General features: G+C 40.6%; 5 protein-coding genes across 17 annotated transcripts; 3 read left to right on the forward strand and 2 right to left on the reverse strand.

Annotated features, from left to right (window-relative positions):
• The first annotated feature begins 13,158 nt into the window (after positions 1-13,158).
• ABI1 (abl interactor 1) lies at positions 13,159-97,957 on the forward strand. Of its 7 annotated transcripts, XM_026101622.2 has the most exons (11): positions 13,161-13,511; positions 38,828-38,995; positions 67,742-67,918; positions 78,015-78,029; positions 78,760-78,860; positions 82,302-82,442; positions 84,551-84,651; positions 87,626-87,802; positions 90,646-90,732; positions 95,045-95,230; positions 96,905-97,957. In XM_026101622.2, exons 1-11 carry the CDS (start codon positions 13,395-13,397, stop codon positions 97,078-97,080), a joined length of 1,446 nt encoding a protein of 481 aa, XP_025957407.1. In that variant the 5' UTR covers positions 13,161-13,394; the 3' UTR covers positions 97,081-97,957. The 7 variants fall into 7 exon arrangements, with proteins under 7 accessions (XP_025957409.1, XP_025957412.1, XP_025957407.1 ...); XM_026101624.2 differs by lacking the exon at positions 90,646-90,732 and having other exon boundaries at positions 13,159-13,511; XM_026101627.2 differs by lacking the exon at positions 87,626-87,802 and having other exon boundaries at positions 13,160-13,511.
• Positions 97,958-98,687: 730 nt separating this feature from the next.
• On the reverse strand, positions 98,688-124,184 carry PDSS1 (decaprenyl diphosphate synthase subunit 1). Its single transcript, XM_064505892.1, has 11 exons — positions 123,979-124,184; positions 121,770-121,834; positions 120,738-120,861; positions 120,248-120,378; positions 113,001-113,142; positions 112,015-112,126; positions 111,820-111,929; positions 104,918-104,998; positions 104,624-104,737; positions 99,972-100,052; positions 98,688-99,196 (listed from the first exon to the last, which is right to left on the reverse strand). Exons 1-11 carry the CDS (start codon positions 124,099-124,101, stop codon positions 99,056-99,058), a joined length of 1,224 nt encoding a protein of 407 aa, XP_064361962.1. The 5' UTR covers positions 124,102-124,184; the 3' UTR covers positions 98,688-99,055.
• Positions 124,185-124,186: 2 nt separating this feature from the next.
• LOC112984014 (protein adenylyltransferase SelO-like) lies at positions 124,187-164,168 on the forward strand. Of its 7 annotated transcripts, XR_010387570.1 has the most exons (21): positions 124,187-124,533; positions 125,805-125,923; positions 126,192-126,320; positions 126,995-127,059; positions 127,163-127,219; positions 127,318-127,455; positions 131,649-131,716; positions 132,490-132,577; positions 134,474-134,543; positions 135,185-135,257; positions 136,015-136,098; positions 137,578-137,707; positions 138,382-138,426; positions 138,515-138,596; positions 138,687-138,779; positions 142,467-142,546; positions 144,098-144,141; positions 149,741-149,820; positions 150,128-150,232; positions 152,851-152,975; positions 154,082-154,739. XR_010387570.1 is itself a non-coding variant. In XM_064505888.1 (20 exons), the coding sequence occupies exons 1-20, from the start codon at positions 124,311-124,313 to the stop codon at positions 161,696-161,698; spliced, it is 2,037 nt and encodes a 678-aa protein (XP_064361958.1). In that variant the 5' UTR covers positions 124,187-124,310; the 3' UTR covers positions 161,699-164,168. The 7 variants fall into 7 exon arrangements, 6 of the variants coding, with proteins under 6 accessions (XP_064361958.1, XP_025957300.2, XP_025957298.2 ...); XM_064505888.1 differs by lacking the exons at positions 152,851-152,975; positions 154,082-154,739 and adding an exon at positions 161,435-164,168; XM_026101515.2 differs by lacking the exons at positions 152,851-152,975; positions 154,082-154,739 and adding an exon at positions 161,435-164,168 and having other exon boundaries at positions 127,318-127,416.
• APBB1IP (amyloid beta precursor protein binding family B member 1 interacting protein) lies at positions 158,182-223,005 on the reverse strand. Its single transcript, XM_064505891.1, has 14 exons — positions 222,805-223,005; positions 208,916-208,987; positions 205,530-205,617; positions 203,406-203,698; positions 197,733-197,810; positions 195,583-195,742; positions 191,314-191,435; positions 183,779-183,853; positions 182,285-182,428; positions 178,738-178,848; positions 165,383-165,481; positions 164,407-164,524; positions 161,977-162,074; positions 158,182-159,576 (listed from the first exon to the last, which is right to left on the reverse strand). The coding sequence occupies exons 2-14, from the start codon at positions 208,985-208,987 to the stop codon at positions 159,043-159,045; spliced, it is 1,992 nt and encodes a 663-aa protein (XP_064361961.1). The 5' UTR covers positions 222,805-223,005; the 3' UTR covers positions 158,182-159,042.
• A 22,004-nt stretch (positions 223,006-245,009) lies between these two features.
• LOC112984038 (uncharacterized) lies at positions 245,010-267,499 on the forward strand. Its single transcript, XM_064505893.1, has 4 exons — positions 245,010-245,414; positions 254,254-254,792; positions 256,086-256,152; positions 261,862-267,499. The coding sequence occupies exons 2-4, from the start codon at positions 254,331-254,333 to the stop codon at positions 263,379-263,381; spliced, it is 2,049 nt and encodes a 682-aa protein (XP_064361963.1). The 5' UTR covers positions 245,010-245,414; positions 254,254-254,330; the 3' UTR covers positions 263,382-267,499.
• Positions 267,500-288,358: the final 20,859 nt, after the last annotated feature.

Consider the following 288,358-nt stretch of genomic DNA (forward strand, 5'->3'; position numbering starts at 1 on the left):
GGTAATTCTTGTAGCACTTTGATTTGCAGAACACCAAAATGTCTTTCCTGCTTTACTGCCTCTATGAAATGTCAACTCAGGAAATTTTTCCAGATTAAAAGTTAAAAACTAAAGGTTTAGATTAATAAGGTTGTCTATCTCAAGGTCAAAATTTCTATGTCATGATAAATGTCCTGTTGACACTGTGCACTAACTTCTTCTTTGAAAAAGGTTTAAAAATATTTAACGCTTTGGAGAAAATATACAGACACATTTCTGTCTTATAATAGAGGCAACAATGCAATGACCAACTACATATACATATACTTGTATGTACCTAATTTGTAAAGTAGTGATATATATGAAATTGATCAATACGTTGTTAGCAATTATATTGTAAAGAGATTAAAGAAAGATTAAAGATCCCTTTCCTCCCTGGATGAGCTGTGCTGTGGCTCAGGTGGCCCTGGGGTGCCCTCCTGGCTGCATACACCTTCCTATGCCACTCACACCATAGCTCCCCTTTTCCTCCATAAGAGCAAATCCGCAGCTGCATTGGGAGATCGGGAAGGGAGAGGAAGGAATAAGACATGCAAAATACACAGATTAAACTGTTGTAACCACAGCCCAAATACGTGTCTTTCAAAGACAAAAAAGTTATTGAGCTAAGTCTGTGATCCTGCACATGTTCAAGTTCACCACTTGAGCATCCCATTGGTTTTGAGATAGTAACATTCAGCCCTTGTAGTATGGGGTCCTTGGCTTTCATGCATTCAGGCCTCACATTTTCCTTCTGCTAGCTGTTATTACCCTTATTTCTTGACTCAGATTTGAGTCCACACTAGGACTCACGAATATTTTTTAAATCATTGTGAAAGAGTTTCATGTTTGCTGAATGCTGCCACCTGCATCACTAAAGCATCATTGTTATATATTTCATTGAAGAATCTCTGTGGCATAACAGGAACAGAGAATCAATGATAGCAAAAAATGTGCACAAAACTTATAAAATGATAGTATTTTTAACCTCAGATATTGCAAATATGAATTTTCCCAACATTTCTTGAAATGGAAAATTTGGGTGTACAAAGAACCAGGATCATTCCCAAAATCAGTGAACCTGGGTATTTTACATTATTGAAAAGAGGTATAGAAAAGGGGAGAGGGATGCCTTGAGAAAACAAAGTTATTTAAAATAGTTGTATTAAAAGTAAAGGAAGGCTAATGCCCACTGGAGAAAGCAGCTCTGTAATGCATGTTCAGTCATTCCAAATGGGCCATCTGACTTCCTCCAGTCTGTGGCTCCTTCTCATGTGCCTCAAATTATGTGCTTCCTTGTGGGGCCCATCGTATTCAGAGCAGTTTATTAACACACTGAAGCTCTTTAAAATGCATACCATGTGTGCACAAAATGTCTTCATTTATCAGATTAGCTCACAGATCAGGCACTGTTCAAAAGAGCAGAATGGTGCTAGAACAAGGGTGTCAACTCTGTAGTGAAGCTGAAGTCCCCTTTTAGTCAAAGCCTGCGAATTAAAAACAAAATAGATGCAAATGACTAATTTTCAAGTTTCTTCCCCTTTTAACTGACAGAGTTAAATAATGTGTTAAATTACAATTTAGTAAAGTAAATATATTTTTAAACCTCTTTCCATGAACCCCAGCTGCACTTGCACATTTTCTGCCAGCTACTTCTGAGATGGCCAAAGAGCTTATGAGCTCTGCATACCCGCAGCTGCTGGTTACTGCCTCTCTGATCTGCCTCTGGAGCTGCTCTTACAAATGCTCCTCTACCCGTTTCAGCCAGAATAAGCCTGGTTAGGTTGAACAGTTTAAAAGTCCTGACCAAGTGCCGTCCACAGATTTCTCTCGGTGGGGCTGTGGGAGAAGGGCTGAGCCTTGGCCGTGGAACGGTGCCAGCACAAGCCTCTCACATGGATGCAGTTGTTTCAGCAAACCTCCGGTACAATTCATATTGTCACAGGCGTTTCTTATACTGTCATGTAGCGAAGAACCAGTCTCCTGCAGCTCAGCCAACAGCACTTTAGCAATACAGTAACTGGAATTTCTGGCCTGCTGGAGCACAATTTTTTTTTTTATTGGTGCTTTTGTATTCATGATGTAGACATACTTGTTTGTTCACACTCACACGGAAGTCAAGTGTGTCCTAAAAATCTGGGTTAGGCAGCTAGATAGGATCGATTCTTCCATCCCACTGTGAGTGACCTCATTTCACTCATGTAATGTCACCCTCCCTGAATAACACAGGCGGCGGTATTTTTTATAGAAAACAAGTTCCTGTCCTGTCCTTTCAACAAGTGTTATGTTGAGAAATGGTTGAGCAAAAACAAATAACTTTAATTGGTAGGAAAACATGTGTGAAATCATTCTGGATTAATTACTGAATGAGTAATATAATTTAATATCGAAACAGAGACTTCTAAATGTCAGGGATAGTAAGGAGAAGGAAGAAATACCATTCATACCAGCTCTCCAGCTAGTGTGAGAGATCTATATATTGTCTTCGTGTCCCAAATTTAGCTTTCAGATTATTATGTGAAGTAACCTCTTGTAACTAAATCTCTTCCTACTATCCAACAGAGAAGTTTAAGAAATATGAATTCTATCGAACAGGGTCAGCAATAAATAGCATGCCTTAGCTTCTACCTGTTTTAATCACTATTACATAAAACCACAGTGTATTGCTTTAATCAATACATGCCAGCTGAGGGTAAAACACATTCTTTCATCATTCTGAACTTTTCTAGAACACTTTCACAAGGTAAATGTTACTGTATGTCTGCTTTTGGGGGGCAAACTGGCAAAAAAAGCTTGCCGAGATGAGATTTCTGAAATACATTAAGCCCTGAATTTGAAATTGATACAACTGTTTTCTGTATTACCCTGCATAGGAAAACCCTTATTTCATGATGAAGAAGCCTTTTTATTTATTTTATCTTTTGTAGTTTATGAGCTACTTTGATTTAAAATCCTACCTTTCATTTGATCAAGAACTTTCACCTAAAATGGTTTTACATTGGACAGAGTAAGTTATAGTACCTTTTTGGTGGATAAGCGCGAGCAATGGATTAAACATGAATTGCTATGATTGTTGCTCTAACCTGTATTCTTGAGCACTTATAAATAAATATATTCCCTTGTGGCTGCACTAAGCCTTTAAGAAGTACATTTGTATGCAAATCTGTGAAAAGTCATATGCGAGGGTGACCCTTAGTATGGCACAAGTTGTGCACTACCATTCTGGGCTGTAGAACAGTCTGACAGTTGATGTATTGGAAGCTCTGGGCCATTTTCAGTAAGGACATTTAAAATTAGAAAGCATAAAATGCTGGACTATGCTGGAAGTACAGGAAACAATTTGCCATACTCAAGAGACAGACTGGATGTCCTCCTAGGCCTTCTTCATCAATATTATCTTTGGTACACACAGTATTATCATAGTTATTCGCTAACTTCTGCGGATACTGCCTAAGGGGTAAAATAAGTGATACTCTGATCCAGAAAATGCTGGTCTCTGCCATGTGCCAGAAGAACAGTTCGTAGCTATCGTCACAGTGCTAGTGTGCTATGGCCTGCAGCGCCTGCGCTGGGACATAGCAGGGTTTACGACTGACTCGTCAGTACTTCAACCAACAGCTTGAACTGCAGCAACAGAGTAACTTATGCTATAGGTTAGTGTTACAGATTGATGTAATTTATATCCATCACAGAACTGTAATGGAAAATTACATTACAGGAATTCTGTTGTTATAACAGACTATTATATCATGAAGCTATTGTAAATAACACTAAAAGAGTTAACTGAAATGAGGTATTTTCAGTTATGAGGAGGTAATGTCTTTGAAAGAGGTACTATAACGTCAACTTTACTGCTCTTTTCATAACAGAAGAAGAAAGCGTTTGAATACTGAATTCTTTTATCTAAAAAGAGATAAGGAACCTTTTAGGCCACACAGTAAAAATAATTAAACATTATGTATATTAGCCACTTGGGGAAAGATATTCAGCCCAATGCTTTTTGGCAGAACAGTTTTTCTTCCATTGGAAACCAAGAGAGATTTCAAAAGAGAGTCTGTTTCAACAGATTTCTAGGATAAAAAAGACCTGCTCTCTCTATTATTTATACTTGGCAGCCAAGTATCGAGTTGTGTATAAGATGACAGGATGATGATGCTCACCAGATATTTAACTAATCAATATTTTGTGTCAACCTCCTCAGAGTTCAGTGTGTGGTCAACTTGACCAACGTCAGGATTTGGCTGTTCAGATCTACAGCAAATAAATGATCACTACATAGAAGAAATAATATAATAGCTACAAATAACATAATGACCACATCTTCTGTGTAGATCACACTTCTCCTGTGAATTTCACAGATATTGTTATCAGAATATTAGAGAAGGTACGCTCCTAAGTTCAAGTCTATGCCCTGTATGGGAAGCGTGTCCAGTTTTCTAGTGATTTCCCCAGGCCGTCTGTTCTTGTCCGCTGTGATCAGCCTGTATCTAGACAATCTACATCGCATATCCAGACAATCTGCACCTCACCATAGTTCCTCTTGCCGTATTCATCTTCTCCTCCTCTTTCACACCTGTACAGGCCAGTTCTTTCTGGCTCCTGCAAACCTCTCCTCTATGCCTTGTCCCAAGATTTATCATCCTTCTACATGTCAGTGCCAGGGGCTAGAGATACAGAGAACACAGGAGATATAATCCTCTTGGCCACTATCCCATCACGGTGGCTCTGTGTGTTCAGGAAAAATAAATGCAGAGGAAATACCTTGCAGTGCCCAGTGCAACATCATCAGTGTAGCCCAATTCCTCAGTGAATGTATCCTAACTCTAAAAATCTCTACTGAGTGTATGCAAATAGGTAGCTATCAGAAGCTTATGAATTAACCAAATGTTGTCAGGTTTTCTCAGGAAAAGCAGCAGATATGTCCCAGAAATTACAGAGATTCTTCTGCCAAATTTCAAAGTCCTCATTCAAAATACAGAGCTGCTGAAGCTTTAACTTGTTGGCTGAAATATTTCTAATGGATTCGATAGAATGCATTTTCCCTTGTTTCCTTCTCACAAATTCCCTGAAGAAAAAAGAAGTCTGAAATAGAAGTATGTGCTATTAGGGCTAAAATAAGACTGACAGAGATATAAGCAACTGAAAGCAAGGCATTACAAGGGGAAGATTCAGGCAATCTTAACTACAAATTTCACATGCAGTACAGTGAGCTGTCTATAATATATCTTCTGTAAAAAATATCAACTTGATCTCTTTTGCAGTCAGAATAGTATTAAATAAATCTAGCCAATTTTTTCTTAGTTTGTGGATAAACAGATCTAGTTTTCAGATGTCTTCTATTCCTGTAAAAACCTAGATAGGCTCCACCATACAAACCAAAAAATTTTTGAGAAGTATTACACACATATCATATATAGAGTGAAGTGGCAGACAGTTCCATTATGTGAAGAGAAGAGATGGCAAGTATAATTAGCCCACTCCTTACATAAAATTATTTTAAGGATTGTTAGAAGCATATTTAATACTGACTAATTATGTATTTATCAGGTGACAGCATTTAGAAAGCCCAGCCCTTGAGGAAACACACTGGCCATAAAAATACTGTGGGATTATTATGGTTATGACCAAATAAATTGAAACATTCACAGCTAGTGTTGACATCAAATTGTTAAGCATAGCAGGAAGCTGCCAACATTAATTTATATATTCACTTCTAATTATGTCTATGCATCATAAAGATAGCTCATATTTGCATTTGCTACCCTCTGAACCAACTCATTTTTCCAGTGCTATACATTCGCTTTTACTGCAGGTAACTTTCATTTGTGGTAATTAAGGGATAATTTTTACTGCATTATGCTACAGCAAACAATAAGTGGTTGCTGAGATTGATTAATATCTAAACCAAGTCTGAGACATGTAATCAATCTCATAGGCACAAAAGACTGTCCTTGTTACGTAATGAAAAGTATCAGGAAAGAAAAAATCTATTTACTCTGAATAGACAATGCTTACTCTTTAAATCCTGTTGGGTTGCACTAAGTGGCCTGATTTATTTTTAAATGTTCCCAACAGAGAATAGCCTCAGTCTATATGTAATGACTTTTTAACCTCATTATCTGCACAGTCTTTGTTTGGACCCCGAGTGGGACAATACCAAGGAGGATGTCAATGTTATCTTAGTGTGGAAATGATTTTCTAGTAGATAACTGCATCTGAGGGTCAGTGTGCCTCCAATCCCATTCCTTTTGGCTTCAGTGGCTATTGAAGATACTCCTTTTAGAATAAAGCCGAACCCCATAGACTCAAGCTTGCTTCCAGTGGAAGTTTTGCTGTTTCACTGGGAGCTGGAACAAACCCAATATCCGTAATGTGTTTTCACTTAATGAAAAAAAATTACTTGCTATTACACTGTGATTTATTTTGCCATCCTAGTATTGTACTGAGAAATATTAACATTACAGAATTGCTGTTGAATATTTATTTTTTATTGGGAAAATAGCACTCTATTTCTGTAGTAACATGATGTTATCATTTAATTATTTTTTCTTTTGTGTTTTATGATAGAAAGCTGAAATTCAACAAAGTATATATTTAAATGCAAAAAAGGCATACCAATTAATCAGTGCAAAATATGAATGCTTTTAATCTGCATGAAAAAACTGTGGGTTTCAGGGAAACAGCAATCTTTTAAATAGGAAGTATATAAAACTAATTCCTATCCATGCTCACGTTTCCTCAAACACAATGAAAAATTGCAGTTATCCAATTAATCTATCTTCACACTACTATATTCTTTCAAAGTTTTGAATTATTTTAAGAACCTTCTGCAGAGTCTTTGATTTCTTTGTATTTAGCATGGAAATGGTATATATACATAATTTAAATTGATAAAATGTTTTTCAAAAATCTATAGAGATAGATCGAATGTTAGCTCTGAAACACTGAGAGTTTAAACAAAGACATTTACAGTTTTCTAAGTTTTCCCCATTTTTCCCATTAATGTAGACAAACTTAGTACTGAAGATAGAAAATAAATTACACTAGAGGTTGCAGCTAGGTATAGCCATAAAAGGGCACTAATCAATTCTGAGATGCATAAAAAGACTAGATAATGTTATTCTACAGTCTGGATGTAGAGAGATATATCTGGGATAATGGGAGACTGGGAGATGATGGAGAAGAGAAAAAACAGAATAAAATGATTATTAGAGATGCTCCAGGGAACACCAGAGACACTTCAGTTCTGTACATAGTAAGTATAGTTGAGAAGAGCTTATTAAGTCTGGGTTCAGCACTGGCCAGGGGTCTCAAGCCATTGTTTGCAGCGTTGCATGAATTTGTGGAGCCATCTTAGGTTCTGCATCCCAAGGAGGCACTTATATTCATGATGATCTTGGAAATAAGGTCTGAGCCAAAAAGCCCCACGCAGCCCAGGATGGCTCTGCAGGCATTTGCATTGCACTCTGGAACATTTTCATTCATGCTATTCTCATAGCCTTTACAAGCAGTACAAACCACAAGAACAGAAATGGTGCTAATGGTGTTTTGAAACATCAGAACATTTCGCAAGAGCTTGAAAGGTGTTTTCTTCCTACTAGGGATGCTCATTCCGGAAGAGCTAAGTGAATAGGACACTGCTGACATGTGGCATCCACCTTCCAGTATCCACTTTCAGTCAGGGAAGCTGGAGACTTGATGTTGGATCTGCTACACTCCCTTTCACTCCTAATTACCCAGATATTGTCTTTCCTGGGCAAGGTCTTTCTCTTTCTGGTTTTGCCCAGAAGCTCTATGGAGGGAGAGAAACCTTTCCCCGTGAAAGTTTTTTTCATATATACAGATCAAAGAAAATGTTCTGTTTTAAAGAGCTGGCATCCTACAACAAACAACTATTTCAGCAGGAAATTCCAATGAACCCTGTAATGATGGGCCAAACCTGCATGGGTCTGTTTAGAAAGCTGACTGCCACTCAGTGCACTCCCTTGCAATAGGTTGATTCTTTTCATACTGAAACCTCACAAAGCCATTAAAAGAAGGCCAAAAATACTTGCTAATAAAAAGGATCACAGTCAGAAAATCATCCGCACCAAAAATCCACTAAAGGCATCAAAATGGCTGCTTTAAAGACGTCCCTTCCTCACAGTGTTTTTATAATAGTTTAGGCTCATTTGTTTCTGGTGTAAGAGGTGGACCGTCTTGACATTTGTCACACAATACCTGTTACCTGGTTTAGGACTAGATAGAAAGAAATGGGGTATCTTGAGGTTCTACATATCTATGGCTGCATCATCACTGTCCTCATTCTCCACTTTTCCCATGCTCTTAGGCCAGTGGATGCCTCCTCTTTCTTGGCATGCAGCATTTTAGGGTATTAAGAAGAGAAGACTGCCTTCTCGTGATGAGCAGCTAGCTGGGAGTGATGGCAGCAGAGAGGGCTTTGATGGGGAGCTGAGAAGGGAAGATATGGGAGGAGGTCTTTGGTGCAGTGGAAACAGAAAAGCAAAGTCAGGACGCAACTTGGTGGCCAGAGGCTAAGCTGGGAAAAATGAAAGAAGAAAGAAGACCAAAACAAAAGAGACTAAAGGAACAGAGGCTCTAGCAGAGCAGGAAGGGGAACAACTGAGATGATAGCTTAAGTAAAGGACAGTGGGGATGAGAGAAAAGGAAGAACTGTTGAGATCAGAGCACTGGTTAGGAGCAAAGATAAGCATGCAGGTGGAATGAGGAGGAGAGGGTTGTATGAAAAATGAGGTTGAGACAGAAGGCAAATCCTGCAAGTGAAAATATATTAGAGGAGAAAGGTCATATCAAAATACAGTAGAGCTATTTATTTTTGTGCCACTCTTATCTTATGCATTCTCAAGGCAGCAGTTTTGAATCTTATTATTTTTGTGCTCTTCAGCGGCTTACACTGCCTAGCAATGCGTGGTTGGCGTGTGCTTGCTCTGTCATGGCAGAGCTCTCCTGCTGCCTAGCAACTGAGAGCGCGAGTGGCAAGGTGTCCCACGGACGGGGCACCGGGCCCCAAGCAGGCAGCCTCTGCAGCACCGGCATGCAGCCCTACGGCACGCCAGCTCCAAACATCTCTGCCTTCACAGCGAGGAGGGAGGGAATGTCTCTGGCTGATACAACTCTGATGGAAAAGCTTAAAAATATTAATTGAGAAAAGCACATGCAGAGATGCCCAGGAGAGTGCAGAGAGCCTGGCAAATTATCTCTGAGAAGCGGGAACAACTCCATTCATCTCTCCAACACTCAGATACCCTGTGATGATAATTAAAATATCAATATGGTTAATTATTTTAGTTCTCAAGTAAATCTCTGTGCGCTAGATCTAAAGCATAGGAAAGCAAACCAATATAGCTCTGTAGCTTCTTGGGCAGTTACTTCTAATTTGGAATAAAGGACACTGAAAAAGCTTCTTTTTGTCCCGAAAAAATAAAATAAAAAAGATTAGTATTCATGCAGGATTGTCCTAGTACAGCTGCACTTCTGTAACTAGATCACAGTAATCAATAAAAATTTTCTGACAAGAACATGAGGCTTGGCATTTGGCAGTAGAGCTGACACGGCTGATCTCAAGAGGTACCATGTCCCCTACGCTTCCAGCTACCCCCTCAGATCCCTCATCTCCCTCTCCATTGCACTGGTCAAAAGCACTTGCGTGGCTAAACAGCTGCATCAGGAACTGATCCAGCCGAGAAACAATCCAACAAGAAATAAATGGTTATTTTCCAGTCAACACTACTGAAGCAAGTACTGTTCCCAAGGGAAAAACAAAGACATATCAATCTGTGGCCTAGAAAACTGAATAGACAGTTACAGAGCTACATAAATTACAGTTCAAGAGAAGTTGCTCTGATGCTACAGGTGGGTGCATTTAGAAGATAGTCACATTTTTCTGTCCTGGTCAGGAATGAATTACGTCCCAGGAGGACAGTATTGCCCCTGGAGACCACCATGTTCACAGAGAAGAGAGTGAAGTTCGAATGGACAGTTGAGACACAGAGAGGTACATAAGCACACTTTACTCTGAATGGGATCTCATTCTGGTGATCATTTGGATGGAGCTTGAAGAACATCATTACATTTTTTTCTCCACCAGTCCAGCCTCCCCAGCCAGGAAAATTATGTTTTATTCCCACTTCTCTTGCACACTTTCATAAATCTTGAGCAAGCTCGTTAACTTTCCATTCTAATCAACAGTTCATTGTCTGGAGCTATGGGAAAGTGTGATAATTAAAAAAACAGCATAAAACACTTTCTAAAGGACACCCTGGTGAATGCACTTCAGACACACCTGTCTTCAGAAAAGGTCAACTTAGGTCCAAGGGTTCACTGGCTCTGGCTCAGTGCTGGTTCTGCTAGATTTTGCAAGTTCTTGCATAGCTACCTGAATGCCTCTGTGCTTTCAGGTGCTCAAGAATTGCTTGGCGTACACACCATGCATGTTCATGGAGCCAGCTTGGGTCTAGTGCATCTGAGACAATAAATCCCTTGAGAACCTGAGACATGAGGAACACAGTGTAAAGACACTCAGGTGATGCTCCGGAAAGTCATTCTGAAACCAGGAAGACTAGCATGGAGCAGGAGCTAAGAAGGCCTGCAGATCTAATTGAGCACATCCACACCATGTTTTCCAGTGCCTCTCATCTAGCCTGGCCTAGCAGCAATATATCCGTGGTTCTATGGCACTAAGTTAAAAAGCCCTGGTGGAGCTGACCTAGCTGAGCGCGGAGCCAGCTGTGGTGTTTCTGTACCCACAATAGGTCTATCCACAATGAATCAGTTAAACACCGGCTGTGCAAGTAAGGCTACAAAAAGTGCCGCAGCATATGTCACAAGATGGCGCTCTTCGATGCGGTCTTCCAAGCCTCTCTTGGGTTGCAAGCACACTTTGAGGAAGAGTTGGCAGGTTTGGGGTTTATGCAAGGCCTTTTGGGTTGAGATCCATGGAGGGAAAGGGGCTGTATGAACATCTAGAGCCTCTGCTGTACTGCTTGAGGTGGGTGTATTCCCTGGGTGCCACTACTGCCCTGCTCAGCTTGCTGTTCTGCCATCTGCTTTTAGGGCTTGTTTGCCCACTGAAGTGAAGCACAATGCATTTAGCAAAATACACATAACTGATTTTTCTCATATTGAAAGAAGTTGATGTTCAAGACCCCAAACATCTGCCAATTCTTGATACAGGGGCAGCAATAGCATTTGAGGAACCACCACCAACTGTGCTACATTTGAGGATGTTAACAGCTTTCAGGAAGTTAGTCTGTGATCTGTAGGCAATTACAAGCTCATCCAAGCCAATGGGTGTGTTAAGTAATTTGCAGCCAGACTGAATAGAGAAATCAAATTTGTCTTTGTTTGCAGCCAGACTGAATAGAGAAATCAAATTTGTCTTTGTATTATAGCTGGAAACAAGAAGAAGTCAGTGCCTAAGATGGTTTCTGATCACATTTGCACTGGGACCCATTAAAGGCTTGTCTATATTTAAATACTGTTGCATATCAAATTTAATTATTTTATATTAAAATAGCACTTAAAATCCCCAATAAAATGTTTGATTGGAAATTATATGCTGTCCTAAAGAGAGTTGTCGAAATCACTTTGGAAACAATTTTGCTGAGCTGCCAAATGAATTAACCTGCAGAGCAATGTAGATGCATCTCTATCCCACAGCAAGTGTTGTACCAGCTCCTTTCTCAGTTGCCCCAGGCTGCACTGGAATGCCTCTCCGTGTACCTGTCTCACTGTTCTCCAGCCAGGTGGGGTTTTTGTGACTCCAGCCGCAAAGACCTTCCCAGGCCCACGTGCCCTTCCCAGGCTCGCCGCCATTCCTGCTCAGGTCCGTGGTTCTAGACTGAGATGTTGGACTTTGCTGACCTCTGAGGAGGAGGCAGATACAGTATATTTTTCCTCTCTGTCTTGACTTAGGTAAGCAGGTATGCCAAAGGATCCAGCCCAGAAGGGTTTTCAGTACTACAGACAGAGAAAGGACTCCAGTGGACAGTGAACATGCAGTATAACTCATGATTGTGTTGCAATTTAAGGCAATCTGCTCTTACTCAGATGTGTTGTTCCCAAATATGTTCACATTTCACTGCTGTGGGTTTCTCTGGGACAAACACTAAAATGCAAAGGCTGACCCCAGTTGTAAGCGCATACAGAAAGCAAAGCCGAGACATGAATAATGGGTCTAGGAAACAGCTCCTTTTTGGGCCTGTTGCTTACTGGAAGGCAGGCTTGGACTTCTCAGCACAGAAGCCACCTGCTCTTATTGGCTTCTTTCTGGTACAAACATGAACAAGATTTTACTTTCAAAAAAAAAAAAAAGCAAAAAAGATTTCACTAAAGAATTACTGGACCCTTATCTATCACATCTTTCCAACAGTCGGACAAAGGCCTAAACAATGACTAACAACTAAGGCAAGAGAGTGCCATGAATAACGCATTCATCTCGGTTAAATATTTAAGTTCTTCTTTTGATTTTAAAACTAGATAAATGCTAATTGTGAATTGTCACTTCTGGACAGGCCTTTAGAAAAAAAAACTACACAGCTCGGATTTAGTATTCTTCCCTCTCCATGGGAGAGCCACCTGTGAGCAGACTTCCCCCTGGACTAGTTACCTCCGGCTGCGGTGCTCCTGTCACTGAACCCATTTCTGCCCCAAACACCTGCCATCAGGCTGCCCGTGCCCTGCGCGGCCTCCTCCCCGGTGGGCACCGGCCGCAGCACCAGCGCGGGCCTCCGCACCGCACCGCACCGCGTCGCAGCTCCCCCCGAAGCTCGCGCAAGGCAGCACTGGTGGGACTAGGTTTTTGGGGGACGGGTGGAAGGTGCAGCAGGAAAGGAGGTGCTGGAAAAGGGCCCTGAAGGCCACTGGCGACGCCCTACGATCGGCGATACGTGTCGCGACTGACCACTCGCCCGGCGTCTCCGCCGCTGCGGCCCCTCGTTTCAGCTCGGCCGGGAGGCCGGCGCTGCCCCCGTCCCGCCCGTGCCTGACGGGGCCAGCGGCCCCCTCCCGCCTCCCCCTGCCGAGAGCGGGCGGCGGCGCTCGCGGGCCCCGCCATGTCCCCGCGGCGGCGGCGGCAGCGGCGGCGGCGGCCATGAACGGCGCCCGCCCCGCTGCGCAGGCGCCCCGCGCGGGGCAGCGGCGCCTACGATTCCCGACCTCCTTTGCAAAGCCTTTTTTTTTCTTTTTTTTTCCTCTCTTTTTTTTTCTCTCCTCTCTCCGAGGGGGAAGGATGGGTGGGGAAAGCGAGAGCTCACGAAAGCGAGGCGAGGAGGAATCCCACAATACCAGGCGGGCTGTGAGCTCGGAGCTGCCGCTGTCTCTTTAATGCAAGAGGAAGCGATGCGGAGGGGTGGAAAATGGCAGAGTTGCAGATGTTACTAGAGGAGGAAATCCCTTCTGGCAAGCGGGCTCTGCTCGAGAGCTACCAGAACCTCACTCGGGTCGCCGACTACTGCGAAAACAACTACATCCAGGTGAGGGGCGGCGGGCAGCGCCCGCGCGGCGCTCCGGGGCGCGGGCGCTGGCGGCAGGGCAGGGCGGCGAGGCGAGGCGGGGAGGCTCTCCGGTGCGGGCGGCGGCCGGGGCCGCGGCCGGAGCCGCCTCGGGGGCACCGCGGCGCCCGACTACCCCCGCCGCGGCTCCCCGTCCGCCCCCGCCCCTCAGCCGTTCCCCCGGATTTGCTTTTTCTTTTAACTTTTCTCGCTAAATGACCGTTTTTTCCTCTCCCCCGCTCCGGAGGGGAAGGGGGGGGGGGTTATTATGTCAGTCTGGCTCAGAGGGTGTGTCTTTCTTTCTTTTTTCTTTTTTTTTTTTGTATTTATTTGTTATGAGTCACATCCCGGAGACCTCCCTGGGTGGGGGGTGAGTGGGGCCGTGAGCCGCCCCGCGTGGCCGGGTCAGAGCCGGCTGGTGTCTCATGTCCGTCCCCCCCACCGCCCTCGCCCCGCGGCGGCGCGGCTCCCTCGGGGTCGCCCGGTGCCGCGGGGCGCGGGCTGAGGCGGCGGTTGGCGGCGGTTGCTGAGGCGGGCAGCGCCGCGCCTCACGTGGAGCGGCGGCGCGCGGGTTTCCCACCTGGGGCGGGGGGGGGGGGGGGGGGGGGGGCGCTGCGCGCAGCGGCGCGCGCGCGGGTGACATCACGCGGGGCAGTCGCCCGGGGGTCGCCCTGGAGTCCCGCAGCGCGCGCAGCCCCCCCGCGGCCCCGGGAGCGACTCTCCCGGCGTGATGCGCTGCGGGTTGGAGATGCTGTAAGGAGCGGTGCGTGGGAGCAGGCGGCTGCACGTATGCAGGCACTAGTGCGCGAGCGTGATGTGGTATTTCAAAATGGCAATCGGTGCCTCTTGGAGGCTTCCTAATCCAAGCATCCTATAACAATAATTTTAGACCGTGAGTCTGTTGCTGGAAGAGGCTCCATTGGTTGTAGCTTGTCTCCACCAGTCAGTGTGGATTTTTTTTATCCCCTCCCTGTAGCTTGCCAGTGCTTCTTGTCTTTGCTTTGAGTCTATTTTTATGAAGCTACTTTAAGTGCACTTTGATTTATTTTATTTTTTGAGGGCTTGGCTTTGCAAATTAAGTCGGGATGTCAATCTGCAGCCATACTGATGCAGATGCAGAGCCACCAAGAGATGCTCAAATTAAATATTCTCTTTTTTTTCTTCCAGAAAAAAATGAAAGAAAAAGCAATTAAGTTATACTTCTTTACTTACTAGACAGCTTGTAAGGTTAACTTGTTGAATGTAATACTAGACTACCTGTAATGAGTACTTACTACATGTTATTAAAATCTTTGGCATCAGTTGGTGCTGGTAAGCTTACTGTTTTTAATAATGGAGCAGCAAACTTGAAAACCAGCTGTAATAATCTGTACTGAAATCTGGTTTTTTTCTTAAATGTGAGCTAATGTTGATATTTGGATTGAAGCTGCACTAAAAAGCTGTATTTTTAAGACTTTTTTATTTTTGGTATGTGAGGCAATAAGAGTTAATGTATATTTACTCTTCTGACTTGTTTGCTCCACCCAAAGAAAGCTGCTGATATAAATGCTTCTAAGAGGCGAGGTTCATTTGGTTTTACTCATGGGAAATATGACAAATACATGAGTATGGTAATTACAGCACAAGTTTTGACCTGTCTCCTGACTTTTTCTCCTGTGTCAGGAAGTTACAGAGAATCTTCAGTCACATCATTTTCTTCAGGGCCCTAAAAACTTACCTTTTCTTTTTCAAATAAGCAAGAACCATGTAAGCTAGTTCCCATCTGGTTGTTTACGAGGAGGGTTTTGGGGTTTTTTTTTGTTTTGTTGTTGTTTTGAGTGTTTTTTTTCCCTTCTCCTAGCTCATTTTCACCTCAAGTATCAAGGTCAATTGGATATGGGATTGGTATAGTCTGGTTTATTTGTGTACAGCTGTGTTTATCCCTTTTGGAAGGAAGCTGAAGTTCTAAAATTCCTAGTGAGTTAAGCAGCAGCTTTGAAGAATGTACACCTAACTTGCATGGTGCACAGATTCATCCCAACCCAGGAAAAATGGCAAATGTATCAATAAAACTAATTTTTTTTTAATGTCTGGTGGAGGTTTTTTTTTTTTTTTTTTTTTAATCAGCACTTTGTGCAAAGCCATCTGCTCTCCAGTTGGACTACTGAAAAGATTATACTTCCAGGGCCTGTGGTGGTGCCACTGCAGGATTAGGCAATGTGACACAGGATTCTGGGTTATGAGGATTGGGAGTGCGTGTGTGGTGTGGGATGGGAAGGGAGGAAAGAGGAAGAGGCTTAACCAACACAAAACACAAATGTTTAATATAACTGAGCTGGTAATTAATAGTCAATGCATAAGGGAACATTTATTTTAAAAAAAAGCCCGAATGGAGAACCTATATGTTCAGTGAGTGTTAAAATAGTTCAGAAGCATCATATGCATTATGACTTATCTTACAGCATTTAACTGACTCAGACTGCCTCTTTGGATAGCTTTGAGTCTGGATAGTTTTCTCTCTTCATATCGGAAAGACTGTGTGCTCCTTAGTACAAAAACTGTTATTCTGTCCTGTCACCTCCTCTGCACTGTGACGTCGAGATGGAACAGGTTTTGCTATTGTGTGTCCTGGTATTAGCAATTTATAATCATTATAATAGTTCTTTTTTACTCAAAACTCTTGATATTACAATTTTCTTAAATTCTTTGTTCACTTTAACAAAAATGTAATTCCTTTTCATACGAATACTAAGCTGTTCTGTTTTTTTCCCCTGAAAAAGATATTGCTGTATTCAAACTGTATCTGTATTTTTGTATCTGAAAAGATGAATCTTGTGGATATTTTTTCTCTGTCACTTTCTCTGATTTTACTTCATCTGCTGGGAGTAATTCTGGTAAAGGTCGGAGTCTTTCCAGCTTTTCCGAGAAAATTTGTCTTCAATGTCCGTATGGATTCCTTCCCAAACAATCTCTCTCCCTCCCCCCCACCCCCCCACCTCCATGGCGCTTAGCTCCCTAATGGTGTGTGTGATCTATTGACAATAAGCATCCTTTTACTAAAGTGTTCACGAAAGATGACAGAAGAGCATTTGAGTCTTTCAAGCTGAAAATCACTGTTCTTGGGAAAATGGAAAGCAGTTTCTTGCTGGGGCAAATGGTGAATAAATTAGAATTCCAGGCAGTAATGCAATTTGCCCTCCAGACCATGGTTATCTAGAAGGTTTATCTGATAGGAAGGGAAAAGAATCCGGGAGAAGCAGAGCAAATAAGTTTTTTTTGTTGTTTGTTTTTTTTTTATTTTTTTTAAAGGAAGATCTGCCGTGCTAAAAGGAAATTACAGTATGTTGGCAGTTCTTGGGGGGGGGGGAGGGGAACAAAAGGAGACAGAAGAAAAGAGAAGGGAAACCAAGTGCAGAAACAGTAATAAAAGGAAGTTGTGATGCTGTTCATGGGGATTTAGGCTGTGACTAGAAATAACTACATTACTATACTTAATTTGCAACTAGGTTTAAAATGTTATGTTTCTGGATGCAAGCTTAAGTGACAAGTGGGTAGAAAATTATTCTTATTTTCTTTTAGATGAGAGACTTAAACTCTCTTGATGGTTTTGAAAAGCAGGTTTCAAATCTTGAATCTTTAGCTGGCAGTGTGGTTTTTCTCTGGAAATAAGTGGGGTTTTTTTTAACACAGAAGAATTACATTTTTCATTCTAAATTTTTTTTGGCACTCTTTAGAATATTGGTATGACGCTGCTGTCTTAGTGATGTAGACATTTGCTTGTAAAGAGGCTGCCTTTATAGTAATGTGGATCAGTGGGAAGAGGAGAGGTGGAACTATCTCCTAATAAAAGGAACTTTTTCATAGGTTCTGTACAAATGTAAGTTCCAATGCCTTATGCCTTTCCCCAAATCCCTTTGCCCACAAATAAAATCTGTGGCTACTCCTTTTGGGGAGTGTGGAATGGTGAAAGGATATCTGAAAAGCTAGAGCATAAAACTGAGGATACAGGCAAGGAATTTCTGAGCTACCGCACTATCCTCAGTGTCCCAAACTGTAGGAAAACTTTATCGGCAGTAGTACAGAAATAACATGCAGAGTTACAGTATTCACAGTTCTAATTATGAATTTTTGGTTGAAAATAGCAACTTTTAGAGAGATTCACCAGTCAATTTCCAGGCTGCGTTGAATTAATTGTAGTTTTTAATAAATTTGTTTACAATAAGCTTATGAAGAGTTAAAAGCGACACAGGAAAGCAGTGTCTCCAATGTTACTGTGCCGATGACTTCCTTTTGAGCAAGTTTTGTTGCCTGGTATAGCACAGAGATGCCTCTTCTGTAAAACACTACTTACAACTCTCCTGTACTATTTAAATTGACCATTTCCTATAGTATTGTTTATGCATAGACAGATGCATAGTTTGCATCAATTCTGTCCATCTAGATCACTTGGGAAGATTCATTAGTAATTTTTTTAAGCTCAGACATGATTTTAATGTGACTCTGAGAAACTGTAAATGAATAACTTGGAATACAAATCATTTGTGTAAATTATGATCTTGATGGTCTCCACTGGGCAGAGTTAGCAGTTTGGGAAAATAAATTGAGTCAAAGACGTTTTAAGGAAGTAAGCACTGCATTGCTTAAATTTGTGATTGCTGTTGTTATGTTATTTCCTCCTGTAGCTTCCAGTTGGTATATGGAAACTGAACAGTCACCTAAACAAGCTATTCTGAATAAAATGGACAAAAGCAGGGGCACATTTCAGTTTGACCACTATTACAGGAAATTGAAGGTGTTTTTTCCAATTGGTGGAAAAACGTGTGTGTGGTGCTGGGGGGAGTGCTGCACATAAAAGTTTCACAAGTCCTGATGTGATTTCCCAGTACCAGCAGAGGAATCCTTTCCCTTTGATAGTTCAGATGTTCTGTGCTTCCCATACAGTAGATAGCATATATTGAAAAGAAAACAATCTTTTGGTTCTTTTTTCTAGAATGCTGGTAACTAATATGAAACTCAACTTATTTGCCTGAAATATGGAATGTGGCTTAGCTTAGTTCCGTACAAAGAAGTTCACTCAGAATGTCTAATTCAGGAAATGACCTGCTTTAAAAGGATAAACTGCTTAGTGTCAATAGTATGTCTTTTATGTGCTGCTGTGAGAACTTGCATGCTTTTATGTCCATAGATTAATTGGTTTGTATTGTGAGAGTAAATACAGTGAATTTTCAATTTCAGTGCTTTGTTTGGAACATCTTACAGAAGAGCAAATTAAGCCAGTCCACTTTCCATAACACCAGAATATAATTTTGGTGATATAAAATTAGAGAACTAAAAGCAAAGAGATAAAATGTGGATGTACCATCTATTATCCTTTGTAGGTTGAAATCATACTCTTTGCATTTATTAAGGAAAGTCATTAGCTTTTACTTTAAACACTCTTCGTTTTTAAACATAGGTTAACCAAACATTTGCCGTCAGTGTGAAAGGCATTGGTTGTTCTGTATTAACAAAAAAACCCCCAAAAAACAAAAAATACCCCTTATTTCCGATCCAGTTGATGGCTTGGACTTGCATTTCTCCTGTGCTAGTGAGTTGTCTGTGTTTTGGAAAATATAGCCAAATATTTAGCTCTGGAGCAGCAATAAGACAATAGTACAGCTTCCCTGAATTGGCAGCTGATTACACTGTGTATACAGGAAACATATCTTGAAGTACGGCAGTTTAGTGTCCAAATTTGAAATGTTTAATTTGATTTTTGTGCAGTCAGTTTAAGAAGCTAGTGAGAAGTCAGCTGCTTTTGCAACTCCGTTTCTCATTAGTGCTTCAGCAGATGATTGTTGGCACTGTGGTACTATAATTGGAAGAGGCAGAGTGGATTGTGTTAAGCTATTGCAGGGGGATGCTGCTGCTTCCACAGAAGCGTTGCCGCTCCCTTCCTCTTGCAAGTGTATTGGAATGAAGACGTTTGCAGGTGGTTTGTTGTCAATGTATATTAAAGTGTGATCCTCGCTCTTGGCTGTGCTTCCTGGGCCCAGCGTTTGGAATTGCTGGTGGGAAGAGAGAGAAACCTGCGTAAGAGGGAATTGTGTCTCATACTTTGCTCCTTCCAAATCTAGGGGACCTTGTTGCAGTGAGCAACTTCTGCCGTAAGGAGAAAAAATAGGCCTTTAGGGTGGCTCCTAAGTGGATCACGCTGTAATGAAGATGAGAGCAGGCTGTGAACAAATAGGAAGCATTGCACCTCTGAGAGCTGAGTTGCTGTTGGTATCTGTGCTACCGGTCTAAGTTTAACAGCAAAAAACCCAAACCCTGAAATAAAAAAACCTTGTGCTGCTTCCCAATATCTTTGTTTAGTATGTTGAACTGTCTTCATTTTACAGAAGTGTAAATGGAGGCCTGGAGTTTATAACTGACTAGTGAAAGGTCATACAGGGACGCGCGGTTGGATTTGGGAACAGAACCTAATTGTCTGGGGCTTCTAACCTCCCTCCCCCCCTTTTTATTTTTTTTCAAATTGCCTCTGTTGTACTATGGCTTAGCAACAACTGCATTTTCTCAAAAATATGGAGAGACAGTGGAATGAATCCCTTGGGAAAACGTGCATCTGAAACTATCATTAAACTCATTAGTACCAATTACTTCTAAAAAGCTCTACATATCTGTTCTCATAGAACCTTTAAATGCTAGTTTTCGGCTTATTCTGTAAACTTCTGGAGTTATATAATGCTCACAATACTGTCTCTCTTAAAATGCTGATGGGTATCGCTGTCCAGGCAGAGGCACTAGAAGATGTCACTCGTTCTTCTTCTTTCTGCTTTGTGAAAGCTGCCTGTGTTTGATAGTTCTGGTGACTGAAATCTTGTTTATCTGCAGACTGGCAAGGTAGTAGCTGTGTAGGCACAGTAGCAGTTCTGATGTAGTAAGGCATCCTCTGATGTAGTAAGGCATCCTGGAGGGCTGAGAGGGTATCTTCCTTTCTCTGGGCCTATGCTCAGTCCTTAATTAGTAACTTCTAGTTCAAAAGGATCATGGTGTGGTTTTTATTTGTTGTTACCCAGCTGGAAATGACTCGTGGGTCCCCAGTTACTCAATGTTGAAGCTTGTTGAAAATTACCCAAGCAGGTTGACTATGAAACACAGCATTCCTGCTCTTTTTAGTATTTGTGTTACTGAGGATGGTATTCCTCTGACTGAATTTCCCATGTGCTCCCTGCCAGTCTGAGCACCAGGGGAGAGGTGAGTGGGCTTGGTCACAACGATTCTCCCTTTCCCTCCACCCCTAGATAAAGGGAAATAACTGCTGAATTTGTAAGAGTAAATATAGTGCCTCTTTGCAGTTCTTCCCTTTTCCTGACTGTGTTGGTAGGGCAGCTGCTGCAGACAAACTCGTGGATTGCGGAACCACCCCCTTGCAGCTCAAAGCTGGCACAGGGCCACTGGAGGCCAAGACCTCTGTGCCGTGCAGAAAAGGTCGTAATGTGCTCCCCATCAGAGCTCTCTAAGCAGGAGGGTGTCTGCAGGTAACTTTTCCTTCACCCCTAGGCTGTCAGCATGCCTTTCTGACTGTGCTTTAGGGGCTCAGTCAAATATCTCGTCTGCTTAGTGCCAGACAGTGAAATATAAAAGATACAGCACTTAAAACAGTTGGGCTCTTTGAGGGATCCATTTATCCTACAGCAAATGAAAGCAGAGCTCTAAACCTCCCCCCTTGATATTAGAGGGAGAGCCTACTTCTTTCTCCCACCTTCTTCCTCCCCCCCCCCCCCCCAGGTTAAGAAGAGTGTAAATGCCACCTATCTGATATTATTCAAATAACATTACTCATTGCTTATGCAAGTCCTTAATACTGTTAACAGAAACCATGTAAGAATACTTCCTGACCATGTAGATTTGTTACTGTGATGCAGATAGCTTAGAAAGGGGGGGGGGGGGGGGAACCCTGCAAGATAACTTCAACTTGGAACAAAATGTGACCACAGCATTTCAATATACAACTAGTACAATTCAACAGCCCATATGAACATGAGATGAAATGGGTAGCCAGTAACAACTACCTGGTGGCTAACCTGACAAAAAAACCCAACACCTAGTTTTACCATGAGAAAAGTTGACTGTTTACAAGAGGACTTTATTTTTTAATAACATTCTTGCCTGAGAATCCAGATCAGAAGATTTGGCAAACTGAAATGGGATCTGAAAATCAAAACTTATTGCAGCTTGGGCCTCTCCTGTAATAAAGTCACTTTATAACTGTTAAAGAAGATAGGTGCCATCTTGCATTTTCAGCACGGTGAAACATTCTCTAAGAACAGTAAAGGCTGTATCTCTTGCACTGAGATACAGCTTTCTTAGGGCCAGGATGAAATTGTTTCTCCAAGAATGAAGAGCTACTGCTTACTTTATACTTTCTTTTTGCATGCAGAATATGTTGATCTTGTGTTAACGTACCTCTTATGTTAAGATAGCACTTATATTTGTGAAAGTCTCTTCCCTCCCTCTTCCTTCCTCCCTCTCCAAAAACCCCCAAACAATCAAGTATGTATCTTTTTCCCCAGCAGAACAAACATGTTGCTTCATGTGCTGTTATAGGAGGCTCTGATACTATAGCGATGAACAGGTAAAGAACTCCTGGAGAAGAGAATCCGTATCTTTTTTCCTAATTTTATTTTAAACCTCAGAGATGGATCAGAGTAAAATACTGTGTCCTATTGCTTTTGTTAAGAAGGCAGGGAGGTCTCTAAGTAGTTGGACAGGAGAAGCTTACTAAACAAATGCTGATTTGACATCCTTGTGGTTGACTGTAATGTTCTTACTGGGTGGTCTTAATATTGTAAATAGTTCCAATAAAAAATGGATTGTGTACTACTTAAGTCATAACAATTTTTTGATAGCCTTGGAAGAAGATTGAGGTGTAGGCTCTTCTGGCTACTTTCAGGCCACTGTTTCACAAGAGAACATTTCTTCCAAACTATATGTTTTCAGGCGAGTGGGTTTTTTTGTTTTTGTTTGTTTGCTTGCTTTTTCCCAGCAAATGTTTCACCAGTTGCATATCTTCACTTTCATCTTCTGATCACTTTTTTTGTATCATGAGGTCAGTGAATTTGCCAACTGATATTTGTCCTGCTACAATCATTGTCAGCTGAGCATCTTACTGGACTTTATACTTGAACTGTAGCCTCCATGCAGGAACTTTGTTTTCTGGAATGCAAGATAAAATATCTGAGTAAAACAAATAGACAAGAACAGTGTCCAGGCAGTTTCATCTGACTAATGCAATAATATCTGGGTAGTTGTAGAATGCCATGCCATGAGTTGTCTTTTCACATACACACAGCAAATGACAACTCTTCTCTCTGTTTCCAGGTGCTTCTTCTAGTCTTTGATCTCAATGTGAAATTGCCCATTTTCTTCTCCTTGCTGAAGCCTCCTGTCTGCTTCCTGTAGGCCACCTCTTAGACCTGTTGTCTCATTTTCTGTTCTACTGCCACCATATGCTGTGGACTTTCTCTTTTGCCGCCATTAATGTGAGAGTGTTTTCGTCACAGCTTCTGCCTCTAAACCAGGCTTCCTCTCTCTACCTGCCTTGCTGACTTTCAGTCTCATTTCAGATCTCATCTGAAAACCTCTTTTCCCTTGCCTGTTTCTTTTAATTAATCTCTGTTATTTAACTGCATATTTTACTGTGTTGCATTTTAAATTATGCAGCTATTTTTTCATGATGTCTTTCAGACAAACAGCTTCTAGCACCATGGGTTTGAATAATAGCTCATCACATGAGTCAGCAGCTACCAAAGACACTGACACACGTTTATTTTTTGGATTGTCTTTAACAGCGCAGAGTTGAGACCTAGGCCTTGGCTATGAAGTGAGCTGTAACCATCTGGGGATGTAGTGATTAGTAAGGTACAGAGGAAACAGAAGACAGCTGGGGGGTGCTGTGTGCAGTGAGACATGCATGATTCTCTTTGCTAGTAAACCTTTTTAAGAGGCTCCTCAAATGTATGCAGTCAGGCTTTTTCTTTATGAGAAATCTGCCTTGTTTAGGAAGATGATCCTTTTGTTAGTGTGAGGCCAATGGGTGGTCAAAGCTTAATAAAGATTCTTTACTTGGAGGGCTTTGGCTCTCTTAACAGCGGGGGGAAAGGTGGTGCTGTCAGGGGAAATGGTGTTCTGTACCCATGTGTTAGTAGGTATGTAGTGACAAAACAGGGGTGGGCCTAATCCTGAAGGGTTTTTTATACAATGTAGCCTCCAGGGCCATGATGGATCAATGCACTTACGTTGGCAAGATCCTTGGAGACCTGTCTGGGGATCGTTTGGCTTTGAACTTGCTGACTGACTTGCAAGATTTCTAAATCTCTGGGAGGAGCTCTTCTTTCTGTGGTGCAAACTCCTGGATTAGAGTTGCGTTAGATAAGATGTGTCTGGTGTAGAAGTGTTTGGCTCTAAAAGGCTTTCTTCAAACACTGTGGGTGTGTTTCCTGCTGCAGCATACTGTATGTTCTGTCAGCACTGAAATGATCTGGTTGCTGTAGTAGTCCTGACACTTGTCTGGGGGCATTACGAGTACATGTTGTCTTTACGCTTGAAAGTTGGAGAAAACTGTTGTTGCTATAGATGTAGTTGAAGCTTGGGATCATCCAATGCTTCCCACAAAGTGAGAAGTCTTACGTCGCTTGAATGGTGGCTGTGTCATTTCTAGATGTATACTTCATTCCACTTTGGCAGTCTGTCCTTTAAACTGATGGAGAAGAATAACAATCAGTAGAAAGCTTTCTAGCACAAACTCCTCCTTTTGAAACCTGCTATCCAGGAACAATAGCTATAAAATCTGCTCCTGGCAATTGTCAGTTTTGTTCAATGAATACTGAGTGTTCAGAGATTGAGAGGCATTTGTTGTAATTATGAAAGAGACTGGATTACTGGGGAGGGGTGCCAAGTATGCAGGTATCTGGTACCTAAAGGCTGAGTAAAGTAGAAAAGTTGCTGCTAATTTTTATATGGCTCTGTGTGTGATAGTTGGCTGAGGAGAGAAAAGTTGGGTTTGGTCCTGAATGTGGAAGGCATGGGGGATTCAAGCTTGTTCCTCAGGCATGGGAAGGACTTAAGATTTAATAAGAAATAATCTACGTTGAATAACTTGCTGTCTTGCTGACATAAAATGACATTGGTGCGGGGTATAGTTGAAAAGCAGGTCGGGGGTCTGTAATCTTTCTGACGCTTTGCTAGACTTGCTCCAGCAGGTCCATGTCTGTCTTGTACTGGGGAGCCCAGGACTGGACCCAGCACTCCGGATGTCTCACCAGTGCTGAGCAGAGGGGATGGGTCCCCACTCTGGACTTGCTGGCAATGCTCTGCCTAATGCAGCCTAGGAGGCTGTTGGCTGCCTTTGCTGCAAAGGCACGCTGCTGGCTCATGGTCAACTTGTCTACCAGGACCCCGAGGATCATTTTCTTTTTGCCATTTCTGCAAAGCCTCTTCTCCAGTCAGTTTGCCCCTGGCAGAGTTTGTAACCTTCCTTCTCTTTGTGTCCCTGTTCAGCCACTCTGTCATGCTCTCTGTGACATGGTAGCAGAAGGACAGCAATAAGAGCAAATACTATTAATTTTTTCATGCTGTCTGCAGCTGAACGCTACAGAGGTAGCTTTACTTTTTTTCCAGCTTGCTGCTAGGGGTTACTGCAGCACCACTGGGAGTGGGGGAGTATGAACTGAAGTGGGTACTTACTGGCTGTGTAATATCCCACTAGGCCTGGGGAAATGAATGCGGGGAATACTGTGAGTCATGCCTGGCAGTGTCATAAAGCAGGAGGCCTTTTAAAATTGGCCTCAGAGGAGAAGAGGTGTTTAATGGAGCAGTTGTGAAGGAGTTATGCAAATAGAGGATATAAATAATGAGGAGAAGATACTCATTTACTTTCTTACATCTTCAGAAAGTGACTAAATGCAAACTAATGACTGCAAAAGTTGAGGCAAGGAAAATACATCATCATTACCGATAATTGATGCAGAAAGTGTGGCTGTTCGTGATGTTAAGAAAATCCTTCTTTGGCGATTAGGAAAATGAATTTCTGTAGTTTTTAGAACAGAAAAGTTTTTTCTGTTTCCTTTCAAAGATGACAAGGTGAGAAGCCAGAAAACACGCTTTCTCTTATGAGAGCTCGTTAGGAGAGGAGGTGGTAAAAAGACCAGTCTCCAGCTTTGCTTTGGATATGTCTTCAGTGTTTACACTGCATTTGATAAGGAGCTTTCTCTCTTTCATACCTCTATTTATGAAGGCTTTCATTAGCATATAAATATTTTATGTTCCTTGGTGAAACTGAGAGTGCGTTCTTAGGGTATAACTTTTTTTGCTATGGACTCGGCCACTTTTTGCTGTTTTAAATTAACCAGTTTCAAACAAAGCTTCTACAATGTAATTGTTCCAGTCCCAGCCTTGTTTGCATCTGCTTGCATCCCAGTAAGAATCTTATCTCTGGTAGCTAAACCCTGTCCGCAGATTTAATTGGCATGTAATTTGCTCGGACGCCTTCCTCTGCCCCTCTCACAGTGGGGAGAGGCCATCACAAGTCTGAAGCAGTTGGCTGTGCCAGGATGCCCTGCCCCACATGCTACCCTACGGCTCTGTCTTCCCTTGGCCTCCTTTGCACTCTAGCAAGCTGGGGGACAAGGTGCGTAGCTGTGTCTAGAGGGCATGGATGTGCAGAGAGGCAGCAGTGCAGGCAAGGGTGGATACACAGCAGAGGCTGGTGTGTTCCCCTTGTGAAATGATGGCTTCTCTGAGCAGGGCTCCTCTGTGCCCGTAATAAGGCCACTCATCCGTCAAGCTGATTACAGACTAGATGGTAGAAGGCTGTCCTGATGGCCCTGCTACCAGTGCTCACATAGAGTAATGGGGCTGTGGTGTTGTTTGTACTGGGAGTAATGTGCATATGACTAATTTGATGCATCTGGGCATGTGGAAGTGCCAGCATTGCTGGGTTTCATGTGACTACACCTCCTGCGTCTGCCTAACGCCACCCTTTTTCCCCCTTCTCCCCACTGCCTGCTTGTGAAGGGGAAGCAGTCTTAAAAATCATGTGAACAAGCAGCATCAAAACACCAATGAGGCTTCAAAATGGACTAGAAAACTTAGTTGTAAAAGTATCTGCCAGAGACATTGCAGCTGTATCTCCAGCAAGCTTTCCTCACTTGGACTACTGTTGTGCCAATTAGCAGCACAACAGCTTTCTCTCCAACTGGTGCTTTGTTTAAAAGAAAAAAAGTGTGTGTATGTATGCATATGTAGGTGTGTATATATGCATGTAAAATATAAACATACATATATAAATAAAACTCATTTAGCCCTGAACTTGACATTTTATTTCCTGTCAAAGAACCTGCTTTCTGTCCTCTTTTGGCTTCTTAAGTTTTGTGTGTTGTTAGCTTTAGGTGTTGCTTTTTTTTTTTTTTTTTTTTTTTTTTTTTTTTTTTTTTTTTTTTTTTTTTTCCTGTTACCTGCTGGCCTGTTGGCATTTTGGGGGGCAGAGGAGGAAGAAGTGATGGTATATTACTGGCTCTCTTTTCCTCTCATTCTCCTTTTCTTCTCCATTCTCTTGAGGCTTTTTTTTTTTCTTTTTTGAGGAGCTAAATTCCTACTTGCTTCAGTTGAAATTACCCAGTATTTGGATGACCTTCTGTATTTAAGCTCTTTGCAATGTTGTTACTAACCATAGGCTCAAATATTAACATTATAAAAATAATTCTTCAAATGCAGGCTGGATGTGATGTGCTCACAAGCTCTATCAGATAATAAAGTACACAGTCAGCTCCAAGAGTGCTCAAAAGCCTAAGCAATGTTAACGGCTGTTAATGTGACCAGATAGAAACAGAAGCTGGGTTGATTTTCTTCCCTTACATGCCAGCTCTTGTAAAAGCAATCAGTCCTCCTATTGCAGTCCATTACCTTATTACCACAGGATCCCTGCAGAGCAACTATGCCTCGCAGGGGAAGAAAGTTACTGCCAGGCTGGGAGATTCACTAGGTTGTGGGGCTAAGCACGCTGCCCCAGTGCTGGGGGTCTGCGCAGGCTGTGGGATGGTCTCTGCTTGGAGCGGATATATTGGTCATTGAAGCCCTAAGCAGTCTGCAGTAATTCCATCCCAGGGAGACCCTCACTTTCATAGTGTCATAACCAAGAGGTTTTTCTTTTGTAAAGAGCCTCTAGGTTTGAGAGGGTTTGTTACTGTTCAGAGTAAGATCTTCTTTTGTTTGGATTTTTTTTTATGAACCTCAAACCAGTCAAATCCCTTGGTTTTCAGACGTGCTTTCTTTAAGAAAGAAGAGGAGCAGAAATTGGTCATTTAGAGGAAAGAAAATAATAAGGCATTTGAACTAAATATATAAAAAATATTTGTAAGCCACGAAGAGGAGTGAATTTTTAATTATGGCTAGCTGTACAGTACATGGCTGCTATATTTGATGTTTGTTCAAACTAAGGAAAATCTAAATTGAGAATGTAGCATTACAAAGTATGAGAAGAGAATGTGACACTCTAATGGTCACCATTTTCTTCTTTGCTTTCAAAATACTTTGATGTTTGGGAACTGCCTTGACTGTAAAATCTGGGCAGCTTCTGTTATGGAGGCTGTGTGTCACTAGCGACTCCTTCTGGAACAAGGAACTCTTCCTGAATTAGGGATATCTTTGCAGTCTGTATTTGCTGGACTTTGGAAGGCCTGAATAATTCTTGGCTCTACATTTTAATGCCTTGAGATTGCTCCTGGAGCTTAAGGGATGTGCTGATGAGTTTCCATGCCTTCTCCCCTCCCTGCTCGGTTGTCTTGGGATATCTCTTCCATGTGGAGGAAGCCATTGCCATGCAGAACGTAGCTTTGAGCCTCCTTGCTTTTGAATTAACCCTTTTGCAGATGCTGACCTGTAGTACATAGCAGCCTCGCAGCAGTTGAGGCTACCTTGTTGTACGGGTTCAGAGCAATGTTGAAATGTAATCTGTGGTACCTGAACGCAGTCAAGTGAGGTGATGCAGCAGTTTGATCCTTTATGCCAAATTGTGTTGTTTTACTTTGCCTGCTCGATGCTGTCTGGTGCTTCCAGGCCTGCGTGGAGGGTGGGGAGGACTAGAGAGTGAGGAGCTGGAATGAAAGATAGTGTTGGAAGCTCACTTATGGAAAGGCCATAGAATTTTAGCCTGTTGCCTGTCTTCAGATACAGATTTACTGTAATAGTGTAGGCTTATTCCTTCAATCTGATTTATTAAGACCAAATTATAACTTTTGAGTGTGCAAGCCCCATTCTTTGAGAGTAAACTGAAGAGGCAAATAAAATTCCCAGAAGAATCTATTGTCATTATTATTATGAAAAGTGGGTTTTTTCCCCACGTCGTATGAGCTGGAGAACTTTGCCTCCAAATTGATGCTCTAAGTTGTCTCGATTCAAAGGCTTGCATGACTTGAGAATCCACCCAGTCCTTAATTATTCACTCCAGTTAGGTTCTGCATTGCTACCATTATATTACAAGGAAGGTGATATTGTAACTAATACAAGCTAAAGCTTCTCCGTCCTCCTGTTCCCACCCCCCCCCCCAAAAAAAAAAAAACAAAACAAAAAACCGGATGGAGTGTTTCTCTACCTCACTCTCCTTTGGCTCTTTAATGTACTAGAGAGCCTGTCCTTGCTAGACGAGCTAAAAATTATGGGTGATGTTAGAACATAGGCAAAGTAAACAAAAAACAATTTTAATTCCAAGCCCCATTACTAACAGAAAACAAAAGATCAATATTCCAGAGACCGTCTATAAGGAAACAAATGATATCGAAGCTCTTGGAGCATAAGTTCTTTAATTCCATGTTACCAGTTATCTAGCCTGCTGGAACAACTGTATGCGCCAAAGCGCTGGGAGGCTCACTTAGCGTTAAAGAAGTAAGGTTGCTAGAGAGTTGCAAAGGGCTCCTCTTTTTGGCCAATAAGCTGAAGATGGGATTGGTCAGTATTTTGGACTGTGGGTGATGTCTCCAAAGTCAGGTATTGGTCTGAAGAAACTTGTGTAATTGACTGATGTCATAAGGCAAATCAGAGGCACTGCCAGCAAGCCGGAGGAAGAGTTTTGGAGCAACTGTGAATGCTACTGTGCAGTGCTTTGCTGAATTGAAGATATGGCTTCTGCCCTGGAGCTTATGTTGTCTAAATTATGTAAATACAGAAAGTAAGACCCAGTAAACCAAATTTGTTAGCCTTGCTGCATATGCAATCTTTTGAAGTCTTATTCACTGGGGGTGCAAGGTTTGTGTGAAAACGACACATGGGCATGTCTACCTCTGTCGTTTTAGCTCAGTGTTGCATGTCGTTTTTGTTGTGTGCACAGACTATAACTGAAATATTAACAATATGTTGTGCTAACATATATGTTTACTGTGACATCTCCTCTATTGGATTTGGCAGGAGAACTGAAAATTGTGCTTTCAACAATATATATGGGGTTTTGTTTTTTAATAAGGGGAATAGTTTAGTCCAGAGCCAACATGAACACTATTTGCTGCGTTGGGCAGAAAATGCTGCTAACAGAGCAGCTGGCACATATCTTCCCAGGCTCCATCTGTCAGAGTCGGCATTGCTTTGTGAATCGCTCTCCCATTGGATAGATTAGTTTCCTGCTACAACGTTCATGGCATGGATTAAAATGGAATTCCTTAGTTGATTTTTTTTTTTGAAGTTTTTTTACTGTAAAATAATCAAAGTGTTTTTGTAGGCTACTTCTGTCCTCCTTTGCAGACCCATTAAACTTTATGTCAGAGCGTTGCTGATGCTACATCTTGTGGACTGAGTTTAAGTAAAAACATATATGAAAGTGAGGTAGTTATCAGAAGCTTGACCTCAAAGAAAATCTGTTGTGTGCACACAGGTCAGAATGGGCTGGAGTCTGATGAGCCCATATCAGAGTAAATTTTTGTTGTTGAAATGTTAGTTAATGTACATATTCATCTTGCATTTCTTGTGGTCAAAATTTAAGAGTCTTGATAACTATGGCGTATACATGTGTGTGCATATAATATATGCCTGTCACTTAAATGCTATTTTGGATTGAACTGCTCCCCTTAATGAAGAGGTTTTTCTTCCTCTGCCCTTCTCCGAAAGAGAGAGTTATTAGAAAAATCGAGACTCTTCATTTTAAAGTTAATCAACAGAATGAAAAGCAACTTTCAACTAAAAGAAAAATCTGCAAGGACACAGGCAGATTGGCTAAATTGGTCTCGGCCCATATAAATGCTAATTTGTCATCAAGGCTATTCAGGACTGGTCAGGGGAATATTATTGATAGAAACGGATTTGCTTCTAGCTGATTATCTAGCATATACAGGAGTTGGGGGAGGGCCTGTCTGAAACTGAGCTTGTAAGTCATAAGCAGTGGTTTTTAGACTGTTCTGTATGTCTGTTAAATAAGAATAATTTGGTATGTGTCTTGACCTTTGGGATGGAATAGCTGACCTGTCCATGATTTTTGTCAAGATAGTGTTTCTAGAAAGAGACATACTGGGATTTTGCGCGTGGCCTGTGATGTGGTTGTTGCTGTGGTGGCAATTGCTTTATCGTTTGGTGCCCTGCACAAATAGCAGCTTCATTGTGCAAGGTGTTTACCTGGGGAGAAAAGATTCAAGTTCCACCGGTTCCTCTGCATTTGCTGTAGCTGAGTACTGCATCTTATCTTGGAAAAACTTAACAGACTAGGTATTAATTCATACCAGTGGGCTGTGGGGTTTTTTTTTTTTTTTTAAGCTGCTGGAGGTTCAGTTGAGCTGAGTTGGAGATGCTACTCTGACTGTTTCTACTGAGGATTTCTCCCTCAGTAGATAGGGAAAATTACTGTTGAGTGAATGGACTTGAAAGTCTCCTCCTCCTGTTTGTAATTGTGGGTGTTACTGTGCTGTGACAGATTCCAGGTGTTAGAACTGTTGTAAATGGTAAGCATGACTGTGTGCCCCCTTTGTACCCCTGCAACAACCAGTTCTCCAGGTGATTAAGAACTTTGATGCATCTTTTTGACACTGCTGTGTGCAGGGAAAGGTGTTGGATAGTCTGTTCCTTTTTCTTTTTTTCACCGTCAGTGCAAGGATTGACTGCCAGTCCCCTGGAGAGAAGGCTTTGGATAGAAGACACATATGTTCAGTGACTGTAATACGTTGCTATTAATAGCTTGCAAACTCTTGATAATTAACAATCTTGAGCTTTAGAAATTCCCCCTCTCCCTGGTCCCAAGTTCAGGAATGGAAAAGTAAAACAAAATGACAAGTAATGAAAAATCAAGTAAGATGCTTGAACAATTTTCTATTGGAAATACTGTATTATCAACCTTCATGATTGTTAGAGTTTAAGTAGAAGATTTGTCTGTGCTCTGAAACGTAGTGGAGTTTTGGCCTTAATTTCCCTTCATGAAACTCCACAGCGGGCCTAGTCACCATATCAGGCTGTTCTTGTACTGAAGTCCCTTCCTTTCTTTGCCTCCACATAACTGCTTTCCTTAAAACTTCCCACGGTTGTTTTTACTGATGACAATAATGACATGAATGGCAAAGCAGGTGGTTCCAGTGACCAGAATATGGAAACTGATTGCTTTGGGATTGATTAGGTTGAGGAAAACCAGTGGATGTAATATACTGGTAGCCCTCTGAAGTCTTATCTGTGGTGTTATGGGATGTCTGCATGTGCTTGTAAGCTGGGCAAAAGTTGAGCTTAAACTTCTGAACTAAGTCTCCTGATGGCTTATGTCACCCTCCAGTGAGGGAACTGAGGTGCTGAACGGTTTGTAGCTTTTAGACAGGTAAATACCAGGCCTAGTATAGCCCTAGGGATATTGGGAAATGTTTAGTGTGTCAAAGTAAATCCTAGTCTAATCTATTGCAGAGAGAAGAATTTCTTGAATAAGGTTGCTATATGACATGAGCACAACAAATCTATTCCAGGAGATGCTTGATCTATCCGGTTCCTACTTTGTTCCCTACCAGGACAGGTATATGTTAGTGTAAGCAACCCCTGTTTGTAAAATTTGAAGCTTTAGTTTTGTGGATAGTACTTCTCCCTCATCCTCCCATTTTGGAATGAGGTACATCCCTTAGGGCTATACCTATGGCTAGAGAAACCCTGAATGGTCCCTGGTGAGCACCTGCTGGTTATAATCACAGCCTGTTTAGATCTCCTTGAATGGCTTCCAGATAGACAGTTGGCACCTGGAAGTTTTTCAGAGCATAGAAACTTGTGGCACCTGCTGCTGTGACTTTCTAATTTGACTTCCTTCTCTGATTTATGACTAATTTTCTGAAGTAATAACTGTCAGTAACAGCCCCCCCCCAAAGTCTACCACAATGCCACCTGTTTACAAAGCTTTCTAACAAGCTTCATGAACTATGGATAAGAGGGAACCTGTATCCATGGTGCATTTACTTATTTCAGTAGGTAGCTCCTCAATTATTTACTATGACCTCTGGATTTACAATCCTTAATATTCAATGTAAATTAGTCTTAGGCTCGGGATAGGTAAACAATATCTAGCATGTGTGGGATATTTAAAACTGAGACACATTGCTGCAGCTCAGATGCAGAATACTTTGGCTAAGGTGAATATATGCTGGTAACTTAGAAATGCCCAAGTTTTTTGCCAATACCAGTCAGAAGTAAAGAATAAACCCTTAATACCAGCTTTCTGAGTTATTAAAAGCCCTCTCAGGTCACTAAAGCAGCAAATTCAAGCTCGTCAGTACATCTGAGTTCCACGTAATGTTATAAGCTCTTGCTTTAGGTAGGTTTCTGAGTGATCCTATTTTCTGAGTGTGGAAGCCACTTTTCTTGAGAAATGAAATCTTTCTTCCATCTTGGAGTGTCACCAGCTAGTTCTCAGGGAGGTTCAGTCCGGATGACAAGGAGTCCCCAAGCCCCTGTCTGGATGCATGTGTTTACCATTCTATAAAAATGTTTCCAGTTCACTGATAAATGAACTGTAGGTTATATCTGACTTGAAGAGGGGGGGAAAAAAATCTTAGGTCTTGCACAGTACTTTGATGTAATGTATTTTAATCTGCTGCGTATTGAGTGCTTGGATTTTTTTTTTTTTCTTCTTGTTCCACTACTGAAAAGTTTTCTCTCTTTAGTTCTTTCATCTGCTGCTGCATGTGAAAGAATGGGTCTTTGGTCCAGAGTAACTTAGGTGAGGCATCAGTGGCAAAAGGTAGTTACTGAAGCAGGGACTAGGATGTGTTTATAGATCCTTTCAGGCCACAAATATGTCCCAAATAAATTGCTTTTTTTCTGAAATAAGTCTCTGTTGTTGCCCATATTAGTTTGGTACTACTCACTTAAGGTAGAAGTTTTGGCTGATTTTTTTTGGTAAAATTTCTAGTCTTGGTCAGGACTGGAACTCAGACCTAAAATGGCGAGGCTGTTGGTGAAGGTGGCATGATTTTGAAACCCCAACTATATTATCTGTCTTATCAGGAAGTGTGTGTTCTGTAAGCTTCAAAGAAAGGTAAGTGGCAACATGAAGGAAAGAGAATACAAATGGGCATATTGACAGTTCTGTGTTGAATAGCCTGGTTGCATCCTGTGTGTGCCGATGTGTGATAAAGACTTCTAAAGGCATGTGGCAACTGATTGTAGTAATCCCATTTTTCTTCATAATCAGTTGATGAGAGGTAGGAAAAGAAGATTATTATTATTTTTTTAAGTGGGGAACCCAACTAAAATGCAAAACTGAATTATTATCTTGTGGTTATTTTGAAGCAAAAACAAATGTAGTGCACTACTGAATTCACTAAATGTGCATGGGCAATAATAGCAAAGGCATATAACACAATGTAAATCTATTCCTGTAGCCTGATTACAGAGTGACCAGGCCCTTGAACAGAATGCCAGGCATCTGGCAAGGTGCTGGGCCCTGAATAATTAACAGCACTGTTTAGCTTAGTGATTATTGGGCAGCTTTAGGGCAGTGCTCTATTGGTAGTTTATTGTGTGGGTTTTTTTTCTGTAATTGAGGTTGCACATATTCCAACAGATGAAAAACACTGAGGAGTCAAACTCATTTGTTCCTGCTGGGGCTGCCTCTCTTGGTGTGATCTGATGAGCTGCTTGCTGACCCTTGGCACCTGGAGCCAGCTCTTCCAGTGGGGCGCATTTTTTTTATGGGGAATTTCAAGCCCAGTAAATGGGACTGAAGAGGAAAGAGAGGAAGCAGAAGTCAGAGAAAAAGTAATGAGACCAGTGTGTTTGCAAGAGAATGTCTGGTTTCCTAAAATGCTTTGCAGTGTGAGCTGATGTGATTTGGAGGAATCTCGTACATTTAGTTGTGTGCTGCATGAACTGGAAGATGATGGGAATTGGCTGAGATGAAAAAAGTTGGAAGAGCAGATAGTTTGAATGCACAGACATTGATTTTTTTGGGGATGTGCCTGTGTGGGTGGCAGTCTGGAGAGAGGAAAAAAAAATTGGCTGACTGTATGCAACTTGGAAAGATCAGCTGCTGAGTGATGAACAGATTGTTTGACCTTGAAGCATGGCTGAATTGAGGAATCGGTAAATAAGCTCTTATTCTCCTTTTACTGTGGCAATTGTTCCGGTGTGGAGTCAGTTTTCACTCCAGTATAGTAATTATGTAAAATGTTTTTAAGGAAGCTTTATGATACAGGTTGTATTTGACGAAAAAATGTGATATGCAGTGTGGAATGCCATGCTAATTTAACTGTCTTTTTGTGTATCTGCTTGGATAATAGAGATTTTCTTTTTTTAGTATTAAATCTATGTATGTGAAAGCAGTGTCAAACTGCAGTTTTGCCTTAGTCGCATGGCTTGACTTAAGGGTGGACTAGAAATACAGGTGGGCTCTTTGCTTTTTAAGAGGGAAATTTCAAAAGCTGTAATGTTATTGAGATTTAACAAATTTTCATTTTGCTGCTAAAGGACTCTTAAACTTCTACTTATATCAGACTGTGGAAACAACAGGATCTTTGTAGTTTAATGCAAGATCGTAAAGTAATTCCTAACTACTGTTAGGAAAACAAGCCAATTAACACTCCCTTTGAATTGTGCTTTTTTAAAATGTGAATAGTTAACTCTGCCCAGGTATCATACTGAAGTATCTGAAAGCATGTACACATGTGCATTATCGTCTATACTACTTCTGTTTTTCGCTTAAAAAGAGAGAGAGGGAAATAACAACTGAACTCTGGAAATTCCTGCTCCCTCCCGTTGCTGCCACATAGCTCTTGGCTTTGCTCTTCCTCCTTCTGCATTTTGCATGCTACAGAGCTTTAAGCTTCTATCTTGCAGGTGCCAGCAGTCCTAATTAAACAATGCAGAAGACTACTACATGTCAAGTTAATTTCAGTTTAAACTGTTATGGAAACTGCAAAGTGAAATTGCCTGAGTTGCTGCAAAGCTTGAAAATTATTCTAACCTAATTCAGCTAGGACAGAAAATACATTCAGCATCACAACTATGTTTATCTAATCCTGCTGCCAAACCAGTCATTTGGGCAAATAACTAAAACTTTAGGTGCTTAGTCAAATGAGGACAAAGCATTTGATCAACAAAACATAAGAGAAGAAAAAAGGCTTTTTATATGCTGAAGTTCTCTCATTTCATAGCACTCAGTCACCCCGTAATTGAGTACTGGGGCTTTGTAACCTGCTAGTGTTCAGCCTAACACTGTTTTGTTAAAACTTCTTAAGAAAACTGCTTGAGGCTACAGACCTGCACTTCAGTGAATATAAAGTTAGAATTAAGGTGACTGGCTTCTTATTAGCTGTGTCTGTTTCAGTAAGCCTTTTATCTTGGACAGCTTTGAAACTGCTACCTGCGCTTTTGCTATTGCCCACACTGGTGGAAGTTCAAGTAAAAGTCATCTATTGGTTTCTTTAGGCTCCAACTCAGTAGGACAGTGTTTTGAAAATCACTACTACTGATGGTTTGGAGTTTAAAATGCCTCTGGATAACCAGGGTGCATTGGGAAACTCGCTTCTTGAACCTTTAGCAGTTGTTTAACAGGTCCTTGAAACAAGAAAATAACTGTTACTAGTGTTTTTTGACAGATAGAAATGTCAATATTGTTAGGTAAAAGGCATCTTTGTTTACATTCGGAAATACAAAAAAAGTGCGGTTTTCAGCATAGCCTGGCATTCGTCGCTACATGCAATAGCTGTTTTACCCTTTGACAACACTTTACGTTAAACTGTGTTCTTGCTGCTTCATGCTGTATAAGGCATCTGTATGTGAACCAATTTGTGAAGGATGGCATTACCTAACTCTTCTAGTAAGTGTCAAAACACTGCTGCACTTTAAATCATGACTACGTGAACCACATTTCCTGGTTGGGTGGGGGGAATTCACCCTCGCTCAGCATTTTTTAATTGAAATGGCAGCAGAGCTTGTGTTGCAGTGCTTCCATCATGCTGCAACTTTATAATGTATATGTGCTGCTAGCCTTCCAGTCCTCTTCAAGCAGAGGCAGATATAACACTTCTGGATGTTAAGCTAAAATATGGAGATGGAGGAGTCTGGGGCAGGATTTAAGTATGAACGCTAAGTGCATGCAAGCTGGAAAATGCCGAGCTGAGTTGAGTGCAAACTGAATTTTTTATTTGCTGGCTGCTATGCTTAATAATGTAACTATATGTTGCGTAAGATTGTCTCCCCTACTTTTTAAATAAATTGAAGATAAACAGAAGTCCAGTTGGAAGACACTGTTTATTAATACGAACTCTTCCTTTTGGTTGCTGAGACTGACTATTCTACAAATAAATAAAATTCAGAGGAAGCTGTGCTACTGCTGACTCATCATCTGCTGAGAAGCCTTCCTTGTGCAGTGCACCTTTTCTGCAAGGGGAAAAAAGAAAATTCTGGATAGATGCAGTTTGTGAGTTAAGTAACAGCTGAAGTAGAGAGCCTCCACTGGAAGAACCCAAATCGTGGAGCACTTCGGAGTGGTGCGTGTATGTTCAAGCTGGAGATAGTGTTGGTGGCTCCCATTCTGCTGCTGAGAGGGCACTTGTGCTCTGCTGTTCAAGTGCTGTCACATAAGCAGCTGCTGACTGTGGAGAGTAACCTGCTTAATGTGGTGCAGGTTTTCTGGCTCTCCTGTTGCACCTGCTGCAGGAGTTGGGCTGCTGCCTGGCCTTGCATGCCTGGCTGGGGATGCAGGAGTGGGACACTGCACAATAAAGCAAGGAAGGTGTGTGGCGTGTGCTTTGCATGGGGAAGAGCAAGAGGCTAGGCCCTGCCTTGGGACAGCACAGGGGGATGCCAGGGAGGAGGCTGAGGCGAGCCTCACTGAACACATGGTGGGACAGAGTGAGGAGCTGTTGCCATGGAGTGATGGTACCTGAGCAAACAAGGTTGGAGCACCATGGGTGGAGCATGTGACAAACCTGCCTGCTTTGCTTTGTCCCAACAGACTTGAGAAGGCAGATGCTCAACAAAAGAGCATCTTACTGTGGTAGAGAGGAGATGTGTGAATCTTGCGGCTGTTACTAGAGGAGCATTGCTTCAAGAAAGATTGAGGGCTTCACCTTAGCAAGGGAAATGGGAAGGAAGCAGCAGAGCTATGGTTGCAATACAAAAATGACCCTTCCCTTTCCTTCTGTTTTCCCCCTTCAGGAGGAAGCTCTGCTCTTCTCTGTCCTCTCAAAGGGTCAGACATGTTTGTGTCTTCTCAGTCAAAGATGAACTTTCTCAGCTGTCAGAGAAGGCTTATGAAGCTTTCTTGTGAGGAGGGATGATTTCATCCAGACTCCTGCATGCAGGAGCCCTCTGTGTGTGCCCTCGTGATGCTCTGCTTGCCCTCCTCCTGGACTGGGGAGAGTAGCAACCAGCACGGCTGGCAGGTTGGCTTTGTAGACAGCGTGTACAGTGGGAGACACCCAACTGTGGGGAAAATATTTTTCCACCTTTAATTGGTTTGGGCTATGTAATCTCTTAAGAAATGGCAAAAGCTGCATTTCACTGTTCTGGGGAATTGGAGACTTCTGGAAAGGAAGGATGACTTTAGAAACTCTGCTCCAGCAAATCCGGATAGTTTTGGTTTCCCTGCTGAAAGAATTGTTTCTTAGCATGTAATATTATTATGGTTAAATATTTTTCAAATTCTTTATCTGCTCTTTATTTATGAAAATTTCTTTATTGTAAACTCAGACTGAGTACCTTGTCTGGCTGCACAGTCAGGTCTTCTGGGTTACAGATTTTTCTAAATATAGGTTGTACTTTTTTTGTTTGCTTCTGTCCTTCCCCCACCATGAACTTTTTCTGTCCCTAAGCAAACTTCTCATTCTTCTGCCTCACAGGCTCCAGATAAAAGGAAAGCATTAGAAGAGACCAAAGCCTACACGACTCAATCTCTAGCCAGTGTTGCTTATCAGATCAATGCACTGGCCAACAATGTATTACAACTGCTGGACATCCAAGCATCCCAGCTACGGAGGATGGAGTCTTCCATCAACCATATCTCCCAGGTAACCTTTTTGTTTTTAACAGAGGATTGACAGTATTGGAAGAAGCATCATTTTCCTTTTTGTATTATTGAGAGCTTTATAGATAGTTTATGTTGACTTCTTTGAATTCTCTGAATAAAATGAAAGAAAACTGTAAGGCTTTAATATTTATGAAAGCCATTTTGCTCTGGAGATCATGATTAAAATGAAACAGTTCCTTTCTCAAGAAGTGCTGGAATTATATTTGGTTTAAAGCAGGGTCCCAAGATTTGAAGCTGCAGCTGGGAGATGGGGAGAGAGAAGGGTCCTCTTTCTGAAGGAAATACAGGTAGAAGTACTATGTGATCAGTATTATCTTATGCTACTGTGGGTGTTGCAATATGGTCTCATTCATTTTCATATGGTGCAGGGTGTAATTTCATAAGCTGTGCGAACTGTGTGGGGAGGGAGAGGAGTTTCACATTCTGCCACTTACTGCTCAAGACAAACTCTGTCCAAACCAAGCCACGTGGATAAGTGAGCTGATCTGTCTTGCACGGTGACTGCACCATTGCAAGAGCTGATGCAGAGAAGGCATGGAAATAGATGGTAGGGAGGATCAGGCCTGTCCGTCTTAGTGACAGCCTGAGTTCTCGTAGCTGAAGCTTCACCCTAGCTGGCTGCTGCTGAGAGGGGGAAGTTACTGCTGCTGCCTGCCTTGTGCCTGATCTGGGATTTGTCTAATCATGTGGTAATTCAGCCAGAAAAACCCTGCTGTGGTAACAAGCTGGAAGTGGCTGACTTCGTAATCAGGTGGGCGCCAATACCGCTGTGAAGGAAGGGATAGGGTTCACTTAGCCGTTTCACCCTTACATTGCAGTTCTGAAGTAGGCTTAAGCCAGTGTCATTGGGCTTAAGCCCAGTGTTCGCTGTCATATGTTCTTACTGAAATTTTGTTGCATCTTTGTAGGCTTTATGTCCTGTGCCTATTTGAGATGTTTCATAAATGAATCTCGAAGGATTAAACCCAAAATGCTCCTCAGTGAGGCTGGTGAATTTGAAACCTTTGTTGGTCAAGCAATGCTATGTTAGTGGTACACCTTGTACCAAATATTTGAAAGAGAATGTTTCTCTATGGCTTCTGCTGTCTACCTTGCTGGAGGCCTTGCTAACCTTTTTACTGTTCTTACAGAACAATTGTGACTGTTAAAATATTTCTGTTAAATGTGAATGCAGTGGTTGGCTGAAAGCATGTCAGCAGAGAGAAGATTCTCATGCATGCGAAAGGCCTTACTAGTAGCAAACACTTCTAAAATACTTGTCAATATAGTAATTATAAAAAAAACTACACAGTGCTAAAAGTTGTCACGTATTTTAAAAAAGTACCTGCTACTGAAACAGTTAAGTAGGAAGAGAGAAAATTGCTGTAGAGACAAGTCTCTTGTTCTGTCAGGCATTCAGAGATTTTTTTATGCTAAGATTATGACCACCTCCAAAGAGGTGACTGGATAAAGGATAAAAACCTACTGAACTCCTACCTCCATTTTCAAAGTAATACGCTTAGCCAAAGGCTTTCACAAACCTTGGATGTCCTATTATAGTGAGCACATCTTTTCTTATCTGTTTCAGAACTGGAGTGTGTGAAATGATTATTGTTAATTTCTCATTGGGCCACTGATATGACTAATCATGGAAAAAGCCAAAATGTTTGATACTAGCACAAAAGATGTTAACCCGCTGTACTGTTCTGGGCTTGAATTGAAGGCACTACGCTGAAAGCTGTTGAGTCACCTGATACATGAACTGTTTGCTAAAGACTCTGAACAATCAGTGCTTTGTAGAGCTTTTGAGGAGTGTTTAGCAAGGTCACTTGTAGTTTCTGTGGCTGCCTGGTCTTTCCTGAAACTAATCCTTGTTTATAAATGAACCTCTGAGGACTGATTTTATAGAATAAACTGGATGCAAATAGTGCACACATACTATCTCATCTCTTTGCTTTAAAATGTTTTCATTTGACTGCTTCAATAACGTGTCTTAAAAGTCTTCTGTATAGTTGCTTGATGGAGTATTTTTAAATTCTGTTAGGTCTCCAGAGTGTCTTTTCCCCATGCCTGTATCAGTCATAATATTTTCATGCCAGTGAAGCATGGAGGTGAACATGTTCTCAAAATGCAAATCTTCATAAATCCTTTGGATAGATCATAATGATGGCCAGGTTGGTGTATGGTATATGGCTGGACAATTTCTGTCTTCCAGTCTGTCTGTAAGACAAGGTATATTATGTCAAGGAACTTCACTGTCTAGGAAACATAGGTTTGACTTCATTCCCAATCTGCTTACATACATGGGAAGTTAGTGTAACTGACACTCCAGTTATCCACGGAAGAAGTATTGCCCAGAAATGCGGTTCTGAGGTGTTGCCAGACAATTAATCAGTTCTGGGTTTTGCGACATAGCAGATACCTAGGAGGAAAGCTACAGTTTGATAAAGCTTTTCTGGTAATGAACAGTCGGAAGGAAATCCTATGCCTCTTCTCATCTGCAGGCAGATTCTCTTCCCCCTCAGACCTCTGCCACAGAGTGCCCATACTCTTTCAGTTCTCAATGTGTGTTTTCCAGAGGGACTTTAGTTGGCTTATCTTGATTAGTGGCCACTCAGTGCTTTTCCCAGTGAAGAAGGTACTACACTAATAGGAAAGCGCTCATGAAATGTCAGATGATGGAGTGGTATGGTCTACCTACTGGAGCTCGATTGTACAGATGAAAAACGTGCCTTTTTTTTTTAATTCAACTTTTGCTTTTTTTGTTGAGAGCAAGCAGAGAGGCTTTATGTAAGTAATCACTTAGGGGTGAGGAAGGGCTACTCAGAGCATGTTCTGGCAGTGAACATCTCCAGGAGAGGCTTCTACCCTGGCTGCTAGATAAAAGCCAGCCCAACTGCATGTATGTTTTTTTTGCAGTCATACTTCTCTTTCAGCTATAACTGGAGGGTCTGGAGTGGCCTGTCACATTGTTATTTACTGCGTCTCTGGACACAGAGCTGAGTGCATACAGCTCAGCTTGTTGGCTTAAGCCCTTGATGTTGACTTTGAGCTTTGCCAGGCTGATCTGACCTTTCCAAGCTGTTCTGGTATGGCAGAGCGGAGACGTGATTAGTGTTCTGGAGAAGTTTGCAAACCCTTCCATTACAAGATATTCTGCTCATTCTGTTAGGCAAGATTTGGGGAAAAAAAGTAGCTAGATTGTACTTCGGATGATCCTAAGCTTGAAGGCTTCACTAAAATATTAAGGCATGTGTATTTTTAGGTCTCCCTATTGTAAATTTTCTGCAGCAGTCGCAGTTACACTGTGTATTTCTGACAGTTTGTTTGGTGCTTTAGTTTGGTTTTATATTTGCCTTGAGAATAGCCGTACTTGGAAGGCAAGTTTCAGGTAAGGAGTTTGGCTAGTTTCAATGTAGGATGTGAAGGCAGAGCCAGCCTGAGTGATGCACTATTATGGTGTGCTGTCCTAACTTTTCCGCTGGCGTGAAAAGGCAGTGGTGGAAGGACTTGAGCCGCATGCGATTCCGAGCAGTCACTGGTGATGTACTCGCCTGCAAATGCTAGGTTGTAACAGAGCAGCAGTTCTGTTCTAGGATAGCTGATCGCCTCCAGTTGCAGGGACCAAAATGTTTTGCTAGAACAACAGATGGAGCAGTGATAACCAGGTGTTCTGCTTTCTTTGTAGCATCTAAAATGTGAGGTATCTGGAATAGGCACTGTTTTCTTTTGTAGTGGCTTTAGGGAAGATGAGTGAATGTAGGAACTGGGAGGTGAAAGAGTAAAGAAGTAGGTGAGGGTCAACCTGCAATGGCAGACAGCTGGAAGGACCTTGGACATTGAGGTGGGGGAAGGAATGAAGACCTTAACGTTCAGCCCGCCATGTCTCTTAGGGTGCTCTCCAGTTCAGTCACTAGATAGACTAAGGGATTTTTCATGTTCCCTGATGATAAATTAGGCAAGACACTGTCTACTTGTGATCTGAATGTGGTTTATGCTTCATTATGTTATTTCTTATGTGTATTAAATGAAGTTCTGGTTGGCTGTTTAAACTCACATAACATTTGTGTCATTTTTGCTTGGGTTCCTGAGCCAATACTTCTTGGTACTTCTTTGTGTGTGTGTGTGGTGGGTTTTTTTCTTTGTTTTTAAGAGTTAACTCTTATCTCCCTCTTGCCTCTGAAAGTTAGTGCTCTTTAGTGGAGGCGTTCAAAATTCAACTTTTTCTGGTTTAAACTTTTGACAAGGGAAAGCTGCCCCTCTAGAAAATGCTTTTTGACTTGCTCTGTTTCTTGGTTGTTCTCTCTCCTTTCTCTCCTGCTCCTGGAAACAAGAGCTAACTTAAGAAACGTGTACTTTAAGATTTTTTGCTGTTTCATCTTCATTCTCTTAAGCTTGTGGAAATGAGAGAGAGAGACAGATTCATCAGAGGAGAGAAGGGCTGACAGGGTCATCCTTGTTTATGTTGTCAAAACTGAAAAAATGTAACTGATCAGCGCTCACCCTGGTGTCAGAGCAGCTGCAGTACTGGGCATAGCAACTATTTTTCTTTTTTCTTTTTTTTTCCCCCTTGGACATAAACAGTTTTAAAATAGCTCAGTATTTAAGTCCATGTCTGTTGAAGCATGAATAAAACAATAGACTCCTTTTTAAGAGAGAACACTTTTGTGTGAGGAAAAACTGCACCCTTTAAACATTCAGTGTTAATACTTTCTTCTGCCCCTGAAATTGTCCTTTAATGTGAAATAAGGGCTATTACAGAACAATAAATTCTGAAAACACAATTTTCAGTGAGAAAATATCTACATCTTTTGTGTTGGCATTAAAAGAGATGGATGCTTTTATAACTAAAAATTGGAAAAAGCCCTGAATTAGTTTAGAAGAATTAGTTTAGAATCTTGCCTGTCACCATGTCCAATTTATTGCCTGTGTAATTAAAGTAATGCATGCTAGCAAAAAGCCAAATGCCTTCTGTTTCTACAGTATGGCTGTCTAGCTAAAGTCAGTAGTAATAATGGGATACACACATTATCTTTTCTTGTAGGACTTCTTCCCAAACTTACTGCTGTAGCCTGTGTTGATGCATGAGAGATTAACAGCCCCCATATGTCTAGGCATTTTCCATTGAGTAGGCAACCAGTCAGGACCGATGTGGGCTAGGTTTCAGAGAAGCTCTGCCAAAGATGTTCTGAGGCTTGAAGGGGTGGGCTGCTGAGCATAGCAAGTGAAGAGCAGCCTAGCTGATGTTTGATGCCAGGAAAAAGGGCCCAATAGCTGTTAGGTGCTCAGGAGGTCTTCCAGTGTTTAAGGAGGCATAATGCAGCTCTTGTGCAGTGGGGACTTTAAGTTCGAGTTGGTGGGAGAGAGCTTTCTCGCAGGGTGTGTGTGTGTCTGTCTTTTAGATTAATGTGGTACTGCATTCATGGGTCATGGTATATGATCACAACACAGTTCAAATTAACATTTGAAAGACAAGAAGTAGAAAGAGGGCAGAAAATGTGACAAATCATCTGCTGATGTACATGGGTGGCTGTGACTAAGAACAGGCAATTATGTAAAGTTCTTTAGTACCCTTGTAGATGGGACAAAAAGACCTCTCCAGATCCTCTTAGTGGTGACTGTGCTTGCAAGGGCAACTTTCAGGGACTCTTACCCTGAAGCTGTCTCTTTAAAAGGAACAAGATGTTATTTTACTTAAAGCTCTGATCTTGATCTCTGACACACAAAGAACATATGTGCTGGACAAATGGACTGTTAGGTAGGGAAAAAAATTGGACTGCTGGATTCAGAGTAGTAAGCAATGGCTTAGTTTGGTTGCTAGCTGCTAACAAGCGGGGTCAGTGCTGGAGACCGCACTGTTGAGAATATTCTTTGGAGGCCATTCAGGAAGTGTGTTCTTAAATTTTGGGGATAATTCCCAAATTATCCTGTTATAGGACAAGTAACCCACATACTAAATGGCAGAGCTTCAGTGCAAGGGGAAACTTGAGGATTGAGCCAGCAAAATCCTCAGGAAATTCAGCAAGATGCAAGGTCCTGCACAGGGAGTGGAAAAACCACATGCATTTGTACAGGCTTAGGGGATGACTGACTGAGTAGCAGTCCTGCCAAATAGGAGCTGGGCTTCTGGTGGATGCCACGTTGGGTATGAACCAACAGTGCAAGGCCATCTGGGCAAGGGAAACAGCAAAGCTGGGCAGTATTAGGAAGACTGTGGCCAGCAGATCGAGGGCAGAGATTATCATTTGCTCTGCAGTGATAAGGCTACACGTGGAATGCTGTATCGTGTGGTGTGGTGGGTGGTGTGGTGGGTGGTGTGGTGGGTGGTGTGGTGGGTGGTGTGGTGGGTGGTGTGGTGGGTGGTGTGTGTGTGTATCCTTGTTTAAGACAGATATCCTTGTTTAAGACAGATGTGGGGAAACTGGTGAGAGAGTCCAGCAGAGAGCTACTGAGATGGTCAGGGGCCTGGAGCATGTAGCCTGCAAGAAGAGGTTGAGGGAGCTGTGTTTGTTTAGTCTGACAAAAAGGAAGTGAAGCAGTGATCTAATGGCAGCCTACAAGTGCTTGAGTGTGGCTCTATCATCTTTGTAGCTACTCTTTCTCTTGGTCATGGCAGGTGATACAATGAGGGGTAGCAGCCACAAGTTGCAGCTCAGCAGGTTCAGACAGGATTTTAGTAAAGTCTTTTTCACTCTGGAGGGTGGCGCAGCACTGGAACAAGTTACCCTGTGGTGTGACTGTCTTCAGTGCTACACTGCAGTAGCTGGAGTTACCCTAAAAGCTGTTTTGTGTCCTTGCAAGATGCATCACAAGCTATAGAAACTAAATGGTGATAGGAAAAAAGGCAAAATTCTGAAAAGTCAGAGGAGAAACTGCTACTCTGTGTCTACAAATCCTTGTTAACTCTGTGTCCGTACACTCCACTTCCAAAGGTGTGTGAAGAGGCAGGAAGTGTTTGTATAGGAACCAGAACATCATATAATGTCATATGCATTAGAAAGATAATGACTTCTTGTCTGGTTCTCTTGGACTGCCCTTGTCAACACACGCAAATGTTTCCAATATGGTAAAGAGACGGGCACCTCTTGTTTAGATTGCCTTGGCTTGGGTGACGTTCATTGGCCTCTGTTTCACATCCTGTTCTTCCTGTACCCTGTGATAGAGGCCAAGGCTCCCAGACCCTGCTTGAGCTCAGAAGTTGTACCATGCTTAGTCTGGTTATCTGTCTGCTTATAAAAATTGTGTTAACTTCTTGCATATCAGCTTCTATTTCATATGTATAAATTGCTCAGAATGCAGTATAGCATGTAAGGGTTGCCTTGTCAGCTATTCTGTTGAGATATTCTCTTCTCCATAACCCCAAAGGAATACACATAGGGAGCTATCTGTAAATCCTGTGTAGTTCAGCAGATGCAGTTAAAACTCCCATGATATTTAGCACAGTTACTGTGTATACCTATGAAAAATCACCCGTAACTGACAGCTGTTATGCGATGCCCCTGTGGCTGGCTGTATGACTTCCATACAGCAGTTGCTTTGATGGAAAAGAAGAGATTGAGCCAGAAACTTTGGTTTTCTGCCATTCTTTATTCCTACTTTTTTTGTGAATGCTGGGTTTGGGGAGTATGTATATGGGATTGCTAAACTTCATAGCTGTTGGCTCTAGTGAAATCTTTCATATGCCAATTCCCATGCCACAGTCTAGTAGAAGGGTGGTCTGAATGTATAGTTTTCAGGAGCTTTTAGACTATTGAAACCTCTCTTCTGCTGGAGGGGTATTTGGCTATAAGCTTCAGATACCTCATTAAATACTAAATTAAGAGGCTTGATGCAGTCTCTTATTTTCTGAAATCAAAGCCAAAATTCCATGACTGTGAACATTACCCTGAAAGGCTTTTTCTGATGGTTTTGTGCAGCAAAGGAGTTGAAGGTGTTTGTGCAGTCTCTCATTTTTAATGAATTTCTCATCTCTGGAAAAGATATCACAAAAAAGAAATGCATCACTAACCTGCCATAAAGTCACATATTAGATTCTTCAGGAGTCTGTGTTTTTCTTCTTCAGATGCATCTGATTAGATTGTTGTCCAAAATTAATATTCCTTTTATTTCAAGTCTCCATAAGCAAGTGATCTTCAGATGTGAATAGCTCCTGTTTTATGTTGGGGTTTTCTTACAATCTTTATCAACGTTTTAGTGGCAAAAGGGCAAAGGAAGAAGGAAATGGTATGTATCAAGTGGTGGTTTTAAGAACTTTGTGTCTAATGCAGCAGCAGATAAACAGCTACCAGTGCATTATGTCCCTCACTGTTGTCTGTGCTATCCAGTTTGGGACATTGTCCTTGTTAGCTGGGCTAGAGCTGAGTATGTCTGAGGAAAGGGAGGGACGAGGGGAGTAGAAGCAGCAGTATTTTGAAGCTGGCATCTTCGTCTGACTGCATCACTGAAACTACCCCTCTTCATGACATGCTGCTCAAGCATCAGGATGTGCTACTGGATGCTTGTGGCTGGACTTCTGCTTGTGCAGTTCAGGAGGGAATTGCTTAGTGCTTTCTGCTGGCTAGGTTATTTGGGGGGACAAAAGTGCTTAGGTACTGTTGATCTGCAAATAGAAAACCAGGAAATGATTTACATGGAAGAAACATGAGTGTTTTATAAGCCAGTGGTAACCTTCTAACACTTTTTATACCGCTGCTGACTTGACTTTGTTCTCTTTACTAGCAGCCTTTTGGGACCTATTTGTATCTCAGTTATGCATGTCTTGTAAAATTCCCCCTTACAGGCTATATATGAAAGCATTTATTCACTGCAGATCTGTTCATGGGAGGCATGTGAATGACTTATTAGCTGCTCTCTTAAAGCTAGGTGGTGGTGGTTGTTTGTTTGTTTTTCTTTCCCCCCCTCAAAAAAGTGTATGTGAAGTCTGGAAATCTGTCAAACGGTGTTAATCATAATAAATACCTGTCACACGACTGCTGTGGCCAGGGGTATAGCCCTCCCCCAGCACCGTCTGGGATAGTGTGAACTCTTGCATCCCTGGGATGGTCACAGAGCACAAAGTGGAAACTTTCTCTTTCATGGAAAGAAAAAAAGTTTGTGCCAAATCCTGTTAATTGGTGCATTTTATAGCAAAACACCTGAACATATAGATTACTATGAACATTTGATTTATTTCCACTAGAGGTGACTGCTGATGCCTAACTGACTCTCCTGCTTACTGCCATGACGGGAACGACGTGGCGGGGAGAATACTAATTGTAGATTTTTGTGGTCAAAAGCTGCACTTTCCTGTCTTTTGAGAGAAATAGTACTGATAGGTTTTGAACTAACACAAAATCTGGGTGATAACTAGTCACATGATTTGCCATGATTTGCTTTTTCAGTCATTTCCACTTGGAATGCTGGCTGAGTATGTAAAGTAACTGCTATGAAACTATGCCTACCTCTTATATTTACTCAGTTTTAAGAAAACAGTTTAGAGTTGTTTTTCTTTCTAATGTTCATTTCTGGTTCCAGTAAATGATTATATTATTAAAGAATTATGATAATGATATCTTATGGACATGAAAATTTTAGTAGTACATGCCCATAAGATCATAGATTTTGTTTTGATTGCTTCCTTTTTGAGAATCTGATAAATAGCTATGACTTTTTCCTGAATAAACACTTATATGAAAGCTAATGTACAGTGGTTCTGTAGCTTCATCTATTCATGCGTGACGTATTTGCTTCTTCACTCAGTTGTTGTCTTGGAACAGTTATTTATAATGGACTCATCAGTATGGCATTGCTTGGGGACTGGAACACAGCTTGCTATTTCCCTGACTGGCTTTGCTGTTCCTTGCTTGCAAGAGAAGATAATGCCTTGTCAACTGAGCAGAGGCTTGATCACATCACGCTATGCCATATTCCTGTATGGGGCAAAAACGGGAGCAAAGAGTGTGTGATTAAAAGCTATTAGGCTTCTCTGCAAAGTGAAAGCAAGTACGGTAGGAGCCTTGGAGTTAAGAGGGGTCATGATGGGAAGTTATAAAACATACCGTCACTTCAGGTAAGGTTGTTTGGGCCATCTTTTCAAAATGCAAGAACAAGGGAATGTTGAATAATGACTGAAAGGCCTGATTTGATATGAGAGCCCCCCTCCCAACTCCATTTAACTCAGTGTCTTATGGGGGTTTGTTTGCCTGCTTTTTAAGATGTATTTCTGGAACTTGTTCAAAAATGGGCTGGATAAGTAGTGTGTGTTAAACTGGCAACACTGCCAGCCCATGTGGACAAGAAAATTGTTTATTCCTTTTAATTAAAGTCAAATACTATTTAAACCTGTTTATCTTGAAAAATAAATGTAGCTTGAAATCCTGTGATTGATCTGCATGTGTCTTGGCAGAAGAAACATGACACTTGAGAGTGGATGAATGATGTGATATTATGTTACCGTGGTGCTCTATCTCAGGGCACTGTTTGTCTGATGTGGTGATGAGTGAGATGCTGAAGTAACGGAGGAGACCCTCCGTTTGGGAGGTACAACCTATAACTCATATCCAGCAACTCACTATCTCTATATAACTATGGGCCCTTACAGTAAAGAGAAATGCAATCAAGCAGCCTGGAACAAATTAGACTTTCTCAGCTACCCAGTCTTAGTTACACCACCATCTTTAGATTCAGAGTTTCCCCATGCACCCTAAATCTGAGTCCATACTGTTTGTAATACAGCACTGACAGGGTTATCAGCCTGTAATCTGACTGAAGCTGAGCTGTCCCTTTTCATTCTCTGCACACTGGGGGTGGTCTGCTCACCATTTATGTGTCACTGTATGTTTTACTCTCCTTCTAAACTGATGTAATTAAGTACATCTGTTTTTGTGGTGTATGAATGGTGTTCGTCCAATGAATGGTGTTCATCCATGTGGCCTGTAGATATGTCCCTCTGTGTTTTTGTTGACAGCAGGCAGACAGCTGAATACAGAAGTGCTTGTCCTTCATATATTCCAGTTTTGAAGTGTCCCTGATGTAGTGATAGCCTTTAGTGCCACGCTGGCATCTGGATGCTAAAACTGGTGGAAAGAACTTCTGGGGATGTTTGCAGTATTTTTGTTAAACTGATGTGTTTTCCCTTTTCTCAGCACAGGCTCTGACACACTAACCAATAATGACACTTCAGGAGATGGAGGATGGTTCCTCTAAGCTTTCACTGAGAGAAATTCAAGTTAAAGCACTTGAGGTTTTGTTGGTTTTAAGCATTTCTTCTGCAATGCAGCATGCATCAGGGCTGGCAGAGAGAAACATCAGGCTTCAGTCTCAATTAGCTTGTTTTTCACATGTAGACCTCCAGACCTGGGAGCTCTAGGAGGACCAAAGCGCTAAGTTACTTGCATCTTAGTTTTCGAAGAGCTTAAGTTATCACTCAGCATCTTTATGAAACTATTTCTCTGGGCTGCATTAATGTGTAGTTCTTCTTCAGCCAATACAGAAACTCTTCAGAGATGCTGTCTACTAGAGCTGGGTGAATTACTCAGAATAAATGTAGCTAACACGTTTCTTCTTTCGGCAAATTTTTTGAAAAACACTGCTTGTTTTTCATGTGAGATGTTTATTTGAAATGAGATTGAGAACATGGCTGTTTATTACTGGAGAATGACGGTCACCTAGTTCAGTGTTATTTAAAAGTATCTCATCAGCAAAAACAGATTGAAGAAAATCTGGTGTGAATTTTCCCCAATGCATTTTTAGAAAGCAAAGGTTCTGCAAACAAATTGCTTAAGCAAACATCCAGGAAAAACAGATGATAAACAGTCTGCAGATTTTATTCAAGTGAAGGTTTCGATAATTTTCCTCTCTACTTCTCCCATCCTGCCCGTTTGCCTAGATTTCTTCCTCTTGGTTGTTTTCAAAACAAGTGGATGGTTGCTAATACTTCTGGGAGTAAACGCTGTCTGTATTGTTGGATAGGTGTATACAACTTAAAAATCCCAAAAGTATATTGACTTCATTTACAAATACCAGGCTTCACCAAAACAATAAGGAGGAGGCAGGCTGCAGAAGTTTGCACAGCTGTCTTTTTGTAGTCCATTGAATTGTGTCCTTATTTGCTCCTTTACCTCTCAGGAACCTATTTTATGCCCTCCCGCCACTCTAAAGTAAATAAAAAAGATTTAGGTAAATGTAGCAGTGTATTGATCCCAGGCAGTTAGATTTCTTGCAAAATTTAGTAGTTCTTGCATGTGTGCGTGTGCATTTAGCTATCTGATATTGCACAGATCAAGGTCAGACATACGTGAATCAGTGTTGCTTGTTATTATGGAGATGTAAGGGTGTCTCTTAAAATGTTGCTGTACAATTTGTAGGCTTCTAACCCAATCGCCTCCCACCCAGTATTTGGAATATCTTCAGTAAGGGCACCAATATATCTTCCTCAGTTAGCTTTAAGCAATTCACTGTTCAGTACCCTTATAGCATTCATGTAACTTTTGCCTAAAGTGACCCTAAAGAGATGGCCAAACTGCTGTTCACTGCCATTCTCTTGTACTAGACAGTGTTTCATTTCCCCACCACCCTCCCACCACTGTGGTCACAGTTATCCTGGAGACAAGATCATGAAAACTGCAGACGTTTATCTGCTTGTCTCTGCAGGCTGCTTTCTACATGTCATCTGCAACGGTTGACATTCCTCTTCTTCCTGAGCATTTGCAATCAAGGTTAATCTTTATGCTAATAAGTGCACAGTGGAAATGTCTAATTGACCACCCAGTTCTTCTGAACACATGATCAGTCTGACTAAGGAATTTGCTATAAAGGCAGTGGGATAACACATCCAGCACTGGGGATGTAGGATGAAATAAGATAGGAGAAAGATTTTTGGCTGGAGGAGGTTGTAGCTCAGTGTGAAGTAAGTGCTGCATGCTGCTAGGACAGTGAAGGCCATGTGGATGTCCACAGCACAGATATAATAGGAATCTTTCCTATCTGTTGTGGCCAAGAGTAGAAAGCTGAAGGGAAATCCGTTTACAGAAACACAACTAAAACAGGAAGTTCTACAGTGTATGTAAATTAAAATTGCAATAGGGAAGTATATCAGCCTTAGTCATACCATCTCTACCCTGTCCTCCTCCCCCCCCCCACCCCCACCCCATGCTGACCCTATTAAACTGGTATGCATCATGCATACTTGTGATTTGGTTGTCTGTCTTCTGCTTTTACTAATTATATCCCCCATTTCCAGAAGTCTGTATGACTCTGTCCAAAATAGTAACTGCTGCTTTATGATACATGTGAGGGAATTTGGCTAATCTTCCTTTTTGCCTGAATATCTAGTGCACGTACATGCACAATGCTGTGACAGCTGGGGTTTCAAAAGAGGTTTGTGTTTAGTGAGGTTGATGATGCTTCTAAGCATATGGCTTGTCCTCTGTTGAGAGATACCTGTGGAAGAGAGCTGCTTACGATAGAGGGGTTAAAAAAGGGGAGACCAGATCAGAAGGTTGAATTATCTTGTTCTGTATTTGACTTTGAAAACAAAAGCCAGGAGTTTGTCAGATACTAGTTGTTTTAGTGTGAAGTGAAATGGAAGAGCTTTTTGCTGCAGTAATATCCTGAAGGTGCTAATGTGGATCTGTGTCCACTTTTCCTTCCTTTGCAGAAGACTAGGTATGAAGGAGCTGAAGGACTTGACTATTTAGGACTCAGTTTTGAGGAAGAACTGTTTTAAACGTTGTTAAGAGGGATTTGGCAGGGTGTGGTTATAACCTTTCCACAGGAGAAATCTGACTCTTATTTTTCAATGATGGTGGGGGAGGTGGCCTGGTGTACAGTTTAGGGAGTTAAAATAAAGATTTCAACTGTATTCTGAAAGAAAAAGAAAGATTAACTGTAGAGTGAATAAGCATACTGAAAACTCTTATAAGTGGGTTTATAATGACTAGGGGTGGTTTCTGCCATCTTATTTTACTGATAATACCAACATTGGAAAAAAGAGAACAAACTGGCCATTGCTGATTATCTTCCCACTGGAGAAGGAGCACCTCACAGTGTTGCAGCAAAGTCATTTTTCACAGACTTGCTTGCTTTGTACAGAATCTTGAAAAATCTAGGGCTTTAACGGTTCCGTTCTGGAGAAAATATACATCGATCTTCAACCTTTGAATGTTATGGAAAAGAAAAGAAAAAGAAAGAAGAAAAAGAATTTCACATGTGGGTAAGCTGTGTTTGTAGCATTGGAAGACGAGATGGTAGATAACACAGCCTTTCACTTAAATTGGTAGATGTACCATCTGATGGCTATTTAGTTAATACTCACGGGTTACTGTTAGTGCACTGCTGACTCGCTGGAAAATCAACAGATTTCCCACCAACTTGTCACTGCCATCAAATGAAATATGATCAAATAGGCAGAGAAATAACACTGCCCCTTGCAATATTGGGGATAATATGTAATCAAAACCATGTTGGTAGGTAGCTAAAGGATACTGTACATCACTTCCATTTGCATTGCCCCGGGACAATCTGTCCCAGGACTGTCAATCCAGGACAGCTCATAGACACAAGATGTGTGTGCACATGTGCTTTGTAGGGTATGGTATCTTCATAAAAGTACCTGTCCAAAAATTAATTCAGAAAACTTTCAAGTAAAGTCCGTATGATAAATTAGAATATGTTCTATGTGGGGATATTTTTATTCTTTAGCGCATTTGATTATTTTGAGATTGGCAATAAATCCACAGAATCACAGAATGGTTGAGGTTGGAAGGGAGATCATCAAGTCCAACCCCCTGCTCAAGCAGGGTCAGCTAGAGCACGTTGCCCAGGATCGTGTCCAGACGGCTTTTGAGTATCTCCAAGGAAGGAGACTCCACAACCTCTCTGGGCAACCTGTTCCAGTGCTCTGTCACTCTCACAGGAAGGAAGTTTTTCCTCACATTCACACAGAACTTCCTGTGTTTCAGTTTGTGCCCATTGCCTCTCGTCCTGTTGCTGGGCACCACTGAGGAGAGTCTGGCCCCATCCTCTTTACGCTCTCCCTTCAGATGTTTATACACATTGATAAGATCCCCCCTAAGTCTTCTCTTCTCCACATTAAACCATCCCAGCTCTCTCAGCCTGCCCTCATTTGAGAGATGCTCCAGACCCTTCATCATCTTAGCCCTCCACTGGACTCGCTCCAGTAGCTACATGTCTCTCTTGTACTGGGGAGCCTAGAACTGGACCTGGTACTCCACAATAATTAAAGCTAAGGCTGGTTAACTCACTACTTTGGATGTTTTTCTGCTTAGATTTTGAAGTGCCAGCTTGCAGCTAAATGTGGGGGGAGGGATGGGGGGGTTGTGGGTTTTTTGGTTGGTTTGGTTTCTAGAAACCAAACCTTCTGCCTTGTCATTTTTGTGGCCTGTCAGCTCCTTACCTCTGACAAACTCGTAGAAAGTTCAAACTTGTTCAGTTTATTTTCTTACAGTTTTTAGATAGTTTCCTTTTCAGCCACCTGCAGTGCTCTTTGCAATTGCACATGTTCGTCTCCTCTGAAGTTGCTTTTTTTGGCACACAAAATGCTTTTCATATGACATACGACTTTATTCTGCTCCCATGGTGGTTCTTTAGTGAGTCCAAACTACTGAAGAAGCCTTTTAATTTTGCTTTTCTGTCTTTGTGCTTTTCTTCAGTCAAGAATATATTTAGATTTGTATGTTTCATCTAATTCTAGACAAGTGCATTGCTTCCAGTAAGGAAAACAGGGACTTAGTCAGCCATTTAAAAATACTGAAACTCTCACGGGGAAGCTCCCATAAGCATATTTTGCTACATTTTTTTTAAAATGAACCTACTCATATATGCATGTTTGAGGACTATCTAGAGAAAATGAAATATGAAAAAACTGAAATCCAATTTCAAGTACTGGAAAAACACTTGCACCTACAGTCAGGATTTTGACTTTGCATAATCAAAAACATTGATCTGCTTTTTGTGCTTTTTAAGACTGAATACAAAGTTAACATGTTATGACTGCATGTCCCAACTGTTGCTCCGTCAAAATCAATCAGTAGGATTGTGTGCTTGAAACACTTTTGTCTAGAAGTGTCTTCTATTTTAAACACCTTTCTTGTTCAGCAGATGTTTGCCTTTCTGGCTTCTTTTCAAATATAATTATTTAATAAGTAATTGGTTCAGTTTAAGTAGTTTCTCTCTGGAAATTTGTAATGCAACTGGCATTAGTTAATCATTGAAATGTTCATTCGGGTTTCACTGTGTTTGTCATCCCCTCTGCCTCGCAAACTGTACATGTCTCGGTGAAGGGAGGATAAGGAAAGGCAGAGAGAGGTTTGAATTGGAAAGAACTGTCCTTCAAATAGGTGTGTGTCATGCAGCATTAAACTCAAACGGATGGTTGGTGGTTGTTAATTTGCCACACAGTGTGGTTTTAGTCTGGTACAGAGCTGGGTTTGTCCTTCCTGTCATGTAACAGTTGTGAAGAAGTGGTGTGTGTTTTTCAGCCACAACCCAATCTCCAGAAAATGCTGGAAACTGTATTCTGAAGTGTTCTGGGATTTATGTTAGAACAAGGAAAAACAGCAAGGAAGTTTCTTCTCTACCCCTACCCTTAACTTTTGATGGTGAAAACCCACAGGTGTTAGGAGGCAGGTAGAAGGCAATTGCAAATAGCCTCTCTGCCTCCCCATTTCTATGTCCTCCCATAGAAATCCACATTAGTGATTTCTTTTTGTTGTTCTTGTTTATTCTACTCATTCTTGAAAAGGGAATTGAACTAGCACTTGAACATGAAAGACGAAAAAAGTTAGCTAGATGCAAAAACTCATGCATCCTTCATGAACATGTATCAGAGGATAACAGAGGGGTTAAAAAAAGTACACAGTGCGCTTTTTATTGGAGTGTATATATGTTTGGTGTGCTCATACAGTTAAAATGAACAATAGTGTCGGCCAAAGGATAGGAAGTGTGATCCATAACTCACTTCTGTATTTTCATCAACAGTTAAAAATGGCAGTGGCAGCTGTTTTACAGAGAAATCTTGGGCATGTTTGTCAATGTGTTTTACTTAACTGTCCTCAGAGTGGACATCTGTGGTAATGGTACCTGTACCTGTGCCTGCCTATGCTTTGTCTTCTCTTAGAGCTGTTGCAGGTGGGTAACTCTCAGAGAAGCTGGCCTGAGCAGCAGAGCAATTTGCTTGGTGTAGCACAGGAAGTCTGGCAGAGCCAGGAATAGAGCTTCAATCTGCCGTTTTCCAGACTCTTGTTCCTAGCCACAGAGCCATCCCACACTTCCCTTCAACTGACTGACGTCCCAGCAGACAGCTTTCCTTCTGTGTGCAGGGCCAGCTGGTTCTGCAGCGCTGTCTGACCTCCATACTCCAGATGTTTGAAGTTCCATTTCTCCAGTACTTCTGTGAACTTTAGCAAAGTGCTTCTGGCATTTCACCAATGCAAAAGGGAAGGAGGGAGGATTCTCATCTTTAACTGTTTTCTTTCCATGAGGAGGGCTTCCATAGATCTGCTTAAAATCTCTTCCTCTGCAGGCCTTGAACTCCATTTGTCTTCAGTTACCATCTGCCAGCCTTTCTTCCCACATCTCTCTCCCTGTTCCCGAAGATACTCCCGCAAACCTCCCCTCCTTATGCTCTGTCTTGACATCATCTTCCTTTCAGCTGGGGGAGGTGGTGGTTGGGGGAAGGGCTTGATGAATGCTCTTGAATCCCATCACAGATGCTTCTCATTTACAGAGCCCAATTCTGTGAGGTAGTATTTCAGTGGCAAGATTTACTGAGTTCCTCCAGCTGCCCCATTTGTGTTTTCAGCATCTTGCATGAGCAGGCTCTGAAGTAGTGTTTAGAGAATAATGTGAGAGAAGCTTCTTCTCATCGGTTTTGTATGAAGGATGAGTCTGTGCCCTCCATAGCAGTCCTACCATTTCCAGTTGGCATGTGAAAGACAGATTAAACATGGATTCAAGTCTGGCTCTTAGACAACTGGGCTACTTTCCTTGCTCTGATTTTTGTCCTAGAATGTCGCACACCTGCTTGCAGCCCCCTCCAGTCTGTCCTTGCCTTGTCCCCTTTGCACGTGTCCCCCTTCTGCTCGGTTTCTCCAGCAGAATGTTTGATGAGGTTTGCTAGTGGGGTACTCTGAAAAGGGGATATAAAAATAATTATTTTATTGAACAGAGCTTTCTTCTCTCTGCTTTTTAGTGCTGTTGTATATGTGTATGTGCAGCTTCACAGGTTGTGTTTTGAAAATTTGGGTCTTTCTGAGTTCAATTCTTGGTGAATTCTAGTCTTCCTTTCAGAAGAAGAAATGTTTCCAGTTTTCATTACTTTACCAGCAGGAGGTCCCAAGGTGAGGTTATGTGACTTTGGCCAAAAAGACTTTCAACCTGTTTCTCTACCTCTTTTTTTCAGCTTCTTGATTTTAGTGAGGCTTATCAGTGTATCACACCCCAGTTTTGTGTGTGTTTTTTAATTAAAGATTTATCAACATTTAACACCTGCAAACGCATGCTCTGGTTGGTCAGAAATCAAATTTTTAATGAAGTTTGCCTTGCACAAAACTAGCTAGAGCTTAAGAAATTTAATAGTGATACAGGAATATCTGGAATGGGACACGCTGTGGACTGTGTGCATTATTGTTTTATATTCTGTGCTTCTACACTCTAAAACCATGCAGCAAGCAGAATGTTCTAAGTAAATGGGATGCCCCAGCTGCTTCCACTCCATTGGTCTGATATCCAAGGAAAAAACTTAATGTGAAGGTAGAAAAACATCTTCAAATTTTTCTGACTTTTTAGTTCAGTTTTGCAAAAAGTCTGGCCTGCTTTATCCTGATGGCTGTTGCTAGGAGAATCTGAGAAAATCCGTTAGCATGCTAGGAGAATCCGAGAAAATCTGCTAGTGTGTGTAGAGAGAAGGATTTAAATTCCTAAATCAAGGACCAACTCCATAAGAGAAACTGATAGATAATCTGTATTCAGACATGAACTATGAAATTCAATGATAAACAGTCTAAACTGAAATAAAAAGCATACCATCAGCCTTCAGGCCTCCCCCCGTGCCCCCCCCCCCCCCCAGCTGATATCGGTAGGATGCATTGTTAGCGTTCTGAATGTTTAGTGGATCTACTGGTGGAGGTGTGGTGTTTGGGGGAGGGAGGGGGACTTGGGAAGCTAATAATATTTTTTAATATACATTATGTATATATACATACACACACACACGTATGCATGCATGTATATACATAGTAACTGTGTGCATTATGTACATGTTATCTCAGGAAATAGGACTTAGATTTTCTTTTGTTGTTGTCCCCTGTCTTGTCTACTGCCTTTCCCTCTTAGATGGCTCTGAAGGTTTTATGTACACTCCGCGAGTTGCTGTGTGTGTGTTGCTGACCTTAGTTCATGATGTTAATCTGTAAAAGCTCTTGATTGTGAACCCTATCTGTGGGAAAAGGAAGGTGGCGTATCAGATTAAAGGAGCCGTTGCTTATCCAGCTGCTCTAACCTTTTACCTTAAGAGGCCTGGGTTTACCAGGACTTCAGGGGATGAACTTATCTGGAGAACCTGTCCTACTCTTGTAACTTGTCTGCGCTGTGAAGAGAATATATGTGAAACTTCTGTCTAGAAGCTGCTATCTATAGACCTACAAGAAAACATCGCTGGGTTTGCAAGTGGGGAAGTGCAACTCTAAAATTTGTTTCGGTTGCCTCCTACGTTGCCAGCACCACATAGAGGGCAAACCTACAAGGTGAAACTCGGATGTCTAAATACTCTAGCACTTGCAGGAGAGCTTCCTTTCTCGTGCAGCAGCTAGAGGCACAGCAGGATATTCTGAGGCATCTCAGATGACGTGAGACACCCATGTTCAGGCAACTGACTCCTAGTCTTACTGAAAATGTATTTGACTGTAGGAGCGTATCTGTGAAATGATCATGAAATCCTTGAAATCCTTATATTCTTAAAAGAATTTGAGGAACTGAAAAAAGCTCCTCTACTTTTTTTAGTTATTGCTAACTCTTGGCCTTCTGCTGTGCACTGAATGGTAATTTGGCATGACATGCCTCTAACAGACTTGATTCTGGTGACTGTCCAAAGGGCTATTACAGATGTCTTGAATTCATCTCTTGGCTAGGATGAGAGAAACTTTCACCTTTTTACTGTGAAGGTGAAAGATAACCAGTATGAAGTTTCTAATGTGGTAATTTCAGATGGATTTTTTTTTTTTCAATGCCAGCTAGGGACATCAGCTTCACACAGTCATGTGAAGCAATGGCTGAGTGGGCATGATAAAAGGATACATCAGCCTTCCATCTGAGAGGTAGGCATTGACCCACCAGTCCCTGATAATGGGCCAGTATTTCTGTAAAAAAATTTTTCCAGGTTTTTGTATGTTCCTCAGATGTTAGTTAACTTAACCACACATCTGTGTTGAAGAACTTTGAGATAAAATTCAAAACCTTTTCAAGCCCAGGGTCAGAATCATGAAAGCATAAAAAAGGACAACACATGAGAATGTTTATGCTTTTCTGCTTGGAAACAGAACCCTATGGCATTTTGGCTCAATTAACCCAAGGGAAATACACAGCCAGTCCTGCTCACTTTGAAATCACGTCATCCAAGTATTAGTCTTGATCTATATCTGTTACAAGTTCTAAAAAAATGAGTCAAATAGAATTTGTTCTCGTGGCTGGTACAAAGTCATCACTTCTACTATTATGCTCTGTTTCAGTTGTTTAGCCTAAGGTTTCTCCAAGGTATAGGAAGAGGAGTGAACAGCTTCAGGTGGTAGGGGAGTTATCTTAATACATTAGGGTGCACTTATTGCAGAGTAGTAAATCATAGCAAGAATAGAAGTTAAGACTGTGATGTGTACAGATTTACCTTTTCAAAGAACAGTTGTGTGAGATGTTCTGAAAGTGATATGCTCTACTTATGAGGGCTTCTGATTTTGTCATTTAAATTTAGAGCTTTCTCCAAGAAGAAAATGATTTAAAAAAGAGTTATAAATGACATTTTTATAATATAATTTTATATCATTGTATGTTCTTGGAGTTTGGATGAGTAGTCACAGCACATGTTCTAAAGGCCATGGAGAAGAGTTAAGCTCTCTTGCCTTGTGTTACAAAAATGAGAAAGTAGTTAGGACATTAAGGATTATTGTAAACATCACTGATGAAAGAAAATTCAGAAGGAGAAATTAGGTTTTCAGACTCAAGCAGGCTTTTGATCAAATCTTTGAGCAAAGTTTAAAAGTTCTGTCGGTGTAGGGGTGCAAACAGACAGACACCCTCAAAACTGTCCAGTTTTGATCTGCCACAGAGCTGGTCATTGTGTCTCATCGGTCATAATGTGTGTGGACAGGGTGGGGGTATTAAAAGTATTTCTGGTCATTGGAGCTGACTGTTGTACCTCCCAACACTAGTTAAGCCTCATACCTTGGAAAAGAGACCTACAGGATAAACAAGTACCCACGTTCAGCAGTGCCAGTTGCACTAGTGCTTTTTCTGTGGCTCCAGTGAGCCCAGGCTTGCTTGATACTCGGATTCTTATGGACCGGCTGACTGAGGAAGTGCCTCTTTCCTTGCGACTGCAATCCGTGAGTGGTCTGGTTTGCAGACAAACAGTTCTAAATTTGCGTGAGGAAATCTGAGTCTGGGTAACCAGCATCTCCTTTATTTATTTATTTTCATAAAGAAGTTAACATCATATTCTCCAAAAATCTATAACAGATAGAGCCAAGTACAAATGTGTGTTTCTGGAACTTCTTAGTCCTCTTTAGTATGCTCTTATATATATTTGAGGGGGGAGAAAGGGGAAGAAGCAGCCCAATTACTTAAGACATCTTGTTTTCTTTTACTAAAAAGTTTTACTTCATTTTTAGTAAGTAAAAGTAAGACAGAGACTTGTTTTATTTCTGTAGGTAAATTCTTGAGGTTCTTGGACAGTGTCTTGATGGAGTCAGATATGTATATAAGTAATTGTAATTGAGTCAAATCATTAAGTTACTTGCACTTCCATCAGAGTTAATGAAAGGTAATTTGTAACATTGTGTAAATACCTGATTATATATAGTATCTTAAAAAAGCTTTGTGCCTGTTTGTCCTCGTTCATGCCTCGTGTCATGAACCCATAACTGATCTTTTGTGCAGAATGTTTCATTTCTCTTGCAGTGCAAATATGTTCACTGCAATTCCCTGTGTCGAATGTGCTAAGTTTTCTTTTCAGCTTCTTTCACGAAATGACAGAGTAAAATGGTGCTCTCCCTGAAGAAGCTAGCTATCTGCCTGAACTCCTTGAAGCTGGAGGTTTTATTGTCTTTTTTGTCGGTCAAATTAATACCCACGCAGGTAGCCAGTACAGTATGTGTTGTCCAGGATCTCTTCAGTACAATTTTTATTTTATTTCATTAACTCATTTATTTAACAAGGCTTATTAAATATGCCTCCTTTAAGTAAGTAGTGAGATAAAACTGTATTTCTGAAATGGAATAGGTTAATGTTCTTAACAGATTGTTTAATTTCAGGGAAGCTTTTTGTGTTAATGCCATCTACATAGAACAACAATGAAATCTACGGTTTAAGAGAATGACAAAAATGGCTAACATTAAAGTAGGATCTAGGAACAAAATTGCAAAGAGTAAGAATTTTGAAGGATGTTTGGATCTTTTTTTTCCTTCCCTTTTGATGAAGGAGATGGTGAAAGCACCTCATTGCTTCTCAAGTTCAAGAGTAACACTACAATTTAAGGCCTCACTGTATGAGCCTATAGAACTTGATAGAAAATGTGTCTTGTTAATCTGTAGAATTTAATTATCTATTTATTTTACTTCTATGGTCGACTGAATCAAAAAATGCAGCTCATTTTTACAGATGCTAAAACAGATATAACTTTTCATATTCAAACATAAACAAGTAAGCTTGGAATCAAGCCAATTGTCCCAGAGGTCCAGGAAGGAAATTAGATTCTTTTCTCTGGATGCTCACTTTGCCATGTACTGCATAGTTTTATTGACAGGGTTCAGCATGAAACTCGCTTCTCTGCCCAGCGTTTTCTGTAATGTCAGGCACACTTTCTGCAGATACATTATTTGATGAATGGCTGGTCTGACTTGATACGTCAAACCTCATGTTCCAATGGGCTTGTCTCTGACTAGAAATCCTATTTTTTAATATCATTTTTTTTCTTACACTTAAATACCGAGCAATAGAAAAAAATTAGGTTAAGGGAATTTCACTGCATTCAGATACAAAATGGATGAAATGCTTTGATTTCTCCATTAATTTGGCTTTCAATAATGCTAGCTTTAGCAAGGCCAGTGACTCTTAAGAGAGGTTTGAACAGATTACCGTGAGGAAGTACAGGACCAGCTATACACAGCACCAGCTATGCACAGGACAGGATACAAAGACTCCGAGTGTGACTTACTAACACTAAACACGCTAGGAACATGGCATGGGAAGGGGTAACAGGTCATGCTGTAAGTGCGGCTGTTTTATCTTATGTCTGTACTTTTGCTCATATAAAGTAATTCTGATATATTTTGCTAGTATTTAAATGTGTATAATGCTGTTTACATGGTAACCACGGCTTTTACATATTTGAAATACAGTTCTAGTAACGGACACCACCCAAAACCCTATATTCAACCACAAACCAAAAGGGTGAAAAAGGGAAACAATGTTATTTGGAAAAGACTGTTGCTAATAAGAAAGCTGTTTTGCCTTCCCTTTGTCCTTGCTTTGTCTTCAGTAGCCACCTGGGTAGTTGTGTGGAGTTTGAGCCTACGTTTGCTCTTGTATCCATGAACCTAGAGCCAAATTGAAAACTTCCTTGTATGTATGAACCTAGAGCTGAATTGAAAAGCTGCTGACATGCAGCTCTTCACAGTGCAGGATATTTGTTTGAAGGAGGTTCATGAAGTGAAAATAAGTTCTTAAAACTGCTGTGTGAAATGACCTCAAAAACTGTCAATAGAGATGATGGTGTAATTTCAGGCTTTTGCGTGCCTAATGTTCTTCATTTGTTAGGGTGTTTTTTTGGTTTTTTTTTTTTTTTTTTTTTTTTAACAAGGAAATGCTGGTGGAGAGACTTTTCCCTCATCTGCTAATTCATGGGTAAAAGTTTTTACTTTGTGCCTTCATTCTTGTGCAGTGTCTTGGACTGTGATTTTGAGGAGGGTTGGTGCTTACTGTTAATGTTGAGTAGCCACTCTTCTCGCTCCTTGGCAGTTGGTCTTCTCTCCTCTCACTGTTACATGTTCTTCCCAAAAGCCTGGCAGCGTTTTTCCAGCTTGCTGGTAAGCTAACTGTTCAGCAACACAAAGAGCTTTTCCGGTTCCCTTCCCCAGATGAGCGTGTGGTGCTGCAACACAATTCTTGAGGAACTGGAGAGAAGGAGTCAGGAAGCCTGAAGCACAGCTTTTCTGTACGACATTTCAGTTCATGTAACAGATCTAAAGAGTATTTACCTAGTATAAATCTGTGATATTCGGTGTAGTGAGTTGTCTTGTCCTTCAAGACAGTGTGAAACACTGATTACCTGAGTTGATTTGATAAAGGATTTTTTTTTTTCTGCCCTTTGCCAACTGTGCTTGCATTTAATGAGAGAGGCTGTGGCTGCTGGTGTGAATATATGGCTCCTAAATCTGAGACTCAGTGGGTCAGGATTAAGATGATTTTTAAAGTTTTTGTTGTTGTTGTTTTGTTTTTTAAACATGTGATCCCTGTATGTGTGGGTTGTATTAAATTATTTTGCTACCCTAAGATCAACTCAGTCAAGTACACTGCGCACTCTATCTGTTATGAAATATTTTTTGTCCTGGGCATCTTGCATGCTGTACAACAGAAGTAGAGCTGTACCTATAGCACAGAAAAGAGAGAGGAAAGAAAAACTGTCTGCTGTATCGTTGTTGTACTGCACTTGGCTTTGAGGCTGCTTCTGAGAAAGCAAACAGTTAAATTTTAACTCTACATCCTGTTGATCAACTGTTTCTTTCATATGTTTTTGAAACAAGCAGATAGGGGAGGCAGCTAATCATTAACAGTCTCTGGGCTTGACCACGCTTCTGGGATTAGCTGGCATGTTCCCTAGCACCCAGTCGTAATGGCAAAGGGGTTCGTCTGCTGGTTTAGCTTAAACATGTTTCCTTTGGGAAACGTGCTTTCGGAAGGGCTGTCTTCTCCCTCTTCCCAAATCAATACAGTGCTGGACTTTTTCCTACTGGATTGTGTTACCTGGGAGTTGAGAATCTCTTCCCTGTTCCGCAAATTCCAAAACTACTCCAGGTATTTGTTTTCAGCATAGGCAGAGTGTACTTGAAGTCAGCCTGTTTTTTAGTGATTGTTAACCTGCATTAACCCCAGCCTATTTGCACCGTTTTGCTCCTATCCATCCGTGAGGTTTAGAAATAGGTTTTGTGTGCAAAATTACAAATTAACTGTTGTTCAGCTGTCTCATTATTGTATTGGAGTGGACACTAATAGCCACAGGTACCATGCGAGTGGTCTAGTTTGGCTGTTACCTGGTACATGTGGCTTTTCTCTCTTGGGATTTAACTGTTGGCTGGCTGCGTAGATACACTATCCTGCTAAAAACTACTTGTCTTTTGTCTTTTTCCTCTTCTGGAGGTGAAAAAACAAAGCTATATTGCCTATGACTAAGCATTAAACTTCTATATCAACATCAAGCAAATAGATACTTAAAATGAAAAACTGTTATGTGCTTTGAATTGCCTAGTGAGCACATAACAATTAATAGCATGCATAGTCTTTATGGAGCTAGAGAAAGTAATTTCTTCCCAAAGAAGCAAGATGCCTCGTAGGAGCGTACAAAAGCACGTGCTTGGGAGCCTTTGCTTCGCATAGGGCAAAATACTGCCTTATTTTTTCCAGTGCACCAGAACTGGTAAGAAAGAGTTGCAGTCTCTCGATTGCTTTGAACAGCAAATACATCTCTTGCACAGACACGCCTGCATACCGTTCAAGATTTACATATGTGCCATAAGTTGCTGGCCCTGCACTGTGATACAGATAGTCTTTTCTCCCTTGGTTTACATTACTGAGGTCTGTGGAAAGACATTACAAATCACTGCTCTGTGTTTAATTTTGGATAAGCTGTCTGACATAATTAACATATGCTCTTTTCCTGTTCTAAGGATTTTTTTTCTATGTAAGCAAGAATTTGCTGTAAGACTACTTCAGTCATGTTCCAAGGCATGTATGGTACAGCATCTGTTCCTGGAATTTCTTATCCTCTGCTCCAGTAATTTATGGAATTTTCATTGTTTGTTGCAGGGGGGAGAAGTCAGCCTTTATGGGCCACCGGCTAGGAAAAGATGCATCTTTTTGTGCTATGAAAGGTTCCTCCCTCCCTCCCCCTTAAAAAAAAAAAAAAAAAAAAAAAAAAAAATCTTTAATAACAACATATTCTATCCATGAGAATGAAGTAGAAGCATGAATTTCAATATGCATGCATGTTGTATTTGCGTATCATATTGTAATGCTTAACATATTCTGTTTTAAAGCATTGTAGTATGTACCTTAGACTGATATTATCCTTTACCTCCTGTATTGCTATGTTATTTAGGTGATTCTAAATTAAGATTTTTTTCACTTATGCAGCCCTCATTTATTGGAAAATGCGAAGAGTTGCATCTTATTAAAACAGAGTTTCTATAAAATAGTTCAGAGTTCTGTGAGACAGTTTGTGACCTGATATGTTAGTGATCCATTGAACAAAATGGTTCAGTTTGCACAGGCAGATTATACAAGAGCATATAGAAGAAAATTCAAATAATATTTCTCGATCTTTCAGAAAGCCAACCAAAAGGCAGGAGGTGTATAATTCAAGCAGAACTAATGTGTAAATTTGAGATTCTAGAAGGAAGAGGAAAAATAATAGATGGAGAAACAGAGCTAGTCTTGTGTTTTAGGTCTTCTGCTCCATCTTCTGTGAAATTGGCTGCTAGAGTGAATGTGGTTTAGTGGCTGATTTCTGATACTGATGCGGTACATGCTTGATATAGCAGATTACCTCATTTCATAAGGTGCTTTAATTTGGATTTCCTGTTTTGAGGGATTCGTCGGAGCCATGAGCATTTAGAGCGCTGAAGTTTGCTCCAAAGCTTTATTTTAACTGTGTATGTTTGCATTGACTTACTTGGAATTGAGTTAGTTGAATGTCTTGCATTTCTTTGGAAAATCTCCACTGATGTATTTCTGTTCAGATTTCTTACTCTTCTAAAGTAAAAGTACCCTTTGCAAAGTTACAAGCTGTCTATTTAGCTTTAAGCTGTGTAAACAAGTTTGCTTCACGTTGCTGATTTTAGGTGCTTCTCCACTTGTGTTCTCACCTGCGATCTGCAATACAACATACAGAAGCTGTTAAGGAGGATTTTAGTTCTTTACATATTTACTCAGAGGAATTTAAGATTATATGAGCATGTACACAAATTCAAAGCAAAAAACCAGTTCATCCTTTAAAGGTGTTTCATAGTGAACTCTGACCGATGAATGCTGACTTTCCTAGGAACAGTCACTTACTGGCTGCTTATCTATCTTAGTTTTATTGTCCTGATTCATACAGAAGTAGTGTGAAATAAAAACTTATTTTATGCTTCATCTTTGAGTCTTTGTGCTTCACTAAACAAAATCTGCGTGTCACGATATCCATTTTAGATTAGGACAGATGGCCATTTCTAGCGACTTGCCCAAGCCAATATTGACAGACAAGGATTCTCCATTCTTTCTCAACTTTGACTTTCTTTCTGTGACAGTCTGTCCAAGAGAAGCTGATGCTTACAGACTGAAGATGATTTTCTTCAGTGTGTGGGGGGGGAAGGGTGGTGGTTCTGTAGGATTCAAAGTCACTCAGAAGAAAAGTGGTTGTTTAGGTTGGATACCATCTCCTCCAGTGAGATCCTGAGGTTCTAGCAGCCGCTTAGACCAGTAAGCGCAGGTCCTGGATCTTGAAACAGACTTTCTAGAGGGGGGGCTTCCTTTTGTATCTGATGCTTGATCTGTACTTGTTCTCCTGCAACTGGGGTTTTAGCTGTGGTTATCTTACACGTAGAGGGACATGTCTGTGCTGTGAGACTTGGTTCCTTCCCTCACAAACTGCTGGGCTGACCTTTCCTTTTCTCTTTAGCTTTTTCCTAATAAAATGATGGTGATCAGCATGGGTGTAAATTTTGTTTTCCTTTGCAGGTATCAGTAAAGCTCTGTTTTATTCTTTTATTAAAGCTGTTGTAAATGATATGACTGACACTAGCCTCAGTGCTGAAACTGGTCCTTCTCTATGCAGACTGTTACTTTGATATGCACTGATGGCTTTGCTGAAAAAAATTATCTCAGACTTCTAAAGCTTAGTCCCCTCTGGGGCTCTGGGCAAATTGCTTAGCTTGTCTGTCAGGGTTTCCCAGCTGTGGAGTTGAAGTCATTAATTACTATTGTTGGTCATAAGAATGTTGAGGGTCAATCTGCAAATATTGTATCTGCATAGTGTCTTTATAGTGTCAAAGCAGTAATGTATAATTGTGATTTTATTATTAATACTGGTTATTTCATTAAAGTGCAGTTATTTCAAACAACATTCATGTAGGTTAAACTCGTTTTGTCAATAAGCTGGCATGATTCCAGCAGCATTGACTTGATTCAGATTCTCTTTGTCTAATAGCAGAGCCTAAACATGTAGGTAGCTCTGTAAAGAAAACAGCAAATGCTTAAAGAAACTTGTATTCTCTTCTTTTCAATCTAGACTGTGGACATCCATAAAGAAAAGGTTGCTCGCAGAGAGATAGGCATTTTGACGACCAATAAGAACACATCGAGAACTCACAAAATCATAGCGCCAGCGAACATGGAACGTCCTGTAAGGTATATTCGAAAACCTATAGACTACACGGTGCTGGATGATGTTGGCCATGGTGTAAAGGTAAGAACACCTGGAAACTTGAGGATTCCAAGTAACACAGGACAGGAGATAGAGTTGGGGTGGACTGTTACTGATATTAAAGCATTTAGTGCATTTATTGATATGGTAGGAAGGGTCATGGATTGCACCCACATAAAAGTATTTCAATAACAAAATGGATTGTCTTATACAGAGATTTTTCTTTTGAACAATGTTTATCATAATCTTGTGACAGTTGGTAGTAGTCACAATGCCCGGAAACAACAGTTCATGATCTTAATGGGCATTTTGTAGACATACCATTAGCCTAATGACTTGTCAGAAAAGCCATGACTGACTTCTGAAATTCTCACTCCTTCCTCCTCTGATTAAGTTGCCTCTGCCACTCCCCTTACCTCTTTTCGTTGAGCGATATTAAGTCTGTTATGGGGAAACTGGCTGGTAGGGGTTTTTTTATTTGTTTTTCTTTGGGGGTGGGGAGTCAGCTAAGTTGGCACTGAAATCTCAGTCACATTTGTTATCTCACTGCCATTTGTGCTTTGGGGCAGCCCATTCTCCCCCTCTGTAAATAAAAGCCTTCATAAATTAATGTGTACCCCCCAACTGCACTTTATTTTGGAATGGTTGTGGCCAGTGTGAATTAATATAACACCCTTTGCTTCCTGGATGTATTTTTGTAGCAAATAATAGCTTTGTATTTCCCCTGAGCAGGCCTTAAGGTATATTCAGTTCACAACAGTCTCCCCTTGAATGGCATTAACAAGCTTTTATTCAAGACCCATGTATCCTCTAAAGCTTAATGTGCTCTGGTCAGTCAGTAGAGCAGCTCGATCAGCCCTTCATGTGGCATTTGAGTCAATCAACGCTTGAGGACCAGATCTTTCAGAATTATTCAACAAAACAGTGGCAGAGTGCCTCCTGCGTTTTAGTGACTCTGGGAATGCTCAGAGGAGTCGAATTCCAACCAACCCAGGCTAGAAGGCAGCTCTAGCCCATAGCAGCTTTAAGACTATGAATTAATGTAGTGGCTATGGACTACCTGAAACTCTTCTATTGTCAGCAAAACCTGTATCTAATCTTGTAACTTTTAGGGTTGTTTCTCTCTAATAGTTTAAGCTAGAGTGGATGGAGCACAATCCTGTGAAGAAGTCTGAAAGACGTGCCTTGAATTTTTATAAAATTAAAAACACTGGAGCCAGAAGTTGATAAATATTCAGTATAATGTGTGCATGTGAGGAAAGAGCTCTATGAAAAGAGAGCCCTAAAATCCACAAATCCAGGGTCAGGTATTGGTTTCCGCATTTAAGTGTTCGAAGGGTCAAGTACTGTAGAAGACTCTTTTAAAAGTAGACTAGTTATTATTAGTCTCTGAAGCTGATGCCTTTCAGAACAAATTGCATCATGCAGGCTGAGAAGCAATGCTTGATCCGTAAACCCTGACGCTTGCTATGAAGTTAAATTTTATTGCATTTTTTGATATGACTACTTGCTTTTAGGTGTACTGTTGCCTTTATTTTAATAACATGGTTCTATCCATTTAGTAGGGGGAAACTGATGCACTGTTTATTTCTAGATGGCTCTTAGGAAATATTTTTAATATGGGTGTTTGGAATGTTTTTTACTGTTAGTGATTTAACTCTATATTAAAAAAATTGGTCTGTTCAGAGGTAAAATAGTTTCTAGAAATAATCAAATTAGCATCTTGTTAAAAATCAGATACAAATTATATTTGGCTATTATTTCTTTACTGAGTGACTTACCTGAGTCTGTTTTATGACTTCTCTGTGGAAGATATGAAACACTAAGGAGAAAGATGAGGTTGGTGTCTGCTTCACAAATGAAATAAGCCAGGCCTCAGGTGTACAGTTCAAGATGGTTGTTGTGCATATGATACCTTCATCAGTGTTGACCTCCACTGGACAAAGCTATTAAGATTGGGCTGAGGTAGCAAGCGACCTAATGCCATGTATTTAGCCAGTATATTATTGGGATTCCCGGAGTGTGTCACAGATCCCTGCTCTAAGGGAAATTGCTTGTTTTGTCTGCAAACCCAGATGCAGATAGTGCTGTTTTAAGAAACTCAAACCAAAATAACTTCAGATCTGGGTCAGGTCCTGCTAGAAGTCAGCACAAATAACTGGTGGTGGTGTGTCTGTGTTGCCTCTTGAACCTACAAACTAGGGGGAAAGGTACAAGAAATTGCATTATGGACTCTTTGGCATATCCAGCATGTTCTTAGAGGAGATTTCAGACTGTTTTATGTTCTTGACCAAAGACTTCTTCCCAAGTTGATGGGCACTGGTGTGTCCACTAGGGCCTTTGAAATCATTTTTATTCAGAGGAGAAAAAAAACGTATAGAGTTCTGACTAGAGGAGTTGTCAGTATGACCAACTACATGTCCTTGGTTGTCTTCTGCCCTGGCAACTGTCAGTAACATAGATATGCTATAACACATAGGTTGACACTTAAGTATGAGAACATATATATATTTTTTTTCATACTTAAGTATCAACCTATGTGTTATAGGTTTTTTATATATGTGTATGTATATACATATATATATATATACACACACACACATACATTTATGAAGTCAATGCTAGCATTAGTCAAAATCAGGATGTCTTTTAAAATTGGTTTGTTAGTGACAAGACTTTCCTTCACTACACAAATATTGTGTGCGTATGGCTCCAGGAAACTAACAGGCAAGTGTTTTTACCAGTCTGCTAAATAGTTGTTCAGTTGTCACCCTCTGGGCATGGGGGAATGTAGTTGAAGTCATTCTTGATAAATCAGAGAAACTGTTGTGATGTGAGGGGCCACCTTCCTCTGTAGAAATCCTGGTTTAAAACTATTGGGTAGAGGTTACTTTAACACTTCCTTCCTTCTCTTCCCCTTCTTTTGTGGAGGGGGGGAAAAAAAACAGTAATGTGCCAGCATATAAATAGGTCAAATACAATTACTCATACAGAAAATCCTCAGTTTAAGAGGGGGGAGAAGGAGGAGGGAGCTTGGAAGCAGCCTTAAGAGCCCTGAAGTTGGCCTTAGAATTTATTATAATCTTTTTTTTGATGAAAAGGAGGCAGGTGGAATTGCAGCAATTTGTAAGATGGGAGCTAAGTAGGAAATTGAAACGAAGTCTTATGGTAAGGGGAGATAAAATGGGGAAATGTAATTGCATTGAGTTTATTATATGCAACCAGCAGTTCTTCTAGAACAAATATGCATGAACGCTGAGCATTTTTCAGCTGCATTTGAAGGAGAATTTTGAAATTTCTTACCCATAAAACATTTGCATTTCACTCCACTAAAGCTGTAAGAAACTTTCTAGACCAGGAAGTCAAACAGGAGTTAAGCATTCAGAAATATTACTCAAGGAGATAGAAGCTGGAAGGATTCTCTTAAAGCAGGGCTAGAGCCCAAACTTACCAAATACTTAGTTAAGAGAAGTGAGTCTTGTTCTGACCATTATTACACTTCTCTGCCTACCCCAGTCATCTGCGATCCTCATGCTTGCATCTCTGTTCGCAAAAGAAAAACGCAGATGCGGAACTGGTGTGAGGGTAGAAGGCTACCTAATCATTGCTTGCGTTCCCTTCAAGATAAGGGCTTTTACTTGTTAGCCACTTGAGTATTAACTTTTAAATAATTGACTGGAGAAAAAAAAAATAAGCAAGGCAGAGATCCTGAGCCTCTGCCGCCTTTGCAATAGCAGTAGTAATGTAGTAGCAATAGTATTAGCCTATATTAGACACCTTTTTTTCAAAGGAAGTTGAGTTTCCAGTTTCATCAATGTCACATCATCATTCACGAGATCATGGCTAAACAGTAAATACTGCTGTGAGTAAAGAAGGCTTTTCTGGGGGAAAAGGTAATTCTTCCTGTTCCCGTCTCTAACAACTTTGTTGTGAGTGTTGATACTAGAGGCTTTTCGCAGGGCACTTGCTCCTGGAAATTCAGCAGTGTGCATGGTGTCATCTGATAGGAGGTAAACTTCAGGTCTTTCTGGTTGCAAAGAAAACTTGACAGTGTACAGGCTCTTTATTTTCTCATTTTGGAAAAAAAAAATCTTTCTCTTCTTATAGCTAGATTCAAGCTTTTTGAATGCTTTGGGTTGGTAATGTTGAAGTGCTAAAGACAAGAGTCTGAGGTAGGTTTCTCTGAACAGCAAGACTATAAGTAAGTGCTGAGGGAACAATGTTAAGTTTGCCCATCACCCACAAACAGTTTCTATATGGTAGCAGCAGTTTAATATGTAAAAACATTTAATAAAAAGTAAAATGCAACTTGGAAATTTTGCCGGCTCAGTTTGGAAACTAAAAAAGGAAATAAAGGAGAGGCAAGCAATAGTGTCAGGTTACATCTAGTTACTATGTTAATAGAAGACAGTGTGATTACTGGGTTGCAAATAATACTGGAGGATGTTGTAGTGAAAGATAAAATTTCACTGGAGAAAAGAAAAAAATCTATGAAGACTTCCTACTCATGTTCAGTTTTGAAGGAAAAAGATGATTTGGAGCTTAAATTTTCTCAAAATAATCTTTCTTATGATAGCTTGTAAGGAAATAAAGAAGAAACAAAGGCTTCTATACCTTTCTGGTAAGGAAATTGAGACATGGGGATGATTTAAGACTGCAGAGCTAGTGGCAGAACAGTAAGTGTTATCCTCAGTATCTGACTCCTACGTACAGTCTGCCTTTTCAAAAAACATCTTTGATTACACATGCCCTTCTCCCAAAGTCCACGTCTTGATTTCTGGAAGGAAATAATGTTGGGGCGGGGGGGACCTTCCGGACTCTGCTTTACTGTATCCTTTCCTCAAGCATCCCATACTTTCGTGTACAAGCTGCTTTTCCTGCCCTGATTGTGTCATCTTGCAGTGCTCCAAAACCGCTCCATTGACAAGACAAGAGGCAGTCCTCATGCAAAATCTATGAGGATGCCTGTGGGGCAATTGGATTGCCTAGCCGTAGATACATAGTAGCACTTCCAAAGGTGCTACGGCCAGCTGCCTTTCTGTAGTGATGTCTCAGGTAATTCTCTGTTGACTAAAAAAGGATATACCTTTATAAGTAAAATGGGAGGTGAGCTAAATAGTCATCAAGAACAATTTATTCTTTCCTCTATTGCAGTTGATGACTGTTTACCGGTCAAAGGTAATGGATCTAAGGCTGGTTATGGCTTTTACAGAGCACACATTAAAGTTCTGAGTTTAGACATTTTTTATTACCGCAGATTGGACTGTGACAGTTTTTCAGCATTTGTTTTCATCGATCAGCGCTTATACTGGATGGTCTTTAATAACTACTTTCAGTAACCCTAGGTATGGCAGGATATACAGTGAAATTGGCTCTTTAAATTCAGTAGTTAGAGAAATAATAAGCAGCATACAGCATCAAAGTACAGCTAACATACCTAGAGAACTTGTTTCTGTGCTCCAAAACTGGAGAGTTTATAGCTGAAATGTTAGGGAGAAACTTCTTGGACTTCAATGCAGTGGGGATTTCGCTCCCATGTCTCTGGTATGCAAGTGGGCTTCTGTATTTCTGTGCTTATAAATACATTTGCTCACATAAATGAGTTATGTGCTGTGTTGCTAGCCCTAGTTTTCTGAACACAGTTTGTAACTTGAATAATAGCTTCCTGGTTCTCTGAATCATGACTAATGTTCCCCCATGACTTGTTACTTGGCATGGAAACTACTAGAAATAGCTGGCTGCCTCCTGAGGCCAGTAGAGTCCTTCAAAAGTCTGGACATCCGTTGCCTACTGGTATACTTGTAATTGCTTCAGACCCTGCCCTTTCACACCACTCATGAATCTGCTGCCCTTAATGGCCTTGTCCCTTTGGCCTCAATAACCTGGCAGTACTGCCTTGGTGATTATTTTTGCACTGTTTAGACTACCTGAACTGAGCAGGCTGGCTGGAGGCCAGGCATGTGGAAGGCAAAAGTGCCCAAAGCCCCATGGATGGACTCCTTAGAAGGAGCTGTCCTGATGTTCCCTTTCCACCTGCCTCTTGCCCCCAAACCACCACATGCATTAAGTGACTTTTACTTCTCCTTGTACCCTTCCTTTCCAACTTTCTAATTTCTTTGAAGCTTCTGTAACGCTCTGTTCTTGCTTTTCCTTCTCATCTTCCTCTGTCTCTGGGTAGGGTGTTTACTTGCAAACACAGATTGAACTGTCAGTTTTGTGGACAAATTATAGATCTGCCGCTGGATTCCAGAACCGTCATCTTTGGTCTACACTAATATTTCAACATGTCTTCCTGACACCTCCTTGTGGATCTTTTCTTATGTCATCTTTATATTTTTTTCTCAGTATCTACCAACAGTACTGCTGTCCTGTCTGTTTGCTGGGTCTTGTCTTCCACTTAAACCTTTTTCCACCTTAACATTTGAAACTTGATGGCCTTTTCCCATATTGAGAGAAGGAACAGAATTACTGTGGCTTCAAAAGTTGCTGTTTGTTAGCAAAGCTTGTTGTGAGTGACTGTGTATGGACCCTGAGCCCGATCCAATTAAGAACGAAAATGCATTGGCTGGAGGGAATAGTCATCTTTTGTGATACCTATGGTCATCACTTGACTGTCCCAAAACACTGTTTGTCCTGTCCAGCCACTCAGCTAAAAACTCAGTCCAGGTGCTCTGAATTTCCAGTGTCAGTTACAGAAGTAGTTACAGTTACAGTTACTTTGTTGGTGTTGTTTGTTTGTAGGGTTTTTTTCTTTTTTCTTTGAAAAATGCCTTTGCACCTGTTGCAGGCACTTGCTTTGCCCATTGCCTTAATTGCTGGCACTGAGTCCTCAGCCAGGCTGGTCTCGCTGGCTGTCAAAACCCTGCAGGCATGTCACCACCCTAGCTGTCATCTTTTGGAAATGCAGAGAGGTTGACTTCTATTTCTGTACTCTGAGACTGGTTGCTGTCCCTATACAACAGCCCTTCGCACTTTGTCCCGGGCTGCCTCATGCTTGGAGGGTTTATCTAAGAAAAGCAAAATAGTTCTGTTTACCACTCTGAAATGCCTCACTGCTATGATGCTTGCAAGCAACACCAACCCATACTGCTGCCTACTGCGCTGTCTTGTTTCTGGGAACGTCCTAATCTGTCTAGTTCACTGACTAGACATCACAAATACCCCCAGCAAGCCTGCAAACTGTGTTTTTGTTCTAAAAGTGTACATTGTCCAAGAGTCTGGTATCTGGTGACAACTCTCTCCTGTGAGTACAGTAACGCAAATAATGAGAGGAGGAGAGAATCGTGCTCCTTGCAGCTTCTACAAGAGTTCCCTGTGCATGCCAAGAACTCCATGGTGCTCTCATTTGACTAAGCTTGGTCCCTTTCCACCTTTCTGTCTCTTATTTCATAGATCCCTCTTGCTAAAGCCTCTTCCCTCTTCAAGATGTGAACCTTGAGCGTGCCCTGCTTCCTCTCTTCCTCCTGGCCTGCCTTTCCTCCCCTCTTGGTGGGGCTGGCTTTCCCAAGCACTGAGCGGTTGGCTGTTGGAGGTGTTCATGTTCTGCCTGTCAGCTTTTTGGCCTGTTGGCATTAGTAGAGAGGTACTTGAACCTACAGGTGTTCTAAATATGCCCCTGCTTTTCGTTTTGGGTTTCTGTCATCTTTACTCCTGTTTTTCTTAAACACGTAATGGGTCTAAACCCTGCTGCATAAAAGGTTCCCAGAGCTTTCTTTGAATTGCTTAGAAAGCACTAATTTTTTTGTTTTTCAGACTAAGAAATATGGTAAGATTGCCCTTATAGGCTCAGCCAATAAATAAAAGAAAATGTCTTCTCCTGATTAACTTATTAACTACGATTAAGTAGCTATATAGTTCGTATCACTTGAATTCATTTGCTTTCTTCCTTTATTTCTGTCTTCGGCGTTCCCCTCCCGTAAGAATCTCTGTTCCCTTTGTATTACTTTGTGTTTTCCTAGCCCTGAGACCCTTCTTTATATTGATAGCAACATAGAGGGCACTTGCAGAGCTTTTTACTCATCCAAAGCAGTGTGACGGCGGTTACTAATTCTCCTGTACAATAAAGAAGCGTGTGTGTGCGCATGTGTGTGCATATCTATCTGTTTATATATAAATCTACTTGGTAGCAAAAGAGATCAAGGTCACCTGATGCAGTGTTGGAGATAAGAATAAATGTCAAGAGCTGTGGACTTCAGATATGTTTAGTGTGTTAAATAGTGCTTAGCGGTAGAAAGGTTTGAAATAAGATGAAGCTTCCTGAGTCACTGCTAGATGTTGGCATTCACAGTGTTGCTGCAGCAGAGGCAGAATGTAACAGGGATTGAGGAGGGGGTGGAAAGATGCCCCGGAAGTGTTGAGTGGCACTGCATAGGGGAAGGGAAGAAAGGAGCTGCACTCTTGTGCGTGTGCGCGCGTGTGCACACACACAAGTATACGCACACACAAGTATACGCACACACATTTGTGTGTGTAAATATGTATCTATATATATAAATATAAATAAATATATATATTTGGGGAAGGCAAATTAAGTAGTAAAGACTTAGTAGAAACCCAGTGTCTTATATGCCACCCTCCCTTTTAAGCCTGTAAAAGGAAGGTTTCTGTCTGTGGCTGCTTGGAAAGGACCATCAGTTCCACTTTTTGGTCTCTTCAAGTAGCAAATTCCTTGCATTATGCCATTGCCCTTGGAAACTGGAGAAGTAACAGTCGTGTACTCCTATGAGAGGGGAAAACAAATTCATTGCTAAAAGGCTTGTTTAGAAATATAATATTTGGGAGACCACACTGTCATCCTGGAAACTGAGCCTGCATATATATCCATGAAATAGGTATGCAGGGATAGAAGTGGTTTAAATGCTTTAATTCTGTTACCCTACTGATGAACCTCTGCCTAGACTGGGAGTTAACAGGATGACCTTCAAATTTACTTACCACAGCTAAGCTTTCTTATTTGGGTTTTGGAACAGGTTTTGTGCTTCTATTCTTGTAATGTGAATAACTTGAGGGCAGTGGCTTTCAACCTGCCTTTGATTTGTAAACCCCAACTGTTTTCTAGTGGTTGTGCAGACCCTATTAGAAATTTCACGTATGTACTTTGCTGTACGGCATGTTTTAATTATTTTTCTGAGTGCATGGACCTCTTAAAACTACTAGTCTGTGGATCTTTGAGGAGGGGGAGAAGGTGGTCTGTGGACCACAGTTTGAGAAACCTATACATGAGGAGATTTGTTCTAGAAGTAACAGTTTTTCTGAACAGCCTGTGAAAACACCATTAGGGTTGTATTTTTTAGTCAATAAAACTAACCCCTTTCCCTTCAAAAAGATGAGCTGTCCTTTCCCCCCTACCCCCTGCCTTTCCCTGATTAAAATTAGAAAACTCAACTTGGATTTATTTATTTTCATTAATTTTCATCATGGAATTATGAGGCCAAGGTTTCATGAGTTCTTTTTTTCTCTGCAATTATGAAGGGCTGTAAAAAGAGAGAGACATATAATGACATGATTCTAAGAGCTAAAATTTCAGAATAACGATCATTAGAGCGCTGGCAACACAGTTTTGAGCAGCCAGCACTGTGCTGCTGACTTGAATTAGATTTCAGTCAATAAACTAGAGGTGAAAGGCTCTGCTGCTCATCCTGTCTGCAAACTCCCTTTATCTTTATTTACCATTCAGTGCAGCAGCTAGGATTTCTTCAAAACACATCAAGGTTAAGTGTCAAAACAACAGGCAAGTCCATTCTGCAACGTATAACTGAAACTGTGGCTTTATGAATAAATTCTCAAATGTATATTGCCATTGGAATAATATTGATCTAAGTTTGAACTTTAGTGGTCAGCGAAGGGCTTTCCAGCTCTTTACTGCCTGTATGAGGAGGCCTGCAAATAAATCTTGAAGAGAACTAAACTTAATTTTGACATAAGTGTTTTTTCTTTGAGTCAGTTAGTCATTAAAAGTTGTGCCATGTGATTATGTGAGACAGTAAAATCTTTATTAGTGCATCAGTGATGTAGCTAGTTATCAGTAGACAGCTGATTTTTTTTAAATGTAATTAACTGTAGTTTAACCTGTCCTATCACTTGTGATGGATCTGCCATTAATTTCTGCCTTTTCCCCCCTTTTTTTGCCAACGTTAAGTGGCTAAAAGCCAAGGTAAGAAGTGTTATTTCTCCTTTGACCCACAGTGTCTCATGTGACTGATAGTAGAGGCTGCAGAGCCATTAAAACTGAAAACTAGCGCTCTCTTATACTCTCCTCTGCTTTCCATAGGATGTTTAGATTAAATATGCTGAACTTGTATTTTTATTTACAGCATTTAGTGTATCTGCGATACATTGACATCTGCATTTACACATAGACATTAATTTCTCTAACACGTGTAGTGCTTTGCTCTGAATTCAGTAGATGCCTTGATTCCTTTCACTTACCTTTTTACAGGAGACTTCCCAGACAACCCGAATGACTCTGCTAGTCAAATAGCAGGGGCAAATGAGAAATGTTTGGCCCATGCTGACATTATTGAGCTGTCAGTGTTAAAGTTTTATTTAAATTATTAATACTCAAACTGAGGTGAACGCATATGTGGCTTTGCTTTAAAGAAAAGAGGATACAGGAGATTTTTGCATGAACCTGTCAATTGCCTAGCTTCCCAATGTCTGTTGTAAGTTAATAGTAAAGATAACATTAAGCTCATATTTTGGCTCTTTGTATGTACTGGTGTCTTTCTTATGTGTAGCTAAAAACTTACTGTTTGACAGCTGTCTGGGAATTCTCACTTCATATTCTTACGCTTAAAAAAAAAAAAAAAACCAAAAAACACACACACAGTCAGTAATAGAGCTGCTCTGTTATAAAAATAAAATCATGTTTTCCCTCATTTCAGCATGGAAATAACCAGCCTGCAAGAACTGGCACCTTGTCAAGAACAAATCCGCCTACACAAAAACCACCAAGTCCTCCCATGTCAGGCCGGGGAACTCTGGGGTAAGAATGAAGGCTGCTTGTTTGGCCTGTGTAATAGAAAGTTTTAATTGTGCTAATGTTGGTGTTTCTTAAATATGTGAATGGATGAGAGTTATGACTAAGAAATAACACAATTTCCTTCTTGCGTGAACCATTTCAGCTGCCTTGACTCTTATGATGCCCTTTTTGAAAGAACTGCTTTTCCTAGGGGAGGGGACTTATTATAGTTGTGGGTAAATGATGATGCTGTTGTTGTTTCTGATATATGGGCAGAAATCTTTAGCAATGCAAAAGGATATCAATAAGGTTTTAACTTCAATGGGGGAAAGACTTCGCTGTTAAGGTTTTATCTCATTTCTTGGTATTGTAGAGGTATAAAATGGCTGTTGATTCTATATTTGTTACATTGTCTAAGCAAAATTGGTGGTATTATGAACACATTGGCAACACCGATTCCTGCTGTCTTGTGCATCTGAATGAAACATTTTTATGCTTAAATGTGGAAATTTTGCTATTCCTGAGTCCCACCATGACCAGGGGCAAAGGTTCCTACCAAACTGCTTTGGACCTGTGGGTGGTGAAATCTGCTGATCTTTGTCTGCCAACAAATACGTATTGCTTGGAACCAAAGTATTAATATTTCAGAAGCTTGGAGCCTGTGTTATATGGTTTTGTCTGTCCAGCTGTGCAACACCTTCCCAAAGATGTCCTAAACAAACCATTCTGCCTATTTGTCATTCTCGGTCTTTCCTTTGTGCTGTGGGGGACTGAGCACTGGTGTGGTTGTACTGGCTGCAGGTATGTTGTTTGGGAGAGGTGAGAAGCTGAGTAAATGTGGAATAAAGAGACAGAAAAGGATGGGGATCAAGAGCAACAGAGAAAATCAGGAGAATTTAGAATCAGTAAACCCCTTTTGTAAAAGACTTAGTGATTCTAATCCAGATTTGCTGCTTTGCTGCTTCAAGATGGCAGTGTTTATTGTGTATTCCAGAGAGAAATTACCCTAGGGGTTTCCTCAACATGTTTTGTGAAAATTCCCATTGCTCAAGGGCACACAATCAGTATTCCAGTTGTCTCTCTTATCCCAGCTGAGGAGGAGTTGTTTATCAGCCCTGGGAGGCTGGGAAGTGCTTTCATGTCCTCTTGGATGTTTGCTAGTGAGACAGCAGCACTCATGTACTGGTGAGCTGCCTCTCTCTAATGCTCTCTCCTGAACAAACCAGAGCTGTTTCGTTGCCTTGGCTGATGCCTGATAAGGATTAATCAGCTGAACGTCATTTCCAGATGAGCTTGATGAGAGGTAGCAGTTGGCTGAGGGGGAGGAATAGTGTGGGTTCACAGCAGAGATTTCTATCTGCCCTTCTTGTTCAGGAAGTACAGCTCTTGCTTTGGCAGAACACGGCTGCTCAAGACATGAAATATCATAGGCATGACTGTTTTCCCTAATGTATGCAGAAAAAATTGCTAGAAACTGCAAGGGTACTAATCTTCTGCCTTTGGTTCAGAAAATGGCGATAAGCCTATAAAATCAGAACATGCTTGGTGTGAAACATGGGTCTTGGAGTAGGTGCTGCCTGCTGCATGGCTTGTGCCTCTAAGGCAGGGCTGTGCGAGGGAGGGTGCTGAGGAGGGAGCCCTGTGCCAGACGCAGTGTGAGCTGAGGAGGGTGAGGAGCTACCAGAAGCAGGGCTCTCTTTGTCTGATCTGGGAGAGGCTGAAGAGCTTAGGTGCTCAGGTTGGAAATACTAGGGGAAAAGAGTGAATTGGCAGAGGTGAACGGAGGGAAAAGTGGTGGTCACACTTTCCTGAGGGGCCTGGACTGGAGGAACGCCTTGGGCTCCCTTTACCTCTCCCTGGTGGCAGTGGGTGTCAGCACCACACTGAAGGCAATTTGAGGAGCTCTGGGCTGTGTCAGGGGAGAGCTGTGCTTCTCCTCTGTGTAAGGCTGACAAAAAAGCAAAGGGAAGGGTTGGACTTGAGCAATGGGCAGAGATGATTTTGGACTTCTCTGGTGCTTGGGAGTTTGGTCAGTCCTTCAAGGAAGTTGAGAAGGATAAAGGAGAAACTGAGGCATGGCTGAACTTGATGTCGTAGGGATTGGCTTTAGAGACAGCATGTTTAAATTGTACAGTCATAATAAATAGCACTAGGGAGCTGAGTGGCTATGTTTTGTATTGCCAGTGTATTCCAAGGTAGAATACTTAACCTTGCAAACTAATGTTTTAATGTTATTTCTGTTGGAAGCATATTTATAATCTTCCATGCTTATCATTTTATTTGGCAGTATTTAGAGCTCTATCTCTTACAACTGGGATACAAAGTTTCTTTATTTTTCCCATGGCAGATCTCTTTTGGAAGAACTATAGGTGGTGGCAGTCTGCATATTAAAATCATCTAGAGTTCTATATACAGACAAACTAATTTACAAACACCATGGTGCATGCAAACAGTTATGATATTTCTGGTTTTCCTCTTAAGAAAGGCTTTAATAATAAAATGCTATCATTAAAATTTAATACTGTTGCACTCCATATTGTAAACATTGGGTCAATCAGTTTGTTAGAATACTATGAAGCATTATAACTTACCAACTGAGTTATAACCAATAATTGAACAAATGATTAAATGCCAGTGCTTTTTGATTTTTTTGCTTAGCTGGTCCATTGCCAAATTCCATGTCTTGCAGAAGATCTCCTAGTTACTAGTGAGACTGAAGAGCTCTGCAATTCAGCACAATAAATGCACTGTTCTTAAAGCAGTAATGAGTCTGGTAAATATATGTCGAAAGATCCGTGCTGTACTTCGGACTCAATGCAGTCTGCTTGGGAAAGTCTCTGTGCTTCACTTTCTAGGTCTGTAAAATGGAGACAATGAAGCATATCTGTGAAGCACTTTTAAGATCTGCCGAAGTGATATGAGTTTGCTTGATTACAGCGTGAAACAACACTAACTAGGAAGAGCACTGGTGATTGCAGATGTAATTTGTCCTGTGAATCTTTCAGCCATACTCCTGTCTTAAGGAGATGTATACCTTTAGCAAAGACAGTTAAGGACAGTTAAGTGTTTGGAGGGGAGGGGAAAATGAGGAAATTGTTACAGTAGAAAAACTGTTCACATGCAGTTTACTTGAAAGTAATATACCCTAGTATGTTATGCATATGTAACTTGTGTATACTATGTAGTTCAGAGAATATATTTTTGGTGGTAATTTTTTTAATCAGCATGTATACTGTAGGCCAAGTTGTATGGATTTTTCTACATGAAAGCACTTCAGAGAGTTGGATGGGGGATCCTCCTGCCCCTTGCCTTAAGTGGTATTTGTTTAATATACTGTCATATGAGTCTCTGGGCCGTGATCTTTGAAAACTTAAGAAAACAAATGGTTTCACTACTTTATGCATTTATCCTTTTGATCTTCTGATCCTTTATCTTTTTTTCTTCAAATCCTTCTTCCTTGACCAGGCGAAATACTCCTTACAAAACCCTGGAGCCTGTCAAACCGCCAACGGTCCCTAATGATTACATGACCAGTCCTGCCAGACTGGGCAGTCAGCACAGTCCAGGAAGGACAGCTTCCCTGAACCAGAGACCAAGAACACACAGGTAGAGTGAGTTGCTTCTCACTGTAACTCTTCCCTCTCTGGCATGCTGATGCTTACTAAAATCATGGAGAAGCTTTCATGCTTTGTGGCTGTTTGGCTTTTTGTTGAAGGGCAAAAGGTGAGTTATTCCACCACTCTGCATTAACAAAATTTAATTGTATTATTTGACTTTTCTAACTTATAGGAACATACTTAAACTGTGTAGAAGCCACATTATATCTAACAACATACTTCCATATGCACAGACCTAATTTCCTATAACTGATTTATTCTGTTCTATAGTATTTGTTTCCCAAGAATGGGCAAAACTTCAAAATTTATGCAGTTGCAAGGTAGGGTTTAAAAGCTATATTATTAATTTTAGCCTAAAATACACTTAGACTTTACAGAATGTTTTTTTGTTTGTTTTAAGATAATTAATTTAAAGGGGAAATTTCTCTTGATTAAAAACACTGTGTTTAAGGTAGTGTATTGAAAGAGTCGATTGCTTTCTTTTGGCTAAAACTTAATGCTTTTAATTGGTAGTAGCATGGCAGAAGTAGAAAGTAAAATATATCCACTTATCCTTATGGCTGTTTAGGGAGAGCAGGGTTGGGGGTATGTGTGGCTTATTCTCAGGGCCCCCTCCCCTTTTTTAAATGTAAATTATTTGGGGGGATGCAAGGCTTTCTCTGTGCTTCTTGAGTGAGTTCAGTTTCTTTGATTTGATTGTATCAGAGGCCTCAAACTGCAGGGAAAATTACAGACGAAAGACTTCAGTGCAGCTAAAAGTAAGATGATGGTTTATTGTTCAAAGAGCTTTCTCCCCCCAGCAATCAGATGCTGCCAGTCAGTATTTGGGGTTTGAGAGAATATTTTTTCGGTAAGGTGTTCACAAAATACTATCAGAGTGAAATAACATCTAAATCTTGGTGCAATGAAGACCTTGTTAAATCTGTTCAACTGGCTACTTTGAATGCTCTCTACTCTTGTCTCACAAGCTATTCTTTTATGTAGACTGCAGTTACAAATTCAGCTGCAACCATGGTGACATGATCAAGGTCTTCAGCACACAGAACGCTAATTTTGAAGGAATCATCTTTGCTTCCATTTCAGATCACTGATTTTCTTTTTGTAACAATGTTATTTTTTTAAGATATATTTGAATGATTTACTTTTGACTCTTTGACAGCACTGATGTCTATCTGCCCAGAAATGGTAAATAAACTATAACATCACTGAATCCTCTTTAATTAGCATGGATGGGTGAAAGTGGTGTTTTTAGCTTCAGAGCATCTTGTCTGTTTAGTTCCCTTTGTTATTAGTCTGTGTAAGTTAAAGTCTTGTTTTAAGAGATAATTTTGGATAAGCGTAAGGACAGATTCAATCTGAATCTTGATTCTTGTTCAGCCCCCTTAGTGAAAGGAGATGTAGTGGCCTCCAAAAGCCATGCATAGAAATGTTATCTAATGATTTCTTCCTGAACTCTTCTGCAAAAACTTGTATTGCCAGCCTCCAGTTTGGATATCTTATAATGGCACTTAGACACATTGCTACCTGGCTATACTGTTTCTTTTCAGATTATCTTAGAAACAGTCTTCTGTTGTACATAGAAAACTGGGGGCTTGTACAGAAAAGTATTTTACCACCAGCTTGGTTTAGAGTGGCTGTTTGTAGTCAAAAAGTTCTCATCCTAAACTTCCATTCCAAGTAGAGGAAAGATTCCTTCAGCCTATAGCATATATCATTTAAAGAAATTATTTTTAGTTAGGCACGAACCTTTCTATCTCTAGTTTGTTACTTCCAATTAGTACAAGGTCCTAGAACTACTCCTGCAGTTGTTATTCCATTGCCTAGAACTCCATGGTTACTTTTTTAAAGCATTTCATTAGACATTTCATGCACAGGTAATGTTTATCAGTTTAGCTAATTCCATTTATTAGGAGTATAATGCATCCTTACTTGATTAGCTGCATGTGACTGTAGGTAGAGACAGGGGCATTTTGTTGTGGATTTTTCAACAGTCTGTAATTGAGTTAGGCTAGCAGAGCTCACATCAGAAACGGAATTGTTAGTAGGCCTTCGTAGGAATCACTGTGCTAATGTGTGCACTGTGTTTTTCTTTTAAAGCGGTAGTAGTGGAGGAAGTGGCAGTCGAGAGAATAGTGGAAGCAGCAGTATTGGCATTCCCATTGCCGTGCCTACACCTTCACCGCCAACCATTGGACCAGGTATGTGGGATTCTTTCCCTGTTACCTTACGCTGTAATACCAGTTGTTTGTGTTCACAGAAGGATTTTGACTGAACACAATGGGGTAGAAACTGTCCTGAGGCACAGTCCTATTCAAGAAATCTTATAGGAGTGCTGAGGGGCATCTGAAGTTTTAATTCCTTAGCAGAAGTACTTGCAGAAGAATTACTCATGGAATAGTGAATCGCTGAAACACCTTTGTCTGTTCTTGTTTTCACAAGATAATCAAGGGCGAGAGGAGGGGGCAGAAGGAGAGGGCTGTATACTTTTAAAGCTCAAGAGCATTTTTTTAAAGTCTTATTGACAAGTAGGCATTTCTGGATGCCCTGAGAAGCAGCAGCAACTGTCCTATATGTATCTGATGGAACATCTCTTCTGAAAAAGCCTGCTAACTTTACGATCTGCCAGTGATTGTATGTACATATCCTCTTTTTAATTAAATACAAATCTTCACCTCAAAACATGAAGGTGATGAGAAGATCATCTAGGAATAAAAAAACGTCGGTCGTAGAATTCAGGTTTATCCACCAGTGTTGCTTATGCTATGATCAGAGTCTGAAATTGCTAAGCTATGAGGGAGATCGTTGAGAGAGGCAGGAGAAAATATGTGTGTATATAGCACAGCAATAAAAAAAAAAATGATGCAGGTTCTCTCAACATCAAAAGTATATTCCCTTCTCTTTAAGAATGATGATTGGTGGGAATGTGTAAAATCCTTCATTATTTTAAGCCAGCGGGATTATCATCTTGATAATAGGCCAACACAATCACTGTCTTTCATAAGCATATGAAGCTAATTTCCACAAGAAAATAGTGGAGTTTTGATGTAGTATAATTTTGCTGTTGCACCTCTTAAGTCTCTGTTCCTCGGTTTACAAGTCTTCACTTTCTTACACACATGTAGGCTTTCCTTTCTCTTTCCCAGGTGTTTCTGATTCTGCAATGGTACAAATAGGCATGAAATCTTACTTTCATCTGGCATCTTATTAAAATCTGTGGAAATAAAGTTCTGCAGGTACAGAACCTTGTGTAGGGTCAGGGCCTGAGTTTGTATCAGTTGACTGAAGTTGAATTTTTTTATTCGGGAAGCCTCTCAAGTGGCAGTGCTTTCTTATTTGCATTTTAAAAAATATGCCCTAATCAGGAATATAAACTATTTTATTAGCACACATTTCTGTTCTTCTTCCTCCTCCTCCTGGAGCACCACCAGCACCACCACTGCCACCACCTCTCCCGATGGGCAGTCTGATAGGTGAGAGAGACTTGTGTCAACGCTGAAGTGATTGCAGTCATGCTGCATAATCAATAATCAGTTCTTCCTAATGGACTTAGTGAAGCTGTTTGTCGTCCGTAGAGGGCTCTACGTGATTTTAGTGTAAAGATCAGTACTGGGTTGTTGTTGGTTGTGGGTGTTTTTATTTATTTATTTATTTTTAACAAATCTAATCTCCATTAATTTCCTGTGGACAAAGCCTCTGAAGGTAAATGCATAAGGTAAAGGGAAAAGGCTGTTAGTTGCTTCGGATATCTGTTCCCATCAATGCTAACATCCAGTTAGTCTGATCTATAAGAACTCAAAATCAGCTTGAATATAGGTATTCTGCTGTATCATTCCTGCATTTGAAGCTAAGCCACTGCAGTTGCACTCTGGCTTAAAGTGGTGGTTGATGTGAAGGGTGGTGTATGTATTCTCTCCTGTGGGAATAACGTGACTGAAAAGCAGAAGTGTGTGTCACAGTTGCTTAGGAATGATTCTGTGGTGCTGCAGGCAGATGCCAAATAGGAAGACTTGAGGATACAAAAATGACAATTCTTGAAGAATTACTTCAAGTTTTACATACAGCTGTTAGGAAGGGATTTAAGAGTAGCAAGCTTAAAAACAGACAGATGAAGAAAAAAAAAGAGAACAACAACAACAGAAAGCACCCTTTCCAATCATGGACTGCTGACAAAATTCATTGCTCATGTTATGAAATTAGCTTTGGAGGCTTTGACCCACGTAACCTTTTGCACTTTCTCTTACTAAAGTGAAAGTGACTTCGGATAGCATTTCAAGACTGCAAACTTCTGGTCACACACTATTTGTATGTGTATACATATGTATATATTTTTATATATGTGTGTGTATGCATGTGTGTATATAGATATATATCTAGATATGTATCTAGATATATCACAGAACATTCTATTGCAAAACAATTTTTGCATTTAAAAATTGCGAAGTTGTGCATTGATCTATATGACCCCAATGTGTGAGATTCATTAGTTTACAATGTGTTTTATCTCTGTCAGAGGTTAATGCAAAAAGAGAACTGAAACTGTTTTATTAACCTTGAATTTTGTACAGCAAGTATGTGGAAGGTAAAAATGGATGTTGGTCTTGAAGGATAAGTGATGTTTTTCTGTCCGCCTGCATTGGTGATTCTGTTTTGTTAGTGCAAATTTCACAAATATAAAAGCACAACTAGCAAAGATGATCAGTAGATCAGCAAGTGTCTGAAGCTCATCCTGTTTGTTCTGTTATTTTGTTAAGTATCTTTTTGTATCAGATTGGAAAGAAGTTCTGGTTCACAGTGGAAAACACTTGCTTTGAACAGAATGTGAAATTTGTTGTGTGCTCTTCAATAAAGGGTATTGCATGTAGAATAATTAAGATATGCTTATTGGAAGCAGATGCAATTTTCCAGTCCAATCCAGTCTATCAGAATAGTTTCCAGCATTTCTCAAATGCCCTTTATATGAATGTTGTTTTATGTCCTGTGTGTTTTTTCTTGTTATTGATTATAACAGGGATGTTTGTTTTCTGTTAATCTCCTGTTACTGGCCTCAAATTACTGGAGATCTATAATCAAGTATTTCTTATGTTCTGGGGCTTTTTTCTGTTTTCTGCATTCTATCTCATGTAATACTCTGCTTAAGTCTTCTCCTTGGTTCCTTTGGCTAATGCTTTTCAGCTGCTCCGGGTTCAGCTCCTGGTTCCCAGTATGGCACAATGACCAGGCAAATCTCACGGCACAACTCTACCACTTCTTCAGCATCTTCTGGTGGATACAGACGGAATCCTTCTGTGACTGCCCCATTTTCTGCTCAACCTCATGTTAATGGCGGGCCTCTTTATTCTCAAAATTCAAGTAAGCTTCTGAGCTCTGAAATCTCAAACTGTTTTGAGCAAAATGATTGTAAAAGCATGCGTGGCATTTTAATTCATTTATGACGAGTACCAATCAGATTATTGCTTTCTTTCCTAAAATAGAAGGAGAAACAAACAAAAAACTCCTCCTCTCTTTAAGTTGTACAGTGATTGCACTGTGTGCAATTATACTGTTTTCCCCTCAAAGTTGTTTGCTGTTACTCACGATAGGAAATTATAATTGCCTATCTAATTATGGGTACATTATACTTAGCCTTTCAGGTGTGCTTTGAGAACATAATCTGAAGACTTTTTTTTGCAGGAGACCTAGTACGGTTGTAATACATTACTTTCACTACTGGCCTAGTGGCAAGAGAAGGCTGTTAGGGGACAGTACTCATGTAACAAATCTTTCCCATCACACAGCTCATCCCTGTCTCTGTCTCTTTCCGAATTCTTTTCCTGCATTCAGGTTTCTCCTTTGTTCTTCATTTTGTGTGTGACTGATAAGGAAGGGACAGAAGAGCTCAGTTTGTTCTTTTTAACAGACGACTCCTTGGCACTTCCACACTAGTAGTATAGCTGGAGATGAGTGAAGGGATGCAGTGGGCAAGTAAGCTAGCTTTAGTCAGCAGCATCCTACCTACCCAACAAGACAAAGAAGAGATTTATTGCAGAAAGATCTGAAAAATGGGATCTACTTGAGTGTTGATGGAAAGCAGTGTTGAGATCAGGACATTTCTTCCTAAATTTTTTGTAAATTTTATGACCAGATATACATAAGGTACTGATGGTGCTTTAATGGGTTTCTGTGGCATGTCAACTCTTAAACTTCTGAGAGTAATATTTCTTTAAAAAGAAGTGTTGCTGTTTGAGCTGAAGATTGCTTTGGACTAGTGTTTGTTGTTGTGTACTTACTTTTAAGGAAAAAATGCATGTAAAGCATTTGAGACACTGAAGTGGGTGTTTTCTCAGAAGTTTAGAAGTATTACTTCTGTCAAGAAAAACCCCACTTACATGCAGGCACACCACCTATCTTTTTTTTTTTTTTTTTTTCCAACACTGACTTTTCTCCCACTCTCTCACCTGTACTGGCCCTTCATTTTCCTCCATATTCCTGTTCCACAAAATTAATCTATCATGACAGAAACCCCTTCCTGTTCAAGCAATTGTGTTCTGTTGAGTGAACAGGGCCTGACTTCTAGAAATAGTTCAGTTGCCTTAAGTGCTGTGCACGTGACTGTTTCTGAACATTTCTGAACATCTTTTTTTTCAAAGCAGTTTTTTTTGCTCAAATGCAGGTGTTATTCCTTAATCTAGCCTCTCTGGTGTTTTCAAAATACTGATTGTCAAGATGATGTTTTTAAACAGTATTTTGATGGGTTTTTCTACTTTAAACTATTTTCCTCTGTTTCTGTAACTGGCTTTTTTTTTTTTCCTGTCTCCACATTAAATCCAGGTTCCATGTTACCTTAAGATTTTATTTCTCATGCTAACAAATAATGTATTTTTTTCTTAGATGTTTACTTCAGTTTTGTGAGAAACTTGTTTATTCGCCCTCTTTTGTGATTGTTTCCCCCCATAAAATTGATTTAATTATTGGTTTTGTAACGAACTAAATGTTACATTTTATTCATCAAACATTAATCTTCGTTATGGCTTTTTTCTTAAATTGTTGCTTACTTAGAAGTATAGAGCCTCTTTCAAATTTGATTCCAACTGAATTACATGGCTGAATTCCCACCTTCGCAGGAATTTCTCTATTTCAGTACAAGAGAAATTGTCCTGAGAAGGGGAATGGTACATCAAATGAGTTGATGTCTTATTATATTTCTCCTCCACGGGGAGATACCCTGCCAGGATTGAGGCTTCAGATGGCATGCCCTGCTGCCACCAGGCCTCTTCCCTTCCTGTAGAGGGAAGACTTGAGTGTCTCAGCTGTGAAGCCAGCACCTTTGAGCCCCAGTGCTGGGCCTTTGCATCTTGCTACACACCAATAGGTACCTACCGTTGAGGAGATGAGCTTGTGAGCGCTTCCCAAGGAGCACTGTGTGCAAGTGTAGCCAGCTGTAGCCTTGGAAGCCTCTTCCAGCCTCCTTAGTTTGCTGAGTGCCTCTAACCACAGAAGACTTAGTAATTTAAAGTAAAACACCATTCTGCGCTAAACCCATCTGTTTTCCTGCCAACAAGCAACAAGGTCCCTTCTCTATTCGAAGCAAGAACTTAGTAAGCCAGCCCACCCTGCTCCAGCAGACCAAAATTGTGGCAGGTCCTCTCTATGTGGACATAACGTGTGGCTGTTAGTGCTGCAGCTTTGCTTCCTTTGTAAAGCAGCTGTGTCAGCGCTGCTGTCCTGTGCGTGACGGCGCTCCCCGCCCGTGGGTAGGCAGAGGGTCCCAAATCCTCTGAAACATTACATCCGCTCCTAGCAGCACATGTTATAAAAATGACTACTGGAATTTGAGTAATCCTTATTTGGCAGGAAGATTCAAGAACGCGGTTTTGTGTGCTCTCCAAGTGCTGTCACAGTGCAAGTAATTAACTGAGTGCGTTCCTTCACGCACGCGCCCTGTGAACGTCCAGCCGCACAGCGTGGGCTCGGCCTTTTATTCAGATAAACATATGGGCTTGTTCTGCTTTTTGATCCTCGATTGGCTAAGCACGAATTCAGCTTTGTTGGAAACAAGCTTGAAGCAGGTTCTTCTGTGTGTGTGTGTTCTTGTTGTTCTTTACATACTTTGTTTTGTGGTCCTCGTTACTGACGGCTGCTTTTGTTTGTTCCCCCCCTTTTTTTTTTCCTTTGTCCGTTTGACTTCCCCAATATGGCGTGTGTGTTGCTACCAGTTTCTATTGCTCCACCCCCTCCCCCTATGCCTCAGTTGACTCCACAGATACCTCTCACAGGCTTCGTGGCCAGGGTGCAGGAAAACAGTAAGTTTGGACAAGCTGAGCTGTTAAAGGGTAGAGCCTACTTTCTTCTAGCATGCATGGCTGGCAAATCAGACTCTATTTCGTTTCCTTTTCCGGAAGCTAATACCATCTTGCATTCTAGTACCAATATGCTATTGGAACTGAAGGGCACACTCTTCAATATTTTATAACACATGCATGATTGTTACTGACCCATTTAAGTTCTGAACTCCAAATTTATTATAGAAATACAGTCTGAAGTATGTGGCATCTGCTTGGTGTGGATATAAAAACATATCTTAATAAAAATATTAATTTCATGTTGAATCATCCTTCCTGAGACTTTTTTACCTGGGATAATTGATTAGTTTTTACTAGAAAGGCTTCAGTAGGCTGTCAAAATATGCACTGTATATCCATTGACTCTACTGTAGTAGTTTTTAGGAAGCTGTACAGTCAAACAGTTGAAAACGTGCAGTTCTATCATCTAATGCCATTACAAAGGAGCTTGTCAGATACTTCTCTCCTCAGCTTTTCATTACCTATTTCTTTCCTCTGTTCTCTAGCCAGGTTTCCCTACTGAGCTCCTTCTAGCATAGGTGCCGAGTAGTGCGCCTGTTGTGGGGACACCTTTGCTGTAGGGAGTACCTTGTAGTTCTTCAAGCAACAGAGCGATTGCAATGTAGATGTGGTCTGAAATAAGTCTAAAGCATTCTTAAAGTGCTTGGGAACCATAGTGAAGTGTGCAAGAATTTCAGTAGCTATTACTACACACTGATGCTCCAGCATATGTTTATGGGCTCTCAGTCCTGACTGTTGCTACTATTGCGCTTCCAGCAGACCCTTTAGGTGGCCATGTTCAGAGCATTCTTCTAGAGATAAAAGGCAGCTTTCTGCATCACATTCTAAAAAAAGATATTTGGGTATTATGCTAGGTAAATGGTAAGAACCCAGAAGAGTATGCCAGAAAATTGTGTTGAAAAGCCTTTTCAAAATTCAAAGCGTAGAAGCAGACACACACCTACTAGAAATGAAGGTTACAGAATGTCTTCACTTGCAGATAACCTTGAGAAAGTTGACACCTGTTTCTGAATTGTTCCAAGTATTGTCCTCCTGGAGATAAGACAGTGCTTGGGAGAGCGGAGATGAAAAGGACAGACTTAGTGTTAAACACACAAGTAAAATTAAAGTTGACTTGTGAATGAAACTCTGGCAGAAATAGCTAAAGCTTGAAATCCAGTCTAGGAAATTTTATTTTTATTTTCTTTCTTTTAATAGTCCCTTGGGTTTGAAAGTTATATAACGAGTATGGCTTTGAGCTGCTGCTGCTGCTGCATTTTGGAAGCAGGAGCGCATGTAGCTGTCTACGCATACACTCAGCAAAATTGGCTTTAGAGGCCATTGTTGGGTTTTGGCATAGTGTGCTAGACCTTCATCTGCCTTATCTTCTACAAAAAAAAAAAAAAAGCCTACAGGCTAGTGGGGTTAAGGAGACGTGGGTAGGCTTGTCTTTTATGGGAAAAATGTTTCTTCCCTTATTACGAAGATTGTGCTTTTGGGAAGCGACATCCTCTGCTCTGTGGACTTCTTTCAGAGGACTATGGCAGAGGGCTTAAACTGTGTAAGGCCAAATTTTTCCTGCGCCCTACACCCTAACTGTGGGTATCTCCTTCAAAGGGGCTTTCCATCAGCGTGTCTTCTGCCCAGAGACAACTGATTGTGTGTAAATGGCTGCACTATTACACCCAGTCCTTTAAAAAAGGAGTCTGCTGTCTCCATTTAAAGAATAGTGGTATGAGCACATGCAAGAGAAGATGCTGGAACTTCCAAATTTGGAGTGATATAATTACTTAAAAAAAAAAAAAAAAAAGTCACTTTACCCTTTCTCATTTAGTGTGGCTTTCTGTATGTTCCCCCCCCCCCCCCCCCCGAAAGGTAATGCTTTTCTAGAGTTTGCCTGTTTTAAGTTCAGAACAAGGAAATGTCTAGGTTAAAATCCCAGAAGGGGGGATACTTCCTGTGGGTGGCACTTGTCTAATTTTCTGTTCCATTCTCTCCTCTTGTTTAAATGTGAAGTTGAATTTGTTTTAAACATTTCCCATAAAACATGCAGCTTTTGCGTTGCATCTCAGTTAGGGTATGTGTTGGTGCTTTCACACTTGCATTTCCTACCTTCTCTCTCTCTCTCTTTTTTTCTTTTTTTCTTTTTTCAAATAAGCAACTTCATTGTTGAATAAGTACAGCCTTTTGCATTTGTTAAGGTAAGGATTTCTTAGTATCTCAAAGGATTGTTTCAATATGATTTTTTTCTGAATGTAGATAGAAACTAAGGGGAGAAATACATTTTGTGGAAGATCTGCCAAAAATACTGCACAAAACCAGACCGTTTGTAAATAGCTTTATTTATGTGTCATGTGTCTGTGTTGGATTAATGACTCCTGCCCATGAGCACTATTTAGTAATACGGGCAAAGCATAGCGTTCATCTGGCCAAAGGCCTGAATTGTTAGTCTGTCTGGGGGAGGCATCAGTAATGCAGTGGTAGCCAGTCTTACTGATGCAGAGTTATGGGGGATATAGCTCAGCTAGTCATGAGGAAGAGGAGCTTGGGGTCCTAGGTGGAAAACAGCATTAGCTGCTTGAGGCAAAAGAGTGGGCTGAGCAAGGCATGTAGTGGAGTGCCAGGGCTAACGGGCAGCCTCTGCCTCCACAGCTCCTGACATGTGCTTGCACCCCTTGTGAGGGGCATGTGGCTGAAGGGTCTAAGGTTAGTTACTGCTGGAGTAGTGGCCAGGCAGAAATCATGAAAAGTACTAAAGCAAACAGAAACTCGACTCCTAATTTCCAATGCCACTGTAACCAGCAATAGCTAAAACTTCACTCAGTGCTGTGTTGTTCTTTCCTTGCTCTTCAGCTTAGCTTTCTTCTCAAAATTAGAGCACTGTTTGCCAATAAATGCAGGTCCCTGTAGCTGAGCAGTAACACCCTGGAGCAGCTCTCCTAAGCTAAGGACAGCATTTCAGGGAGCGGTTGCTGATGCTGGTTCAGAAAGTGGCATTTCTGTGGCTGTTAGTGCTGAAGCAATGACCCTGTAACTTGGATAGAAGCTGAAAATGAGACCTACCTTGCATGGGCTGGGGAACTGTTACATGTTTTGGAACAAATTTTGAGCTGATTATTCTTTCTAATCAAATTCTTTCTAGAGTCACAGTTTTTAACCTTTGTATGTTTTTAATTTGCAGACTCCCCAATCTTTTGTTATTAAATCTGTATCCCTATTTAGCAAAAGTTGAGTGTAGTGACAGTAGCTACCTTTCAGTAACTTCTGGCTTCATAGCTCCTAGACCTAAGGCCATGTATGGTGGCTTGGAAACTGCAGATCTGAGGAATAGGATGAGTGGATTGATGTCTTGCATCTGAGTTCTCCCTCTCTACTCTGCTACCAGCTGCTCTGAATGTTACTGAAAACTATATTTGATAAACTTATTTGAGGAGTGATTTGCACCATAATGCCTTTCTCTTTTCCCTTTCCCCAAAACAACTTGTAATTGTGCTGATTGGAGAATCTCAGGGCAGGGATTTAACTTTTTGGATTATATACTTAATTCCTTGAGCATTTTTTTTCCCCCAAGAGCAGCAGCTGCCTGTTGTAGTTTGCCATTCATTAACTGAATCCTGGATGTATGCATACACACAAGCTCTTCTGCAAGATAAGGACCTGTGCAAAGCGCTTCTTCTGCAGATGGATTATTTTGCTTCCTCTTACCTGGTTAAATCTCAAGCACCTGTCTCTCCCCCTGGGTTTTTTTTTTTTTTGAGTGTTTTTTTTTTTTAATCTACACCAGATCTTTTTTCCCCCTTTAAAGCTAGCTCTCAGAAGAAATCCAGTGAAGCAGTGTTCAGAAATAAATTAAAGTGATTGTATAAACAAAGGATTTGTTTAAAAATCATCAAACGGCTGGTGCCATCCTGAGGCCTGTTGCTGCCTGGCTCAGAGGGTGCCGCTCGGAATCCGCCCCTAGCTCCTGCTGCAGCTAGCCCCAGCGCATGGCCGGGCGAGCAGGCTTTCCTCTCTGCTCGCGTTCAGCTTACACCCTGCAGCATGTGCTTTGACTCTAGTAGCATTTATACATAGATTTGACCACTAATAACAAATGTAGCTGTATGTTGTAGTTGTTAATACAAAGTCTCTGTTTCTAATCAGTGCATGGTATTATAGTGCATGTTATGTGTGGCATTCTCCCCCCTCCTTTTTATCTACAGTATACAGCCTCAGGTTTTTTTGTCTCTGTGCACTGTTTTTGATTAAAAAAAAAATCTTCAAACATTTCTAGTTGCTGATAGTCCGACTCCTCCCCCACCACCACCTCCCGATGAGATGCCGATGTTTGATGACTCTCCTCCTCCTCCACCCCCACCCCCTGTGGATTACGAGGATGAGGAGGCTGCTGTTGTGCAGTACAGTGATCCCTATGCAGATGGAGATCCTGCTTGGGCACCTAAAAATTATATAGAGAAAGGTAAGAGAGCATTGCAACTCTGCACTACCACAGCGTCAGAGGATTAATGGGTAGCTGGAGAGAATGAAGGACTTAGCGTGATGAAAACAAGCATTGTCCTTGCTCAGTCAAAACTAAACATTCTCTTCTTAGTTTGTAAGTGATTGCACCTAATGTGATAAACTGTAATCCTCCTTTGGAAGGATCTTGAAATACCTCCAAGTACTCTAGACTGAAAGGATTAAAAAAATCTATCATTACAAGAAGCAGATGTAAATTGGACTGCTGAGTTGCTGGACTTTATCTATGGCTACTTCAGGATTGCTGGGCAATCATCTAGAAATAGTTTTGCAAAAAGGCCAGAAAGTCTGAGTTCTGTTTATTCCATCAAATCAGATGTCTAGAGTGGATCATTAGTCTTTCAGCTGTAAATTGTAGTGAGGCTTCACTGGGGACTTACTGGTGATTCTAGATCAGCTGACTATAACTATGCTGAGATATGAATTCATATAGTAAATGCCTCTTCCCATGAATTACTGAGATGCTGATTTCCTACTTAAAGTTGCCTGTGTTAGGAAAATGCCTGGTTTGTTGACAAAAGCATTGCAAGTTTTCTCCTGATCTGGCTGGTAGTAGACAGAACTGTATGAAATGTGTTAGTGACCAATAATCTGTCTTCGCAACAGCAGCAGAAACTACTATGTTTCATCTTTACTACTAGCTGGACTGTCTGCAGGACATACTCATGAGATGAAAATAACTAATATACTGTGTCATTATTTGCTAGACACTAAGACATCTTATTTCTGAGAAAAGATATGGTAGTTTCTTGGAATCTATAAAACTGATCAATTGCATAATGTTAACTTTTTCTGAAGGATAAGGCTGTGATGTTCAAAGTTTGTATATTCATAGTGGTAGCTTTTAATTCCAGTGTTATCGGTGGCTATATTTTCTTTCCTCATGGAGATCATACTTGCTTTGTTAATTGCACACAGTAAATGGGAGGTTCATAGAGTAGTGTGTATCCACTAGGCAGACAGTGTAAAATAGCCGATGTTGCTGTAAATTCACTTCTGCTTTTCCCTACAGTAACTTTTGTACTTGCACTAATAGCAGCCCCTTGAAAGTAATGCCCAAAACTTACTACCACGTAGAAACTCCATAGTAAAGGCAGGAAATAATCCATTTCTTACAGTGGTTTTCAGTAGCTACATTTATAAAATCATGCACTGAAGTGCATACTATATAACTGTACATTTTTTTTTTACCATTCTGTAAATTTTCTTTCTATATAGGACTGTTCTGCAGTCTTTCTCTAATAAGGAGATCCCTGTGCAGGGATCTATAGGCCTTTGAAGTAGTCTGACCAGAAATGTCCATACTTAATTTCATAGTTTAGTTTTTAAATGTCCCTATGCACTATTTTACCATATCTCAGTCAGCTGTACCTCTCCAGACCAAAAATTTAACTGAGCATTCAGTGCAGTCACCACCTACTTCTTACTGGTAGCCATTAATCTAGGAAAGGTGAAATTTCACTTCTCTGACTTAATGCTGAACAGGAAAACCATGTGTATTCAGCATGGAAAATCCCAGGATAGCTAACTAGTCTTTAAAAAATAATAATAATAATTGTACTTCAAGAAATTTTAATACTGGTCTATGCTAAACTTGTCCCTATTCAATCCACAGTTGTTGCTATATATGACTATACAAAGGACAAAGATGATGAGCTGTCATTTATGGAGGGTGCAATCATTTACGTGATAAAGAAGAATGATGACGGCTGGTATGAAGGAGTTTGCAATCGAGTAACTGGCTTGTTCCCTGGGAATTACGTTGAATCAATCATGCACTATGCCGATTAAAATCTTTTGCTTTTCAAGTTGGGTCTTGTATTCAGTCATACCATGATTATTTACAAGGGGTAACCAAAAGCTAACAGAATTGTCTTAATATACTTTCAAAAAAAAATATGCCCATTTCTTCAGGCCATACTGTTTTAATGGTATGATTGAATGTCCACCTCTCTAAGTCTCTGGAGACAATATGTCTTACCTGATGGCAATTTGTAAAACAAGCAACTGTCTATTACTGGTTATACTTATTTACTTATGCATTGTTAATTTTATGACCAGCCTAAATATTCTGGGGAAGTAGGGTATAATATTTAATGAACCATGATTCAGATTGTGCCATTACATTTTTCAGTACAGCATGGTAACTAACACTACGTTAGACTAACATATTAAAATCTGGATGAGAAGTTTAATGTTAGTGCTGGTCATATTACTTTTTGTTTAGGCTCTTTGCTCATTCTTGAACTATATTTGTTTAAAGCATGCATACAAACTTATGTATTGAAATATACTTTTTTAAAAATCCAAGATGCTTCCAATTTGTTGTAATCTTTACCTGGAGTATTCTCACTAAAGTCTATTACAATGAGTTGTTTGGGTCTAAGGTGTCCATGTGAATCAAAAAATGGGTGGTCTTATGTATGTGTAATTTGTACCCAAGTTTTTTTAATGAGTAAATTTACATTATGACTTTTTCCATTCATAAATATATAAGTGAACCAAAGGTCTTGTCCATTACTTTGTTGGTTTGCTTGGCAAATAAGTTTGGAATGCTAACGTAGCAAAATCATGGTTGTGTTATCCCAGGCAATGTACTAAAAAGCAAATGTTTGTAACATGAGTCTATCACTGACAGAGGGCAAATAAATTAGATATGAAACCTGAATTACCCACTCACACAAACTCTAAAAGTTCTTTTCTTCCAAAATTAATTTTAGCAAGGGTTCTTGATTGAATCTGGTTATCTGGATACAGTAAGTTGGACAGTGTCCATAACTGACATTGCTCAATGGAAAGTATATCTGGACTTGGTAATGTGCCAAGTCCAGCAGAGAGTGAGCAGGCTGTCCTTAAGATATGACTGAGGGGAAAACAGACACAATAGGATATAGTGTGGTTTGGGGTTTTGATGGGAGGGGAGGTTGGTTTGTTTGTTTGCAGTGGAGCCATGCACTTTGCCTTTTGAGTTAAGGTGTACTTTGTTTTGCAAGTTCTGTGCCATAAACAACCTGAAAAAGAAAGTGGTAGTACTGGATAACTACTGTAATAGGGATGACCTTTGGACTTCACAGTACTTTTCTAATAGGGTATCAAATATACTCTATAAAGGAGTGATAGAAGCTGGTGGAGTGGAAGCTTGACTGGCTGTTGAACTGAGTCTGTCATTTTCCCAACTACAGCAATGTCAAATTTTGCATCTTGTTAATTGCTAACAACTAGCAACCATTAACATAACTGTATTTCTTTATGAAGTGGAAAACTTTTTTCATTTGTGTATAACCCTATTAAAGTTTATATATAGTCTTTGATAATAAACCCTTCCCCTATATAAAATTCCAGGTACTTCTGAAGTTTGACAGCCTGGAAAGCATTCAAACCATCTACGTTCACAGGAGTTTACCAAATAGAAACATACATGCTCTGTTTATTAGTGTAAACATGAGTGAAATTTGGAGCAACTTCAGTTCTGATACACTGATTATATTTATTCTTACTCTGGCCTTTATGCATCAAAATGTAAACATCTTCCCCACCCTCATCATTAAGAGCCCCCACTAAAACAGTTGTACAACACAGTTTGATTTGTTTCGACTTGTATGGCTTCCCACAATAAAACACAACTTTTTTTAAAAAAAAAGAATTTCCAAAAAAATGTTTTTTTAAAAAATAGTTTTTGGTAGCCTGTATTGGAAGCAAGTAACTTTCAAAGTAAATTTAGGCACAGTCTGGTAAGTAGCTGCCTGAACGAGTGGAAGAAGTTCTCTCACTTGTCTCGCAGGAGTACCATTTCCGTCAGTTGAATGAGGGCTTCTCTTTCAGGGGATGGCCGTAGTTTACTGATCTCTCTCGTAGCTTCATGGCAGTAGCGCTGGGCGAGGTAGGTCGTTTGCTGCACACCGTCACTCTTGCATAAGAACACAATCACAAGCAATGGATAAGTGATCGGCCTCCCCACCTGCCCTTTGCCTCTTCTAGTTGAACTGTGAATGTTTTTTGTTTTGATTTGTTTTTTTAAGGTTAGTAAGCAGCCTGAACATTTAACAACTATATTCTGAAGGAGAAAGGAAAGGGATTAATTTTGTATTCCTTGAATCTTACACCTCTTCCCCAAAGCTTCAAAATATTAAAATTAATGTATGCTAAACTTAAGTGTACTGTAAAGCAATATTGCTATCAATAAGATACTACCTGGTAGGACTAGAAACTAATGGTTGAGAGAGAACACTCACACTCAAGACATAAAAGAAACCCCTGCTATGCTGACCACATATGTACATGTTCTGCACAAGTATTCATTCTTTTCAGACCAGGTTCAGTTAATACTAATAGCATGTGCTTCAGATGTAAAACTGCTAATTACTTGCTGCTTACACCAGTTGTTGAACACTGCTACTCTTCAGGTGAAGGAACTGAGTTTCAAACATGACATTTGTGCTTAGATGGATTTTATGCTATTAAAAAAAAAAAAAAAAAGCTATTCAATCCAGTAGCTAACATTTCTATTAAAACATTGTGCTGGTGAAGCAGTTTGAAGAGTACTAACTGGGCACTATATGTAGCATGCTGCTCAACGTCTATTCGAAAACAGAGCCCTGCTAGTTGACTTCAGAGGCAATGAATTTCAGACTGACTTCAGCGAGGACAACATTCAGGAATGAAATATTTCACATCAGTCCTACCTGCAGTACATATTTCCGAGCACGTTCAACGTCTCCTGGCTTACTGAATCGTCTCATTATCATAGCATTCATTTCTGGAAACTAAGCACAAAGGTAGAAGTTTTTGTACTGCTTATGAGCTGTTGTCCATGTAGCTGCTGCCATGTTAAGGTGAAAAGGAACCCATAAAATAGCTGCCTTGCCTGGCTGCTGTTACTTAGAGGTACCAGTAAACACAGATATATCAGTAGGTTTAATTCCATGAAATCTGCATAAGACTACTGCACAGCAAAGCCCAAGCATATAAAATTTAAAACTGGCAGGCTGCATAGCCAGTTAGTAGCAGAAGTTAGCACCTGCTATTTCATCATGTTGAATAGATGATCCAGTGTGGGAATTTCTGCTGTGGGTACTTCCAGGTGTATTCAAGATGGTTCAGGTATTTCTACATCACAAGTGATGGCTAGCATTGGCACACCTAGGAGCCCCTCTTCTCCCACATGTACAACAGATTACTGAGAAGTTTGTTATATCTGTATTGCACAGTTCCACCTGTACAGCTGAATAAAACCCTTAATGATACTGTTATAGCCACTTACACCTTTCATTGTTTTGGTATTTTATATATGTAGGCATTCCCTACAGAAAGCCCAGGACAGTGCAGAATTTGTCCATGTTTGTAAAGAGAGACAATCCAGGTAGGATCTTGGTGAAGAAAGATCCTACTAAATGGGTTTGTAGTAAAGATTAGAGATTTTGGGAGTAAGAAACGAAGCTGTTCAAACAATCAACTCCATCTTAAATACTGTATTACTAGACCAGAAAAAAAAAAAAAATCACTGCAGTCCACCTGGAGCTCAACAGAATTTGAATAAAATCAACAAGCAGGGGTTGGTTTTAATCTGCACCTTAAAAACTCTGTAGGTAATGCCCAACTTAAAGTTCATGCAAACAAAACCAGCAGTTTTCAGCTACTCCATTCCATATCTAAACCACACGCAGGCCATACTTTTATAATGGCATCTGATACTCAATTTGAAAATATAGACAAGATACATGACATGAGAACAATTATAATGTATTATTTTTGTTTACAGACACTTAGAATGTGTAGTTAGCACTGCACAATCAATAACCTATAAATCAGCTAGATAACTGAAGTCAGTTGTCTGAGCAAGTCACTGTATCCCTCATGTAAATGTGCTAGCACTTTCTTCCTTCAAACAGTCTAGAAACAGAAAATTTGGTGCTTAATTAACAAACTAAGGCCACAGTTCAGAGAGCTACTCTGTAGAGGAATTCTTTTGAAAAGCAAGAGGTACTTGCTCGTCTGTCTGAAAGTCATTAGATTATTGTATTGCAGTACACTTGTAGACAAGGATGTGTTTTCCTTACACACTTTTGGTCTTGAAACCATGTATCTGCAAAACTGTTGTTAGGGAACAAACATGTAACATTTTTTATTGCCATGACATTTTTCTGTTACTCAGAGGCAGTCTTCTCTCAAAAGATACATTTAAAAGTTTATTGGTGACTCAGACTTGGCTTTCTCTAGATTCCAGCTTCCTTCTCATATAATGACAATTTAATTGCAATATTCATATTATTCATTGTCGTATTATTCATATTTACAATGATGTAGGATGCAAATTGCTTGACTTCTTTTTATATTTAAGCCCTAAAGAATATAAAAATCCCCAAACCTTTAATGAAAAGCTATTATTAGCAGTTGAGCAACTTTAAAGGGTAGTATATAAGCATCTGATGGGAATGCTTGCAATAAAAATAAACCACGTTCATGAGCTGTGCTGTTTTAAAAGTGACCTTAGAATTAGCATAACTACCGTATATCTTAAAAAAAATCTTTTTCTTGAGTGAGCTAACTTTAAATACGGAATAAATAGATGTAAAGTTGACCAAAACATTTTTGTATAAAGCTCACTCCTCAATATTCTAATGGAAACAGACGTATTTTAGAGGGAGGGGAGAGGAGAAGGAAAGAAGGTTATCACTTGAAGATCCAAGCACAGTAGAAGTATATTTGTCAGGAAGATGACAGGAGGATTACCAGATAAGTTAGCAGGTATGCAAGATAGCAGTAATACTAATTTCAAGCGAAAAGACAGCATATAATTAACAGTCACATTTTGGACTACCTTCAAGTCCTTTTCTCATGAGTTTGTATTCTCAGATAAAAATAGATGAAACATCTTTTAGTAACAGCACAGATAAGTGTCTGTTGAGAAAAGCTCCAGATTTTAGCACTTATTTTGTTTATATATCACGTAAGTCTATAGTGCTGGTCTATGAATTTCTTAAATACAGCAGGAAATTGTCAGCAAAGAAGCTGTCTGGCTAACGTGGAAAACTTTGTAAGGTGGTCAGGTTACCTTTTAAAGCAAAAACTGCACTTCCCATCTATTGTAAAGATAGAAATGAGGAAGTGTTCAAAAATGCCCTAAGAAGAACAAATAAGATTTTAAAATAGAACTTAAAGTTCTTTTCTGTCCTATTTTTCTATTATGAACTTAGTTCTTATCTGATAAAACTCATTAAATGATAGGTAAGGTTGAAAGTCAGAGACAGCCAGCCCAAATAGATGAATAAATGCATAGCTTTAATTAAAAATTTGGAATAGTCAACACCCACAAGGCAATCAATATCACCCATTTGCTGCCAAATCTTATTTAAAGTCTCTGTAACATGGCCTTGTTTTTCTCTAAAAGTAATTAAAAAAAAAATCAAAACTGGATCCTCTTTCTGTACCTGAGTCTGTCACTATGCCTTTAGACAACTCCAGTTGCTGACGACTAGTAAGATTCTGCTGCATATAATCAGATTCTGAAATGATGATTCAAGAGCAAGTTCATGAATCCTGCAGACAGGCTGGGGTGAGGACACTGAGAATAAGGAATGGATTGTTCTCAGCGTCTGTTAGTCTGTATTCTTACATAATACTCTTTGCTTTCCTGTCTTTTCTGAGAGACATGTCCATGTAAATGCACAGAGGATGAGGAAACAAACACATGCATACATTTTTGCTCCCACCCACAAAACCTTAAGCTTTTTGGTTTTTTAAAAGAGAAGCAAGTAAGTCAAAGTTGTATTTTTTTGAAAAACTATTTAAAACTTTTCCTATGTCAAGTTCTGAGCAATTCCAATGAGAGATCACAGATTACAGCTCCTATTAAAACTAGTTGGGGCCAATCTTGTATCATGCAGTGAAGTTTGTTTGGAAGGATTGGTTTGTAAGTCCTAAATCTTCTTTCTTAGCTCAGGTGACCCAGAAGCTTGAGGAAGCTGCAAGGTGTTCATTAAATCAGTCAGTCCCTTGCCCTTTTGTGGATTAGCACCAATTTTAATTTCTTTTTTGGTGGTGCTGACACTTCCATTTTCCTTCTACTCCTCCAAGTCATCCTTGAGCCATTGAAAATTTTGACTGATTTTAAGCTTATTTTATTTATGATACTCCTTTCTCTTCTGCAAACTACCAATGCATTTACCTTTAGTAGCACAGCTGTAAAGAATGGAAAGCTTCCCCCTTTCATAAGCTTGAAAACAAAAGAGACAACAGGAACAAATCCAATGAAGGATAGAGATGCCCACCTAAAAGCTATGCAGATATTTTAAGTACTTGGCCCCAGAATGGGTACAAAGTCCAGAATTTGGCAATAGGGCCATATTCAGAGCCTGGAGAGAACAAGATATCTCAGCAAAGAACATGAGCAGGCAGCTGCTTAGGACTATCCTCCAGGAAATATCATGAAAAGTATTGGAACACCTGTCCCTCTCCAAATGTTAGGCACTTGAATCAGGGTGGCAAAAGACTAGTGCTGCTTTTAATACAAGGGCCTAACAGAGCACTTGCGTAGGCAGCTGTTTCTTAATCCCGAAGAATACATATGTGCCATAAATCCAGCTGGTCTTGAAAGCATTGACCATTGGTACATGCACAGGCCACGTCCATCTCACACCGTAGACTTGATGTGTTCAAGCTGGACATTTCTGCATGTGCTGTAAAGTTGATCTGCTCATATGCAGCAGACATACTCAGCAGGGGGTTTAGGATGGAAGCTCCTGATGCAGGTGAAAGCTAAAAAATTCCTAGCTGAACTTTAATTTGCACCCTCTCTAAAGCTTCCTCTATTTTCTAGTTTGTGGATTCCAATTTCCTTCCCTGTCTCCAGATGATGGCATAGACAACATATTGCTTCCTTGTGGAGATCTGCTGTTCTTTTTTTCCATTTCACCATTAGGTCCAAGTTAGCTTAGAGCTTGAAAACACTATTTTAAGCTTCAAAGGTTTATTCCTTACCTCCTCAGTTCTACAGTACTTTCCAATCTTAACATCTACCAGTATTATCACTGCAAACAAATAGAAGAAAGCATGCATCTTTGTTTCTTTTCAGTTTGGTTAATTGTGTGCGGTCATACTACTATATCATCTTTTAAAGTCAATTAGTATTTCTTTCTTCTTTGTGAATGCCTAGAAATCTTTAGAACAAAAAAGGAAAAATGCAACTGCAAAACCACTGTTGCCAAGGAAGTCAAGAATACAACAGCATCTAAAACCATTTAATTAATTCAAAGATTAGACTTAAAGTTTACAAAATATCCCTTTAAAAGAGCAATGCACACTTTCTTTCTGGAGAAAAGAGTTCCTGTGGACTTACCTGTCGACAAGCAAACAAGACAGGGCCTGTGGCTAATCCCAGCTTGAGATCTGCTGCTGTTGGTTTCCCCAGATGGTCAGCACATGATGTAAAATCCAGCACATCATCTATTAGCTGGAAGGAGATAAACATACAGATAATTTTTTTTTTGTTATTAATTAGAGCTAAATACAGAATAATCCTCACTAAGAGAAGATTTAGAAAAAGGATTTAAACAGCCCTCATTGATTTCAGTTTTCAGAAATTTAAACTTTAGATTCTCACTAATTCAATAAATGCAGAGGAATACACTACCTGAAAAGCTATGCCAACATTTTTCCCATACTGGTATGCAATCTCATGAACTTTGGGATCAGGGCAGCCTAGAATAGAAACCTGAAAAGGGAAGGAGAAAAAAAAAAAAAAAACAAAGAGAAGAGAAGAAAAAAAGAAAAAAACAGAAAGCTTTAGTTAGCATCCACCTTTAGTCTCTGACCCTAGGTACAACATAGCAAGCAGGTACAGTAGGAATATGGGAGAGGGGAAAAAAAGCTGCATCAGCAGCACATTCTTGCCCATCTCTGTTTGTGGATACACACAAAAAGCCAAGCCAATTAGAAAAGAAGACTGAACAGCAGTGCAGTATTAAAAATATATTCAAGTCTTGAAAGAGATTAGCGTTATTATATATTTATCATGGTTAGAAATTATAATGCAATGATGGAGAGAGAAGAAATACAGTTGCATCGCACATGCAGAATGGTAGTCATCTACAGTCCAGGGACAGGGGAATTAAATTTATTACATATATAAATCAGCCATGGGATAATTGGAGGTCATATAACAGATAAATGGACATTACATGCTTCATAAAAGAGCCACCAAACTGAAAGTGTTGCACCCAATTTAGGAGGACAGTTGAGATAAGAAAGGTTATTTTTAGGGGTGATGTTAACTATCCAAAACTGAAGTTCTCATGAAGATGAGCTGATAGCTTGCAGAGAAAAATATCAAGAGATAATTAGTGGCAAAGAAAAATAAGATAGTGAATGAAGGAAATACACCAAGTTAGATAGAAGTGTCACTAAACTGAGACAAACAAATAGAAATAAACATTTTAGTTGGGTGTGGATACAGGAATTGACTATGTGACATAAAAGTTTTGCTGAATAAACTTCACAAAGCTAGCATATAGGACACGTTAAGATTTGAGAATAAGTATCTTGCCACAAGATAAGACACTTAGGCTTTTGCATTTATATATTGATTAAACAATTTGCCAAATTAGATTGGTTATATTTAAACATTCTGCTTTATGCTAACCTTCGATAAAGCAATTAGGGGACAAAAATCCAGACACAAACTGCTGCAACTAACTGAAGGAGTGAAGATACATTTTTACTTAATTTAGGACTAAAAATATATGCTAGGAAAACCACACAACACAAAAATATGCATATAAGAGAATCTTCTTCAATGGTAATGAAAGGTAGGATTATTAAAAAACAACCCCAAACTAAAAACCAGTCCCAGAAGAGCTGTGAAGGTGAACATGAAGATGGCAATAGGAAACAACATTAGATACTGAAGGATATATCCCAATAAATACATTGCAACTTGCACAAGATCCGGGACTATTTCATGTGTCAATGCATTTCATTCAACTAAACACCAGAAAGCCTCCCAGTTTTTATCTGTACCCATGGATAACTAGTAAACCCTGAGGAATCTGGATGCCTTGGTAACAAGGAAGATAGTAAAGCAGGGAAGTGATGCTACTTAATTTACGTCAAATCACACAGAGTCCTGAAGGCCACCATACTGAGTGAACTGGAATTAAAAGGCATTTAAATAAAAGTTGCCAGGGTCTATCAAACTGGAACATCTTGCCCTTTTATCCTCCTTTTGATACTTGTCTCTTAATTGGTACAATTTGTCCCCAAAAGCTGACATCTTCTACTGCTATACAATGCCTAGCAAACTTTTGGTTGCTTCTGCAATAATAATTAAATAAGATCAGTAAGGCTGCATCTAACCTGCTTCAATGAAATCTTTAGCTACCACCAAATTTAGTCTAAAGAATTGAAATATGGAATTTAGTAGAACAGTTTTGTTCAAATGGATGTTTTTGACAAAATCCCCATTAACGGCAAAGGGTCAGAGTTGGGAAAAAGTTGGTAGAGGAAGTGCCATGTAAAGAGAAGAGCTTTTTCATTTAATTGGAAAGTCAGAGCAGAGCTATCCCTGAAGGCAGACAGTTTCCTGTGGACATAGACATTACTTGTATAAAGAATTTCAACAGGATATGTGGATTTTAAAAAAGTGTGAGCTACAGAATATCTTTACATTAGCAAAATTCATCAATGCAAAACCAATTCTTGTATCTTTGCAAGAGAAGAGCTTCATATCTCCTATTCAAGCTAGGAACATTTCTGAAGACAAAAACAAAAAACCAAGAAACCCCCCACAATCTAGGAATTTTATATGCCAATCACCCCTCCAATGAGCAACTCTTCCTGTGACCACATCATAAACCTGCAACATGACAGGGTCTTGTCTACTAGGGAGTTCCTTTAGGAGCTAGTTTCTAAAATTGCTCTTGTGGATTATTGCCCCCATATGGACACTCACTGTGGTGCAGGCGCACAGGCTGGCTCTTCCTCAGTCAAACCTGCATCACTCACAGAGTGGCTGGCTAACTGAAGCCATACTGGCATAACAGCATACATTTACAAATACAAATCAGAATAACAATGTCACCTTAATTATATTTGTGTATAACTGATAAAACTCACCCTTCGAGGACTTCCTATAGCTCCTCTGACATGACTGGTTGATTACAAATTTCATCTTGCAAGAATTCAGATATGTCCTCCACTAAACCATGATCAAAAATCCTTCCTAATATCAAGTGGAGGGAATTCTTCAGAAAGGTTCTTTGAATTCAATACAGCAAGCCAATCTACTTGGCATTATTTCAAACATTTTTTAAATAAAAAAATGTTTCTATTATTTTATGTTACATGAAAGGCTATGAACCAGTCTTGCCTCTCTACTGAACTTCATGTCCAAGAAATATTTTATGATCAGCTCTGGGTAGATACACCTGCTCTGTTATTTATCATGTGAGAATACAGCAGCTGGAGTTTGAAGCACTTACTCATCTATACCTGTGGCCGGGCATAAAAAGCTTCTGCTGGGCAGGTTATGCATTTTTGTAAATGATGCAAGAGATGTCTGCCCTCAAACTCCCTCTCCTAGATTTGTGTCCAGCGTGGAAAGAACAGGTGGCTCTAAAGACTTCCCCTTTTACTGTTCTCCAATCTCTCCTCCATGCCCATCTCATGAAGCAGTCAATACTCTGCCTTCTCATTTGTGACTCATCTGGCACTCTGTTTCCAGACAATAGCACTATTTCCTCTTTCCAATGGAATCACAGAATAATTTAGGTTGGAAGGGACCTCTGAAGATTATGTGGTCCAATCCCATGCTCAAAGCAAGGCTAACTTCAGAGTTGGATCAGGTTATTCAGGCAGCATGTCCAGTTGAGTTCTGAATATCTCCAAGGATGGAGATTCTACACCATCTCTGGGCAACCTGTGCCAGTGCTTGATCAATCTCTTGGAGAACTTTTGTTCCCAATATCTAACTGGAATTTTCCATGATGCAATATGTCCTTTCACTGTCCATCTGAAAAGAGTTTGGCTCCATCTTCTCTACACCTTCCCTCTACCTAGCTGGAGACAGCAGGAAGATTCCCTTAGCCTTCTCTTCTCCAAACTAAACTCAACTCTTGCCTTCTCCTGGTAAGTCATGTGCTCCAGCTCCCAACCATCACAGTGGCACTTCACTGGACTCACTCCTCATGTGCTAAACAGAAGAGAACAATCACTTCCCATGACATGCTGGCTACCCTGTTTCCAATGCAGCCCAGTATGTGGCTAGCCTTCAGTGCTGCAGGGCACACTACTGACTTCCTCCTGTCTCTTTAAATCCTTTTTAGTAACTACTCCTCTAGTAAGAGGGGTTATAAAAGCCTATCTAAGAGAAGAGGTCTGCCTGAAATCAGCCCCTACACACAACTGAAAACCATCTTCTTGTCCTGAATTTGTGTTGTCATACATTTGACCTCTTCTCAAGTAACTCATATTTTAACATGCACTTGCTTATAAAAACTGTACTTTTACAGAAGGGAAGATTATCTACTTGATAATCTGTGCTATATTTATGCTAATCGCTCTTAGCAAAGAGTTTATGGAAAATATACGCCCCCAGAGAAATTACCGTATTTTAAATAAAATGAAAGATCTACTGGCTGACCATAGTATATGATGCCACTGATATGAGCCTACATGTTTCAGGACTTTGTTGTTGCCTGTACAAACCTCCTGAAGCTAGTCAACATCGTTGGTGGTGTCCCAGCTTCTAAGATTTCCGAAGATGTCTAATTTTCCTAGACACTACCTCCATATCAGTCGTTTTTTTCAGATGGAGCCCTGTGCACACACCAAACTGTGAAATAGTTAAGCATGAGCTCACAGGTAGATATAGAGCTGCAGACTATTCCTTTTCTTCTGTCCCTAAGGCAGACTTTCCATACAAAGTCTTGCCTTACCCATGGCGGGCTCCATGCAGGCATGCAAGGACATGTCTGTGTAGGTCAGCTTGCAAGATCAAGGCCCAAAGCTATAAAAGACAAAGCCCTAAGAGACAAAAAAAAAAAAAAAAATCAAGACTTTCTAGTGCAACTTTACACTGATCTCAAACAAGCGTATTTTTAAGCTCTCTTCTGAAAGTATGAATATAAACAGCTTTAGGAATTCACATTACAGCAAGAAGAAAAAGGACGGAAAGAACCTGCTAAGCTTATTTTGCCATCTCCAATTTGCCTGATGATTGATGGAAATTCCACTTCTGCTTTATTGTTTCTGAATTCTTGAACCAGAGTCACCCTCTCACATTCTCTTGAGAAATGCCTTTCAGTAACTAAGGCTTCAGTTACCCTCTGGGCTGTATGCCATCATTTCCTCTTGCAATATATTACTTTGACTCTAACTTCAGTACACACTCCCCTATGCAGAATTATTGTAGAAATAAACTGGAGACTGCAATGGCTCTAACATCTTGAATAGCCTTTTTTAAAATGTACACAGCAGTCTACCTTAAAGGATTTTTGACTCAAGTGCGGTGATGCTTTGGAGATGCAGAAGATACCCAATGCAGTGAATACACTAGTCTTAATACCCTGTCCATTATCTTGTTTAGAGACTTTCTGAGGAATACCTAGTCTGTCTTCTCAAAGGCATCATATAGTGCAGGATTCCAAGAGAATATTCAAATTAGTTTGATATCTTTTTTTCAGGTAATACTTTTATCTCATTCATACATAGGAAATCAGACACTGATTTGTTTCTATCATTAAGAAGATCTGAGCTGCTTCCAATGACATATTAGCCTATTAAACCGTAAATAATGTTCTGAAAATAAGGTGCGAATACTGTTCGTCCCCAACTGAAATACAGGTGAATTTCTTCTCAAGCTAGAACTGGTAACCTTGGTGATCATCTTTGCTACAGATAACACAACACCCTTCTGATTCCATCCTTTTCCTTAATGGCCAAAACCCTCAAAAATATCTTTTCACTGTTAAGAGTATTAGCATAGTTCTCCTAATCCACACAGCAAGAAACTGATGGAGAGATGTATATACAAGCCATTGCCACTGTACTCAAGTATGGTTTTCTCATAAGGACAGACCGATCTCTTGTTTTTCTTTATAACACAATTTTATCGCATATAAAATTCCAGCAGTTCAGCACTGGAAAGCATACTTATGGTCAGAACAACTACTGGAAGAATAGCAGCCAAACATGTTTCCTTCCTGTTAACCAGCATCTCATGCACAATCTGGAAGAAAGTACTCAAATCCTTAATTCTTGTAAAGATTTGAGTGGGAGGTGGGATAAGGTGTAGGAAGGTGATTCTTCTTCTATTCATGAAGGTTCTTTTAGGAAGATTCTCAAAATGAGTATAAAAACTTACACATTTTTATTGAGGTGGCAGGATAATGTGACTCTCCGTACTACTCCAACTTTCCACTAAAATAAATGAAGAATTGCAAAGGGAGATTCTCTACTATGTCATACTACCATTAATATGAACAATCCAGAAGGCTGAAGTTCTTTCCTCCAGCTAAAAGAATTCATGTAATGAAAGTATTTTCCCTCCCCACAAAATTTGTGTCTCTTGTTCTATAGTCCTCTTGATACAAGCAATTTTCAACTGCTACCTATTGCACAAATCTAACAGTTCTCTGAGAACAAAGGAAGATGATTAATACTAGCACATATTTTCAGTCCAGTTCTCCTAGAACTCCCCCTTGCTATGGCATGCATCTGCTATTCCTCCTTTAATAAAAATATAACTCTCCTATGGCGAGATTATTGCCCATCTTCCCCATTTTCTGCATTGTTAATAGACTTTTTTTTTTTTGAATATGAACATCATCTTGTAACAGGTCTTTTTGTAATGAAGTAACAGAACTGAATGACAGGTTAGGTTGGATATACCAGGATGCCACCAACTGATAATTAAAAACCTCAGGCAAATCAGCAAGTACATACTCCTTTTACAATGTAACACAAGACAGAACCACTTGATGAGTCACTTAAAATTTATCCAGTGAAAGATATTTAATTCCTATGATTTAACGAATAGCAAAGGACAATGTCTTTCCTTCTAAAGCAATGCTACATAAGAATACACACAAAATAGTTGTTTCCTCCCACTGTTTTCATTTAAGGTCCCTCTCTACACCAATGAGTGGGACCAGATGTGAAAGTAGCCTAAATAAATAAATAAATAAATAAATACAGCGTCAACAAATCTCAACTGACATTAAAAACACTGGCTTAAGCTTGCAGAACTTTGTAAATTAGCTGCAGCCACTGTGGACCTTATTTTGATTCAAGTGAGGATAATAACAAATCTGTGCATGAATATAAAACAGAAAAAAAAAAAAGAAAGAAAACCAATATTGGAGGCTGCACAGCTGAATTGGGATAGAATCCACAATCTCAAACCCATTTAGATTCTGGCAGAATACCATTTAAAGGGTTTACTTTGAAGTGTCTCCAGAGAAAGCAGCAATAATTAGGAGTTTAGCTGTGAAGCTTACAGTATGGTATGTTAACTTTAGAAGAGACAGACGTACATACTGCTTTACAACTGTTTGCTATAAGACTTGCAGTCTTCTTAAAAGTCTTCTCGAGGTAGTGAGCAAATCTCTCATTCTCATTTTCCTTGGAACCCAACTGGAGGAATTCACCTAAAAAGTTGCACAGATGGGAGTTATTTGTGGGTTTATTGCTTGGGCAAACAAATCTGAAGATAAAAATAGAAAGAGACCTTACCACGCACCAAATCTTCAATCACCTGAGTTAAAACAGAGATGATAGTAGTGTTTCCAATTCGTGCTAAAGCTACAGAAGCAGCTGAGAGGATGAAATCACCAGCTAGAACAGCCTAAGAATAAGTAAATAATTAAAAAAAATTTTTTTAAGTCTTTTCCTATAAATGTTCACAGAGACAACAGGATTCTCTCTATTTGGCAGGTCTGGTCACATCACATCATTTTCCTACATAAAATGCACATTTCTCATTCTAACAGAGCAAAACAGGAGGTAACCAAATATTTAAATTGGAACCATTTTTGAACCCCTGTCTTACAGTTTAGATATTTGCTATATAAGCTAACCCTGTATGCAATATCTGAATATGTGTTTGCCTGTTAAGATTCCTTAAACATTACCACTCTCTTTGACCATTCTGCTGTGTTATGCCATATCAGCTCTGAAGTGCCATGACAAGTTCAGATGTGCCAGTGGTTTACTTCTTTCCTTGCATTTTCCAATCAAGAGCTTCCTTATAATGCTCCACAAAGAAATGCCTCTCTCAGACAGTTTGCAAGTCAGTGATAACAGCAAAAGCTCTGTACCACACTACTTAACTATTTCAAAAAATTGTTATGCTATTCAAAAAATTCTTATGCTGACTGGAAAACCTTTTTACTTTTACTGCTGAAACAGGGCAACCTACAGAGTGCTGAAGGAATTTGAACAAGTTCAAATTATTCCAGCAGCACTACAGAGACTTGCATAGTGAAGTTAAAATCAGTAAGAATCACACTGCAATCGTTCCTTCTCTAATGCTTCCAAAAGTTCAGAACCATTCATCTTACCCACAATCCAGACACACCGCTTCACACCTTTTCTGGACTAAGACAGAACTGTGCCCTTGGCCTATTGTTAATAATATGACAAAACCCCCCAAAACCACCCTAGGTATTTCTGCTCTGCCAGAATTCAAAGGCAAGTCTGGTACATAACGGCAAACTCACCTTCCTCTCTCCCCAGATTTGATTGACTGTCATTTTTCCTCTCCGAGAATTTGCATCATCAATAACATCATCATGAACTAGACTAGCTGTGTGGATCATCTCTGCAATTATGGCCACAGAGCGCTGGCTGGCTTGCATCTCCCTAAAATAAAAAGTCACATAATTCATTTAATTAGATGCAAGAAATCTCCACCGAAACCAAACAAAAATTATTTCTGAGAACAGCTATTGCAGCTTTTTCGTGGTCGGGACCCCATCTTTCAAACCTGGAATTTGGGAAACAAGAGAAAGTCAGATCACATTAGTACAGTACATGCAATGGGATGTCGCCATCTTTATTAGGCCCATTTCTGTATAGCTGTATTAATGGTACTGCAAAACTCTCAATTTATTGACTCTGGTCCCTCTAAATCCAGACTGCATTAAATGGCACAGCATAAAGGGTACTTGACTCCAAGGAGACTGACATGTAGAGAAGGGACAGTAACAGAATGCCACATAGTTTTGCAGGAGATGTTTTACATAGTTTTTCAGGAGATTTTTTTTTTTTCCCCCCAAAGTTGTCTTTATCTCTGTGTTGCTCTACCAAAACGAGGCAGCATCACAAAGTCTCCAAAGCTGGCTAGCAATACTAACCAGCAGGCTGGAGGATCTCCTGATCAGTAGGCACAGAAACCTGTACTTTATATTTGAAAGACATAACTCATGGATTTTGTCTTAAACTGATAGCACTCTAAGACTTCAGGGGTTCTGCAAAAGCCTGAGGAAACTGGAATGATACTGCAAATACCTTACAACTATAAACACTAACTACCTAACACTTACACTTGAAATTCAGCCTTTGGGATGATCTAACACTGATGATTCAACTCTCAGTAGTTCACAACTACTTTATTATTTTTTTTAATAGGTGAAAAAAGGTAATGGAAGAACAGGGAAACAATTATCTAGGGATGAAGGTTGGCAAAACAAACGTCAAAGAGCCATCCCAGGTCAGACAGAGGACCATCTGCCCTAGCATCCAACTACCACTGCCTTGTTCAAGTATCTGTCATCTTCTGCCTGTTTTCATCAGAATTGCATGCAGGATCCCAGAAATGGCTGTCACAGTCAGCCGTGCCTTATAGTTGCAACATGCACACATGGATAAAAAACAAAAAGAAAAAAACCTTACTTCTGATATCCAGGTACCTTACTTCTGGTATACAGATAATAGAACAAATCACCCTATTTCCCAGCAGAACAGAGTCGAGAAAAAAACATGGAAAACAACCATTTCAGCTTAACTGAAAGAAATTTAAAATCTTCTTGCATTGCCTACATCTTTTAAAATCTAGTGATTAATCATAAAATGAAAGAACATCTTGCAGTCTGCTGACATAACATCGTGTTCTGACACCTACCTTTATGCAGAACTCTGCATTGCTGTCATGTCAGTGAGAGTTCTACATGCTGAAAAATAGCAGGATGTGGCTCACAGGCTGTGAAATTGTGGCTTTAAACAACCTGAGAATAAGAGCTGGAAACCTTCACAGTTGTTTTCAGGTAAGTTTTACTGTGCACTAATAATTTAGTCAAATGTTAGTTTGGAATAAGTAGTTTTCCAAAAAAACTATTGTTACTAAGTAGGAGAACTTACCTTCAAACAACTGTAAAGGTCTCCAGTCTCTTTCATGCATTCCTCTCCTTTTTGGGGCTCCCTTTTTCATTAATTATGTCAGCAGACTGGACTTCCTGCTGGGAAGTAGCAGTAAATGGCAGCACTCACAGACACACCAACATCTTTAGCAGTATGAAGACAGCACAGCAGACATTTCAAAAGCAAGTTTTGAAAAGTTCTGTTTCATGGTGCAGTTCATCTCTGACAAGTGACTGAAAATGGCATAGGAAAGCTCATATTTAATGTGATTTCTAGTATGTTAGGTCAAGTGTGATAATTTAACCAGAAGTTTTTTTAGACTACTACTGCTGCAAACTTAATTTGTGTCTTCCCATCAGCGGCAAGAGATTTTGCAATAGAATTACTCTCACAAGATGGTTGTAGAAAATTGAATTGGAACATGTCCATTTTACAGAACAGAGAAGAAACAGGATCATACCCATTCCCTGCCATTTTTTACTCTGTCTCCCCTGCAAAACAAAAGCAGGAAGTAGCAGTAGCTCAGGTCAGCAAATAAATGGATTCCCACAAGTCCAACAAGTGGAAAGATGCCATTTTTATGTCATTCTCAGAGTAAAAACACACCGAGATGATATGTATTTATAAAATATATATATATTTTATATAACTAACTTTCTCTTTCTGCACATGTGTTATATTCATATTTACATCCTTGATCATGAACTATTATTTAACTGTAACTGCCTGCTTGATTCTATGATAAGTTTTTACAGACCCATAGTACCCTGGGGTTTTCACATAAAAAAAGTTGTTTCATATGCAGAGAAGAGAGTAAGGCTGATCTTACAGGTAAAAAACACAAACAAACAAAAAAGAACTAAAAAACCCCCAAACCTCCCCTCCAAATATCCTTCTTTAAAGAGGAAAAAAAAAACCCTCAAACAACACAAACTGTATTTACGGTTTGCAACAAAGAGCTTTGCAACGTGTTTGCCAATAACAAAATATTGCTAACGTAAAGATAGGAAACCTGCAAGAGAACGTGCAAGATTACTGTGTTATGACCACACTCCCCAGGACAGGTTTTTTTTGCAGTAAAGCCCCTGTGGCTGAAAAAGAAAGAACATTTCAGAAGTGTGGCCTATGATGCAGAAGGGTATTGCAAACTAAAGGAAACACAGAGAAGGGATGTGTTAAAACAGCTACAAATTGCAGAACAGCTGAAAACCAGTGTTGCAGGTGTCTCTGACAACTGTGGTTTGGAATGGAGGCAGGGGAAGAGGGCTAATGTTGCTAGGAGGTCCTCGTATCTCTTGAGAAAATATTATTCTACTGAGTCTAGTTAGGTCACGACATTTAATTACATCTTTCACCATTTTGAGAGATTTATTTCCCTTCCCCCTGCCCAAAATCTTTTGCACTCATTATTTTCTCTATTGAGATGTTTCTATACCTCTTTGGCCTTCCCTTATCTCAGTTTCTCTCTCTCAAAATTTGGTTTCAGAAATAAAAATAAAAATTCCTACTCACAAACACCTCTTGAGAGTACACCCTACACAGAAACACAGGTCCAGTCAGGCAAAGTGATAATTCTGTGAAATCTGCCCAGAGGCATTGTGTGAAGAAATGCCAGAGGATGTGTGAAGCAGAAGATTTGCATGATCTCAGCTTAAACTCTTCACAACAATTCTCACTCTCACACAAAGATAAGCTGTTGTCATTTTACAAAAAGACACTATAAAAGGGACCTAAGAACTAAGGGTTGGACTTCTGGCACTTGGATCATAAAGGGGGGGGAAAAAACAAAAACCAAAGAACTCCAAGCAACCAAAAAAGCCCTCCAAAACTTACAAAAAACTCATACTAGCACAAAACAATTTGAAAGCTTCAGATGCTGATCTTTTGATAATGTTTTAGATTCATTATCACCTTATACAACTGTTACTTTTCTTGCAGTGACCTTATTGAAGAAAAAGACAGCTAACCTACTGGGGGCATTCTAAATAACTACCTTCCTCGAACCTAACAAAAATGATCAAGGCACCCAGTGTGTAAGCATTGCTATCTAGGTATCCCTTCATTCACTTGTGGGGTCTCAACTACTGTGGTAGGGCTCTGCGAAGACAAAGGGGTCTCGCTGAACTGCCTTGTAGGATCAGGACCTATAACCTTGTAAAGCTGCATCCTCTAACTTTTAAGAGCCAAACAAAGAAGAATATTACCTCTTCTATTACTACTGTGTAAACACACACACACACTGGATCCAGAAAGTTGTATGACAGCTGGGAATGGCAGCAAGATGAACAAACCCCAGAGGCAGAAGACAAAATGCTAGGGATGGAAAGCACAGGAAACTGGCTCACCCCAGTGATCTGTGATTGTTTTCCACCCCATGATACAAAACACTGGTCTACAGATGTTCTGGTCAGTATCTTTGATTGCAAAAGGGGGAATCAAAGCTTCAAAGAAAAGCAAGTTTGAGAAAAGAATCATTATTAACTGAGAAAAAGAATGCTTTAAGGGAAATGACAAGGTAAAAGAGGAAAAACATCTCAAAAAGAGTCAGTAGAAATGGAATGGAAAGCAAGAATTTTTTTGGTCTATATTATCAGAGTAGCAGAGTTACAAATATGAAGTGTTTCCATCTCTACATGTACAATCTTACTTATGAAGAGTAAGAAGTTGGAGGAATAGTTTATCACCAAAAAGCAACAATAATGAAATCAATACCAATATGACCCGGAAGTACACATACTTCCTATATATCACATAACGATTAAGAGTCTAAAGCTCAGAAGCTGGTGTAACACACAGCCTGCTTCAAGCACCTCATATGCATTTTCTTCTCTTTTGCTTTTGAAACGGCATCAGCTCACAGTAAGTGGGCATCCAAAATAAGACAACCTATTCTTTGGCCTCCTCAACCCTGAGAAGATGTTTGTCATCATGCACAAACCAAAACGCAGTACACTGAAGGCTTACATGAACATACATTAATTTTAATAAAATCACAAACTTAGAGAAAGGGGGACGAAGCAAAGAAGAAGAAGGTAAATACCCTAGGATTTCATTCTCTTTCTTCGTTTAAGCATTTCTGTTCTCCCTACTCAAAATTTCATCCTAAAAACAACATGAGAGAAATGGTGACTCAGCCTGTCCCTATGCAAGGAACATTCAGATTAAGGAAGAGGCTTTTCAACATCAAACATAGTTCAGAGGTACAGACAAAAGCTGCAAGAGATACACAAAGGTGTCAAATGACACCCATATCTAACTTGGAGCATTGGTGCTAAGAGTCAACCATCAAGCAACAAACACTTGCCTCTAAGCATATGCAGCACTTTAGCCCATAGATCAAATTTTCTCAATGGCATAGGGCAGGGCTCAAAAGTGGTTCCAAGGGTTTCATGAGAGCATAACACATGGACAAGAACTTATTTTACAGGTGAGCATGTACATATGCCAAAAGATGCCAAAAATGCCTTGAACAAATAAGGCAGGTATTTGAAAGATACAAGACAACAACTTTTGCACAGGTACATTAGATAGCTACAGGCCTAACTCAGTTCCTCCTATGTCTACCTCTTCTACCTGATTCACCGATCACACCGTACAGTGCATGCTTCCTTACATTAATTCCAGCCTTCTTGGTATTGCATATACACCACATAATCTTGTTCATAATTTTGTCGTGCTACACATTAGAGTAAGACGAATCTGTCTTCTTCCATTACTCTGACTAGGAGAACGTTCTAAAAATCTCACTGTCCCAGTTAGTAAGAGTCTCCTGAATTTCTGTGCTGAGCTTATGACTCTTATCAACACTGCCCTTTGTCTTAAATAGCTCTTTTCCTCCAATTCCTGACGGATTTGTAGACCACAATTATCTACTTCCATAGCCTTCATTTTGCAATACTTCAAGAGCCTCTTTTGGACTCTTTATCTAAGATTCTCACCGATTGTCCTTGCAATCCTTTCTGAAAGACACCCTGAGTCATGTCTTTTTTTTTTTTTTTTTTTTTGGTTTCCTTTGAACATAAGCATCAGGGCTGCAGATGATTTCACAAAAGCCACGTGCAATGACATTACTACTACCTTAGCTCAATTGGATGCGCTGTGATTGATGTGTGCTAGGATCACAGATTTTTTGTAGACAAGCTGCCTGTAAATCACACTGGGGGTTATGCACTAGTGGGACACTAATAAGCCTCAAAGCACAAGCAGACAGTTTTGTTTTATTGTGCTACTGAAACGTTTTTGTTTTAGCATGCTTCCTTTCATCTCATCCATAGATGGCCTAATTATCCTCTGAATCAAGAGTAGTTTTGTCATCAAGAAGTGCCATCACAACACTCCTGTTTTTTATGCCAAGGTCACTCATGAAAATATTAAGCCCTTTGTCACAGCACTGATTTGCTTGAGGAATTCCAAATTATTTTGTTCCTTGTGTTACCTCTAAGAAAAGTACTGAAGAGGGAACAGTATCAGGCTGGAATGAAGATTATCAAACCTGGACAACGTTTTCCTAAGACAAGAGGATCTGGCACATACAGGGCACAATACTTGCCAACTAGATTTTTTTTTTCTCCTTAAAAATTATATTCACAGGCAAGGGGGAGGAGGGGAGAGACACTGTTGTACTGGGAGAGGCACTACATCAAGCAGCAAAACAATTTTTACAACAGAGCATGGCGTATAAGTCTAGCAAGGCGCTAACCTACTAGTAGGGAAAAACTGTTGCAAGAGTTAGGAAAAATACCTTAAATCCCTTAAGACTAATAAAGTGGTCTAGAAATACTCCTGGCAAGGGACCAAACTTTTTAAAATTGAAATTCTATACCAGAGAAGACTGGAAGTACAGCTAGAATACAGGGAACATTCCAGGCAACATCCTTCCTCAAAACGCAAACATGACAACTGACAGGAATGTTTCGAGAGAATTTGCAATCAGCCAGAGCAAGAAGTGACAGAAAGTACAAGGCAAGCATGATGATTTTTCCTCTGCTAAAACTGCCTTCAGAAGTCACATAACTTGAAGAACACGAGGATTACACCAGCTTTAAGCTTAGAATCTTCTGCTAAAGGATTAGAAACCTGATCCTAGAGGGGAAAATACCTCTGACTTTACTGTATGTCTCAGAGCATTGTATACAATTATACAACCTGCTTATTGGCTTTTCTGTGTAATTACAAAAAAAGTTATAGGAGTTTGTTCTCACAGTAAGGAAGTTCTTATCTGTGACAAGAGTTTAATAGCTATAGGAATGGTTACAAATGAAAAATACTTTTAGTCAAGTTTATATAGTTTTGAGGCACATTACAGGTTCTAAAAATGCATTTATACAAGAAGCTATAACTGACTGAAACCCTCACAAGTACCAAAATTTGGCAACATTATTCACTACTAACAATTGCGACACAATCCACCATTTTACTGGAATTATGTATCAAAACCAGTAATTCCTTTCACACTGCTAACCACCAAAATACAGCCTCACAGTAGAATTTAAATTCAGGTTTTGCTGAAGTGCTTTTTATTTTCATAAAGTTACCAGACACATTTTGGGGGAACATGGGAATGATTAAGCTTAAAGCAAGATACCTGTTCATATACTTAAAGACTCACCTGGAATTATTATGATGTATGTTGCAAGCCCTTGCCATTAGCACCACAATCATTGGTCGAAAGGCCTTTCCTTTCCCGTCGAAGTAATATTCACACATTTCCCTAAGTTCTGCTGTAGATACAAGTAATTCCTGTAAAAAAGAATATATCAGCATAAAAGTTATACAGCCAATCTGTTAGTGTGAGCAAACAGTATGCATGTATAAGGTTCCTGCATGTATTCATTCCACTTAATACAAGTAGTAGTTGTTTTTAAGATTACTTTTCATGGTAATTAGAGATGCAAATGAATATTCCACCCACATAAATCAAGAGAAAACTCTGGTTCTGGTTCTGTAAGATATAATGGTGTCTTTGCCTTCAGTTTAGGTTTCAGACAGCCGTTTCTGTACATAAAGAATATTCCTTCAATGACTGCCTTCCTAAGCTGTGGTTGCTTTTAAAGTCTGAATCTTTAAAACATTCCAGAATAGTCACCAAAATCCCTTACCTTTTTAATATCCTCATAGAGATTCTTCAAGTCCTTTCTACCAAGTTGAAAAGGGTCTTGATATTTTTCATTACTAATTGTCTTACTGCAGCTGCACATTTGTGATATACTTGTATGATGAAACCTGGCAACAGTGTTTTTTCAAAAGAACAACATTGTTAAAAGCAAGCTTTTCCTGACTCTCCAAACAGAAACATTTCAAAGCACTTCCTCCTCTCCACTCACACAAAATTTAAACAAATGGCTAAAAATTAAACAGAAGGCATCGAAACATTTTCTTCAGCCAGCTAATAAGGAACAAGGACAGAACAGCTATATTTCCATGGCTGTACACTTCTAGGAACTGGCAAAGTGCAGTGTTTGGAAAGCAATTAAGAACCTTTCCAACATGTTTAATAGATTACTATTATTCTGAGAAATAAAAAACTCTATATTGCTTTCAGTGCATTCCTTTAGCATACACTATTTATGGTACAGTGTACATTTGCAGATGAAGTCTTCGTTTTCCTGTAACAAGTGATTTTGTTTCTATCCTCCCTCTCCTATGCCATTCTGGGAAAATACGTCTGACTTGGATTTTAAAATTCTCCTTTACACAGCCAGGTGCTTTATATAGCCCTGTCAAAATTAAATCAATACTTTCAGGTAACACGATGATGCTACATCAAGTCAACAACAAAGGGTAAAAGCTTCACCTGTATGCCTCAGGATTCAGAGGGCTTAGAACTGATTTTCTGAGGTTCCCTGGAGTTGAAGTTTATGACTCTTACTACATCTCCTGTCTTAAAGTGAACCTTTCAGGTCTTTTTGAAGAGATCTTGCTTTTGCCCCATGCTTTCTGGAATACAAGTATTTAAGGTCCAACTCCACGCCACAATAGCAAAAATGGAGTTTATACAGAAACATTCAACTATGTATTAAAGCAAATAGTCTTGTTTGCAGTCTAAGTTTACAACTCACAGCTTTAACAATGCAATTCACCCAATAATTTTGTCTTTACCCATTACACAGCAATACAGATTTCCAACTTACCGCCAAAGTATATTACATATTTTTGGAAATGACAAAATTGTACTTCTTTGGAGGAAGTGACACATCTGTAAAAGGGAAAATCAGGATTAATTTAAAATCAAGATCTTTAAACTGACAGAAAACATTTGATTACAAAAATAAATGTATGCCAGTTAATACTGCTGCAGTTCCCCCTTTTAACAACCCAGCAGCAAAGGGAGCCATATAATCTCCTTCCATATCATATGTGATGTAACTGGCAATATGTACATTAGCTTCTGACTTAAACTGACTCTTCCATCCAGGAATGTGGAACTTTCTCCCCTTGCTGGAACAGCCAAGAAGGTATATCAGTTAACTTGCAAGAGCTGCACTAATAAAATCTTGCTTTTGTACCTACAGAAAGTGCAGTTTCTTTTCAAACATTCCTGTCTCGCAAATAAATCTCGACTGCACCAGTCAATGCACAGAGAACAGGTTAAGTGCTATTTCTGTAAAATACCACACCAATTAAAGAACATGTCCTTATTTTCCCCTGAAGCGATTTAAATTCAGCTTACTTCTTATTGTAATTTACATTCACACTTCTTCCCTGCAAGATGTCAAGAACCTAGCCTCCTAAGCCAGCAATCTCTCCAAAGATCTTTCCTCAGAGATGGAGATCAGGAGCCTGGGGAAGAGTCAGGCACAGGTACCTGATTCCAGCAGAGAGAAGCTGAGAAAGAAAACAACTCTTTCTGCTCTGCTCACAGCAGCGCTGCCAGGAACATACCCAGCCCTGCTGCTCTGAGTGCACCCTGACTCAGGGGCTCAGTCAGTGTAGGGCTGACCCACTCAGAAATCACTGCAATCGCATGGTCACTGAACTGAGCTGCTCCTAAAACCTACACAGAAGTGTCTAAAAAAGCCCTAAAATTGCAGAAGAGTTCCCTATATGTGCTCCTCATGCCTCAAAGTCTCCTTCTACATGGTTTGAAATCCCTCTCTCCCCCTCGCATGCAGGGAGTAAAACAAGAGCACGGGCTCCAGGGCACCCTTCTGTCCTCCCCACTTGAAGGGAGGAAAAGTGGAGGCAAGTAGACAAGCCCTGGAAGGCAGGAACCCTAGTTTATTATAGATTTGCAGCTCACTGCTATCTGCCTTCAGAGTCCAAAAGGTGAAAGCGCCAGTCCCATGACCAAGACGTTTCCAAATTCTTTCTCTCCCATAACTCCGACCATCTTCTGTTAGATAATGGCTGAGCTCTTCCTGCCTTCCCTTCAGTGAGGGCACAGTCTCCCTCCTTTACACTGCTGTTTCGCATTGTAATACAACGGGTAATACGTGATGTTGGACATATTACAGCCAGAACATTTCAATGCAAGTCAGAATAGTAGCTTGGCCTTGCGGGGAGGGCATAAGTGAATGAAATGAAAGGACCTCTCCAAAACTATTACAACTTTGACTAAAACTTATGTGTAAATACATTCAAAATCTCTCACAAAGGAAAGACTTGCTTTCCCCATTCCCACCTACAGAGGGGTCTGGGAGCTTCTTCACCACCACAGCAACCAGTCCAGCCCTGAAAGGCCTTGACCCAAAACCTCACCTCGCACCACAAGCGCTGCTGCCCTGCCAGGGAAGGAGGCCTCCCGCTCGCACGCGGCCCGGCCTCGTCGCCACTCGCCCCAGCCGCCACTGCACTCCTGCTTCGCGGCGCCTTCCTGCCCGCGGTGCCGCCACCGCGTCAGCTCAGCGGGTCCTCGCAGTAACTAGGTTCAAAAAACCCTTCCCGCTCCCGAGCTCAAAAGGGACGGAAACCAGCAGACGCGCTGCCTGCCCTGGCGGAAAGCCGGTGGGACGGCTACGGCCTCGGCCACGGCCCGGCTGCGCCCGCCAGCGTCGCGTCGCGTCGCGGCCGCCGCTGCCCCTCAGCGCCGTCCCGGGGGCGCCAACGGCCGCCGCCCCGGGAGCCCACGCGCTGCCGCCGCTGCTCTGCCGCCCTCCTGCCCCACGGCTGTTACAATTAAATAAATGACATTAACACTAATAAGCCTCTTAATATCAAACGGCATTTTCCACTTAGAGAGAATTCACTGAAAATACGAGCCGGCCGAAGGAAGCGCGGCCTTGCCCTCCGGGCCGCACGCACAGCCGTTAGCGGCTCAGCCCCGCGGCTCCCGCCCGCCCGCCGCCGCCCCATTCATTCCCGGTGACCTCCAGGCGCCCGCAGCCGCGCCGCCGCACTCACCGCCGCGCTAGGGGCCGGCGGCGGCCGGGGGCCGGGGCCCGGCGGGAGGAGGCGCGGCACGGAGCCGAGCGGCGGCGCCCGGCGGGAGGAGGCGCCGCACCGCCACCACCAGCGCAAGGCCATGGTGTCCCCCAGCCCCGCCGCGCCGGCACCGCCTCCCGGCACAGCCGCGACCCGGACGCGGAAGCCCGGCGCCACGGCCGCCGCCTCTCGCAGGGGGGCCGGGAGGACATCCGGGCCGGCCTGCCGCCTCCCCCCTCCGGCCCACCCGGGCCCTCGCAGGGCCCCGAGCGGCGGGCGGGCAGGGCGCTCTCGGCGAGGGAAGCGGCGGCATGTGGCGGCCGCGCGTGCCCTGGGCGCTCGCCTGGCTCGTGTGGATCGCCCGCCTCGAGCCCGTCCCGCCGCCCGCGGGCGCCGCTGCGGACTCCAGCGCCGCTGAGCTCCGCGGGAACGGCTCCGGCGCCGAGCACGGTGCCTGCGCAGGGGGAGCTGCTGTCCTCGGCGCCTGGGCGCTCTCCTCGGAAAGCCTCCTAGGTACCCCGGGCTCCCGCCGAGGTTCGCCTGGGGGGTCGTAGCACCCGCTGAAACAACGGTTAGATTTGCTGGAGACCTTGATAGAAGGAGACGGACTAGTTTTTGACGATGAGGAAGAAACAGTCAAACGATCCCTTACTGCTTTTAAAATTACAGCTAGATTCGCCGTAGGGAGCAATTTTCTGTTCTTTGTATTAGCAACGTATCCTTATGGAGAGATGTCCCAACTGTAGGCTAATGCAAGCTGGATGGCACGAGGCTGCATAGCGATCCGGCCTGCAGAACCACTATGATAACATAACAAAGATAATTCATATGATAGCACTACACAAATAACTTCTGCAGGTGGTGGGATTACGTGCACACACTGAGAAATAAGGATCCGTGACACGTCTTGTGGCTGCTGTCTAAAACGGGGGTTTTCTTTAGGGGTATTGAAAATCATTGCTAACAGTCTTAAAAGAGATAATTAAATTACTGCTTTTACAGAAGAGTGACTCTGAGGTACTGGAGTTTTATATTTAATAAGGAATCATAAGATTATTGTAAGCAGAAATCCATTAAAATGTTAAAATACATACTATTAGTGCAGTGTTTTAAAACAGTATTTGTCCTCTTTTATCGTGGGTCAGGGTGCAGAGTACCTCTGAGGGAAGAATGAAGTAAGTCACTTGAGTACATAGGTTATGCTACAGCAAGAAATGAGCCTTTCTTTTGCTGTTTGCCTTCCTCAGAGAGGACGTCAGGCTGTTTTTTTTTATGTTACTCGGTGATCATCACTGCACCTGGAGTGTATAGCACCTACCCGCAATTAGCAGCGTACGGTGGCTTCCTCTGTGTTTGTTATGTTATAGGGTCCTGCTGTGGCCGTTGCTGAGTTTGTCTTTTCCTTCTGAAGGAAACATCCTTTAGGGTTCCATATAATTGAATGCAATATAAAACTGCCATGAGACTGTTCTAATTAGGATTAATCCAAAGTAATCCTAAATATGTTTTAGCGTTTAAAACTGGCATGAACAATCTGTTTCTTTAACTGCAGGATTCAGTCCTTTTAAAAACCCTGAACAGAATAAAATCTTGAATGTATTTAGGATAATCCTAAATTAAAATCCTAAATTTTATTTAGGCTTGCTTTTCATGCAAACTTACTACATGATGTGGTGATAAAGGTCGGTGGGTTTTGTTGTTTCTGAAGTATTTTGACTGGCTTTAAGGAGAAATGTATCTACAATAATATGGCTAAAAGATTTTAAAGATTTCTTGCTTTTTTTTTTTTTTTTTTTTGTTTACAGATCCTTTTCCAATTGATCCTATTCAGGAAAATTACGTCCGTAACGTGAGAAACTGTATTTTTTCGGTTGCCTATCCTACACCTTTTAAATCTAGAGTTCTTCTTGTAGCTGTTTCAAAGGTTGGCTGTTATTTTTGTTCCTTTGTTTTTCATAGAGATTGTTAATGCATGTACTAAAACATTTGTATATCATATACTATTTATTGTTAATGCATATTATCGATATATACTTTAAAAATATAGAACATTTCAACATATTGTTCATTCACTGCACCTTCAATGTGACATGTCTCTTAATAACAAAACCTGTACAGAAAGCACATTCATTGCCACTGAAAATTTGGTCATATTCAAGTACCATGGTTTTGTTTTTTTTTTTTCTCTCCAGGAAGTTCTTGAAAATATTTTGGATCTTGATGTATCTGTCAGAGAGAGAGCTGACTTTCTTCAGTTCATCAGTGGTGAGAAAGTGACACTCGGGTCTATTCCTTTGGCCCACAGATATGGAGGTCATCAGGTAACCCTAACACTTATTCTTCCAGGTGGAATCATATAGGACTTTCCATGTGGATTATATCCTGACAATCTATAAGTACATGAGTGCTTATGAACGCTTAGATTGCAAATTTGCCCTTCAGTAAGGGCCTGCATGCAGATGGGAGAGAACTGCAGCATTCTTTCATGGTACCATGTCTGCTTTCTCTGCTGCTGTTCGTGCCAGAAGCAAATTATCTTTTTAACTTGGGCTGGTTGCAGAGTTTGCCTTGCAGCCCAGCAGGCTCTGATTTGTGATAAGTGTCAGCTCAGGGGAAGAAAGAAGGACAGAGCTGTACTGAAATCAGCAATACCATGGTTACTTGTAGTTAAATTTCATTGAAACTGATGAGATTGTTCATGGAATAAGAGTGGTAGAATTTGATGTGTAGGCTGCAGCTGTACTTATGTTGCTAGAAAGTAGAGAAAAAAATTGGAATTCCCTGCATTTTTTTTTCCTGTGCTTTTCTGATTCATTATTTCTGTGAATGTGGAAGTACAGTTTTAGGGATAAAAACCTTAATGCCTACCTGAGCATATGTGTTATTATATTGCATAGATAACAGTGAGTCTACACATATTTGTACTATGTGAGTTAGAGTATAACTACTGTAAATGATAGTAAGAAGAAAATGACTTGATTTTCATTTCTGCCAGTTTGGTATCTGGGCAGGTCAGCTGGGTGATGGAAGAGCCCACTTGATTGGAGTATATACAAACAGGTGCGACATATTTTAAAATGATTGATTTACTTCTATATACTATTCAGTTGGTTCATGAATTCCCCAAAGTGTATCATTATAGATGGTAATGATATTTTTGCAGGCATGGTGAGAGGTGGGAACTACAGTTAAAGGGTTCAGGAAAGACCCCGTATTCCAGGTAAACTGCGTTTAATTCATAAATATCAAAATTAGGTGTTTTCTTTTTTAAATTTGCCTTAGTTTTACAATCTATTCCTTGTTCTCTGTCCTCCATAGGAATGGTGATGGAAGAGCAGTGCTTCGCTCTTCTGTGCGAGAATTTTTATGTAGTGAGGCTATGCACTATCTTGGAATTCCTACAAGCAGAGCTGCAAGGTGTTTTTCTTTTATTATTCACAGTATCCTTATTTACAGGTAATTTTGTGACTGAGTTTAACTGAGCATCAGTAAAGCAGGACAACTGATTTCTAGGAAGACAGATATTTCTTTTCATAAATATGCAGCAAAACATATCAAATGTACAAATATATCCCTCCAGTTTTTTAGATTTTTAGATAACACTTTCCAGTAATAATAAGCTCCAGCAATTAATTAATTCATTTGTATCTGTGGTACAATTTAAAATACTATTTTTTTAAACACTATATTGTGTAATGTGTGTGTATTGTGGTGAACAGCTGTTGTTCACTTGTAAGACTGTCTTAACTGAATGACTTTAATTTGTAATCTAGTTGATTTTGTAAAGAAAATAAAAAGTGGAAATTAGTTTGAGTAATTACATCTGATACTAACTCCCCTCTCCTGTTTTTATGGTACGACAGTTTCTTCTCTTTAAAGAAAGTATTGTTCTCTCTTCTGTTTCTCGCCGAAAGACTTGGGGGGAAAAAAAAGGAGGACTAGATTCCTGTTTCGTAAATAATACTAATACCTCTAGTGTATAGGGATAATGAATTAATCTGTTAATATATTTTATATGGTTAATGAATGAGTCTAGGAATACATTTAAGTTAAGCATTTAGATGCCCTGAAGAATCGGGGCAAGTGAGCAAATGTGGAGAGTGACTATTTCTGTATTGTTATAGTCATGTACTGACAATTTTTACTCTTTCCGTTCAGTTGCTTATGGCTTTTGAGATTGGTAGGAAAAAATTGTCAGCCAAGTAAAATAGATATTAATACTGGAGGTAGTAACTAATGTAGGTAATTGTTCTCAAGTCCTTATTTATACAAACATCCTTCTTCTAATTATTGCTTTTCTAGATTAAAGGGAAAAAGAATAAAAATTCATTTAAAAAATTCAAAAATGTATTCAGAACTAATTCTACTTGAATCAAGGAAGACTAATAAATGCACTTTTTTGGATCTTTTCTTAGAATTAAGTAAATTGAATTTTTCAGCTGATTGTGTTTTAAAATTTAAATTTTATTTTGTGTTCCAAGTGAGCTCATGTCTGTTCTCTGGAATTTCAGACTTTTTTTTTTTTTTTAAAAAAAAGGTTCTGCAGAAAAAGCCCTGTATTAAGCTGCCACCTGGCTAGGTTTCTGTGTTTGCAGAACACAGAAGTGTCTGTAAATCTCTCTAGCATTAATTTTTACGCATTTTCTCTGTTGGAGTGCAGTGTTTGTAAATGACATTTCGGATGGTCTGTTCACTGACTTCACCTTGGGACCTTTTGCTGTTAGCTATTGATGCAAAACTGTAAATCTGTCTAAATATCAGCAGGAAAGCATCTGGCAAGGTTACGTCCTTTTTTTGCTGTCGTCTCAACAAGTTGTTCAGTGCAAAAACAATACAAAATTACTCCTTAACTGTGCACAAATTCTACTGAGTACAGAGTGTGCCTTAGTTCTGCTGGCAAATTGGTTAAATGTCTGGCTCTCTTGACTGTGCTGTACAGGCTTTCCAGACTGCTTGTAAGGCTTAATTTAGAAAAACCCCAGCTGATATCCATATTCTTCCCAATGGGGAGCCGTTGTACGGAGGCTGGTGAGATGCATTTGCAGAGTTCTTGTCAGGTCTTGGCAAAAGCGTGGGTAAAAGCCTCATATCTTATCCCAGAACACCCAGCAGGCTGGTTTGCTCTGTTGAATTCAAGTACTGCACTCCCAATAGGGTGCTACAGTTTAGGACTGTACTGCCAGATAAAGAACATTTCTTCATATGGTACCATTTTAGTCACATACTGAGGCTTCCAGTCAGCAGTGAGTCAAACAAGTGAGCTAGTATGCATAGTTTTCAAAGTGAAACGGCCCTTGATATTCATGAAGAACAGCATGTACGGTGCTTGGGAAAGTAAAGTCTAGCCCTTAAGCTGGAGTGGGGGGTAGGAGGAGGTGTAATCCGTCCATCCTTCTCTGGGTGCTGTTCCAGCTTCTCTGACATAATAGCAACTTCAGCGCTGCATTTCCTGTGGTTGTGTGTACAGCCAGTCTGCTGCTGCCTTCTCGCAAGTAATGTTACCTACCAACTGCAGGGGCCACTTGAAAACTCCTTTTGGAGTGAGAATGTAGGTATCTATGCTCAGTGATTTGGCCAGCGCTTAAGAGATGCTGGTCCATCAGCTTGTATTAATAAGTAACCAAATGCTGGTGTCTCCATGGATTTTCTGTCAGTAATAAGAGAGATCCTAGTATTCTGCAGGAATTTTGTAGAGATCCTGCTAAGTGTTACGTAATCAAAAAGAAACAAGCCTGTGAACAAGTCTGTTCACAATGGAAAAATTTAGTAGCTTTATTTTTCTGAGCACCTCTCTTCCTTAGTGCTCTGATGCACACACTGTTTTTGTTAATATACAGGGTTTGTTCCTTGTTCTTGAAAATGTTTTTCTTGAAATCATTAAGGTTTTCTTCTTCCATCTCATTTATGTCAGTACTTTTTATACTTACTCTTACAGACATACTGATCATACATGATTATTCCCATAAGACTCTTTTCTGGAATTTTTTTCTTAGTGTTGCTTGTATCAATACAGCTCCAGTAGTGGCAGCATCACAGAGAGCGAAAGCGTAGACAAACTATCCTGCAGCCTCTGGAATTTTATCCGTTATATTTCTAAATGTTTGCAAAGCAATGCTTTTAATATTTCTGTTCCTAGATTTTTTTCCCTCCTCTCTTTGGAGCAAGTCACTGCCTGTTCTTCGCGGTTAACAGAGAACATTCAGTTTGGGTGGCTACTAGATGCATTCAGAAATAACAAAGTAGAATAATAATTTAATTTGGAGCCCTCAGTTACTATGGCAGCTGACCTCACTCTGTGAGAATTAAGATGAAATATTCCTTATAATGTTTTTTCATATATTTATATGTATACGCAAATAATACTACTAATAATACTAATACATACTGAAGTATGTAAAAACGTAATCTGATGTGCTCTGGAAATTTAACACTTAGGAGTTGTTTTAACTGTATGACTGTCTTCAGTCATATTCATGAATGAAGTATTAGGTTTGCCTCGTGTCCTTTTCTGTGTACCTCCAAGGAAAGTTTGATTCTGTCTCTGTAGAGTCTTCATCTATCTAATGAGTGGCTGTAATTAGCTGCATTAAGTTTTCAATGCAGCTATGTAAATCCACTTACGTATTTTTGGATAGAAAGGCCTTTTTCAGTCATCAGAAGGCAAAGATAAGAATTATATGAAACAAGCTAAATTTTTCTTCTGCTACACTCTGCTTATTGAGGGGACTCTGACAAGACCTCTTCCAAAAGACAGCACCAAGCGTTACTTCTGTAGATTGTCAGTGTAATCTCAGTTGCTTTGGAGAGGAAACTTCCTACGCATAAAGCTTAGAAGAAAATGGTGCCTTTGAGTGGTTTGTTAGGATTGATTCTATTTTTTTTTTCTGATGCAACAGGAAAAAAAGTAAAATTACATATTTTATTTTCTAAGATGAGTATAAATTGTGAAACATTTTAGAAAAAGCTAAGTTTTTCATCTTCTAAGCACTCACAAATCTCAACGTTTGGACAAATAGGAAAATCTATAGGATGTGCAGAATTTTAAGGCAACTGAAAAGGAGATTGCTTTAAAAAAATACAAAGTGAAGAAGAAAGGGATAATTAAAATGCTTCATCATAGTTATGCCTTTTTGTGTGTTGATACTATTTGCAGAGTCCCTGATTACTAAGGATGCCAGATCTATCCAGGAAGTTACTGAAAAAGCAGTTTGGCCCCCCTAATAGGGCGACCTACGGTCTGATGCAACAGTTTGGTTTCTGATTTCTCTGTCCTCCTAATTTTGCTGTTGTGCTCAGGGGACTTGTATTTATTTGTTACCATCATACGAATCAGTCATTAAGATTCTAAGCTGAATGCAGTAGCTTTTTGAATGCAACTCCCTCTCTAAGAACAATGTAGGTAATGGAAATTAGACAACATTGTATAAATACAAAAGAAATGCATCTTGCTAATGAAGGATAATGAGGCTTGGTAAGCCTCAGCTTATTATATGCCTGTCTTTTGTAGAGGTGAAGCTATGCCAACAAAAAAAAAATCTTTTTTTTTTTTTTTAAGAAATATAAATTTATATAAAATATGACTTGGTCTTCAATGTAAAGTATTTTTGCTAAGATTACTTTTAAAAGATTTCATTTCTTGTTTCTTACAGCTTAATTGTAAGTGACGATGATGTATGGAGAGACCAATTTTACAATGGAAATATTAAGAAAGAAAGAGGTAATGAACATATTTTGAAATAATATATTGCAACGCTAACTTAATTCTCCATTGCAAAAAAAAAATTTAATGTATTTCATACATATGTAATAAAAAGTATGTAATAGGTGTCATCTCATCTTTTTAGATATAAAACCTCTCCTGAGAAAATCAACCTCAAACATTGCTTAGCATAAAGAAATGAAGCCGCATGAGCAGATCTGTTACGATCGTGGCATGTCTGTTGTAGGGGTATAATTATTATTTTCAAATATCATTACAAAAAACTATATTGGAAACCGGGCAAATTTTGCCTTGTTCTGCTAGCAGTGCTAGAATGAACAGCCACTACTGCTTTGGCTGTGCCATCGCTGCATCATATAAACCTGCTCTGAAAAAGAGCTGGATGGCCCAACATTGGTAAAAATCAGAGATGATTTATGTTGGCTTTTTATTTGTTGCTAGCATCTTTGATAGAATTCTGCTATTAATGCAATACTGGAATTTTGCTTGTATTTGCTGGTATAGTGCATCCTATTAATCATATGAAGATGTGGAGGAGTAAAAAATATCAATTGCTTTCCAGAAAATTAAACTTCGTCATTAAAATGTGTGTGTAGTAATGTGATACATATACACCTGTTGTATGTTGAGCACGCATGTAAAAATATGCATTTGACTATGGATATGTAAATTATGTGTCTAAATAAATAACATATAATTGCTTTTATTATGGGATTATTTTAATTTTCTGAAGCTCTGTTTACATTTAAACATATGTGTTTATATTTAAGGTGCAATAGTGCTACGTCTTGCCAAATCATGGTTTCGTATAGGATCCTTAGAAATCTTAGCTCATTCCGGGGAACTGGATTTACAAAGGTTCGAATTTAATCTTCCTAGTAACTATATTAATTCTCCTAACAGTCAAATATATATTAGAATACATATATACAGTTGGGATTCAGACATAAATTATTTAGAAAGGAAGATTACATAATTTAAAAAGAAAACCTACTTTTTTTTTTTTTTTTAAATAAGCATACGAATGATCTTACCTCATAAGGATAAAAAGCCTAGATATTTTTTTAAAGGCCTGGGTCTTACCAAATGAGAAAGTCTTTATAGCTACAATAGTTCTGGTAACTAACCGCTGTGTGCAGGATGGCTTTTGTTTAAGAGGTACTTGTAAATACATGGAATAAGCTCTTAAATTTCTCACTGTAACCTGTGAAACTAAATTAACAGATATATGAAATAAATCAGTAGCTTAAGTATGTTGTATGATGTATGCTTTCCAAGAACACGTAGAATTAGAAAAGTATATTGGATAATAAATTATTATGCAATTGTAAGCCTCTTAGCAATATTAATTTAGTGATAGGAGAACTGTGTTATTCCATTTCAAGCAATTGGCATGACAAGGTTTTAGTTCTACTGTAAATACTTTAAAGTAGTAGGATGTATTGGCCATTCTTCCTCAGGGGCTGTGTACTGGTTGATAATCACTTGCAATAGAAAATGTTGCGGGGTGCTTAAAAAAGAAAAAAAGAGAAGTAGCAGCAGTTGTACATGATAGTAGCTGGCCGTTCAGGATAATTTCCTGCATGTGTGTACACTTTCTTTCCCTTTGTTTTGAGATCTTTCAACAGATTTTTGTTGTAAAACTGAAAGACTAAATTAAGGAACTGAATTTAAGATGCAGCAGTACTGCATGTTTTTGGCTGAAATATTTGTGACTTCTTGGATTTAATGAGCATGTACATATCACTTCTACTCATGCAGAGTAGCTGACTCCTTCCTGCCTGTTTTGGAGGGGGCCTCCAGAAAGAGTGGCCAAGAGCAGTCCAGGCCACTGTGACTGTTTGCGCTTCCTCTTCAGAGAAGATCTCTCCTGAAAGAGCATGTCCTGGAGCAACCAGCTAAAATTCAGTGGCAATAGGTTAGACACACCTCGAAAGGGTCAGATTGCTAGGTACTCTGATAAAATTGTCACAATTTGAGGGAAATTTTGTGATTTGCTCCAACAATCCGATTAGAAAGTGAAATCTAGGTATTTCTGAGCATAGCCTTGCAACACTAGCAGAGATCCAACCTTACCACAGGTCCAGCCTAGCCCGGGTCTCCTACCCAGCTTGTAGGTGGTACTTGCAGCTTCCCCAGCCAGTGGCCCTGGCTGGCTCTGACCACCGGAGGACCCTATAGGAGGCTTTTAAATGTACTGAATGCCAGAGGGACTACTTTAAAGATCTGCAAATATGGGCATCTGACAGGCACTGCGGTTGTATGCATGTATCCCAATCTCCCAATCTTGTCATATAAGCAACTTTATGTAGCACTGTTTTGGGAATGGCCACTTACTATGACAAGTAACCCTACTTCCTAAAAGTTCAGCCATAAAATTTTCTGTGAGGGGAATTCTGATATAGAGTTATTGCCTGTAATGATACGCGTTTTTTTGAACACAAACTGTTTTTTGGTAGAAGATTGATGTTACAACAGGATCCGTTTTCACATACTGTACTCTGAAAATTTAACATCAGAGTTGTTTTAAGTCTCTGATTCTCCAGTCGTATTTATAACTGGAGCGTTAGGTTTTATCTCTAAGCATTTTAAAGGGTTTAATCCAAAACCGATTGCATTAAATAGATTGAGTTTTCTCATAACTGATTGCAGCAGGCTGTAGATCAGCATTTAGCTGTTGAAAAATAAGATTTTTGAATTATCAGTTCTAAAAGTACCAATTTTGTTTAAAGAATTCTGCATTTCTTGTTACAGAAGATTGCTGGACTTCGTCATCCAGGAACATTTTCCATCAATAGCCAGGAATGATTCAAATAGATATCTGGTAAGTCTTTGTTAAAAGTTATTTTTATTTTCCACAAGCATGTGAACAAAAAATAATTACATAAAGCTTTTCAAAGTCTGCAATTTTAAAAATTCTTAAAATGTGAAATAAGTGCTAAGTTTTTATTAGCAGAAGTTTGTAAATATTCTTCTGTAAAAAAAAAAAAAAAGAACAAACAAAAAAAACTACTGCTAGTAGTTTCTCTCTGAAAATCAAATATGAATATTCTTTTTTCACAGTTTTTCATTGTGTAAACATTTATTGGTAGTCTTCCATTCTCAGTTATTTTTTTTCCTCCTACTGCTCAGATATTAAGTGAACAGTCGTCATGGAGTGATGAATTATATTCTTCCTTATATAGTATATATATTGTCTTTGTTCCCTTTAAGAGTTGTTAATTTCTCTTAGTGCATGTGTATGTGTTTATATAACTACAGTCTTTGGTGGACAAGGTTAATTTGCAAATCAGATCATTTAAGAATGTGAACAAAAAGTTCTGACAGACATAGATATAGTTTTAAAAATACAATGTATGGAATATTTGTAAAGTTAAATTTTTGTTGGTTGTTTTTTGTTGTTGATTATTGTATTCTGTATTTTTGATTGAGAGGACTTGAAGTAAAACATATATTTGATTTCAGGAATTTTTTTCTACAGTTGTATTAGAGACTGCAAATCTGATTGCACTGTGGATGTCTGTGGGTTTTGCACATGGTAAGCTGAAGTAGATACTGTTGTGGTATTGGCTTTACAGGAGTGTCTCTTTGTCATGTACTTAAAGGTGGCTTTTTTACTGTCGTGTTTAATTCTCTTCAGTCTTTCTGATGTCTTTGTCTATAGCAGTATCTGTTATCCATTAATATTATGCAAGCTTTTCATTAACAATTAAGAGAGCTTTCTGATTTTTCAAAATATGACCGTATTTGACAGAAGCAAGGAAGGTAACAATGTGGGCTCCTCAGAATTGCTGTGATCATCTGATATATGTAGACCGTGTTTTGATGTCATATATAAGTGTCATTACTCTGAGTTTGATGCATCTGGCCTTTTATAGTTTATAGGATAGGGTGCTGTTCACCTTCATTCCAGATTTATATTATGAAAAATAGAATAGTATTGTGTTGCTAATACAGCACACGGTCAATTTGCAAAGAAAAAAGCTGATCAGTTGTGCAAGATACTGTTTCAATACCGTGTGGCACTGGAAGGAAAAGAAAACAGTGCCACCTAGGTGTAGAAAGCAGAAGCAAGATAATGTAGAAAACAGTTTCTAGTTTTCATACTTAAAATGCCTGCCAGGTCAAGAAAAAAAGAGACAAGATTATATTCCAGAATCTGATCTCTGAGAGGTAACTGCTCCAAGGTTGTCTAGGTTCATTGGATTGATTTCACAGCAAATTTTCTAGGCTACAGAATTCAGATGGAATTTTTACTTATGTTTTTCGTTGTTGTTGTTGTTGTTTAATTCTAGGTGTATGCAATACAGATAACTTCAGTTTATTATCCATAACAATAGATTATGGTCCATTTGGATTTATGGACTCCTATGATCCAAGTGAGTATAGGGCATGTTTTTAAATGCATCTTTTAACTTTAAATAGATTCCATATATTAGTTTATGTAATTTCTCTGTGCATGAAAACTGAATTATTACCAGAAAAATCCTGAATATGTCTATTGTCTGAAGTATTTTAGGAAAGAATAGTTACGTTCTAGATCAGAGGCCAGTTTTATGATACACTATACAGGTTCCATTTCACATTCTAAAAATTTCAAAGATGGAATGTTGCTATTAAACTCAATTCCATGAATAATCTTACCTATTGAACTTCATCAATTGAACAGATGCTACAACAGAGACCTAAAAAACTAAAAATTGCATATGGCTTTAAGCAGCCAAAAGCAGAAGTTGTATATGATTTCGAATACATCCTGCTCCATCTTTGTAGTCCCAGCAGCTAGTTATATATAGCAGGAAAAGAAATCTTTCTTTGAAGGTATGAACTCAGTCCACCTGAGATTGATTGATGTAGGTCCAGTATGTACATAAATACACATTATTGGATTGTTGTTTGGAGGCTGCATCTGAGTAAGGTTCCGAACCAGCAGTGTTTATCTCACTGACTGTTTTCATGAGACTGCAGCCTCAAATTAAGCAAGTCTCATGAGAATAGATGTTATACAATTTATATCAAATCAAAGAAGTCCAAACTGAGTCCTTAAAACTGAGCTTTCCCAGTTTTAGACCTTTCCCTGGAACGAGAACCAGAAGAAGTGGCTTAGAACTAAAATTTCGGATATGAACTGATCACCAGATCTGACAGGTGTGTCTGCCTTAATGCTCCATCTAGTGTTAACATCCTCAGAAAATTCAGGCAGTGCTGTATGCATTGATCAGCTTAGCTGCATCTGATCTGGGTAAGAGGTTCATGCTACATCCATTCTGAGGTTGGTGCTGTAGAGTATCCAGAAGTAAAATGTAAGCATATTAGGTATTTATTATCTCCCAAATGTGGATTTGCATAGGAGAACATCTTACCCCTGATTTTTCAGAAGTGACTATATAAAGCTTGGTTATACAACTAAACAAATCTTGACTAGGTGGCCTATTTTTTTTTTCTAATGCATTACTTTTCCAAAGATGTACATAAATCCTGAATCTGAACATAGGATTATTTGCTTAGTCTATTATATGTAGTAAACAACACTGAATAAAGCATTGCTTTTAGTATAAAAATTGTCTGTTTCTGTTTAAACATCTGAATTTATTTTGTATCTTCAAGTAGGAAGATGCTACTTGTGACATCTGGAAACTTGTTCATGAATGACATATCCCTTAGATTTGCAAATATTAGATCTTGAGTTAATCTAGTCTAAATAAATACGCTTGTGTTCTGAGTTTAAATATTTAGTACCTTCAGGGCTTTTATTAGTTTGCTGTTTAAACATAAAAATGAATGAACATTGCTATTTTAACATTGGTTATTTATTCTAAGTACTCCATTGTAGAAAAGTAACTTTTTGTTTGAAACAGATTTTGTTCCAAACACATCTGATGATGAAAGGAGGTATAAAATAGGAAACCAGGCAAATGTTGGGCTGTTTAATCTGAACAAGCTGTTACAAGCTCTGGAACCTTTATTGGATCCCAGGCAAAAGCAGCTGTAAGTAATCCTTAAAATATCTTAACGCTTGAAAGAACTAGTGAGATGGGAGAAACTCTAATCACCATCTGCTTAGGAAAGAGAGGGGTTAGCTTTTAAAATCTAATTTCTAAATGGAAATTGATTCTGGATTAATTATTGGCCAGAATAAAGTGGAGGGAGGGGAGGACATTATTTTTTTCCATGAGTCATAAATCATAGCAAAATATAACTGGAAAGCAATTTAAGATGTTGACTGGGCCATTCTCCTTTCTCTAAGGTAGGACCTTTACCTGTAGTTTCCTGTTACAAGTTTGTTTAGCTTGTTGTTAAAGATGCCTACTTATGCCTTCGTACAACCTCCTTAGGTAATGAGGAACTATTTTAATATCCTACTGTAAAGATTCCTAATATGAATCTTGTCTGTGCAGTTTAAACTCATGACTTCTTACTTGCTGTGAAAACAGAAGACAGATTGTATTTCTTTCTTCTTTTGAGCAGCTGTTTATGTATTTGAAGTCTGCTAAAATGTTTCCCTTCAGTCTTTTTTTCACTACAAATCCCAGTTGATTCAGAATATGGAAGTTGTTAGATATCAAAGAGGAAGTTTTTCTCCTTTTGTACAGCAGGTTTGCTGTACACAGCACAGTAGTATTGTAATTCCATAAAATTTGACATTTCTTTTGTTTTTACAGAGCTTCACAGATTCTACAGGAATATGGTAAACACTACTACATCCGGTATGTTGTTCTAGAACTTAAAATGTGCAGTCACAATATAGGGAAGTATGTTAGGTGACAATTTACTTACTATTGTTACTATTTTCAGTTTTACAGAACTATTCAAAAGAAAACTGGGTCTTCTTGGGGAGAATGAGGATGATAACCATTTGATTGCTTTTCTCCTAAAAGTGAGTTTGCTGTGCTGATTTTGTTGGCCAACATCTGAACTGATATCTAATACTTTAAAAACACTGACAGAGGTATATTAATTTCACTAGCTCATGGAAGATGCGGAGGCTGATTTTACAATGACATTTCGACAGCTCAGTGAAATTACTGAAGACCAGTTAAAGGAACTCCATATTCCTGAGGTATTAATTAACACACACACCCCATTTTGGGAATACTTAATATTGAATCAGGTTGAATGTAATGCTGATATAATGAAGGACCCCTGATATAATTGAGGACCCCTGAAGCTGTGACTTGCCTGGGAAACACATGCGATTGTAGCATTATTAAGGGACAGGGAGACTAAGGGACCTGTATCTTGCTATCATCCTCTGTTAAGTCTGTGTCTGATAATGAAGGATATGTTAATGAAGAGTGTTGAAGTCAAATTTTCAGCCTCTGGTATAGGTAAATATGAGTAGTCTTAAACATTCATGCACACATGGGAATGTGATTGTCTTCACATTTAACATGGGTCTTCTGGACATCCTTAGGAACTTGTTTGTAGTTAAAAATCTTTCTCCAGACTGAATTGTTGTCTGAATGTACACAATATTTTTACAGTTGAAATATTAGTAAGAGCTTTCTTCCCCACAGCTTTTTGTTTGTTTAAGAATTCCTTCTGATAGTATTTCATAAGACACAAGCAAAGTTGGACAGGGCTTATGAGAGCAATTTCAGTCTTGGACCCATCAAATTTACCTAAAGTGGATTTGTGAGTTGGCTTAAACCTCTATTCTCAGGCCCATCAGCTTGTCTCAGTATCTAATGACAAGTGAGATCCCACCTCACAAACTCGTGCTAGAATCTCAGCCCATCGTGGCCTCTGCCCTTCCATGGGCACAAGATTGGTGTTAAATGTAGCCTAAAGCGTAGGAATGCATCGCATAGGTCATGCTCAGTTTACTATTCCATCCTGTCTTGCTGCTAACTCCCACTAAACTTATTCTTCAGGACCAAGTATTAACATAAAAGGGATTTAAGCTTTCCAGCAGTGGAAAAAGATGAACTTCATAGCCTGCATATGGTGCAGACTTCAGTTCAAACATTTCAGTCATATTTCCATTTCTGGAATAAGATGTCCCGATCCAATATCGGGGGGGGGGGGGGGGGGTTCGTTACGATCCCAAGGACGAGACTAAGACCCTAAAACCGGTCAAATATTGTACAACCTTTTAACTTTATTTTCCACGAAGTGGGGAAAAAAGGTGGGGGGAGAAGGCGAAGGGGAGGCGAAGGGAAGAGAGAGAGAGAAAGGGGGAGAGAGAAAGAGATATCACCACCCGTGGATCCAGTGGCGTCCCGTTGGTCCTCTTCACCCTGGGTGTAAATTTTAGCGATGCGCGTGCAGTAATTACAACTCGAGCAGGGTCCGACCCTAGGTTCCCGCTGAAAAGTTCGGAGCCAAATCAAGGCAAATTAAATAAATAAATTGTAATGACACGCATGCAGTAGTTACAGCTCGAGTTGGGTGCCTCCGAAGAGGGACCCTGAACAAAGAAATCCCTGGGCAATTATAGCTTTTTCAAATTAAGTTTCCCACCCCTCACGCGGTAGTTCAGACCAATAGTAATTTTCAGGTCTGGGGTCTCCTGCTCCCTATTGGGTCTCCTCGTTGTTCCTAGGCAGGCTGTTTTTCTCCCTTATCTTTACTGTTGCGGTTTCTGCTGACAGAAGTGTTTTGATTCCTTGGGTCCCACCCTTGTCTCTCAAGGCACAAACACAAAGAGGTGTTGCTCCAGCAATTAGCACTGCCCCAGCAGTGACAGTAGGTGTTATCTTCCAAGGTCCTGACGAAGAGGACATAATCCAGACCCCCCCTTAATTAACACTGTTTCAGCAGTGAGGGGAGGCTTTGTTTCCCAGGGTCCTGGCGCCCAAGCAGGCCTTATTTCAAAGCCTTCACATCCTCCCTCCTGGAGTGTGAAGCACAGGAATGCAGACTGCTTGTAACTCCCTTATCTTTCCAGCCTGCACCAGCTCTGGGGCCCTTTCTCACTGAACTAGGGCCAGGTCCCAAAGTCTCTGCCCGATCGTGCCCTGGTTCAGCGCAGGCTCGGTGTGTCCTGGGTGGTCGCAGGGAGACCGTTTCGGGGGTCGCAGCAGCTCAGTCCTGTTTCCGCCGGGAACAGATGGCTTGTTCGGGGTTATGGTTTGCTTGCACCTTATGTACCAAGAAATGTTTAAGGCAAAAGTTCACTCATCTGTCCGCCACAGATGTTTAGCAAGTAATAGTTGCATAAAAATGTAGAATGGAATTTCTGAAAAGGAAATTCGTAAGCACCAGATCTGGAAAGGAAAAAAGGAGGCCTTTTCACATGAGCCAAAAGGATTTTCTTTCTTTAGACAGTATCTTTTCCATGTGGCAAGTATTAGTCACTTTGCCTGGGAAACTTTGTTGCTGTTCCCTAACTTCTGGCTAATTTCTGTTTGTCTTTGAATCTGATTTATAGATCATGGTGTAATTGTGACCTTGTTACCCCTCTGAGGGTTTTCTGCAGCCTTAATTGGAAGTGGTTGGGGTTGGGTTTTTTTGTTTTGTTTGTTTTTTGTTTTTTTTACCTTCAGACAATTAAGCAATTTAGCCCACAAGTTCTGAGTCCCAAAACTGATGTGGTAAAGCAGGTACAATTTTTTGCAGGTAGAAAAAAATTATTTTTTAAAGAAATTTTTATATAAAAGTCAAGTTCCCCTGTTGTTTACTCATGCACTGAGACTTTGTCAGTGGCAAATAAGATTCACTTGTTGGTTTGTAGATCACTTAAATATTTTCTTTCAGATGCATATCAAAATTGATCTAAGAATGCCAGAACCCTTCAGGAGCACTGCGGGAATCCTTACATTCCAGTCTTAACTGGAAACATTCTGGTATTCCTGCTAAAGCAACCTAACCCTGCACACCTTGGAAGAAATGCTTGATGCCCACGCTCACCTGCTATCCCTGTGCTGGGCCCTCAGCTCTTAGTCACTTCTCTAATTTTAACTCATTTTTATACTCAAATGTGTTTTTCATTATATTTTTAAACTCCCATTCCTTTAAAAAACACACAGAGATGTGATTGAACCTTAGTTTCATGCTTGCTTTTAGGTTTCCCTTACTTGACTTCCCCTCCCCCCTTTTTTTCCTATATCTGCTGTTTATCTCCTTTTACTTATGTTCATTTCTTTTGAACCTGTTCTTTCTGTGAAGTTCATTTTTTGTCTGTAAGCTGTGGCTACTGTCTTTCAACCAAACAATGTAACACAGTTATTAGCTCAGTGTAGGCCACCAGGGAAGCCTTTTTTGTGGTTGTTGTCCAGCACTGGAGTTGGTAACCCCAAGTTCTGGTTACTCTCTGTTTTCCTTTTCCAAGTTTCATCTCTTCTCCCTTCCTCCCCTCCTTCTGTCTCTATTAATCTCCACAGTCTTCTCCTATGCATGTAGACTTTAAGTTACCCTCTTTCTCCACACCCTATCTTTCTTTATCGATATCTTCTCCTTACCCCACAATTTCGAAAAAAAAAAAGCAATCTTTACAAATAGATCTGATCCATGTACCAAGCTTAGAAGAGGGTAGCACCTAAAAAATAATAAAATCAGACAGAGGATAAGCTAAAGACATACAGGAGTGAAGTGTTGGAGATATTTAAGAGGTATCACACTAGCAAAAGGAAATAATTTGAATATAGAGGAAAAGATACTAGTAGAATTTTGAAGGAGAAAATTTGTTGAGGGTCATCATATTGTTCCCCCCCCCATCCTCTCTTCATTCAGTTGTTCATTTTGGTTTTTGCTTAGTGGGGATAATACTCTAATTACCTGCCATTAACTGTTTCGTTCTCTTTAGGAGTTCTGGGCTCTGCAGGATCTGGCTAAACACAAGTTATTTTCAGAATGGGTTACTATGTACCTCTTGAGGTTAAATAGGTAAGTCTGATATAGTTTCAGGTTTGAAAGTAACAGCAGGCATGTAGGAGGCAAATTCAATCTGCAGTGACTTGGGTCAGATTTTTCATAATCTTTTGTGAGGCCAGTAACCTGGCTTCAAATATGCTTTGATAAGTCTTTTTGTCTGTATGGTTCTAGATTCTGCTAGCTTCCATAATAATTACATGATTGTAATATATTGTCTGATTGTATTGTAGTTCCGTTTGACACATGAGTATATGAAAATAACATGGGAGGAATTATTGTCCTTCAGTGATCATTCAATCAGATTTCTTCAGTTAATAGTTTTTGTTAAAATATCGGTCCTTTGGATTCATTCAAGAAATCTGAAAGTCAGGCTGTGAAAATACATAGGAGTGGACAGTGTTTCATTGCTGTTAATACTGACTTTTTCAAATCTGTTTTGCATATATAATATATTGCCTTAGAACGGTAGGGAGTGGAATTTGCACGGTTGCGGATGCACCGGTTGTATGGGGAAGCCACTGGTGTTGCATAGCTAGTGACTTTCATGTTAGAACTTCCTACCAATTATTTTGTCATAAATCAATAAAGAATACTTTCATTTCTCTTAGTCATGTATGCTACGCATGCCTAATAGTAGTGAAAAGAAATATGTATCAGGTACTTGGAAACTGCAGACTGTTAATACAATTCTCAACTGATTTGATAAGATCAAATCAATGCCAGAAGCAAAACTTAGAAGAAAGTGTGCAATATTTTTTCAAGTATAATCATTCTCAAAGATTTACACCTGCCTCCTCTGAAGACAACAGCAGAATACTTTATTCAGATTCTATTAAAATCATTAAGTATTTAAAAAAATAAATAAGCATAACACTCATTAGCTAAATCAATTTCAGATTTAAACAAAAATGCCAAATTGGATACACTGAGCATGCTCCAAAATTCCTGCAGAGCCATTTTCTATTTGCATTTAGTGTTATAGCTGTACTATAAAGTTATAGATATATATATATATGGAGAGAGAGATTGAGAGACTGAGATTATATATATAGCTATGTTATATATCATAGCTGTGTTGTAGGTTTGGAACTTATAAAACCCACTGGAAGCATGAGTGTCATTTGTGTTGATGCATAACTATTATAATATTTCCACTTACAATTTAGAGTGGGGTACAAGAAGTTCGACCTACAATGTGACACAAAACCTACTGAGAATATATTCGTTACAGGAAATTGCAATCAGCTATTGTATGCTGGATGCACAATTTTTTTGAGGAAACCTAAAGGAAGTATGTGTATTCCAGTTCTGGAAAGATGGAAACTGAATACTTCATGGCTGATGTCTTGAAAAAAGATTAGCAGAAACATGGGGAAAAAAAAATCCACTTAATGTTTGTTTAGTTCTTGTAGTTCAAACTGTGGAATTACTTGCTTGCTTTCTGTTTACAGTAGATGGTTATTGTGGCAAAATGGAGAAAATGAAAAATGTGGCATGAGCAAGAAAAATAAAATGAACAACATTGACATTTCTTTTTTTCTTTTTTGTTTTTTTCACATATAGTAACAAAGGTGATTCTGATACAAAGAGAAGAAAAAGAATGGCAAGTAAGTAAAACAAGTGTTTAGAGCTCCTCAGAAAATCAGAAATGTTTTGATAAAAAATGTGTTTCCAAAAACTCTCAGACCATTTCATTTAAATAAATTATTGTGGCTGTGACAAGATAGTGGTCTGAGGACAGGTTCGGTTCTTCATCAGATGGACTAGCAAAATTGGTTATTGGTGATACAATAAAAATGTGGGGGGGGGGTTCCCCCCCCCCTTTTATTTTATTCTGAGGGATTTTTTTTTCCCTCCCCTCTCTCTGAGTTGCTTGATTTCCAGGGGACACTGCAAAATTCAGTTCTTGTTTTGTTTATGGTGTGGAGAATAAGTGAATAATTGTGTTTTGTGGGAGTCTTTTGCTTTTCCAAGCTAAATTCCCTCACAATGCAAAGAAATTCATATGCTTGGTGATGGCAACTAGCCATTATACATAGGTTTCTTTAGAATTAGTTATTTTTCCTTTTGGGGAGCACGGAAATGTACTGTTTTTCTGAAAAGGAGAAATGCTAGTCTCATTACACTGCTGCAAAACTTGTAATACTATAAATTCCCTATAAGCTACCTCCAGTCTCACCCAATGTTGTTTTGATTAAGATCTAGCCATGCGCATGTGGCTAGGCCTGTGTATACGTATATACTTCCTACATGAGTCAAATGATCATGAAGTTCCTTTGCTACAGTAAGGCTCTCTTCCTCCTTAGTGAACCAGCCTTTTCCCTTCTTAAAAAGCAGAAAAAAACCTTAATTTCATTGTCTGCATTTATGAAGAAATATAGATAACTTACACAAGTAACTAACTTGAAGATATGAGATTCATTTACATGTAAAAAAAACTCCTCATATCTTTGCAATGCCGTTTCACTTTAGATAGAACATATTCACAAGTGCACGTCATTTTAGTCATTTGAAGGGTAAGAGGTATTGTTCCTAATTTTAATACCCATTTAAAGCCAAACATTCTGAACAGTGTTCCAAAAATTGTGAAGTACAGCTTACTCTTCTGTGTTATAATAAACTGCACTTCTTTCTGCTATGCAGCAATTAAGCATTTTGCTGCTTGTTTCTTAAAAACAGAAAAATGGTGTTCACTTTTAAAGTGGTTGCTTTCATCTACTTCTCTGAACAGCCCCAGTGAAATTAAGCTGAAATGAGAAATGTCTAATTGTGTTTGAAGTCTAGACATTTAGGATGCTTACTTGATCTGGATTTTATTCCTAAATGTCAACACTATTTTTTTTTAACGTTTAAAAATGTCTAGCCCTCATCCCTTAATGTTATGAGTACAGTCATAGGCATATCGGCTGACCAATGCCTAAGAGCATGAGATAATGGAAACTCACCACGGCCTCTAGTCCAAGTTGCTCTTCTCTTGGTTTTGCTGTCTTTGAATGACAGAGCACATGTCTGTTCATATTTGCAGTGGCTAAAATCACAGGTTGTGAAAACCAGAGGGCTTTTCCTATCAGCATTCATAAAGGGTGCTCTGAACTATGTCACACCAAGTGCGACTATAGAGATTGGAGTGATCCCCCTCAGCGGCCCGACTATGTTCCATTCGATATCAACACTCATTTTCCTGTTTATCTGCTATCTTTCATTTATTCTTTTCTTTATTTTTGCTTACATCTTTCTTTTTCTTTTTTCTCTTACTTTTTCTTTTCCCTTTTTTGCAATTTCCATGTCAGGAGTTGCTGGGCCTCTGGCTTGATGCATGCTTTGGTGCTTCTGGACTTGATTTATTTTTTTCCTTTTGAAAGGAACATCTTTTCTTTGAATCTTCACCTCCTTCCTTGAGCCATCTGGCAATGTGACAGTTTGCAGAAAGATTCTGTTAGGCTTTCGATCCTGGCTCGCTGGACTAGTATTTTGAGTGTTCAAGCATGTCCAAATCCTTTCTACATCTTATAAAGAATTCAGGTTTCTGATAGGTACCACCCTATTTTTTTCTGGACCTGCAGAATTGGACCTTATTTGTGAAAAGGTGTGGTTCTGAGTGATCAAATACCCTGTTTACTTTAATTCTGCTGCTTATTCTGAATACAGAATGGTAGAGGTACTAGATTTAGCTGTGTATCACAACACAAACAGTGGATCTGAAATTCTGAAAATTGTTCAGAGTGTGGTTTTTTTGGGTTTTTTTTTTTTGGGTTTTTTTTGTGGATCTGCAATAAACTGTGGTAAACTTGTGAAAAGTTTGCCTGTAAATGACAATGGACAATTGAAAATCTCTGGACAAAAGGGAATGAAGCAAATGCAGGATCTGATCTAATTCTGCACCAGAGGTATTATAAGATTCACTGTTATGCTGCTCTGCATGGGTGTTTTATTTGCATCTCTAATGGAAATGGCTGTACTCTTTTGATAGATGTTGATTCACCACTCTCTTCAAAAGCTTAAATTGATTTAGGAGAAAAATAGAAGGAGTTTGCACTGAGTTACGGTAGTAAGATAGTAAAGACTACACAGGGCACGCCTTCGTGGACCTTCATTTTTTGCATCCATGTTTTCTAACTAAGGCTCCATCCATTTTTAAGAACACTTCTTACAGTTTTACATGTATCTTTAGAAGTTTAATATGAAAGCAGCCAACACACAAGAATGCAGTAAGGTTTGTTTTATATTTTGGTAGGGTTAGGAAGTCTCAGCTGTGCCACTCTGAGGCACTTAACAGCTTTTTCAATGTTTCCAGTCCCCCCAATCCCCCCCTGGTTTCCTCAGGTAAATTTCATGCTAAAAACTATATAAATCAACTTCTGTTCTTCTGTGATGTTTTTGAATCTGCTTTTAGAGAAGATTATAACATTTTGAGCTTTCATTCCAAATCGGAAAGGATCCCAATTTGGGGATGATCTTCTGAAAAACACCATCAGGCTTTTCCAGACACATCTCGGAGGATCCTATGGTATAGGAGACAGGCAAAATGAGGAAAAGGTTTTGGCCTCAGGGACATGCTTCTGCTGTGCTGCTGATCTCAGCTTTGGTAGCAGTCCAAAGTTCAATGTGCAGAGTTAAATTTCCTTCTGTATATTTGGGCACTACTCCATGTTCCTAGAGCAAAGCTAGCAGGAATTCCCAGTAGGCTACTGAGGTTAATATGCTGCTGTTTGTTTTATTTTAAGTATGTGCTTGTACAACTGTATCTTGTCAATACAACTTGCAGGACAAACCTGGCTCAATTCGGTCAACTGTGTCACTTCTGCACAGCATTTCATGTTAAATACAAAGCTATCTTGGCTCTGTAGGTTTTCATGTGGGTTGGTGAAGTCCCACTAAATTCTTCCTTGTTGTCTTTATTATTGATTGACCTTGAATATGTTGCCATTAACTTCTCATTATTCATCACCTTTTCCACATTATTAATAAGTGTGGTAAATACCTCAAGTCCCAAAGTCCATCACATTGAAGTATCTGAAGTTGGCCCTTTAATTACCTTTACTTTTTCTCTCATCCTTTAGTTTTTAGTTCTTAGTAATGCTTTATCTTGTACTGCATAAACTTAGATCCTTAGGAGTTTATCCAAATCCCAATACAAGTCTATCGTCTTATTTATTAAAAAAATTTGTAGGATAAAGCATAAAACTTTCATAAGGGCACAATTTTCTTTAAAAAAATTTTGTTCTTTATTCTTTTCTTATCTCATTTATTCTATTCTTTCATAATTCTCTTGTCACTTGTTTTAATTCCAGATATTTTTATCTCCACTGTGAAACTTGTCAATTTGCAATTGTCAAGAATATTTTCCTGGGACAAATATTCTCCTAATATGAATCATACAAAAAATGATAAATCACATCAAAACCATGAGTCATGTATTAACTTATTCACGTTTTTAATATTCTTTCTATATTATGACACTTCACTGCTGAAAATCTATTTACTGGGTTAAATCAGATACTTGTCCAGAACAAATCATTTTGCCAAGAGGGAAGACAAAATTTTTTTAGTGGTTAGGGAAGGACGTTGGTATGACTATGTAGAGATGGCCAGGGTTCCCAGCAGCGAGTTGTTGCCTTTCGTTTAATATGTATACATACTGAATGCCACTGTCATGTTAAAAAGAAGAATGTCTGTATCTAGATTGATTGCATCTCAGCCTTAATTCTTAAGGAAACCAGTATCTACACACTGTGCTAGAAAGTTGTTACATTACCTAGACAACTTTTATAGTGCAGGGAGAACATTCCCTTTTGTCTGGCTTTGTGCTTGTTTAAGAAGTGACAGTGCCACCTGAGACAAGGCGCTTTTGGTTTCAGCCCACATTCTTATTTTATAAGAGCTTCACCTTCTTTGTTCTGGCAGGAACATTAGTGGTTGGAGTTCAGTACTTACAGCAGAAAGTGATTTTTGTCATTTACTTTACTAAATAGTATGAAGACCCATTGTGTAATGCTGCTGTATGTCAAATCTTGTGGCTTAGAACTGCTATAATTTGTTTTCTAACATAAAGAATGTAATTGTATTGTGATATATAAAATAATTACACAAGTGTTTGTTCACTGATTTATATAACTTCAGTAAATTCTAGTTTGTTAGGTGGATAAATGGTGCTTTTTCAGAAGCAGTATGTATTACAGAGAAGTCCGTTCACTGCACTAAGCGCTCGTTCTGTCCAGGGAATTATCAAAGGTTTATGAAGTTCTGAGATTGTCTGACCACAAAACCTTAGGAAGAGCAAGTCATCACTTTTCTCAAAGACATCAATTGTCTCAGTAGTCGGCTGCAAGTTAAACAAATTATGTTTGCCAGCCAAAGAAGCAGTATGAAGTGATACAAGAATAGTGAAGTGGGAAATGGGAATAGATTAAGTTTAATCTCTTTATCTAAAATACTTTTTTTGATCCTCCATCTCCTCATGTTATTTATTATTTGTAAATAAAATAAGCTTATAACAAATTGATTTGAAGAATTGAATAGCAAAATTTGGGATGCTGAGCAGATGATTTTGAGGCCTTAGGTTCTGATGAATGCTGTGTCTCCAGTATCCTCTTGCAAATATGCTTTAGACATATTTATTAGAATATTTGATATAATTATAGATTTTATACAGCTATAGATTTTTTTGAAATAAATATTTCATATTATATAAAATACAAGGTTTGAACTAACATTTATTTCATACAAAACCTATTGGAACACGAACAGGAAGGAGAGGAACAGATGAAGTTTGTTTATGGCCATAAATCACAGACTTTTGGTTTCAAAGCCACAGGTGATAATGTTTCCAGTATCACTAATCTTCATGGAATAATCACTTACTGACTCTGGGAAAATGTGCAGGAAATTAGGCCTTAGTAAACTAACTGCTTTTGAAAAGTCTGCTGAAGTTCATGTTGGGAAATTCTTTTCCTATCAGTGTGAGGTTCAATACCATTCTTCTAATTTTTCATATTAAACATAAGCAATGGTACTTTGGCACAGGTACTTGTATGAGTTAAAAAAAATCCCCATAAAAATGAATAGATTAATTCTTTATACTACTTATGCCATTTTTTCTTCAAGTGCAAATTAAACCTTCCCACAGGTTTCAGTGACTTGTGTGCTGCTTTTTGCATTTATTGAACTTGTGTAACTGAATTTAACATGATTTACTCTTGGTTTCAGCTGTTAATCCTAGGTATGTGCTTAGGAATTGGATAGCAGAATCAGCAATACGAAAAGCGAATTTGAATGATTTTTCAGAGGTAAAACTGGTTATTTCTTTCTTGACACTTATATCATTAAAAAAATTTTTTTGCTTACACTTTGAACACACATTACACTTTGAGCAACAGCATACTATATAATACCAATAACTGTTAATATGTTTATTAATACTATCAGTTATAATATGAATAGTATTGGTTATAAAACTGATAGTACTAATAATAGTAAGCAATTAATGGAGTAATTTCAAGAGCCAGGAGAATGCTTTGTATGACATGTCAGAGACTTTTCTTATTTAGAGGAAAACATCTTGTATAAAAATTTACATGTTTTAATTGCTTCCAGATTCACCTCCTACAGCAAGTTTTACAACATCCCTTTCATAGACAGCAGGCTGCAGAGAAAGCGGGCTACTCACTACGTCCACCAGATTGGGCCAGGGATCTTAAAGTAAGCTGTTCGTCCTGAGAGAAAGTTGAATGAGTAAGAAAAAAGATCAAGGTCAGGGCTCAGGCCTTCAAATGGGATTAAGGAATCAAGCCACAGGAACTTCTCTCCTTTATTCCTTGTGGACTGGAATCTCCTGCTCTCTAGATGAGGTCTTGACCAATTTTATAAAAATAAGGAAATGGACTACTGTGTATGGTTGCATCAACAGTTTATGTTGGCATTTATAATTCTTCAGCTGTGCATTGATTTGAGTCTGAATAATATGGTGCTGCCAATTAACTTCTCAAAATTCATGTCTCACTGGTTGGATCTCAGTAAGTTTTAATGGCTGATCAATTTAAAAGCCATCTATGCAAGTTTTAATTATACAGTATTTTGATGAATGTTCCCCCTTGCTGTGACACACTCTCCAAATATATCTGTGTTCTGAAAATATAAATGTTCCAAAGTCTTTTGCAGAGTTGGAACAGGGGATGATCTTACACTTAGATCCTACTGCATTTTCTCTCTTTGCCCTTGTTCTGTCCCATTAAACTCCCAAAAAAGATTTAAAGGACATTCAATTAAATAGTGAGTGAGTTTGTCTATCTCAGGAATGACTTGCCCAAGAATAACTTCTGGTGCTCTTTGCCAAAGTCAGGTGCCTATCAGGCCTAGCTCGCTGCTCTTTGAAAGTTTGTCTTTTGACAGTATTGTGGAGATTGATGGTGCACAGATATAATAAGTCAGGAAATTTCCACTGGTTGGACATGGAAAAGGACTTTCTTGAAAGTATTTCTTTCAGTATATATTCAGGTCAATGTGCCTTTCATATCCAGCCACATGATGTTGTTAGGGGCTAACAAAACTGTTACAGGGAAAATATTTAAAATTCAGCTGAAACTGTCCTTTGGATAGCAAAGGTGAGCGACTAGTCTTTGTTTTGTGAATCGGGTCCTGTTATTCATTCTTGTTTGACACTCCAGTTGCACGTCACAAAAAAGAGTATATAATTAAGCCAGATTGATAGATAATCAGTCAGGTACGATGTTATGCTTGAAAGTTTACAGCAAAAATCACTTATTTGAGGGCTCCATCACTTCTTGACATTACCTTGGCTCTTCTCAAATCCAAAATGGATTCTTCTAGAATCTCCAAATTTCTTGAGTGCCACTTTACTCTGAAATAGAGGCTACTCAGCACCATAATTAACATTTCACAAATCTATTTCTAGAAATATAATTAGTAGGAAAAACAGTTCTGTATTATTAGAAATCTTTCAGTGACAAAAAATATTTGAATGCCTTTGGTGACTGTAATCAGCACAATTATTCAGGGACTTCTGATATATAGTTGTTCAAATATAAATAATAGTATCATAATGTGAGGCACAGTGTATATATATTTAACTACAGTTTCATGAAGATCCTGACCAAATTTTAAGCAACTTACACAATTTCAGTCTGGGTTAAATTGCAGCTTTGATGGTTGTATTCAAAGCTGTTCTACTCTAGAGGTGAGCTTTCTGCAGGGGGTATTTAATAGTCTCAGATGATCTACGGACCAAGGCTATGAACTTTATAAGTAGAATACTGTCTTTAATACGTCATTCATCAAAATATTTTTTCCAGTATAGGAAGCTCAGTAATTTGCTGGTAGTGAGAGAACTCTGGAAGATGCAAGAAATGCAAGGTCACGGGGACTAGTTCTAATATAGAATACAGTTTTAGGATATATGGAAATGTATTTCTTATGTTTCTGTTTCTGAAATTTCCAAAGTTTTAAGAATACTTTGGTAGTTTTCTTTGTCATTGCTTTGAGAAAATATGTTGTTCTTAAATATTTCTCATTGTGAGGCAATAATTGTTAAATATTCATGACACTTTTTTCCCAGAATGTAGAACCAACCAGATTTCCGGTGAATTTGTACTGGCAGTGATGGCAACAATAACAGAATGGTTTCACTATATGCCTTTCAGTTCTTATGTATGATCTGAGGATGTGCATGTAATTTCTATGGCATTCCTACTTGTTCAATTACAAGGAAGATAATTTTTGCAAGAGCACTTGAAAATTAAATATATAATTTTTGTTTGTTTAAGCCAGAAAGAGTAGTTTCTGTTCTGCCCAGAGCCAACCATTTTCTAAGTACGGTCCAGACATAAAAGTGAAGTGTGTCTTTTCCTGGAATATCTAATCCTGAAACTAAGGTGCAGGAGACTAGACACACTGCAAAATCCAGACATAGGTTGCTTTATCTATTAGTAATCTAAATTCATTTGTATGCATTCTGGCTATAGTGGGTTAGATGGGATTTAAGTGAGAAGAGATGTTGACTTGATACACTAGTAACATGTAACCATTCTACTTACAAAATTTAGCATGGATAAAGCAGAATGTGTTTATGTGGAGGAAATCAACACTGGATGCAGTGGATCAGCACGTCAACACGCAAGTTTGCAGCTGCCATTTGTAGCTGTGTAGCCATTGTAGCTGTGCAGTTGTAGCTGTTAATCATTTTTGACATGCAAAGGTTACTGATAAAGGCAAGCTAGAAATATAAGTTAAGTGTTTTTTTTCAACTCATTTTTACAAGAGTAGTGTTTGTTGCTATAATGATCCATGTGTATTTACCACAGGATTAGACTGCTGTAGTGTATTTGTGTTGCATACCAGGAAAATGAAGCTGAAGCCAGAGAAGAGGCCAAATACATATTAAGAAGGAGCTTCACAGGGAATGTTACATTCCCACAAAGTGAAAGTAGTAAGTGTTCTTCTGCTACCACTGGGATTAGTGCTCTAACTGGCAACACCTCTACAGAAAAGCAGAGGGCTGACAGGGGAGTTTTCTGAAAAAGCCCTTCAGCAGTGGGCTGCCCTCCCTACCTATTGAAACGCTGGCAGGGATATCTGCCCTCAGGTAGTTACAGAAACAAAATAGCATGATGTGTTTGAATGTGTGAATATCAACATTACCAATCAGAGTGCAATGAGTTACACTGCAAATAAGTGGTTGTTTAGTGGAAGGGAAATACAGCAGCACTGCAATTTGGGCCCTGGTTTCCAATCAGTTGAAAAGGAAGGAGTCCAATTTGTGTGGGAATGAACATCTGTTGGGTTTCTTTTTTTTTTTTTTGGTGGGGCTGAAAAACTGCTGCCTTTACATCTTTAGCTCATGGAATAATTGCATAAATACGAAACATTTTTATGCTGCTTTTTTTTCTTCAAAGTGTTTTATAAATGTTAAATCCTATTAGTGACAGTAGCAAGTGGACCTCTACCTCACCCATAGTTAATGGGGTAAAGGAAACCTCCAGCATCACGCTATAACAACAGAAGATCCCAAATGGGAACTGTTTCATAAGCAGTGACATGTACTGCCCACTTTGTTGATCACAAGGATTTTTTTCATGTTCTTGAAAAGCATCTGAAAGGCTGAAGCCAGCTCTGTAAGTTGGCTTTGCATATTGCTCTGGCCATGGAGAGCCTTACTTCTCTTTTCCAGAAGTTCATTCATGGATTCAGTTATGTCCTCTTTCTTTGATTCATGCAGAAGCAAATCTCCATTTTTCTAGTTTTATCATGCACTTTACATCACCTATTTGATAATAATCAGTGTTGACTGTTAACAGTAATCACACCACTTTAGAGTATTCAGCAAGACCATGAAAAGCCATGAGTCTTAATTATACTGAGTCTCTTCTATTCTGCATGTCTCCCTCAAATAGAATAGAATATGCATGTTTCTTGATCACTGTGAGATTGGCGATGATAATCCATAAACTATGATATTGTTAATGATAATCCATAAGTAGAAGTTCTGTGCTTTTGCAACAAAATCTATATGTGTCCACTTTTCCGGTATCCAAGCACCTGAAAAAAATGAGTGCCTGAAAAACCACATGAAAACTGCAGTTATCTCAATACTACCTTATTAACTATGCTTTGTGAATGGACAGAAGTGAGCCCATATCTCTTGAAGTAGGTCCTTCTTCCATGTCAGAGTGATAGAACAGCCCAACAGAAAAAGCTGCTGAGACTGCTTCTATTTGAGGTATGGAAAAAGCTGAAAATGATATGCTGTGATTTCAGATCTTTTCAGGCTAAAATTCTGCTGTTTTTAATAATGTACATATTACCTAGGTCTGCAGGATTAAGACAATTTCATATGGCAATAGGTTAGAGGAGGGACTAATTTCTATTTTTTACAAATGTTTTGATTTAAAGTTCCTGTTTCTATAAAGCATAGTCTTGGAAAGGAATTTTTTTTTTAATATATATATTTTGCAGCATCAATTTTTCACGTTGAGTAATGCCAGATAATTGTGTCATTAAGATGGTAGTTCTGTTCTGTCCTTTGAAAGGAGCTTTTGAACACTTACTTGCATTGAATTTCTGAAATGTATGTACCTACACAAGATTGTTGATAGATGTCTAATTATCTCAGCATTTTAACTGATCTCTGGAGTTTTCTGTAGGCTTTGATTCTTTTTATTTTGAAGAGAGCTCAACTTTTTCTTTTGTGTAACATCATTAAGCATATGAGTTATGATTGACTGCAAGTGGAAAAAAAAAGAACTGAATTTACTGTGCTGTAGCAAAAGAGAAGGGAAGAAATAGGGCAGGAGACAGGGCATTGTGAGAAGAGTGAATGCTAAGAAGGCTGTGTAAAACTTTGAACTCAAAGAAACTAGCTTATTGTGCAACATTTTTGTAAAGTTCTGCTTTATTTTGATGCTGGGTATATACTTCATAAAAGAAAATTCATTTGATATAAAGATAGATAACAGGTAGTTGTGTCACTTGTGTGCGTCAGAGGTGCACACTTAATAACTCTTCACAAAATGACACCCAATTCTTTAGCATTTAATGATTCTCTATATTGTTTAAATCAATCAGGTATGAAAAAAATTGGAAGTCATTAATCCCTTAATCCCCCCCCCTTTTTTTTTTTTTATAACCTCCTACTTCTAGCTAATATTTTTTTCTTCTGCACTTAGAACTAAAGCTTGTACTTAACTGGCTAAGGTTTGCACTTGTTTTGAGAACACTTTGGATCAGTTTGGATATTTGGAGATGGTATCTTTTGAATGCTTTAGTCTGTCAGTTCAAAACTTCTAGGTAACATTTTGTTACCAGTGAACAGAGCTCTCCTCATGAGAGCTTCTTCCTCACTTTGGTGAAAGTGAGGAAACTGGAAGACCAGTAAGAGTTGCATGGGCTCTGTCTGTATTGGTAAGTAAGAGGGCCAGAGACTAGTCCCTTGCCCCAAGAACAGGTACCCTAACTGATCGTGCTCACACTATGGGGAACCTCCGTAGGGAGAAAAAAGCAGGTTTAGTCTTGTCCACGTTGTCTTCTGGGAATGGTGCCTGTCCTGTCCTTGAATTGCATCTGGGACTGTGTTTAGGCACACTTAGGTAGTATGGGTGGGTGCTAAGTGAGTGCTCAAGCCTGCACCCTACTCCTCTTTTATTTAGCAAGAGACACAGGTGTACAATCTCTGACATCTTGCTAGCAATGCTAGATCCAGAGCCATTGGCTGCACAGCAAAGAAATGGTTAACAGTAGTCATAACATACCCCCAACCCCATATTCCTGATGTGGGCTTTACCTCTTCTTCCAATACTTAAAAGTGTTGACAGACCAAAGAAAGGAAGGAGAAGGGAAGCATCTGTTCAATAGCTATACTCGAGTAACTCTGGAGATGGGCATGCTTACTGCAGAAAAAGTACGCAGCTTGTCTCAACTGAAAAGATATTAACTAGGGCTATTTCACATGAACGTAAACTTTTTTTAGTGACTCATCTGGCACTTCGCTTGCTGAAGCATCTATGTTCTGAAGCAACTTCTGAGCATCCCCAAGTTCCTCCTGCATCAATCAGTGCTCTCTGGCTACTTTAGCAGCCTTTCTGTTTCTAGTGCTTTGACCAGTACTGTCTTCTCCTCCTAATGGTGATACAGTCATGTTTTGCCTTGCATAATTCCAGCTTGTGAGGAGTCCATGTCCCTCATTCTAAGTGTTCATTTTTTTTATTATAACGAAGTCCTGGTCTTTGCCTTGTAGAGGAAAGTGCTTACACAGCCGCTGAGATATGCACATATAGTAAGAACTAACTGAACAAACGAGAGCAGAGCCAGCGGGCACTCCTAGCCGTGCTCCAATAAAAGGCTGGCTGGTTGGTGTGTAAGAGCACTTGGAAAACAACTGGCTGTTTGGGCCCACTTGAAGGCTCTGCAACTCTTACATGAAGGGAGGCTGTAACTGCCAGAGCCCACATCAGTCAGTGCTGCACTTCTGGACTCTACTAACAACTTTTTCATTGATGTAGTCAGCACAGAGACTGCTAAGTATTTGGGCTTGACAGCCATGCCATACTAACTTAGTATACCTCCGTGATCCTGGAGAGCCAGAGATGTCCCTGCCTTTTCCAGACTGGTCAAATAATTAGGGGCCTGAATCAAAGGCCCCACATGGTAGTTGATAGCTGGTAAATGGTGTGTAACATAGTGGTGTGGGATGGGAAGATGATGGTACTCATTTAATTCTGCAGTGTCAGCACCCTGCAAGCTCTCTCTAGCTTTTCCTTTTGGCTTCTGACCTTTTAATGCTCCTTGTGTATTCTTTGAATGGTGGTCCCTACAGATAACACCCTGACTCCCCACCATCTGTGCAGATACACATCTGTCTCTTAAGGTCACTCACACATACAATCTTGTGAATTTCTGTAATCAAAATGCTTTTCTATTTTTCTCAAGTGCAACAACAGGGAGGTACATTAACCACAACTGCCTTCTGCCTGCATATGTTTATGGTAGCATTTATTGGTCTGCTTCAAGCAGTCATCTCTTCCACCTGAGATGACACTGCTGTGTGCTTTATCATGGAGTTTAAAGAAAAATCATTTCAGTAGCAGGAAAGAAATATATGTAGTTCACATCATCATTGTTTTCAGGTTTTAAAAAAAGAAAGTAGTCTAGATGAGGTAGCTGCTTCAAAAAGAAAGGCACTTTATAAAGAGGTGGTTATTGCCTTCATATTTCTGCCAGGCTCTTTACGCAGGTATGTGGATATTAAAAAAAGTAACCTTAAAGCAAAAAATAGGACTAGAGATGACCCCAGGCCTTGGCACTGTCATCAGGTTATTGTCATTCCTCTGCCTCCCACCACCACTTCTGCACTGGCCCTAGGAGCCCCACTCTGACAAACAGCAGTGCAGCTTCTCCTGGTCTGTCAGCTGCTTTTATTTCTTAATTTAAACAGCACACTTTGCTTTTTATGGCTATGCCTCAGAGTAATGGGCCTCTAAAACTCATGTTCCAAAGGACTTGAAGCATTTCAAAAAGGAAGACAAAGACTCACTAGGCTACATGCTGCACTGGTGAGGCTTTGATTTGTGATAATCTCCAGCAAACGTTGCCAAGATGCAGCAGTCCTCCTGTACAGACATGCTGTGGCGGTGCAGTGCCTGGGCTTTAGAAATAGCTGACATTTCCAAACATAAAGCACACCGCAACTGAACCTATTCTTCAGATGCCCTACGAGAGGAGCTCTGATATATTGGTCACAGGAGCTGATAAGGCCCAATAACAGATAGTTTGTGAGATTCCAGCTATCTTCCAAATTACGCTGGCTAGGCCAGAAGGGAGAATTGATCCTAACCAAAATCAGAGCGTGAGTTGTTTGGCAATAATATGAGACTTGCTAGGATGACTGGCATTTTTTTTCCATGCAGTTTGGAGGCAATGGATGCAGGTAGCTCTAAACTTTGATATGCTTCTATGGCTAATACACTTTCATGGTGCCAAACTTAGATGATCACAGGCATGAGACAGGACTAAAGACTGGAGGAAATTAAAAACAAGCAGTCTAGAACATACAGGCAAAAAGTCTTTAAAACATTTGAAGCTGAGTGGTACCAATTTCCAGTAAAATGCCTGCTCATTAACTGTGACACTTTGTGCAGATATAAAATAGAAGCTATTTTTATTTGAGAACTAATAATGAATGCTGCCTAAATGACAATGAAGAATTAAAATGGAGAACAAATGAAAAAAAATATGTAGGAGGAGACATTCTTATCAGGTACAAGATAATTATGAAGTCTTTATGGAAACAGACTATTTCTACATACAGTTGGAAGACACATGTTAACCAACAAAAAAAAAAAGCCGTGCTTACCAGGGGAAACATACAGCACTTTGAGATTAAAAATTTGTCTTGATCTGAAATTAACCATATAAAGGGAGCACTTTTGAGTGCTGACAGTATGATTGGAGCTGTATATGGAAACAGTGGTGTATAACATTTGGGGTGATATTCTTTGGGAATGGCCCTTGACCTGCTTTTCATCTCAGGGTAATCTAGCCAAGATTTTTCTTTTTAAGATAGGCCTCTTTTTGGAAAAACAAAAGTGTCTGTTGGTCAAAAAATAAAATAACTTGGGGTTTTCTGATAAAAATAAAGACTCTTTGAGGGAAATTCTGTGAGAAGAGATTTTTCCACTTCTCAGAATTCCCATGAGAAACAGTACTGTTTCCTTCAGCTCTAATTCTCTTACAAGGCAGCCACAGAAGGTGCATTTCACTTGCTGCCACCAACCCTAGCTATCCTAATGGAGTGAAGCAAGACCGTACCCCCAGTTTCTTACCTTGGCCTGGTGCTGGAGTAGTAGTAAGGGGGAGGGAAGGAGCAGGTTGTAGGGACAAGGTAGGGGCTGAGCACAGGAGGCTCCGGGGGAGAACTGCTCCTGGTGGGGCCTCATCCTGCACCACCTTCCATGACACCACACACCAACAGTTATGCCTTAAAGTCCATCTGCCCACAGAGTTCAGGAGCTGCTGCCCCTTTTCTTCTCAAGAGCTTTCATTAGATCAGACATGAAATCTGCCTGCCTGCCTCCACCCCCAAACGGAGGTGGCCCAGTTAGCCTTGGCTCTCCATCTTCTCCTGTGTTTTCTTGCCTTTTTGGAGGAAGTGGCACAGGTTTCTTTGTCAGAGGTGGTACCTTACTGGAGACAGGTGGAGGTGGAGGTGGAGGGGGTAAAGGCAAGTCTCCGTTACTGCTGCTGGAGGATGGTGGTGGTGGAGGCACAAAATCAGGAGGAGGTTCACAGAACTCGGGGGGTGGTGGTGGTAAATCAATCTTCAATGGAGGTGGTGGTGCTGGAAAGCTGTCTGGATCTGTTAGGAAGATGCCGCTGTCTCGTTTGACTTTGGAGGGTAGAACTGGTGAAGCAGCAATAGCAGATGACCGCCTTTCAGGTGGAGGAGGAGGCTGCAGCGAGCCTTTCCTATTCTGGTATTTCTGTGGCCTCATCACTGGCTGTGCCAGGCCAGATGCACTGACACCATTTGACTTGGCCTTTATCAAACAGAAGGAATAAAAGGACAAAACAGTCAGTGAATCTGTAAACTACTGTCACTGCCTCAGAACAGTTAAATGATGTGAAAGTATGTGAGAAGGGTGCAACGGACACACAGTGAAATGAGGTAGAGTACCTTCTGCCAAAAGAGTGCAAACAGTATTTTGTTTTCTTTCTGTAGCTGCCAATAGGGCTTTGACAGTGGACATGTCTCTGTTAAAAGTATCCATAGCGCTTCTTTGAGTGCTGCCCTCATAAAATGAATGTTTTTAAAATTAAAAAAAAGTTGCAGTTAGTGAGACATATAAGAATACTTCCTTGATGTTCTACCCTGCTGCTCACTACATGAGAACATGAAGATTTTTTTTTTTTTTTAAATCTCAGTCGTGTGTGTTTACATCCAAAAATACTGAGCAAGATTTGAAGACATAAAAAAGCAGATGTAGTTTTGGCTCTCTTCTCCAGTGTATCTCTATCTCCCTCTCTAGCTGTGACTGCTGGGTATCTGGATAAAGCTGAAATAATGAGGAAGTTACCAGTCTCTGCCAAACTGGTTATGAGTCGCAACAGTAGTGAGCTGGGGAGAAGGTGAAGCTATTTGCGATTTTACAACGTTTATGTCTAGATTCACTGTCCCCATCACTCTGCATTCACCTGTGGGGTAGTGCACTGGGCTCCCTTCTGTGCGGGAGGGAGAGCGCTGCAAACCAGGGGTGACCCAGTGGCTGAACCAGCCTGTGCCTATTCTATGCAGTGCACAGCAGGGGAAAGTGCTGCTCCTCTGGTAAACAGGGGAGCACCACTGGCAAGTCCCAGGGGAGTCTTCTGCCTGTTGTGTAAGGCATGTGTACGCCCACACAGCCACACACACACACACACACACACACCCTTCTGCACTACTGGAACAACATATGACAAAAAAAAGCCCTGAAGCCATTAAGTTCTAGCCACATTTGCAAGGTTAGTAGACATTTAAATCCTCTGATTGCTTTCTCTAAGCAAAAAAAACAAGTTAAAACATCCAGTAACATTTAGGTGGCTTATCTGTCAAGTTACGTTTGCTAGTCAACACTCTGAAGATAAATAAAGCCCATTTGGCAATATCTGAACATAATTTTCCATAATTTTTCCATTTTTTTAGATGGCAGCTGGTAGCTGCTGACAGTTACTATAAAATCATGCAATCTAACATGCACTTTCTGCTTTTACATCTGTTCTTGTAAATCTCTGGAGAAATCTCCTCTCCTGAACATATAAGCCTTGTACTACATTTAGTTTTAGTTATGCTAATTTATCAGTTTAATCCTAGCTAGCTTAGTGCTCTAGCTGTAACACAGCGTACCCTGAAAGACTTCAACTTGATCCTTTTGTTCCAGGCTTGCAGAAACTGTGACTAGAGGAAGGCAACATGTTTGTTTCCGCTAGAGAAAAGTGCTCTGCAACCCTGTGGTCAGCAGGATTGACTAATACTGGAACTAACTATGTACCGCACACCTGCCTTCTCTTGCTGTCTCTCTCCTTGCCTAAAAAGAAGCAAGCAGATTAGACAAAATGAAGAGGGAACTACTGCCTGAATTCTGAGAATATAATCTATTGAAGAGGAAGTGCAGTTCAGAGCAGAGTAACAGAGTGTTTTAAAGGAGGAATTCAGAGATAGAAACAAGAAGTATAGGACACGTTATGGAAGTGGCAGAAAAATCCTAGGAATTTATAGTTTTACTTGTCCTGTCCTGATCTTTATGCAGGATGGAGGGATACAACTGAATAACCAGCTGCAAACAAATGCCAATTTTTTTTCTGCAGGACATGTATGTATTTTTGAAGTCCTCACACTCTACCTTCTGATATTTTTTACAGCTGGAGATGGAGCAAGTGGGAAAAATTTGGAGCTTAATTTGGGAGTACATATACATCCTAATGAAAACATGTAGTCTTTGTCCTTCTACATACCTCCTCCTTTCTTACATGCTTATCTTCAGACATGCACAGTGTTTCCTGCTGAAAATGCTACTGCGGCCTTTGTGTTACCAGGCCAAGGCCTGTTTTCCAGTAGAGACAGAAAATGGCACCAAGGTTCTGGCAGCAAAGACTTTGAGACTGTTCCCCACTTCTGCTACATGAACTCACAGATGCTTGTTCTGAAGACTGAGAGTGGTGGATGGCTGTGCCTTCACCTCCATCAGTGGCTTCTTGGCTTCTGCGCACATGCACGCTGTGTTATAGCATGTAAAGCATGAGGAAGGAGGAGCTGCAAGGAGACAGCCACTACCCAGGGGCCAAATCCTTGTCACAACAGTACACTGGCACTTTGAGGGGGATGACAGTGGGTAAAGAATGACAAACTTGAAGAAATGCTTCATTAGTGAAATTTAACTGGTTCACCACTAGTAGCTGCTGACCTGTACCTCTGAAGAATCCACTTTCTTCTGAGCCTCTGACAACTCTGCACTGGGAGGAGGAACAATTTGGGGAATCTGTCCATTTGCCTGAACAGCATCTGTGGCAAATACAAAGAAGAGGGAGGGAAAAGAGGGTTACGCTTTTGTGATATTAACCAGAACAGAGGATAACAAACTAAGAAAAAGGCTATAAAAGATCTTTCCAACTTCCATCAAAGAACCACTCATTGCAGGTTTTATACATAATGCAGCAAAAAAACCATGATGATGTCTGTTTTTCACTTTGGGCTTGTTTTGTGACTTTTCATATTCAGTACATTGCCTAAGGAAAACAAACATGATATCTTACATTAAAACTACTAACTGTCTACATGCTTCCATGGTTACAGCTGACAGGAAAAGCAAGTGGCAGAATTATGAAGATGTAAGACAAATCATCTGTGTGTGTAAAAGTTATGACAAACAAAGATCTTTTTCTTCTGACCATTGTAAACTGATGATTATGGAAGGAACAGGTAAGGCTGGCATAGGAAGAGAGAAGGGGAACTGGCTTCAGAAGGGGAGCTAAGCAGAAAACAAACTGGTATAGTTAAGGCCACTCTATGACCTTACATGTTATATGCCCGTCTTTAGCATTTTCAAGTTTGTGGAGTGCTGTAGTATTAATTAAATTCTCAGATTTTAGTGCATTTTTTTCCCCTTTACCTTTGCTTAGAGACTGAAAGTGCAGTAGTTTCATATGCATGTCAGGCGAGCTGAAGGTCAGAAGTACTACGGTTTCTTTAGTGACTGAGCTAACAGCTTTGAACCTTTCCCACCAATCTGGAATCACAGAAGATTTGTGAAACCCACTGTATTCCCAGATTACTAAAAACCTGCTAGCTGGCTAAGTTAAAGCTCTGCAAAACTTTTGTCCACCCTTAAAGTGTTTGTAAGGGATATACATAAATACCACAGTACTGCCAGAGTAAGTGAATGTGAGACCAAAGAAAAAGTTTGCGGTTTTAACCAGAAAAAATATCCCCTGCCCCTGTATAGTCTGGTAAGGATTAAATGAACTCTCCAGTTTAGTCTAGGATTCTTGGAAGCTGTAACATGTCATAGTAGCAGATAGTCTTTGGTGCCTTGTACATATATTTGTAAACCTTAATGACTGGTTTAGTTCTGTTATAATTTACAGTTCAGAGCTCCAGTAAAGACGAACTGCTTTGAGTATTGCTCAGATACTCAAAGTACTGCTTTTGAGAGGTCTTATCTTCACAAAATGTTCAGTTACAGTAACATAAGTATCTTGAATGAATCTGTGACTGTAGAACATCAACCAATGCTGGTTTATGTTAACAAAATACTGTTACTTTCATGGATACTGCTATTCAGTGTAATATGGTGGGTAAAGAAAAAAATAGAGCTGGTTCTGCAAACATATCTGCATAGAGATGCTTAAAGAGATCACTCTCAGGTACAAATCCATGGATCTGGTCCCACTCATGTACCGTGATTTGACTCCAAGCCACAGTGGAAAGCCCACTTTCTTCTCACATATACTGAGAAAGGGCAAAGTAAGGCTTTTGGAAGGTGTTTGGAGGATTTTGAGTTGTGAGTGTACATGAAAATTAATAAGGTTAGTGGTATGGGGAATTGCCTACACTGACTTTGACTCTGACTGTTTTTATAGCAGTATGTGCTTGGCCAGCATGTTCTTCTTAATAAAGAAAGCATATCTTAAGTATGTGAACTAAAAACATTCATGCAAGTTACAGCTAGTATCGTGCATTAGTGCATCTGTATGATGATAAAATAGGTAACAGCACATGGATGAAGCTACCAGAAAAGTAAAGTTAGAGACTAACCCAATCCTTTCTTCCCCCTTCTCCTAACACCCACACTGTTATTGTACAAATGAGTCTGTGAAAGGCTTTGCAGACCCTTCCCCATGAGAGAGCTAACGACAAGGAAAACAGGAAAGAGAGTGGCTCACCCTAAAATAATGCCTTTCTGAAAAGATCATCCTCAGAACAGCCCACTCATCCCTTTTACCCACTGGAATAAAAGCTCTGACACTGCCAGACTGGAGATGGACAAATGGAAAACTTCAAGACATGGACCATCAGTCAGGATAATATGGAGGGAGGATAACGGATTTGTATACAGGTGTCAACAGAAAAACTCCTATTAAATTGTGTAGAAATGTGTATTGATTTAAACTGGCATTTGGTGAGTCACCTTTGTGTCCTTGAAGTTGTAATTTTAAAGGAAGTGCATTGCGCAAGCTTGGTTATAGGTCAGAGCTACACTAGGCTTTCTAGAACACGTCATTATCATGCTGAATCCATGGGATAATTTTCTGAATACAGACTATATGCACTGCTCATGATGGGGGGGAGAAAAGGGCTGTAATTGTGATTTCAATTGCTCTGACAGCACTGGTACCTGTTGATAAGGATCCTGCAGAGACAGCTGGTTCCACTGTCCCTTGATTTGCCCACCGAGAGGCCAGGCCAGCTCTCTTCACTGCACATTTGTAATTATCGTATAGTGTCTTGCCATACTGCAAAACAATACAACATGATGTTAAGCTTGAAGTAGGCCAAGCATTCATTTTGCTCTCAGACAACATTTCTGACCCCATTCCTTCCTGCCCTGTTTTGTTAAAAAGTAGCTGTTCCTAGAAGTGTTGCCCCTGTCTCTCCATAGGACCAGATGGAAAGCATCTCCACACTAGCACAGAAAAACATTAATCCCCATGGCCAAATGCAGTCCTACTGCTATCACTCTCACATTTTATGTGCATTTCAGTATTTGTAAACATCTTGAAACTTGGCTTTAAAACCAGCCATGCTCAATAAATATCCTCTTCCAGTGCTTTCCAAGTATTACATTTTCAGACCAGAGACTTGCGATGCCGAATCCTGGGCTCTAGAACAAAAAGCTCTGGCAGGTCATAGGCCAGTATACTGGTATAAACTCATCTCCCTTAGTGGTTTATGCTAAATAAAAATGGGCTGTGAACTGGGATCTTTTTTAAGAGGGTGGGGCAGATAATTTGGGTAAAAATGTCTTTAAAATGTCACATGGGATTGACCAAAGCCTCTCCATCTTCAGCCACAGCATCTTACTATTATGCCACATATCTGTGGTGTGAATTTTATGAGTACGTTAACTTTGCAGCTACAAAATTTACTCTTATGCGTTAATGGGAAAAACACACTGATAACTAGTGTACAGGAGCATGTAGTAAATCTACGCTGAAGTCATGGCCTTCTGCTCTTCATATCTATGGTAAAATTAGCATGAATATATATGTCCATTCTTGGTGCAATCAGTTGGAGATAGATTACCTGAGGAAGGCAGGACTTCACAATTTCACAGAAAATATATTTAAATAAATTTACTTTTAAAATCTCACCTTGGCAATTCTTATACCCGTTACCCACTGATGCAGAGTTGCTTGATCATCACAGCATAAGTATTTGATATATTGTGACTCCTTCTGAATCTGAGGGTGCTGAAAGATATTAATTCATGCAATTAGACAAACACAGAGATCAGTCACAATACAGAAGTGTGAAGGCACCGCACAACGACTTTGGTGAGAATATGGCCTATAGGCACCATGCTGATGATGCCAAGATGATTTGAAAAGAAAAGTAAAAACAGAGTATAGGAAAATATGAAAAAGATGGTGATTGTGAACTACATGGGAATTACCCCTGGTAGCATTTGCTTGGAATAATTGTAATACTTTCTAATATGAATTCAAGAGTTAGAGAAATCTAATAGTGACCTAGAGGTCAATGAAGTATAGAAATGTCATGGTTCAAGGTCTAACACTCAATGTATAAACACTGGAAGGAAGTATGTTTCTCACTGGGGTTTGCCATCTGTAAGGCATCCAGCCTGAAAGCTGAACATGATTAGTTTTCAGAGAGCATGTTAAATTTGGATAAGCATAAACTCTCATCTGAAACAGATTTTCCCTTCTCAACTCACCGCCTTCCTTTGGGTCTAGTTCTAGCTTTATTCCTACAAGTTTTTATTCTGCTTCACTCTTGCTGTTGCTTGCCAACAATTCCGTAAAACTGTTGCATGCTGTAGCTAGAGGATTATTCAAAATGCAACACTGAAGTAACTGTTTTCAGAAACCTACATATCTGTTAAACCTCTCTCTTTGGTTCTTTCTGATGCAGTCTAGGACCTCTCTCTGTTACTGCTCAGCATAGCATGATATGTAGCGACATATTACTGCAATTCAAAAACTACTAAAATGTCGGGCTGACTCCTTGCCTGCAAATTGAACATCCTCACTAAGATTCAGAAGGAATTTGTTCCCTGCGCTACAGCAGGGAAGGCTGTAAGATTTTAGTAGCATGGATGATTCATGGATGGCATTTTACAGGGCCATCTCTTGATACATAAGGAAAAAAATGAAACCAAAGCCAATGGCTTCATTACCCCTCAATTCAGGTATTCATTTTGATGAATATTCTTTTAAATTTTAGGTGCACAGTTAGTGAAACTTGGTTAATGTACAAAGTACACTTAAATATGCTCTGAGGATTCACTATAGCCAAGCCACTCTCTTCTCTGCCTGAGCAGTAGAAAATTCAAAGCTTACTTCCATCTAACAGCAAGGACCCTCATTTTCTGTATATCATTAAGCCCCAGGAGCAGCACAGTGCAGAGCTCAGCCGGGTCCTTCGTGGCCCGCACAGAGCAGCATCTGCAGCCTGATGGCCCAGGCTGCCCTTCCTCCGCGACGGCTCTGACATAGCAGCCAGATGTCTCTTCACAAACGCTTGCTAGTGTCTGGGACTTCCCTAACGCTGACATCAAGCCCTGGCCACACAGGGGCTTCAAAAGCAGTGCTGAATACAGCGGTCTTGCTCTACAGCCACGTCCCTGCTCCTCCCTCGGTGCTGCAGACACCAGGCCTCCCTTGCTTGTGCTGACCCAGCTGTTTATGAGGCCACATGGTGAAAAAGGGAACTGAGCTGGGTTAAAAATAATCCATTTTATCATGCTGGAGTTTTTCTTTTTTTTCTTTTTTTTAACTCAGCAGTATACAGCATGGCCTCACACACAGCATGGGGACAGGGTGCACTGTGGCGTGGGGAGGGCATGAGCAGCTAGGGCTGGGAGGGAGGATGGGATTGCACAAACCAGCACTGAAGCCAAAACCCTGCACCATCGAACTCTGGAGCAAGAGTGAGCACACCAGGGAGGTGGCTGTGATGAGGATATTACTGTAGCAGAGACTCGCAGCAACGGAAGTGTCCCAAGCCAGTGCTGTGGGTAACCGCAATAAAACTCCCTACATGTTCGAACCGAGCAGCTCACAGGAACATTGTCACAGCTGAGTTCACAGTTTCTCTCCAGATGCATAGCTGGTCATCTGCACTGCACTGTGAACATGTGAGGTCCACGCCAGTCCTCTGGATGGGCCATAGCTACCTTACTCTTTCAGCTTGCTCACAGGCATTCCCAAGGCAAGAGCTAGGGACACCTCATGCTGCAGGCAAGGGATACCACCTCATTGCCCCAAGGCATCCAAAACTGTAGAGCAGACCCCCCATATCTGCCCCAAGGGACCCATGCCTCAGGCAGCTGCTGTGCTGCTCAGAGCAGCGTCCTCCTCCTGCACAGAGGCCTGGACACACTGACAGACACTCCCTGTTTTCTTCCATCATTTCTCTATTGTGTGACCACACACAGTGAAAACCATTAGACACGTCAGTATCATTAAAAAGAAACTATAAGAAGGCAGTTATCTGTGTGGCCCAGTACATCTCATGGACATGGGTTACCTTACCACCAACAGAGCCAAGAGAACCAGGAGATGGAAACAGAGACAATGCAACCCTAGATAAATTCAACTCTTCATGCTCTTTTCAACCAGCACCTAGCAACCTTGCTCTAATGTGTTATGTCCTACTGAACCCAGCAGATGGCATTGGAAGCTTTCAAAATGATAAAGCGAGGATTTTCTTTTCTTCTCCCTTTTCAGCACAACTAAGAACAGTCCAATGACACCATATATCTCCCCTCACTTTCAAAAACCACACCTACCAACAGCTTTTTATTAAAACTAAAAAAAGAGACATCTATAATTTAATAGATAATTCATTTTGGGAGAAAGTTAACACTGCATAAACAAGGCAGAGGAGGAAGTGGTGTACAGCAAGCCAGGTAGCGGTATCAAAACAACCCTGCCATGGGAATCTGCTGTGGGAGCTCAGAGGGGCTGCTGCAGGCCTCCCTGCTGGGGCACCCCACCAAAATCTCAGTTTGACAGGAACATCCGTACTGGGTCAGATCAAAGGTCCTTTAGCCCAGTATCCTGACTCCAACAGTGGCATAAATGGGGGAAGAGAAAGTACAGGACAACCTTACATGATACTTCCTTCTTAGTACTCTCCCTGCTTGCAACTATTTTCAGCTCAGGGGATTTTCTGAGCAGGATGTGGTTTATTTGTATTTAGATTGTTCCACGGATTTCTCTTTGAGGTACTTCAGCTTTTTCTTGAGCTCAGATAAACTTCTGGCATCCACAACATAACTTTTAGCAACAATTTTCACAAGTCTACTACACAATCTATGGAGAACCACCTCCTTTTGCTCTGAACCTGGATGCTACTAGCTTCACTTAGTATCCTTGATTTGGAAGACACCGACCAGTTGACCCCCAGCCCTACCTCTCCATGCCACTCACGAGCCAAGAAACCCACATCGCATTCCTGACAAATCTTCTCTTTTCCAGCCTGCAGACTCCTGGCCTATGCAGTCATTCTTCTGAGGTCCTCTCTACTAGGACAATCTATCTTAACTACTGATATTTGCCAGTGAGGCCTACTCTAGATTACTTCAGTCAGTTCCTTGATTAAATTATTCCAATCAGCAACAACGATTAAATGCAGAGTCACAAGTATATTCTGTCAATTAGGATCCAAACTAGCAACATGCTGAACGACCAGTTCTCATAAGGAACGTTAAATGTCTCAAAGCCTTGCTGGTAGTCTGTTTCTTAGCATCAGCTAAGAACCGTCAGAAAAAAGAGACTTCTTGGCACTGGCTCTCTTTTTATGGGTAACTTTACCTATGGCACACAAACCACAACTTTGCAATGGACCCACAGCCCACTGAGGTAGGCTGGAAATAACCTCACTACCTTCACTGGGCTTTGGATCAGGCCTGCTGCATGCTACAAGAGCAGAGGTTGCCTGCTGCACCTCCGTACAAAGCCAGGCCATGAGACTGGACATCAGAAGCACCAAGATCAACACTGAAGGTTCATACCTGTAAGAGATTATTACAAAGCAGCTCAAATAGACATATGTGGCTTCCTGTGGATTTTAGGTACATGAAACACACAACTTTGGATAGGAAAGTATAAAGTTTTAGCTAAGAATTGTCACACACACATCCCTCCAGCAACTTGCTCACTTGGGAAGTAGTGGGTAGTGAAATTGCTTTGTCTACACAAGTGGCAGAAGTCTCTGCTGTTGACCATGACCATTACAAGCTGAGATCTCCACCAAAAACTTCAGGTGACATGCAAAATTCATTAGACAGTGCATAAAAATGCTGACCCAGGATTTTCAGTTCAGAAAGGAATTGGGACAGCCTTCGGTCCCAGGAAATGATGACTTGATGTGAAGATCCATGTAAACCAGTTTCCTCATCTCATAGCTCCTGAGTCTCAGGACAGTTGTTTACTACAGCATACAGAGGTAAGGAGGTCTGGTCCTTACGGATGCCCATTTTTGCTAAGCTAAATGTACAGTGCCTGTAACAACTCTTTGTGAGAATAGTAGAGGTCGTAGCAATGTCAGTCATGATGGGATCACATAAGAAAATACTGTATCTTTAGACAAAGTAACACTAACCTGAGTATGCCACAGCTTACATGCTTCACATGTAGAGAGAGAGAAATTGTTTTGTTACGTGGTGCATACTGTGTCCAGAAAAGGTCATTACAATCACCTGACAGAAAAGTGAAAATATGTCCTCTGAAAAGGATTATTCTCCTTGCCTCTGAAACATCTGGCACAGCAATGAATTATAAAGGAGAATGTTGAAAAAAGTGATCACCTCAGAAGTCACAGTTTGAATGAAAAGCCGTAATATGCAAGTAGAAAGGGACTCCAGAATTTTTCCCACAGAAAAGGAATTTCCCATACTATAATGCCTGGAAAACAATCATATAGGCATTGAAATGTAATACAGTCTAACTGCAGTGCCCTCTTCTGTTGCAGATGTCAAAGTTCTTAATAATGATGAATTGGTAGTATCACTGATCCTTTATGGCTGGGAAAACAGACACAAGCGAAAGTCTGGCTTGATTTTTGGAAGTGTTGGACATCAGTTACTCATTAAGGCCTGAACACCTCAAACATGAGGCTGCAAAAGGCTGTGCTGTGTTCCACCCAGGAGAGCAGCAAAAGGGTCTGGCACAGAACTGTGTGTTCGCCTTTGATCCACCATCTCCTTCACAAGTATCAACTGTCTACAGATAAAGAAAGCAGAAGCACTTGAATATAAAGAGCTTATTTTTTTGAGAGGTTTAAAAAAAAATTTGTGCTCTGATTACATTTTCAGATATAAAGTAAACTCTTTGCCTAAGGAAAACAGGATAGAACACACTGAAAACCTAAAGCGATGGGAACTGAAAGATGTGGTTTCTCTGGTTCATGCCAAAACAAATGACTAAAAGCGGTCAGGCTGCGTGTGCATGAAATCAGAGATTATCCTAATAAAATGTTCTCTTACTTCACCTTCTTCCAACACTGAAGATGAAAAGTAAACTGAAGTTATTTGGGCATCTCATCGGATTCCTTGCCCAAAAATGTATGAATCATTGCTCCCTCCCTGAGGCAGAAACAATAGCCAGAAGCATAAAATAAGTGACTAGTTTTGGATCAAAAGCTTTGGCTTTAGGCCAAATTTTCCAAAAATGATGACTGTTTTTGGATACCTTTCTCTCTGGTGATGAACTTGTGCTATTTTGAGCTTGCTTCCCAGAAAAGCTGAGAACTCACAACCCCTATGATTGAAAGTAGAATCAATACTCAGCACCTTTGAAAAATCACTCCAAACTGCTTCAAATCTGCTGTTAAATGCAGTCAAATTCTGAAGCTATCCCTCCTTGCATCAAAATGACCAGGCTTACCTGATCATTTGGAGACATGTGCATGCACTGTACAGCTGAAACAGCAACTGCCTTACTATAAGGAATTATTCTTTGGACCTATATTTCTCTAATGACTAAGACAACATTTTTAGTTCATTAAAAAGAAAAAAGCTATTGTAAACAAAGAGGACAGCTTTACACAGCAAATAAAATGTTCAAATGCTATTATACTTTTTTTCCACTGTCCTATTATACCTATTATATTAGGTATATTATATTATACTTCTTCTCACTGTCCATTCTCTGTTCTTATTCTCCATATTGTTTATACATTAATCTTGCAAAACTGTGTGCACATACTAAGACTGTAATTCCATATATCTGACAGTGCTCTGCAATAAAGAATATTTCTACTTTTGCTTTTTTCAGTTTATCTAACAATGAATTTTAATCTGAAATATTTATCTGAAGCATTTGTGCTAATGCAATAGTTTCAAAATCTTTCACATAAAGAACTAGAAAATTTCCTGTTGTGTATCCTTGTTTCCTGTGCTAATCATTTGTTCTTCTTCCCACTATCTTCTGTCTCGAACACTGCTAATACTCACCTTCTACCTTCTTAGATGCCATTGTGTTGAATGCATTATGTATATGACTCAGTCTGCAAGGGAGCATATGGGGTGTGAGGAAGAGGAGGGAATGAGCAGTGGAGCAACTAAACACCAAATTACCTGCTGAGATAACTCCACTGTTGCACACAGAAGCTATTCTTCTTGAAAATTTACTTCCAAAATTCTGTGGATCATTAGAAATTTTTAAAAAATTTGGTAGCTTCCAAATTACACCAGCAAAGCTTAGCTGTATAGACTGCACAGGAAAACGTACCCATTTGTGGAAACAGGGGATGATTTGCCTTTGTCTCAGTTTATCCCCAGGAAACCATTTTTTTTTCATCCTAGATTAATTCAGCATTATGCACCATTACCTCCAGATTACTCAAGCACAACCAGCACCAATAAATTATAATTAAATTCACTCTCTGTCACTGGCACATCAGACTGGCTAAACCAGCAAATTTGCATATAGATTACCTTGCTTTTTGTCTGCTTTGAAGCATTTTTAAATGAGGCACAACAAAACCAGCTCCTGGACTAGCACATGCGCATGCGCACACACGCAGTCAACACACAAAACAAACTTTACATTTTACCGCGTTCACAAGTTCTGCTCAGTGCAACAGAAACTGTCACTAGCAAAATGAACAGGTGCCTTCCTTCAAGGTGGAATCTCTTGTTTTTGAGGGCTTTCAGCCTCAGTATATGAAATAAATCACAAAAGGCATTTCCACAGCATTCCCCAAATAACATAGTAGATGGTGAAAAAGAAGATCTACAGGGAATCTGTGAACAAAAATTTGCATTTGTAAATGCAAACAAGACTCTGAGGAACCAAACTACTCTAACTTGTGCACTTGCTGTGGTGCGCAAAATTACTTCTTCTGTGGAGAGAGATCTCTGTTCCCTTTCCACTTCTGTTCCAAGAGTGACCATCCATCTCCACGGGGTGGCAGGGAAAGCCGTGCTGCCACCGGCTCCCTTCTCTCTGCCAGGCAACAGAGACACTGCCCTGACCTTAATAGATGCTGGTTTTAGCGAGAGTCTTCTCTCACACTCGGATGCCCTTTCTTTTTCTGCATATGGAGGTCACGGGGTGGCTTCCTCAGGCCATGATATTACTGCTCCATTGCACCTACACATCTCTACTAAGAAAAGATTCATTTTATCTGATGTCAAAGTGAACGGTGGGATCTTCAAATTTTCATGTTACATTTAGCCTGAGTGGAAAACAGGAAGAATCTGCACATTTACAGGAGCAGATGCTCCAGAAGTGCTTATTTCATTCAGAGGATCTATTTTTATGTGTTGAGGAGTTTTCATCTTGTTTTGTGTTTTTTAAGCGGGGGGCTTTTTTGAGGAAGGAAGGCTTGCTTGCCACTGGCATAAATCAATCAATTTAAAAGAGTTATAGCTCAGCACAGACCAAGTGATTACTAGAAACATAAAACATTTCTTCAAGCTTTATATTTGCCCCAAAGCCTAAGGGCAACTTAGGCTGAAAATCCAATCCTGAAATCCAACTCCACTGCAGCCTCTGCACTGGCCTGCACTCCCATCTTCGGGATCAGCCACATCGGCTCTGGTTTGCTGCACAGAGATGGCTAAAGAGGACCCTGCTCTGGTCCACACCGATGAGCCACCTGTGCTCTTCTTGGTTGGTCCCAGCTGGGCTTTCTCCTGCCTCTGAAAGGAAACTCTTGAATGAGCTGAGCAAAGTGCCTTCTCCTTTGCTAGTAGACACTGAGATACATTCCTAAGTTTGTGCTTAACTACCCTTTTCTCCATTATCTCCTCAGTGTCTTGATACTTAACAAACACGCACAAAATCATCCATTTTTGATCCGAGCTAAAGGATATACAGTAGGGTGCTGATGTGACGGGAAGAAATTATGGGTAACAAGCGCTGACAACTCATCATGATTCTCTAGCTGCAAGAGGAACATCCTCTTCAGGATGGATCTGCAGTACAGAGCATTTGCATTTGAGCTAGTTTAAGCTAGTTGGTCTGGGTGCAGCTGCCAACATCACAGGATGCAAAACACATCTCAGCTGCTAACTAAGTATCCAAGCAACCAGCCCATGATGTGTGTCATCTTGTTGCTGTTACACTAGCAGTCTAACTATCAGTAGCCAAGCCAGCACCAGCTAATTAGCCCAGATATGACAACTGAAGTTGAAATTAAATGGCTAGATTAAGAAAGGGACAGGACAGAGGGAGCTGCCCACTTGGCTTTGCGCTTAGATACATGTTCTGTGTGCTAGCTGGGACAGGCATTCATTCTAGTGAAAACCACGTCACCAGGGTTGTGATTAGCATTAGTTACAGGGATCCTCTTTTCTGAAATTCTTGACAGTCCCTTGCACATAGGTGCAAAAATGCCAGGAATGCTCTCATACAATCTCTCTTGAGTGCTCTTCCCTCCATAAAAACAGACATGACCAAGGTTGGGGAGGAGGTGAGAAGAAATGTGGCATTTTTTCTCCCTGGTATTATGAGGCAGGTACAAATGTACCTTTGGAGGCAGATACAATTTTTATTGGTTTTAGCCCAGTTATTTGTTCAGAGGGCTCATTATTCAAGTGGGGACTGGTGGAAAAGAAGGGATGCTTCCTTCAAGCACGAGGTCATGTTCATCTCCAACTCAGACCATCTCACTGGCCCTTTGCTGCTCTTTGAATGAACAAAGAATATTTCCCCAGTTCTTGAAGTAAGGATGCCAGTGAACTTAACCAGCAAGGTTGGAAATAAATAGGTTTTTTTTTCAACTCAGTGCTCAAAGCTGGGAGAATATGTCTGGTTCTGAATTCAGCAGGATTTTCTGCCCTGCACAGAAGGAAGATATTGTTGAAACTGCTAGGTTCTTCTATTTTTCCTTCACTGTAAAGCGCAAGTTGGTCTCTTGCCTCTAAGCTGGGCAGTGACTTTCATTAAGTTTGAGACACAGCAGAATAAGTAACTTGGCAAATGACTGCTAAGTACTTTGAGACAACAGATCCCAAGGAGCTCCTCAGGGCACTCAGAAAGATACAATTTCATAAAAAAAAAATAGTATGCTATTATTCAAAAACCTTCCAAGTGGTGGAATGGCTTACTGGAGCTAATATGGGCTGCAGACATCTATTTTCCAAAATGCAAAAATCTCCTTTGATTTAGTGCCATCCTCACAGAACAGCCTGCATGGGTTCTGGCTGCTCCTCTTTCAATGACCTTCCCCAAATTGTCTTAAAGACAGACAACTTTCACAGAATTACAGTATCACAGAATAATTGGGGTTGGAGGGCACCTGGACATCACCTAGTCCAAACCCCTGCTCAAGCAAGGTCAGCTAGGGCAGGTTGCCCAGGACCATGTCCAGTCAAGTTTTCAATATCTTCAAGGACGAATATTCCACGACCTCTCTGGGCACCCTGTTCCAGTGTGCAACCACTCTCATAGTCAAAAAGCATTTTCTTATGTTCAAGTGGAATTTCCTGTGTTTCAGTTTGTGCCCATTGCCTCTCATCCTGTCGCTGGGCACCACTGAGGAGAGTCTGGCCCCATCCTCTTTACACCCTCCCTTCAGATGTTTATACACATTGATAAGATCCCCCCTAAGTCTTCTCTTCTCCACACTAAACCATCCCAGCTCTCTCAGCCTTCCCTCATTTAAGAGATGCTCCAGTCCCGTAATCATCTTAGTGACCCTTTGCTGAACTCACTCCAGTATGTCATGTCTCTCTTGTACTGCGGAGCCCAGGACTGGACACAATGCTCCTGATGCAGCTTCATCAGTGTTCAGTAGGGCGGAAGGATCACCTCCCTTGGCCTGCTGGCAATGTTCTGCCTAATGCAGCCCATGAAACTGTTGACTTTCTTTGCCATGAAGGTACACTGCTGGCCCAAGTTCAACTTGTTGTCCACTAGGAACCCCAAGGCCTTCTCTGCAAAGCTGCTCTCAAGCTGGTTGGCTCCCAGCCTATACTGGTACATGGGGTTATTCCTTCGCAGGTGCAGGACCTTGCACCTCCCTTTGTTGAACTTTGTGAGGTTCCCTTCTGCCCATTTCTCCAGCCTGTTGAGGTCCCTCTGAATGGCAGCACCACTCTCTGGTGTAACAGCCCCTCCTCACAATCCTGTGTCATCTGCAAATCTGCTGAGGATGCATCCAGTCCCATCATCCAGGCCATTAATAAAGATGTTAAGCAGTATTTGCCCCAGTATCAAGCCCTAGGGGACACCACTATTGACTGGTCTCCAGCTACACTCCATGCCACTAATCGCAACCCTCTGGGCCCAGGAGTCCAGCCAGCTTTCAAATCACCTCACTGTCCACTTTTCTAGCCTGTGCTTCACCACCTTGTCTATGAAGATGTTATGGGAGGCAGTGTCAAAAGTCAAGGTTAACAACATGCACTGCTCTCCTTTTACTCACAGCACAATTGTTAAGCACAATTTCCCCAGGCTGACTACTCCTGATCACCTTGCTGCCCTTCATGTGCCTGTTAATGGTTTCCAGGACTAGTTGCTCCAGCAACTTCCCAGGGGTCAAGGTGAGGCTGACAAACCTTCTCTTGCAGCTGACATGAAGAAGTAACTGGAAGAGAACCTCAGCAGAGCTCACCATCCTGACACATACGCAGGGGAGGGGAAGAGCTGTGATGACACAGCATGCAGCCTTGGCTGTGGAGAAGTTTCCACCTGGCCTGCACTGAGCTGGGCATCCAAATTCCTTCAGAATCACTAGGTTACCAGTATAATGAAGACAATTGTTTACCTGTTAAATCTATTGTCTTGTGCTCACTGCACCTGTCTGTGAAAGTACTATCATTTCATTTTGAGGACTTTATTCTGAAAATATGGCAGGATGAGAAATATCTCAAGGATGATGGTTTGTTTTCCTTGACATCTCAGAACAAGTGTCTCCCAGCAACAGAGAGATTTTCTTCTGGGATACTTCCATGTGAAAACGGACAAGAACAAAATGTGACTAAGAGTAATAAATTGCTCTTTGTCCTTCACCACACACTTTTGTGTCACCAAGCATCCACTCAGAGACACCAACATTTAACTTTGCTCCTTCCCTTAGCCCACAGAGCTCAAGAAATAATGCATCCTCACACCAGCCTCCAAAGGTAAGAGAAGAAAGACAGGACAGAACTCATCTCAGCTGCATGCCTTCAGAAGAATATATGTAAAACTCAAATTATTGCACAAAAATGATACAAAACACGCAACTCTCCATTGCTTCACTCTCAAAAAAACACCCCAAATGGGAGGCTTAGAGTTTTGAAACAACAGAAGACTTGAACATATCTATGTTTGCTTACTCTTCCCTACCAACCTCAGCCACTGCAAGAGACAGCTGTTAAAGGAATAAGTTTCAGTCAAGTCTAAAACTGAGCCAGTCAGGAATCTACCAAACGCTGACTTGTGGTAATTAAAATGAAGCACAATCACTGTAACATAATCTATTCATCACAAAATAGCATTCTTTAGATATAATGAGCTCATCAATATGATGTTTATTTTAGAATACCACAGACACATTTTAGAAGCATCACAGCAAATATTTTTGCTAAGTATGTTTCATACGTTTATAAGCCTATTACACATAAAGTTTTCCTTAGTGGGCTTTTGATCTTGTTCTTAACACTTCTATAATTACAGTGGTAACATCAGATATCCAATAAAGCAAACATTTAACCTAGTGGTGACTTTTTTTCTGTGTAAGTTCTGATTTACAGCATACCACTTTTCATAAAAGATGGCAGGAAGTCCATAAAGTATTCCCATCGATTACGAACAGTTAAATACATTGCTACATACACCCCAGAAACCATGCTTCTGAACTATTGTATTTTCATCTGGATAGAATGTGAACAACTTTTAAAAACACTTTAACTATTCAGATACTCCTTTGACCACAGTCATCTGTTTTGTATGGGATCTTGTACTAGGATCTAAAAAACACCTGTGGTCTCAAAGATTTGGGAAAGTTGACTTTCCCTTATGTTTTAAACTGACCCTCCATTTCCTTCTGTTTTTATTAGAGGTTTGTAATTTTCAGAAATAAAGCTTATCTGTTGATTTCAGAAAGAGCACCCCTTTTTACAAATAAGGATAAAGGCTTTTTTGCAGAGACATTTGCAGAGAATCTCAGCTCTGTTAATTAGATACATCTGTTACAGAAAATTAGTCTGAGTCTATCAACCACTTCTGTTTGGCCATGGGTAAATTAGGCTAGCAAACATTTTGAAACCGTACAAGAAGTGCTATAAATGTGCAGCTACAACCAGAGATGTGGTATTATAAGTGACCCCTTATGTGAATCTGTTTCCTGTGACTATTTTCTGAGCTGGCAAGATACAGTGTTCTCCAATACTTTGTTTGCACTGCAAAGCATTTAGACAAGCAACAAGATTATCTTCTACCTTGTACACAGTAATTCTACTGTATTCTAAAATCTGCATTAATGATAGATAATAATCAAGACCTAATTACTGCAATATAAAGCCCTAGAAACACACAATACTGCAGGGAACCACAAAGCTCCATTCCTACTACCTGGAGCTATGGGAAAACCATGGGTTTCTGTTCCTTTGCTGAGAGAAGGGCAGAATTCCCAGGCTATCTGCGTTGTTATCAGCAGGAGTGGCGGCACTGTGATACTTCAGCAGCAGCAGGTACGTCATCACGTGAGTGGGTGAACAAAGGCCTTTGTCCTCCTGCCACAAATAGTTTTGCTATAAAATATGCAATCTGAGATGTGTACTTCTGCAAGATTTTGCATCACAGTTCAACAAATTATTGAATAGCTATGACCACACCATACATCATAGGACTACCGGTCCTTAAAATTAAGAAGATTCTTAAGGTATGTTGTTGATCACGAACAAACCGAAGCAGAAAATAGCCAGAATTTTTGCAGAAGACATTCTATCCCATAAAGGATCAGGGGCCTTGGAGTCTGAAATTAACATGTTTGCATATGAAAGAACTTGTATACCACATTTGCAGAACCTTTGCTTGTACATTACCTTTAAGACAAAGCAGTGATCTGTAGGTGCCTTGTACTTCACTTTGTGCTGAGTACCGTAATAAACATTCATATTCTCAAACTGAATGAAGCATGCCAGATCCCGGGACGTCTACAAATGAAAACCAAGCACACCATCGTTAGAAGGAATTACATTTTGGTGCAAGACTCATTAAAGGACTGCTTTCAAAGTGCATGAACACTGATGCTTTTTTAACTTTTTAGAAAGAAGAATTTTAAGCGCGTGCACTCTTAATCTAACAATTGGAAGACGGTCAGTATATATTGGGAATAATATGTAACACTGCAACATTTTGCTGTTGTTCTGATTTTGCTGTGCTTCAGTGCTTTGTGTGGAGATTTTGGCTTAAGACTAACAAGGCTGAATAGAAGAAACATAGTAATAACTTTAATAAAATGCATATAGACCTAATCATACCCTTCCAATTCTGAGGGGAGAAAGTGGTTCTGGGTGGGGGTTTCTAAATTGCTTTAGGAGCTTGCTTTTCCTTCATCTTTGTAACAGATGTAAACTCCCATCAGGAAATAAGCACACATTTTATCTGTTCTGCTTTGAATTTTCTCACATTTCCTGGCACCATTCCTTTTCTGTTTATCATAATATTTACTTGCTCATAGTATGTTGCTGAAATAACAAGATGTCTGTTGCTGGCACACTTTTCTGTGCAGAAGAATTCTGCATACAAAGCATAACTTTTGCTATCCTTTGGAGGGAAACGCAAAAACGGCCCTGTCAACTGGTCATTGCCGGCTAAACCGAGAAATCCTGAAATTGCGAAAAAAAAATGAATAAACCCTATTCCCTCTCTATCACTAAGAACAGGGCTATATTTCAGTGTGTGATGATTCTTCTGTGTTGTTTTCATTCTTATTGTTAGTTTTATTAAGATACGCCCTTCAGTTGGGTTTATTTATGCTGATGCATTTATAAACTCTGTAGTTAACTGGGTTTGCCGGTAAGATTTCTGAGGAGAAGGAAATCTCCATATTCTATCCAGATAGGGCTTCTCTCTCCTGCCAGGCTCCCCTGAAGTTCATGGGATTTTGTCACTGACTGTGATTTTCCAACACTGCAAGTTCTTGAGCATGCTCAAACCCATGCTACGTAATAAGGAGTTGTTCCTTTCCTTTAGGAACCTGTTTATGGCAATTAATATGCATGCAGTTGTTATTTTCTTCTAAGTAAGGAACAAATTTTCATGCAAGGGACAATCACAGACACTTATTGCTACTACTTCTGCAATTTTAACATGACCAGACAAAACAACATAATGAATAGAGATGAATTTTTAAATTGCAATTTGGATTCAGTTGTTTTGTGGCCCAGTCCATTAACAGCATTCTTTTGAATGAAATGCAGGTAGACTAATGCTGAAAAAACTAAGATAAGAATGCTGATGGGTGTGTGTTTTTTTTTTAAAGGCATGTTTGTGAAATTATCTGAAAGTGTCCCTGCATTTTCAGAGGTTTGCAATGTATTTTATAGCCAACACAAAGTGCCAAAGGTATGCCAGACTTCTTTGCTTTTTAATAAAAAATGAAAACACGATCAAACTATGAATTTCTAAACAACTGCAGCAGCTGAAGATATTATTATCCACCAGCTGTTTGTTTCTGTACCTCAATGAAAGATCACTCTGTCCACAGCTGCACCACAGTAGCAAGCCTCATGAGCGTGCTTAGTACCACCTTGACGTGAGATGAACTTGCATAACTATAATTAAGGGCTTTGACTGAGGAGCTCTACTGAAGCCTGCTGCAGTACTTTAAGATGTTAGCACCCTCCCAGAACCCTGCTTATCTACCAGAGATTTCTGTCTCCCCAAAAGAGATCTGTACCTGAGCCTCAGTTGTTCCAACACAGAGTCCAGTCATTAGCTTAAATCACCATTAAATGTAGATTTGGGCTAAGAGACTTTCTCTGGACTGGCTGACACATGGACACATACGTCCTGTCGCTGAAGCTGTTACTGAAGCAAAGAGTTGAGTGTGGTACCACCTTAAAGAGCCATGACTGTCTCCTAAAGAATCTGAGTCAAGATCCTAAATCACTGTGACTGGCTGAGCTGGTAAGGCGGTGATTTCGGAGCGCTCCCACAATTCCTTACTACGGCTCAGTTATAGGCAGGGTGGTACAGAGGCTGCAATGACTGACAGGCAATAAAGTGTTAAACCAAAACAGCTGCTCCAAGGTGATTGCACAACTCCATCCTGACTCTACATTTGCAGTTCATCATCTGAAAAAGGAAAGCACTTCCCTCATCTCAACTATGATGGAAAGTCCCTGAAGGATGAAAAAAGGCTGGAGAAATACCAGTATATGCTTGCCCTGCTTAGGCACTCTGTTGCTGGCCATTGGCGGTGGCAGGCTACAACGAAATGCCCTAGACGGCCTTTTCATTTGACCACTCGTATACTCTTTTCTCTCTTAAGTGTTTTCCAAATAGAGTTCTAATTTCTAATTGATAAGATGTTCTGTACATACAAGATGATTTGAGGACTGAAAGACATTGACTCAGGATCAAGTAAAGTCACAATCAATTGCTGTGAAAGTAGCAAAGCAATCTAGATCTGTGTTTCTCTGAGGTTTGGTTACAAACACAAGTTACTGGAGCAGCAGCACTGCATGCCTCCATCAGCCATGAATTGTTTCTTTTTTTTCCTTTGTAGTTCAGTCAGGGAATGGCAGAAGAGTTAAGTTTCACAGCATAAATCATAACAGCAGAGGTCCACCATTAGCACTAGAATTCCCATCTAGAGCAAATCTGAAGCATTAACAGAGCTGTAAGCAGTAACGCTTCTCCAAATAATAAAAATAATACACTAGTCCCAAAAGCGGTCAATCCACCTTGGAAAAGAGCAGCCAGCTGCCCTCGTATGCAACACACCCTGGACTGCTTTGTTTCTTCAGGGCTGGCAACTCAGACTCTTAAAATACTTTGCAATAGTAAATGTCAGTGCATTTAATTCTGTCAAGCGGATGCCTCTGTCTCACTTCTTTCTAGACAAAGGGCAGTCTTAAAAAGCGGTAAAAGACACAATGCATTCTCTAGGTAAAGATCACTGCAGAAAAAGGATGTACGGCATTTCTGCATGATGGTTACACAGAAAGTTCTTATCAAACAAAGTCAGATTCCTCTTTTTGTGACAAGAAAGGAGTTTACCTGAAAATTTTTAAAACATTCTTCCACAGGGAAGCTGTGTAAGTGGCGCATTTTTTGCAGCACAGCACCAACTGACAGGTGCTGTGTTGTTTTTCCTTTCCCCCATTGACTGCTGAAGGAGCGCTATTTCATTAATGCTTTTATCTATCCACAGAAATCAAAAGGAGGGAAACGTGACAGGATTCAGTGACAACATTCCAATATTTGCACAAGTGGTGTGGCCAAAGTTAGAACACACACACACACACACAAAAAACCCTCTTAGATGCACCAGACACTGCTCTTAAAATGTCACCTTGGGAGTTCTTCACTTTCACCTCCATGAATTGTTTCATTGCTAAAAGGCTTATTTGCCTTCCTGACCTTGGTTTTTCCTTTGGGTACATAATAAATTCCAGAAGCCCGTAGAAGAAAATAACGCCTCTTCCAGGATTTTTTTCCATCTTCTTTTAAATAAAGGGCCCCTTCAAGCTCTGGCACAATGACAGATGTCCCGCAGAAGCTTTCCTATGCAAGGAGAATAATATTACACAGAATAAATGGATTTAAGCAAAACCCTTCTAAAACATAGCAGAAAAAATGCTCCCTTTAAAAATAAAGACATTTCCTGTGACAGTGAATGTATGAATATGGGAAACGCAGTTATAAGGGAGCCAAATACCTTGGATAGGCAAGTGAAAGTTTTCCAAACTAATGTGGTAACCTGGCTGTGCAAGTTACATGCTCACACTGAAAAGGCTTGCAAAACCTCTGTTCCCTGAAAGGTCAAGCAAAAACCTACAAAAGGTTTTAATTAGACAAAGATGTGCCCAGGGAGGGCAACAGAAGAGAATGCTTGGCACCGCTGCTGTTGGTTTTTCACTGCTGCTCTATCTATAGGTTCTGCAGAGAAATACTTACTCTTTTAGAGATTGTCTTTAGAGAGCACTTAGGGCTTTAAAAATAGCTAGAGAAAAAAGTCCCCCTCAATCTTTGCTTTCACTTTCAAATATATGCTAGCATTTACAACACTGTTTGAACAAATACACTCCTTTGCTTGAACGAGCTACTGCTGAGCATTTTTTAATGCCAATGCAAATCATGTTCTCAGTTAGAAGTTACCAAGACTTCTGCTGGTTGAGATTTGGTGCCTTCATGGTGAGATACTGATTTGGAAATGGGAATCCCCAGGCACCTGAGAACAGCATCTTTTTCCTGAACTTTTATCAAAGCCAAAATGCTTGCCCAGGAGAACTGTGATAATCTTTGCTTTCTTATAACTCTGGATTTTTTCTCTCTCAAAGCACACAGCTGAATTAAAACTTCAAAAGGGAAGGCAAGAGACTGAATAGACTTCCTGAAAAAATGCAAAGGTTCTTTTTCTGTTTTAGTACAGCTGATGATTTGAGGTCGTGAGAAATACATCTACTTCTCACTCAAAAGATTATAGTTCTGCTACTGATCAACCTTATTAGTAACAAAAAGTTACAAGGGATCTAAAAGCTGACCTAATGGTGCTGCACAGTATTTCTTTCATTCAGATTCATATAACATTGTTTTTACTGGTTTCATGGCACTAATCTTCATAGAAGCACTAAACAAAACCAGTTTCATGGCACTGGGTTCTAACAACAAAATAATTCTCCATCGTTTAATTTCTCTGATAAATATGCACAAGGATAAAAATCCACATTCTTAGCAGTGAGCAGCAGGTGTAGAGGAAAAGTCACAAACTAAACCGCTGTTGCCAACCATCACAGAGCTTCCTGTTGTTACACATTTGCCCACAAAGACCTAAGCACTATTCTTACAGGGCAGACGCAGATGGAAGCAGGGTTTTGGTGATGGTTGCATCTTCAGCCCAGAAAGTTGGCTTACCTCCAGCAAAGCCTCTTTGTTTTTCTCATTCATTTCTTTGCTTTCGTTCTTCCCTTTGTTTGTCAGGTAGAAATTCTGATGAAGACGCAAAAGAAATTGATGTTAATTACAGAGACAGCAGTACAAATAAGTAGATCACTACAAGCCCGCTCGATAGTTTTTCAGCCTTTCCATCCTGGTGTCCAAATAACAGATACAAGAGGCAGATGTTTAAAGATTTGTCTTGTTGCAGACTACCTTACTCAGAGGCTACCTGCTCGTGAGTTTTAATTCTTTACTTTGAATTTAATTCAAAAGTAATATAAAATTACTTCTGCCTATGTATACACAACCTCCTCCAATTTTAAAAACACTGGCTTAGGTCTTGTTTTTATCTGGCCGTTTTTCTGGAGCAATGGGTTTCATTTTATCATTCCAATTTGCACAGCTTCCTATGTTATTACAGGAGGTGTTAGAGAACATAACATTATATTGCACACTGACGTTGACAGAGAAAATGCAATATCAAAACCAGAAAGCATTTTTTTCTAGCAACCCATTTTTGGTAGTTTGCCCTCCTTCATATCTGGTGCTTTGGACATACTTCAGCTCTTAATTTTAACAGCAAGTGGCTATACTCAGAAGCCTTCACCCAAAGTTACTTCCCCCCTACTTTTACAACTCACTCCCTGCAAAGTATTTTTATCCAATGAGATATCTGAAAACCAAGAAGAAATCAGTGTACTAAATGATCACCATGATAGCTTGGCACATGCAATCCAGATCACTGTTTGAAATGCAGGCCTACATTTCGAAAGATGGGATGTCTGCCTCAGGGCTACGCTGGCTGCAGCGCGTCCACGGGCTTAGCGCAACAGCACACGCAACCGGGCAGCGCAGCCGCTAGCTGCCTGCAAACGGTAAGGCAGCCAGGCGGGAAGCAAGCAGGTGGATCAAGGAGCTATGCCATGCGCTGAGTAGCATTTGGAGCTACACGCTAGAGGCCAGGATGATGCACACAAAGCCCTTGTGTTTGAACACCTTCTAGAGACAAGGATGTGTAGAACAGGAGCTTAGATTTGGAAAATACCTAATACCTGATATATGGGACAGTCCTACTGATTTCCCTGGAATTAGCCAAAAAGTTAAGCTGCAGAACAATGGGTATGAAACCAACAAAACCTGTTTTCTAGGAAATAGACAAAATTGTAAAGCTCCAACAAATTTTGAAAGCTGTCTATTTAAAAATTACTTCTAATTCTGTAATTTTGTAATTTGTCAGCAACTCTGCAGGAAGAAAACAGCAGAGTTCATCTGACGTTTCGTATCTGCCCACCATTTTTTCAGGGAGATATACGCCTCAAGATTATGAGAACGTAGCAACACATTTTCAAACATTGCCAAAACATTACCAAGAGACAAAGGAGAAACCTGCAAACGAAGGAAGCAACATGCTGTTGCTACACCATATGATATAAACACACAAGCAGTGAGTCTGCCATGCCAGCATCTCATGTTTACAGTGAAAAAGCTTATCTGAAGTGAAACCTTGCTCCTCCACACAACCACATCTTCTTTCTCAAGCAGTGTTTTGAGCAGCAGCCTGCCAGAACACAACGCTCGGGGCAGATGGCTTTTGGAAGGCACCGGGAGAGGAAGGGGAAGAAGTGTGGATGATCTCAAAAGCAGTTCTCTAAAAACTGCTTTCTTAAAAGTTCACTGTAAGTCAGACGGGGCCATCAGAAACACAGCCACCTGCAATTCAGCCTATACTTAGGCCATATCTATGGTATGGATATAAGAAACTGGAGCTTCCAACAGAACAGCCGCTCTTAGGAAACACTAAAATTCTCATATAGGATTTACAGCAGCACAAAGAGCCTGGGCACATTTTCACTGTGCTCATCTGGCTTGGTCAGACATCAGTGCACTGATAATGAGAAAACAAAGCTTCTCTGATTACAACCGATTCACGTTCAAGCATCTGGCATTTATTTAGCAAAAGCACAGACCACTCTGTGCCTACACAGCCAAGAGTAAAGAAACAAAGTCTGTAATGACATCCATGCTAGATCACTAACAAAGCAGATTTTTCATTAGGGAAACAGGGCTCTGTGACCCAAACCAACGTTACACAGGTGTACAATTTCATCTTTCTCTTGTCAACACGCATTCCATTTATTACTGAGTACCTCCTTTATGCTTCTGCCTCCCTGATATCTGGAAGTATGTAGTGCTTATTATTTGCCAGTGGCTGAGGACCTGGGGAGCAGATTGTACACTGTACTTGTTTTCTCAGTGTGTGGTCTCCTATTTTTGATCAGAAGCATTCATCATACAGGAGGCAAGCACACATGTCCACAGGAGGTCATTCCAAGTCCAGTAGTCAAAGGTCATGATAAAAGGCAAGCTCTTTCCTGTCCGAAGACACCCCTGGGAAAAGCACGTTTGATTTGGGATGTCAGGTCAGTTCTGCAACAAGATTTGGCTACAGGCAGCTCTCTGCCTAAGTCCACAAATGTGAGAATTAACTGGTTTTTTTACTTCCAAAAGAAGGTGTCTCTCTTGACAGACAGCTGAGCTTACTTAACAGGATAGATTCATCCTCTTGGGACGACGACCCAAGAATGTAAACGGTTGTTTAAACTAACCAAAGTATGCCGGCACACTTTGTCTTTGGTTTTGCTTTGGGTTTGTTTTTGGTTATTTGCTGCAGAGATGAACAGTCGCACATTTTTGCTGAACTCAGCCCTCTGCCTACGGGGGACCTGGACCAGCTGAAGCCACCAGAGGCAGTTTTGATGTGTACTGCTAGCCAGGTACGACATCCCCGAGAGACGTTATGCCAGCACTGCCCCCGGGCTCACACAGGGCTGGGTAGGACAGTGGCAAAACTAGCTGATGACCCACCTATGGTTTTACATTACAGGGAACTCCTTACACACAAAGGGAACTCCTGTAAAGATGTTATAGCCAGCTTCAGTTAACTTTGTGCTTCGTACTGTAACCTGCAAAATTCCACAAGCTTTTGCACACAATCTTTCTGCTTAGCCATTTCCCTTTTCTGGAGAGGCAGGCAAAAAAATATCAGGCCAGATCTCTCTCCACTGTACAACCCTTAAACAGCAGTAGAAGATGGAAATGGTTCTGAATAGTTTCAAAACAAACAAACAAACAAAAAAAACCCTCTGGTGTCACATGTAAGCAAACCAAACTTGGATCATGGCAGAAACAGTAGCCCTAGCTATCGCACTGCCAAGCCTTCTGAGCCATGTTTCATATCTCTGTATTTGCAGAAAGATTTTGTTAAATGAAATAACACCTCTCTCCTGCCTTTCATCTTCTTTCACGCGCTGCCCCATTGAAGCTGAAATGCAGCAGCTACTTGTCAGCACGCAGCAACAAAGAGGTGTTCAGGGCAGCGTTCTCCCTCTGCCTCTCCTGCAGCCTGGATTGTATTTTTGCTTTCAATCTACTGAAACCATTTTTCCAGAAGACTTGCAAGGTCCACGAGAGCACAGACCAGGCAGTGTGCAGCAAATGAGGCAGCTGCTCCATACTGATGGCCATCTTCTTTGTGCAGTGAGCTGTCTGTTTTCCCTCATCCAAGCTGCACGGGGAATGAGGCAAAACGGGCTGGCTCACTGACTCATATGCTGCACGAGGCCCGTTTAGACTGTGTACTGAATGCAACAAGGTTTATGCAGGAAAAATAAAACAGAACGCGGTCGTACCTGCAACCCATATCATGCTGGGTGGCCTAAAAAGATGCAGATAAAAATATTAGGAAATACCTATAATCACTCTGAAGATCACAATGTAAATAAGGATATGAAGCAAAAGGCAAAGCTCTTTCAAGGTCCAAAACCTGATTTTCAACTCTGTTTACTTGATTTTATAAAGTTTGAAGAAAACTACTATACCTAACTTTTCATGCCTTAAGGATGATGACCTTTGAATATTTTAAGAAGGGGGAACACAGGTCAAATGAAAGGCATACTTAAGAAAGGATGCAGCTACAAACAAAACGCTTAATAGACTGATTAAAAGTTGCCTGTAAAACAGTTTAACTGTGTAAGGACTGTTCCTGTATTACCATCCCAAGGCAGAAAAATAAAAATATTTATCCAAATAATATCTTCAAGTTGAAACTATACCCTGGTCTGAAATACACTAATAGAAAAAGAAATTAAGATCACTAAATATTGGGAGCACAGCGAAAAACACTTCTCCTCTCCCTTTTCAATTTATCTGTGCATTTGCCAGCACACTGAACAGTCATTTTCAGTGCCACACTTCTGCTCCCTTCAGAGGGTAACAGTGGAGAGAAAAACATCTGATTTGCAGAATCACTAATGGTTAATAGGTGGTTAATAATAAAAGTATCACCGGCTGGATACCAAGAGATTTCACTGTCTTCAAAACACATATTTGAGCGTGGAACTCATTACAGCTGGCCTGTTAAGAAAGACATTAGGAATTCTCACTCCATATCCTTCCCATGCTGTTCAGTACTCTTGCTTTTGGGAAGAAAAAAAATGTGAATTCAGTGCATGGGTTCTCTATTGGAGGATAAAGCTCTTGCTTTTGCTTTATCAATGGGGGAGAAAAAGCATAAAGTACTCACTGTATCCAGATTTTTACCAATTTTTGTAAATACTGTACAAAAAGTTACATAAAAATGTACAGAATATGCATGTGGTGCCACTTACACTGTTTGAATTTCTCTTATCTGCTTCTACCAGCAATAGAGAAACACAGGAAATGAAAATTCACCTAAGCAAAAATCAAATATGCAGTGATTTAAAACCATGACTAACATTTAGAGTCAGGAGTTTAGATTCAGCTGTCCCTTAGAAATAACCTTGCTTAAATGAAACAAAAGTGTTTCCTACATTTTTCATTTTATTATAGTCTCTTTTAGCTGAGAATTATTCTTTGAGCTCTTTGAAAAGAGGTGTTAAAACCTGACAACCTTTCCTTTCAAAGGTCAGCACAGCATCCTTGGACCACATGACAGAGCATCACCTTTCCTATGTTATAAAGGTTTTCTTTATTTACACATGTACTGATATGTATTTTTGTTTCACTCTTTAGTCATGGACTCGTGACCTTCTGTCTCTATAGATGAGTCACTGACGCCATTCGTGGAACAGTCTTGAATGGTGAATTCCCTGCGAGGTAAATTACACTACAGCAAGGAGTGAAAGTGTGCCTGTCTTTGTGAAGAAGGGGAGACCTGAGGGTTTTGCAAAGGCTTTTTTCCAAAATGCATTCCAAATGTGCTTTCAAAAATTGTTTTAAGAAACAAAGCTGCAGATAAATATTAGAGAGGACCTGCATGAGAAGAATGACATTCTTCTGTAAGCAGCCACTAGTATTAGCTGAGCAATATGTTGCAAGCACAGACACAGAGGATAACTCCTGTATTTCAAAACTTCAGTACCTCTTTAGAAAATGAAATGTTTAAATAATTGTTGTTTAATCTATATCAGGTACATGTCTAGTTCATAGAAAAAAATAATGAATATTAGCACAGGTCACAGATCTCCTCCAGAGGTCCACCTGTGGTGATGGTGGGCCTGTGTTTTAACCATGCATCTGGATACCTTTACAATTGGATTTTTTTTAAAGCACTAATTAAATCACTAATTTGTCTAAGAAAAAATGGTGGGTGCCTGACCACCCTTGGAACCTGCCCGACTCTTTCTTCTAGAAAAAAATCACAAGTTACAAATCTGAGACTTCCATCTCCGCAGAAAACCTCTGACAGAACGAGCACTAAATAAGAGCACAATGAGTAACGCTGGTGCTGCTGCATTACAACTGGCTGCCTCAAAAAAAGCACTTTGTAATTTCTGTACTCCCAGAATGAGTTCATGAAGCAACCTTGACATAATCCGAGCTAGGAGGAGGAGGAGACCAGAGGTACTGAGAAGACAGTACCAGAGCACTGGACTGCAGTTTCCCATTGGTTGCATGACAATTTCCATAAGTAGTTAGCTACATAATCATATGCTCTGCCACCCACCAACTCAGCTTTGACTTGGTGTACCTTTTCAGGGACTCACTGCAGATCATATATTCTCTTTTACCATGTTTTGTAATCCAGCATGAGCTCTGTCTGTACAGTACTGATTATTTTCCACCAAAAGGAAAAAGTGCTGATATGACTGTACTATTCTGTATGCCTCAATGTCTGAATTCACTGAGCCTGACAGGTGGTTAGACTTTATTACTGCCAAAATATTTCAACAGTATGATAGTCACAGCTGATGCAGTTTCCCCTCGGCTGTTCATCTTAGGGCTTATCACAGAGGTGCTGAAGCTCAAGGACTACAAACTTGTCCAGAGCAAGCTCAGTATGACCTGAGCGGCAGGACAGAGTTAGGATCTTATGTGAGTTTTGTTTCGGGTCACGTTTATCTCTAACGGTCACTGCAATCAAAACATCTGGAATCTTCACCAAAGATCTGCTCCCTGCGAGGTGCTTCCTCACCTTGCCCTGAGCCACAGCAAACACTACTGGTGTACAAGTCAAACATGCCACCTAACCTCTGCTGCTACGTATGCGTAACGTGCCCCAGGAAGTATGACATCCTGAGCCATCACATGTTTTACTTCCAAACCTGGCTTTTGCTGTTTAATATTAAAAAAGTCAACGTTAATCCATGTACACTGCAGGGTAAGTTTTCTTACCCTTTCTGTGGTTACTTGTTATGTGAATGAAGGAAACTCCTTCTCTGCAGGTTTTATTTGAAACACTGGCTCAATTTAAAAAAAAACTTCCCAAATGAGCAGCTGAGTGAGCTTTGCTGCCAAATCATATATTTGACTCATTTTTTTCCTGCAGTGAAGGATTGTTCATTTTTATCTTGCTGCCCTCAGGACCAAACCAGATGCTCAGCAAGTTAATAGACACCTGACAAGGCAAAAAAAATCCAGCACCAGAGAATCCAGCACCTGTATGTACCAAAGTCTCTGTAAACATGGTTTTCACCGCACATCACAAGAAAGAAATGATTTGTATATATTATCTATACCACATAATTTGGTGCAGTCAGTGTGCAGATCCTCATTTTGTAGAGTTAATGTGCACAGTTTACTGTTTATCCAATTCTTCTTCCCGTCTTCCAGGTAAACTCTCTCTTTAATACTCAGCATTCTTTTTACGTAGTTTCAAGTACAACTGGCAAAAATTAGACCTTCAATGAAATGTTTATGCTCATCAGTGGAAATCGTGGAAACTAGGATATTGACAAAAGTCAGGTTTTTCCAACTGTTCCATCTCACTCCAATCCTGAGAGCTTAAGCAAATACTTGTACCAGTGGAGAACTACATGCCTCGTTTTTTACCACTGTAGATACGGCTTTAAAATATTAACAGAAAGGAAGAGAAAGATCTAATTTTTACATCCTTGAACTCTGTTTTTTTGCTGAAAGTACACATTTTGCTTTCTCTAATTTAAAACTGACAGAGCAAATCAATAGTGTAATACGCAATATATGGACTAAACACCACTGCAGACTGTTAGCCAAGTATCTTGTTACCTTACCTGGGGATTTTTAAATAAAGCATATTTTCCACTTTTTTCCAAAAATAGAATCTTATTCTCGGTATCTCGAGTCCAGCCTGACAGCACTTCAACAACATTTTCATGGTCTTCAAAAAACCTTTCTGGAGAGACAAAAAAGGTAATGTAAGACACACAAACTCTCTCTCCCCTCTCCCAAGGCTGCAGATGGAAATTCCTATGTCAGAATGAAATCATTAGCCGAGGTTCATTCCGAACTGGAGAGCCCAGCCCTCTTTTCCACCGCGCAGAAGAGAGCAATCCCACATGAAAACAGTGTCCGGTGGAAAGGCAAATCTGCTACAGAACATGACTTATGTAGCACTGGCATCCTCTTGGAGTCCTCCTATATTTCTGTGCTGCTGCCCAGAGACTGTAAAGGTTGGAAACTGTGTCCCACCAGGAGCGGATGGTTACACCCATGTCTCTCAATGGTTTTCTGTCTTTTTTTTTTTTTTTTTTTTTTTTTTTTGCTTCTATGATTTGCAGTATGGCTGGGGTATATATTTTCACTTTGGCTACTAAATTGGAAAAAAATTCTGAAAATCAATTTTCTTAATTTTTTGACTTATTGAAACAAATGAAAAATTGCTTTTTGTCAGCAGGAAGAATGCTATGCACTGAGAATAAAATCTTTTGTTTCAGGCAACCGCATTTAAAACCAGAAACAGCAAAACGAAGGGAATAGGAAGACAAACTGATAAATTGATGTGAAGATCTATTCTTCCACTCAGCATATCAGCAGTTAAAACCTCACCAGAAATGTGGGAGACCTAGTGTCAATTCTATCCTTTATTTTGCTGATCAGAAACCAAATCCTCCACCCAGAAAAGCCACCAGATTATGCTGACATTAGGGAACTCCTGGCCTCTCCTCTGGAGTTTTGCTGTTATGAAGTAATTTAACAGTCACATAAATTCCCCTTGGAAGAAAAAGGATGTCAACTTGATTTCACAAGTAATTTTGGAAGGACCCAAACTGCATTTTTCTATAAATTCAGTATCTGGGAGGAAAAAAAAAAACCACCCAGATCTAAGTTTCAGTATGATTTTGGCAGTTTCCTATGAACAGCTGTACTCCCCTTTCAGTGGTCTCTGCTGACCACATTTTTCAACAGCCTAGATTGGCTTTGTGTAAGAGAAGATAACTGACTTTCATAAACTACAGGCTAACTTCAAGGCCAGTTCATACATACATTCTAGTTTCTTAACAACATGAGCTTTGTTGTCTTGATAATACTTTTGTGTCAATAATACTTTTCACTTAGTAATTGGTATTTCTGCAATAAACTGGAAATATAAAGCACTACATAAAGCCCAAGCAATGACCTGAAGGGTAAACAGTATCTTATATTCCAGGATAACTATAAAATAATTCTCAAGCTGTAAGAGCAAACCTACTTATCTACAGTAATTACACTGGGGGACAGAAAGAATACAATGACTTAATTTGTATTAATCTTGAAGCAATAAATTCACTCATAGTATACAAATTGTTAACTTAATTCTGTCACAGCGCAGCATTAAGAAGTCAAACAAGATTTGGGATTCTGAGGACAGAGGGAGTGGCAAACAACTACCCTTAAAAACTTTAGGAAATTCAGATAATGCACTTGAAATACACAAAAGCTTGGTAAAAGTTTCATTTCAGTAATATCCCTTAATCTCTTTCGCTTTAGATGGAGAAAGATTTTACAGGAGGAAAATCCTACTTTGCCAACCTTTAGGTGGTATGGAATACATCTAGCGCACACATTGTCTTACGTGTCAATGCCAAATCATGGATCAAAGAAAAGCGAATGTGGGAGTAAGCAGGGAGAGAGGCAAAATTGTATTCTCTCATCACATATTCTTTAGTTAGGACTAATTTCTGCCACATCCAGTTTTGTTTGACTTTGAGTCCCAGGCTTTTACTGTATAAAAGGTATGATTTTACCATCACTAGGGTGAGTCTTTTTTACAGTTGATAGTTTACCCTCTATAATAAAATATATGTTGGTATGTACCACCCAGTGTTGTATCACTATCTCACTACTGAAAACATTCATGCTATTTTTTAACATGCAATTAATCTAAAAGTGTAGTTTATTTTATTTGCAACAATTGTCTCTCAGAATATGAGAGACATGAGATCTCATGTCTCTACATGAGATATTCTGTCACGGATCTTTTGACATAAAACTAGCTTGGACCTTCTGGAATATCAGTTCACTAGCCTGGAATATTTGCTGCTTGGATTTGCTTCTTATAGTGAATGTAATTTTCTTCTCTTAAATTCTAGCGTGGAAAGCAGGTAGAAAGGGGAAGACCAGGAAAGCCTGTCTACTAAGCATGCTGATAGTAACAGAGCTATCTAGAACTGCCAAGTATACTAAGAGGAATAAAGAACAGCTACATTGTCATAATTTTGAACAAAATGAACTGTGTTTTGCCCTACTGGGAGCAGAAGAAAGAGTATGCACCATTCCATCCAAATCGCAATCTCCTTCTGCAAACAGAAGGGCTCCATTCCCAGCTCATTTGCACCAGATGACAGGCACCTGCATCAGGAGTTCATGGACTTTTTCTTTCTTCCTGATTTATTTCCTTTCCTACGCTTCTTCTATCTTGGCTTTTAAAATAGTTTTTATTCAGTATGAAAGTAATTCTTTACTATAGTAATATAGTGCAAAGTACCCAGCACTAGCTGAGACTAAAAAAAGCACTTCTTTTTTTACTTTTTAAAAATTTTTACTTTTTTAAAAAAGTCTAAACATTAACCTCAATGTTTGTAGTACATGACCTTCCCGATAGCCTTCAGTTTTAGTTGTATGACAGGGAATTCAAAATTTCTGCCCAGATTATGAAGAAACACAAGTAAATTTTTGTTCAATGGTTATAGGCATTCAGAAAACAATCTGTTTGCATGCTGTAATCCTAACACTCAGAAATGTGTGTCTCAGTCATGCCAGACCAGAAGGAGCAACTTTCTGAGATATGAAAACACTAAAAAATTATTCAGTGACATTCGTGAAATTTCCAGGGACTACTGACATTTCCAGTCTTAGTTAAGATTAGCATGTACAAAGGAATCTGGCAATATTGCTTCATGTATCATCTTAATGGCGTAAGAAAGAACTCACTGGCAGCAACTGTCTCTGCCATTCTTACAAGCAGGTGAATATCTTCTGGTTCATGAGTAGTCAGGCTTTTTCCAAACCATTTTTAAATTTCTTTGTTTTAGTGTTGTAGGATCATTATTCCTGGGGCTCTTTTAGAGTGTGATACTGATGTTCAACTTTCTTTGTGCATTTTCACATCTCTCTGGCAGTCTGTAAACTGAGAATGCAAAAGACTGTTTGACAATTTCTGGTTTCTTTGGGTCAAACATAATTTCCAATTTCTCTAGGTCAAATGCTACCCTGGAAGAAAGTTGCAGCAATTTTCCTTTTCCTTTTGATGTGAATGTATTTCCAGCCTCGCCAATATAAAGATTCTGAAATAACTCGCAGTGAGAGAATGCTCCATTCTTAACTAGGCCTCGAAGCCTTTTTGAAACAAAACTCGTTACAGTGCACCAAAGAACGTACAAGTTCTGCACAGCTGCTTCCTAGGGACCTGGAGGCCACATTAGTTACTTCTCAAGTTATAAGATACCACCAGTACAGCTGCAGCCCTGCCAAAGATCAATATCCTGTTCACAACTGCACTTAAGAGAATGACTGTAGCAAGCAAGACACATTAGAAGTGACTGAAATGCTTCTCAGATGCTCTTATTTAATTACCACATTTGTTTGGCCAGTATGTAAGAGCCTGCTGACGGCACCTCAGCGCCGCATCCCCTCTTCAAAGGGCAGAGTTGAGTACTTGTGTGTTTGGGTCTGCCAGGGTTTTGACATACAATAAAATTCACGTGGCCCCTCTGTGTTGTGTAAAAGTGAATAATGCGAAGAGTGGCAAGCAGGGAGCCTTCTGCAGGAGCAGCACTGAGGACTGGAGGGCTCTGTCCTACGGTGAGAATGGCCCGAGTGCATTCCCGCGGCAAGCCGCAGCTTTCCCCCGGGATGTTCAACACCAACATCACTTTGCCATCAGGTAATATTCACATCCCCTTCGTTCAGATAAAGTCTTTCAACAGCAAAACCTCAAACACAAATGGACGCTAAGACAGGAGAATTGTTAGTAATTAACTTTTCAAGATTACCCGTACAATAGGATGCACGGTATCTATCTGCTATATGTTCCTAAAGGGCCCTGTCACTATGCCACTTACCAATTTGCAGCTCTGGGTACATTTCGTACAGACACCAGTCCACGTTGCAGTCGCAATGGGTTTTCTCAAAGAGATTGTCTAAAACATCCCGTGTCACCTGACGCTCATCCACCATCAGTGACTTTGTGCTGTTATCGTACATGTGCACCTTGACAACCAGCTGAGCAGAGAGTCACGGAAGAGTCAGTTAATTTCAGAAGCAAGTAAAAGGCTAGTCTGAATCTGCTAACACAGATAAGAAAGATTAAGGCAGAAGGTTATCACTGTTTCAAAGGCACTCTGTCCCACAGCGAGCTGAGGGAATAATACAGCTTGGAAACTTTCACATTATGCTGACCCCAAAATAAAGATCTTTTCTTGAAAAAGAAAATTGAACTTTGTCCTGTGCAGGACTTCAGGAAAGGTGAAATTGCTATGGAGAGAAAGTAGAAGTTCATCTCTTCTCTCAATCTAGTAGATACGCAATTAAGGGAAATGCTTGATAGGGTAACCAAGTACAAAAGGACAGTGCATCCTTAAAGAAGACTAGAAATGTGGAAAGGCATAATTTAGTTTTAAATGAGGAAAAAATTGCGGTATTTAAATTCCTCCACTTGTACTGAAAACAGAAGAACAATCGTCTACAGAAGCGATATACAGACCATGAAACCAAACTGGTGAATTGGGAAGGCTTCTTCATGTCATCCTATTTAAATATCCTCTTATTCTCTGCAACAGAGAACCTCTGTTAAAGCTGAGGTAGAAGCAGAAAGTGAGGATCCCCAAGAGAAAAACTACACTGCCTCTGAAAAGGAAAAGCAAATAAAACCAAACCAGTGTACTTGCTCTGATTCCAACCCTTGTATATATTCCTCTCTAAAATAAGCAGCTCAGCTGTAGCACATATTATAGAGAAGAAGAAATGTTGTACATGCATAATCGAAAACATTTTTGGGGGAAAAAATGAGAATTTTGTCCAGTTATAGTGTTTTGAATGCTCAGAAACATTCAGGCTGTTTCTATCCTTTTGTAAAACTGACAAGAGCAACTTTCATTAGTCTCTAAACTTTCCTGGAATTCAAAAATGACATAGTAATTTCATTATAGGTGTCACTTTGCCACAAAGACAAGTCAGTCTTACTTCTACTTGTTGGTTTCAAATATTCAGTATGCAAAAAACCCAAAAAGTCTTCAAAATAAATGTTTCCACCCAAAGGATAATTGCTAACATTTCAAGGAAGGGAAGGTGACCAACGGACAGTCATAAGTTCATGAGAGCTCATTCCAAAGATAACCTTGGGGAAACCTTCCCAACATGTTCCCTCAGCAGTACTTATGCATGCATTGGTGAAAGGTGTTCTGTGGGAGCCATCTCAAGTCTGGACATCCTCAAAGTTATTGGAAGCTTTGAATCCTCCTTGGAAGGCCTGCATCTCGGGCACTTCCAATCTCCTATCTGAGCACAACTGAAATGTCACAACTGTTTTTCCTTCGCACCCATTTTTCAGAGTTACTGAACATCTGCAGCTGCTGTTGAGTTCAGCTGGAGTCCTAGGGTATCCCCACACCACGCATTACAGTGATGGGTAGAGATTTGGAAACTTGCTTATGATGACAGGGCATATTTACATAACATACTGCAGCAGTGTAGACACTGGCTGGAAGCTTCTATTTTCATAATTTGTTGGTCTAAAGCCAGCTCTAGTATTTTTGTAGACTGCTGCACTGCCATGAAAGAATTTAGCAATAACATCCTAATTTATTTAACTAAGGTTAGCTGTATCCACATCCATTGCAGAAGTGAAGTTTAACACCTTTGGAATCAGCACAGTGCAAGCAAGCAACATTTTTATGTACATTCACAACTTCTAAAGCAATATATCAGTACTGTGGGCTCTGCCCAAACCCTGGAAAAAAGTAGGTAGAGCCTTCCAAGTCTGCTTAGAACTAAGGCCCTCGGAGGTAGTGTTCTCCTAGAGACTTCTGTACAGTCAGACTTCTGTACACTCAGATGACAAGACAGCTCCATAGGATATCTTTTGATGTTTCAAGCTAAAGGCAAAACACGAAAAGGCCTAATGACCTTAGTAAGAACTTCATTATTGAGAATAATGGCAACAGATACTCAGTCAGAAGCTATTACGGTAGCATTTCACTATTTTAAGTCCCACCTTTTTAACTTTGGCTTCTTTCAGTTTTTCCAATGCAAGTTTAATCTTGTCAGCTTTAGCCTGTGCCTCCTGTTCTTCCTGAAAAGACACAAGATGTTCATTATACTTTTTATTAAATAAGGCCAGCAGTTTTACATTTACTTGAAAAGAGTTGTTTCTTGTCATTTATATCCAGAACATTGGGCTTGTCATGGGAAATTTCACTGTTACAAGGAATCCCTGGCTTTCCTGGAGTTAATGCCCTCCAGCTTAAAGGTTTGATTTGGAAGTCCAGTGCTTCCTTTTGTTGTCCATTCATACAGCTCTTCCAGGATCAGTTCTTCATATGCTGCAGGAATGCTTGAAAACTGGGCTTTTCTGTGTTTCCATATGGGTCACAGCTGATACGTAACAGAAGATGCGGAAAGATCTAACCCAAATGAAACAGTACTGTGGATGCAGCTGCTTCAAAGAAAACTCACCCTCTCTCAACAGGATTTAAAGAACAAGAGCTTTTAGGCTCTCACTGAAAACTTGGTTTTCAATAACGCCACTCAATTTGAGACTTTCTGTTAAATAAGTTCATTGACGTGAATTCCTTTGCTTGCTACACGCAAGCTCTGCACGTGTATGTCCGGAGAGGAGCGGCCTCTTCAGCTGGGTGAAGACATGATCCTTCATTCTGGTAACAGACCTACTCCCATTAATGCAGCCACTGTGAGACTCCTATTGATTACAGTATGACCACGCTCTTCGTTTACAAAGTGGCTGCATCAGTATCATGGCCCTCTCTTAATATCAATGAGGTTTGTGATCCAAGAGTACTCTGGATCTTCAGCTGCTGAGAGTTGCAGGTATGTGTACCAGATGCCAGTGCCTACTGTTGCCTTTGTGACTGGTATAAAGATTCCGGCTGTTTCTTTTCACCATCTGTCTTCCAATAGTCACCCCAGGTGACCTGCAGAGTTGGAGAAGTACATTTTGGACAGCAAGTAACTGTGGTTTCTGGTGCTGCCCTGGACTGTTCATGCTACTAGTGGGTTCTGCTTCTTTCCAGCATTAAATCCCTGCTCCTCATAATGAAGGCTCTCTCTTCACTGATTTCTACTGTCCCTGTTGATCTTTTTCAATTCCACACTTCCCTTCCCTTTACAGGGGTGGGATTTTGTGCTGTGGTACTCACAGGCACATCCAGCTTCCAATCAGTAACTGTGGGAGGCAGTTCCTGTCCTGCTTTCACACAAGATTTTTCTGTGTTACCTTCATCCTCCATTTTCTATCCTAAAGTCACCATTTAGTTGCCCTGGAACTATGAGAAGGCCAGGACCAGGATGGCTGTAGCTCATGGGGGATGCAAGTGCAAGAAACATGTAGGCCTAACTGAGCATTGTCACCACTTCTTAGATATATCTGTGAGATACCTTACAGATATATCACAGAATCATAGCAAAAAAAGAGTTAAGGTTATTTCGTTCAGCTCCTGCCCAGAGGCAGATTCAGCCATGACTAAACTGCTCCTGACAGACATCCTTCTTACAGCACTAAACATCTTTCCGTTTTGTGACAGTTTCCCTTGGAAACTAGCATCCTGTAGGAGGTCAAAAATATAAGGTGAGGTGTGCAGCCTCAAAGAGATGGCTTCAAGTGTGATTGCTATTGTCAGATGCTCCACTACAAATGTCAGACAATCGGTTCACAAATGTTTTTTTTTTCTCCACAAGGTAATGAAATTTGCATTGCAGTAGCACCACAGCTCACAGATGATTAACTCTGAGGACCCAAAAATAGCATCTGTGGTTGAACAGCCTGAGAGGCTTCCACAGCTGAAAAGCCTGGGCAGGTGGAAGTCAGATTTCGCCTGCATATGACCTGTGTTGAACAGAGTTCACACATTGTACAAATCCATGCAAAAGATTTCTCACCTGAGCACTTTAATAACCTTTGCCTTTCTCAATATAGAAAAAGAAACTAGTACAAAGTAAATAAACCATCAAGTGAAAAATATTAGCACTGTTAAACAAATGCTTTTGACAGGCCAAAACATTTGTTTTTGCACTGCAACTTCATCACCACGTTTTCTGGATCTTCAAATAGTCATACACAACTCTCATCTAGATAATGCCACAGAAAAAGTACAGGACATATTTAGCTTAAGGACAGTTTTTAAAAGAAATGTCAGAGTTGATGGAAACTTATGAGACAACTTCTTTAAAAGAAATGCTGCTTATTTTTAATTTTGGAGCATGTAAAGGTTAAGGAATAGAGTCTTGGTATTACAGGTGTAAATGGAATAATTAACACTATGTTTATTTGACTACAGACAGCCACAAGTGTTAAACAAAATGTCAGCCATGATTTGCTCAAAAATTACCTATCAAGAAACCTGGCTAACAGGAATGTGGATTTTGACAAAACAAAAAATATTCCATTTACAGCTGCACTTCATTCTTCTGAGCAGGAGTGTCATGTCAAAGCAAATACTCACTAACCAAGAGAGTAAATATTAATTTGAAATCAGTTCTTTCTGTATTTCATTTTAAATGATTATTATCTGTTATTCAATACTACAACTTACATAATAACTGTATAGGCAACTTTGTGTATGCCATACAATGGGGAGGCCATCAATATTTGAGTATCACCAGTATCAGAGAATGAAGTGAGGGCTGTGGGAGAAAGCAGAACTTATTGAGGAAATCAACTTCTGCAGACAGGTTCCTTGGGAATGTCCCTGCCTCCTCTTCTCATCCTTCACTGCCCTCTCCCTGTATCCATTTCCTATGGTGCTGGTTTCTAGGAAGAGACCAGAAGACACTACTAGAGATTTAACTCAGCACACAGTCTCTCAGGAACACTTTAACTGAGGGAGGCAGAGGTGATTTCCAGATACATCATTCCATATAGGCTTCCAGCTGTTTAGTAAGTATATCCTCTCTTTGCTCAGAAATCTTGTTTGACCCTCAGGTACTGCAGGATTCCAGTTAATAGAATACTAGCCACTGGAGAGCTACCTGAGGCCTGAAACTATAAAAGCAGAGTACAAGACTCAATGAAAAGGACTGTTCAGCACTGTTGATTGCAGTGGGCTTTAGCTCACAGAATCATAGATGTGTTGGTTGGAAGGGACCTCTGGAGGTCTGTAGTTCAACTCCCTGCCCAAAGCAGGAGTACCACCAACACCAGATCAGATCAGTCATGGCTTTGCCTGGACAAGCCTGGAAAACCTCCAAAAACAGAGAATATGTGACCTCCCTGGCTGATCTGTTCCAGTGCTGCACCACCCATCAAAGTGAAAAAGGTCTTCCTAGTGTCCCATCTGAAGCTACAGAACAACAACACGTAGCTGTTGCCCCTTGTTCTGTCATCTACCACTACCAAGAAAAGTTTGGTTCCATCAGCTCCATGGTTACTCCTAAGTGTTTCTAGGTTGTCATTAGATCACCCCTTAGCCTCCTCTGTCAGAACAAACAAGCTCCGCTTCCTCAGCCTTTCTACACTGGCTATGTGCTCCAGGCCCCTGTCCTTGGCTCTCTGCTGGACACTCTCCAGTATCTCCACTGCCAAAACTGGATGCAGTATTCCAGGTATGGCCTCACCAGTGCCAAGCAGAGAGGAATAATTGCTTCCCTCAATCTGTTGGCCATGCTCCTCCTAACACAGCCCAGTTTCCCCTGCCCACATAACCTTGCACTGTTGGCTCACACTCAATGTGGCATCCACCAGAACCCCAGCTCCATTTCAGCAGGGCTGCTACTCAGCCAGTCGCCTCCTGGACTGTACAAATTCACGGGTTTTTTCTACTCTGGGTGCAGGACTCTGTACCTTGCTGAGTTTCTGAGGATTTTGCTGGCCCAGTCCTTCTCTGTTTCAAGATGTCTCTGCACTGAAACTCTGCCATTCATCATGTCAGCCAGTCCCTTAAAAAGCATTCTCAGGACATTTGCAGATGATCCTTCTGTCATCATCCAGATCACTGATAAAAATGTTAAATATGAGCCCCAGTATCAATCCCACTCGCTACCAACCACCAGCCAGACGCTGAGCCATTGATCACCATCCCTGGAGGCTGGCAGTTTGGTGAATCTGCAGCCCATCTAACAGGCTACTCTTCCAGCCCACACTTCCTCAGCTTCCAAACCATACTATTTAGAAGCTTGTTATTTCCTTAAAGGTCTCCCTCCCAAATCAATACGGGAACACACTTGCAGGGCATGGAACAGAACTTTTCTTGACAGCACCTCTTCTGTATCAGTTATACCAGTTAAATAAAAGACTTTCGTTTCTGAAGTGGTCTAGTTGCTGCTTTTACAAATATTGATATGTCTTTAAGATAGGAACCCAACTGTTATTTTTGAGATACAGAAAAAAGACAAAGTTCCTCCCTCATGTTTACAACTTTCTCTCTTCAAACAGAGCACTGAAAGCTTTCACACCCCAAATGAAGCTTTATCTAGTGAGTTGCCTTTTAGTATGATCAGAAAGGTCCTGTTTCTACTGAATTTCTGTTCTTTTTGCTAAATGTTTACTGTATGATGCTAAACACAGAGGTAGCAATGATGTTGAGGTTATTCATATTCAGTTTATGTGGACTTTTAAATTGCAATGAATTGCTCAGGATTTTAAGCAGAACTGACCAGTACAGTTCAAGATGGGCTGATAGAGCACTTTTTAACCTTCTAATCTTTCCATTCCCTAAATGTAAATGACTCCTCTCCATCGCAGTTACTCTGTATAAGAAAAAACATCTGAGAGAGACGCTTCTAGATTTTTCACTTTGAATTCATGCTTTTTGTGCTGCATCATTCTTCTAGTGCACACATTCTCCCCACAGGACTGTGACAGGGCAGAATTCTTACGTTATCTTCCTCTCCACAACCTCATGCTGAAGAAATGAACCTTAGATGCTTCTACTAGCAATATCATGCTTGATTTCAGTAGTTAAAACAGATTTGCAAAAGGGAAAAATGTGGAAGAGTTTGTGACAACTCTGATAAATTTTAGCGTACAGGTAAGCCAATTGTTTATAAACAGTACCTACTGATAATTTTGGCATCTCCTAAATAAAGTGTCCCATATTGCAGATGGTCTTCATTACCTTCCTTCAATGACAAGACCAAGAAGAGCAGAGTGACTTCAGTGTTGGGATTAGAAGAGAGGTACATGTGCTCAGCCTTGCACCCAGCATACTAGCAAATGCTAATTTTTGCACAACTGAACAGCTTTTCCTATTGCAAGAAATCAGTTAGGCCAGAGGTAAAGGTGGTAAATAGTTCTTGAACCTGCTCACCAATAGCAATACATTAGCAATAGATGGCAATGGAGCAAGTGATGTCTACACAGAACAGTGGGATCTTTGGCCGTGCTTTGCACTGATGCCGAAGCCAAGCTCTCTGTGAGAAAGTATTAATTGATCAATGATTATTAAAAGTTTTCCATCATCGTAAATATTTTGCAAGGATTTATTTCCATCTTGTGCTACCAACATGTCAATTAGAAAGGAATGAGCAATAACTCTTATTGCTGAGCCCACAATAATAGACGACTCTCACTCAGCAATTCATGACTGTTTCATCACTGCCGAACTCCCCCAAGATGTTCACACAAGGATGTCCACTGCTCTTCCTAAGCCAAATAACACTTATGAAATTATAGGAACTATTGAATGCTTAGAACAATGTTTCATCCAAGGCTTACCTGAGTGAGTGGCTCAGGAGGAGGAGGTAGTGGTGGTGGTGGAAGGTCTAAATTAGGGTCTGGAGGTGGAGGTGGCAAGTCATTCCCAAACCGTCCCGTAATGGTAACATAGGTGCTTGATATAGAAGGAGTATCAGTATCCAAGCCTGTTGAAGGCTGAGTGACTGTACTTTGCTGATTGCCAGTAGTAGTTTTCTGGGCTTGTAAAGTTCTCTGTTCAACTTCATTTATGTCTGCTACAAGATCAGCCATTAAAGCATCTAGGTCTTTATCCTCTAGGGTACTTAGGGATTCTGTAAAGAAAACCACCAAACATATTGGAGTGAATGCAATGCAAAACAGTATGTTTCCAGTTCAGTGAAGATTAAACTGTAGGAGATGTGATTGCTTTAAGATATGAAGGGTTATGGGAAAGAAAACAAATTTTTAAATGCGTTCAAGAAAACAGACATGTTTTGCAAATAGCCATTAATTTGGTCATACTCAAATTTAGAATACAAGGAACACAAGGAATTCAATGAATTAGACAAGACAGCAAGCTTCACCTTCAGTGATATGGTCTGAGGCCTGTAATATGTTTCAAAACCTGGCCCTGATCCAGCCAAGTTCCTAAGCATATGCTTAGTGATATGGATACAAGCAGTTCAATTAGCTCCCGTTAGACTGCTTATACAGCTAAAGTTAAGTATGTAACCCAGCAAGTTTTGGTATAGTACACAGCAATCTGCATAACTGAGCCCTAGATCAAGAATTTCTTCATATATTAGTACCATTTTAAAACTCTAAAATCAACATGAGGCAAAATCAGAATCTGAGAGTGCTAAGACTTAAGAAATTGCACGGCATCAATAGTACAATTGTGCGGTCAATATCTGTGACATACCTCATGTGAAATGCAGGGTTTTGAGGTGTCATTAAGTAAAAAAACAAACCAGGCAGTCTCTTTTTCAAAAGCATCTTATCAAACACACCTAAATATTCCAATATTTACTTTGTGTCTTTTACTCTGTCACAGTATAAGACAAAATGATACACTTATTTTGAAAATGAATATGTAACTTCTTTACCGGTTGTTTAAACTAGGCCATAGTATAAAATATGCTGTGGAATGACATCTTAAAGAACCATTCTCTTCTAGAGTAGCTATGTTGTCCTACAAGAATCAGTGGATTCAGCTACAAGAATCAGTGGATTCAGTGGTTTTAATCTCTTCGAAGAGTCTAATTCAAGAAAAGAATCACAAATTGGGGAACCTCTAAGTGGGATTTAGGAAAGAGATGGAGAGCCCTTTCCTGAACTGGATATTCAAAAATGCTGAAATAGCCCAAAAAAGGATAGATCATTCCTCAGGCTAAGTGAATATCTCACTGGACTGTCTTATTTTCCTCTGTTTACCTGTTTCTGAACAGTGTATTTTCATGAGCTTCTCTTTTCAGTGGGAGAGCTGGCTTACGGCCCTCTCTTTTTGCATACCTCCTTCCACTTTGCTGGTAGAAGCGTTAGGCAGCTGAATGGTGAACTGATTCTGGGACAGACACAGGCTAAAACCAATTCAGAGAAATGCAAACAACCCGCTCCCAAGCAAAAGGAGGGAAAAAAAGCACAAAAAGGTGGCTTTTTTTTTTTAAACAGATCAGTTTGCTGAGGTTGTTCATCTCACAGCCTCAACAAACAGCTGTATGTGCAAAAGTGACAGTGCAAAGCAGGATGAAAATGAGCAATGTAAAATGGAAGCAGTTAAAGCCACTACTTCCATTGGAAAAAACAGTCATGCAGCTCTGACCTCACGCTGAAGTCAATTTTCTATTATGTTAAATGTTTACAGACAATTGGTTGCATTTTAGAAAATAATTTTGGAGGCTTCTCAGTTTTGGTTTTCTCTATCCTGAGACATGCTAACAGGTCTGACTTTCACAGAGAACTTGGTAACGTCCCTTTAAAGAAAATCAGGCACTTTTGAAGTTGAGACCCATGAATTGAATGAGAACTGAGACACAAAAATGTGCCTGTCCCCCAGAAAAACAGCAATTTTTTAAAAATCAGGGCTGTTTTGCTTCTCATTTGTTGCTGTGAGGTATTTTTAATAAGTACAAAAAGTACAGAAGAGTCCATTTGGCTACTTACCATTTAAATCTTTAAAACCAACTGTAAAGCTAAACTCCTTGTCGGCCACTTTGGGGGATGGAGATGGTAAAGTCTCCACTCCTAAACTCTGTTGAGGTAAAAGAGAAAGAAAGGTGTCTGATGACATTATTTCTATTACAGACATGAATACCTGTCAACCACTTACTCTGAACAAGTCTAATGAAGTTAATTCTTCTTCAAGGAACAGAACACCATACACCAGTTTCTGAGGTTACGCTAGACTGGTAAACCAAATAGAGCTGGGATAAGGGTTCAAGCACTCTCTCACAACCGTGCCAACCATTTAGTGGTTCTCGTGCTTTCCAGTAAAATGCTGGCCCCTGCCAGCTGCAACTCTGCCAGGCAACACCTGGGCATGGTTCAGGCACAGCAGAGGTTGTGGCTGTTTCCAACAGAGACAGTGGATAAAGCCAAACTGGTTATGGGTTTTTGGTGAGGTTTTTTTGGAAAGGGGGTCTTAAAAGAGTTTAGCTGTGGATGTGTACACATGAGCTATGCAGTGCCACTTGGTCCAGAGTGCTTTATTTACTCATGTAAATATAACCTAGCTGTTATCTTCTCCTGTTGTTTGAAAAAAACATGCTGTTGTTTGCAATGTAAATCACAAATCTGCAGAGTTAAATAGAGAATTCCTGGCTTGTAGCTTGTTGTTTAGGAAGCAAGCAGGGAACCTCTGGTTCATAAATTTCAGAAAAGTGTATAGAGTGAAGATAAAGAAAGATAAATTCTCCTTCTATTCCCTAGCGAGGAAGGTGATAGCTCTAATAACAGAACACTATAGAACTGCAGAAACAAGACTGGAAGGCATTTCAAGGAGTTATACAGAACATCCCCCTGTCAGGTCAGCAGGTCAGCTATACCCGGGTCATACCTGACAAATGTATCGCTAATCTCTTCTAAAGAAAAGAAAAAAAAAAAAAAAAGTCAACTGCTTCCCTGCCCAGATCTCTATCCTTGCCATTAAACCTCTCTCCTGATGTTTAATCGAAACTTCCTTCGCTGCAGCTGAAGGCCATTCCCTGTCATCCCACCCTCTGTGGACATGGGGAACCAAGTACTTTCTTTTTGCTCTGAAGCAGCCTTTTATGTATTTTAAGATTGTGATCAGTCTCGTCTTCTCTAGACTAAACAACCCTGCTCAACCTTTTCTCATAAGTCATGTTTCCTCTCCTTCTCATCACCGCCACTGCTTTCCTCTGGATTTTCTCCAGTTGACACTCTTTCTTCTCAAAATGCAGTGCTGTCACCAGGCTCCACTTCCCTGTCAAGGGCTTACCAACTCGGAGCAGAATGGAAGGGTTACTTCATACACCTTACAAGCTTCACCTTTGTTTATACATCCCTGTGAGGTGTTTGCCTTCAGCTGCAACAGTATGACATTTTGTTCATACTCAATTTGTTCCGGGGCATTTACATTTCTTAGCGTTGCCTGCAACTGACAGACATTTTCCCTGAATATTAATGCAAATGTTTTTGTTGGCAGCTCTTTTCACATATTTCCCACCCAGGACATGTTGGTTTCTCCTGAAGTTGTACAGGGCTGGAAACCAAAGCAGTGACAACTTTCAACACTGTTTCTCTGTTAATAGCTACTCATAAAAATAGACATGGTATAAATACAGGTGAGGGAGAAAGGAAGCCAATGAGAGAGTTTTACAGTGCCTGAATAAAAAAAGGTGCAAGAAGGGAGGGTACAAAGTGTATTGATGAGATAGACCGTAAGAGTATAAAGGATATAGTTTCACTACTAATGTAAAAAAAAAAAATCATAACATCTTATAATGGCCAGGAAAGCACAGAAAGAAAAATGAAAGCAGAGAAAGTACAAGCAAAGAGAAATTGAACAGAAAACAATTGAAATACTAAAAAAAAGTTAAAAACGAAGGACATAAAAATAGCAGAAAATCCTGTTTCCTGTTCTGCATTTAGTTTTCTGCCTTTTAATGCAATGAAAAGGCATTTCTGTGTGTTTCTATCATTAACACTCAGTTTAGGGACAGATAAACGGAGTGGGGAAGAAAGTGTGAAAAACTATCTACAGACCGGTTTAGGAAATTAAGTCTCAAGAAATTAAAAGACGCAGCCTGTTGACAGAAAGAGTTTTCAGGCTGTCCTATATGCGCTGTCTCCTTCTCCCCGGCGAGCACTGCAGAGAGCAGGGGGATTAGCGTCGGCCCTGGGAACCCTGCCCATCCCACCCAGCCTGCTCTGCACCGCCGGGCGCACGGGCCACTTGCGGTCTCAGCCTCCTCCCACGCCCTGCACTCACAACGGTGCTCTGTCCAACCCGAGGAGGTAAAACTTAACACAAGCATTCTTTTGTTAATTTTCAAGGCATAATAATGAAATTAAATTATCCGAAAAGAACCCCCCTTTATATATGTACACACACATATACACATATATACACGTATACGTGTAACTATATACACATGGTTATAAAAAACCATTTAGAAGTCAGAAGGCTACTGGGGGCAAAGTAGTATGGTTTGGTAGCTAAGACTGTCATACGGTATCTTGACTTTCACATGGTTTGAGCAAAATTCCTATTTTGTGGCTCAGAATTATTGGTATTTAATTTGGCAAGCATAGGGATTCACCGAGAGGAAAGACTCCCCAAAACAGAGGCCGTAAGCAAACAAACTCGCACAGAATCCAAAATGACAGCTTAAGTGTTTCAAACAGGCATATGTTAAAATACCACAAATTTATTGAGTTTGTAGTTTAGAACTACACATTCTCCTTTATCAGGTTTTGCAGGAAATATTCCAGGACTGTAGGTTGAGAAATGGGCTCATGCTGTTTTAGTGTTTCCTTTCAAGAGTGTATTCTGCACCGGCAATAATGTTGCTATAAATTCTGGAATGCCTCCCTGGCTGTAACTTTTTATTTTGGCATATCTAAAGATGACTCTTTTTGTTAGATGCCTATATTCATATAATTAAAAATGTTGTTTTCATGTCCAAAGTTTACATTTCACACATAGGCTACATCTCGTTTACCCATGCATGCAAAATATTCCTATGTGAAAATTCAGACTCAGACTCTTCCTGTCTGATTGAATCTTTCAACTTCTTGAGGCTGAGTCTAAAAGGAATTTAAGTTGCTCATTTGTTTTTTTGGAGAAAGTATCTTTCACAAGCAGTTGGCTCTCTTTCATAATCTAACCTGCACTGATATCACCTTGTTCTTCAGGCCCCTCGTTTTAAATGCCAAGTAGAGAAATTTAGTTGTATGGTTTTCAAAATAATTTATCTGTATTTATTCAGAGTGAAAGAACATGAAAACTGCAGAAAGGCTGTCTCTTTTCTCTAATATGTAATAACTAATATCTAATCTGTTGAAAAAAAAAAAGAAGTATTTACCTGGGTCAGCATGTCCATTTCCCCAAGTAAATTGCTGAACATTTCATCTATATCATCACATGTTTGCTCCATCTAAAAGAGAAAAATCCAAGAATCATCACAAGTTCACTTCAAAGCTAGCAATGGTCAAAAGCAGAGCCTATACCATGTTCTTTTACAAGGCTTTCCCAGCTAATTTTAAAACAACTGCTCCTGACTCGCAATAATTTGAGAAGACACCTTCTTGTGTAGTTTAGAAATAACGAATAACAGATCCAAATCTCAACCATGTATATGCTTAAACACATGCTTGGGCTCTACACTCATTATGAGTTTCAACAACTTCAGTCTTTTCATTCTTTACATTTCATAGGAAGTCATTAGCTAATAAATGATGGATGTACCTTAAACATCAGAAATATCTGGTGAGTAAGAAATGGAAAGGGAAACGACATTTGAGGTTGAGAAACTCGTGGATGTTCTGTCCTGAAAGCTTGCTTTCTTTGGCTTAAACGACTGAAACAACGAGGGTTTATTAGGTGTTATCTAGTGCAGCAACTGGTTACGATTAGGTATACGACTAGCTTTTTGTCTCAGTATTTCTCCCTAAATTCTGTCAAATACTAGCAGGCTCCAACACTTTCGCCTTGCCTAAGCTCAGGGCATCAGGGGGAGAGCATCGAGACAAGGAAAAGCTGCTCCGGCTGCGGGAGGCGCACTGGGGGCTCCTGTCGCAGGAGCGCAAGGACTGCACCAGACGACGCCAGTGCAGAGACACGGCTTCTCCAATACCCCGCTTCCGCCTTCTCATGAATTTGTTCCTTTCCAGGGAGAGAAGTAGTGTAAAAAGGTGCCCAATGTGAAACAGTGCCACCGATGAGAGCTACAAATACCATTTTCCTCAGAAGCACAAGTCTGCAAGGGATTGAGAAAACTCTGGTACTGATCACACAGAAAGTTCAAACACGGGTCACACTTTAAACACATAAGTAGTCCTGCAGGTTCCCTGGGTTCACATGTACCTTACAGGCTCAGGACCAACATGATGCCAAAATGCAGTCAACTGAGGACAGGGACAACTCTAATGATTACAAAGCCTGGCAAGAAGAGAAGGCCAGCAAGTATCCTGTTCTTCAATCTTTATGCTTTTCCTTTTACAGAGTATCTTGTGTCACCTAACAACCCCACAGTTACATGATAAATGCCACTAAACCACTAAAGCATGTATCTGTTGTTTGAGAATTATTTGCTATCATTGTTTAAATCCCAGAACTGCGCTAAGCTTGCTTGAAGCTAGGATTTTCAGAAGATCCCACTGCAGTTTGCTAACACCAAAAAAACCACTCCAGTGACATTCCTAACTTGACTAGAGTTCCCTGAAAATCCCGGCAGAAAGCAAACTCCCCTCAAGAAGAGAAGATTAGAAAAAGGAAAGAAAAAAGGGAGAAAAAAAATCCAAAAAACTAACCTTTCTAGTAGTTCAGAAAAAAAAGCAAGAGAATTGAATATTGGATTACACATCAGTTTACCCAAATTATGTGATTTTTACAGGTTCTAATAAATATAAAGCTGCTTTTTTGCCATTATATGACTTTATGACTCTTCAGGTACATTTGATTCATGACCAAAAAATAATGTAATCATATGAAAAAGCAACATGAAAAGAATTCTGTAAGAAATTCCACCGTAAAATTGGAGCTGACTAGTCACTGCTAACTTTTCCTTATCAATTCATATAAATGACATTTAATATTAGGGGTTTTTAGACCTTAAGCACATGGGGGAAGGGAGAAGGCCTGAACATATATTTTGAAAATGAAGTATAGAGACATCCATTGTGATGACTGACAAAGTTTAATTTAACAAGGATTTTGTCAAGTTCTAGCAAATGCTTACCAACAGTAATGATCCTTTCAAAAGACAGTTAAATAAATCCCCCAGAGGTATAACTGCAGAAAAGTGTCCTATCCCCTCTCTTCTTTAGTTCATTCTACTCATGACTTCTTTACACCCTCATATCCATTTTCCTTCCTTTGATTGCCACAGTAGGAACAAATAGGCAAAACAATAGGCAGAGCTGGGAACTCCCGCATTCAAGAGACGCTGCTGCATACTGGACTGCCAAATTCTTTCTTTGGGCTTTTACAAATAGCCCTGAAATTATTCAAACCAGAAAGTCAGAGTGAAACCAGCAGATGTAGGAGCTACTCTTAACAAAACAGAGGAAAAGATTTACCCCAATCCCCAGAGGAAAACTGAATTTCATGCTCAGTCCACCTTTATAACTATTAAACAGTAATTTTTCTGTAAGATTTTTCTGTATATAGTACTACTAATAGTAACCCCTAAAGTCCCTATAAATAAAAAATGAAGAAAAATATAAATATGACGATACTTTTACAATGAATTTCCTGTGATAGGCATAAGATATTTAAGCAGAGAAAAAAAAGTCAGAATTAAAACAAGAAGAGGAAATTGTGGTTGTAAAGCATAAAAATTTTGAGGAGGGGCACATGGGAAGGCATATATGTGAAACACTTAACCTATTTTTAAAGTGACTGACTTTCAAGCTGATGCCTTTTGAAAGATTTTTGAAACACTTTTTGAAGTAACACCAAGAATACAGGAAAAGGTATTCCTTTATGTTCTGTTCCCCTCAAATTTCACATTCTTAAATCTTCATCAGGCTCTCATTTCCTCAAGAAAACTTGTTTCAAATATACCTGCATTTCTCATACTATATATCTAAAGGGTGGGGGCATTTTCTCTTCAGCCAGTTATTTTAACTATCAAGTCTCAGTATTTAGCTTATGCATATTAAATTCTCTTTCATAGGCTTCTATAATACAAAAATATCAACTCATTGCATTTTGACTCATCAATACATTATTTACCCCTCATTTACCAGAAGTCCCCCAGATCTGCTAGGTTTATTATTTTTTTGCCTTCCTAGTTTCAGGCTTAGCAGCCTCTTTGATGATACAAATCATTTAACTCTAAATTAAGAGATTTATGAATAACAAAACTCTTGTCTTTTATTCTACTCTTTGTACTTCTAGCACCTTTGTATTTCAACTCATCCAATGAAACATATGGTTTCTGCACATGTATTTATTCTTCTCTTTAAATTACAGTGGCTGAGTCCTACTTGCACCCATTGAGGTGCCTCCAACCATTTCCTTTTCACAAGAACTGGTCCTGGAGCCCTGGATCACCCCCAATACTGCGGGGTACTGTATTTCTAAACTTAGCAAGACTCTCACAAATTTTTTTCCAGCAACTGAATATCTACTCCTGATATACTCTTATTTTAAATGGAGATGTAAAACTCTACCTTTTCTCAAGCTATAGGCTAAGAAGTTGGGATTAAGTTCTCTCAACTCTAATACCAGAGAAATTCTGCAGATGCAGAGAAAGTCTATGATGGGAACTCTGTTATTAACACCAGCACATGATTCTGTATGATTGCAAACATCTTGATTTGTTAAGGTACTAGAAAGAATAAAAACACTCAACACTTTGCTTTTTTAAGAATTAAGAAAGTTTTGTGATTTACACGCTTATAGAAGACAGCAGTGCTATGTCTATGAACGGACATAGGAAATGACAGAATCAGTATCCCTTGACAGTAAATTAACAGAATGAGTAGTAAAAGAATGATACAAAATTCACCCTACTTAAAAATATATATATATAAAAAACTACTGCAAAGCTGACACGGGGGCCACATGGCGTAGCTTAAAACAACAAGTACAGTAATACGCTAAAAAGAGTTTGAACTGCTGGCATCTAGTACCTCTGAGCATTACTAAAAGCTCTTCAACAGGAAGAGTGGTCTAAGTCACATGGTACCAAGACTTCTGCACTTGTGATCAGGAAACAAGCTTAAAGGCCTTGTGCAATACTGAACAGGAAACACCAACGGTATCAAAACGAGATTACCATCTCTGCAACTCAGTCGCAGTTGGGTTGATGCAATTTAATCAACCTAAGGGCTAGAAACAAAAAGGAAGGAGAATCGACAACGTATCAGTAAAAGGCATACCACGGAGTCTTGCTAGGAACAGTATTAGGATCCAGCCCACTTAGTGACCTCTCAGAAGAGTTACAAACACATGCATTAAATTCAAATTGGTGTCCTTGTTCTTAAGATGTGACATATGCAAACAGCAAGGATAAAAATATGTGAAGTAGAGTTCATGTTACGTGAAATGTAATGCTGATGCAAATGTAATGCTGATGCATTATGCATCAGAACCTAGAGGAAGGTTTTGGAGACATCACTTCTTCCTGGTTTATAACATAAAAACACAGGATATTAAATGAAACTGAAACTTTGCACAACTGTTCCTGGAAATGTGCAGAATGTAACTGCAAAACTCACCATCAAAACTGATGAGTTAGCAAGCTGAGGTGCTGGTTGTTTATACAAGCAGTTGCAGCTTTAAGTGTTAGTATTTCAAAACATTTCAGGAAGGGATGTTGAACCTCATATTTCAAGACCTAAAAAAAGGCTCTATCAACCTGAGATTAGAGGAAAGCTTTCATGACAGACACCATACCTCCCAGCACAGGATTTCTTACACCTTCTTCTGAAGCATGTGATGCCAGCCACTGTTGGAGACAACTTGTTGGCCAAATTGACCACAGGTCTGAAACAGATCTAACCAGGTTCCTTACAATGATTTTACAGATATGTGTCTAGAAAAAGCTCTGTGACTACCTGAATATCTCTTACAAATTTCAGCGAGGCAGGTCACAAGTTGCTTAACCTTCTATTGCAACATCTCTAGTAAAAAGTTCCCAACAGACATGTAGGTCAATTCTTATAAAGTGGAATATGAGAGAACACCTGTCTCTGTGGAATTCAGCCTAGAAGAATAATCTAATTAGTTACTAATTCCAGTAGGTACTAAAAAAGTTTTAGAGTGATAAAGTAGAAATGGCAGCTGCCAACAGCTTTCAAAATCACAATCAGATTTGGGAATTAGCATGTTCTTAGGACTTTTCTCTTTCATTTTATCTACATAAAATGACCCGCTGTCATGTAACTTTTTTCTGGTGTAATACTAAGTTATATCCTGAAAAGGAGAGATCAACAGCAAGAGGATCACCCCAGCACTGCTGCTTTCCCTAATATCCTACCATTCATAAGCATTGCACTTTCCAAGAAAAAGCTTGCACACCCAGAGATAACTCTGAAAGCAGTTTCTCATTCATATCAGCTCTTCTGCTGGGAAGTCTGGTGTGCCAGTGTCTGGCAGTTTATCTGCAGCTGAAATTATACTGCATATTTAATGCAGGGATGGGTTTGACACGTCATAACCCTGCTCATGATGGACTGAAAGCTAGAAGGAGCTTCAGGAAGTGGGTGAAACAATTGGAAAGGTTTTATCCTCACTAGTTTAAGAATAAGCTATTTGGCTTTGGGTTAAAATTAAAATGGCAGATAAGGACCATAATGTGAGAGAATCCTTCTTTAGTGCTAACCTGGGGCACTAAAGCATCTTCAGCTGACCATTCCATATAAAACACTTCACAGCATTTTCCATTTATTGCTCCAGACACACATTTTTATATACATTGCAGAACCAGTTTTGACTCAAGTTGCCTTGTTATCTTGTATCACACCATTGCTCATATTGACTTAGCAAGACGAAACACACACTTGATAATTAAATCTATATATCTCATACTCTGCTAACTCTGGAATCATACATGCAGATGGAAGCACAAATGCCTTTAGATAAGAGTATCCCAAACTCACAGATCCTACTTCTGTTTCAAGCTATGACATATATACAATTACACTTCTATATTCTTAAAAGTTTATTCTCTTTTTGCTGTTTTGAAAATTCACAGTTAACTCGTATGTATTACAGGGATAAGCCCGCAGCTAGGACAGAATTTAGGGGAAGTCTTTGTTGGGCTAAAAGACCCAGACTTCATAGAAAACAACACTGCTGCCCTTTAATGATAACAGAAGTTGTATTTTAGCCTTGTTTTGCCACAAGATGATAATGATAATTTCAACATCTCAGAGTCTCCTATATATGAATACAACAGTTGAGCACGAGTACAGTATGAGCATATATATATCTTTTGCACAGATATATTTGAGAACTTGATTCTTCATTGGCAACAGAGAGAGTTTTAGTATGTTTGCAAAGCACCATGGGACTCTCACTCGGGCCCTCCTTCAGGTGACACTGCCTCAGCGACCGTCGCCTCTGCCCTCCTCAGCCTATTCCTCGCCCCCACGCACCCCTCAAACACATACCCTCTTTATCCCACTTGCGGCCGTGGATAGTGGTGTTTCAGAGAAGTAGCTGTGGGTCCTGCTTTTAGCGTGAGGCAGGATGGCAAGATTACTGAATAGTCCCAGAAGCTCAGTTAAAAAGACAGAGAGGGACAACAGACTACCTAAAAGTTTATCTGCAATACATTAGGAGGAAGTTACTCAAGGCCAGAGGAGGAGGTAAGCAAGGGGCTCTGGTGGCAAGATGAGAGACAGGACAGGCAAAACATTTAACTGGTGACAGGCAGCACGTGCGACAGCTCTGGAAAAGGAACATGGAGGAATACTGCACTCTAGTCAGGTGGGTGACACAGCTCATGCACCAGGCTCCTCTCCAGAATCACTCTCCCAGATACAGACCCAGAGCCTGATCCCTGGAAATGGATCCCATGGGGCAGAAGGGACCCGAGTCCACTCCAGCAGCTGGGCACTGTGAGCTAAAAGCACCATATGCAAGGGGAAGAAGGAACCCCAATGCTATGACACAAACTCAGGGAGAAGAAAGTTGAGGAGCAACATCTGTCTTTCAGTACTTCACTTTGGAACATCCTGTCAGCTCCCAAAGGGGATTGCTTTCATGGAGCTAGAAAGCAGTGCCACTTTTTTTCTTCTTCATATAATATCCTCCCTGCAGACAATCTGCTTCCATCTGGCCTGTGGGTCTAAGAACATTACAGAAATATTGTATAGCTAGTCCATAGCTATGACTCGGTCATCTAGTTTTTCCTTCATCCCTGAATTTTTTCCTGTAGAATGGACCGGTTTGGGTACTTTCTCACCATGAGTGATACAGAGACCACGTGCTCTCTGTATAATATGAAATGGTAGGAGGAGATATGTCTCCAGTCCTACATCTTAACACAGATCTGGCAGGAGAAACAACTCTCAATTATGCACCAGACTGCTGGTACAGAGGAACAAAAGATGTTTCTCCATTCCCCCACCTTATCTTCTGTTGGAAAAGGCAGCAAGCTGGATTCAAGTGTGTTCCCCTGAGCTAGATTCAGCTCATGAGCCACCAGGTGTGGTGTTATCTTCTCCTGGTAGCCGCCTGCCACCAGGCTCATCTGTTTTGTGCTGATGTACCTTTCAGTATGGAGAGTGAAGAAAAATATATTCTGTTAATTGCCTGCTTCAGCTCTACTCAGGTATATACAACTGCAGACAAACAAGTGACCAGAAAACATCCATCAAGAGTCTTAGGTTCCTCCCCCTCCTGCCCGGCTGGGAGAGCAGAATGGTGAAGTAATGTAAGTGTGAACAGCACAAATTTGTTCTATCTCTTTCCACATTCCTTCCCATAATCTGTAGTTTGCTGATGTTGGCGTAATGTTTTCCTTCCTGCTTTCCAGTTACCCAACATTGCTGTGCAGAGCCCATGTACCAACTAGAGACTGTCTTGTATTTAAAAAGATTGCCAGCAAATGAGAACAGTGTGATTACCAGCAGTTTCTGAATTCAGCAAAATGATCAGCCTATCTCCATCCTGGAATGGATCAAGCAGCCTGTAAGCATCTAATTTCCACTGCTGCTTTTAAACCGTTTCCAGAATTCACCTATCCTCAATCTCTGAGCTATAGAAGTGTGTCTTGTGGATCTCTGCTGAATGAAAATTTTGACATTTAGCTTGAGAATCCATAACGCTCATTGTTCTTACATTAACCGACTGTCTAACCAGAAGGAAAAGATAGTCAAGAAAGCACACAGATGAAAGAAGAATACAGGGATCCACAATGGGGGAAAAAAACCTCCCTCCTCCCCTCCTCATTCCCACTAGAATGAAGAGATGATGAGTGTGGGATCATGGAAAGAATAATGACAACAAATTTATGAAGAGAAAAAAGGAATGAAAAGATACCGGACAAAATTTATGTTCAGGAGTTGTTGTGTTGAATAATCAGTGGTTCATCTGTTCTCTCTCCCCCACAATGAGCCATCTGAGGTAAGTGCAAGATACGCTATAAAGGTCCATGAGGGCACTGTCTACCCACACAAGTAATTTATTCCTAGCCCTAATCATTGGCAAAAGCTCTGAGTCACTACCTTATCTCTTACAATCAGATGTTCTTATTATTGCTATAAATGTTTAAGGGAGGACACTCCTGAAAGGGGAAAGGAAGACTGAAGGAGGGAAAGACACTAATCTAAACGTACAATTTCACGGGCTGTACTATCTTTCCACCTAGAAACGCTGTTTCTTTCAGTCTACGTAACGCACAGAGAACACAAACAGATATAAGCAGTGGGTGTCAGACGGAGATCTGTAAAGAAGGTGGAAGCCTGGAGTCACCACAGATGGGCTGTTGTACTGGCATGGCTGTGGCTGGGCTGTGGCTGGGCTTTGCCACAGCCCAGCAAGCCATGAACTGCACAGAGGAGGCAGCTGTGGGAGGAGAACGCGTCAGAGAAGAGGAGAATCTTGTGACATTTCCAGTACAATTCTTCCATTTCTGTAAGGTTTTCCAGGAGAAGAAAGCATCATTGCCTCTCTCTTTTTCCCTACCAGAGGAGGGGTAAGAACTGATCTGGTAAGAGATAACACTTCCAGCACAGCAGAGGGGAGACAAGGGAGCTCAATCTAGTAACAAATCCAAAAGGGATTTGTTTTTTTGAACAAGGCCCCCTTGGGACAAAACTGCAGTTACTTCCACGCTGACTCCCTCCTTAGGCCTGACACCCAGGACTGCTGGCTCATTTGTTTTGGCTCTTTCAGACATTAGGTTTGCTGGCTTCCCCTCAGGTATGAAGATGCAGCCAGCAAAGTACAAAACTAAGCTGTGACTACAACAGTGTTTAGGAATGCTATCCGCATGCATGCTTTTAGCACGTACCCTCACTTGCTCAGGCCCTCTGAGCCACATCTACTGTGGATCTCCAAAACATAAGACATCATCAAAAACACAGAGAAGAACAGTAACGTAGCCTTGACAGTCATTTAAATGATTTTTTTTTTAATTTGTAGTCAGAGATAGAAACTACATCAACTCTCAAAACCCCTCCTCGGGCCACGCTGCTGATATACCCTTCTTGTTTCGGTGCTTCGATGGAATTCCCATAGCAAGTGAGGACAACGGGGAGCTCCAGCACTGTTAGAAAGCCCGTATCAAACTCTGTGCTTCTACGCAGGACAAAAGCAATCCGGTATCTGTAGTATGTGCTAGCTGAAGATGCAGTGAGAGCGCCAAAACGGTCACAAAGGCCACTGAGCCGCGAATTTTCATGTGCTGCCAATACAGACTGGATAGCAACAGGCAACTGACAGATGGGCGATTCTGTGCAGCTTGCCTACCTTGCCTTTTAGGCAGCAGCACGCTAGTTCTCCTAAAACTGGAGACTCAGGAGGTCATTTCTAGTTTGTATAGGCAAAACTATCTACTTAGTGCCTCTTAGATTTTGGCTCATAGCTGTTCTCTCTGTGCTCGATAGACTAGCGATGCTGCTAGAAGCAGATCTGCCCCCCCATACATCCAACCTCTCCTTGATAGGTGTAGGATGATAAAGCTTTTACCTTTTTTTGTCCATTATATTGGTTGAGAGCTTGCCATTGTTAGTGATATCAGCAGCACAGGGTCTGCTCATCAGCAATAGCAGATACCCAGGGAGTAACATCCTTTAGCATTAGTGTTGTATGTCATGCTTCCTAGCCCACATCCATTGCTTTAGAATACAAGCAAATATGCGGAGTGAAAGAAAAAATGGAAATGGACTGAGAAGATGCATCTAGTGCAAAGCTTCTATCAGAAATGTCTCTGCATTTCTAAGCAAAATATCACACAAAATTTTCATTCAGATATACTGAATCTCCTTTCTCTTCTAGGATTCATAATGCGCCCCTCCCCCAAAATACTATTAACCCTGATAAACCTAACCCCAATTTTTTTTGAGGCTAAATACATGTTGTGCTGGAACAATGCTCAACAAGAAGGAAGAGTGCTGTCTGCAGTCTGATGTGGCTTCTGGTAGCAAAAATTATGAGAGTAATTAGCTAGCCACAGTTCTAACAGGTCATTTTACTGGTAGAAAGACTTTGAAACTAATGACAGAGTTAAACTTCTTAAAAAGTCATTATCAAACCAGTTTGTGAATTCCCACATTAAAGTTGCAAGTCAGATCAAAGTCATTTGCGTGTCCTTTTCATTCACAGTCCAGGAACAATGCTATAAATTAATATTGGGAAGAGGAGGGAGACAGATGTTCAGGTATGTTCATGTAGATGCTCAAAAGTTTCCTAGGGAAACTTCAGTAGAAAATAGGCACCCTAGTTCCCCTCCTTCACAATGCAGCATACTCACTTCCACATTCATAGCTATACCATTAATGTCTAGGGTAGACATGGATATTAATCTGGATGAAAAGGAAAGCTGACTAAAGCTCTTGCTTTTCAAAGAGCAATTTTACTATATCATGGATCACTCCTAATCATGGAAAGACATACAGTGGAGTTGCTAGCATCTGAGCTGGTCATTCCAGACTCTGGTTAGCCAATAAAGAAAGGCATTTTTACAGAGCATGATTGATAGCAACTGTCTAAAACTGGGTAGCTGAACCAAATTTTAGGAGTACCTATCTACCTCCATGGACTACAAATGTGACTCAGAATGGCAGACGACTAACTAAAATGCAAATGTATAAAGTTGGGTGAGGAGGATTTCGCCTGAGAGCCTGAGAAGTGCTTTGGAAAGTCCGCACAGATGGAAATTACCGTTGTCACTAGAAATCTTCCAAAAGAAACAAGCTAAAGTTTTCATACTGTTTCAGGCAAACAAAAGATGTTAGTACAAGCCTTTAAACACCACCAGTCAGTCTTTTTCACTTTCACCCTAGATCAACACCTGACAATGTGCAGTCATCATCACAACAGGTCAGACAGACATACTGTAAAATAAATCAAGATATACTGAAATGAAGGATTAAAAAAAAAATCCGTGGCAAAGAAAAACACGTGGTTTGCAGAGACAGCAAAAAATGACCTTGGTCCTTTGTTATAAGAAGCATATGTGGGAAATCCAAATTCAGCTGTACTCCTGTAATGTTACCTCTGAAACATGACCCCTCCTCAAGGGATTTACAGTGTTTTTTTGAATCTACAGACAGCCAGGTCTTTCCTTGAATGAGGCAACCCCTCTGCTCAGCTCCAACAGCACTCTGGACAGCTAGTTTGCTTGGACATTTTGTAGAGTCAGACAGATGCAGCTGCTGATCCTTCCATCCCCAAAAGGTTACCTGAAGTCCTACCTCTCATCTCACCACATACTGCAAAGCAAGAGAGGGAAAGCTTTCTGCCTTTTGTTCCTCTCACTGCTGTAAGACATCAGTTCCTTCTCTGCTAACAGCAAAGGTGAAGCACAGCAAAAGCGAAATCTTAGCATACTGGGGAAATTCTTTCCTGCCTAGGAAATCTCAGGCTGTGGTCACATGTACCAAGTTAAGCTGTTACAACATGCAAATGGACCCTGCGTTCACATTGCTGTCCCATTTGTGCAAGTTACTATGCTCCCAAATGTGTTAGTCTCTAAAGCTATATGCATCTAAACAAGCAAACAAACAAAACACTTTTACAGCCTGATTCATAGGTTTGTGAGTTACAGTCTGTGATCTGGTAGAGACTGCTCAAGTACAGTGAGAATCAGGCACTGTAAAGTCCAAACTATGCTGGAACAAATTCATCTGATAATGAAATAAACCTGCATTTCAAAAGGCATCGTACTCTGCTTGAAGACACTGTGCATCAAATAACCATAAATTCCAGCAAGAACAATCAAAACACAAACTACTCAGTAATTACTCTGAGCCTTTGCAATCACATTTGCCTCCAAACAGCAGAAGAGTCTGTAACACCCACAGGAAGTACTTAAAGGAGAAGAAGAAGAAAAAAAAATGCAGAGAATGATTAAAAATACCCTTTCACATATAGTACTTTTTTCCAGTTATGTATGCTCCCAGATGGATCAGAATTCTCTGAAAATATAAAACAATAAGGATCGCTCAGCTATCTGTAATGCTTTTGATTAAACCTCCCACAGACATTTGTAATCCATATTTCAAATTATCTCAATTTTTAAGCAATATTCTCATTTGAAAGCACACAGGGGAAAATAGAAACACAACTGGTTTAGAAAAAGAGCAACAAGTTCTTTTTTAAACAGAAAGTTTTTATCCAAATTTCACATTCTTTACAAAGTTTCTAGAAAAAATATCTATGAAGTTGGCAAAGGCAAACAAGGAGAAGCCTGCACAGGTGAAGCAGGTCATCTAGCACAGCTCGCTGAAGCACTGGGGCCTACACGTCTGTCTGTAACCAAGCAGATGTACTAAATTGGATCCGGGAAACACTGTATCTACATTGCTGTTGTGCAGCAAGAGGGCACTTAATTAGCACTGACATCAATGTAGTCATATGTGTAACTGGTATTCGTTAGAGGCAAATTAGGGGCAGACGACAAAATATGGTTTTCATGTAACTCGCAAAAAGGAACTAAAACCAAAAAGGAAAAATGGCTCCCCAAATACTGAAAATGCAGGTTTTGTGGGTTAATTCTAGACCCAAGTTGGAGCCACACTAATGACAGAAGTGGAGAAATCTGGGGCAGGAAGGGGCCTCTGCAAATCCAGCTGCCTGCCCCCCTTGGGTGGCATCGTGCCCATTTTGTTCCTATGCTGTACCCCACCATTCAGATTTCTAATGACGCATGAAGACAGGCCGGAGGCTACTCTGCCTAAGAGACCCTAACCAGCACGTCTTCCCAGCAAACAGATTTAGTAACTTCTTTCGGTACACAAGGGATTGGAAAACCACTCCAAGCTTGTAGAGACGGTATTTATGTCAGGCTTGCCTGGCTTTCATCAGGGTATTGTGTGGCACAGGCCTCCTCACAGCTCAGGGACACATCTCCCCTTCCCTAAACCGAGCAGCCAAATACCCCACCGGGAGAGGTGAGTAAACCCCGTTCCTTGGCAGGCTGTATTGGCTATTTCGCCACAACCCCACCATCTCCTACGTGTTTAGTTTATGACTGGCAGCCTTCCATTTTCACGTGGCATACTTCTGGGTGCTGCTCCCCGACCAGTGGGACTGCAGATCCTGGCACCCACGTTCGCTTCCTCAGTGCCCGGCTGCAAGCAGGGCACTGCTCTCCCCCGGGATCCCTCCTGCTGCAGGCGGCTCTCCGGGAGCTTCTGCCTTTCAGCCTCACAATCTCCTGCTCGCCCGGCACCGCTTGGGGCAAAAGGAGGGTCTGGCTCAGGTCCGCCCCACCAGAGAGCAAGCAAACCCCAGAACCGCATCAGTAAATATCTTCACCCAGCGAGGCCACCTTTGCCGGTCCCCCGGAGAAGCCGAGCCGCCCCGAGCAGAGCGGCTTGCGAGGGCCGGGCGCCACGAGCAGCGGCCAGGGCGGCGGCGACCCGGGGGGCGGCGGCGACCCGGGGGCGGCGGGCTCCCCCGCGGCACCGGGGCCGCTGCCCCGGCCGCTCCCGGCCCTCCAGAGGCCAGACGGCCCCGGGACCTGCCGCGCCCAGCAGCCGGGAGGGCCCCCGCGCCCCCAGCGAGGGCGACTCGGGGCCGCGCCTCCGCCCGCCCCGTCGGGGCCCTGGCCGGCGCGGCGCGCCTTACCTTGGCGGCGGCGGGCGGGGAGCCGGGGCCGCCGGCTGCGGGGGGCTGCGGGCGGGCGGGAGGTGCGGGACTACGCGGAGCCCTGCGCGGCGGGAGCTCGCCCGCTCGCCGCCTGCGGGGAAGTGAGGGCGGCCGCGGGCTGCCGGGCGCCCCGGGGCGGCCACCTCGGCGGGAGCCGCCCCGGAGCGCGCAGCGCCCGCCCTCCGCTTCCCCCGGGGGCAGCCGGCCTGCGGGCCGCCCCCCCGGGGCCCCTGCGCCCGCTCCCCGGCCGCCGCCGCGGCAGCCCCTGCCCCGGCCGCCGCCGCGGGGCCCGCGGTTGCCCCTGCTTCAAGACGGCAAATTGTTTTTGTGGCGTTCCGGTACTGTGCTGTAGCATCGCGAATTGCCGCTTTGAAGTGTACTTAGATTTTATTCACTGAGTAGCAGTAATTTTATAACATTAGAAGGCAGCTTTGAATTAGAAAATGCAGTGTGGCCCTGGCTGAGTTAATGTCATCAAGCTAAAACGATTAGATTCTCAGTGCAGGGGAGGAACGCAAACAGACCCAGCTTCTGATGCCCTTCGGAGCCCGGTTTCCATTAGCCGTAACTGCCAAACCTGGGCTTTTAGATGAAATTTCCTCTGGTGTCTAAGGCACTGACAGACAGTGAAGTACAGTGGCTCTAAGTGAAGATGTCACCATCTCCAACTTCTATTACTTCAAAGTCATTTTGGAAAAGAAGTCAGGCAGTTTAGCTTAATCTCTTGTTTACAGGCAATTTATATTAAAACACCAGATTTAGCTCCAAAGCAGCTGAGAAATCACATGTTCTCTTCCTCCGATACGGTTGGAGGTACAATAATTGCAGCAGAAGGGTGGCAGCATTTTAAATTACCAGCACCATTTTCGCAGCAAATGTGTGTCAATGCTTTTAGGGGGTAATTGCTTTGAAAAATTCCAGCTGAGATAGTTCAGCCATGTTTAATAATGCATTTAGGGAATAGTACATTGTTTTGCTTGTTATATTTAAAAAAATGCCAAGTTACTTTATTGAGAAGCTGGCTAAGTTTGATGAGATTTTGCTGATGTCAGGACAGCATCTTTGGCCATGCACATGAAAATACATCCAGATTCGACAAAATTACTAGCATTTGAAAAAATCTTCCAAACACATACTTAATAAATGTTATTAGTTTGGTAGCTTGGGAGTTTAAAATTCCATGGATACTGCATATTCTTTTTGGTAACTTTCTTTGCAATTTTTCCTTTTCACTTTTGGGATCATTATGGTGTCCACAAAAGTGGAAATTTCAGGATGTCAATTAGAAATTAAATACTTTGTTTTAAATCATCCCAAAATCAAAACTGAAATTAGCACTTTGCAGTGTAAACTTTGCATTTATTAAAAGAATAATAGTGCATTTGTTGCCAAAAAGTATTATTCCGTTCTATATGTGACCTACTAGTAACATACCCACACCCTCATTGTATTAGTGGTTTCACACTTATTTTGCTGTTGTCAAAATACAACCAAGATACTTGTTACGACAATGTAGAAAACCTCTATCCTGCTTGCACAGATGAGCCTTTGTTTACTCTGTATCTAACATTTGTTCATTCCTGCTCTCTCAAATTAGTCTGAAATACAGCTGAGGAAGCTGAATGACAGTCATCTTCTGCTCTTCTGCTACCTGGCTGTAGCAGATGGGCGTCATTCTCTCTGGGAGAAGCCAGAGTGGAGATGGGTAGGGCACATCTCTAGAAAACAGAAAATCTCGGAAATCCCAGATGATCTTCAATGATATCTGACAAGTTTTTGGGCTGTATTCAGGAGCATGAGCCGTGTGCTCCAGTGGGATGGGTGGAGGCTGTCATGTATTCATAAGGAAGAAATGTGGTGAGGGAGGCGCTGCGATGGATATGGATTTGATTAACGATGTGTGTCCTAATGTTAGTGAGAGACAAAGTTTGTGGCAAAAGCAGGTGGAAATACATAATGCTTCCTAATTTGTTTTCTCCTTTCTCAACTAAAATGAATGTATAGCAGAATCATTCCCCTGAATCCCAGGTGTCCATTCTTCTCCTCCTATCCGAAAGCTTTTTGTTTTCTAATGGAAAAAAAGAGACATACTCCACGCCCATGTAACAATTGTGTGTCTCATGGCAGTTGCATGACTCAGGATTGAATGTATGCACTTACAAATTGTTCTTTTCCTTTTCTTATCGCTGGAGAGTAGACCACTGGGTAGATAACGTTACAGCCATGAATGCTGTCATTATATACCCTCAGCCCTGGGAGCTGTATTAAACTCCACAGTCCTCGTGGATTGCATTTCATTGTAATGCACATTTCTGCAAAACAGCAGATAATTTGGAGTTAAACAAAAACATCTGTTTTGGAATGGAACAAAGAGAAACATTTTTAGTTTCAGGAAACCAAAACTCCATTGGCAAAAAAGTAGTATTTTACCATACATGTACTCCCTTAACTTTTCATTGACATCACTTTATGCAGCAATAATGATGAGACCTTTTGAGGCTGACCTTCGTTTCCCTGCAAGCCAAACGTGACGTGGGTGAACTCCCACTGCACTGGCTAGGATCTTATGTGCCAAGGGCGACGCAGGATCAGCCCATAGACCTCATCAATATGAATGGAAAAGCTGGAGATTTATATCACACTGCAAAGCCATTGTGGCACTGGCCAGCAGAGAAAAAAAGGAAAACCAAAATCCATCGATGTACTAGATATTTTGTGATACCAAAACACACACTACAATTGAAAGGGGTTTTTTTTGTTATTGTTTAAATAAAATAACTTTTATGATGAGGAAAGAATGGAGGCTTTGAGTGTAGAGGTCTAAGGTATAGATACATGCTACAAAAAACAATACAAAAATACCAGTTTAATTTAAGGCTGGCAGTTTCTAAATGATGGTGTATCCTCCCTTTAAGTAGCCCTCTGTAGACACTGTGAAAGTCTTTGGCATGGTGATTTGAAGATCCTATGTGTATACCAGATAATTTATTTCAGAGACACTTTTTTTCCAGAAAACCTTGAGCAGATTGCAACTTGTGCAAACTGAATCCCATCATCACATCAGAATGTGATGTCAGGGCATACTGGAAAGCTTTATATCTCTATTTGGCATCTTTCCTGATGATGGGGCTGAAAGCAGAAAGTATAAAGATAGGCGGGTAGCAATTACAGGTTTTATGCTATTGTCTTTTTCAAATGAGGAATTTCTGCAGGAAATTCGGGCAGAAATAGTTTTGAAAGTTTGTGATCACAGCTTAGTTACTAGAGATCTGCCCACACTGATGATTTGAAGACTGATTTCCACATTTTTTATTTTCTTTGTATATGATAGGGCCTCAGGTTGGTCAGTGGCTTCCTTTTACATGTATAAAATATGTTCACACAACAATTTACATATCCAGGCTTTATGCTGGAAATACAGTTAACCTTTGAAAGGGCTTGATTCAAAATGCAGGGCTGCCTGAGGAAGCTGTTTTGCCTGGGTTCAATGAGTTTTTGATCAGGCCTAAATTTTTCAGCTCTCGCATATAAATGCAATTCTGTGTGCATCCATCTTTGATTATTTATACATAGCGGTTAAATATCCCTTTTCGTTCTTTGAAAATACCTACTCAAGTCAGCCCTCCTTTTCACTGAGCACCTAACAGATTTTCCTGCTGTGGTAGGAAAAGTCTGACTAGCATATCTTGTTAATTAGGTTTATTAATCTTGCGATAAAATGAAATCATCTGCATCCCTGTGAAGAAGCCCTAAATGTTGTGAAATGGAAAACCGAAATCTCATCAAACTTATTCACAATGCTACTTGTCATTAACTAGAAAATTGTAATTTGAGGGTCTTCGTTTGAAAATGTCAGCATTTATTATTAACATTATTTCTTCAGCTTTACAAGATAAGCTTTTTTATTGCTCAGGGCAATGCTTACAAAGGTTAGCTTAATTAGAGGCTTTGTTTTAAATTGGACGTTTGATTTTATTAATGTTGTATGTTTGATTTCACATGTATGATAAACTAAGCATGGTAGGAACAAGGTTTTGGAGCTTCTTACTGAAGTGAATATAAATGGCATTTGAAGGGAAAAAGAAGATTGAATTACCCAGCTCTCCTCAAAGAATTAAATTAATGATGTATTTTACTCATTTCAAGCAGGTCAACTCTTTCCTGCACCACTTCCTTCCTGTTGGATTTCTTTCCCTATCCACTATTTTCCCTGATTTTTTGAAACGTTGTAAGCATGATTTACACAGATAGAATGATCATTTAAAGTTTCTTCCATCCAAAGGTGTGAACCTGTGTGAACTTGTGTCAGAGCCAGCTCTGGTGTTGATTGTCTGATCATACCATCGCTAAACTTTCTCCTGTACCTGCTTCATGCTGAACGTTTGGTTACATTCACATGGATAGTTAAATTCACTCTGTTGCCTGGAGGCCCATGGAAAGCCTGTGAATCACTTATGGTCTTATTTTGAATATATAATGGTATATAAACTGGATTGGGATTTCTTATTCTGAGAAATTGTATTTCTCAAGCAAAATGATTGAGAAGTCCTATTTTTGAGATTTCACTTTTTTCCTTTTATTCAGGGTTCAAAATAAACCCATATCCTCCCCCAAAATCATTTTCACAATTTTTTACAGAAAGATTTATGGAAGTAATTTTCAGTACTTTTTGCTTGTCAGAAAGCATCCCCAAAATCTGAGTATATATTTACTCTCCTTTCCCTCTCTGTGGGTAGTTCAACACTTACTTTACAGATAAAATGAAAAGGGGATTTAGCATATGTTAGCTATATTAGTGTTACATTAGCACTATGAAAACATCTGTAAAATTTCCTAAAGACTCATCCCAATGGGCAATTTTCCCTTATTTAGGATTAATTTACACATACAGTAATTTAAATAGCCATACAAATTAACAAGTGCAATGGATAGTCAGCTTGTACCAGAAAAATCCTCCAGTAGCTGGTAAAATCTGCTTCCTTGTTTTAAGTCCAAATAATAGGTTATATACTTTTTGCATATGCATTTGGTAACCATGCATGCCAATGTAAGGCTGCAAATTTCTCTGCTGCTTGTAGTAAATATGGCAGTCACTGTGCAACGTTTGGCCGGTCACACTGTGTGTGGGGTGAGAGGTGGTGTGAAGAAAGTGGCACTGTGACCTAGCTGCTCTTCTTTTCCTAACATGAAGAAGTGAGAAGTCAAGGTTTTGCACAATCACTTGTTTCCCATCAGTATAAGCACTGTGTGTGAGGAACTGGTGGAAACTTTCAGAAATAATCTTCATAAGTATTTCCACAGCCGAGGAACCTGATAGTTCCTGCAGAAGAAGGTTGTAGGTTCTTCTAAGAGAGAGGAGGTGCGGCCCTTATTTACTACTCAGGAGGAGCTGGAGAGCTGAGCTTACTTCAGGTACTTGGACTAAACCTGGAAGCAGATGGGGAAAACTGGTAGAGCATCGTCTTCTTGTCCTCCCCCCGCAAAGGGGGGCTTTCTCAGGCATATGACATTAGCAGGTGATTTGGTTTGGTTAATGGATTTGCTGCAATAATGCCTCTTGGTAGCTAACATACGCATCAGTATAGTCGGCCTGGCATCTAGAAAGGGCTCAGTATTCTGACTAGCCAAAAAAGGGGTAAGGGAGCTTCGGCTGGTGCTGTTACTTGAACACCCAAGTCCAGTGACCCTCTGAGAACCTGTGCCACTTTGATCCCTGGAGGACAGACAGCCATAGACAGGGATGGTATAGAAATGGGTTTCCCACTGGGCTTTTTTCTTGCTTAGGGCTTGAATGGGAACAGCACACAGCCGTATGGCATCTTCTAGCCTTGTCTTCCGCGGTCAGGCTCATGTCCTTCCCCCCAAAATACCCCTTTGGGCCTGTCTGTGGAAACTGTAAATAAGTACTGAAGGTACATGCGGTACAACAGTAGAGTGACATCTAAGTCTGCATTTTTGAGAAGTGTGAGCCGGTGAGTGCTCACACAGATACCAATTCTGATACTTGAACGATAAATGCTATTAGCAGTTTCTTTGGTTTTCATGATGTATAAAATTAGAACGGTGAGTATCATTCTGGTTGCTTGTGCAACCTACTCACTGACTGCTTACGTGGAGGCAAGCAGGCGGGCATGTTAAGATCACTGCATACTATTTTTCAAAAAGGAAGAGAAAAACTCACTAGATTATCTCACTTTTACTGAAGAAAAGCAACACCCTGGAAGTCCATGGGGATATCTGAGGACGGCACGAGTGCTGAGCACAGGGGAGCTGCTGATCGTATCCTTTAGGTTATTACTGTTTACTGAGAGAGGGATTTTATTTCAGTGTCCTTTATAGATTAAGTTTATTTGGTGGTTTGTAGTGAAAGACAAGTACTTCCTGCAGTCTGCCTTCCTTTGCCTGGATTTCTTTCATTCCGTGGAACAACTGATCAGCACTAGGCAGGTCTACAGAGGACAAACAGCTGTTATTTATAGTGGATATTGTTAACTGCATATTGTATAACCGTACTCTTCAGAATTTAATAATTTTCCTACAGAATTTTACAGCCAGCAGACATGGTTGAAGATGCATTAAAAGAAAGAAACCCACATTCATTAAATAGACAGACTTGCAGATACTGTGCAATTCTGGGGAGAATAACTGCAGCCCCACTGCAGCCAAGCATCTTTCTTTATGCTAGAGCTGTACTCATCTTCCTTTTGGTTTGCAGACAGACCTGTCCTCTTCTGTACCACGCCCAGGAGTCAACAAAGAGTGAATTTGAATGTTCCTGTGAGGAGAAACTCAAATGTATGAAGAAAAGCCACAGGAACAGAAAGAAGTACAAATGCAGCAAAATCTTTGTTCCTCCTTCCCACAACATGTGTTGCTTTGGAGACCTATTTGTTTTTTCTCCTTTCCATTGCTTCAACCTTTATAGCATAGTTGAGGGAACATCTGTGTTAAAGTACTCTTTGAAATAGGTAATATTTGAATGACTAAGCTTTTTCTAGCATGGCTACAATTAGGGGCAGCGTATTATAAGTAGAGCAGAATTATAACTTTACCTATATTTTTTGAACCTATGGAGTGTTTAAATTCTTATCTGCTATAAAATACTGAAAAGCACATTAAAGTTGGTACCATGCTAGACAAACTTGTTTAAAAAGTCTACCCATTCTATTGATTTTTAGCATATTTTAAAATTACATGAAAAATTAGAAATGTTTCATGATGCCTTAGCAAAAATATATATAGAAAAAAGTAGAAACCTTATGGCTATTGCCAGTTCTCCATTAATATAAAAATACATTGTATTTTGAAATGAATGTCAATATTTTGGAATTTGGGTGCACACTCGGTCCTTTCTGGCAGGTCCCAATGAGCCCGGCCAAGCAATATAATAGCAGTGCATTTTAAGTTTACAGAAAAAGTAAATGTAATGCAAAATTTTGAGGAAAAGGGTTTTGTCACACAATATGGGTGTTCTTTTTTTGCCACCTCAGAACATTATTTTAGATTTATTTAAGAGAGAACAATCATTAGACTAATAAATGTTCATAGGTTTCCACCATACCACAATCCTGTATGTTGAATGCTAAAGAAACAGCTGCTTGTTAGAGATTAAAACACTGTGGCTGTTGTCTTAGCTCGTGCTTCTAGATACTGCTTTATGTTTCACACTGCTACTGATAGATAAGTATGTTATAAGATTCCTGGGGACCTTTTCATTTCGCTTAAGTACGTAAAATTTTGCCTCTGTAGTGTGGATTATCTGAAGGGTAGTACATACCCCGGTCAGGCAACCTACATTTAAACTCTGGATATTACAATGAAGAATTTGCAGAGCTTGACCGTTCTGTCCTCTCTTATTCTGCAGCCCTCCATGACCTACGCTTGGCGCTGGACTGCACCCACATGTCTGGGAGCCAAACGGGAGTCTGGATGAGACTCTTATTCCATTGAGCAGGGAATGATATCACCCTGCCTGTGGCCAGTTACATTGCTTCTGCTTAAGACTAACATCTCACATGATTCACAAGAGCACAAGACAGTGAATAGTTCAGTGAGATAGATGTAGTAAGCTAATAGTGTTTTTCCAGATGATGTTGATGGTAAGGTTTTCCATAAAATACAAGTTGAATATCAGCTCTGTTTGAATTTAATAGAATCAATAATATATAAAAGAGGAACTTTACAATAGCTTTCTGCTTCCTTTGGTAGCATTTTTTAATTTTAGTAGGAGGAAGTGACTTCTCACTTCCCCTTCCATTTGAGTCGTGCAAGAGAATAACCCAAGTTTTTATGTTGCACAGTTGCAATACACTGTTCATATTATTTTTAGAATATGACTACATATTTCAAATAATGTTTTATTTTCTTCATATGATAGCTTGAGTGTCCAGTTGTCAGTTGCATTTTTGCCTGGTGAGACAATCATCTGCTGACTGTAATGGAGCTTTTCCTGAGAGTAAGGCAAAGCAAGCTTTGGCCCAGCAGCAGAAGTTAAAACCATTCAACAGCTTAAGCATTCCAGCCAGAATCATATGCTTTACCAAACTTTCATGTTCCTGGGCCTGAGAGTTCCTACGCACTAGCTACTTCAGTGCAAATTACAGGAAAATTTCTTGAAGAACACAGTAAAGGAGAATGTGGCTTTGGTTTTGGGGTAAAATTTTCACAGAAGATGCTTCATAGAACGTGGCTTGCCTTTGGGAAAACCGCTCCTCCTGCTTTAAAAATGTGATAGATCCTTTGGCCGATAATGTTTCTCTGAAAGTAAGCAGATTATTTTCTCAAATAGACTTAACAAACAGCTTCAAGCTCTTAAACAATTTTGTCCAGGGTTTTCAGGGAAAGGGCTGTGTTCCGGTTTATGGCTGTACTTCATCAAAGCAGTTATGGAAGTGCTTGTCCCACACTCATATTTAGTCCAGTAAGTTATGCATACACACTGTTTGATACGTGATTGTGGTAGCAGTTATGAACATGCTGTATTGCTTTATTGACTTACCTCTTTTTTCCAGGTGGTGTCCTAAATCACTGGTGTGCTTGGACTGGGCTACATATGTGACAGTGTTTAGACACTCTCAGATAAATGAAAGAGAGCAAATCTGGTTTGTCTCCACCAAAATACAGTGCAAGTACATCTAATGAAATGAAAGGGCTTGTGACTTAGGAAGGTTTATCTGTTTCTCCTAAAACAACATTGTCGATCAAAAATGGTTTACATTATTAATTGTCAAAATAGAAAGAAAAAGTAGAAATAAAAGACTGTTTCTTTGTAGTTGAAATGTTTGTAGGAAACATCCTAAATGGCTGCTAAAATTTTTAATTAAAGACTTTTTTGGTGTTGATGATGAAACAAAAAGAGAAAAACAAACCAGTGGAATCCAGTTTTCACTCTGTGGAATGGAAAGAACATAAAGTGTTCAGTTCTTACTTTTTCCAGAAATAGGTTTTCTTTTCCTTTCTTTTTTTTTTTTTTTTTTTTTTTTTTTTTGTAACCTGTCCTTTGTTGGGTAGAGCTAGATAGCTCCTACATTAGAGCCCTTAGTGGATAAGACAGATTATGGGCTGTTGTCCTAGGAATGAATGACTGTTGTGCTTTAATTTATTGACCAACGGGAAGACACTGGAAAGGCTGCAGATGCATTTCATTCTGCTGCAACACATAAGCGAGTTAGAGCTACTGAAAGGGCAGTAAGAGACTAGCTGTGGGTAAGTTCAGGTTACCTTGGTGCTAGGGCGTAGCAAATGCAGCAAAAAGAAGAGGCAGCCTTTCAACTTATAAAGGTTCATGACTGTTGGCAGAAAATTGCTTGATTTATCATACTGTGTTGTGCTCCTGAGCTCTTTCATGAAGAGCTGAGTATATATTCTTACTCCTGTCCACACTTTGGTACCCTTGCCTCGTTCTTCATATCACCTGCCTATGTGTGAGTAGTCCCCTTCCCTGAACTGAACTCAGTTATAAAATAAGTTACTTGTCAGTGTGAATGCACCTGGAAGAAATTTGGTGTTTATGGCTCTAGGCTTTCTTGTTCATGATGAGGTTTCTGTTTCTGCTCCCTTTTTACCTCAGTAATGCTATTCTCATCACTCACTTTAGCTCTGAACATAGCTCAGATTGCCTGTGTACGCTTCACATCTCACTCTTCAGTGTTATTTTTGCTCACTTTCAAAGGATGTCCCTTTGCAGGAGCATTTAGATTATCCCCAGCTGACAGAGATAATGCCTTTTAAGGTGCTGGCAGCAGTGGTAGTAGAGTAGTGAGTACATGTACTACACTGTATTTGGATTTCAAAAAATCTTTTGAAGAGGCTTTGTAGACCTTTCAGGTGCGAAGGAGAAAATGCAAAGGTTCTTGTAAATTTTAGAGACTTGGTAAAGAAGGCTGGCATCATGGCTCAATTACAGATGGGACCTGACGAGTCGATAGTGAAAGAGAGGTTATGGGGAGTGTAGAGTCTGCAGAGTGACATGAAAGTGAAGATCAGCGGCTTGTGCTTGATAAAAATGGGAAGCCAGAGCCAACTAAGGAATGCAAAGAGATGGAGTGAGACGGTAGAAGCATCGTGCTTGGAAAATAACCTTCAGAGCAAGAACATGAATGCATGAAAGGGGAAAGACCACATCGGGAGACCAAGGGTAAGGATATGAAATGAGAGCTTTGCTTCAAGCTTTGGCATATGGAAAGAGGGCAACTAATTAGGGGTGTTACACAAAGAGTCGGCAAGCTCTAGACACAGCTGGTCTGGGAGGATTTGAATGTAGCTCTGAGTCAGAGATAATGCCCAGTTTAAAACCTGGAAGCAAAGCATGTGACAGCAAATATTTTCTTAAAACTTCTCATCGGCCTACCTTTCCCTTAACTGAAAAAAACCGAGCTTGAGTTGACAGCTGGATAGAAAGACAAATGGGGAAATGTACATTGCAAGTGAACCTGGAACATATAAATGTGCATTCCAAGTATGGTCAGCAATTGGCATGCACTGATTTTTGAAGCAGTCAGTATTTTCATTTACATGATATGCACTTCATTTGGTCTTTATAAAGACTGTGAAGAGCAAATACTTTGGCAGTAAAGAGTGTTGTAAAGGTAATTGCCGAGCATCTTTAGTCATCATTTTTTCCATATTAAGTTTTTTTCTCCTTTCACATGCAGAAAGAATTCCTTTCCTTATGATACAGATATATGAAGGAAGCTCTTGTTTACATGAACATACTCCAGAGGAGTCTTAAACATTTGCAACACAGGGTGTATGTTCTTGCCTCATAAAATGAAGATAGTCTTTCTTGACAGGACTGTATATCACTTTTCTTCTGTAAGGGTCATATGAAATGAAAACTCTAATCCTCTTCCTCTAAAAATGAAAATTTCTATAGGTTTAATCTCTGTTACGTTATTACAGGCTGCTTTTGCTGTTGTAACCCTGGGTCTCCCATTCTCTCACGTATCTGCCTCAAACATTTCTAGAAGTCCTCCCTTTCCCTTAAAGGATAGAAGATTGGTAATAAAGCCATGGAAAGTGAGGCAAAAGAGCTAAACCAAGGTTTGGAAAAACTGAAGTGGTTTTCCAAGTCTGCCACTGGACGTTTGTAACCAGGTTGCTAACGGCATTTAAAGCCACCCAGAAATGTTAAGAAACTAAATGTCGATTCAGAGTGTAAAAGAATATTTGGGTCCCATTAGCTATATGAATATGCTTAAACCCCTGGAAATCTGGACCTTAAATATCTATGAATCAGACCCTTATGGGTGAAAAATAGGGGTGGCGACACTCCCGTAGGTCACAGATGTGATGTGAACATGCATGCTTTATTTAGCCTGTGACATTCACAGAAACTCTGACTATTTAAGTACCTCAGAGAGTGAGATAGGCAATTTAACCACAGCACAGAAACTGTAACACAGCTCCTGAAATACTGAGCCAACACAGGATGTAAGTGAAACTAGTGTAGTACATGAGAAGAAAGATACAGACATTTAGCCTGCTCAAAGGCCTTTTGCTTTATAGAAACAGCATTATTGCCAGGTTATTATTTCTAGAAACAGAGGCCAAAACAAACACTCTTCTTGGACTATCTGATGAAAATTTATCTTGAGTAGAATAAACTCAGCTGGGTCTCGATCAATCGGTGTTTGAAACATTTCCAGTTTTACTGATAATGTGTTTTCTTGCCAAAATTTTAGGATTTAAATTTATTTTAAAACTACATTGTTGAGGAAAAGTCTTTGTAATTGATCCTGGCCTATTTTTAGGATTACCAAAATAAGGTCTTGGGTCTTGATGGTGGGCAAATAGCCAAGCTGAAAAAAGACCTCTAAACTTCTCACAGCTTGGAGCAAAGATCAATGTAAACTGTTTACAAAGGGTGCTTGAGAGACCACCAGACACTGGAGCGTTATTGAACAGCACTTTGTGAGTTACTGTGAAGAATCCTGCACTAGTAACCAAGGAACTTAATTTGCTTTCCTCTCACAAAGCCAAAGTGTAGTTGCTTTCTTAAGGAGAAAACTGAATTCTTCTTACGGACTGAAAGGCACCAAGACCAAGTTAATGCAGAATCTATTTGTTGCAAGAGGATTTATAATAGTTTGGGAAACACACAGAGGACCTGATTCACGTCTGCACTAAAGCTCCTTCACGTGGGGTAAATGAGGATCAAGTCTACAGTATTTAGTGGCTTACACAGTCTTAAATTAGTCTTTCCCTGAATGAAAAAACTCACTTTTTTTTCTGCTTGTTTTCATTCTACTCTTGCACAGAGAAATGCATAGGTCTAAATTGTCAGCTGGTACAAAGTTGTCAATCTTTGCAAAAGCCATTCATAGTGATGCCCTTGTTTTAATACGTCCAAAAAACATTTTCCTGTATACGAAAATCCTCCTTCCTCAGTCCGTCTTAGGTCAACCAAAATATAGAACTGGGAACTTGTAAGTGCTCCATCCTGTCACTCTCACGCTGTTTCTCCCCTTGTTAGTCAGGAAAACTAGATATTCTGATGAACTAAAAGAAAGGAAAAAAGTGGCCATAGTAATTATTGTGGCTTGAGGTTTTTTCCCATTTCCCCCCTGAAAGCCAAAGGCTCACCGAGATGCATTCCCATCTCTCCTGTAACTCTACAGCTCTATTTTTTTTTTTTTTAATTATAGTGATAAGTTTTGTGCTGAAAATGATGTGGGATCTAGCGGTCATATTTTTGTTGTCTTTGGCAGCCTTGAGGTTGATTGGTGATAATTTTTCAGAATTTGTAAAAATAGGCAGCACTCAAGATTTTGCCATTTTTAATTCCAAGTTCAAACCTGTGCTTTTAACTGTAACGGTACATTTCTCTCAAACAATATAGAAACCAATGTTACCAGGTTCATAACTGATACATTCTAGTGTGGAACATTCACTGGAAAATTTCGCATCTAACACTTTCCTTGGTTAGGCTTTATCTCTTTGCTTTGGGCCAGTGTTTGACATATTTATTGTTTCTGACCCTTAGACATAAATTGATAAGGAGAAGAACTTTGCTGAAAGCTTTTCAAAATGTTAAATACATAAGTTTGCTTCTTTGTTTCGAGGAGACTGATCTCAACAGAATCCAGCAACTGAAATAAAGTCTAAACTCGACCATCTTTTCCTGTCTCCTTACTGACAAGTCCTGGTTCAGACGGTTTAGAAGTGAATGCTAGATCTCTTAGTCTGACCTTTTTTATGACACAAGCCAAAAACCTCTACACAAATACTCTCACTAAGCCAAATTTCTGTTATTTTACAAAAACATTGTATTCTGATTTGAAGGCTTCCAAAGATGAAGAATCCAATCTTGCACCCAGTTAGCTCCAGGTTTTCAGGATTTTTTCCCTCTTTGGTTTTCTGCATGAAATTCTGACACCATTTACAGCTCTGGGTGTTTTACAGTTGACTTTAGTGGGTCTAGGACCTTTTCCTCATTTTTCACTTGTGTTAGCTTTTAAAAATATTTTCTTTAGTCACCATCTCATTTCCCTCAGGTTTCTTTGATGTTTCAAGAGTAGTTGGTACATTTTAGTCCAACCTATACCATACTTACATATGTTTACTTTTGCAGGGGCCATGGAGTTTTGATAAATGGTAACCTGCCAATGATTTATTTTATACCAAATATTTAACACACGGGCATTTAAAAAAACCTAAAGCTTTTATAAAGGCTGCAAAATCAAGCTTTCAGGATGTATGAAATGCCAGAATTAGGACTGCTTATGTAAATTCATTTTATCACATTCTTCGAATGTAGTATATAGCTTTTTATATGGCCTCTACACCTTTTTTCTATAGGCAAACACCTACCAGAATATTTATCAATCCAAACAGGTAAAAACTGGCCAGTATGCAAAACTCAAAACATTCTATAGTGGGAAAATGTGACACTGTTTTACTACTAAGTGAATATACTCTTTTTTACTGCTCTTTTAACTACTCTTATAATGAGGTCGTCCTCTAGCCATTAGAAATACTGTATGAAAATATGTTCGTTCATATGGGCCAGTTAGGGATCTCTTACACTAGATGAGATTTATTTAAAAGGTGTGCAGAGATCCTGCTCCGCAGTTCACAGTAGCCTGAATTTACTTTAGTATGATACACCTCAAGGACAAACTTCTTTCAGCAGAGTGCTCTCTGTATTAAGGTTTTTGTGAAGAGAATAGGAGTTTTCAGTGCCTAATACTGGAGCTGCTCGAGAGAAACTTTTTCCCATTGCTTGCAGCACAGTCTGAACTCCTGTTTTCCACTACCATGATGTAAAGACCCTTGGCACAAGCCATGGTCTGTGTTAAGGTGGCTTGATGAGGAGAATTTCTGGGTGTCTTGGTAGCCTACATTTAAATGTGTCATAAGCCTTCAAAGTAGAACACACAAATCTCTGTCCAAGAGACTCTCTCTATGCAAGCGTGGATGCGTTGACAAGGACTCTGTGCTGTGCCATTAGCAATCACATGTGGCATTGCTGGAAAAAGTGCAATCAGCAATTATGAGAGCAGAAGGTGACCCAGATATTGTTATGCTAGGAGTCTGACACTTGTGATACCTAACTAATACTGACCAGCTAGCGTAGCCAAGACTTACCGTTGTGTCACCCGGCTACGAGTGCATCTCTCTGGAAACTTCGGTGTGATGGAATGCTTTCTGTCAGAAGTTGCTGGCTCATTAGGAGGGAGACATTTGTTGAAAGCTTATCTCAGCAAGCCTTATAATGGGATACAGATAACTTTTGATAGCTCTTGGCCAGGCAAGTCGGCTGCCAGTTTTCCACTCAGTAGGATCTACTCCAGTGTGGTGACCTCTTCGTTGTCTCGGTGCTCTGAGGAATCCAGGCACCTCGTGGGATGCAAGGCTCCACTGCTCTAGAAGAACTTACTTTTTTTAGAAATGCCATGAATTCTTGTTTCTCAAATGAAAATGTTATAAATTTTCTGTTTCCTAGGGAACTTTTTAACAGGTTGCGTTCTAAATTGCGACAAAATTAAATTTCCAAGTGGTGAGATTTCTGATCAATTCTAACCATGAGCAGCTTCTAAGTATTCATACTATGCTTCAGTTGAAAAATCCCAGAACGGGTGGAGTCTGGGAGCCTGACGGCTTATCCGCAGGGCAGACACAGCTCCCTTAGAGGAAACAGTTGCAACACAGAGCACGGCTGCAGAGCTGCGTGCAGCCTTCTGAGCCAGTGCTGAGCAAATTAGCACACCGATATGACACAGCACGCTGTTGTGCGGAAAAATTACGCTGGGTTACGGAAACAGTGTAAACAGTCAGTAAAAAACCATGCAACAGCTAGCCATATTTCCCAACAAAGCGCATTAGCTCCAGTGCAGTGTTGTGCTGACGTGCATACCGCTTGCATCTGTACCACCGTTCAGCCTGTGGTGTGTGCATTCCCTCAGCTCAGCTATAACACAATTAAAAACTGCATTGTGCAAAAGACCTAGCTTTCTATCAGCAGCTGAGGAAAAGATTTCTCTTTCCTGTGTCTGTACTGTTTTAAACGTACTACAGCTGAGAAGAGGTATAACTTACTAAGATTAAACTTGTACCAGCATCCTACTTTGATGCTATTTTTCTTTACCCACTTATACCAAAAAATATTTTAGATGACTCCTTGAAATTGCTTTGATAATCAGATCATTCCCAAAGTGACTTAGAAAAGGGGATTTCTCTTTTCTTTGTAGCCATGCTGCAGAACGTGGGGCTCCTGCTTCTTTGCGGGTGCAGTTTGGCAGTGTGGCTCATTTGTGGTTTACGGCATTGATTTTCCAGCACAGAATAGCTGTCCTTTTCTTTTTACCTACTCTCAGTACCCGTATACTGAGATAACTTGACTTGTTCTTACATGTGACTGAACAACAGTAAAGTATTTTATAAAAAATAAGTAAATTAAAGAAATAAAATTTGTAAAGTATTTTACAAAATCATAGACAGTTGAGGTTGGAAGGCACCTCTGGAGACCATCCGATCCAACCCCCTTGCTCAGTCAGGGTCAGCTAGAGCAGGTTGCCAAGAACCGTGTTCAGTCAAGTTTTGAATAGCTCTGAGGATGGAGACTTCACAACCTCTCTGGGCAACCTTTTTGAGTGTGCAACCACCCTCACAGGCAAAAAGTGTTTTTTTATGTTCAGGCAGAATTTCCTGTGTTTCAGTTTGTGCCCATTGCCTCTTGTCACTGGAGATCACTAAGAGTGAGGCTTCATCTTTACACCTTCCCATCAAGTATTTATATACATTGATAAGATGCCCTGAGCTTCTCTTCTCCAGGCTAAACAGTCCCAGCTCTCTCAGCTTCTCCTCATACGAGAGATGCTCCAGTCCTTTAATCATCTTTGTGCCCTAATGTATATTCTTTTAAATATATATACGTGTATTTAAATTTGGGTGAAAACCTGGCATACCTGTGGGGCTATTGTTTTATTACTATCACTGTTTGGCAGGGGCTTTCTCTATCTTCTCCCTTTGGACAGTTGTGAATTTGCATTTCTTTCCACATACCAACTAGATGTAAAAAGTTACCTGCAGAGGGGTGACACTCTAGACATCTAAGGGAAGTTGGCTGTTTCTTAAGATCTGGAGTCAAAGCTTTATGCAGGACACAGCAGTGAGAAACACTACTTCAGTGATGTGGCACTCTCCTCTGTTTTTGTAGTTCTTCAGTCCTCTAAGGCACAGTTACAGGCAAATTAGTCATCACAGATATGATTACATGCCATTTTGCATGAGATAAAATCATTCAGGAAAAAAAGGAATTAAAAACTTGAATTCTATCCACTTTGTATCAACAACTGTAGAAGATGCCTCTTTTAGAAGAAACTTGTCAACTCGAAATGCATACTACTCATCAGCTCCTCTGTCCTCTGATTAGGAATCTTTTTACAATGTACAGAATAAACTGCTTGAAAGCCAGCCGAGAAATAAAAACTGAAGATTACTGAAAATAAAAACGGAATTTTAAGCCGAAAACTCAGCAATTCTGAAAATATTGAAAACACCGTGGAATTTAAATTTCAAATCACTTTGAACATCAGTGAAGGGTAAAACGCCTTCAGAAAAACGACAGTGTTTCAGATCCTAGCTGATAGTGAATTAGATACATTGTGGCAGGATTTCTTTCTTTGTATTTTCTTTTCCTTTCTTTTTTAGTTAATGATCATGCAAAAATCCTAATAGCTTTAATGGAAAAACAAAATTATTGCCAGGCTTTTCATCAGGTCCGTAATTCATAACACTGCTTTTTTACATTTACTAAGAATGGCAGTTAAAATGCACTTCTTTTCGCCTGAAAAAACAGGAGTTGCGAAAAATAACGAGCCGAAAAGGCCGAGGGGCGGGGGAGGCGCGGGGGAGGCGCGGGGGAGGCGCGGGGGAGGCGCTCGGCGGAGCGTCCGCTGCGCCCTGCTGGCTGCCGCCGCCGCCCGCCCCCTCGGGCAGCCCGGAGGGCCCCGTCTATCCGGCAAGCTGGTAGAGGTTTCGATGTTTTAGGGGCGGCCCTAGCAGACAGGGCTCGGATGGTGGACCTTAGGACGGCACTGCACCGCCGGATTTTGGGGCCCTTTCTGTGTTGCTGTTCCGGTTTGGAGCAGCGGGGCAGTTTTGAAGCAATCAGCCCCGTCTTCCCCACTTACGGTCTGTGTTCAGTTTACAGAGCAGTTTGGGCACTTGTGAGACCCCTTTTGAAGGAACCTAACCCTGAAAAGCTGTTTTTCCAGACACGTGCGAATGGGCTCCTGATGGCATAAGGATCCAGACCAATCACCAGACAAATCTGAATCATTGCAGAAGTCCAAGGTAAAACTCCCGAATTGCACATACTGCAGAGGTAGGGCCTCCCTACCTACTTCTTTGATCTGATCCACTCCTGTTGTGCTAGTGAACATAGCCAAATGCAGTGAAGTGAAAAAATGCATCACACCAAAGCATCTTGCAAACACATGAAGCACTGGAAGCTCTTCCTGCTTATGCAAAGTCCTTGCAGGGAAGGAATGCAATAGGACGATAGACATCAGTTTACATTTTTTGGCATCCAGGTCTCTGACATCAATTTGCATCTTTGGCAGGTTTGCTGGGTCTTACATGCTGCCTGGCTGTGGCAACTATGCACAGGTACAGACAGTACCTACAGAAGTGCCATATAGTTTATATACCATATCCTAGACATCAGCAGGACATCATGGTTTTGCCTATTTTTGATGCACAGAGTTTTTGAATCATAAGGTATAGTGTATATATGTTTATGCATCTTTTTAAACTGATGGGAATGTTTTGCACTTCCAAAGGCAAAACACAAACATGAATCAGTATTCTCACTTGCACTGTCACTGCTAGTGACATGACGTTTGCCTATCCAAAGGTTTTTTTTTCTGTTTGTGTAAAAATGCTATTTTCAGATTCAGGTTTGAAGGTAAATGCTGTTCTTATTTATCTCAGCATCAGTATAGAGTGAACACTTACCTACAGTAATTTCTGTGGAGTTGCTCTGGATTTATCCTATGACTGAGAAAATTACATGGCTCATGTTGTTTCATGAATTATTAACCTGCAGGCATTGTTGTTTTGGGAATCATCCCAAACTCTATAGCTTTTCTAAGTCATTTCTGAAGATGATCCAAAGATGATTTTGCATCTTAGGTAGCTTTATATTCACTGGCATGGGTTCCAAAGATAATACAGCTGTGGTAGTGATGGATTCACTACTGGCTGCAAAACCTAACAAGGAACCTAAGAAAATACAGAGGTATTCATTCACAAGATAAATTTGTCCATACAGAGCACCATGCTACCACAGCTGGGCTGACTTGAGTACCCAGAAGATCCAGTATCTGGATCCAGCATCTGGATCTCCTGCAGACATGCTAAGTACAGCCACAATAAAACAGCATGTTTGCAAAGCCCACCTCCAGAGTGGGGTAAATACCTGGCTGGGTGGTCTATACTGAAGCCTGCACTGGTGTAGTTACATTGCTCCATTTAAAGCTAGCTCAGGTACCTCTAGGTGATCTGCAGTTAACCCTTGTTTCCAGTGTGTATATATCCAAACAGAAATCGGTTCATTCTTATCTTTGCCACGATCAATTTTGTGTCATATTTTTGGTCATATTTGGCTTTGTAGAATAATACTGAGTATGAAAAAGGCTTCTGAAGGCACAGCTAAGCACCCCCATCTGACTGCGCTGGCTGTGCAGATTTCAGCTCAGTCCTGTTCCCTTTCACATAAATGATGAAGCAGGGCGAGGATCAGGTGTAGAGCTACATAAATTACAGAATCCTGCTCAGCAAAAATTTTAACAGTACCAATTCCGTTCTCATTATAACGTAGAACAAAAATCATTGCACTGAGATTTCACCGTCAGTCAGGAGCTGCTTTTGTATGTCCCTGAAAAGCTGGCACCTGGCGTTCCCACGGGCACGGGCAGCTGCCTAGTGACACTGCCAATAATCATATGCTACAGTGGTAGAAAACTGGTCAAGAATTGTGACCTTGTGAGGTCAATTAGCTCATATTCCCATCCCCAAAGGGGCAATTGTACCGATGTCATTCTTAATGGTGGCCTTTTTAAAAGATCTTTCTTTTCTTAATAACCGTATAACTCAGCTCCCGGCGGCTTCCAAGGTGCGTGAAGGCAGCCGTGCTCTGGGGATTCCTGCAGAGCCTGGGACCTGCCTGGGACCAACTTGGGGTAGCGTGTTCGTGGGTTGCCCAGCTCTCAGAGAGGCCTGCTTCTTAGGATGAAACAGCGTGGAGAACCGGAAGAAAAGAGACATCTCTCTTCTCAGGACACTCTACCTATTAGGATCCCCTGTAGGGACAGATCTGTGAAGTTTGTCCCTGTCCCTTTGTGACAGGGATACTGGAAAGTGTAAGAAAACCTAGGATCTCTCAGTCGTAGCGGACTCAGGAGTCTTACTACAGTTGGAGGTCCCAACCATTTCTGGTGAGGACAGAGTCTAGAATCCTTCGGGAGCTTCACATAGGACTTGTTCTTCCAGGGCTTCCAGGTTCTCCTCTCCCAGACAGGAGACCTGCAACCTGAGAGGTCACCTGCCCTGGAGGAATGTCATCCCTCTGTGCCCCTGGAGCCTTTCCTGCTGCTGCAACACATTCCAGTTTTGACAGATTGGCATTTTCAAAAGAAACACCACTTAGTCAAAAAATGGCCAGACAGCTGTGACATACATGGTATACTTCTTCTGTAGCAGGGGAAAGAGCAGATCAACCCAGTGTGGAATAAAAAAAGAAAAAAAAAGAGAGAGAGAAAGATTCCCAACAAGTTTTAAATAAAACTTGTAGAGAGGAAAAAAAGGAACAACGCACTATTTCTCCTCTTCCCTGTATAACTGACAGCAAAGATACCGTGCGGGGGCATTGCAAATATACTGTGAAAGGGCAGTTATACGCATCGGAGCCCGTGGATGGACGGAAGCTAAAGATAACGATTTAGTAAACAGTGTTTTCTGTAATTGTTCTTCTGCCCATAGTTATACTTCCGCACTATACTATATTTTACACGTGTTGGCCAAATTCCCACGGGCAAACTGCGGCAGCTGCGGTTAGCAGCGAAGTGGACCCATACTTCGCGTCGCCTTCCTGCGGTAACATGTGGAAGAGATTAGATAAGCGAGGTGGCTCCTACCGGGGCAGGCACTCGCGCCCCGGAGCGCTGGAGAGGTACGCTGCTCCTCACACCTCGGCCGGAGCCCTGCCAGACAGCGCCCAGCAAAGCTGCTTTATCCAAAAGCGGTACGCGTCGACCATAGCCGTATCGCTGATTTAAAGACAAAAACACTTTTCCGCTTAATACTGCGGCTACAGGTAGCCCCAGAGAAAACGGCAGCTGACGATCCTGGTTATCTTCGATGCGGGTTTCTGACCATCAAAGTGCGAAATAAGAAATCCAAGCTATCGGCAACTGTTTTCCCAGCCGCGTGCAATTTGCTTTATTTGTAGCTGTGCTGTGCGTGTCCTTTATTCCTGCTGTTCTGGGGTCACCTCCTTTTTTTGCATACGAAAGAAAACCGCCCGGAACGACGGACTACCTCTCAGACGAGTACCGCTTCCTCCTGGGAGCCCTCGGATAAAAGTTGCTGCGAAGAAACCTGCGCGGCCCGAGCGCCCCTCCGGCCGGGGCCGCGCCGCGGGGGGGGGGGGGGGCCGGCGCGCCTCCCCCGCCCCGCAGCGGCAGCCGTGAGGGGGTGAAGGAGTTAAAGGGAGGCGCTTGGGAAATCTGATGCTAACGAAGCCCCAGGAATGTTGCACATTTCCATTCCCCTCCAGCCGTCGGAGGAGGTCAGTCCCCGCCGCGGGCAGCCGGGCCGGCGCTGCCCGCACTTGCCCGCAGGTCGCGCCGGAGAGGGACGGGGCGGCCGCGGGGGAGGAAAAGTTCGTCCCGGACCTGCGGGGCCAAGCTGTCCCGCCCGGGAGGGCCCTGCGAAGCCCGAGGGCCGGGGGAGCGGCGCGAAGGGGGCTCCGAGGGGGCGCGCAGCTCCCTGACCCGGCGCGGCCTCTCTTCTCTTGCAGGAGATGCCGGGGAGACGCCTGTGGTGGGCTCGCTGCTGGCTCGGCGTCTGCCTCTCACTGCTGGGAGCGGGCGGCGGCGGCGCCGAGCCCTGCCGCGGCCTCCCCTGCGGCGGGGGCGGCGGCGCGGGGGGCGGCGGCGAGGCGCCCCCGCCGCCCTGCCGCGCAGCCCGCTGCGGCGGCCGCGCCGGCCGCCCGGCCCGCTCCTTCCTGCACACGGCCGCGCCGCTGCGGCCGCCGCAGGGCAAGGCGCCGCCCGCCGCCCCGCCGCCCGCGCTGCCGCCGCGCCCCGCCGCCGCCGCCGCCGCCCGCGGGGGCGCGCCCGAGCCCTGCGCCGCCGGCGACTGCGCCGCCAACGGCACCCGCCGCGACTGCCAGGGCCTCGAGTGCCGCCTGCCGCCGCGGCTGCGCCCGCGCCCGCGGGCCGCCGCCGAGGGCTGCGCCGAGCCCGCGCTGCTGCGCGCCGCCGAGCGCGCCGCGCAGTTCGCCGGGGAGGACCTCGTCCACGGCGGCGCCGAGCTGGGCGGCGGCGCCCTGGGGGTGCAGCTCGCCTGCGACGTGAAGCCAGGTGCGTGGCCGGGGGGCGGCCGGGCCGGGGGCCGCGCTCGGGGCTCTGCCCGCCCTCCCCGCGGGCCGCGGCTCCTCGGCGTGCGGCCCGGGGCGCCGGTCCTCGGGCGTGCGGGCGCGCCTGGCCGGCCTCCGTGCCGTGAGGGGCTCGAGCGCCCCCGGCAGCGTGTCGAGCTGGGTCTGCCAGTCACGGGCCGCTTCGGAAAACTTGGGTGCAACCCTGTCTTCGTGATGCCTGGAGGAGCTGCCGCTGCTCCCCGCCTCTGCTCTCCCTTCCTTTCCCCTCTACGCGCACCCATGTCCTGCTCCTGTGAGGCCTGCAGCAGAGAAAGCGTGGCAAAACAGAGGTATTTTTTATTGTTATTTTAAAACAAGTGTAAGACACCTGCTTTTCTCTGTCTTCACGGTCTGGTATTTCTGGGGTGTCTAATTTGTAGCAGCATCGTGCAAGGCTTCAGTGGGAGGGACATACTGTCTGCACTCAGAATGAATGGATAGTGTCGCCAGTAAGAAACTTGCTGCTGCTGCCGACAAATTGTCTTTCTGTAATAGCCAGAAAAAAATAGCAAATTGCAGAGCCCCTCTCATTGCACATATTTTAGAGCACTTTCCTGCTCTTGTCAACTCGGTAGTACCACAAAAAGTCAGATACATCCATGGTTATAATCACAGGTCAGCAGAAGATATTGTGTAATTGCTTGGGATATGTGGCTTTACCCACACGAAAAGTATCAGCAGATCTTTAATGACCACAAAACAGTTAGGATTCTGGTTTAACGCCTTATCTGAAAGACATAAAAAATGAGAAGGAGTGATTTATTTTATCACCTGTTGATGGTCAAAGCTAATGGAAAGCTTGAAGAAGACCCTTTGAACTTTGTCACATCCTTGTGGCTATTGCAAGAGCTGAAGTTGTTTCAGACAGCATGAGCACGTCTCACCTCATTTTGAACATCTACTTAGTCAAGCGACATCTTTTTCAAAACAGACTCCAACACTTTGTGGTGATTCCAGTCCCAGGGCTGGCAACTAATCTCTCCTCTTTCCATGGGTAGCGCAGCGGCACTCCGTGTGCCTTCGTCTTGGCTGATACTACTCCCAGATGCCTCACAGAGTGTCTGTGTGCTCCATGACCAAAGATGCACAGCAAATAGGAGTGAGTACACACAAGCTCAAATTTCTCTACTTCTGTGCACACGCTTTGCACCTCCGTCGCAATTGCCACAACTCCCTTTTGCAAAGGGACCTAGGATATTTGCATTTTCTTTGCGCCTGCCAAGATCCATCTCCATGGAACATGAGCCCTGACAAACAATAGGGGCATTCTGCAGGCAGAAAAGACTTAACACTTCTTGGATGATGCTGAGAGCAGAGTAGCTGTATCTCCATGAAGGTCCTTCAAAGAACATCAAGCCCAGCATGAGTTTTCTCCAAACATCCTCTTATTTCATGGATGTCATTAGAGGACCCAGATCAGCCTGTGCTGCCGAGTCTCCAATACTGTCAGCACTTACAGCTAACATGGTGAGTTGCATGCACCCATGATCTCCCAGGCCACAAGGTTTGGAGTTCCTTTGACATTGGACAGAAGAAAAAGGAATAAGGGAAGGTAAAGCAAAGGGGTTGGAGAGAGAAGGTACTGGGGATTTTGGAGACTCAACATAGAGTTCATTTTACTCTTCCGACTTTATGCTCTTTACAGGCATGGTCCCAGGAGAGGTTTTGGAGGAACTGAAGTGTCGTTAGAAGTTTTCCTCAACAGAATCCTTGAACACATCAGGAATGTATTATACCTTATGGCCAGTGGCAGTCATGGATTTTTGTGTTTACCTCCTTCATATACTTCACTGATCCCAGTGATACACACCAGGGACAGAGAGAAGCATCTTATGCTGGAGGGAAAGCTATGCACAGCACTGCCTGCTAGACTGCGTAATACACTGGAAGGCACTGTCAGTGTGGAGGCACATTGTGAGGAAACCTGTGCTAACACATGAGCTTGCATGGGTAAGAGAGCTTTCAATGAGGGCAGCTGCACTCACATAGACGCTCCACTCCCACTGCTGGTGCATTATGATCAGTGAGTGACACAGACTGGGACCAGCCCACACCCAGGAGCACTGCAGCAATCACGGCAGTTGGTGTGGATGAGACCTGCTATAGAAATACTTCTGTACAGACTTGACAAAAGACAACATATCCATGTTTTGCCCATTCCTAACACTGGACCCAGTGTTCACAAGACAGCTTGCTTTCCTGGGAGTGGAAGTAGCCTACTGGATTCCCCAACATCTAGCAGAAACCCCATGCTCTTGGCATCAGGAACAAAAAATAAGTCATGTTGATGTCTTTGGTGTCATCCAAGTCAGCCTACAGGCAAGCATCCAGTATCCTGCTCTGCCTGCAACCTCTAACACTCACTGTATTCACTAGAGACCTTCTAGCCCTCCCTCCCAAACACAGATCACCGGCCTAAGTACAGAGAATACTCTGTGTTCTTCAACCCCCATTCCCAGCTGGAGACCTCATCTTGGAAATGGGCATGGTTCTGCATAGCAGTGAGAGATGGTCTGTCTGCTAGAACAAATTGAGCAAAAAACTGATAATCAGACATCTAAACAGGGGCAATGCATTCACCATGGTTCGAGAAGAGCTGCTACTCAAACAGCATCCAGTGAGCACGACAGGGCAAATCCAGGTAAGGAGCATGAATAACATATGTTAGTTCTAGTTCTCTAAAGAGCCTGCTGGGGGGGCTGAGACTTCTCAGAAGAACTGTACCCAGCCTGTATGGTGGAGGTGGCAGCTTTCCTGCCATGAAATAGTTTGGATAAATCTCATTATGCAGAAGTGGCAGGACTCTGTCAGACATACACATGTGCAGTACTGCTGTAAATCTGTGGAGAAAGATGAAATGCAGGGGGAACTGCCCATGGTGGTCTGGTGCCTAAGACCAGTAAGAGTCCCTCTTAAAGAAATCTGGGGACCTCTTCAGTGCAGGAGTGAATATGCTGCAAACGGCATTGGCTGGAGTCTCTGGGGGAAGCTCAAGTACACAGGGAGTTGCCTCCAGTACTGAGTGGCTGCCGTGTTCCCAGGTCTCTTTGCAGTGCCTTGTGAGATCAGGCCTCTCCATGTGCTCAGCACGTGACTTAAGTGAGTAGGAGGCAAAAACAGCAGTGTTTTCTTTCATGTGCACAGTACTTTGCGTGCCTGCAGGGTGATGCCTGTACATTTTATGGACAGCACAGGTGTATGCCTCCAGCCAGGCAGTCATGCGTTTAGTTTAGGTGCTGGGAACTTGTCACACAGTAGTGAAGAGCTCAGGCTTCAGACAGATTATCTGCCACCTGTACAGCCTCACCCGTCTTTCTAAATGTTCCTACATCAGTCACCCCAGAAGAGGAGGTTTCTCTAGCAGCCATAGACAGAGAGTTTTTCTAGGGGATTTCCTTTGTGTTTAGATCAAGGGTGAATGTGTGGTTAGCTCCTGGCAGAAGAAGGCAACAGAGGCAGTCTGGCTCTTCAGTTTCACACCTAAAATTCTGTAGCTCAAAACAGCTCAACCATCTATTCAAGAAGAAACAGGTCAGTGACTGTTTCTGTCTTTCCCTTGTTTTTAGGGGAACATTCCTGCCCAATTACCATTTCCGCATGTCTCACTGAGGCCAGCTGCGTGGGGCATACCTTTGCCACTGCAGACAGCAGGGGTGCTGGAATGTGCTGGCCAGGTGACCCTAAGGCCACTTTTCTGCTTGTGTTGAGCCACCATCTGCAGGTGGAGAGCTGGTGGCCCACCCCAACCTGCGACTCTCAGCTCTGTGACAATGCATGAGTCTCAGCAACTCTTCAGTCATTGGGAGAGGTCTCCCTTCCAATTTACCTGGTGGAGAAGTCTGTGTTTTGATGAGCCAAGTAAGAGTATCCTCTACCTGTTGTGTAGCCCCAGAAAAAGCACTCATGTGGGGTGCAGTTTACTCAAATGCTTGCTGAAGACCCGCTGACATCAGCCCTCCAGGATACATGCCAATACCAGGGACTCTAGATTCTCAGCACTGTGTGTGTGTTTGCAGGCTCATCTGCATGTGGCAGGTGGCCCTGTTACCCTCCACCTCTGCCTGCTGCAACCAGCACAGCCCTGCTGGAAGGATCACACCAACATCATCATTGCTTCAGCAAGCATCACTGGCACCACTGCTACAATCTAGAAAGCTGCTGCCAACTGCAGCTGAACCACCACCTCTGTTGGCCAGGCTCCTGTGGCCAGAGGAGGATGCTGGAGTACTGGTACTCCCTTTTCAAACTAGATGAGCCCATTCCTCCGCAAGACTGTCAGAGCTATTTCTCAGCAGCCCAGTGAGTACACCTTGCTTCAGATGAATGACTGGCATCCCAAAAGAAGGAATGTATAGGACCTGTTCTTGTTGTCCTGTTGTTTTGTATTCCTCTATGTTTCTGCCCTCTCTTTTTAAATTGCAATTAAATCCTTCATTTTTCCCATCAGACCTATCTGTCTGTTGTTTTCTTTTGGACAAACTTCTCTGCAGCTGCAAACATCCCCACTTGGGCACAGTAATGTGCAGTTGCTGTATCCCATACCTGACAAACCTAATGAACAAGGTTGTAGATTCTCATGCTGTCGCTAGCTGTGCGCTGAACAGTGCATAGAGCCTGCAACCCAGTGCTCTTACCTCCTCCAGTTACCAGGAGTGACTGGCACCATCCGATAGCCCTATGCTCTAGGGTACCACTCAAGATCTCACAGGGGCCAGTCTTTCTCCTTCCTCACAGTAGGATGACTGCCTGCTTTTAGGCTCTGACACTAATGCAGTGGCAAATTGTGTCTGAGGGCCACATTGCGCAGGCAGCATGCCCTCAGGGTGGCATATATTCTCTGCAAGGCATACTAGAGAAATGTAGAAGAGGTTCATGTGTAGGGGTTATGTTTGCACCATAGATGGATCCTGGAAGCAGAGAGCAGGTGTCTGCAAAGCAGAACTTGCCATGGCTGTGTGTGGCATGCGTGTGCCAGGAAGGTAATACTGCATCTGTGGACGTAGGAACATCTGAGTATTGCTGGTGGGTGTAGCTGTTTTATGCTTGTCTGGAGTATGTGAAAGGGTGGTTAAGTGGGATTGCTGGCCAATACTAACATCTAAAACATCACTGGCAGTGGAATTATTCTCACGTAATCTTAGCTGTCTGCAATAGAGACACCCCCATCTGACCTGTTCACCCTGGATTCCTTTTATATAGTTAATGGAAAGAAACGGCCCCCCTTAGGGCACAGTGTGTCTGAGCTATTTTAAACTTTTACTTTAGAATTCTTTTGGCAAACATGAACACTTCTGCTTAATTGGAAGTAGTTTATTTTAAAAAGATTCTCATCATTTGTGCAAGAGCCTTATTATACTTTCTGTTGCTCTGGCATTGTAAAGTGCCAGTAGCACCAGCTATAACGTGCGGTGAAGGGCCTCTTGTCCTGGTATAAATCGGTACAGCTAAGTTTAGTCACAGTACTGCAAAATCGATAAAAATGAGAGAAAAAACAGACCAAAGAGTTTGTTAGGTTCCATATTCTCACCAGCTGAGCTTTAGACAGCAAAAAGGAGCAAAGCTAAATTGACCAGTTGGAATATAGTCATTGCTACAAAGTTTTGTAATGTTGTTTAGGGAAGAGATAAAGAAGGCTGGTCCATCATGTGAGTAGTTTCACTGCAGTCAGGACTTAAAATTACTGTCACTGTTACTGCCAGCAAGTCAGACAGTTGAAGACAATGCTCCTTAGTTATGTGCTTAAAATTAAGGTCTGCATTATGTGTTCAGCTGAATCAGGGCTTTAGTCGTCCTTTTCTTTTTAACATTTCTTTGTTCTAAGAGCTTTGCCTCAGGTATGTGGTAAAAGTCCAGATTTCCAAGAGGGAACAGTTACAGTGCAATAACCCTATCTTAGAAGCGATTGTATTCTCCCTGTCTGTAACCTTGTGGTGGCTAGAGTCATTCAAAATACTATTGCTATTGGTCCGGATTTCAGCTATTGAGAACTGAAGGAAAATGGTTTTGGCGATATATCCTTAATTATAGAATTCACTCCCTCCAGCACTTCCCCAGAAGCAGTGCTCTAGGCTGACTTTTAAGTGATGCAAAGACTTTTGCTCTTTGCTATGAAGGTTATTTCTTTTTTCCTTTTCACTGGGAAAGAGGCTTACGTGGGCTAGAAAGGGGCAGTTTAATACTGTTACTTTCATTACTATTTGTTCCTTACAAACCCGGATTTGTTAACATGTCGATCATAAAGTCAGGATCATCACTGAGAAAGGCAGATGGGTAAGCACTTCATTTGGCAGAAACTGTGATGGCTGACAGTACTGTGTAGCAGTTTATTAGGAGAATGCATTTTGATTTTAGCTTTTATGGTTTTATAAGAATATTATACTCATTATTTGCTACATTTATATTATTAAGATCAGATAACTATACTGCAGTAATAATACCCTGTTCAGGCACACAGTCCCAGCATGTTAATGCAGAGCAAGAAGGTGAAAGCTGTTTTGGAAAGTTTACAGTCTGGGTGTGGGAGATCTACCAAGAAACAGTTATATGACACTAGTCAACGTGATAGCCAAAGCCTCAATATGCCAGTTATCATAACTGTTTTTCTAGGCATATATGCTGTATTTGGTCAGCTAAGGGCTGCCCTTTTCCTCACAGATTTTCTTTCTTCTTTGAAGACATGACTCTTACTGATACATGGCATGGTCCATTTACACTGTGTTGTCACTTGTACAGTCAAAATAATTGGCACAGACGTGTGCTTTTCTGCCTGAACTCTGTCTTAAGCTGGGCTTCTGAGAGCACAAATTTTGTGAAAAGGAATTTGTTAATGTCTTTCCAGCCTCAAGCACAAGCGAGACCTATATAAGTGTGTGCAAAATGCTTGATAGGCAATCACAGTAAGCATGTAACTCTTGCCCAGTATCCCTTGAACCTCTGGACTGATTTCAGGGAAATTTGAAAAGAGAGAGGTATTAAAAGTAAGTAAGGTTGTATAAACTTTAGAAGAGATGGCTAAAGAGGGGAGAGAGTGGATATGAGCGTTTAAAAGTTTGCCTCTAGCTATTTTTCGGCTGATATGTCAAACAGTAGCTTGCTTGCTGCTCTTTATTCTTAAGGAGAAAGGTAGTGAAGGTAGTATTAATTATGTAGTCAATGAGCTGAAAGACATAAATCCACGGAGAATCAGAGGACATTGGTACTGTTCACAGAACTATTTGCTCATGTGAGACTAGAAGTAGATCTTGGTGTACAATTTACCAGATATTTCAAAATTCTGTATTTCCAGCTTAGATGGTGAGTATGGCCTTTCCTGAATCCTGGTCTTTATTTTCTCAAATACAGTGCCCTGCAAACTACCTCAATATATAAATGAATACTGAAAAATTGAGATGATTAATGTGTGCTTTATGCCGTGAATATAAGTAGTTGAAGGTCAAAACATTTTAGGAACCATAAACAGGAACTAGTATTGGTCTTTCTCATTGTCTTGTTGGTGATGTTCTGCATTTACATCAAGAAAATGCAGTGCTGCGTAAGAGCAGAAGAGGGACCATCCTGGGCTCTGGGTTCTATCTCCAGCAGTGCATGCTGCAGAAAGCCTGGGATGATATTTCCATAGATCATTTTCCCACCTCCAGAAGTTTGTAGCTCAAGGACTTCCTTAACCTGAATTGATGTCTGTGTATTTTTTAGCCCAAATTAGATTTTTATTTTATATACTGGGGCAGCCACTTTTTGGACCCGTCTATACTTTTAACATGTATTGAAATGGCTGCCTTCGTTTAATGTCCCCTAATTCTTGAACTGGAAGAGACAGTGAAGAGTCTTTCAAAATCCGCTTGCTTTAGGATACCATATGGCACTGTAACATAATTCTACGCAGTTGTCTTTTCTCCAGCCTGAAAAGTCCTACCTACTTTCTCATACTGAAGCAGTTCCATACATTGGGTTATCATTGTTGTCCTTCTCTGAACCTTTTCAGATTCTTCTATGACCTTTTTTGAGGTGGGGAACCAGCACTGTATACTGTATTAAAGATGTATTAAAGATGTTTTATTGATTATTTTAGTGGCATAACAATACTTTCTTTTCTGTTATATATTCATTTTTTAATTAGTCCTAGGTTTTTCTTTGCCTTTTTTGACCTCTGTTGGGCACTGAGCTAATGATTACGTACCTCTGTAGGCCAAGATCTATATCTAGATATATTATCTCTAGATCTTGTTCCTGAGTGATAATAATCAGCTCCAAACACATTTTATATAAAAGTTTAGAAGTTTTTTTCAGTGAGTGCATAATTTCGCATTTATCTTAGTATTGAGTTTATTTTGCCATTTTACTGCTCATTCTGTATTGTAGACATTTTTTGCAGCTGACCTTTATTTTTACTATCCTGGATAATTTGGTATTCTCAGCAAGTTTTATCACCTCACTTTATCACCTCTACAGTGAAAACTGACCATTTACTCTCTGTTGTATTTGAACATGTACATCATGATGATTAATCTATTATTGACCCCCCAGTGATGATTAATTTATACCCTGAAGTCTGGGTCTTGATTGTGGCTTTTTTAGTTTCCACAACTATAAACGTTGCTCATGAAATGGAACAGCTGGCGTTCCCATGAAGGGGCTGCAAAGAACAATACAGGAACTGGTCTTGTTATTATGACTTGAATATAATAAGACTTCTCAATAATGTATTAAAATTTGAATGCATTTGGAGAGGTAATCAAGCTGGAAAATTATTTTTCTTGGGCAATAATCTATCGTTTATATTTCAGGAGAAAACGAAGTTCCATCTGAAGATGCTCTAGTACTACAGCTGCAGCTTGCAAAAGGGCACGAGAAATTTATTGAAATGCTAAAAAGCCAGCAGCAGATCATTGTGGATTTGCAGCAAAAACTTGCTGAACAGCAGCACATACTGGTTAGCCAGCAGCGGGAAATTCTTGAACAGCAAAGAAAAATGTATGAGCAAATGGATCTGATCAAAGTTCAGTATGGCATGCTTTTTGACACAGTGAAACAAATGTCATTTCAGAGTTTGCAAGAAGATATTCAAAATTATTTTGAAAGTCATCTTCAAGGACTTCAGAACCAGGTCAGAAATCATCTCCAGAAGTCATACTCTGTCCATAAAGTAGAAGTGGATGCAAAAGCGATTAATGTTGGGGAGTCTTTGCTGGACTGTGGTCTTTGTGAAAGTGATGAATTCTGCAATTTCCAAAAGACACCTTCACAGTGTGAAAAATGCACGTTGTGTCCTGCTGGCTTTTTCCAAACGGCTGAGTGTTCTGCAAACTCTGATCGGATTTGTCAGGTGAAGTATAATTCTGTATCTTTCAGTTGTTGCTTAGGAAGTGTTGTGCCAGACATACAGGGATAGATTAAGGAAATATCTGCTCAGAGAGAGTGGGGAGATCCAGTCTGAAGCATGTGTTTTACTGATTGGGGCTGTGATGCTTCGTAGTTTGCCTGGGGTTTTCCACGAGTTTTCTCTTTACCATTTTTTCCTCCAAGAAGGGCACAAGTTTGTGCCTGCTGCTTGCAAAGCTTTCCCAAATCTGATGGCTGGCAGCACATAGATCCTGTTCATCATGGTAGGAAAAGACATCCTAAACCATGTTCACTTATGCATGCTAAGTTTGTTTATTTAATGTCAGTTCTATACTAGACATGTTTGAAAAGTAGAGGAATTCTTAATTAAGTAAATAAAAGTTGTCAGTCAAAATAAATATAAAATGTAGTTCCAGCTTAAACATAACATATAAACATATAAAATGTATAACACTGGTATTTTTATTATAAAATATATTTTATTATAAAATATGAAAAGAACATATAAACACCATAAGATGCTTCTCTAGTCACTTTCTTTTGTGTAGAGATCCTAAGATGTATGGGGATCTTGATATTTAGAGCAATGCCTTCTTTGCCAAATGTTGCCCTCAATTCTTAGCTTAATGTGAGCCTGAACACCTGGTTAGCCCATGTTACTGAGGAGAGAATCTAAAAGACTGTCTCTGTCCCTTATCTGTCTCTCTGCTAGTCTCTTTTTTTTTTTTTTTTTAATGCTAGCATTTAAATGTAAATGTAGCCTGTCATTCTTTCCCCTTTATCTGCTGTAGAGTGAGAGGAAAGCTTGGTGATGGCAAGGATTACTTTTATTTTAACATTCACCTTTCTCTGGTGTTTTTCAGTTAGCACCTTCCTCCCAGTCTAAATGCCTTTAAGAGCCTTTCGTAACACTTTCTGTGTTGTTACAACATCCTCAAGACCAGTCCAGTGATTCAGCCGTCTCAGGGGTATAGTACTGTCTTACGGATCATGCATCATAACAAATATTGGTTGTACAACCAATCTGTTTAACTCGTGATCCGCACACTACAGCTTTCGTACAGAGCATACAACCCATTTGGATATCTGGGTAATGCAGGTGACAAATGCCAAACAAGTTGCCTCGCTCCAACATGCCTATGAGAGCAAATCCCTCTCCCTCCCTACATATGCCTTTTGCAAGGAAATGAGTGTCACAGAGCCTGAGGGAGAAAGTGCCTGTTTCAAACCTAAGTTACGGGCTTAAAGTGTTTCAATATGATTCTTGTGTTTATAGGACAGAGACGAATGCACTGAATCTCCAAGCATTTGTGGTGAGAGGATAAAATGCCTGAATACACCGGGTAAGTTATATTCTGTTATAGTTAAAGAGCAAAGATGGTTAGATCTTCAGGAGCAGACCAGAGAGACAGATAAGGACTCAGACCTGTTTGTGAGTAATGACATGCTCAGCTTGCTGGAATCAAAGGATATGAAAAACACTCAGCTGTAAGTTGATAACAGTTCCTGTGGACAATGAACTATTTAGGACATAATGCCCATAGGAATTTGGATGTTCCCTTTTACCTTATTTTCATGTTTTTTTATATGCTTTGGTTTTAATATCCACTTTTGGCCTTTCTTCTTCTTTATGTGGGTGAAAGTGGCATCAAAATCAAAGGTATTATTCCTAATGGAGAAGAATAGTTGTCATTTCCCTTCTGCTGCACAGGGCTAGCTATTTGATTTGATCTAATGAAGGTTCTTACAAGGCCCTTCTCCATCAATCTCATTCTCCCTTAGCGATAATATTGTCAAATAACGAGGAACAATCAACAGTTTTCATCATTTGCAGGGTGGAGTGGTGGATTTTCAGACCTTCAGGAGTAGGCTTGGCTGGAGCTGTGCACTGCAGGCTTCTCCTTCATTAGGCCTCGTGGGAATCAGACACAGGAGAGCAAAGTTAATAAATGTACTAAGCAAATTCTATCCAGGTGCTGGATTTCTTTTTACTTTTCTAATATTTGGTCAGTTGAGAAAGATTTGAAGGGAACTCTGCAATCTGTGAATATAGCATTTTCGCTGGTTGTGATGTCTACTTGAGGGCTCCCAGTAAAATAACTCAAGGAAGGCTTTGTGAGGTTATATGTTATTCCTCCTCTCAAGTTTTTACTTGTAAAAAGAGGATGGCCTCTCTGAGGGGGAAAGACTGTTTTCAGCTCCTTATGACTGATTTTGTACTATTCCTGCCCTACCACTGATAGAGAAAAAAGTAGGCAGGAGTTGGTCATAGGAAAGCATTAGAAGAGGACATGGGCTCACTTAGGTTGTCCATGCTTCATCTGGGCAGGAACTCTAAGGATAGGATGGAATTGCTACAAAGACCACAGGAAGCTGGAAATGACCAGAGGAAAAGAGCACCTAGTGTTGCATTAAATGGCAAATGCCGTAGAGAGGTACTGTCAATGTTAAAAAAGAAGAGACGGAGGCAAGACTGTTCTTATAAGCAGCCTTAGCAGTGGGTGGTGAGCCATTAGAGGCAAGACAGCTTAGGAGAGGCACAGAATTTGAGCCAGTACATTGGAAAGGTCTAAGGTTTTATCTCTTCTTCAGTAAAAGGCTGGGTTTGGTGCGCTTGAGGTGGTGGTTTTGTGGGAGGAAGTCCATGGGGCCCCAGCCCTAGGGAAAGAGAACCACCAATGTATTAGTCATTTGGTGTTGCTCTAGTTTGTTGCTTAGAAGAGGGATGGCTGTAAGGAATTTATCCTGAGGCCTGTGTGATGGGGGGATCCGGAAAAAGTGGGGGAAACTATGCCACTGCTGGAGGGAAGTGAGCAGGGGGAAAATGTTGCCATGAACTAGGCAGATAGTTGTGGTGTGTCAGACCACAGAAAGTCAGTAGCAATGTATCTGAAAGGAAAGAACTCCTCTTCCTCTTTTTCATCCTCTCCAGATTTTAATGGTGGCCCATAAATATGTGAATGAAAACTATCTCCTGTCATCTGGATCAGGAATCAATGTCCTGTCAATTTCCCCTTCTGCTATGGAAGAGAGAGTGCTCTTCTTATTTTTTTGTTACTAGAGAAGACTGCTACTTTTAGCCTGTCCATTCATGATAGCTCGTTATCTTATGCAAGTGCAATTAACTTGTCAAAGGGGAGGCTGAAGCTGGATGTCTGGTTTGGGTAATGTAGGTTAGATGGGGATGTGATCTGACATATGAGTTCCGGATGTTGTATGTGGTTTCTTGAGCTGCACGCAAAGAGCATTGCATCTATAGCAACTTTTGTTCACTGCATGGTGTGAAGGAGGACAGAGCAAATAGCGGTAACAAAATGAGTAACTAGGAGCCTCTCTTTCCTCACCCTTCTGCTTTCCTCTGTATCATATATCCTCTTCGCCTGCTGCTTTTTCCTGTTGTTAATCTGGGATGCGAGTGGTTAGGGTAGGTGATTAAAGGCTAATCACAGAGGAGCAGTGACAGAGGGAGGTACCTAATCAGCGAAAATGGAGCACACTGAATCGGCTCCTTCTTAGACTATCCCAGGAGAGCAATCAGAGTGTTGTCCTTGGTGTGAAACCCCCCAACCGGAGTTGACAAAGACACTCTCTCCCCAGAATGCCATGCAAACTAAGGGAGACTTACTGTAGGGCTTACTGTGGGATGCAGGAGGAAGAGAATTACAGGATTGTGTCAAACTTATTACGGGGTGTTTTAAAGGGATTATGGGAGTGTATGAAATTTATTATGAGGTGTTTAGTGGAAGCTAGTGAGTGCTACAATTGGACTAGCTGGCAAGTAGGATAAGAGGTCTGAGTACCAGCAAGTGGAGTAGGACCACAAACCTTGGGGGCTCATAGGTCCAGATGCCAGCAACCGGAGAGCAGGAGGTCTGTGTGCCCGCTGCTGGACAGACTGTCTAGGACTGGCTACTGGCCCACATTGCATGTGTGTATTCCATCAATGGACTTCAATCCTGATCAGCCAGAGAGGAGGAACAGAATCGAGCCATCTGTGCTATACATGCTAGTGTGAATGCTGTGTGAGTTTGTGTGGGTGCCAGTAAAGGCACCGGCCTCTCTCTGTGTGCATCTGTGTGGCTGGCTGTGCTAGCACTGTGTGTGTGTGTGTGTGTGTGTACACATCCGTCAGGAGTACATGTTCAGCCTCATTACTGGCTGCATGTAGGGACACCGAACTGGGGCAGCTTCATGTCTGTGGGGCCAAGAGAGGAGGAATTCCCCTGGTTCTCCAAGGCAGCCAGGTTCAGCAACTTCTAACAGAAGTGTGCTTTATGGAGCAAGCAGCCCTACTCTCCGAATAAATCTGTGCTAGGCAGCCATACTTTGTGGTGGCTCCCCCTCATTTAGGCACTGCAGGTTTGTCTTCTGCAGGACAATCCTGGAAAAGACCCCAGGAAAGGATAAAATACTGCAAAGGCAAGAAGTCAGTAATGAGAACCTAAACAGATAACCCTGATTTGTAATTAAACAGGCTTCTGATATGATCCAAATCTGACATAGAGGGTTCAAGACGGTGATGGATTCCCAAGCTTAATCTTTATCAGGCAACTATGAATAGCAGCAGCAACAAAATATATCCATGGCTACTCCAATTGCCTTGGAAATTACCTGGCCCTCAGGAACTGCGATGGCTGGTGAGCATGCTGCAGAGGCACTTGATCTCACAAAAACAGCTTGAGTACAGCTGGGCCGGTCTCTGTAAAACCCACTGCAGCAGTGCCAAGAGTGGGGGCCAAGAAGAGGTGGAAGAGGTTTTCTGAGAGGTGGTAGAGAGAAACAGAAAGCAGTCATAGCATATCACTGTGCCGGCGTTTTGCTGCTTGGCTAACATTTGCTTCTTGACTCCTGGGCTGGCAAAGGGTAGGTAGGATGCTGCTCTTGCCATGGCATCCACAGTATAGAGCAGTCCATGTGCTGCTTTGAAGTCACCCATCTCAAATACATGCAGTGGGGAACACCTGCTGCAGATTTAACTGAGAAAAGACTAGACAACGAATTGGAAAGAGTAGTCATCAAATGTATTTGTAAAATTTGATATTTATCAAAATGCTTATGTATGCATTAATAATATTTAAAAAGAAGCAAGTAGCATAAAAATATTTCTTATGCAATACTGCAGATCTTCTCTGCTATGTAAACTGGCTATGTTTGTGTGTTCAACAGGAGTTCATCTTATATTTATCAATGCTGGTGGAGCATTGGTATGACAAGTAGAACAGGTAAAGAAGTTTCACGTCAGCAATTCTACCACGGCAAAAAATTATCTGTTTTTGAAAGGAAAGCTCATCATGGACATTTTTCTACATTCCCCGTGGGATGCTTTTGTTTGAAAAAAAATTTTTTTCTTTGTTTTTTTGTTTCTCATAAAAAAAGCGAGAGATACTTTTCGGAGGAGCAAAGTGTTCAGTTTCTCTTGATTTTTTTTTTAAATGGAAAAATCTTACTTTTCTGCAGTTAGCTTTTGTGAGAAAAACATACCTGGTCCCAGAAAGAATGTTCTCATATCATAAATTATACAGTCCTACATATCAGTGTTAGTGAAGAATCACTGCTTAAGTGAATGAAACATAAATAGATGAAGAGATACGAGGGTGAATGTATGACGCCTGTGTAAATTAACACAGTGTCTGGTGTTCTCAGCTGAATAATGTAGTATCAGAAATGAATTTTAGCCAATACTCTGATCTCCCCTGTGCACCAGGTGCATGTGCACTGCTCTGTCTTGCAGCTCTCAATATGTGTGGCGTGCTTTTCTGCTTGCATCAGCAATCTGCATAGCCCACTCTGTCCTGATTTTAGCAATGCAAAAAAATAACCTGCTGGGGTCCATGTCCAATGCTTGTATTCCCAATCTCAGAGCAAATCCCAGCCCAGATATAGCAACTTTCCACTTGACGGATAAATCAAATGCATGCATGTAAGGAGCAGCTGTGAATAAAATAGCATGGTATAACTTCCGAAAAGCGTTTAGAAAGATGATTATAGAGTTTGGTTACATCTGGCCAAAACACTTAAGTGAGCACATTTTACTGATTAAGTTTTGAGGCACAAACTGCCAGTGGTTATTCTTTAGGGTGCCCCAAGTTTTGCTTATTCATTTAGGCTCTGAAGGTCCAGTGTGCAAAGGTGCTGGGCGCTGGCTGCTCCCTTGGGAGTCAGTAGAAGCTGGCGGTGCTCAAGGAAAATCGCTGTAGAAAATTGCAGGCTGCTTTTAAAACCTGCTCTTTGGGTGTGCATTCTTTGATCCACTGAGGTCATGGTGTGCCATTCAGCAGCACAAAATTGCCTTATTTCAAATAAAGTAATTTTCAGATAATGCTGCTAGATATTCCTATGATGTTTGCTGCAGTGCTTCATTTATGCCTTACAGGTTTAGACTATCGCAGCCACTGCTGTCCTCTGCCTTAGGACAATGGTTTTCAGGCTTTTAAATGTGCGGACTTCCACATAATGAATTTAAGGCTGCAGATTCCGATTTTGCTTTTCCTACTTGTCTCTTGCAGGTTCTTTAAAACCAGTACACTGAATGCCTGGGGTCCGTGGCCCTCCGGCTGCACAGCACTGCTTTAGCAATCACAGCTACAGCAGTGCTACCCCCTTATCATGACTGGGCAGAGGGTGGACGTTTCTCACCTGTGTAGGTGAACTCTCCATTAGTTGAAAATGTCTTTGCTGCTCAGTGCACCAGTCAGTCGCATGCCTTTTGCCTAAGGGAAGGGAGAGAGGGTCTTTGTAGCAATATTGTTGTACCTGATCCTTCACAGGTTTGGATTAGAATTGCCCCTGTGCCCCTGTACAGCCCTGTCTTGCTCCTTTCCCACTCTAAACCACTGGATTCAGCTTGGACAAGGTGAGGTACCCCTCGTCGTTCCTCTGTTTGAAATCAAGGATCCTCTAATAGTGCAAAATATCTAATGTATTAACTTCAGTTTTCTTTCTTATGATTAGATGTGTTATCAAAGCTACTTGATATGTAGAACTGTAGAGTTCTTATAACATTTGGTGTTTTAAAAGTATAACAACTCAAATTGCCCATTTTCTGTGAACAGGTGGCTTCCGGTGCCTTGGAGTTGCTGAGAAAGATGCAGCTTTGGGACTGTGTGGAAAGGAGTATTTCTTTAATAAGGAAATGCAGGAATGTCAGGCGTGTTTAAAATGCGAAGAAGGAATGGTGGCCGTGCCTTGTTCCACCGTCAGCGATACGGTTTGTTCAGCAGCCAGTGAAAACAAGCTTTCAGAGTCTTGGGCTGCAAACATCATTTTACCCTCTGCAAAGTCTGGCATCTCTCAGGTCTACTCTGGCTTAAACTTGAAGATAAAGGGAAAGCTTCACTGTGAAATCCTATCAGTTGAAGATAACAGCTTGGTATTCAGGCAGCATGGTCTGTTGTGGACTGACCTAAATTTTGCAATAAAGCACAACTGCAGGAATTTTTTGCAACTGTCCTTAAAGCTAAATGGCAGTGAGGAAGGTTATGAACTGAGCGGTGTTCGTATTGAGCAGCCGGAGGGAAAATATTTCCAGAGCACTAGTCTAAGCAGTGCTGCTGAAGTGGAGCCCAGCCAAACACTTTCTGTGTTTTTGAGGAGTCCAAATCAATTCTGCAATCAAAGTAAAGACTTACATATTTATGATCTTAATACCCCGCTCAGTTTGTTTTGGTTGTCCCATGACACGGGTGCTGTGGCAGTCAGTGCACAGATGTCAACAGCAATGCATTACCAAACCAACTATCGACCTACCTTTAAAATAATTTCTGTTTCTGACCCTTATATGCTAAGTTTATCTCATGATGGCAGAGCTATAAAGTTCACTGAAACTGGTGTTGTCAAATTTGTGTTCCACCAAGCACTGTATTCCATGGGTCATACATGTGTCCGGGAGGGCTTCTCCTTAATTTCTTATATCAATAGGAATGGTACTAACAGAGAATTAATGAATGTGTTTAAATGTGGGGTAAATTACAGAGACACATCAATATCTGCTTCTGGAGCCACAAAAGTTGATGCTGGAGATCTGGTTAGCTTTGAGATACTTTCTCCTGCACAGTGTAATGTTCGGTATTTTGGAGACAGTTCTGGGATTAGTATGTTTAGCCTCATCTGGATCCCTTCAGCAGTTTCTACTGCTATATCAGCCACAGTTTCTGTTACAGGTCTGCCTACTGGAGCTGTGAGAAACAAATTACTGGATTTCACCCAGGTCTCATCCAATGAGAAACAGATACAGCTGGTTTCTTCTGGACATTTTGCTCAGAAGTATTTCATTTTTACTGAAAAGGGAATTGCCAGCGTTGCCTTTAACTTAAAGCTGATCCACTCGTGCAATGTGCTCAAAATGACTCTCAATCAGTTGACCACGGATCACATGCAGCCCACAGCAATTGCTCAGCAGATTGGTGGTCAGATGCCGGAGGGAAGCACATGGACCAGCATATCTCTCTGTGCCTCATTCGAAGTCCATAATGGAACGCTGGTATCCGTTTCTCTTGACTGTGTGCGTGGAAGGATCAACCAGATCACTCATGAACATGGAACCAGTATATCTATTTTATGGATTTCGTCTTAATTTCTGTACAGTGAAGTTAGCACAGAACTGGAGTTTAAATGGGATTTGGATGCTACTCTGATTCTATAGATGTTTGACACCCTACACTGTGTGGAAATGTACAGAATGTCCCACTAAAATACTCTCAATTTTAGGAACATTTAAATATAATCTTAATTGAATGATCAGTATTTAAAGAAAAGAGAACTTCCAGTGTTCCAAGATATTACTCCTGTTAATATCTTCAAGCAGGAGAACCTTGAATTCAATTTGAACTCTCATATTTTTAACAATGCAATCTCCTAAAATCAGTTATTTCTGAACTACAAAAAATTGCAGGTGAGGGTAAATACATACCTTTTAGTACTGAAACTGAAAGTGGCACCTACAAATAATCAAAACTTGCTTTCAGATTCTTCACTGTAGCAGGCTAATACCAGGACTGGATGCACTTTGAGGCTAATTTATCTAAATCTTATAAAATGTTATGCTTTACATAGGTGGAGAGAAAGTGCCTCAGACTAGAGGTGATAATATGGCAACGCTGGAACATACACGCTTAATATTCTGTTAATGCACCTGGGTCAAAAATAGAACATTGTTTTTAAAAAAGAATAGTTTTTCTTAACAAAGACATTGAAACTAATGATCATTCTAATTTCATTCAGAAATAATCTGGTTTTAAGTCTCTTGGGAAGGCTTTTTCCCACTTTTCTGTTTAGTATTTGCCAACAAAAAATTGCATGATGAGAAAGAAGGAAGACTATTAAAAAAGGAGTGTATGGGGAAAAGCAACAAATACTTAAAGTAATATCTTGAAAATGAGACTTTTAAAAATGAAACTTTTTTTTCCATTTCTTATTGACCAAATATGTCTCTGACCAAAACAGATCACCAGTCACATGAGTATTTATTTTGCTGAATAGCTGCTTAGTTTAAAACAGTTTTTTGGTTAGATCAATCAGTTAATTCTAAAAAGAATGGAGGTGTTCACTGACACTGATTTTTGTCTTCCAGTTCTCTCATCGCACTTTTTTTTCTTTTTCTAATCTATGAAGACTATGTTCTCTCATTTTCTCCTTTCTTCTACACAGATGCTGTAATACTGTTCTTTCTCATTTCTTCTGTTAGGAGTAAATGCTCTGTCATGTAGCAAAGGCAGCTCAACCCTTTCTAGCCATCCCTCACCATCCCTACTGTGTGTGTCACATACACAGTTATGCAAAAGGGGCATTAATAATGCACTCGCTAGCTGGTGAACATCAACCTTGCTGAAAGCAGGAATACTATGCACGATATAAACAGTAATGTAGGTGTTTGCCTGAGTACATATGTGTAAAATATGTGCACTGTCCTATGCTCTTTACCTGTTTTAGAGTTTGTCACACTGCTTTTGCTGTAGTTTCCTCCTGTAATTTTCTGGAAAAGTATGAAACCAGATACAAGGACTTCTGTCTGGTGATTCTGTTTCTACTTACAACTTTGTAATCTTGTCCTTAACACTTGTAGTTATCCTTCCCTTATCCTTTTTGCTTCAAGTCTATACTCAAGTTATAGATATGCAGGCTTAGGATAAATTGCTCTCCTGCTGCAGACAAGGAACACTAATTTTCCTTTGCTTCCAAAGTCCTTCCTTTGCTGCAAAGTCTAAGCAGCCCATCGCAAGGTACCTCACTTAGGCACTGTACTGAAGCCAGCATAACCATGCAAACCACAACAAATTAAATCCAGGTTTCACTGAGGTCTGTGACAGAGGTTCTAAGTGACTTTGAGTAGCCAGGCTCATTCATTCTGACTAGGACATAAGGAAGGATGGATTAAAGCTAATACTGAAAGTGTTCAACATTTGCAAAATGCTGTTATCATTACAGAGGAGACTTCTGGAATTAGAGTGCTTGTATCTATTGTATACAATATAGCTGCATTACCTAGGAGCAGAGCAGTTTTTCTGGCTTCTTCACCCCAAAAGTCTGCTTAGACTGAACAAAGAGAAAATGCCACAGGAGCTGATGTTTTCTGACATATCCATCTGCTTAGTAAGATGAGCTGGTCACATCACTCCTAGGTTGTTTCAAGGTCATCATATCTTCCCTAGCAGACTCCACCCTACAAACAGATGATTTTGCTAGGAGAGGGTCAAAGGGCTTGTTCCTCATGGAGGTGGGTAGCTCTTTTCGTTGCAAGAATGCGTGAGACATAGGAGGAGCTCTTCAGAGAGTGGGCTGAGATATTTCTAAGATAAAACTTTAGCAGGGGACAATGTTAGAGAAGGCTTGAAATAATATGCTTGCGGTTTTGTTTTGGAGGAAGTTAAGATTAAAGTCACTTTCTCAGTGGCATAATCCATTATTTTTCTTTGCCATTTTGCTCTATGCAACGGTTTTAAGAGCGGCCCCCACCCCATGTCTACCAGTATAATGGCAGCTTAAGAGTCATTCTGTATTTAAACCTGTGTAGCAGTTATCAGAATCTGACATTAGACATAATCTGATATATCTTTAACAAAGTGTAGATGTTGGATATAAAATAAGCCTTTGCCTACATATAGGATAGCATATAGCAAATCTTATGGCATGATTTGTATGGATATGTTATATCTGAGTGAGACTGTAGTATCAATGGAATTGCTTGAATAGGAAAGAGGCTGACTTTTTATGATGCTCAGATCCTGTATCCTGTACATGTTGATACTTCTTACATTTAAATGCACTGTTATTAAAGGCTGCAGAAACTACCAGGCAGGTTCAAGTGAACATGTTACACCTAAGAGAGATTTCAGAGTATGAATTCTTCAACGCAGTAAACCTTTTTGAGGACTCTTAGGGGAGTGTCCGTAATTGCCCTTCAGTGCAAGGTAGATTTTAGATGCTCGGTGGCAGAAGTGCAGTATTTGGCACCAATCTGGTGGTGTTAATGCATCTAATGCTGTTTTGCTAATGTCATTTGTGAGGAGTTACTCAAATGATGAAAAGATCCAGTTTCTTCTGAATGCTCCTGTGAAATATGTACTATTAATTACCAAATGCAGCAAGCTTAACCATATGTCAAGAAAAGGCTGACTGGGCCTTTTTTCCATCTCTCCATTAAAAAAAAAAGCCTGAAACCATAGATCGGTCCACCTGCTGATCTTGGTTATAGTAATTTGGAACAAGTATGTTGGAATCAGGGTGGGTTTATGCTAGTTTAACTGACAGCATAGTGTAGCCTTTCTGTCTATGAAAATGATATATATTACCTCATATCATGCAACGTAAGTGGTGCACTATGATCCTAAATAAGATAAATTCAAAAGGAATCAGACTTAATGTACATGAATGCTGTTTATGGCACTTATTCCATTTGCTGTAACTGATTGCATGTTTTATTCTTGACAGATATATCATGTTATATTTACAATTCTTGAACTTTTTTATTCATGTTTTCATATGGTTTCTTTCTAGTTGTAGCACAATATAATGCTCTGAAGAACAGAATTCATTTAAAAACTTGTTTTATTTTGCATCTTTTCATACCTTGTTCTTGAATATGGTTAAAATATCTGGAGATACTCTCTCCAGTCCTTGCTTCCAGAGAGTTTCCAGTGAGGGTATTCATAAAGTTAGGTCGTGCAGAGTATGTCTGAGGCTTGCAGAATCTAGCCACAGAGAAAAAGTTAGAGTTAATACATCTAGCAAGCCATGAGGTTGTTTCACCTGTGTTATGCATATGCATCAGGTTGTTATAGAAAAATTTGCAGAAAGAAAATCATTTATGTCTACTCATATAAGAGGAAAAGGCTTTGACTTACAAAACCTGCATCAGTTTGTTGTGAAACATCTTGTAGGTTCAAAGATTTTACCTGAAAATATATATTATTGTCAATAAAAAGTTTTTATATTTACTGTAAAGTCAAAACTGGTCAGACTATGTTAAATATACTTTAATTTAATATTGTGGTTGATTTCTGTGGTCTCTGCTGCAGTTTGTGCAGATTACGTTGTGAAAACTTCACTAGTTTAAAGGGGTGCTTTTTTATGAAATTTCCTACTTCTAAATATTGCCATGTTTTAAAAATACTGTTTAGACACTTGTCTGTGTTAATATTTTATCCTTTTCTTTTTTTTTAGAGAATTTTACTGAAATAAAACAAGAAGACTTCACTGGTGTTTATGTTCTGCGCTGTAGAAGGCTTATTGAAGTCAATGGAAATTTTACCACTGACTTTTCTGGGGCCAGGATATCATAGATGTTATCTGAATTAGTTACCTGTGTTTAAGTGACATTAAGTGAGAGCAGTAGCAGCACATTTGCAGGGATCATCTGTTCCACCTCTTTTCTGTTCCCATAGTCTGAACTATAAATCTGAGTAGCTGAAAAAAGCATTTGATGCTCCTACACTAATAAATACTTGTGTCAGAAAAGCATTAGTTTATCATGATCATTATTACCACTATATTAGTGCAGAAAAGAAAAATGAGAATGTTCTCATCTTCTAAAGAAATGTACTGACTTGATACTTCGCAGGCTGTCTTTCCTGGAAGCTTTGGCTGTGTTTTGAGGGCTTATCATGGTCAGACCTCTGTGGTAGCACAGCTGTACTCTCGTCAGGATCTGAGCTAGTTAAAGCTAACTTATTCTCAGTAAGTTCACCACTGTGGTGGAAACCCTTTACAATTATTTTAAATTATACAACTGTTTCTTCTTTTCAAAGCCATTATTGTTTATTAGAGCTGAGGGAAAGATACATGATAAATATGATTTTCATTTTGAAATATAATTTAAAAGAGATTCCTCTTAAAAACACTTTGGGACTGAACTGCTGTTTCTTTCAGCCTATTCCATTAAAAGTGAAAAAGAAAAGCTTTTGTTTTTTCACCAACTGTATTACTACTGATTTGAAGGGCTCAAATAGTTCCTCTAACCAAGGGGATTACAGAAATCATTTACTTAGCCTAAATTAGCCCAGGATGAAGTTCGGAGGAAGGAGAAAAGAAGCATTTGTGAAATACTGGTAAAAAGAGAGCCATCCTCTTCAAGCCTGCACCCAACACTGCCCATTTTATTCTGGCCTTCAGCTGTTCATCTGAATTATGCCCTTTCCATAGCAGCCAAAACCATCTTGATCTTTGAGCCCTGTGCACCACGTCCCTCCCGGAACCACGGTCTGTTCCCCTTCGGGGGCTCCCGCTGGCCTGCAGCCTCCCTTTGCGCCTGGGAGCATCCTCTGCCGTCAGGCCTGGTGCCTCTTTCTGTACCTGGAGAGCCTGGATTAAAATAAGGCTCAGGAGATATTAACTGCAGTCGTGGCGGTGCCCATGCTGCTGTGTCGATGCTGACAGAAATAGGCAGTGAGCTGACTTTAAAATGGCTATGCTGCCCCCAGGCTGGGCTGCAGCATCTCCCTGTCTTCTTAGGAGCACCCTCTCTCTAATGGTCTAGCTCTTGATGCACGCAAGTCAAATGGCTGCAAAAGGGGGATTGAGGAAGCTCTCGTTTGCATTAAATAATTGAATTTGGTATTGCTGAGCCACGGTTTCTTGACCAGCTGCAGTTCGTGTAGCTTTCTTCAATCCTTTGGAATATTGCAGTCATGTCGTGACTTGCAAAATTGCATCTCCTGCCTGTAGGTTCTTTAGGAGAGAAGCTACAACCATTCCCTCAGTCTGGTGCAGTCCTGTTAAATGCCATCTCTTGAAAGTGGCCTTAAAAGTCTGGATGTAATTTTCTCCCCAGAAAGGTGTTAATGCCTGGTTTCAGTGGAAGCTCAAAGTAAAAGCCTGTCATGTTAAAATATATAGGCATCTTTGGGTGGAGGTTTAAACAGCATTTTCTCTGAAAGAAAACTTCTGTGGAAAAAAAGTTTTTTGAAACTATCTGCATCTTCTCTATGAAAAAAAATTCTCAGCCTTTCCCTTTTGCTGCTTTTTTTACTGGTAAGATAGGAAAAAAAGAAAAGCAAGAAAATGAAAGTGGGGGGAGTGTAGATAGAAGGGGGGGAAAAATGGGAGAAGGAAAAAGCACCCTCCTGTGTTTGCTTAATTGAATGTACCAGAATTTAACTAGTTTTCCCTGGAACCTTCTGAAGGAAATTCCTGTCTTTTCAACCAGTTCTAATTGAAAATGTGTTCAGCTGAAGATGAATTATATCACATTTGCCTTCATTTTGACCTCTTCTTATCAAAGCATTTGGCCACTTCTCTCCCCCTCCCAGTCCCCCCTGCTCAAATTCTGTAAACTCCAATAACATTAGTGTCTTCTGCATATGCTCAAGTATTTTACTGAGCTGGAACATTAAGTTGGGTAACTGGGTTAATTAAGTGGCCAACTTATATTTGGAAACCTCTGGATATAGTTGTGGGTTTTGGTATACTAACCTCAGTTTTCATCATTACCTCTTAAGTATTTTTACGTTGGAAACTGCTTCTCATTAGAAAAATGAGCCTGCTCTGAGCTCCGTGTTATCATCACTTGACTGCTAATGGTACCTAACATTGCTCATTTAAGACTCCTTTGGGTATTCGTTTATTATACCGCAGTCAATAACGTAGACATGTACTATTTGCCTTCAGGACAGCAGTATGTGTGGGATGACAATAGTGTGTTCTTGTCACAATTAGCTTTTCCTGAATTGCTTCATTGGTTTAAACTCTAAGTTGAAATTATTTCAGGAGTCCGTATGATAGATATGGACTTTCAAAGGAAATGTGACCTGGTGAGTGAGTTAGACAGGTAATCACATCTGAGTAGCATGATTGCAGCCTTCTCTTGGGGAGTATAAAAACTTCTGAGAATATTCATAGATTAAATGCAGGTGTCTTGAGTAAACAGCTGGAAATTCTTTGCATCAAGCTCAAATAAAAGCCTCATATTCTACTTGGAAGGTCAAAAAAGTAAAAAGATTTAGTATATACTGTAAAACATTGTTTGTTGAAGGAGAAGTACGTTTGTTGGTTTTATTAGGAGAGGAGAATAAAAACGTGTGCTTTATGCCAAGTAGATAAGGCAAATTGCTTAAGCTACCTTTATTCCTGAAAATGCTCTGCACTTCACTGTTTCTTGACTACATTCCTAGATTTGCTTGAATGTTTACTTTGAATTATTAGCAGTGACTTGATATAGACTTGATTCATACTAAGGCCTCTTCAAGAATACTTTTCCCTCACATGTCTAAGTCCCAGACAAACATGATACTCTTCACACACAGCTGATCAACCCTGGGAAAGTAGCAGCTGGTATCACCAGTGTCCCCAGAGACACCTGCCCCGTGAATGTGAGGCAGCAGCGGACCACTCACTGCCTTGTCCTCCAGCCATGGGTCCAAGGTGGCCAACCTTTCCCCCTCCTTTGGCGTTCCTGGGGGTGACAGTCACAGCCGTCTTGCCTGGGAAGCTGCAAGTACTTGTTTTGGATGAGCCATAAATCTTTTCCCCCTGATTTCTGCCCCTCTCCCTTCATCCCTCCTTTCGGCCGTGCCACTGAAAATCCCCTATTCCCTCAGCCCAGCCACTGATGTTCACCTTCGCTTCTGCTTGCTCGTGTCTCGGGGCGCGACTGTGGTCCCCATCACTGCTTTGGTGGCTCTAGGCTTCCCTATGAAACTAACCTCTAAAACACCACATACAATTAAACACCACAGGCCTCCAAGACACTTGCACATGTGTGTAACTGAAACCTTTTAGTCCCACTGGGGGCTGTTTTGCTGTGGAAGATGAGGGTAGTGGTGTTCTCCATAAACAGCAGCAGCAGCAATAGTTGCATTTGTGAAGAGCACAAGGTGGTTAACCTCCCCCAAACTCCTCCCCCAGCAAAGACTGGGTGTTAATAATCAGTGCTTCGGCAACCCTACAGAATTAAGAGTATCCTCAAGAGCTCTTTTTTTGGTTCGGAAAAAAAAAAAAAAAAGAAGAGGTATAAACTCTGAGAATGTTGAAAACATATTTTACCCCTTACTTCCCAGCTTTCTTCCCTATTAGCTTGTGTATCTCAAGCTAAGGCAGCAAATGGGCTGTACTTTTGTAAAGCAGCCCTGTGCTGCAAGCTCTGCAAACATCTTGGCTGAACAACTCATGAGCCTGATCCTGCCAGCTTGCTGCGGGCCTCTGAACCATTTGGTAGCTGTCTGTGGCCCCAGCCAAGGCTGAATGAGTGTTAGTATTTAATATGTTTGAAGGGAGCAATGGAAGAGTAAACTATAGCCCAAATTAAAGGGGGGAAAAATCAAGCGCACGATTTTAGATTATCCATCAATTTCATAGGACTCTGCGCCTGAGAACATTAACTTTCTATGCAAATGACATTAGGCAAAGTAAGCCATAAAATATGAATCCAGCATCTACAATAGTGATGAAGCAAGCAGTGATTGATTTCTGCTCTACTCAGTTGCTTGGAGTAAGAGTTAGTGGCCTTTGGTGTGCCATGCACACATGGGCTCTGTTTGCAGTGGTGGTTTTCATTTTCTCCGTTCCCACATCTTGAAGTATATATATAAACACTGACAGATCGCCGTAGTTCTGCTTTTCCTACCTATAAGTGACGTGTTTCAGTGCGAGTGCCCTCGCAGCGTTCCCTTCTGCTTCTTCTCCTCCCTCGCTCTAAACCAGTGTCGAGACGCTGATGTCCTTGAAAGAGTCTTGCCTTGTGTGTGTGTGTCCATGTGTACACACACTCACGTCCACCCTGAGAAAAGAGGATTACCTTTCTTTTCTTGCCTTTTAAATTGCTCCAAAAGTCAAGTGTATAGAAAAGATCTGCTTTCACCCAAGTTCCTGGCATCTGATTTCCAGAAGCCAAAGCACAAAGCAGTGTGCTACTCTGTATATAAGACACTGATAAATACCCACAATATTAATGGTGTGGTATCGATAAAATCTATTTCAAAATTCATAATCTTGAAAGTCAAGATAATCCCAGTCTTCAAATACTTCAGCTGTTTTATTCATGACTATAAGGTTAATACTTCAAATGTTCTGATACTAATTTTCTGACTAATCAGAAATACAAGTTCTTTAACATTTGTAATACTTGACTGGGAAAATGGACAATGTTTTAGCTCATGGTCACAAATATCTTTTATAAAAGCTAATTTGGTGAAGCCTATTATAAAGATGCTGTTTCTCCCGATGCCACTCATTTAGATGTGGTCTTTGGGATTATGGCAGTTACATAATGTAGAACATTTTTATGGCTTTTTTGAAGTTATGCCAGAAGACATTTTATTTCTAGTCTCTCTTAGGGCCATGAAAGTGCAGAAGTGGATTAAAATTTTCTCCTTCCACCAACCAGGTCTGCTCCACACAACTCATCTGGTATAAATCTGACAGCATTATCAGGTTCTGAAATGGTTTTATAAACAGTAAGAGGTCTCCTGGGCAAAATAAATATAATAATCCTTGGTACTTGCTAACCGTAGTTAGACAGTTTTCACATGAAATATGCCCTTACCAAAGTCCTTTCCAGTGAACTTCATGTAACGAAGGAAATACTAAATACAGACCTTGATTCTGGAAAGAGTTTATTTATATAAAATGTGTTGGTATGTTTAAGTGTAAAAGCTTAAGTCCTAGAAGTGATGGGGGCAGTCACATGCACATTAAACGTGGCTGTGACCTTCTGGTATGTAAGACCTGGGGGACTTTAGCTGTACGCGCTAGCATTTTATTTACATACTCGAGGCAGATGTGGGAGGTATATGATGCCCAATGGCTGTCATGTGAGCCCACTCCGGCAGGCTGCAGTTCAGCTTTCAAGCTACTTCAGGTGCACATGGAAAAGTAACCATGGTAGGGTCATGGGCATGCCACACAGCATCCCGAGTATGGCCAAGGCCAGCGGCTGTCCGGGCTCTATCCTCGGGTGCCTGGTGCAAATACAGCCCATTTACATAGAGAAAGCTCCCAGGAAGCCCTGTAAATGTACATCTGTCTGTACTGTTTGGTCTTGTTTCAGGTGGTTGAGAGACCAGATCTGAAGAGAGACTTGTCTAAGCTCCTGACTGTGCCATTGAATTCCCTTTTTAGTTTTTCTCTTTTTTTTCCCCCATTTTGTAAGTTGTTTTGCCAAGAGACACTAATGCTTTGGCCGCAGCCTGCAGCACGCCATGTTAAACTATGCCAACACCTAGTTTTAGGTCTGTATCAGGGATGGGGTAATCTTGTGGATATAGTCCTTGATCTCAGAAGTGAGAAATAAAAACTGGTTTTGACATAATTTGATCAAGAGAGTTCATTTTCTGTGTACTTCAGTTCATCACATCCATAGCATGTGCTGTGTACCATGGTGGAACCAGCAGGAATAAATTCACTGAACTTCCGATTGCAAAGTGTTGAGGGCTCCTAGTCACATACATCTAAGCTTATGGAGTGAAACTTATGAAGCCTCTTCTGCAATCATTATTTTCTTTCCAGCTATCTAAAAGATCCACATGGATCTGCTGTCTTCTAACAAATAATCACTCTAAAATAGATGTTTGCATTGCAGTAATTTTGGTAAATTAAAAATGCTCATTTTAGTAGTACTACTGGTACTAAATAAAGAACTACAGCAATGAGCTCTGGATGCTTGTTTCAAGTGACAGTCATTCAATCCAAATGCAAGCCCTCAAGCCAAACTTCAAAATGAAAATCCCCAGGCTGATCACCAAAGTAGCATGGTAGCAGCATCATAGGAAACTGGCAGGAGCAATGACTGTCTCTACAACACCAGGAGGGCACATGAGGGAGGCACCTGCACAAAGCAATAATCCTCCCCAAACACCCACTGCTCCATTAAATAACAAAAGCGAGCTCACCCAACACTGGTATTTCCTCGACAGCAGGGGCCTCAAGCCAAGTGCAGGAATGTCCCCCCATGCCACCCGTGGCCACGGGTGGCAGGGAAGAGCCAAGCCAGACATCACTGCAGGGCATGGCTGGGCATCATCACTGAGATGCCTCTCAGCACAGTCATCTGCAGACTGGGAAAGCTGGGAATGGTGGGGCTGGAGCAGCCTATTGAGAAACAAAGCTAGGAAAGAAGTTTTCTGATTTCAAGGCCACCAGTACTGATTGTGTTTGTAGTGCCACAGAGATGCTTCTGCACCCAGCGAGGCTACCATCAGCAGGTCTGACTCCTAGAGAGGACCTTTCTTCTTCCTAGTGAAAAGCTTAGAGCAGAGGAAGGTGTTATTTATCACTGCCTTGGCTTAGCAGTCATAAAAGTGGTGATAATAGTTAGCTTATAAGGGAAGTTAAAAAGGCAGGTCTTTATGCCTGAGGAAGGTTTTGACAAATGGCTGCTCACCGGATTGGACATGTTGCTGGCTTGGAGACAGATGGGCTCTTCAAATGAATGTAGGTAATGCTACAGGTAAATAATAGAGAACTTACTGGAGATGTACTTGAGGTGGTTCAACACTCTCTTCATCTACTGTTGGCATCGTTTGCCTTCATAGTTAACTCATTTTTTTTTTAAAGAGGCCTTCAGGGTGCGGAGAATGAGAGATGAGTGAGCTCTTCAGGCACAAAGAAAAGGATGTCTTTTGATTTTTGTGCCATACATTAAACAGCTGTGTTTGTGATAAGTCTTTGCCTCAGATTGCTTTGTTGCAAGTTAGATGGGCTTCTGATTTGCAATTAGTTCATGACAGATTTTCATTTTGGTCCTTGCTCTTATCAATTTTTGTCTTTTCTGTTTCCTTAAGTGTATCACAATATAAATCATCTGATATTCAGTGTAACCATTTGTTAGATATTTCTGTATAGAATTATATAAATGGTAATTGAAAGCTAGCTCAGCATATGCACTCCTTTTTAAAAGGAAAGACACACACAGCCTCTATGTGTAGTCTGCCATGTAGAAAGTTTTGAGCAGTACAGAATTTGTGGTATTTCTTCTCTTTTCTGAATGATCAAATAATTGTAAAAATAAAAATTATGTTTTAGATAGCTTTTCTTGTGGGCTTGACTCTATTTTGGAATATGAAATTCCATATTAACTTGTCTCAGTTGCCCTGAGCTCAATGCTGAAGTCTTCAAAGAATGAATTATCTGACATATGCCCTCCGCTTGCAATATTTTCTTATAAGAATAATTACAGTGGAGGTTGCAGTCACTGCATTCCCTTGATTTCTCTGGATTTTAACTAAAACTTCACCTCACTTTGATAGAATGGGGGGAATTTGTTTTATAAAAAAACATGTGCACACGGGAAAGAAATGTGGGAATTTCTACATCACAGGCGTTAAAAATGTTTTGGGGCATAAACTTTCATGACAGATTCAGTAGTATTTAAGAGTGTTTCTAAAGGCAAATTGGATGGGATTTTGTAGTCTGACTTTTATTTATCTTTTTACAGCTTGTTCATATTTTAAATTATCTGAGAAAAATATTTCTCAGGGGGAGATGGAGTTCCCTAAACAAAAGTATGGGATAGGACAGTCGATTTTTTTGAAGACTGGTTTTAGGACACAGGTATTATTCCCTTTGTGACGGAATATTGAATCAAGTCTACATTTATAGAGACCAAAGAGTCATCTTCAACCATCTAAGTGAATTAATGTTTAGTTACCCATCTGTCCATATGAAACAATCTAAAGGGAGACAGTACCCATGACAAATTAGCCAAAGACTGACTGAACAGGATATGACATTCCTCCTTTTCATAGTTCATTTTGGGCAACTGAGCCGCAGCTTGGAAAACTCCCTGTTTTTTAATAGGGGACACTGCCAAACTTCCAGGATTTTAAAACAGTTTTCCAGAACATGCTCTGACCCACAGAGCTTCTAACAGATCTTCTGAAGAATTATAAGACGAAACTAAATTTATCTTACTTCCTGAAATCGCTATGGACTACTTTATCCATCATGGAACATTATTTAGCTTTTTCCTGATGCTCATGCTACTTACCTCCAGATTCTTCAGGAGGGACAGAAAGCCAGTTACCATGGCCTGGGATTGCATAGTATCACCTCTTCATCCCCAGCTTGCTCAGAGATCCCCATGCCATTTCTTCTTCACTAGGAATCTAGAAAGTTCAGATATCAGCGCAGCAATTTCTACCTCTCCTGCAAAAGCACAAGGTTGTTTGACATGTGATAGACTATAAGAAAACCCTGCAAAATAAAAGGCAAGGAAAGCACAGCCTGAGCACTAGGTAACGTATCAGATGGTCTAGTTCCTATGACTGGGCCATTCCTTCATCCTCCACAAGCAGAGACAAGCTCTGACCCTTGCTTCGCACCTAAGCTCACAGCGGGGCTGTGCTACGCTGGTGGTGGAAGTGGCTGGAGCCTGGCAAAAAAGCCAGTGGTGGGGTTTTGGTCTGTCTACTCATTTCCTTCTGAACTATCTTGCCACTGAATATTTTTATAAAATTACCCAAGTGCTTATAAAAAGAGGTTTTCCCTATACCTTTATTTGATTCTGAAGCACTGAGCCCCCAACCACAGCCGCATTTTCCTGCTACACTCGGAGGAGGAAGCATTGCATTGCTGTGGAAGTGACCCCGCCACCATTCCCAGTCTGGTGGCCAGTATCAGAAGCTACATTTTGGTCATCTTAGCCTCTTCCCTGGCAATTTTTTTGGTGGCCCCCATGGAAGTGATGACACAGGCTGTGTGACCAGTAGGACTGCTTTGTTTTTACTGAGATTTCAGGAATGTGACTCCTAGCTCAGCGCAGAGCGCTGGTAGGACTGGGCAGGCTGCTCAGTCTGCTCCGTTTCCTTCCTGTAGGAAGGGGATAAAACGCCACCATACTGCAGTGGCATTACAAGGCTAGAATTCGTTATTAATGACCGTGAGGTATTTGGAGGCAGGGGTAATGAGGCTATATGGATGTCTAGAGTATGTGCTTCACTGAACATCTGAGGCAAAACATGTCTGTTTCCATGACAACCGCCCTGCATTTTTACCATTGTAGCTGCTCTTCCCTGTGCTCAGAAATTTCAAGTATCATTACGGAGGCGCACTCACATTTTGCTCCATTCTTATTCTACTATTATAAAGTTCTTTTTGTCACATTAACGTTTTTTTTCCCGAAATGACGTAGTCACATTCTTCCCTTTCCCCCCCCGCTTTCTCTCCCCCTGCCTCCCCAGGTGTGCGGCCCCCTTCTCCTCTACCACCAGGATCAGTGCTCACCCCTCCGGGGGGGCCGGTTCTGTTCAGCTGGCTGACAGCAAACTAACCTGGTACAAAAACAAAATAAAGTGAATCGTTTTGTGCTGGGCTGCTGTTTGGGGGGGTCAGAGTGGCATGGCGCTGCAGGGGGGGGAGCAGGGAATGTGGACCAGTGCCACCGGGCCAAGCCAGGGCGAAGGCGGTGGGAGAGGCTGGAGGCAGCGAGTGGGAGCTCAGCCCAGTGCCCAGGTCTGCCTGCGCTCGCGGCTCGTCCAAGCCTCAGGGTCACCCCACCAAAGGCAGAAAACCCCGATGCTTTTCTAACTGTTATACCAGTGTGGCAACATAGAAACACTCTATATCCACGTCCATACTTTGCCCTTGGGAAAATTAAAACAATATGAACTTTCTGAGCAACTATTAGTGCTGCCATCTGTGTGATAACCTTGTGTTCGCTTCCCTGGGAAAGAGCTGAGTATATTTCATTCATGTTATATGTAAAATTGTCCTTTTAGCAATGCAGAGCTATGTCTTATTATCTAACAGTCTTATCTTGCCACATGTCACAGCAGTATGAATGCTTTTACGTAGACCAAATAGCAAACGGTGCTCTGCAGTTCTCTGAGCCACATGTAGCCGTTGTTATCTAGACAGGTGAGAATTTATAGCCCATGGAAACCAAAGGACTGTTCATGTGGGCAGGTGCTCACCACGATGAGTAAACTCTGTGCAGTCTAGCCCTAACACTGCCAGCCAGTGTCTGCATCCTTCTTTGAACTCAGGATGTAAAGATGACTTGTGGCAGCCAAAGATCTGGTCCTACATGCAGAGAGAAGCAAATATTTCTTATTTAAATAGTTGTCACCTATTTCACATGAAAAACAACAGGTTTCAAGAGGTCAGGTCTTCTCGCTGTGAATTTAGCTGTATTACCGTGTGAAGATACAAAGGGAACATAGGCAATAAAGTGGTGGAAAGGCACCTGAGTTCCTGTATAGTTTGGGGCAATGTTTTCTGACACTTCGTCTCAGATCTGAGGATCTTTCCTGACAACATTTTTAACCAGCAGTGATTTTTGTGGCCTCTTTCCCCACCCCTAAAATCGTTGCAAAATTGCTGCTACGCTCTGCTTATCACTATATGAAAAATTTGAATCTCAGTTTCCAGCACTGGATGAGTGACACATTAACTCACTGTGCAGCCTTTTGCTCACTTGCTCTTCTGTTTGTGAACAGGTTTGTATTTCTGTGCATTTGCACTGGGTCGTGTCCTAGGGAGACGTGCCAACCAAGAGTGATAAGGTATTGCAGAAGCTGTATGTGAAAATCAGTTTCTGGTTAAGAAATGTTTTAGGATTAAATGAAAAATGAAGCACACAGAATATGGGCCACAAAGTCTGTCCTGTTATTTTTGGCAAGCACTGAAGGCAGGCAGGAGACCTCTCTCTGTGAGATATAGCAAGTTTATTCTAGCAATTCCTTCTTACAGTGCATGTTCTAGCTCTTTTGAGTTTATACCTCTCCTTTTGCCTAATATAGGTCACTCCCTACTTAAGGCTGTTCCTTGGAGTAATATTTGTTCATTGCAAATGCAGACATCAGGAATTGTTCTACAGTATCCTGGGAGGCCCTTTTCCATTTTAAAATTGATGCTAATTACAGTGTACATACTTTAATGTTAACATCAATCAGTTCCAAATTTTTATGCTATGAATGCATTGCAAAACATCATTTTCCTTGATTCTAATGAGCTCCTCCCTCAGATTGTTTTGTGCAAGTTAGTTAAATAGCTTTGTTTTTACATATATGTGCACATAGAGGCATATAGTATTCATATATGAAATAGAGGGAAAAAACAGTGGACATTTGGGAACAAGGGACAGGAAAACAGTAATTTTATTAAATAATTTTATGGGGAGTTTTTTTTTCTTGATAAAGAATCCCCTAATATACACAAATGCCATTTAAAAGACAATAAATATGGAACATAGAAATTTCCTTTTGCGTAGGACCCTGATCTCCTTTGTTCAGTATCTTTTCTGACAGCCACCAGACAGAAAATTTGGGTGAATAACATCATAGCAAGTAGTTACAGGGCAATCTAAACCCAGTAAAAGCTTTCTTCCAACCTTCTGGTCTTGGAGCATTCACTTGAAAGATGCAATGTTCAGGTTCAGCTCCTCTAAGAAAGCAGAAGGGATTGAACCTGGTTACGTCAACGCGGCTTGTCCTCCGTCCTGGATATTGGGACTTCAGAACAAAAGTGAAAATTAAATCTGAAAAGGGGCCTAGCTGTCTAACAGGGACCGTAAATGTCTACACAGAAAACATAGATCCTGAAAACATCTGCTCAGCTTCTGTTGGGGTATCTAACATGTCCTGATACCTCGATCTCAGCCAGTCAAATTCCCTCAAAGCTTAAGGGTGGGATTCATCTCACCTGCTTTCAGACATCTATAGTGTAGAAGTCTGCAGCTGAACCAGTCAGCAGTTACTGGAAAAAAAGTAGACTCCCTTAGACCAATTGGAGACACCTGCCTTCAGACAAGGTGAATGCTCCATTGACTAGACTAGCTAGATCTCCACTGACAAGAAAAGGCACACGAAGTGGCTAACACAGCTGTAGGCAGCTACAATAAAGAGGTCTATATTTAATCAAATAAATCTCATTGAAAAGTCTGCTTTTTGGGGACATGACCAGAGGTGTCTAAATATTAAATAGATTGACTCCTAGCCTGCCTGGATTCACAAGCTAATTCATATTTCCTGATGTTATGTACCTGTAAAGCCTGTTCTGCTAGATATTTTTCAGATATAGTTATTGAGCAGATGCACATGGTATGTAGCTCTGAGAGTAAGAAGCGTGTCTTCTTTTTAGCGCCATACTGGAAGGTGCCTTTTTTTGTGCTAGTGGGACTGCCCTTTGCTCAAAGGAGATTTGAACGAGCCTCTTCTAGCCAATATTAAACAGTGGGACATTCTAAGATGTGGCTTTCTGTGTCCCTTTAGCATAGAACAATTAAATTACAGGGTCAGCTAAAGAGCGTGAACTTGATTGTATAGTCTAGGTGACAGATCATGCACCTGGAAGAGAGGAGAGAGGTCACAAACAATGAATAATACATTTGTCTATAAATTCTTAAGTATGTTATAAATGCTTAAACACTGAATGGAGGGGTAAACAGAAGCCTGATAGCTCCGGTGCCCTGTCAGTGTCCTATTCAAAATAATAAAAAAAAGGCATATTCTCCCTGGCCTAAGCAAATATTGAATTATTACAAGCCTTACAGCTTCAAAAGAAAGGATAGAGAACCTGCACACCCTCATCTTTCTGACACACAGCTTTCACCTGGGAGATGGAGGGTTCATATTCCCCTCAGGCATAAGATGACACTGAAACCAAATCTTCTAAAACATCCTGTGCAGGCTGCTGGGAAAAATGACATTGCTACTACTCTAAATGTCCTTATCCATATTTGTGAGACAGCACTGACACGGATGTCTGACTCCAGGATGGGGCTCAGGCTGTTAAGCCAGACTGAAAGGTGTTACTTTCTGCTGCTTTCATGTAGGAGTTAAAAGTCCTGGAAGAGATGGAACTTATTTCCTCTCCATTTTTCACTGATTATTTCAGGCATATCCCCAATCTGAAGGCATATTAACTTTTGTAAGGGACACTAAATGGCTCTGAAAATTATCAAGGGACTTGATCACTTGCAAGACTTGATTAGTAACTTGATGTAGAGCAGCAGAGCTGCTCTAAAGGAAACATCCTGAGACCAGGCGAATGCTCTGTGCATTTGACTTAGGTACTAGGAAAGCATTGGCAAAGTGACAAAGAGATCTTATGGTACACGTTTACTTTAATGAAGAGCAGAGTAGGGGGGCCTATGTATATAAGGAAAAAAATATACTGCAGGAACATGGGAAACATATGAGGAAGGACAGCTCTTACCTGCACTGGCAAAAAGGCTCAAGTGTGACAGAGACACCAGTGAAAATAAACTTCAGAGTTCGGTAGGCGCTTCTGCAAGGGATTAGCAAAGCGAAGGTGGACTTGCCTCTAACATGAAAAGGGATCCTAAATCCAGCACAAAGCAACTGGCCCATTATGTTTTGGCTGTGACAAAACTGTGAAAGACAGGGGAGCACACTCCTTCATATTACAGCTTGCTCCAGTTGTGCAACATGTTCCATGACTAGACTAGACATGGAACTAGACAACATGACTAGACCTCTAGCTTATTTCCCATCAACAAAAAGCTCAGAATTTTCTAACTCGCAGTTCCTAATGGGATTGTGTTTCTGTAGGAAATCACATCAAGCAGGTACACTGGCTTCAGTAGGAAAACTAGTTTAAAAAGCTCCTTCCTTTCTTTATCACATCCATGATTAAGTGGTCCAGTACTATTCTGAAATTTACTACCTCTAAGCTGTAAAGTTATGGCTGTTTTGAGGCCATGCTATAAATCAGGTCACTGAAATGTTAAAAATAGTCACTGGAGGCTCCAGGGAAGGGTACTTCTGAAGCTGATTTTTGTCACCACAGTCAGCATTGCATAAATGCACAATAAATGTCTTAGCTGGGTGCAAGTCCATGAAAGAAACTTGGCAATCCATGAAAGAACAATCTTGGATCAGGAATGCAGCCTACCTATACCTATACCTTCCAGGCATACAATAAACAACTACTGGCCACAACAGCAAAGAGGAAACGGAGAAGCTTCCAGAAGGCCTCTTTTTAGCTATTTATAGCACAGCTGATCACATCACATCATTGCCACATTACGTATAGGTTTGTTAACAACTTGTAGTTGTTTCACAATTTCATCTTGGTTTGCAGAACTGTTAATGGGAAAAATCCATCTGATCTTCCTTAAAAAATCAGGATGCTCTTTTTTGACAATTCCCAGATGAAATGTTTCCATTTTATTAAAATAGCTTATTTCAAAATTGCTTTCACTTTATCTAAAATTAAGAAGAGCCAGCAACCTTAAAAAGCCCTTAAATCTAAACAAGGTGTTTCATTTCATCACAGCTTATCCCTACCCTTCTGCTGATAGACTTTGGCAACTACCTGAAGAAGGAGGGGCTTCAAGAATGTATGAAAAATCCCTCTTGTATGGAGATCAGTGCTTCTTTCAGAAAACTGCCTTCTTGCAAATCCAGCAATGGTCTTTAATAAGCTGATTTATACTTCTGACCTATGATTGCAGCACCTTCTAAATAACAGTCTGGCAGAGCAGCCTCCTTGTTGGCAGATCTCACATGCTTCTGTAGGATGAAGGGATGTAGTCACAGTGTCCAGGCCTCTGATTTTGCAGGCAACTCAGCCAAGCTCCTAGAAACAGGCACTGAAAAGAGGCACTGGGGAACTCTCACTGAAGTTCCTGCCTCTGCAAGCAGATTTGAGGAGTATGAAAGTCAAAAAAGCTCTATAGTGCTTCAGTGCAGGAATCACCTAATACGAACACAATGGCGAGATGTCATAAAATGCAACCTGCAGTCTCCAGGCATGGATCAGAATGGGCTGTCTGATGTGACTCTGTGTTGCTCACCAGCAGCCCGCAACACTCTGCAGCTCAGAGGAGTCTTGGTCTGCTTTAATTTAAACTATTAATCTGTGACAGCTCAGTGTTGGAGGGCTCCGAAGGTGACTTAAATCTCAGATGCCTATTGCCTGCCATGCCTAGTGGTTTATGATTATCACTGGCTTTATTAGAGGCAGTCATGGACTGGTAACACAAGTCCTTTGCACTGCTGGGGATGCAAAATTCCTGATGTCTCAAAGAGAATCCAGTGGATATGATGGAGGCATGGGTTATGAAGCTCACTCTACATGAGTGCACCCAGATTTTAATACTGGGTCATCACAAAGACATTGAGAATGGAAACGTTTCAGTTTGGTTAGTTATGTATCAAGAGGCATTGTGTTCAGAGTACCTTTTCCTTAAATTCCTATTCTCTTTAGTGTCTGTCAAGGGTTATAATACATCAATTGAAAAAATATTACTCCTTTGCGTCTGTTCTTAAAGAGGATACATCCATTTCAGCAGGCTGAAAGAGTTTCACATCATCAGATGCTCTATCCCTGGATCACCATGTGTGTGTAATTGCTTGGAATCCCAGGATTTCCCATCTGCTTTCACTAAAGAGGAGCAGTGCTTTTCTGGCTTAGGGAGATTAAAAACAGACCTTGTACTGTCTTGGGTTGTGACCATCAGGCATCAGAGGGAGAGGACGCTAAAATTTTGTTTGAAACAAATGAAGTGTAACAGGAGCTTTCTTTAGGAGAGTTGCAGTGTCTCTGTGTATTTAACACACAAATGATGCTTCTTGCTTCATTGAAGCCAAAAGCACAATTTCCATAGTATTTCCACTGTTTGAAAGAGTCTCTGAAGGTGAATCCTGAAAACTTGAAGAGGGTTATATGTTCACTTTCTAGACTGAGGATAAAGACTGAACTTTTCTGGGGACAAGTCTAAAAGCGTGCAGACACAAAGACATTCTGCTAGGGACTTTCTTCAATTCACTTGTCTAACACTCGCACAGAGCAGTAAGGGGGCTAAGTGCCTGGCCAGGTAGAATTCCTCCTGACACAGGACACGACATTTCACAGACATGCCGAGCCCTCGAGCAATATGAGGAGTGAAAACAAACCACATATAACAAATAACAGTTGCTGCACTCCTGGAAGATGTTCAGAGTCTGCGGCACTGTAGGAATGCATACAGAACTGTGGATGACTGCAGTTGTGATATGAACTGAAAACTCTTCTGTTTCTTTTTTCCAGACATTACATTTTCTTGCTTTTATGGGTTTGAACCTACCCTCTGTAATCTAATTCTCCTTGACTTCAGGTAGAGCTTGCAGTGTTCACTCATTCAAAGAGCCAACTGCATTAGGACACAGAAGGTACATAGACAAATTACTGAAATTGCTGAGTCTGCAGATTTGTATTTTGGACCAGTCCAGAGTTTCTGTCTGTCTTTGCTTCTGACCAGTCTTCTTCAGTCAAACCTCAGATACACCTGCTTCAGAGGCATAGCACTACGTTAGCCCAATGGTCTCAGATAACTGAATTGTTCTTTTTGCACTTGCATTTTGTACTTCCTAAATCTGCCTCTATGTATCTTTCTCTGTAAAATAGTTATGATATTCATGATGTATTAATTCTGTGGGCTTTTGAAGTATTGTGATGAAGAATTTGTTTTTAGCAAAAAAGATTTTCACTGTTTTGCATGAGCTTTGGAAGAGGCGTTAAAACAAAACGATAATTTAATTAATCATTCATAAGCGAGATAGGTGCAACATAAAAACCCAATTCTGCTTCCAAAAAAATCAGTGGCAAAGCTTCTTTTGACCCCAGTGGGGTAGAATCTGACTTTAGGTGCTTGATCTTATTCCTTCTAAAGAAGTGGATATAAGGAAAGTACAAATAACCACTAGAATAGCTATAGGATGTGCAGGAACTTAGAAATTAGATACTCCTTGTAATTAGGTAAAAAACAACAAGAAAAGATTTACATCATGCACCCAACTCAAAATGGAATCAGATTTAATCATATTTTCTTGAATTTTCTCTGAAGTCATGATTTAAATGTCATCACTCAATGGGTTTTTAAAGATTTAAAAATCTGTATTTAATGCAACACTTTGGCCTCCTCCTGAGAGCATACCTGGCGCAGAGCAGCTATGGAATTTGGCAGAACACCACACATAGCAGGGGGTAGGAGCCATCTTCCATGTAATGTTGTTCACCACGTTTATGTTGGGGAGACCCACAGATGTCGTACTGCTCTGTAAACAATAGTACTAATATTTCTATTTGTCTGTATGCCAAAGTGTAGTATGAGTACCCAAATTTAAGGCTGTCAATACATTTTTATATGCAGTATAGTGCAATAGTGTGTGTGTACGTATGTGTATATATACACATATATGCATGAAAATAATATATATGAATGAAAACATATGCATGGTACATATATACATGAAAATAATACGTATGAATGAAAACATAAAGCCTTCATTTTATAAACATGTGCTAATTAGTTTTAGGAAATGTTCACAGTCATACTAATCACACTGAACTTGACAGAAGTGTATATCCCCAATGAAGATTAATACTCTTTTCTGGAGTTAGGCGCCCTCAGCTTCTCTTACTCATAACAAACAGATGCTGTATGAGATATCACACATCCCTTCTGCAGGTGAGGGATCTGCCTATTTTCCTGGTTTGTGGAAAGCTCTTGCCCTTAGGTGATTTGAATCCACATATCATGCAGGATTGCCATCACTGATAGCCAGCAGTCTGGCACAGCGTCTTTGAATTTGCTCTGCCGTGGTATAGCAAACACTGAGCCAGGAAGAGATCCTGTCAATAAACTGCTGGTCATGTCAAACCTGAAAAAAGGGGATCAAACCTCTGAAAGCATAAGCAGTTAGCAGTGCGTATTTCTTGGAACATGGACTAGACTTCAGCTCTTTCCTCACTCAGATCAATGTCCTGATTATTTGGCTGCAGAGCCAAGCTTCTTCTTGCTGTGTAATTCAATGTAGTATTCCAGGGAAAAAAAGTAGAATGCCATCAAGAGTAAGAGTCTGAAAACATGAAAATAGTGCAAGGTACTTTCCCATGAGGTGTAGGATTAAATCCATCGAAGCAGAGGAAAGAATGAACTGTCATTGCCCCATCTCTGAGCTTGGAAGCCCAAACAAGGGGCAGAGCAGCACCTCCTTGAGCATGTGCCGAACACAGGATTTTGGTACACAAACAAAGACAACAGGAGGATGCTATAAGGTGAGATTGTCAGAAGTCCAGTTTGTAATCCAGAAAGGATTACACTGAGATAAATACCCACTTGCCTAACTCTGCCAGTATTTAAGTCCTTTAGGGCATGCCCAGAAAGCTGCCTAGCAAACTCTATAGACAGACCATAGCAAGGGCAAGGGTGCTTCAAATTTTCTTGTTTTGTGATGGAGCTGCAGGTGTTGAGGATTTAGTGGTGATTAGATGCAATTGTCTTTGATCTGGCTTTCAGTCCAAAATAAGCCTCTCTCTGGCAATGCTGTTGTGGCCAAATCACTGAAGCATTTCTGTTATCACATCTACAAACGAGGGATTATCTTGCTCTTTGGAGCTACATAGATTTTAAATACTGGTTTTTATTATAACCATTAAGTATACAAATATCACTATCACTTTTTTCACAAAGCTGAGCCAGGCTGGCTTCCTGAGGGAGAGCACTGGTCCAGCAGTCATTGTGCAGGATTATGCCTACCTAGCCGAGACACAGGGTCTCTGGAGAGTTACCCGAATAAGAATAGCTTAATATAGCTTCCAGTAAGCAGGCACAGTTTTTCACATTGCCCTTTCTCCTAACCTTTTCTTATCCTAAAATTTTCTCTATTGGTGCAAATTCCTCAGTGCCCCACTGACTCCATCTTGCTGTTGAAGAAGCACAGGAATACAAATAGAAATATCTTTCTTACATGCACAAAAAACAGCTTAAAAAAAGGAAAAACCTCAGCCCAAAATGTCATTTTCACAATGATGTAATTAAGAAGGATTTACAGTGAAGAGTCTCCTTGGTTTTTATAGGTTTTGGATAGATTTTTTTAATGAAGTAATTGTTTGAAAAATTTTCCAAAACAAAAACAACCAATTTTTCCCCACCTAATTCTTCCTGTTGGTAGAAATGTATCATCAGCTTTGACAGAGTGTAAGTGTGTTCGTACTTGCCTTTGCACAGCTACTTGAGCTTTCTGCAGCAGTAGCAGGTAAGATGAGGGTCAGTAACCAGAGATTGGGGTCAGCTTTCCAGATATCACATTACATGTCTCAATCACTAGCTCTTTCTGGAATGTTTCATCTAACGACATTAAAGTTTAGCTACTTTTTTAAGCAAGGTCACTCAGTTTCTTCAAATTCAGTCTCCTTCCTGTGGCTTTTTACAGAAAGACCCAAGTCAAATTTGTGCACAGATGTTTCTTAACACATGAGTGGGCTTAGCTTGCTAGGAGGCAGTTTGAATACTGACAGAAAGCTGAACCAATGCTGAGTGAGTGCTGCAGCCCAGTGCCTTCTCAGTTTAAAGGAGAGGGGACTGAGCCTCAAAAAGCTACCATATCACAATGCTATTTCTACTATGGGAATTTTATACACAAAGCACAGTAAATTTGTGCAGTTCAGAAAGTGGCATTTCCTGTTGCTGGATGGGAGGGATCAGCAAGGGTAGGAATTGGATTATGAATACACAGGAATAGAAATGAAACTCTTGCTCGCAGTGTGTGAAACTGTGGGGCAATGAGAACTTTTCCTGCTGCACTGTGATGTTTGACTTCCCACCTGGGTAAATCATCAGCCTCGGCCCCTGACACCGTTGGAGGAGTCAAAAGGCTGCTTAGGGACCCACTGAACAGGGAGCTGCCATGGCTAGCCAGGAGTGAAATACAGAGGCAAAAGCAGAGCTGACATAGCCCTGTGATGCGACTCAGTGGCGATGTGTGTAGCTAACTCCTGTTTATTTGCACACTAACCCTCCCCATAATTGCTATTTTTCACAAAAGTTCTCTGCTGACAAAGCCGTGAAATACCGTCAGCTGGTGACATCAGAGCTATGAGATATGGCTCCTTTCCATTGCTGTCCAGATGATTTGTGATTTTCATTACACCAATATGATAATAAAATCAGAGTCCGGAGAAGGAAAATGACAGACAAAAGCAGAAGCTTGCCAGTAGTATAGTATAACAAAGTCCCTTCCTCTGTCTGGAAATATAAGCCTTTTATATCAGTAGAAAGCTATTTAGTTCATTCTCCTTAAATTTATCGGTATGGTGACTTTATATAGGCTTGAGACAGTGATTCAGTAAAGCTGGCCACTGTTTCTTGTGTCTTTTTTTCAAACACTGAAATGGCTC

Source organism: Dromaius novaehollandiae, chromosome 2, assembly GCF_036370855.1.
Source record: "Dromaius novaehollandiae isolate bDroNov1 chromosome 2, bDroNov1.hap1, whole genome shotgun sequence".
NCBI lineage: Eukaryota > Metazoa > Chordata > Aves > Casuariiformes > Dromaiidae > Dromaius > Dromaius novaehollandiae.

What these genes read in the sequence shown, in the direction of transcription:
- PDSS1 (XM_064505892.1), bottom strand. Translation starts at nt 124,101, where the DNA reads ATGGCCTTGCGCTGGTGGTGGCGGTGCGGCGCCTCCTCCCGCCGGGCG. An exon ending in CGCCGGCCCCTAGCGCGGCG is followed by an intron (nt 121,835 to 123,978) that starts GTGAGTGCGGCG and finishes TCCCTTTTACAG; the next exon opens with ATGTGTCACTTCCTCCAAAG. An exon ending in TCTTGTTTGCTTGTCGACAG is followed by an intron (nt 100,053 to 104,623) that starts GTAAGTCCACAG and finishes CTTTGTGCTTAG; the next exon opens with TTTCCAGAAATGAATGCTAT.
- APBB1IP (XM_064505891.1), bottom strand. Translation starts at nt 208,987, where the DNA reads ATGGAGCAAACATGTGATGATATAGATGAAATGTTCAGCAATTTACTT. An exon ending in AAATGGACATGCTGACCCAG is followed by an intron (nt 205,618 to 208,915) that starts GTAAATACTTCT and finishes TTACCTCAACAG; the next exon opens with AGTTTAGGAGTGGAGACTTT. An exon ending in ATCACTGCTTTGTCTTAAAG is followed by an intron (nt 165,482 to 178,737) that starts GTAATGTACAAG and finishes AATATCTTTCAG; the next exon opens with CACCCTCAGATTCAGAAGGA.
- LOC112984014 (XM_064505888.1), top strand. Translation starts at nt 124,311, where the DNA reads ATGTGGCGGCCGCGCGTGCCCTGGGCGCTCGCCTGGCTCGTGTGGATC. An exon ending in GGGGAACTGGATTTACAAAG is followed by an intron (nt 132,578 to 134,473) that starts GTTCGAATTTAA and finishes TTCTTGTTACAG; the next exon opens with AAGATTGCTGGACTTCGTCA. An exon ending in TATGGACTCCTATGATCCAA is followed by an intron (nt 136,099 to 137,577) that starts GTGAGTATAGGG and finishes TGTTTGAAACAG; the next exon opens with ATTTTGTTCCAAACACATCT.
- ABI1 (XM_026101622.2), top strand. Translation starts at nt 13,395, where the DNA reads ATGGCAGAGTTGCAGATGTTACTAGAGGAGGAAATCCCTTCTGGCAAG. An exon ending in GCGAAAACAACTACATCCAG is followed by an intron (nt 13,512 to 38,827) that starts GTGAGGGGCGGC and finishes TCTGCCTCACAG; the next exon opens with GCTCCAGATAAAAGGAAAGC. An exon ending in TCTTTATTCTCAAAATTCAA is followed by an intron (nt 87,803 to 90,645) that starts GTAAGCTTCTGA and finishes TGTTGCTACCAG; the next exon opens with TTTCTATTGCTCCACCCCCT.
- LOC112984038 (XM_064505893.1), top strand. Translation starts at nt 254,331, where the DNA reads ATGCTAAAAAGCCAGCAGCAGATCATTGTGGATTTGCAGCAAAAACTT. An exon ending in ACTCTGATCGGATTTGTCAG is followed by an intron (nt 254,793 to 256,085) that starts GTGAAGTATAAT and finishes TTGTGTTTATAG; the next exon opens with GACAGAGACGAATGCACTGA. An exon ending in AAAATGCCTGAATACACCGG is followed by an intron (nt 256,153 to 261,861) that starts GTAAGTTATATT and finishes TTCTGTGAACAG; the next exon opens with GTGGCTTCCGGTGCCTTGGA.